This window comes from Hyaena hyaena, unplaced genomic scaffold (genome assembly GCF_003009895.1).
Source record: "Hyaena hyaena isolate Hyena2069 unplaced genomic scaffold, ASM300989v1 scaffold_628, whole genome shotgun sequence".
NCBI lineage: Eukaryota > Metazoa > Chordata > Mammalia > Carnivora > Hyaenidae > Hyaena > Hyaena hyaena.
The window spans coordinates 348,200-636,249 of record NW_024081261.1 but is presented as its reverse complement, the minus strand read 5'-3'; the positions used below and the strand labels follow the sequence as shown (position 1 = coordinate 636,249).

At 41.9% G+C, this 288,050-nt stretch overlaps 4 protein-coding genes and 1 pseudogene across 13 annotated transcripts in view; 2 read left to right on the top strand and 3 right to left on the bottom strand.

Annotated features, from left to right (window-relative positions):
• The window catches only part of COL4A4 (collagen type IV alpha 4 chain), a 114,596-nt gene extending 54,614 nt beyond the window's left edge, over positions 1-59,982 (bottom strand). The window contains exons 1-23 of the mRNA XM_039257625.1: positions 59,927-59,982; positions 55,874-55,916; positions 51,888-51,965; positions 31,570-31,704; positions 30,726-30,770; positions 29,955-30,071; positions 26,542-26,610; positions 23,527-23,562; positions 21,643-21,705; positions 20,997-21,032; positions 20,719-20,760; positions 17,775-17,855; positions 16,915-16,968; positions 16,588-16,647; positions 15,557-15,601; positions 14,929-14,982; positions 14,084-14,153; positions 13,013-13,117; positions 9,565-9,729; positions 7,581-7,670; positions 6,472-6,635; positions 2,017-2,089; positions 759-865 (exon numbers count right to left, since the gene is read on the bottom strand). Coding sequence (XP_039113556.1) covers positions 759-865; positions 2,017-2,089; positions 6,472-6,635; positions 7,581-7,670; positions 9,565-9,729; positions 13,013-13,117; positions 14,084-14,153; positions 14,929-14,982; positions 15,557-15,601; positions 16,588-16,647; positions 16,915-16,968; positions 17,775-17,855; positions 20,719-20,760; positions 20,997-21,032; positions 21,643-21,705; positions 23,527-23,562; positions 26,542-26,610; positions 29,955-30,071; positions 30,726-30,770; positions 31,570-31,704; positions 51,888-51,965; positions 55,874-55,916; positions 59,927-59,982 — 1,788 coding nt within the window. The remainder of the gene's footprint in view (positions 1-758; positions 866-2,016; positions 2,090-6,471; positions 6,636-7,580; positions 7,671-9,564; positions 9,730-13,012; positions 13,118-14,083; positions 14,154-14,928; positions 14,983-15,556; positions 15,602-16,587; positions 16,648-16,914; positions 16,969-17,774; positions 17,856-20,718; positions 20,761-20,996; positions 21,033-21,642; positions 21,706-23,526; positions 23,563-26,541; positions 26,611-29,954; positions 30,072-30,725; positions 30,771-31,569; positions 31,705-51,887; positions 51,966-55,873; positions 55,917-59,926) is intronic.
• Positions 59,983-79,626: 19,644 nt separating this feature from the next.
• COL4A3 (collagen type IV alpha 3 chain) lies at positions 79,627-215,754 on the top strand. The gene is made up of 52 exons (XM_039257611.1): positions 79,627-79,713; positions 143,385-143,441; positions 145,592-145,681; positions 149,154-149,198; positions 149,794-149,838; positions 151,195-151,257; positions 151,927-151,980; positions 152,757-152,783; positions 153,534-153,608; positions 155,721-155,783; positions 155,911-155,946; positions 157,583-157,624; positions 157,846-157,923; positions 159,811-159,873; positions 160,805-160,864; positions 162,284-162,328; positions 163,314-163,367; positions 164,250-164,291; positions 167,065-167,149; positions 168,578-168,613; positions 170,230-170,394; positions 173,720-173,812; positions 174,545-174,640; positions 177,823-177,893; positions 178,709-178,891; positions 180,651-180,819; positions 182,683-182,775; positions 183,439-183,540; positions 185,655-185,752; positions 186,528-186,678; positions 187,030-187,143; positions 188,151-188,318; positions 189,958-190,047; positions 190,600-190,734; positions 192,921-193,019; positions 194,059-194,148; positions 194,474-194,613; positions 195,077-195,203; positions 196,791-196,871; positions 197,102-197,200; positions 197,435-197,482; positions 199,532-199,717; positions 200,510-200,640; positions 203,937-204,009; positions 205,944-206,015; positions 206,104-206,229; positions 206,994-207,092; positions 212,181-212,393; positions 213,025-213,202; positions 213,333-213,447; positions 214,639-214,811; positions 215,670-215,754. The coding sequence occupies exons 1-52, from the start codon at positions 79,627-79,629 to the stop codon at positions 215,752-215,754; spliced, it is 5,010 nt and encodes a 1,669-aa protein (XP_039113542.1).
• A 7,516-nt stretch (positions 215,755-223,270) lies between these two features.
• On the top strand, positions 223,271-258,733 carry MFF (mitochondrial fission factor). Of its 10 annotated transcripts, XR_005532779.1 has the most exons (11): positions 223,354-223,442; positions 226,550-226,661; positions 228,803-229,023; positions 230,340-230,509; positions 239,041-239,129; positions 247,203-247,361; positions 250,761-250,793; positions 252,325-252,384; positions 255,348-255,432; positions 257,869-258,168; positions 258,298-258,733. XR_005532779.1 is itself a non-coding variant. In XM_039257609.1 (10 exons), the coding sequence occupies exons 2-10, from the start codon at positions 228,843-228,845 to the stop codon at positions 257,998-258,000; spliced, it is 984 nt and encodes a 327-aa protein (XP_039113540.1). In that variant the 5' UTR covers positions 223,271-223,442; positions 228,803-228,842; the 3' UTR covers positions 258,001-258,733. The 10 variants fall into 10 exon arrangements, 9 of the variants coding, with proteins under 9 accessions (XP_039113540.1, XP_039113538.1, XP_039113531.1 ...); XM_039257609.1 differs by lacking the exon at positions 226,550-226,661 and adding an exon at positions 242,355-242,429 and having other exon boundaries at positions 223,271-223,442; positions 257,869-258,733; XM_039257600.1 differs by having other exon boundaries at positions 257,869-258,733.
• Positions 258,734-264,239: 5,506 nt separating this feature from the next.
• Positions 264,240-276,820, bottom strand: TM4SF20 (transmembrane 4 L six family member 20). The gene is made up of 4 exons (XM_039257624.1): positions 276,638-276,820; positions 270,479-270,544; positions 266,809-266,963; positions 264,240-264,528 (listed from the first exon to the last, which is right to left on the bottom strand). The coding sequence occupies exons 1-4, from the start codon at positions 276,818-276,820 to the stop codon at positions 264,240-264,242; spliced, it is 693 nt and encodes a 230-aa protein (XP_039113555.1).
• Positions 276,821-277,362: 542 nt separating this feature from the next.
• Positions 277,363-277,798, bottom strand: LOC120249138 (annotated as a pseudogene).
• Between the last annotated feature and the right edge of the window lie 10,252 nt (positions 277,799-288,050).

Below are 288,050 nucleotides of genomic sequence, written 5' to 3'. Positions count from 1 at the left end.
CTCTCTCTCTCTCTCTCTCTCTCTCTCTCTCTCTCTCTCTCCCTCCCCGCTCAGCTCTCGCTGTCTCTGCCTCTATCAGAATAAATAAACTTTAAAAAAAAGAAAATGAATGATGTGAGTGAAACATAATGTCGGCATCCAAACATGCCTCATGTACCCAAGACACTTTAAGTTCCTAAGCATAAGATCATGTCTCATAGTCTTTTCTTATGACCTCTATTACCTTCACATGGTCTCCACCCAAAACGTGTTTGAAAAATGCAAAAATACCATTTGTCAGTGGGGTTTCCCATCAACTAATACGTCAATTCAGTGGATTTGCACTAGTTCCCCCTCTCTTGCTTGCCACTTCCCCTCATGCGCTTCGTCACCTAGGGACAGAAGCCAAGGTCATTATCGGAACCTATGTTCTATGCTCCGCCCTACAGAGTTGATGGATCAGCCTGCCAACACTGGTGGCTTTGTAGATACAAGCGCCCCAGAAGCGGACAAACACCATGAGAATGACACTAAGACCAAAGACGGGACAGAAAATCGCACCGTGATGCAACTGTCACTCAGGATTTCAGCCCATCTGCGACTATGCCACACCTTTTGTAACAATCATCTTTTTCTAGCAGTCAATGGAAGGTGACTCTGATTCACAGTCCATGACACTGCACTGAATCACACTTTTAAATTGGGAAGGGGAAACAGATGCTCTGTGATCACGTAAGAAAACGAAACTCTACAGCCAAAGAAGAATCACACATACATACCGGGGGTCCTGGTTCCCCCCTTCTTCCAGGAAGTCCATCACGGCCATGTTGTCCCTGTTGCCCTGGAAATCCTGGGAGCCCGTCAGGACCCCTTTCTCCTTTCTGCCCTGGGAATAAAGGCCAACAGATATTCAAGCCCTTCTCAGCAGTTGGGTGAAGTAGAAGGAAAACAGGACAAAAGGTAAAAGCAATGATCTTGCCTCCGTGTGGGCCGGTAGAGACTCCTCTGAGTGTCTCTGTTGACTAAGTCACGTAAAGACAACCACATGAAAGTCAGAGGGGAGAATGACAACAGCCAAATGCATGGAATCTCTTATTTGGGAAGCGCCCCCCAAGGAGGTTGTGTCAGGAGGCGCCGATCACATCACCACTGCGTGTGTGGTACCAAACATGGTGCTCCATCCCCTGGCGATGGTGAAGGGGGAGCAGTCCATGGCTGTCCACTTGCCCCAGTCTAGTCCAATCTTTCCAGAATTTTTTTTTTCAAACTGGAGCTGAGAAGGTAGAGCTAGCTCTCTTTCTTTTGGTAAGAACTTAGAGCTTCCGCGAGGAAGGGCAGTCTACCCACAGCCCAGGGAAAGCTAGTCTTGGGGAGAAGTGCAGATGGTGCAGTCTCCTGGACTCAGCTGTCCCGGGAGACGACGTTTACCATTTTGAATTTTGTTTGGCTGAGTCAATAAATTACTTTGTTTTCTAAAACTACCTCAAGCTGAGTTTCTGTCATGACCAAAACAGTCTTGATTAATACAGGATGCCATAATGCACTGAAAAAACAGTAGGCAAGTCAAAGGAGGTCTTGTGTCAAATCCAAGTTCACAAGAATGAGGATTTAAATATGTGGCTAAAGGAGCATTTACGTTTTCAAATCAGAGATAGGGGAGCTGAGGTTCCACATTCTCACAGCTCTGTGAAGGTCAAAGAATATTATTTTTATTTTAGAGAGAGAGAGAGCACAAGCGGGGTAGAGGGGCACAGGGAGAGAGAGACAGAGAATCTTAAGCAGATTCCAGGCTCAGTGCAGAGCCTGATGTGGGGCTCAATCCCACAACCCCGGAATCATGACCTGAGCCAAAATCAAGAGTTGGTCACTCAATGAACTGAGCCACCCAGGGGCCCCAAGCAAGGAATATTTCTGTAAGCAATTTGAACAGTCCTGTGTCTTGTTATAGAAGTGATCTGTGGTCACAAGGGAAATGAATGCAAGGTTCATATATCATTCATCAAAATGGCAGGGAGCTAAGTGATTGACTAGGCTTACCTTTCACTCTTGATACAACCAGGTCACCCTTTTCTCCTTTACTGCCAGGTGGCCCTGCAGCACCGGGTTTTCCCTTGGTGAGAAACAAAAGGCACAAATCAGTGTAAGTTCAGTGGGTCAAAGCTATTCACCTAATCTAATCTCTCTCTTCTTTCCTTCTGAATCACGTGTTCCAGATTCTGGTGTGGTGCTCTTGGTATCATTCTCTTCCTTGCCTTCTAAGGTGGGTTCCACCTTATAAAACTGAGGCTCTTGACCTGCATTTAAAAGCTTGTGGGATGGTCTGTACCAGATTCAACAGAAGTGGCTATCATTATCAATTTCCTGGTTTGGGCAATGTACTATGGTTATGCACACCATCACGGGGGATACTGGGTGAAGGGTCCATGGGAACTCCCTGCATGATTGTGCAACTTCTTTGAGTCATGACATAAAACTAACCTCAAAATAAAAATATATAATTAAAATTTTTAACTGTCTTGGGCATATTAATAGAATGAGGAGGAAAGAGGAAGGTAGGTTAACCACAACAGCTGCGACTAAAGCTCAAGGCAGAGGTTTAGGGAAAAGTGTGTGATATTGAGGGAAACTGATGGGCAAGAGGAAGGGGAATAAGAACCTTGGTTACTGTTGATATATTTCTTCTATATAGCAAGTAAACAGCCGATTTTGGCTGTCTTTTGACCTCAGCATTGCTCTGAGACTCACTGTTTGGGTCATGGTTTTATAAGCGTTACATATTAGTGAATATTAAGCCGTGTCAAAAATCTGGAAACCTATCATCAGCATATTAGAGTGGCCAAGCATCATAGTAAATACAGCTACAGAAACACTATATATATAGCTCAAGTTTACTTACTGGATGACCTTGAAAGTCAAGAAACACAAATAAGAATTTAGACGGAGGTAAAAATGACTGAGAAGACCATTTACTTTTCCCACACAGATGCCACCTTGCCTTATTTTCATACAATCTAACAAGTTTATGCAGGCTTAACCTGCTTAACTGACACGTTATAAGCAGTTAACTACTAAGAGTTGAAGAAGGGAGCAGTAGAGATCAGCACAATGGCAGCACTAAGCAGCAAGAATGAAGAAGCCAAACCATACATAACAGACATGAAAACCCAAAGGGCAAAAATGCTTGGGAGCCATCTGATGTAGAGAAAAACCAGCTCCACACACCTACTCAATACCCCAACCCCCACCCAGGGGCATCCCTGTAGTATAGCATCCTGGGTAACGATGTCTACATGATATCAAAAAGGTGGGTGGAACAAATTTCTTAGTAGAAAGAGCTGGATTAGACAGGAAAGGAACTTAAGAAATCACAAAGTGCTAATAAGGGTTGAGTGTTGCTTAAATTCTTATTTTTCCTGTATATGCTAAGTCATAAGTGACAACATGACAGGGCCAAAGTATATGAGACACAGAGGCAAATAATGAAAACACTCTTCCGATGGACAAACTATCAACACATAAAACCATTCACTGAGCACGTGAACCAGTTTCTCCCCAGAAGGAGAATGCCTGTGGAATGCTTAATAAATAAGACCTTGGTGCCCTGGGAATCTGAGCAGCTTGTTAGTTAGCCACTGGAGACACAGAATGTACTATAAATCGCTCTAATGCTCTGCAGATATAGAATTGTCAGCACTAGAGTCAGATCACAGACACAGCTGAGCTAGTGAGAAAAAAAAATTAGACAACCAGCAATGGTTTTGGATTTCACTAGAAAGACATTCACTGAGGATCAACAAAGGGCCAGGGAGCACTCAGAGTAGCAAGGACACAACAGTTAACAGGAGACCATCTTGCCTTCATGGTGCTTAGATTCTTAGTGAAACAAATGTTGAATCCAAGAGATTCTTACGGCAAAGGTTCCCAGCAGCTTTGGGATCAAGGGCTACGTGTCATTATTACAAGACCTAAGATCATTGAATACATGTGTTCATATAACAACAAAGTCTCAGCAGTAACAAAAAAGTTCCTCTCTGCCAGCCACGTACCAGTGGTTTAAAACATGGTCTAGATCAGGGATCTGAGCCGCAGATGCCCACAGGGGCCATGCCTACCAAGAGAAGCAGATGGATGGACAGTGTGGAGCCAGGAGCACCCAGTCCTCTCCCACAGGCATGGCCACCTCTCAGCTCCTGGAAACTGTGGGAATGCACTGACCCTGTGTTAATGAACTTCCAATTTCTCAAGGGCTGCCATAAATCTTAATAATAATACAAAATCAAACACTAGGAAGACAAAACCAAACAGGCCAGTAGGTCAGATTCGCCCATGTCAAGTCAGTGACCTTTGGTTTGCTCTGCAAGTCATCAGGGGCAGTGACCTTGCTTGTTCACTGGTGTACACCTCACAGCCCTCAGAATATGCTGCTGGGCTGAATTCTCACCAACAAACCTGTAAGACAGGTGTTGTTATATCCATTTTATAAATGAGGTCTTCCTGAGGCTCAGGAAGACTGTAGAGCTCGCCAATGTCATAGCTGGGATTTGAAGGTGGGTCCACGTGCCTCCAAGTCCCCATGCCTTGCATGACAGCATCTCGGTCGGAAACCCCCAACCTCAGACTATGGTGATAAATACAAAGCTTTGTTCTAACCACAGAAAAAATTGCAAAGAAGCCTACCACTCTGTGGCTGCTGGGGCCAGACCAGTTGCTGAGATAGGACGTGTCTGATAAAGTGAGAGCACCCACAGTGATTGTCTGCGGTTCCTCTGTGCTCTGTGTATCCAGTCTCCGCCCCCAACCCCTTTCCTCTCACAATGCCTCATGGTATATGGACCTAGTCCCCAGCTGTGACCACGCTGTGATGAACTTAATGCAGAGAAGTCATACGGACAGGATCATGAATGGAAAAAAGACATCAGAAATATAATGTGTCCAAAGAGGTAAGCCCTACAGCAACTGGATGACATAAAGCCCAGCCAGCACAACTCTGGGGGAACTCACAGTTCATACTGAAAGATGCCAGCCCTGAGAAACAACTCAAGAGAAAGCCACCAAAATATTTTAGAGCCAGTATCATCTTCTTAATGAAGGTTCCACTATAAAAAAATGACTATGCTCAAATGCCAAATTATAAAAGCAGACTATAAAATGTAAAGTACTTAACAGCTGCAGCTGTGTTCATTCAACATATACATGTTAGGGGGTTAGCTTCCTGTCAAGCAGACTTTGCGAGTGTGTTTTGCAAGGTGTGTTGAGGGTGGTACCGAGAGAGAGCCTAACTGTCACCCTTGCTTAAAGCTTTCAGACTGGAACCTTATTTTCATGGCATGTGCTGGGGAAAATGGAAGAGTACATTGGGGCTGATGGTTAGCCTCCAGATCACCCCAGGATTAAGGCTCTTCCATAAAGAGGAGACAGGCAGGCTGTGTCTAGCCTCTAGAGTAATGCCCTTAGGGCCAGTGAGTTTATTCTGAGGAATCAAGTTGCCAAATGGCTGTGCCTCAACTTGAGTCACTTGTAATGGTCAGCAGATGAGAAGGCTTTCAAAACAGATCTACCGTGTGGCACAGAGGATCACATAAACCCTGACAAAGCCAATCTGCGGCTTGGACCTCTCATCTGAATCCCTCACTTGAATACCATCTCGCTACCCTTCAACACCTTGCCTTGCGTGTCTGATCGGCACCTCAAATTTAAGATGGTCCCAATGACACTACTTCCTTTCTGCTACTCTACACCTACTCCTCACATTGTCTTACCCATTCGGTCTTATCCTTTACTTTCCTCCTTCTAAGAGCCCATGTCCAGCCTAACAGCCAATCTACTAGCACTAATCTCAAAACATAGTGAGAATCCGATCACTTCTCGTCACACCCAGCACCAATGTGCTAATTCATCTACCATCATATTTCACCAGGACTCCTGCAGCTCATCTCCCTCATGCTTCCCTTGTCCCCTGCTGTCTGGCTTACCAGAGTGAGCCATTCGAAGCTAATGTCAGCCATAGAGCATCATGTCTCTCCCTCCTTTAAACTTTTCATTGGCTGTTCCATGTCATCCAGAATAAAAGCCCAAACCCAACCCACCCACCAAGCCCCATGCCCCACCGCCCCACATAACCTCCAGCCACTTCTCTGACTTCATCTCCTCAGCTCTGCCCCTCAAGCCACACTAGATGGTGATGGCCTTTATCATCAGCCACACGTACTCATCTATTTGCTACATGGCATGTGTCCCTCCCAATCCCAGGAGTCCCCGGGAGGGCACAGACTCTGTCGTGCTCTCTTCAGTGTCCCCCACACCTAGAACGGCACCTGAAACATAGTAGGTGCTCAACAAATATTAGTTGAATGATTGTAGATTTCTTTTTGGTCATTAATATATGTAGGTTCAAAATATAAAATATTTATCACACTATAAATCAGAGCTACAGTTGAATTTTATCTCTGTCCCTTTTAATGAGAATGATTGTTACTGGTAAAAGCTACTCACTGGTGGTCCTGGAGATCCTTCAGCACCCGGAGGGCCTGGATGACCTTTCTCTCCAAGCCACCCAGGGAGCCCCAAGTCTCCCTTACTACCCTGCCTCCCAGGAAGTCCCGGAGGGCCTGGTGGGCCCATGGGGCCAGGCTCACAGGCACAGAGCCCTGCGTCTCCTAGACAGAGGATAAAAGGCAGCTTTGTCATATTTCCTGCATAAAATCTCCAAAAGCCTTTACTAAACAAAACCAAGAATGAAAATAAGAAAAAGGGTCTGATGTTCATGGTTCTTATCTCCCATAACTGATCATGTGTGATGGGGGGGAAGGGGCCCGGTGTAGCAGTACCTAGGCATGCTCTATGTGGGTCAGATATACCATTTCTAGACACATGGGGTGTCTTGGGACTTAATAAACTCATTCTGATAAACTGATATCCACTTTTACTGAAGGAACTTTAAAAATAAGGAATCTTATTTTTAAAAGTTTGAAAGTCTTTTATTTCCTGCTGACGAAACGAAAAATAAATTGGGTTAGAGTCTAAACTCTAAACAAATAAAGAAACAAAATAATATGTGAAAAACGATTCCTGACTGCATTGCATATTACAGCTGATAATTCACTACAATGCATTTTGTAATCATCAGGATTTTTAGTCTAAAAAAGCCTTTTGGACAGTTAAACTCAGCTGTGTCTATGCTCTCATGCCCACCTGTTCCAGATGGTCAAAAAGGCACCAAACAATTTAAAGTAGAGAAATACTGAGGAATAAGCATTCGATGATGCTGGGAAATATGGACCCACAGAGAGGAAGTGAAATAAAGGATCGATACTTTCCCATCTCTGCTTCTTTCAAGGAAGAAAAAGCACCTCATGAAAATGGTCCCTACTCTGAGGTGATTTCACACCAGGCAAGTCTCTCCTTTAGGCTCTCAGGTACAAAGACTTGACTTTTGCTAAGTTCTAGTCACATCAGAAGCACATAATGAAGAGGTGCACTCAAGGGGGTAACTAAGGTGTGCATCACATCGAAGTGAAATGCTCCACTACCCGCTTCATCAATGCCTCCAATCCCCCAAATGCTACTGTCTTCAGGCAATCCTACCTTTGATGCATACTTGCCTTTTTCTCCTTTTGAGCCTCTTCTTCCTGGAGGACCCGCTTTGCCTTTTATTCCTTGTGGTCCAGGGTGCCCAGCACTGCAATATATAACTTTAGAGTGGGGAAGGGGAAAATGGAGGAAAAATTATCTTCAGAGAAACATCTCAAGAAATTTTTCCAGAAATGGAGGGTTTGTCTTGCCTTGGACTTGCTCACTGAGCACCTACAAATAAATGCAGATGTTCCCACACAGAGGCAAGTCATTGTGAAATTTAAGGTCATTGGGAAAAAAGAAAAATTCTGTAAGATTTCAGAGCAGAAAACAGATTTCAAAGGATCAAGAAACTAAATGTCATTGGTCTTCTTAGTAACAACTCTAGAAAACAATGGAAAATGCCTAGAAAAATATATTTCCAATCTATAATTTTATATTAAGCCAAACTATCAAGCAAATTCCCCAGTAGAATAAAGGCATTTTGAGACAGGTAAAGTATACTTTTTCTCAGGACGTATGATGATGGATATATGAGACATAAGTATGATAGAGATATGTGAGTTGTAGGTAACAAGGGGACCCAGAGAGAGGGAGAAGCAGACAGAAACAGATAAAGAGCCAGAGAAAAAGAGAAAGAAAGAAATCCCAGGATAATGGTAAAGGAAGATTTTGAGACAGTGTCTGAGACAGCTTAAAATTGTCATGGGACCTAATTTGAACAGGTTAAGATGCTCCAGGAGAGATTTACTCAAAGAGATAATACTGACAAAATATTTAATGAGTTGGAATGGAGATTTATACAATTCTTGACAGTTTGAGGTTAAATTCTCAGTAAGTATACTGAAAACCAAGGAAACACACAAAGAAAACCAGGCTCCTGTTAACAAAATGGTATGCTGGAAAAGTAGTAACATATATTATTATATGGCTGGCCTGGTGAGCAGCATTTATATAACCATTCAGTGCAATCACTGAACACTTTTTGTAGTCAAACTTAAGATAATAACTATATTGAATAGGCTTTGGGAGTAGAAAATGTGCATATGTGTGGTGAGGAGGGGCTGAAAGAGCTAATTTCATCTTCTATGGAAGGAAGTCAAAAGATAAAGCTTGAAGTCAAGAATTTAGAAATAGCAATACAAGGGAGCGCATGGGTGGCTCAGTCAGTTAAATGTCCGACTATGGCTCAAGCCATGATCTGCCCTTGGGCTCTGTGTTGACAGCTTGGAGAGCAGAGCCTGTTTCAGATTCTGTGTCTCCCTCTCTCTCTCTCCCCCTCTCAAAAATAAATAAACATTAAAAATAAAAATAGGGGGGCGTCTGGGTGGCTTAGTCGGTTGAGTGTCCAACTTTCGCTTAGGTCATGATCTCGCGGTTCGTGGGTTTGAGCCCCGCGTCGGGCTCTGTGCTGACTGCCAGCTCAGAGCCTGGAGACTGTTTCAGAGTCTGTGACTCCCTCTCTCTCTGACCCTCCCCTGCTCACGCTGTCTCTCTCTCTCTCTCTCCTAGAAATGAATCAAACATTAAAAAATTTTAAAAAAATAAATAAAAATAAGGAAATAGCCATACAAGTACATTGAAGGGCACTAGAAAGGCAAATAAAAAAAGATTCCAATGACTTGTGCCAAGATAATTGCTCCTGGGGAGGAAGGAACAGAAGGGGTCGCCTGGGACAGCAATTCTTCACAACGGGCTTCATAGAACTGTCTGACTCCTAATCTAACTCTATAACTCTGATAAAAGTTAAAACTACATTTAAAAAAATTAAATTGTAGTAATTCACAAAACTCTGCCATTCACTCTTAAATCCTCAACCAAATATTTTCATACGCTTTAGCTGATGTGATATCCAACATCAGTCTACCTTTTTTGTATTATTAATCATACTAACTTGGCTCATGACATATTAGATCATGTTAAAAAATATTTCGAAAGTCACATTTTATGAAGGACACCGCAGATGCCACATGCAACATAAACGCCAATGAACGTGGAGAAGGTGCACTTTACCATCAGATCCCGGAGGGCCCTGCAGTCCTGGAGCTCCGGGCAACCCAGGTGGTCCCGGGTCCCCTGGTTTCCCTGGAGTGGCCTCAGCTCTCCCCGGGACACCGGCTGCCCCTGGAAATCCTGGATGACCCGGAAACCCTCTTGGCCCAGGGGGTCCCATCATGCCTCCAAGAGAAATTGAGAATGAAAAGCACATGTAATCTCTGAGTCAACTTTTTATTTTTTTAGAAGAAATCAAAATCAGTACATTCTTCTTTAGACTATAAACATTTTTAAAGGAAAAAAAATATGCTTCAAAATTAACTTGATGTCCCAGCCTTAAGGAGACCTCACCTTCTTTGAAATAAGCCCATGAGTGAAAATTTTGAGGAATCAGATTTTCTTACTTTTTCCCTGTTATTTAGGGTTATTAGAAAAAAAAAATATATATATATATATACATAATTTAATCAGAATTATTTTTCAATCTTTCCACTTTAATAATTTGGTTAAAAATTATCTGGATGAACATATTAGCACATGTAGTGAATAAAAAAAAGGACTCACATATCATCTCCATAACATACCATACCTTTCATAACAAGCTAGGTTGGGGGAAGGAATAGATCTCTCTCTCTCCAGCCACATGTACTTAAGTAAGTTACTGAACTTCTTTAATCATCTGTATCTACTCAGAGGTTTGTTATGAGGATTAAATAAAATAATTCATGTAAAGATCTTAGTGCAATAAATACCTGGTGATTGCACACACTCAACGGATATTGAGATGTTCAGTGTGCTCAGGGGTCAAAGTGAGTAAAAGCTAAATCCTAGTTTCTCATGACATCTGCCTCCCTTCCTGGGGGCTTTGGCTAAACATGGCTGCCAGCCTTCCTGTGAGAGTGACCATTTCTCATAGCGTCTTCTTCCCGAGCATGAATCTCTCTGTGGAAGATTAGAGTTTCCAAAGATGGCTGCCATGGTAGCTCTCATCCCCTCACACTCTTGTTCTTCTCCCCTTGAATGTGATGGTCTCTTATGATTATCTGGACTAACAACATACAGCAGGAGTGACACTGTATATAAAAACCATGGCTAGGTAATTAAAGATGATTCAGCTTCTGCGTTGTGAGCTGAAATGCTTGGGGTTGGAATCCTGAGCCACCATAGAAGCCATATCACTGCTCTGACGCCACCATGCTATCAGGAAGCCTAAATAAGCACAGAGCCAGACAGAAGGCCATGAAACTATAGCAAAGACAGAGGACAGAGATGTCCAGGCAGTCCTCATGGGCCCGTAGCAGCCAAAGGACGGCTATGAACATCCCAATCTAGAATTGCTCAGCTTAGTCCTTCCTGAATTCTTGAGCCACAGAGCGAGGTGTAATATACTGATTGTTGTTTTAAGCCACTAGGTTTTGGGTAATTCATTCAGCAAAAGACAACAGAAACTCTGTCAGTAATCAGTAAGTAGCACGGTAGCTAAATTAGTGGCATTCATTACTGTGTGCATATATGCTGGGGCTTTGCATATATTTTCAAACATTATCCTTACTACTCAAACAATCTTGCAAAGTTTGTGCCTTATAAATAAGGCACAGAAATTTAGACCCATAATAGCCAACGTGGCTAATGGCATTCTAAGAACTGTATATGCATTACTTCCTTCAACCCTAACAAGAACTGCACTCTAAAGGTGAGAAAACTGAGGCACAGAGAGGTTTAGTTAAATGCTTAAGATCACACAGCTTGTATGCAGTAGAACCTGGAATGTTTTTAGTCCACAGTGTAAACACATAACTATCTCAGATAGTTGCCACGACACTAAGTGGCAAGGCTGGGACTCAGTCACAGGTATCTGACTCCAAAATCCTGCTTATCTCATGGTAAATATTTTAGATGATTATAAAATAGGATATGTATAGCAAAGACTATGAATATTGGTGTACTTAAATGAAATGTGCCCCTGTGGACATGGCTGTCAGCTTGGCTTCATGTCATTCCTAGGACTTGTCTCCAAGCCTCCATGGTCACTGGACAGACCTGTAGCACGAAGTTGTGGCTAGCATTTAAAAATTTTTTTTCAAAACAAAAGAGTGGCATAGAAAATGGAATACATCATGTCCAAAAAGGTATTTATCTTGTGAAATTTGTGTTTTAATCATATATATGGATACATATATTGTTCAATGTAATGTAAATGCAATATAATACAAAATATATTTTTTTATAATAGATTGTAGTCAAGACTTGAAAGCCACTGGGGTTAATTCTTTTTTAAAAATCTTGTGGAATTAAGAGCCTTTCTGTTATATTCAGCTTTCAATCTTCTAGAGAGATGTGTTGCTTACTCCCACTGGGTTTTGATTTCAATCTGTTAGGGCTACTATACCATTATCAATAAGCCCCAAAGAAGAAATCTAAGACCAGAGGCTAATAATTCCTGACCAACTGAGTAATCTCTACACGACTTATATAGTCTGGGGTCAATGAAGCCAAGACTATGGTATCTACAGATTAAATTAACTGAACACAACTTAGCTACCTTTAAGGTTATCAGATCCTACAAAGTAGAAACTAGATTCGTAGAAGATTAGAGAACTTTGTAGTTAACAGATGAATGTCAGGAAACTTCTCGCTCCTTCTCAGCAAATATAACAAGAGACATGGACTAGGTAAAATTACATCTTTTCAAGACTTTCTCCTTGCACATTTAATGAGTTCTCCTGAGTTCCCAGAATGAAAATCTCCTCTACACTTCTATTCCTAATCTTACTTGGGAATATTAACCAGCACCACACTTGAAGGAGTTCAAAGTCCTATATCAATAGGATTCTTTTCTGGGCACGTCCCCAACTATTACCATGAGCTGTAAGGTTTTGTTTTCTTTGTTTTGTTTTGGAGGGGCTAACGATTTGAGGAGGAGGTGAGGACTGTTGTTTTGGTTTTGGTTTTTAAACAAAGGCTGAATCACAGTTTTATCTTTTAATTCATAATTTGTGTTTCCATCTTTCATGAAGAGGAACTTGATTTTAACGAATAGATGTCAACAGGGAGAGCCTTTCGAAGAGGATGGAAAGACTGAAAAAGCACTTTGAGCCTCGAACCGGTTTCCAAATCTTATTTGCCTGTGACAATCTTGCGGGATGCCTCGTATACACACAGAGTCCTCACCACACCCTCAAGATGCTGACTATTTCTAAAGTACAGCCAAAGAACCTGGATTTCTTCCAAGTAAGCCATTAATTGGTGTGAGTTCAGTGGTTCTTAAGCCATGCTGTACATTAGAAATAAGAGGTGACTTTATAATGGCAGATGCGTAGTCCATGCTCCAGAGTGACCAACATTCTTGATCTGGGTTGGGCTGGCCATCAGTTGAGATGCTCCTAGTTGGCCTCAGTGTCAGTTAGAGTTGAGGACCTCCAGTGAGGATGAGGATGTAGGCATGCAAAGGCCGGTGGATTTCTACCTGCACAGGATTCCCCTGGCGGTCCTGACGGACCAGGTGGACCGGGTGGTCCAATAGACCCCGTTTCTCCGTGGCGGCCAGGATGCCCCGGATCCCCAGGGGGGCCTGCCCAAAACAACAACATGTGTCAATGTAATAAACGTATATATGCATTTTAAAATTCACACATGATTACTTATCATGAGACTTGGTTGAGTATAACTAAAAGATTCTTCTTGCAACTTCTTGCCACATTTAGAAATGCAGGGTCTTAGGAATGTTTGAGGGGCTCAGTCGATTGAGGATCCGACTCTCGATTTTGATTCAGGTCATGATCTCACAGTTCATGAGATCGAGCCCCGTGTTGCGCTCCATGCTGATTGTGCGGAGCCTGCTTGGGATTCTCTCTCTCTCCATCTCTCTCTGCCCCTCCTCCACTCAGGCTTGTGCTTAAGCTCTCTCTCTCTCTCAAAATAAATAAATAAACTTTAAAAAATGCAGAATCTTGGGGTGCCTGGGTGGCTTAGTCGGTTAAGCGTCCGACTTTCACTTAGGTCATGATCTCGTGGTTCGTGGGTTCAAGCCCTGCGTCGGGCTCTGTGCTGACTGCCAGCTCAGAGCCTGGAGCCTGTTTCAGAGTCTGTGACTCCCTCTCTCTCTGACCCTCCCCTGCTCACGCTGTCTCTCTCTCTCTCTCCTAGAAATAAATAAAACATTTTAAAAAATGCAGAATCTTAGATCCCTTCTCTGCAAACACATGAACTTTGAGCAGCACCATCTTTCTCACTGACATGGGTCACTTTTTTCTTGGAGGGAGCATCTTGGTAGGTCTTAGATGGTTTGGAAACATATTTTAGCGATTAAAATTGGAAAGGTGACATACTAAAAAATAATATTTGGAGTCTTATGCTAACAGAGATGGCCCAGATGGACTTGTTGACCTGCTCTTGTAAATTACATATTCTTGCTAAAATCAATGGATTTACCATGCCAAGCGTGCCAAATACAAAAATACTGAGCCAGACCCTTCTGTCAGGGCCACTCAAATCCCATTTCCTAATAACTTATGGTGGAACCAAGCTAAACACAAACCTTTGAGTGGAAGAGATGGAGTTACCAAAACACCCGGTGGTCCTGGGTACCCGCGATCTCCAGGGTCCCCCTGAAATCAGTCATTCATATGCTTTTCTTAGAAATATTAATATTTTTCTCATGTCGCCTGTAACTAAATCTTAGAGGGACCAAGAGTGCCTTCATATGAGAAATTAAGCTTATGGGCTGACCAGAAAAAGAATGGAGCATAGAGCTCTGGGAATAACAAAAGCACCAACCTCTACCTACAAGCAGAAGGAAGTGACCTACAGGCAAAACTCTCACAAAAGGAAAAAAAATAACTCCAAAAATTTTTTTTCATGCCCATAAGTTAGATACCTCTGAAACCAGGAAGTTTCTTAGATATATTATGAGCATTCACGTCGAACTTGGCACTCTGGGGGATAAATAGTCTATTCACCTATAAAATCTGAATCTACATCTTATCTGAACAGCAAATACTGGGGCTCCCTTATGCTTGTCCTGAGCAGTGCTGGATGTGAGTCACAGAGGTGCAAAGAAAAGAAAAAATGCAGTGGTGAAAGCAGAGAGCTCTCCACAACTCCCTCTATTTTAACTGGGATACTAGCTGATCCCCATGGAATTTTTGAAACTTTCATTATTATTCACCTTCAAAAGGTTCATTTCTCAAATGTAAAATATAATCATTTACAACATGTGTTGAAAAATATATATACACAATTAACTCTGTCACTTTCCAAAGTTATGTTTCTCAATGATTCTTTCAAATATTTTTTTAAACTAAATTAGTTAACATAAGGGATATAGAATTTTATCACGTTATCCTCAAATAAGCCTGTGTTTTTTTTTTTGTTTTTTTTTACCTTTGGGCCAAGAAATCCAAATGATCCAGGATCTCCAAACAGTCCTGGTTCCCCCTACAAATAACCACAAACATGCCTTTTTAAAAAAAAAAAAATATGAGGGGCACCTGGGTGGCTCAGTAGATTAAATGTCTGACTTTGGCTCAGGTCATGATCTCACGATTCATGAGTTTGAGCCCCACGTCGGGCTCTGTGCTGACAGCTCAGAGCCTGGAGCCTGTTTCAGATTCTGTGTCTCCCTCTGTCTCTCTGCCCCTCCCCTGCTCACTCTCTCTCTCTTTCTTTCTCTTTCTCTCTCTCTCTCTCTCAAAAATAAATAAACACTAAAATTTTTTAATAAATTTAAAAAATGTGACTAGGTGACAAATTATCTCACTCTTGTTTAATCTGGACGACACATGCTCACTGAGATTCTGTGCAGTCTTAACACCGCTTTTCGATTGCTTCAGATAGTTTTGGAAGTTAGGTTTTACACCTCCAGCTAGATCATGCAGTTCATAAAATAAATGTGTCTCCTTTTCCAATTACTGAGTACATACTTACATGCCCTAATACAACTTCTGAATAACACTGAAACATATTTATGAATGGAAATGTACTTATCATCTCTATAATTGTGTACATTTACCTTTAATCCTGGAAAACCTGGCAATCCATAGGAACCAGGATCACCCTAATAAATTCACAAAAATCAACACAAGCAGAATTAAATCAAAGTGATCGAACTAGTTCAATGCATTATTTCTCACCTTATGAAACTGCTTTACGGACATTCAATCTTGTCTCCAAAGGTAGCCAAATAAAAGGAAATATGTATAAAATAGATTGTTTCTTTATAACATTTGCTATTTTAACTGATCTTTAATTTTATTTTAAAAATGCATGTCCTTGTTGGGATGAGCACTGGGTGTTATATGTAAACCAACCTGACAATAAACTATTTAAGGAAAAAATAAAAAAAATTTAAAAAATTTTAAAAATGCATGTCCTTGTCAGTGTCTTAAATTTAGAACATATTTTTGTTGTTGTTATTGTGTTTTAACTTACTTAGTCTAATGCTTGCTCTGGGCTAAATTTCTTTGGAATCATTGTAATATAATTTGTCTAGAGATTAATAGGTATTCTGTGCATTATCAGCAATAAAAATTATCATGGAAGCCAATGTTGTCCCATTAGCTATGGAGTCTGGGACCAGATAAGCTCAATGCCCTTGCCCACAGGGGATCTGGCTCCCACAGTAACTCCATCAGTGTTTATCCCATTGGTGGCATGGGTAGTGATGCTTGAGGGCTGATGCTATATTTTTTTTGTAGCTACTGCCCATAGATCAGTACCCTCGTTTATCAAATAGGCTTTAACGAACAGTTCCAAGCTGCTATTCACACGGGCATTGAACCACACAGGAAATGCCACCATCTTGTTCCTTCCCACCAATTCTATCTCCTGCTTGCCTGGTTTATCTAAATGATGTCAACGGAAGGGATGTTTTGTTGGGACACGTCGCTATTACATCATTCTTCCCCAAAATACATCGTTCCTGTTTGAGAAAACCTCCTCTTTTGAGTTCTTAGAAATACTGATCTAGTTTTGTAAAAAGATTCCAGAGAAAGCCAACTCACTGACATTAGGGGCAGCAGGGATGGCGTGGACAAGCCTTACCCGAGGTCCTGAGAACCCAGGGATCCCCTTCTCTCCTTTGGCCCCAAATCCAGGTTCTCCCTTCAAGACATGACAACATTCAGAGGCATTCAAGCAGCAATATTTCAGCAACATGGCATTCAAAAGCAAAATGAGATTTAAAAATTATTGTCAGTGGCTTAAAGGAAACAAGTACGTTAGGATAGATGTCCTACAAGATTATGATAAAATAGTGAAAACTTCTAGTAATGTACATTAGCATTTACAGCAATGATAAAGACCCATGCAAAAAAAATTTAAATAATATAGCATATCATGCAAATAAAAAAAGCTATTTCAATGAATTACCTTGGGTCCCGGTGGTCCTGGAGGTCCGGTTATACCAGGCATTCCTTTTATGCCCTAAAAATCACAATGACTATTATCTGGCTTATTCTTATTATTTAAAACATACTGAATTCCATCTCTTTCAGAAATTACCTCTTCCAACAGCCATTTCACTAATTTTCAAAATAAAGGATTACTCTTCAACGGTCGCTAGTGAGCAAGTAAGGTCCAGGGGCGCTTCTAAACCTGCCACTATTCAGACCAGCTCTGTGTGAGAGGTGCAGTGTCGTGGGGCGCAGGGGACATGACCGCCACGGGACCGGGGCATCAGATGCAAGCTGGGAATGCAGCCATGGAGAGGAGTGGCTCATTTTGAGCACATCAGTGAAATTTAACCCAGTCATTAAAAACTGACAACAGAATCTGTGTGTGGCATCTGTAACCTCGGCATCGCAGGTTGACGGAGGAAGTGATATTTGCCAAGCGTCTATTATGTGTCCAGTTCTTCATACTCGTTGCCTTGTCAATTATCAAAACGTCAAGCCCATATGTAATATCTCAAGGACAACTGGACACCCAAAGGCCCTTTTGGCCAGTGTATCAAGACAGTATCAGTGGGGCACTATATTCCAGAGGACACGTCACAATTTAGCAGCCCACACTAGGTCTGTGATGCAGCACCTGAATAAACTTGAGAACACCAGTAATTTTTCCAAGCCTCATTTTCGAAGTCTGTACAATGGGGTTAATAACAGTAGCCATCCTGCTAAGGTTGCTACATGGATGCCCGTAGGCGCTCAGCAGTTTGCTTGCACGGGTACATGTTCAGAAAAGACTGACTGTTTCTACTCGATCAAGGCCACATATGGATTGGGAATTACCTTTTCTCCTTTATACAGGCAGGAATCAGGTGGCTGTACCAGTAAGGTGGGTCCAGGAGAACCCTCCTGGCCAACTTCACCCTTAAAAAAAAATCAAGATAATTGGAATTTCATATTAACTTTATTTTGAAATAAAGTTTGAAATAAAGATTTTAACCCATGTATGGTGATATATTGCATACAATCTTGTGTGCCATGAACTTAAAATAAAAATCATGGCAAATACATCATGCAATTTAAAGTATTTATTGTTTTTCATTAAGTAATAATACTTATCGTTTGAAATAAAATTTAAAAAAAAGAAACAAAAATGAAAAAACAAAGAAACTAGGGGCACGTGGGTGGCTCAGTGGCTCAGTCAATCCCAGTTCAGGTCTTGATCTCAGGTTCGTGAGTTCAAGCCCTATGTTGGGCTCCATGCTGGGCATGGGGCCTACTTAAAATCAAAGTCAAAATCAAAATAAAATTAATATTAAAAAACTAAATTTTAAAAGGATAAGTGATTCATAATCCTTTTATCAGAGATCTCTATTAAAACTTTGGTTTAGTTCTTTGTGGTGTGTCTGCTTGGGTGTATGTATCTATACACATATCTGTATATGAATAATGTAACTATGTATATACATGATACATGTATGTGATCAAATGATGCATTATATACAACTTAAAATATAATATAATCAAAATGCTATACAAAATATAAAAACAATTTAAAATACACAATATGGTTTATATTATTATATTTTGTTAAAGTTTTAAGTTTTAAAATATTTTTATATTTTTCTTTTGGAATACTATTTTTTGCACATTTTCCAGTTTTACTACAAATTCTTCAAAAACCTTATTTTTAGTGTCTATACAATAATAGATCATAAGATATACTATTATTTATTAAGCCATCCTACTCTAGTTAGATTTAAGTTATTTCTAATTTGTTTTCTACACTATGTTTAAAATCTCTGTATAAAATAATTAGCCAAGAGTTGTCATTTATGACATTAGAAATGTTATTCTCTTGGGAATAAAATGTCCCTTGAATTGGGTTTGCCATAATATAACCAAAAATTCTCACCTTTATTAGCAGATAATTGTTTTTTTGGTCACTTGTCTGAATATTTCTATTATTCTCACTTAGACATAGTTAGTAGCAGGTGATAGAGCTAGTCACCTAGGTCTGCAAACTAGGCCCTTACTGACTGTCATTTTGGACAAGTTCCTTAAAATCTCCTACCTAGCCGTTGTTTCCTTGATTCCTCTGAATCTCACCTCCCTTCTCTGTGAAATGGGGGTTAGTTATAATGCTGTCTACTTCTAAGTATTAGATAATGCACTTAAAATGCTTAGTACTTACTATACTGAGTGGAACAGAGAAGATTCTCAAATATGTAACTATTAAGCCATTAATATTTTTGTTGGGTTTGGAGAAGAAGAACACTATTTCCAATTTAAATGAAATAAGGGAGCCAATACTTCAATCCCTACCTACACTTGGAAACTATAGAAGAATCATATTAGGGACCTCGGCTTATTTTTCTGGGTGTACCCAGTACTTAACAGTGTTATTACAGCAGCTGCTCTGAAGCATTTATGTTCTGTGCATGAATGATTGAACAAATGTCTAAACAATACATAAGCAAGGGAGTAACACATATTGGTAAATATAACCAGGCTTATTCTTATTTTAAGGTTTATTTTTATTTTTTATTTTTAATGTTTATTTATTTCTAGGAGACAGAGAGACTGCGTGAGCAGGGGAGGGTCAGAGAGAGAGGGAGTCACAGACTGAAACCGGCTCCAGGCTCTGAGCTGGCAGTCAGCACAGAGCCCGACGCAGGGCTCGAACCCACGAACCGTGAGATCATGACCTAAGCGAAAGTCGGACGCTTAACCAACTAAGCCACCTAGGCACCCCATAGGTTTATTTATTTTTGAGAGAGAGACAGAGCATGGAGGGGGAGGGCAGAAAGAGAGAGGGAGACACAGAATCTGAAGCAGACTCCGTGCTGTCAGCACAGAGCCCCATGCGGGGCTCAAACCCACAGACTCTGAGATCATTACCTGAACCCAAGTCGGGCGCTTTACGGACTGAGCCACCCAGGCACTCTTGTTGTGTTGTTTTAATTGACCTTTTACTTTAGTAACCTGTACTTTCTGATCACCATCATGTCATAGGCATGTCTGCGCATCATGAAGTGTTCCAGGTTATTTTGGGCAATGGAGTCATTTTGTTAAACAGCCATACAGTAACTTACCCAACCACACTGGGACTCCCTGAGGGCGGGGATCAGGTCAGTCTTGCTAAATCCCCTCATCCAGCATGATCTTAGCCTGGCAGAGCGGACGCTCAGTATCCACTTGCTCACAGTTGTGGAATGAGCCACTTACCAACTGTTAGACATTCAGATTGTTTCCAGATGAGCTTCCATCTTAAAATACCTTTCTAAAGCTTATCTTTGCTAAGTTTCATGCCTCAGGAGAAAGGACTGGGGATGTGAGGGAGGAAGGGGTGAAGGATGGTGAAGACAGGTGTGAGGCAGGAGAGAGTGGGAGGCTGTGTTGCTAAATGCTTTTGGTTCTAGGTGTTTATATTTCTATTGAACTGTGGAGTTAAGGATTCTGAGGAAATTTGTGAAGTTAAGCCAAGCAAATCAGTAATTAAACTATTACGCTGGATATACTAAATTCTCAGAAACGTCACTCTCTTTGCTGGGGTAAAATGTGTCATATACATTAACTTGACTTTAGTGGTAAATTTTGTTGGGACTGTCATTTTACAGTCAAGGGCAATGGTGCCGTAATAATTCAGGAAAAAAAGCATCTGAGCCATAAAATTGGGCAGTGACTGGATAATCAACACGATTTAAGTGATAATCAGAATAGCCCTCTGCCCCCGGCAGCACATACGTTTTAACATCTGCTCCTCCGTGCAAAAGGGGATTCTTACCGGGTCTCCCATTTGCCCCTTCACTCCCACGCCAGGATTACCCTGGGAAAGAAAAGAACAAAAAAAAAAAAAAAAAAAAAAGAGTAATTGCTTTTGAATATTTAAAAGGTAATTATAAGCAAGTAAGACTTCTGGTTAAGCAATTAATTGAAGCTTATTAAACATTTGGGGAAGTCTAAGTCTAATAAGAAAAAGACATAATTCTGACAAGTCTCTGTGGTCACTTATCTCATTATACAAAGACAGTCTCCATTCGTACCTTCCTCGTGACCACCCACCTTCAAGCCTGGTCTCCCAGGATGGCCCGGAGCACCCTAAATCAATGGCAAAAATGCACAAGTCAAGTATCAGTCACAGAAATCACCATGTGTCTGCGTTGGGCTCCCTCAAGGTGCTCTTTAGGAAACCCCCGAACTTGGATGTGAGGGCGATCTGGCTGTGACATCTGTCACCCCATTGATCGCCAAGGTTGATTCGGCTGATCTGGCTGGCTAGGCGGGTGTCCACTTCCTCCCTCACCGCTCCATGTGCATCCCTCCCAAAGCTGCGCGCTTGGTCAAAGAGGATGACCTTCCCCGATAGAGGAGGACCGTTCTTCCGTCAAGGGTATATGAATAGCTGCGCTGCCCTGCTAGAACCTCCAAACAAGTTCTCAAGGAAACCCCCAAACTTTAAAACCCCGCTGGCTGTTTCCTCTTATGGCTTGTTTCCCAAGGATCCCTGCTTCAAAACAAACTCACACTTGGGGGGCGGGGGAGAGGCTGGGTAATGCAGATTCATCTGGTGGTAACTTCTCAAACAGCCCACTTGTGCCTGCCCAACCCAAGGCTGCAATTTGCCTTTTGTTTTGTTTTGTTTTCTTTTGCTTGATTTAAACATCCAGTCTGGGTTTTTCAGGGCCAGAATGAGCAGAGCTGTACTTACCGCTAACCCAGGGTCGCCCGGATGTCCCATTGGGCCCGCTGGTCCCCTTGCACCCCTGGGTCCCTAAACATGAGAGGAATCAGTGCATTAGTTACCCAAATTCAAAATCATGGTTCACAGCAAGAGCTGCATGTAATCCAAGGTGGATTAAAAACGTCCAAAGAAATCACAGTCCCAGACACATCTGCCCTATAGCAGGGATAGCTCACAGCAGCTGACATGCCATTAAAAGGTCACAGAGCGGGGCGCCTAGGGGTGCTCAGTTGGTTAAGCATCCAGCTTTGGCTCAGATCATGATCTCACGGCTTGTAAATTAAAAGCTCTGTGTTGGGTTCTGTGCTGACAGCTCAGAGCCTGGAACCTGCTTCAGATTCTGTGTCTCCCTCTCTCTCGGCCCGTGAACCATGCATGTGTGTGCACACATGTGCATGCTCTCTTTCTCAAAAATAAATATTTTAAAAAGGCAGGGGTCACAGAGCTACATAGCTACATGACAGCAACAGTCTGACAGGTGTGACCAACTCTTACATTGAGGATTAAATTAAGACCCAGAGATCCATCTACTTGTTTATACATAAATCTCGTAATGGTAAAAGTAGAGAACAAAGAAAACTTATTACCAGCTACTCCTAAATTCTACATATGTTATAACATTATATACATCAAGATGCTTTTTAAAATATTCATACTAGGGGCGCCTGGGTGGCTCAGTCGGTTAAGCGTCCGACTTCGGCTCAGGTCATGATTTCATGGTTCATGGGTTCGAGCCCCGCGTCGGGCTCTGTGCTGACAGCTAGCTCAGAGCCTGTAGCCTGTTTCGGAGTCTGTGACTCCCTCTCTCTCTGACCCTCCCTTGCTCACGCTGTCTCTCTCTCAGAAATAAATAAAACATTAAAAAAAATAAAAATAATAAAATATTCATATTAGCTAATAATAATGTATATTACACTATGAATGTATTTATACTCTTTAATATATTTTTAAGACATGCCCTATCGGATCAAAGTGAATAGAAGTGCCCCCAATTCAGGATTAAGGTGATTCAGTCACAAACAATTTTCGGTGCCATGTACTTTATAGCATAATTCTACATACATTCACAAGGAAGGGCTATAGCTGTGCATTCCTAGAAGTGTGGGGAGAGACTCTCTGTTCTCCCACCAACTCAGCCCGTGTCAAATTATTTGCGAGTGTACAAGCAATCATTTGTCTCCAGAAGATAAAAAACTGGTATTTATTTTGACACTGACATGAAGGTATCTCACTGGTTACGTCAGACTGAGATTTGGGGGCAGTGAGGAAAGCAATGTGGGAACACAATCCTGTCTACAGCCAGAAGTTGCCAAGCAAAATAACAGGTCAATCATTTGGAGGCACAATTGGTGTCCATTTTAATCTTGTGGACACTGAATGATTAACTGCAAAAACTAATACAATCATTGATTTACAAACTTCAGGGAGATAAAGATGGGGCACAACACTGAATGCAATGCACAGTTACTGAGCGGGCGGAATGGTATAGAGCAAAGTCATTTGCACTTGACACGTATTATTTAGGTAGTCTAGAGGGACATTCACCTTCCCAAATATGCCCCTGAGTAATGCCAAATGATCATTAAAAAAATAGAAGAGGGACGTAAGCGGCAGCTCGGTGGGCCTCCAGGATCGTTCGCGGGCCTGGGACCTATGTGGTCACACGGGGGCTCACGCTTGATACAACACTCTGGTGTCACCGCCATGAAATTCTTAATCATTTTTTAACAAGGGACCTACGCTTTCACTTTGCAGCGGGTGGGCCTGAAAATTATGCAGCCTGTCCTGCCAGGATACAAAGGGTGTGAGGAGCAAGGAGAAGCACTCGGCCCGCCGGCCGGGGAGACTTACCGGCAAGCCGGGAGGTCCTGGGGCCCCTCTGTCGCCCTGCAATGGTAACGTCGCATTGCTTTAGAAGAGCCGCACCACTTCCCCCAAACACACGTGACGCGAAGGGAGGAAAACTCATGGGAGTTATCTGGGCTGTCTGTGCAGACTGCTCAATTTTTCACCGTTGACAAGACCACCATGGGGGGCTCTCCCAAGAGAACTTTCTGTGTCCATTCCCAGGCCTGGAGTCCTGCTTCGACTCAGCCAAAACCAGGCAAAGGTTGCTGGGGTCGTGATGACACGGTGTCAGGATGAGATTTTCATCTTTCCATTTACAATCGAAATTCTCAATCCAATGGTCCCATTTTACCACAGTTTAACTCTCTCTGGTCTAACTGTCAGAATTTGCCTCCCTTAATGGACACCTTGCTCCTTTTGATCGCTCTCGAGTGAGTTTGGGAATTCGTGTGGAAGTTCTCTCAGACCTGCCTCGGGGTGACCAACTGCTTAAGACAGTCAGTCTGAGACTACATGCTTTAAAAATGCAAAGAGTCTCTATTCTTTTGAATATGGCTTCATCTTTAATGTATAATATATGATAAAGTATACAGAAGGTAACGGCTAACATTTTAGCCATTTTTAAGAGTACAGTTCTGTGGCATTAAGTATATTCACACTATTGTGCAACCATCTCTAGAACTTCTCATCTTGCCCAATGGAAACTGCAGCCATTCAATACACCCCCCTCCCCCCAGCTCCTGGCAGGCACCATTCATGCTACTCTTGGTCTCTGTGACTCTGACTACTCTAGGAACCTCATTATAAGGAAAACCATACATTGTATGTCCTTTTGTGACTGGCTTACTTTACTTAGCATAATGACCTCAGGGTTCATCCCCATTGTTGCATGTGTCAGAATTCCTGTCCTTTTTAAGGCTGAATAATACCGTATTGTATGTAGAGATCACATTCTGTTTATCCGTTCATCCAACAATGGGCCCTTGGATTGCTTCCACCTTTAGGCTATCCTGAGTGAGTAGGAATATGGGTGTACAAATATCTGTTTGAGCCCCTGCTTTCACTTCCTTTGGGTATACAGCTGGAAATGCAATTGCTGGATCATAAGGTAATTCTACATTTAATTTTTTGAGGAGCCTTCGTACTGTTTTTCAGAACAGCTACACACTCTCCAGTCCCACCAGCCATACATAAGAGTTCCAACTTCTCCCCATAATTATCAACACTTCAGATTTTCTGGGTTTCCTTTAAAGTTTTATTTATTTTCAAGAGGGAGAGAATGTGATCCAGAGAAGGACAGAGAGAAGTGGGGGGAGGAGGGGCACCTAGGATCCAAAGCAGGCTCTGCACCAACAGCAGAGCTGTCTAACTTGAGATCATGACTTAAGCCAAAGTAGGACACTTAATCGACTGAACCACCCAGACACCTTAGAGTGTTTTGTTTTGTTTTAAAATAACCATCCAAATGGCTGTGAAGTGGCTATGGGCTCTTAAAAATATTGTTTCTCCAAGGTTATTGATCTGGAAACCATTTTTATTATCATCTATCTCTCTTTAAGATGAGGAATTCTCTATATCCATCTCCTCTTCTATCTCACATTCTTTCTCTTACACTATTGCAAATCGTATCATGACTCCTACTGTACAGTGCATTACAGTTTACAATGTGCTGCAATATAAATTATTACAATGCGGGGGGGGTTGCCTGGGTGGCTCAGTTGGTGAAGCATCTGACTTCAGCTCAGGTCATGATCTCGCAGTTTGTGTGTTTGAGCCCCACATCGGGCTCTGTGCTGACAGCTCAGAGCCTGAAGCCTGCTTTGGATTCTGTGTCTCCCTCTCTCTGCCCTTCCTGCTCAGCTCTGTCTCTGTCTCTCTCTCAAATATAAATAAACATTTAAAAAACCATTAAAACGGATCATCAGCACTGAGAGGACAGTAGACAGTATTTTCATTTTCCTTCACAAATAAGGAAACTGAGGCTCAGAGAGGTTAAGGGGGTTGCTCAAAATCACAGTGGTAGGTAAGGATCAGTTTACTCCTTCCAGTATACTATACTGGCTCCTAGAGTGCCTTTCCTCTTACTAAGTCTCTTAATAGTCATTTAAGCTATAAACAAAAGTACAGTGTCGCTGTGTAACAAGCGTGTATAGGCTCAGAGGCTACAAATGAATACTGTGAGCTCACGAATGGAATCACCCCTCAGGTGTGCCTATCCTGGTTGGCATGAAACTTAGAGTCTACTACAAGAAATTTAAGTTTTACCTAAGTGTTGTAGAATATTCTTCCTTAAGAGAAATGGCCATGTCTTGGAAATGTACTGTATTTTCCTTCTTGATTTGCATCTACTGATCTTCTGCTTAGTTCATGCATGGTACTCATATTAGAGATACAGACGGTCATTCAAGAGTTTATTCCTGAAAGTTTATATACCATTGTGTATGAAAACACAAAAACATTTAATTTACCAAGGACAGTGCTGTAAGGTTTCCATAATTTTCACGTTCAACAGCAGTGATTCCTTTTATACCGGATGGCAGGTGTTAAGATTACAACATTTTAACTACAAATAACTCAGTGCTTCTCATCTAGGGTGATCTTTCTTCCAAGGGCACATCTGGTATATCTGAGGATATTATTTAGGTGGGGGGATGCTACCTGCATTTAACGGGTAGAGGCCATGGATGCTGTTCAACATCTTAGAATGCACAGAGTTGACACCCACAATGAATGATTATGTGACCCCAGATGCCAGCAGTGCCAAGATTGAGAAACCCAGAAATAAATGTCCCTGTTGCACTTTGCAAGAATGATTGGGAGGTACTAGAATTTTATAGCCAAAGCAATTAAAGCCAAATGTCTTCACACAAGAAGTATGATACCATCAAGAGAGTCAGGATAATGATTAAAAACAGTGTGCTCAGGAACATTTCAAAAGAGATATGTCTATGTGTTTCCTGGATGGGCTTACCTAGTGGAAAAATAAGATTTTAAACTCACTATGATCATAAAACTTACCTGAATTCCTTTAATGGCACCTAAAATGAACACGGAATTTCCTTTCTCTCCATATTCCCCAGGAAGACCCTGAAAGTAAAATATTCACTTAAGAAGGGGAAAAAGCATATTACCATTTTAGTATTTTCTTTTTTTATGAAATATTACTCACCAGTAAAATACCATTATGGTCATGTTTCACTAGAGGACATTTCTTTATTCTCTTCATTATTGCTATCATCCTAAGGTTCTCATACATATTTATTCAACATTCAGTTAAGGTCTATTAAGCCAAAGACAAAGTATCTATTAATATATTTACAGTATATATACATCATATAAATATATAATGTATACAGGCTGTGTATTAGATAATAATATACATAGCCATTCACTAATTATTCAGCAGGAAAATTGCATTTTCCCTCAAACATAATGATGCAAAGATATTCTTACAATTACAAAAAAGCAAACAATTTTGCAATTGTCAGTTAATAATTGGGTGCCAGAGATAGTTTTTTAACGATTGTATCCATTTCAGTTGTCCTATTCAAAACAGAGCCTCTGTATCCTTTTGTAAGATTAACTTTTAAAAACATAACATCTTCCTTTTAGAACGTTTCTGTAGGTGGATGCAAGTTCACTTAGAGTATTTTTAAAAAGTGAATAAAATAATTCAATGTATTCTTTTATCCCAAAGTTTTCCTACTGAATATCTTAATATATCTTAATTTGGTAACCACATAAGAATTCTACCATATATCAAGCTCCTACAAAGGACATGCAGATTTCAAAGTTAATCCCTCCTAGAAAAGTTCTGACCTCGCTTCCAGTGGGTGATACTTCAGGCTTTTATGGTAAGTTACAGCCACCACTTTCCTTAAGGAATCAGATTGGCCTATACAGACGGTCCCTGCTTCACACAGTTCCGATATGCACACATTTTAGTTCCACAGTTAAGTTCAATAGCACCAATCCTCCAACAAAACGGTTCAAATTTCAGTTACCACCTTATTGACCAACTAACTGCATGTTGACCAACTAGTCGGAAACTGCTGCTAGTTCATTGGTCCATAAACCTCTGTAAGTAACAGGTGCAAATCATGACTCTTAGTCCCACATCCCTTTCAGTCTGTCAGTGATTGGTCATTGTACACCTTTTAGCATGCACGGGCACGTGCACACACACACACACACACACACACACATGCACACACACACACATACACACTAGCAAAGAATGTACTTGTGTTGCCTCCTTATCTCCCAGTGATCAACCCAAATGATATTTCATGAAAATGACCCCACTGGAAGAGGCAGTTGGGCATCAAAGATGAAAGTGAAGTGAAGAAATGAAAAATGATAAAGCTGGCGGACAAATTCCAACAGAACATCTGTAGAGTTATAGAAGAAATAACTGAGCGATCACAGGAATGTGGAGACTCTTGAGCCAGAGGGACTCCATGAAGACACAGTTATCAACACTACAAAGGGAAATAAATGGCTGAGACAAAGAGGTTGAAGATTGCCAGAGGAAATGGCACAGGCAGAAGACCTTAGTGGTGAAAGGACTCTTCAATTCGGTTCGTACCACTAGAAGCAGATCCAAACCCAGAAAAGAGTAAGACAACTCACCAAACCCCAGAAAAGGTATTCACTTTATATCATATGTTACATGGGGAGAGAGGAAGGCATGGTTCAAAACACTCTTGATAGGTTTTTACAAAGAACTGAAACACTTCGATTCTCAATGTGTACATTTTAAATGGCAATGTACTAAATCAATGTTTGGTTTTTACTTTATGTATTGCTAACTAAACATTAAGAGAGTTTTTAATATTTTAACAAGATGTATTGAAGGTCATGGAACAACTTTCATTTTTCCCATTGGATGTTAAAGTTGCTGGCGTCAGCAGGCACGGCCATTCTTAACATCTCACACTACTGGGCAGAGTGAGGACTGACGATAAATGAAATGGGTCAAGGGTAAGAAAGCTGCTTTGCAAAACCACGATGACGACACACTTCTGTACTGTGGTCACTACGCATGCTTTGTGAAAGCCAAAATCGAGAATTCCTCTTCTGAACATTCATGGACACTCAGCAGATTGGGGTTTGATCCAATCTGAAGATCTGAAGAAACATGCATTCACCAGACCATGCTTGCGCCTTCAAATGGTTGAGTTTGAAAACAAAAGGTGGCTGAGAAGCTGAACTACAGAAGACAGCTGTTGTTCCTACTGGTACTAAAGAAAGATGTGAATACAGAAATTGTTTCTCAGTTCTATATTCTAATCAGTTCTCCTAGAATTGGGAGCACATGGAAAACTCATGAGGAGAAAGGAGGATGATTATGGTGGTGATAGGAAAACTTTCTAGCAGGAATCTTGGGAAATGGTATTTTTAGGGAAGTGGAAAGGTTGAAAAAGTCATAGAAAATCAGTTTTAAAAGGGCAAATCACCTCCAGTCTTTATGTGAGAAAAAGGTAAAGAGACAGAAAGAGAATATCAGGGGTAGAGGAAAGAGTAGTGCTTGCTAAGATATGTTTAAATAAAGGTCCAAAATTTAAAATTAAAAAATACCTAAAAGCAGTAAACTTTCCTCAAGTGTTAGATATTGTGAACTGTTTCTGAACATCCATTCCAAATGCCTTCCATTTATCTTACTGCATTATGGGGATGAGAAAGCTAAAACTACATTTCCCAGACCCCTTTGTAGCTGGATGTGACCTATGGTCCATCCAGAAGAAGTACTTATAAGATACGGAAGGCAGGAGTGAGGAAGACATCCTCTTCCTGGAACTGTTGTTACTACCAAGCAGGGAAGGTTAGGAGCTTGAGTGTTTGTTTGCTGGTGTCTCAACATGGGGTGGGAGGCAGTGGTTATGCCAAGGAGCAGCCTCCTGACTTGTGAATCTCAGCTAAGTGTGAGCCTTTGAAATGGTAGTCTTCCAGTGGCCCCTGCATTCCACTGCCCCAGCTTTCCAATATGTGCCAAATTCCCTCTATTAAATCCCTTGCTGTTCGAAATACCTAGAGGGTTTACAAATCTGCGGTGGACCCTGAAGGATAAACAATACAAGCTTTGCTAACTGACCTCCCTGCTCCTTCCCTTACTATCCATTCTCTGCCCAGCAGTCTACAGTATCTTAATGGAACATCAATCAGCTCATACTGCTTCCTTCCTGATCATCCTCCAGTGCCTTCCCATGGCCTGGAAAAGAAAATCTAGCCTCTTCCCACTGTCTGCAAGGCCCAAGAGCTTGAGATCCTGCACACGTCTCTGTGCTCAGCCTCCAGCCACCCCCATCTGTTCACCATGCTCCAGGCACACTTGTACTAATTCTGTTTCTTGAGCACATCAAGCTTGGGCCCGCTGTAGAGCCCTTCACTTAAGATTCCCTTTAGGATGAACTGGGGGGGGGGTGTCTTACTGGGGGGCCTCTTGGTCCAGGAACTCCTCTTTCTCCGGGAAACCCTGGATCACCTCTTGAGCCATTGTAGCCATGCATGCCAGGCTTGCCTCTGGATCCAGGAGGCCCTGGGTGCCCCTGTAAGAAACAAGATTGTACGTGAAGCATTTTTGCAAGAATACTGCAACACAAAGTTTACCCAACATGGGTACCCAAATTATGGCATTTATGAATCACGTATTATTTAATTCATGAAACTTCCTTCCCACTCACAAGTACTGTGTAGCATAGTAAAAATATATAGATACATTTTAATATAGCCCTGGTGAAAAATTTAGTTTAAAATATTCTGAGAAATTTAGGAGAGCATCTTCCTTAAAATCCTTAGAAATACTCTCTAATAGATTATAAAGCTTCTGAAATAACTCTTCCTTCTTTCATTTCATTTTCATATTAGAAGTGAGAGTTTTAAGCCCACTTCTACTGTCAAAACTAACCAGCAAGTAAAAACTTGTGTTGTGAGTATACATTTATTTCCAGAACATGACAGGTATATATAGCTTATATTGTGGAATGCTTTTCTCTAATCTGTCTGAAAACCTCGCTTTTCAAGTAAAGTCTTTTAGTCCCCAGGTTATTACACAAAATTGGAATGCAAGCACCTTGCCTTTCACTATCAGGAGAAAATAAAGAAGAGTTTGTCATGTAAATATATATGTATGTATCATGTGATTTTAAGGGCTTTGGTGAGCTTCATTTTTTAAAAAATGGAGAAAATTGAGGGACACTTACAGGTATGCCATCCAAACCTGGAAATCCTGGAACACCAGTTGGACCCTAAAATCCCAGAAAACAAAAATATAAAAGTATTAACAAAGCAAAGATCAAGTACTGGATTAACAGATGGATTTACTTGAAAACATAAATAATTAATGACATCATTTCTAAAAGACTTTTAGCAGTCATTGTCACTTATTTTTTACAGTAATGAATTTAAATGCCAACAATTAAAAACCAACCTTTTGTACTTTTGTTTTTGTACTTAGGAAGCCAACTTAGCTGCATCAATTCAAAGAAAATGTTCACTACCCTATAAGCCGGAAATTCAACTTCTAGGAGTCTGCCTATCCTTGAGAAATAAATTCTTAAATGTAAGCATGGGTAATTTACAGGATTGTTTCTGCACACTAGGATGACACAAAATTGGGACAAGACCTCAAAGTTACATCAACAGGGAGTAAACCATAGTTTTATCTATAGTAAGGCATTTTGTACAGTGTTTTTCAGAGAATAAGTTTAATCTACATAAATTGATAAAGAGTGATCTGTAAGCCATATGGTTGAGTAAAAAAAAAAAAACAGAAAAGCTCAGCATGACAAATATGTCATTTAGTTTAAAAAGCCATGAAAGAATACAACCCTTCATTGGATACACTCAGGTATTTAAGTACATAGAAAAGTCTAGAAAGACACGCTCCTCTGGAAAGGAGTTAGGGAACGAGGGATGATTATGGAAAAGGAGTCAGACTTCATTTATTATAAGGTCCTGGTAGACAGTACTTGTGATTATAAAAAATCTGGCAGAGTAGTGCCAGTGAGTGGAGAGTAAGACTCCCTCACTTAAGAAGAGGCTTACCTTATCACCTTTGTCACCTGCTGCTCCAGGAGGGCCACTGTCACCTCTCATCCCTTTCTCTCCTGGAATTCCAATGGGTCCTGGCAGTCCCAGGGGTCCAATAGGACCCTGTGGTCCTGATGGTCCTGGTTGACCCTAAGAAGGAAGATTTAAAAGGCAGAGGGGTAGTTGATTCCTAAGCAGTGTCTTCTAACACCAACTCATGTTCACGTGGGCTAACAGAAGCCTGGAAAGTTAGAGTTTGAGCAGATTCTAATAATAAAAGCACAAATGATCAAATAATTACAAAAATAAGAAAGAGGAACATTGCCTTTTTAAACCTGAATTTAAGCCATACAATAAATTTGAATTATTCCATGCACGCGCACACACCACACAAACTGATCATAGTTCTTGTACTACTTTTATTCTGTCAGTGACATTTACGAATCTTGAGCTATTTAGCAAAGCAAGCAACTTGCAAAACAAAGCAAGAAAGAAAAATCAAAGTCTCATTGCCATTATGTTAGTGGCACAAATTAAGAGTGGAAAAGTCTGCCAGATCTTTTTAAAATTTTCATAGGGAGAATGGTTGTTCTGCCCTTTTTGTGGAAAACCTTTCTGTTTTTAGCTGCTTTTACCTAATATCTATTTCTTAATTTGGAAGTAGGCTCTCCAGATTAATTTATTTTTATGCAATCTGACTTGTCATGAATGAAAAGTTCACCTCTTATTTTAGGTAAAGAAGTTTCATGAGCTCAGTTCTTCCCCCGAACCCACAGTGGGAACATTTCCAGTACAAAGATGAGAAACCCTCAGCTCCCTTGTTATCTGTCCCCCGTTTAGACGACTTGATGCACTGAGTGGACATTGAGTCACTGCCCCCTACAAGCAGTTTTGAGGCTCATAGCTCTTTGAGGCTCATAGCTCTTTGATCTGGAATAGGAAAGACTGACGTCAGAGGAGCGCACACCCTTGCTCCCCACCCCCATGATGTTGCTCCCTTCTCTGTCCCAGGGTCCCTTGTCCCAGTACCTATACTCATGGTTCCCCCTAGGACTGAAACTGTAAATATCATGGGTCCAAATTGCCCCATTTGTATGTCTCAGCACAGACCTCACTAACTTCCAGATGCCTCCTTGACACCTTCTTGGATGTAATGCTACCTCCATGTTTAAAAAGCAAAATATCTGAAATGGACTTATTGCTTTTCCTCCAAAATGTAATCCTTTCAATCTTCCCAAACTACCCATTTAAATCTAGCCAGAATCCTGAAGTCATCCTTGACATTCTTCTTTCTGTCAGTTTAGGTGTGACTTCTGTCACTTCTTCACAGTCCCCCTCGCTGCCACCAGAGAGCCCCTAAACTGCTCTCTAGCTTCCTCTTCCCTTCCCCCACGCGTCTCTCCACAGGACAACCCGAGTGACATGGAAACAGAATTCAGACCGTGGCACTGCCCCAGTTTTAAGAAACCTTCTTTGCCTTCCCACTGCATGTAAAGTAAACCTCGAACTCCCTCCAGACCTTCTAGGGTATGGCCCTAATTCCCTTGCACCCCACACTCATGACTTCCCAGCCAGCCCTGCAGCTCTTCCTTGGCTTGGCTTTCCCTCTGGACTACTCCTTCTCTAGATTTCCACATGACCTGGATCTCCCCTAAACCACCACCTCCTCAGCTGCTTCCTTGACCCCCAGCTCTTCCCCCACTCCAACCCAGTGAAGTAGGGTCTCCAATCCACTGCTGCCCTCATTAGCCCATCCATTTCATTCCTGGCATCTTAGCATTTCATATTTTTCAACTCTTTGCTCATCCATTTATTGTTCATCTCTCCAGTAAGAGATTAACACTATGAGGGCAGGGATATTGGCTCACCAGTTACGTTTTCCATCCACCATGTACCCCAGCCTTTGGCTCAGGAAATCCCATCACCAAGCTCCCAGCCTGACGACCCAGCCCCTTGGACACACTGTAACTGGGCCCTGTATGGTTAGGAAAATGACTTTTGGACTCTGAAAAAAGCAATTCTATCAACTATCATCTTTATGACATAAAATGATCTTATACATTCAAACTTACTTACTTTTCATAAAATAATCAGTGTACCAGAAGAGTGAGGCTGTTTGAATGAACTTAGGAATCTAAAATCAGAGTTTCTAACATCAACATTCAATCTCTCTCTAAAATTTGATGTGAGCAGAGGTGATGTATCTTAGGTTCATATTTTTTTTAAATAACTGACTTTGCAATCTGAAGACAATACCTTTACATTAGGTAAAAAGAAGCTTTATAATGAGAAGTTTACAACAAGGTTTTCACTGATTCAGGATGATTTGCCCGCACACCACCATGCCCTGTGGTGTCCAGGGTGTTCAGGTCTGCTGTCTAACACATTTCAGGGCCCATGCTGCATTTTATGAGTTTGAAAACACTCTTGGTATTCATTTCAAGTCAGGATGCTCACCTATAATTTCTTGTGCTTCTTAAACTTTTTCCAAAGATTTAAGGACAATCATGTTGTATACCCTTGCCCCACGAAACAACGTGCTCATGCATTCAATGAGCAGGTAAGTCTTGATATGCAGAGCGAAAAGCTGAATGGATTGCAGGGCTCAGATCAGGTCTCAAACCTCTGGACAATTCTGAATTATTGGTACTCGACTCCAAGTGTGCATAGGACCACATACGAGAATACTTCCCTTCAGGTGTGTGGGAACCAGGAGAAAATATATTTTAGGGAGCCTCATCCATTTAAAAATCGACTCACCTGAAATCAGTGTGTCAGCACTATTCAGCAGACCCTGCGATCCCATGAATGGAATCCCATGAGTTAGCAAGGTGGCCATCCTCCTAACACCAGGGCCCAGCCATGTGGTCCCAGACCAGCCCATAAGCATGAACCCCTGAGCTCTTCATGAGGTGAACCCCACATAGGATACAGGAAACAAGTGCACCCCATTGAAGCAACTTTCTAGGCCCAAGATGGAGCCACTCCCCCTGCCGGGTTTCCTGTCGGCAAAACGAAGCAGATAACATCTGGGTCCCTGTAGACGCACATGTTGACCAGACCCACAGTACTTCCAGTCGGCCAGTCCCTACAGCCCAAGCCAGCTCTGGGGTCTGTGCTTATTTCCCTGCTCTTTATCCACTTCCCATTGTTCCCTTCCTTTGCCTTATTCTTCATCCCATAAAAGCTTCCTGTCTTTTGCCCCGTTTTGCAATTCTCTGGATCTTTGGAAAGGAACACTGCCCTCTGCATGAAGTGTTAACTAAAGTTTGTTTGTATCACCTAGACTGGCTTTTTTCATCATTGTTAACAACCTCAAAGGGAAGATACAGACTCTGGGACCCAGCCAGGCCTGGTCTACATGTGGGGGACCACTTTCCACACTGCTGCTGGCCTTGGCCAGGCCCAGACACAGGACAGACAGGTGAGGTCTTGGAGGCAGGAGCCCTGGTCTAAAAACAACAATGGCAGAACAGTCACAACAACATTATTTATAATAGCAAGAAAAACTGGAAATCCTAAAAATCTGCCCAAATGAGGTCGATTGAATAGACGAGGGACCTTATAAAACACAACACCATGCAGCCTGTCTTGGCCTGGGTGCTCCAGAATCAAAGAAGGCAATGCAAACCGTTTGTTCCAGATCTGAAGGCCATAGGGTAAGGAAGCAGGGATGTGATACAGAGAAGGAAAGACAGGCAAACAGGGGCGGAATCAAGCCAGTCATTGAGACAATTAGGGACCATCGAAACAGAATATGCACCTGGGCGCTTTCTGTTAGCTGGGTTTTGTTTTGTTTTGTTTTGTTTTGTTTTGTTTTGTTTTGTTTTGTTTTGTTTTGGAGAAAGCATCACTCGGGGAGGGGCAGGGAGAGAGAAAACCCCCTGCGGAGCCCAGTGCAGGGCTCGAACTCACTCACGAGCCCTGAGATCATGACCTTAGCGGAAGTAGGAATCTTAACCGCCTCGCCGTCCGGGCGCTCCGGTCAGCTGTCACTGGTAAACTACTTTGTCAGCGAGCAGAAGCAGGACGCAGCCCTGCACCCAACCTTGGATTTGCCATGGAGACTCCGCTCCCAGACACGCAGACTCCGCTCCAAAAGTGCCCAGGAGCCACCTGAGTCATCTGCCAATAGCGACCCATCAGGACGAGCTCCTTCCAACCAATCATCAGGGCGAGGCATTTTTTTCCCCTTTCGCTCACTAGCATCCGGGAAGCAGGCACTTTCTCCCCCCAGGCAGGGCCTCCTCTTTGCTGGGAGGGTCCGGCCTAACCGGTCTCGGTTGGTGGTTTGTCTCCCTCCAACTCAAGCTCAGCCCCAAAAGAGCCTTGCCTGTGCCTTTGGTTTTGGGGTCCAACCTCGTTTCTATTGTTGGGCCCAAGAACCCGACTCCAGGGACATTACCAGTGGGTCGCCCCTTCTCCCCAGAGCCGCACTCCTGGAGTCAGGGTAGAACACACATCTCAGAGCGACCCTGCTCAAGAGCGAGGCAGCGGTGGTGTTCACTTTCCCGCTGGGGGGCCGTGGTGCAGGGTGCCCACTCCCACAGAGCCCGCAAAATGCGCAGAGACCCGCAGCTGGAACGGGCCCGTGGGGGACAGGTAAGGCCTGCACGTTAAACACAGCGAGCAAAGGGGCGCCTGGGTGGCTTAGTCGGTTAAGCGTCCGACTTTCGCTTAGGTCATGATCTCGTGGTTCGTGGGTTTGAGCCCCGCGTCGGGCTCTGTGCTGACTGCCAGCTCAGAGCCTGGAGCCTATCTCAGTCTGTGGCTCCCTCTCTCTCTGACCCTCCCCTGCTCACACTGTCTCTCTCTCTCTCTCCTAGAAATAAATAAAAATATATATATAAAAAAAAGGCAGCGAGCAGGGCTTTCTGAGCAGACACAGATCATCCTTATGATGCTCATGAGGAAGACATAGGTGATCAACATCCAGGCTCTGCAGTCAGCCTCCTACGTTGTAAGCCCAGGCCCATACTAGCTGTGTGACCTAGGGTACATGTCTTAACCTCTCTGTTCCTCAGCTTCTTTATCTGTCAATGCTAGTGGACATAAGAATACTGCATGGCAAGTGTTTATCGCATAGTGCCTGGAACCATAAAGCAAACTATTGTTATTGTTCTTGTTATTACACAAAATTCATGCTTCAAAAGAGCTGTATGTCATATGATCCCACCTGTAGAGAAACAAATGGACATTTTCTCTAAATGTATGTTTCTAAAGGAACATTTCTTGAAGGATATACAAGAAATAGCTTTTTGTCATGTCTCAGCGGGGAAAATGCAAGCCGGGGCAATGTTACGTTCTTTACCAACAGCGACTGTGACCTTTATTATAAAGATGAATGACCATTTCTCTTTCATCATTAAGTCACAGTGTCACCAAACATTATCAACAACCTTTAACATCTGGCTAAACTTCACAAATCAAATCGTACTTCATTTGAACTTTCCCTTCTCTTGACACTTTTTCATCATAACAACTATTTATGGAGTATCCTTAAGACTACTAATAAAGCTGAGGATTTTCAAGGAAGCTGTCATGTATAAATACGTGTTACAAAAAAGACAACAATGAAAGATAAGATGTAATTATACAGGCACAAGTTATGTGGGGGCATTTTGTGGGCATAGCAATTTAAATATTGAACGAATTGTAAACAACAATCTAAAAGAATAAATAATGACTTTAGCTACTCCTTCCTTCCTTCCTTCCTTCCTTCCTTCCTTCCTTCCTTCCTTCCTTCCTTCCTTCCTTCCTTCTTCTCCTCCTCCTCCTCCTCCTCCTTCTTCTTCACCTGTGTTAATTACTCTTACTTGGTAAGATTTCCTGAATATAAGACTCAGAAGTTAACTGCTTTTTCATGAAGTTTGGGAATTATCTTTGCATCTTACAGGGAATTTACAGAAAACTTCCAAAATTATCTTTTGTGAATGCTGTACTTTACAATAATGTAACGTTTAGAAACAAAAAAATGTACATTTAAACATTAACTGAGAAACAAACAGCCAATAAACTGCCTATAAATCTCTTTAATATGCTTCATTCTGGACACGCAAGGACGGATCCAGTGAGCTAATGGAACTTTGCGGAGACAAAAAAAAAAAAAAGAGTGGAAGTGTTTCGCATGGCGGTAAGAATGATAAAACTCCATTCAGTACAGAAATGGGTCCTGATGTGAGGAGGTGCCATCTAAAATGCTTTTTTAAAATTTTTTAATGTTTTATTTATTTCTGAGAGAGAGAGAGAGAGAGAGTGTGTGAGCAGGGGAGGGTCAGAGAGAGAGACACACACAGAATCCGAAGCAGGCTCCAGGCTCTGAGCTGGCTGTCAGCACAGAGCTCGACGCGAGGCTCGAACCCACAAATCATGAGATCATGACCTGAGCCGAAGTCGGACGCTTAACTGACTAAGCCACCCAGGCGCCCTATAAAATGCTTTTAATAATAAAACAAGGAATGGTTATTTGCACTGTTAAAACTCTGGACGCCATGCCCACCCACCCCCCGCCCCCATCTGTTACACTGATTTCTTCGCCATTTCTGAATAAGCTCTGTTCTTTCACAGACTTGGTGTCCTGTCCCAGAATTGCCCCTCCCACTCCCAAGGTCATCTTTTAGTGCTCTCCTGGAGAGACTCTCCAACCTCCTGCCCTCCCCTAACTCCCCTTCAGAACTGGATGTCTCTCCAGAGGCTCCTATAATAGCGCCCCTCCCCTGTTAAGTGACCATCTCTTTATCTCCCTACCCCCACACCTGCCAGACCATGAGCTTCTGGAGAGCACAGTGTACATGCCCAAGGCTACGATGGTAGGAAAGGCAATAAATAATAAAATAATTCGAACAGTGATACAGTCAATGTTTCCACACTGAGGTGAGCAGAGCACACCCACACTGTGAGCAATGGCCCTAAATGCAGCGAGGTTCATATCTTCTTGTTGAGATAGAACCTTGGGCTCTGCTGTGCCTTCATTTCAACAGCAAAATAACCTCTACTTTGCAGGTGGAAAAACTAGCATAAAATATTAAATGCCTACTTATTTGCAGATGCTGGGGAAAGCTGTGGTTTGTTTTTATATTTAGTGCTAGGATTTTTTTTTCATATTAACAGGTAATTCCTTATAGGATAAATTTTTAAAAGAAATACACTAAACCGTGTATCACAGTATTAAATCTGTCAGAAGGTTGCTCATGAAATTTTTCCAAATCCCAATCTTTGAAATAGTCATTGCTAGTTCATACAATCTGAGTAAATTATTTATCCACAGAAACATAAAGAATAACTCCAATATCCTTAAACTATTTCATATAAAAGAAGGGATCAGTTTAAAAAAAACCCGCTATGTTTACAGTAAATATTTGGGCTTACTTATTTATAAGGCTATAACGGAATTAACTTCAGGATGAACAAACTTAAATAACAAACCCATAGGAGACATTTCTGTAACAAGAGATTCATTAAAAAGTCAAAAGAATTTGGCATCTTTAAAAAAATTTTTAGGGGTGCCTGGGTGGCTTAGTCGGTTAAATGTCCAGCTTTCACTTAGGTCATGATCTCGCGGTTCTTTGGTTCGAGCCCCGCGTCGGGCTCTGTGCTGACTGCCAGCTCAGAGCCTGGAGCCTGTTTCTTTCTGTGACTCCCTCTCTCTCTGACCCTCCCCTGCTCACGCTCTCTCTCTCTCTCTCTCTCTCCTAGAAATAAATAAAAATATTTTTAAAAAAATAATAAAAAAAATTTTTAAAGAAATATTTTCCTCCTAACTATACACCCTCCAGCCATGAACAATGACATGGCATACAGTGGATTCAGCCTAGTGAAAAAAAAAAACAAGTCCAGTGGAATGAGTGCCTTATTTTCAGATGTAGTTTCTCTGGTCTGAATACTCATCTTTCTTTTCTTTCCCTGTCCGTCTTTCTTTCTCTCCCTTTCTTTCTTTCCTTCCTTCCTTCCTTCCTTCCTTCCTTCCTTCTTTCTTTCTTTCTTTCTTTCTTTCTTTCTTTCTTTCTTTCTTTCTTTCTTCTTTCTTTCCTTCCTTCCTTCCTTCCTTCTTTTTCTTTCTTTCTTTGCTTTTCTTTCTTTCCTCTTTTCTTTTCTCCTTGATCTTTTCTTTTCCCTTCCCTTTCCTTTCCCTTTCTTTCTCCCTTCCTTCTTTCCTCCCCCCATCTGCCTTTCTTTCTTTCTTTCTTTCTTTCTTTCTTTCTTTCTTTCTTTCTTTCCTCCCTCCCTCCCTCCCTCCCCCCCTCCCTCCCTCCCTCCCTTCCTTCCTTGTACACAGAACTGCCTCTCTGAAATCAAGAAAGATTCACTGAATCCAGAAATGACAATCATCTAGCCAGCCGAGGAAGCTCTGGCATGCTCTGTGATGCCACCAGCCATCCCCTTCTTCCTGCTCAAAGCCAGGCTAACACCGTGTCATCAGATGTGCTACGTGTGCTCTGACTGAGGCTGCAGAACAGTAGGCCTCCTGAGCCAGCTGTACAAATAAGAGGCTGAAGGTGATCACAGTGGACAGAGTCGCCCCACCCTCTGGGGCCGGGGCATTCCTTTAGCATTCTGTCACTTGTTAATCATCTGTGTCAGGCACGGCTCTGGAGCAGGACTAAGATCAAATTATTTTTCTTTCACAACTTGCTAGAACACACCAACCGTTGAGAGAATATGGACATTGCTGATACCAAGATCTTCAACTCAGCCTTCTGGGCTGCCCCTGACATGCTTGGTGCCAGGGACCAAGCCCTTTAGGGAATGACAAAAATCTAAGAAACCCTCTGTCATTTTAGCCGTAAGAGGATTGGGAGAAATAAATACAGAGATGACTACAAATACATAGATGGCCACACTTTTTCTGTGACAGCTTTCTTCTCCTGCCCAGCCAGAAGGTGAATCAGTGCAAAGAAGTATAAATAAATGTTTGTCCTTTCCTTCATTAATGAATAAATGAATATGAAAGATGTTTTTATTATACTAATTATACAGACATTTCCAAGTCACCCTTGGTCTCTAAGACCATGATGGTGATCATCAAAGTGCCCAGGAAGGAATTTGTTTATTGATTTTGGTTGTGTGCCAACCTCTCTCCATACTTTGCTTCACTGAATCCAACCACCAACACTGAGAAATGTGAATTATTATCCTCCATACAGATGAGAAAATTCTTTTTTTTAAATTTGTTTAATGTTTTATTTATTTCTGAGAGAGAGAGAGACAGAGAGAGAGAGACAGCATGAGCAGGGGAGGGTCAGAGAGAGAGGGAGACACAGAATCTGAAACAGGCTCCAGGCTCTGAGCTGGCAGCACAGAGCCCGACGCGGGGCCCGAACCCACAAACCGTGAGATCATGACCTGAGTCAAAGTTGGCCGCTTAACCGACTGAGCCACCCAGGTGCCCCTATAGATGAGAAAATTCTATTCAGGGGTATAACTTACTTAGTCTTACATACCTCGTGAGTTTGCATTCATACCTGCATCAGTCAGGTGCTCCCCCAAACCTCTCCTCTCCCCACTGCCTCAGCCTTGCAATGGGCCCATCCACTAAACCATCCTCACGCCGTACCTTCTGTGACACGCCCATTGCTTCCAGGCCTGTCTTATTGTTAAACTTAATATCTTAATGTACTCTGTGTTCTTTTATAAAGTTTCTTCAGGAAATAATAGTATTCACCAAATTAATTAAAGACTTCTATTTCTGTCGTTCTCAAGTCCAATTTTCTAGTTCTCCCCTACATGTCCAACTTTTCTCAACACCTTCTTGAACCTTCCTCCTCTGTTAATTCGCACTCATCATGTCAGAAGCTGAGCTCATCACTCCACAACTAGTTTCCCCGTGCTACGCTCCTGTCCCCATCGGGTGGCAACTTTGTCCCTTCATGTGAGCTCACCACGTAGCTGTCAGCTCTCCCTCACTCTCCATGTCCGCCCCATGGCCAAGGCTATCATACCTCTCTTGACTTAAATCTCACGTGTCTGTCTTCCTGTCACCTCCCTGCAGAGGAACCCTTCCTCTGTCGTGTCATATGGCTCCCAAGCACGGCCTCTCTCTCTTCCCTCACCCCGGCTTCTACCCACATCCACATACAGCCATCAACTCCCCTTCAGTCTTCTCTTGCCCGTCACTGCTTTTGTCACCCCCTGCAATGGGGACAGTCAGCTTCCCGCCACCACAGCCAGCCCTGCTCCCTGTAATGTCCACACCTACTCCTTCTGCTCCAATCATACGTGTGCCTCTTGTTTGCCTGAAGCAATGGCAGCCTTTCTCCATCTGAAGCTCATATTCTACCTTCTTCCAACCAAAGCTATGATGGTGGTGGTGGTAGTAACGGCGACAGCTACCATCCCCTGAGCACTTGCTGTAGGCACTGACTCGGCGCTGTGCATTCTGCCCATGGAATCCTTATGTCCCTAAAGCAGAAAGTCACCCTGTGTGGGGCGCTTGGGTGGCTCAGTTAAGCACCCATTCGACTCGGTTTCGGCTCAGGTCATGATCTCATGGTTTTGTGGATTCAAGTCCCGTGTGGGGCTCTGTGCTGACAGTGTGTAACCTGCTTGGGATTCTCGGTCTTCTTCTCTCTCTGCCCCTCCCCCCACTCCCACTGTCTCTGTGTCTCTCAAAATAAATAAACTTAAAACATTTTTTTAAAAGAAGAAAAAGGCACCCTGTTTCTACTTTTCTGTTTCCCAAACAAGGAAGCTGAGGCTCAGAGAGATGAAGCAAATGTCCAGAAGCCACTGATATCACCTGGGGAAACAGAGATTGGAACCTAGGTCCTCTGACTTCATTTGCTGCTTTTCTTTTTACCCCGGTCCTGATCAGTCTCACTCCCTAGGAACTCTCCTGTCCACCCTCAAATACCACCTAAATAGACTCATCACCTATTTTTCATTATTGTTTCATGCACATTAATTAATATCTGCTTAGGGTGATGTCTTCTGGTAAGCTCTTTGGGGTTAGGGATCCGTGTACATTTTATTACTACCTCAGGACCTTGGCCACTGCCTTGCCTGGTATACATTCTGAACATGAACTCAGCGAATACTGAATGGATGAAGACTTTTATAATTAAAATGAACGGTTTAGCGACACCCCTCCTGCCTTTTTAAGGCTTGACTGTAATTCAAAGATTCATCCACTAGGCGACACTATAACATTACTTAAACCCTCCAACAGGCCTCCGCAGGAAGCATAAAATCCCTTCACTAAGTGCCTCAAGATCTTCCCCTACCTGTAACGGGAAAAACTAATGGGTAACGTGAAGGGTTATTAAAATAAATGACAAAAAGGTATTATTCGAGGAGTTGAAAGTCCAAGGAGACCAGACTGTTGGGGCAGAGTATTTTCTAGTACTTTAAGATCACCTCACTTGTCAATGAGAGCATCTGGTGGCCCGTTCAGCCTGGAGCGACACTGACCCTGGATTTTCAGCTGTGCTCCTCAGAGGCTGTGTGGTACAGTGGAAAGAACCCTGCTCTGAGAACCAGAAGATAGGGCTTTGCCACGGAGCAATAAAGAAAGCCACCTCTTGAACCCGGTCGTCACAGAGTGGTTTTCCCATTTTTAAAAATGGTGTAAGAGCGGGGCACCTGGGTGGCTCAGTCGGTTAGGCGTCCGACTTCAGCTCAGGTCATGATCTCACGGTTTGTAGGTTCAAGCCCCGCCTCGGGCTCTGTGCTGACAGCTCAGAGCCTGGAGCCTGCTTCAGATTCTGTGTCTCCCTCTCTCTCTGATCCTTCCCTGCTCACGCTGCCTCTCTCTCTCTCAGAAATGAATAAAACATTTAAAAAATGTTTTAAAAAATGGTGTAAGAGCAATGCAACATCATACACCTGCTGCGGGAACTGAACGAGGCAGCATGGAGAGCTCTTCGTAGGCTCCCAGAGGAGCCAGAACTGGCTGACCCTCGCTTCTTCCTTCTGGCTCTGCTCTCCTGGTGGCCTTGCCCCTTGCCCTCGCTGTGTCTCTGTCCTGTGTCTTCTCTGCTGGCCCCCTTCCTCCCGGTGGGGTAACCCGTCCCCCCCCCCACCCCGGGCTGTCCTGGCCCTCTTCCCACTCTCCCTTGGGCAAACTTGACCTTTTCTGCGGAGTTAATGGCATGCAACACGGAACAACTAAGCCCTCCACGTTCCTCCCTAGCCCAGATTTCTCTTTGGAGCCCTGGCCATATTCAGTTGACCTCTGGCTCTACAAACCCAAAATGGGACTCGTAGACCCACGATCACCACTCCCATGTGCTCCTCGGCCAGACACCACCGCCCACACAGATGTGCACACCTTGCCCGCCTACCTCCACCGCCACCCTCGCTCTTATCAACCCTGCCTCCCAAATACTCCTGACACCCACTTGCTTCCCCCGCCTTCTCACACACACCCCCGCTAAGCAACCTCACCTCCCACCTGGGCGACAGCAGCAGCCCCCTGACAGGTTTTCTCTAACACAGCTCCCCCCCCCCCCCCCCCCCCGCCACTATGTTCTCTGGACAGCAGCCAGAAGGATCTTTTTATCCTATAAATCCAACCTGCTTCGACCCTTCTTAAAATCCTCCAGAGCTTTCCTTCTTAGGCTGGAGGAGCTGTGTCTGCCTTTCCTACTGCACCTCATGTCACCTGCCCCCTCACCTACTCCAACCAGATCTTTCTGGCCACTTTTCAGTCCCTCAAACATGCCAGTCTGTCTCCTTCTCACTTCAAGGTCCGAATAGAGGTTCTTCCCCCAGGGTCCAAATGGAGGCTGTTCTCTGCCCAGGCATTTGCAGTAGGTTGAATGGTGGCCACAAAGAAATGTGTCCCTGTCCTAACCCCTGGGATTAGTGGATATTGCATGAGATGGCTAAAGAGGTGCTAAAGTTATAACCTCAAGAGGAGGAGTTTATCTCAGATTATCTGCATGTACCCTTCTGAGAGGGACACAGAGGAAGAGGTGACACAGAGGAGAAGGTGAGCAAAGACAGAGGCAGATATTAGAGTCACAGGGCCATAAGCCAAAGAAAGTCGTTGGCCACCAGAAGCTGGGAGAGGCAGGGACTGGAGCCTCTGCTCTTTCCCACAGAGAGTACAGTAATGGCGACAACTTGCTTGTGCACTTCTGACTCTAGAACATGCAAGAAAATTAATTTCTGTGGTTTTAAGCTGCTGAGCATGTGGAACTTTGTTATGGCAGCCTGACGCACGACACAGCAGGCTTCCAGGCCATCGCTAGGTGGCGTCTGATTCCACTGCTCTCTCCGCCCTGCCCCCATCCCCAGGCTCCCATAAGAAACTCAACTAGGGGGGCACCTGGGTGGCTCAGTCGGTTAAGCGTCCGACTATGGCTCAGGTCATGATCTCACGGTTCGTGGGTTCGAGCCCCGCGTCGGGCTCTGTGCTGACTGCCAGCTCAGAGCCTGGAGCCTGTCTTCGGATTCTGTGTCTCCCTCTCTCTCTGACCCTCCTCTGTTTGTGCTGTCTCTCTCTGACTCTCAAAAATAAATAAAAAACATTTAAAAAAAAAAAAAAAAAAGAAACTCAACTAGGGGACCACATTATCCCAGACACGGAGCAAGGACCCAAGGTCTTAACAGTGCCCAGAACTGTTGAAATAATGACCCAGAAATAATGACCGAAAGGTGAATCTCCTGCTGGACGCTGAGCTCCAGGCCACAAGGATTTTTTTCTCTATCACCAAAGCCTCACAATGGCAGGCACGGGGCAAATGCTCAATGGATATTTGCTGAATGGAGGGAATGAATGAATGGACATTTGCTGAAAGAACTGCAGATAAGCTTGTATGACGGGGGAGTGAAAAAATTAGCACCTCTGAGACCTGGCTGTTTCCCTGTGGACTTCGTGGCAACGTACTGAACACAGTATTTGAAAAAAAAAAAAAAGATCTACTTTTATTTTCTTTGTAAATCAGCATTTGAATTAATGTAGTCAGTCAGGTGTTGACCTTGCACTTGAGAGGTTTTCTATAGCTACAAATACTGTTTCCCATTTTCCTGTGGAGCATATGCCCTGTGTCGGGATGCACCTGTATTGCTAGCCCTTATTTCTCACCACCAACAAGGCTGTCTCCCCTTTGGTAATGACCTTGATCCACTCAAGTTCAGCGTAGTCCCACATTTGCTGAGCTCTGCGGCTGCCTGGCCTCAGTTCACACTGGGTCGCAGAGCTCAGCAATCTTCGTTGCTATGGAATTGAACTCCACATGAGGAGGCCAAAGGCTATGCTGCAAATCACTGGCAATTTAATGAGGTGACTGATCAGGGCAGATACGCCAAGACCTACCAGACCCAAATTGTCACTAGGATTCCCCGGTGAGGTTCGGGACACCTGGCCTGGTTGCAAACACAACGTGTAATACAACACAGTAGGCAAATATAAGCTTGTTTTCTCTCCTTTTTTCTGAAGCACAAATGCTAGGTTGAGAGAGAGATCGGTCAGCCTACAGAAAGCCATGTTCGTGGCTGGAGTCATCCTTCCATATGGAAATGAACTACTACTGGTTACTTCTACCAGTATGACAATTAATAGGCCAAATAGTAGAAACTGATAGGCACGTCCAGGTTTCCCACACCCTGTTTAGAAATACTTCCTCAAGCACCTACAATGGAAGATCCATTCTTTTCACTTCTGCAAGTTTTTCATTCTTCAGAACTCAAGGTTAACATTCCTGACCAGGGAACACTCTAACAAGCAAAGCTGAAGCTGTGAACTAGCAGCTGGTGGGCTAAATTCTACTGGGAGATTTGTTGGTAGGCACTGTATTTTCCCCAGTTTTGGATTCGGATGCCTTTGCATGCACTGTCCAGCTCCCCACAGTCCCCAAGGTGGACATACCGCCCAAGGGCCCGCTCACTTGGGTGTCCTCAGAAAGCACCTGAGTCTTAGGCAGGGTTTCATTACTCAGAGGAGTCTCCAGCAGAGACAAAATGAGCTGGGGAGTTTGTTCTTGGAGGAGAAAGATGCGCAAGAAAAAGAAGGCAGCAGAACCAAATCCCTAAGGGGGTGGGTGACAGATCAAACTTGTCAGTGGTCACTGGAATCTGCTTACACCAAAATATGACATCATTGACTTACGTGCTCTTTGGGACCTCAAAAAAATTGCTCTGTACCATTTATCAGGCTACGGTTATAGACTGTACTAGAATACAGCTGTGTGAGGGATAAAGAGATCGGGTTCTAGAACTTTGTGTGCCAATAATTGAATGGTGAAAAATGTTAATAATTAAAATCTCCCAAGTAAATTCCATTTTTATCATGGAATGTGGCTCTTAAGAGCGTGAGGGACAAATGAATGAGATTGTGGGGGGAAATACTTGTGCTTTTTTTTTCAGTGATTTAAAATTCCCAAAGGAAACACTGATTTGCTAATGTGTGATTTCAGCTTTCAAAGCAAAAAAACAAAACAAAACAAAACAAAACAAAAACAAAACAAGCAAAACAAACAAACAAAAGACAGGTCTTGAGTTTTATACCCTTTGACTTCTTTGCATAAAAACCACCAAGTTATAAAGTTCTTAATAGAATACTCAACAGTTTAATAGTTGATAGACTGCATTCAATGAAAAATAACAAGGACATATTTTCTATTTTATTCTGGAAAGTGCTATAGAACGTGTCTTGATCATCATGCTACTTACTAAAGTGGAGCTTTTCAAAGGTCCCGTCTAGTCTATAAAGACATAATTTTCCCTGCAAGGAGACGATCGAAAACATGAAGATCCCACCACTGAAACTGGTTAAGAAAATCTTAAAATCTCAGCCAGTGCCAATGTCATTCATATCCTCAAACAGGAACTATTATGAGGTTAGGGGAAATGTCAGGGCATTGCTGCAAAATATTTTGGAAGCCAATTAAGTAGCTGTCCTATGCAAAAGGCCACACCTACATCACAGAACCGGAGGCTGTTCGGGCCAGGAGGAATGGGACCAGCCCGACACTACAAACCCTTATTTCTCAGCTGAGGCTCTCAACCTGAAAGAAGGGACAGGGTTTCCAGTCTCCCATCCTCGACTGGAGCTCTTTCCAGGATGCTCCGGACTATTTTCTGGCACTGTTCAAAATACTTATCTCTGGCCCTGCCTGATACCACAAGGGAACGTGAGCTTATGTGAGATTGCACATTTAATAACAGGTTTCAACGATGCGTGTGTGGGTGGGCAGGGGAGGACCGAGGTGAGAGACTCCCTGCTAACCCTGTTTCCCCGCCCCCCCCCCCCTTAGATACGGTAGGTACTCCTGGAAGAATGCGACAGGCCTGTGAGGCCACCCACTCAGGCTCCCAATCCCGCTGAGGCTGGAGGCTGAGTTTTCATGTACCTGATTTATGTGTACTAACTGCCCAATACATGTCCACTGCGGGCCAGGACCAAAGGTGTGCAAAGGCATCTGAATAAGCATAAGCATTTCCCCTGTGTCCACGTGACCACCTAGAAGGCGTGTGTGGTCATAGCTCATGAAGAGGGTCATGTGCATCGACGCTCTCACCCAAGCAGAGCTACAAGCCAAAGTGCCATCAGGAAAGGGAAGGGGACCAGGGTCCTGCGGGGGGCCTCAGCGCTGGCTGGGAGGAGTTGGGGGTATGCTTTGGGAGCGCTGAGGTCTCCACCGAGCTCCTTGGGGAGGGCAGGAGAAACAGAGGCACAGCAGAAGTGGGAAAACAGACCGGAAGAGGGCAGGCAAGTGAGAAGGCTCGGATTATGCTCCAGGGAGAGCAGGTGGCACACAGGATGCACCAGGACAGGAGCAAAGAGGAAGCCATGGTGATCGCTGGCGGAAACACATGGTGCAGCCACTGTGGGCCCTCAGGGGACACTGATGACGCTGAACTTCAACCGAGGGAACCGCCCCTTGGCTCCCTGCCACAGATACACCCCAGCGCTACCTCAGACTCCAGCGGGGGGGGTCTGCAGCTCCACGCCCAACCCGATCGTTCCACTGCGTGGGGCCAGTGGTTGCTCCAGACACAGCAGTTGTGGTCCAGGGCTTAAAGGACTCGCTCAGGCACGAACCCCTAAAGGGGGAATCATTTCCTCCTTAGGAATGCCTGGCCCAGCCACTCCTGGGCTGCCCCGTCTCAGGCGGATCCCCAACCCTCTGCCACTGCATGGATTCCTATTTCTCTAGACCCCCTGGAGCTGTCACCACAGCTCCAGGGCCAGGATGGGAGTGGGCTGGCTGACCACTGAGCACCTGGGAGCACCCACCTCCCACGCCACCTCGCGGTCATGCGCAAGCCAAGCTCCCCAAGTCCCAGCTGGACAGTGTGGCCTGCAGCGCGCAGCCTTCGCGTGGTTGCCGTCTGTCTTGGAAAGGGCAGAGGTGGCCCGCGTTCCGCACTCTGCTCTGCCCGTCACCCCTGGCACTGGAGATTGTGTGCGGGATGCAAGGTGCGTTGCTTGTGATTACTGGACACCCAAGGAAACAGAAGAGAAAGCACTCATGGTGCACAAGGAAACTAACGCTTGGGCCGCTCGAAGCGCCCACCCGAGTTCACAGTTGTGACAGCAGCCTGGTGCCTGAATCTGAGTGTGTAGACATCTTTTCATGACCACAGGCCAAGTGCTGCACCTGAAGTCAGACCCCAGGGCAGGGTTCCCACCTCTTCCACATACGAGTAGCTATTAAAACTTATGGGAGGGGAGCCTGGATGGCTGAGTTGGCTAAGCGTCCGACTTTGGCTCAGGTCATGATCTCATGGTTCGTGGGTTCAAGCCCCACGTTGGGCTCTGTGCTGCCAGCTCAGAGCCTGGAGCCTGCTTCAGATTCTGCGTCTCCCGCTCTCTCTGCCCCTCCCCTGCTCATGCTCTGTCTCTCAAAAATAAACAAACTTAAAAAAAAAATGTAAAAAGCCAGGCTTTCCCCGCCCCCCCCCAATAACATGTACATATACGTGGAAAAGGCACTTCTTAGATTGCTAGCTTTTAGTGTCTTTACTTTTTAAAAGAATTTTTATTGAGATGTAATTGACATATAAACTTTATATTAGTTTCAGCATCTTAGCATCATAATTTGATATGTGTATAGATTGCAAAGTGATCACCACGGTAAGTTTAGTTAGCATCTGTCTTCACACAGTAACTGGGTTCTTTTTCCCCTTGTGATGAGAACGTTTAAAATCTACTGTCAGTAACTTTCAAATATACCAGACAGTATAATGTACTATTTTCATCATGTTGTACAGAATATTCCCAGGACTTATTTATTTTATAAGTGGAAGTTTGCACCTCTTGCTTTTAAATCAAGCCATGAAAGCAGCTTGAAAAATCTCAAGATAGTGGTGCCTGGGTGGCTCAGTCAGTTAAGCATCTGCCTTCAGCTCAGGTCATGATCTCAAAGTTCATGAGTTCGAGCCCTGCAGAGCCTGCCTGGGATCCTCACACTCCTCTCTCTCTCTCTCAGCCTCTACCCTGCTTGCATTCTCTCTCTCAAAGTAAATAAATAAGCTTAAAAAACTGTGAAAAATTTTTTTTACTTTAAAAAATTTTTAAAAAGGAAAACAAAAACCTTAAGATACATTCTTAGCACCAAACTTTTTGAAGTACTAAAGAAACAAAGCAGTTTAAGCAGAAGGGGATTTGTCATAATTCATGCTTGGGAAGGTAGCTGCTTTCAGGTAGAGAGCTCAACACAGGTCCCCTTACATACTGCACACATATTGTGTGGAGAGAAAGCAAAGCTATGGGAGAAATAGATGGTCTCTTCTCTCAGGAGAGGTTTTGCCTCCTCGTAGACTAATCGTCACTGAATTGTGCTTTTTGAGTGTCACGCCCTATAGGATCAATGTGGACAGGTTTTGACAGAATCACTGATCTGACTCAAAAACTGTTCCAAGTTTCTGGAGCATGCTCATTTCTTCTAAGATTGTGGGACTATTTTTAATCAGAAGAATTGTTTGACCTAACACTCCAGCACAGATGAGCTAGTGGGCTGTCAGCTGCTGCTGTCAGAACATAAGGGAGATAGAGGCCCATAAATGTTCACACGACCCACTACACAGTAGCCAAGAGGTTCCTTGTGCCTTTCAGGGACAGAGAGTCTAGTGCAGTCACCCAGAGCACTGTCCTGGGTGGACTTGAGCAACACACTACCCCTCTCTGAGCTTTGATCTTCTGCCTTGTAAAGTTAGCACCCCAAGATGGCAAGAAAGTAGTCATGAGGAGTCAGAGACCTAAAGCATTTTGAGAACAGGGAGTCATGTCTGGCACGTAAGAAGCGCACAATGAATGCAGCCATCACTCCAATTATAGAACACTATGCCACGTGACCTCAGGAGGTGTTCTCCATAAAAGGGTCTTGTAGTCCAATGTCCAGATATACCACTTTGGATAAGTTTAAACAAGATTTCCCCTGCCTCACTGCACTACTTCTCAGAACTTTTAAAATGTTGACATGTTGGGACGCCTGGGTGGCTCAATTGGTTAAGTGTCCGACTTTGGCTTAGGTCATGATCTCACAGTTCCTGAGTTCCAGCCCCGCAACGGGCTCTGTGCTGACAGCTTGGAGCCTGGAGCCTGCCTCAGATTCTGTTGTCTCCCTCTCTCTAGGTCCCTTCCCCGCTTGCGCTCTGTGTGTGTCTCTCTCTCAAAAATAAATAAACATTTTAAAAAATGGTGATATGCAACCTGAGTTTCAAGATGGTGACCCAGCATGCACCATTTGACACCAGACCCTTTTTGCACAGGGCAGTTCACAAGACTAGTATAGTGTGAAACACTGGGTAGATTACGGCTTGCACTTCTAAGCTTGACGCCTAGTCTAATAAAATCGAGATGGCTTATCAGAATGTACAGAACTTTCACTGGAAATAGAAACACTGACAATTGCTAGAACACACTAAGAATCTGGGACTACTTAATGTTAAATATTCACAATGGCTCAAATTTCAACATGCCGCCCATGTTGACTTTTGTCTAATATTTTATTGTGGTAAGCACACTTAATATGAGATCTACCTTCCCAACAAATTAAAAAAAAATTTTTTTTAACGTTTATTTATTTTTGAGAGAGAGACAGAGAGACAGAGCATGAGTAGGTGAGGGGCAGAAAGAGAGGGAGACGCAGAATCTGAAGCAGGTTCTGGGCTCCAAGCTGTCAGCACAGAGCCTGACGCGGGGCTTGAACTCACGAACTGTGAGACCATGACCTGAACGAAGTTGGGCGCTTAAATGACTGAGCCACCCAGGTGCCTCCCTCCCAACCGATTGTTAAGTGAACATGACATTATTGCTAACTCTCGGCAGACATCTTACAGCAGACTTCCAGAGCTAACCCATCTTGTGTAACAGAAACTTTATGCCCTTTGACCATAACTCCCTATTTCTTCCTCCCACTGCCCATGCTGATTTTTACATCACTTACCCGAGACCCTTTTTCAGGAAAGCACTGGCAAACTGAGCAGTCTCTTCCTCCGCAAGGCCCAATAAACTTCTTTCCGCTCTGAAAAGGAAGAATCTGGTTTAGTAAACCTGTATTCCTCACTTAGCTGAGTACATATGTCCCTTATAACGAGCATCTTGGTTTGCCTAACTCATGAGACTTCCACAGCATACTTTTACCTTTGAAGCTGCGAAAAGAAAAGATTCATGTTGATGTATAAAAAGCAAAGAACTTCCACCGTGGCTAGATAAGAGGACTGATGACTGTGAGAAAACTAAAAGTTTACGTGAGCTGGCATTGAACAGAAAGCCCCCTTCTGAAGCCATTTTTCTTTAGCCAGAATCTTCTGTGATGCGTTTCTCCTGGCAAGACCTCATTTACTAAGTTGTGAACAATCTTAGAGTGTAAACTATATGATTAGGAAAACTGTATGGACACAATGGTGTCTCACTTCAATTATAAACTTGGCTGCTTTTCAGGACTCTCTCGCTTCCCCTCCAAAACCATAGAGTCCTTCCTGGTCACTGCTCCCGTCACAGCCTTGGACTTCACATGAAAACTGCTTCCTGCAAACTGCTTGAAACTCCAAGATGGTTCCTCTAATGTGTCTCTCAACCAGAAAGCTCCTGAACTTGAATAATGTGAGCCCTTCTCCACTTCTCGCTGACTTCTCTCCAACACTCTCTTTAGATAGTTTCTCCACACTCACATATTCTCTTAACTTTCATGTTTCTTCCAATCTCTCTCTCTCTCTCTCTTTCTCTCTCTCTCTCTCTCTCACACACACACACACACACACGCACGCTCTTTAGGAAGAATCAGCCCCTTGTTCTCACAAATCCTCATTGTCTATATCCAGAGTCAACTGTCACTTCAATACAAAAGCATAATCCCAGAATAACTGTTTCCATAAGTAGATCCCTTAACAACAAAACAGCCATCATGATGCACCTGCAATGACAATGACAATGAACACTGACCATTCCTTTAGAGCCTGGGGTGGTGGGCTGGGAGGAAGTAGTGGCATAAACAGCTCCAGATGCTGCAAGCTGAGAGTGTGGACAGAAATATCAGAAAGGCACCAGAGATACACTTCGCCTAGTTCATGATCTTGCCTGGTCCAGCCCTCACTGCAACCACGTATAGACTAACCACACATTTCTATGACTGATAGATCTTTCACACTCAAGGCTGTAAACTTGAGTCTGTACACCAAAGCATAGTGGAGAAATTATAACATTTGAACCAATATTTATAGTTCTATGGAAAACAAATAGGTATACCTACATACCGATGTACATAAGTATGTATGGAAAGACATATAAGTATGTGTACATATGAGTACACACCCGTGTAAACATACACACATATATGAATATGTGTATGGGAGGGAAAAAGGTCTACCCAGAATGTATTTATTATTCAATCACACAACTTAGACTTCTTTCTTCTAGGAAAAAAATACGCTCAGACACATCCCAAAAGAAAAATCTTTAAATTAAGCATGAATAAAGAAGACATTTTAATAAACAAAACTCTAGGATCATTGAAAGTCTGTAAGAATGTGAACCTTTATGAAAGTTACATTTAAAAAAAAATGTATTTGAAGTTTCCAAAATATATGCTTCTTGAGTTTTGAGTCACATTGTTATCTATGCATGCAGAACCGTCAAGTTCAGAACTTTGATAAGGTGAAAAAAAAAAAAAGGGTAAATGCCCAGGTCCAGGACATCATGAAAACACTTTAAAATAACTGGTCTGAACACTTGGGTTCATTTAAGGTTGGGACTCATTACTATGTGTTCAGTGAAATATCAAAACAACCAGAGAAAGAAGGTCAGTTGATTAGCTGGCTTGATAATAAAGACAAGTTTGTTCTTTTATTGTTTTTTTTTCTTAATTGTGCCAACCATCACAGAGATGTTTGTAGCAAAATTACATTTCAGGAAAGAATTGGTGTATAATAAATTAGAAGATTCTAATAAAAATAAAACAGCAATAGTCACATATAAAACTTTGACTGTTACTGATAAAGGAAAAAAGCAAGAGGTAATTTTAGGCTCTAAGAAGTTTTTGTATGTTATATACAGCCCAATAAATACCACCTTTGAGGAGGCTTTCATAGAGGAAAAATATGTGCCCCCAAAAGAGATTGTGTGAACCCATTTGAAAAAGATGAAGACTATGGCTCATACAAGGCAACATTCAAAGTATAAACCATCTTCACCGGAATACACAGACATTCTCCAAAACTAATATTATTCTTCAAAGAGGAAGAAAAGGAGCCAGTCCTATTTTCGCTCAGATATTTTTTAAACAAATATATGTTGAATAAAATGTTTAAGGAGTATATTATTAATTTCTAGATTAATAACTGGTCTTACATTTGTGCCTCTATTTTCTTTTTTGAAAAACAACATTGGCCTATGATAAAAAAAAAAAATTCAAACAGGGCAAAAGAGTATAATGGGGAAAGAAATTTTCTTTTCCAACCCAGGCTCCCTGTTCCCTCGTCTAGAGGCAATCACTCTCCTCAATCCATTTCTGGGGAGTTACGAGCACTTTCACATGAGGAACACATATGCACTCGTGCACATACACACACACGTGCACACACACTTTTTGGTGATTCGAGTCTTGTTTTATTCTTACCCAAATGGTATATTTCTCTGTACCTTGCTGTCTTCACTTAATCAGACAACTTCAAAGTCATTCCAAGTTAACCAAATGGCTCTCCCTCAGAGAGGGAAACTATAGCCAAACTATAACTTGTTTAATTTGTCCTTCTCCATGCGCTTTAGCTACCTCTCTTCTTTTGTTAATAATCACTACAATATTTTTGTGCGTTTTCTTTATGTGTAAGTCAGTATAAATATATATAATAAATTCCAAAAAGGAAAATTCCTGTGTCAACAGGATTCTGCATTTGAAATTCTGAGGGCTAATGCCAAATTGCCTCTCATAGCTATTGCATCCATTTTTATCACTATCTTTTAAACCCAACTCTAGTATAACTACTTTTGTGTGAAATCTCTAATATCTCTGCACAGAACAATCTGATAGGAGGATCCAGGCTAGATGAGTCCTTGGTTCAAGAATTTTCTTCCCACGTATGGAACATAAGAAACAAAGGAAGTGAAACTTAAGACTCTGTAGGGCCTTCTAGTGGGGAAGGCCGGGGGGGGGGGGGGGGGGTGGAGAATATAATACAAAAATAAACGTAGAGAAATCAGGTAAAAAAAAAAACCATCCAGACCCATATATTTCAGTGTGTTTCCATGTCCATTCACTATTTCAGATGATGCTCTCAAATGCATGGGACTAAGTGGAACAAGTCGTATCATCCTACTTGGGGAGAGCTTCTGATTCCTCTCTGGTCCTGACTGGTAGGAAACGCAGAACAGAAAGCAACTTTTTATTCTGATCTGCCTTGAAAAGACTTATGTTAACTTAAATCACAGAAACTGGATTGAGTAATTCCAAGCCAGACAAGGCGGACAGATGGGGACATGCTCACTGGGGTGATTTAACCAGTTCATTTAATCGCAAGATCTACCTGGGTTCCTGGCAGTCCATAGTGTGGATTCCCAGAAATGTCTGGGGTTGGGTTTAATAACTCAGATTCCTCAGTGGGAAGCAGAAGAAAGAGATCTTATTACATAATATTCTAGGCTTATCTTTCTCCAGAGTTAAAATGTTCACGTGTAATCTTGTATTTCTTGATTTAATCTTGAAGTGGCCTGGCCACTTCCTGCCCCCTTCCAAAAAAAGATTTTAACAAAGGGTCATGTTATAAAACGAAGAAAACTTCAATACCTGGGCAATCTGGTAAGCAGTCTTGACTAGGGTTCACCTAGTCCAACCATTCATTTTAGAGATGAGAAAACTGAGTCCCATGTGACTTGTTTAACACAAAAAGGTTTATAATGAGAACAATGCATGCATTCAGAGCTAATTAATGTACTTACCGCATATACATGTTGCATAGAAAAGAGGATAAGTATAAGCAACCTACAAAACAGCAAAAATGCAGATTAACACAAACTGTTCATTTTCATGCAAAACAAACTAAAAAGAGAAAGAACAAAGGAAGAAATTCCATAAAGTTTTTTTTCCCTAATAGGCCACTGTCATCAGTGACAAGATCAATGTTACCCTCTCTCTGCTTGTCATCATTGTATCTACCTTCTTACTCATCGGTCAAGAAGTACTCACACCCCTTTAGTGGGATCCACACTGGGCTGGGTACCCTGGGAACACTCTGGAGGTGAGACCTGAAAGGGTAGATAAGGGGACTGTCTGGATGAAATGCAGAATCCTGAGGGAGGGAAAAGAGGCAGCTCTGTTCAGGGACAATGCAAAGACTAGTGTCTCCTGGATGCCATTAAGTGGAACCAACTGGAAGAAGGGAAGAGGGAAGAAAACCTAATGGACGGGGGAGGTGGTCTGGAAGGGAAGGAAAATAATATGAACCAGTTAGGGAAGAGTTAAGTGGTTCAGGGTCTTGGGAGTGAGGCAGAAATCCACTGGGGATGACATCATAACTATAAACAAATTTTAATGGAGAAGAGACGTAACAATAAAAGACCACTATTATGGACCGAATGTTTATAGCATCTCCCGATCCCCCCCCACCAACAAATTTATGTGTTGAAATCCTCACCCTTTATAATGGTACTAGGAAGTAATGCCTTTGGGAAGTGATTAGGTCACAAGAGTGGAGTCCTCATGAATGGGACTAATGCCCTTATAAAGGGACCTCAGAGAGCTCTCTCTCCCTCTCTTTCCACCATGTGAAGACACACCACGATGTCGTCAGTCTGCAACCTGGAAGATACTCTCACCAGAACCCACCACACTGGCACCCTGATCGAAGACTTCCCACCTCCAGAATTGGGAGAAATAAATTTCTGTTGTTTATAAGCCCCTGGGCTATGGTATTACTCCAGGAGCCCAGTCTGACTGTGACAACCACTAAACATCTGCATACATCTGCCTTGGGCTTACATTGGTCAAGGAGCTTTCATATTCATCATCTAATTTAATTCTTAAACAGCTTGGATTGCTTTGGGGATTCAGGTCACATCATCCCCAAGGATGGGAGGAAAGCTATGGTCCAGCCAGACTCAGCCTGCGACTTCCCTGCAAGCTCTGTCCTTTGTTCTTTAAATTTTTTTAATGTTTTATTTATTTCTGAGAGAGAGACAGCATGAGCAGGGGAGGGTCAGAGAGAGGGAGATACAGAATCCGAAACAGGCTCCAGGCTCTGAGCTAGCTATCAGCACAGAGCCTGACGCGGGGCTCGAACCCACGAACTGTGAGATCATGACCTGAGCCGAAGTCGGACGCTTAACTGACTGAGCCACCCAGGCACCCCATTCTGTCCTTTGTTCTAAGTAGAGTCTTCTGTCTGAAACCTATGTCCTAAGTGAGACTTTGTTCTCCACAGTCACCCGCTCATGTTAAAATGCTGAGAAACAGGAGCGCCTGAGTGGCTCAGTTGGTTAGGCGTCCGACTTCGGCTCAGGTCATGATCTCACGGTTCATGGGTTCGAGCCCTGAGTCAGGCTCTGTGCTGACAGCTCAGAGCCTAGAGTCTGTTTCAGATTCTGTATCTCCCTCTCTCTCTGACCCTCCTTTGCTCATGCTGTCTCTCTCTCTCAGAAATAAATTTAAAAATTGAAAAAAAAAAAAGGCTGAGAAACATTATAGAAAGCTGCAGAGCTGTGCCTCTGGGCGAGACCAGGACTAGGAGATTGGGGACCCAGGCAGGTCTAGCGCATGCTTACTGCCTACCCCACCGAGGTCTTCCTTCTCCACACCCCGGCTGTTGGAGTTCATGACAATGCCAATAAAGGCGAGGCTGGCATTTCAGTGAAGTAACTAAGTAAATTAAGAGAATAAAAGGTTGAAAGATGTGTTAAACATGGAATAAAGTGTTTTAAGTCAAGTCTTTCTAACTACTGTTTACTAATTGGGCCCCTATCACTTTGGACATTTGTAAGTAAGGACATGTTACCCATAGTGGTTTTGGCCTCCATATATATATAGTCTCACTAAAACTGTAGTCAAGCATGGGGCACCTGGGTGGCTCAGTCAGTTAAGTGGCTGACTTTCTCAGGTCATGATGTCACAGTTTGAACTCACGGGGTTTCAACCCAGTGTTGAGCTCTGTGCTGACAGCTCAGAGCCTGGAGCCTGCTTTGGATTCCGTGTCTCCCTTTCTCTGCTCCTCCCCTGCTTGTACTCTGTCTGTCTGTCTGTCTGTCTCTCAAGAATAAATAAACTTAAAAAAACCCCACCAGGGCAAGTTTTTTTCCACATTTTCCACAAAAGCAAACTGACTCAGAAATGTTGGACAATGTCCTCAAAAACTTGCTGGAAGGGGGCAAGGAGGGAAGTCGTTGGGGTCAGCGCTCAACCTCTCTTGCTCTTCCTTTTCCCTGTCCTCTGATAGTTCCTCCTGCTGCTGTCTGTATTAAAAAATAAGGCAATTCTTTTTTTTTTTTTAATATTTTTATTTTATTTCTAGGATAGAGAGAGACAGTGTGAACAGGGGAGGGTCAGAGAGAGAGGGAGACACAGACTCTGAAACAGGCTCCAGGCTCCAAGCTGGCAGTCAGCACAGAGCCCGACGCGGGGCCCAAACCCACGAACCGTGAGATCATGACCTAAGCGAAAGTCGGACGCTTAGCCGACTAAGCCACCCAGGCGCCCCGGCAATTCTTTTTTTTAAGAACCATTTAAAATTAAGATTATTTTGCAGTTTCCTCCCCATCTGCTCCAAGTAAGATTCGCCTGTATTTCTGAAACGAGTCCATTCTCCTTCCTACCACTCTCTCATGCATACATATTCATCAGCTTCAAAACTTTTCCCATTTTTCTATTTAACATTTTGCTGTCTGAACTCCCAAAATCTTTTTTGGTCCCTTCTAACAATATCATGTTAGTTTCCTACCAGCCCTATAACACATTACCATGAACTCGGCTTAACAACAACAGAAATGTATTACTCATGATTCTCCCACATGGGTTTCACTGCTGAAAATCAAGGTGTGGGCAGGGCTGTGCTCCTTCTGGAGGCTCTGGGGGAGAATCAGTTTTCTTGTGCTTTCCAGATTCTGGAGGCTGCCTACATTCTTTAGCCCCTGGTCTCCTTTCCATCTTCAGAGCCAGCAATGGCTGGTCATGTCTTTCTTATCCCTGTGACCTGTTTCCACTGTCACATCTCCTTTGCCTCTCGCTCTCCTACCTCTCTCTCACTTCTAAGGATCCTTGTGATTATACTGGACCCACCCAGCTAATCCAGAATAGGGGAGGTGCCTGGGTGGCTCAGTCAGTTAAGCGTCCGACTTTGGCTCAGATCATGATCTCTCAGTTTGGGAGTTTGAGCCCCGTGTCGGGCTCTGTGCTGACAGTTCAGAGCCTGGAGCCTGCTTTGGATTCTGTGTCTCCCTCTTTCTCTGTTCCTTCCCCACTGGCATTCTGTCTCTCTCTCTCTCTCTCAAAAATAAATAAAAACTTTAAAAAATATTTTAAAAAAAGAATAAGTTCCCCAAGGTCAGCTGATTAACTTTAATACCACCTGCAAACATAAATCCCCATAAGTCCCCATCACCGTGTAACAGATCATATTATCAGGATCCAGGGATTAGGATGTGGACATCCTCAGGGGCCGTTATCCTGCCTACCACACTCACTTAGTGCCCTGTCCTAACTCTAGTGGTTATAGGGCCCCTGCTGCTCTGGGTATTAGGAAGGTTTTTGCTATTCAAATCTAGTAAGAGGACAAGAATCTTCAGCCTTTAGATGAATGTCTTTCCCATTGGCGATGATGTGGGTGTAATTCAGGGAGAGTAGAGAGAATAAAAATGAATCACAAAATAGCAGGCATAACGCATAGATTTCTGGAACACTTTGGCTCTTTGACACATGAAACATTTGGACAATTTAGAACTCTAAAACGAACCTTTAGGAGAAATTATTAAACAAAAGGAAGTTATCACACAGAGGACACTCACCAGGGATTTGCAGCCAAGGGCTTGATCCACCTGAATGAGCACCTTATTAACGCCATGTGCCTAGATTACTTCACAGTCACGCCTCAGTACTCAAAAAAAATGCTGTCAGGTTCTCTTCTCTTCCAGAAGACTCTCACTTGTAAGTGGGGTGCTGTGTCCTGGGTTTAAAGTTTGTATATGTTAAATATAACTACTTCTCTTAAAACACAATATTCATTATACTGTTGAAAATAATTACTTTCATTACCCATAGCAATGGAAATATTTTCTAAAGGAGGAGTTCAACTTTTTTTGACAAAACAATGTTAGTGGTAATAAAACTGAATAAATACCAGTTTTTATTCTTAGAAATAAAAAGACTCTTCAGCTCATGTCAAAAATACAATTGTGAGAAATGAAATACAGATGTATATAATGCTTGTATAAAAATTGTTGCTTCATTTTGTTAAGTGGCACTTTCTTCTATTTAATGTTTGCCCTTGAAAATCCAAGGTAAAATTCACTTAAGTGCATTTTACTTTTTGAAACTAGTAAGGGAATCCTTTAGCATGGAAACACATACTTTGCACACATACAGCAAATGCATATAAAAAATGTTTTTATGTCGAATGGTAGGTACAATGGTTGTGGGAAAAGGCAGTTCCTCAAAAAGTTAAACATAGAATTACCATAAGACCCAGTAATTCCACTCCTAGCTATAACCAAGAGAATTGACACTATGTTCATGCATAAACTTGTACATAATATTCATAATAGCCAAAAAGTGCGAATAACCAAAATGTCCATCAACTGATGAATCTATAAGCAAAATGTGCTACTTCCACACAACAAATTTGGCCATAAAGAGAGATGAAGGACTGATACACAGATGAACCTTGAAAACATTGTATTAGGGGAAAGATGTCACATATTGTATGATTTCATGTATATGAAATATCCAGAATAAGCAAATCCATGGAGACAGAAAATAGAGTAGTAATTACAGGGAGGGGGAGAGAATTGGGACGTTTCTTCTTGAGATTATGGAATGTTCTGGAAGTAGATCATGGGGGTGGTGGTACAACATTATGAATATACTAAAAGGAACTGAATTATAAACATTAAAAGAATTCAATATCTTTGCCTTAAAAAGACATAGATATTATATTTAAAAATCTGGCTTAAAGGAATGTATTGAAATGGACATGTCTTGAAATTGAAATTTGTAAATTTCTGGATGAAATCAGGATAAAGTAACTCAATGCTGTATTTACGGAAGACTAGTTCTCCACGTAAGTGGTAGAACAACATTCCATGATAAAGTGTGAAAGTCAAGCAGAAACAGAATCACTTTGAGGGCCCAGATCATTTATTTCCCTTCCCCAAATCCCTCATCTAAATTTAAAAAAAAATTTTTTTTGTTTATTTATTTTTGAAAGAGAGAGGGACAGAGCATGAGTGGGGGAGGGGCAGGAGAGGGAGACACAGAATCTGAAGCAGGCTCCAGCCTCTGAGCTGTCAGCACAGAGCCTGAGTTAGGGCTCATTCTCACAGACCTTGAGATTGTGACCTGAGCTGAATTCGGATGCTTAACCGATTGAGCCATCCAGGCACCCCTCCAAATGTGTCATTTTAAATATGTTTTTAGCTGCATCCTGGAAGAAAATCCCAATAAAATAAATTATTGATCTAGAAGGAATATACAAATTGGTTTGAATCATTCAAAAGCTACTCAATGGGGGCACCTGGGTGGCTCAGTTGGTTAAGCATCTGACTTTGGCTCAGGTTATGATCTCACGGTTCATGGGTTCAAGCCCTGCATTGGGCTTTGTGCTGACAGTTCAGACCTGGAGCTGCTTCAGATTCTGTGTCTCCCTCTCCTGCCCCTCCCCGACTCATGCGCGCGCATGCGCTCTCTCTCTCTTAAAAATGAATAAACATTTTTCAAAAAGGTAGTCAATATTTTAAACAGGAAATAAAAAAAATAAAGAAAACCAGGGATATTTACATTTAACCACAAAATAGATACATCATGCAATTAATCTCTACACATATTGTGATAAAAGGTATACAAAAAGGGATTTTATTAAAATAGAGTGTTGTTGTGGTCACTTTCAGAACAAGAATGCCTGATCATGGTCCTAGGAGTTTCTCAATACATTTTGTAACTAAATGGCCACCTGGCTGGCTAGCTGGGCGGACAGACAGATGGGTCAATCTGCAGAAATGTAACTAGTTTCCCATTAGAGAAACGACATTGCTAATTGGGAGCGGCCAATGCATCCTTGTCACCATGCACTTAGTAAGCCCTATGACAATAGGGATTTTGTCTCTTTTAACTCACAGTTATCCCCAGGGCCTAATAGTGCCTGGAATAGAGTTAGTGCTTAATATATGTTTGTTGGATGAATGAATTTATAGAATATACCTTGGGACCATTGGAATGCGAATCAAATGCATTTAACAGAGAACGTAAAATAAGGCCAACTTTGAATACACATGAGGTGATGGAGGAAAGGAGAAAGAGGGACAAGGAAGGAGGGATCGTACAGTCTTGGGGGAAGTGGAAAGGCACTGACACTAATTACACGGGGACCTTCTGCTAAGAGTGTTATGCACATCGAGTCACTTACTTCGCCACAATTTAGTAAGGAAAGAATTAGTTCCATTGTAAAGGAAAACCTAATTAGGTCCATTTAAGTAACTAGTGCAAAGTCACAGAGCCAATAACTGGTAGAACTGGGGGGTTTTGACTCCAGTATGGATCCCTTCAGCCATCTGACCCTAAGTATTGCAGCCCGCAGATGTCTGCTCTGACACTCCCCCAAGAATGGTTTTTAAATTATGCACACTCCCTTTTCATTTTTTACAAGTTAATATCTAAACACTTTCATCTTCTCTTTAAATAGTTGCAAAGAGTATAATTTGGAACGTTGTACATGGTGACCTATGAAACTAAACCAGTTGCAGCCCGATTTTGACGTCGCCAGTGGACCATCATAACCATTATAAGGATGGTTCTTGCCACCATCAACTTAAAATACATGCACACAGGGGCGCCTCGGTGGCTCAGTCAGTTGAGCATCCAACTTCAGCTCAGGTCATGACCTCATGGTTTGTGATTTCGAGCCTCGCAGTGGGCTCTGTGCTGACAGCTCAGAGCCTGGAGCCTACTTTGAATTCTGTGTCTGTCAGAATTCTGTCTGTCCCTCTCTGCTCACACTCTGTCTCTCTCTCTCTCAAAAATAAATAAACATTAAAAAAAATGTGCACATAAGCTCTTAGCCAGCTAGAAATTTTACTTCATTTTTATTCTTGAATTCATATTTCCATTTCATCCCTCCACGTATATCCTAGTGTGATATATTTTTATACTCCAACATTCTTATAGTGATTACCCTACTATGCTTCTCTGTGACAAAAATAAATATATAAATTAAGTATATTTTACTTCCTATGATCACAAATCTCTCAGTCTTAATTTTTTTGCCTCAATTTGCTTATCATTATGATAAGTAGTATATAATCCACCAAAACCAAATAAATTTAAGTTTTAATAAACAATTATTCAACACATTACAAATGGTATTTTACTGGAAATGTACTCGGAAATGAATGAGTTGGGGTTTTTGGTTTCTCAAATAGTTTATTTAGCCAAGATCAATACAGGAGATCTGGCAAAGAAATGAGACCAGGGGTACCTGGTCAATTAAGCTTCCAACTTTGTCAGGGCCATGATCTCACGGCTTGTCAGCTGTGCTGACAGTTCAGAGCCTGGAGCCTGCTTCGGATTCTGTGTCTCCCCCTCTCTCTCTGCCCCTCCCTTGCTCGTGCTCTGTCTCTCTCTCAAAAATAAATAAACATTAAATTTTTTTTTTTAAAAAAAGAAATGAGATGGGTCAAGCAACAGTATTCCTTCCATTTTAATTTCTTAAAACTGTAAATTCTAATAAACCTATTCAAAGAAACAAGATGTTGTGTATAGAAGGAATTTCTTCTATAAATGTCACTCAATTCTTTGAACTTCTCCTGAATTGTATACCAAAAGTAATATAGAATTTGTCATCAGGAATCATGCTGTGTGATGTACCATCTGGTAAGTCTTATTAGAAACCACCTGGCCCAGGGATGTGGAATCCAAGAGGTGGAATTTTTTCTCTTCTCAGCACCTGCATTTACACTGCCCAGCACCTGCCTCACAAACGGTTCTTGCCTTCGGGAGGCAAAGCAGGTTGGTACCACTTGGGATGGCTGGGGGTGGAGGAGTGTGCCTCTCTGGTGAAAAACAGCAATAGGACAATCGTGAAAGGGGGTGGTGAGAACATGAAGCAAAAGCCCATCTTTGGACAGAACAATTCTAAGAAAGAATATTCTATCAGCTGAGAATCTGCAAACTGATTCCTCTACTTCATCTTCTAAGCTGACCGCACAACTCTTAGGAACCATTTTGTCTCCCAAGGGTGTACGGGCCTCAGCTTGAAGATCTCTGTGCTCGATGAGCTGCCAAAGGTAAAATCCTGCCTTGTTCACTGTTTGACCCAGAGCAAGCTTGGGAGGAGCATGGGCTTAATCCCACATGTCTGTCGAGCCCACAACGAGCCATGAAGTAGTCATGGAGAATCAACAACTGTTTTCCTGCCTCAGTTGCCACAGCAGCTGAACAGAGGGCCCGTGTTATCATCAGCTGGACACCATGAGCATCAGTGTTCAGAAAACACAGTCCCACAGGTAATCCACAGCAGTCCGAGAGGATTTTCTTAGTTGCAACTGCCTGTGTTAAGAGCAGAAAAGCTTTTGTCTCAACCAAGCTTCTGACCACCCCCAAACCACAAACAAAAATACTCTCACTCAGAACGGCGTCCTTCTAACCTACCTTCTCAAAACTACACGGCTGTCATCACATACGATTGGCCAAGGCCAGGGAGTTTCCGATGGAGTCTATTATTATTACAAAAAAAGAAAAATGAAAAAAGCTATAACAACCCAAAGTGCGATGCCTACACCACTGAGACATATGCAAACAACAGCTTTGGGGGATTGCCTACCTAGGAAACTTCTGCCAAGGTTCTGCACCTTTCAGAGGACGTGCTTTGTTTTGTCAACTGTTATTCTCAGAAAGGGAGCATTCTCCAGAGGCTGCTGCATCAGGTCCCGCCTTTGGGACCCTGATGCAGGGTGCAGCCAGGTTTTCATCACCCAATGAGGATGAAGATAACCACCTGACCCAAAGGCAGCCCAACCCAGAGCTTGACCTAGAGCTCTGACTCAGGGCTGGAGGATGGTGCATACTGGATCAGTCCCCTTGGAGATAGAAATTAGGAAAGAGAAGACAGGGGATGAGGGAGGAAGACGCCCCGAAGCACAGTCAGACATTCCAAGGCTGGAACAGGTCAAGGAGAAGCACAAGCCTGAATTTAGAGGAAACAGATATCCTCAGGAAAAAAAAAAAAATGAGGTCTTTAAGAAAGGAAAATGCAGAAAGAGAAAGACTGATGGTCCATCAGAGCATGAAAGACTAGCTGCTTCCCAAGAGCTGCCCCATTTCTGATGCAGGCTGAGTCTATTCCCTTTACCTGAGCAAACTGACCTGTCCAGAGACAAGTCTGATGAAAAGCATTGCTCTGCCCCGGTAGCTTGTCCCAAAACAGGAAGCTCTCTTGGAGGTTCCCCCAGCGGCTGAGCATAAGCATCCTGGATCTCTGAACATCAGCCTTGTTCAACAACCCAAGGAAGATCCCCAGGCTCTTCCCCAGCCTGTATTTATTTCAGTAATCTCTCGCATATATATTCAGCAAATATAGTCAGCAAATATCGTTTGCTTATTTTTTTCCAACTCCCTGGGCTGATTTTTTTCCTTCACTCCTTTATGAAAGTTCCTGGACTCCAATCCCCTTGGGACTCCTCATGATTCTTTGGTTGATGTTTTCCAAATGCTATGTCTGGGAACAAGATCTGAGACCTTCCAAATCATTATTTCTACCACGGGGAATTTGTTTTCTCTGCAACTCAATCTTGAAAAGAAATACACCCTGCTTGGGTTCTCATCAACTGGGGGATGGGAGCAGGCAATGGTCAAGATTAGAGGACCAGATAGCAGGAGACTGAGTATCAGAATCTTTCAGTCACAAAAAGGTAATATAAGTATAATGTCTTTTCTCTTCCAAAGTAACATTAGGTCTCTGAGCTTTTTAAAATAATGATATATTTGTTCTTTCAGTGAAATAAATTCCTATTAACTTAATATCTGCACGTTCTTTCTTTTGGCCTTCTGACGCTGGGCTATCTGTAGACTCTTCCAGGTGAGATTTTTCTGATAGTCTGAACACCTATTTGTTTATACCTTTACTTTTCCAAAACAGAATTCCTAAAGACTCATCTTTGCAAAGAAATAAGAAAAGGGCTCGAAGGGTAGACAAGTGTTCCCAGAGAAAGAATGACACACTGTGTCCACCTCAGTGACTGGACGTCTCCTTTTGAGGCTTACATGTCCCCTGTTAAGAGATGAACTGACATTTCCCCAACATACAAGCTAGGTATCTGGTTTTGGTCTTTTGAAAATACCATCTTATTGGGTTAACTCTACCTGCAGACTTTTTACAGAGTTCAGGTTGCTTTGAGCTTTTTAGCAAAAACAGTCCATCTCAACAAATACCACAAGGCTTTTAAAGCAGGTTATGAATCTGTGTGGTCCATGAACCACTGGAATGTGGTTGGAGCTCCATGTTCTCTGAGAAGCAACACAGAAAATCTTTGAGAACTACTCGAATAAATTCTTGAGAATGACTCTGAGTTCCAACTGGACCGGCATGCTGCTGGATTATGGCCAAGGCCGCCCCCACCTTGCCTTCAACAGGTTCAGTTGAATTGTTTAAGAGGGCTATGGGAGTCCTCAGTTGACCTTGGAGTTGAATTTGCTAGTCCAAGGCCAACTGGACTATATCTCAGCTAACCTACTTTTCTGCCAACATAGGCTTTTATTACCATTTTCTCCTTGAGGACTTCTCCCAATATCAACAGAAAAGTTGACAACAACCATAATAATGTCACTGCTTGGGAACTGCATGGAGGTGACATATGTTCCAAAAATATACAATGGATTTTCAAAACCAGATGGGCCCTTTACCTCTAAGCTAAGAATGACATTCTTGACTCAAAATGCTGTATGTCTCTTGCCAAAAATCACTAATCCCCCAGGTTTCTCTAGGTCTGCGATTTTCCCCTCTGGGCAGCGCCGGGGTGACTCTATCTGAATTGACCTTTCAGACCTCGGGGAACTGCCTTTGTGTTGAGCTCTGGCAGTAACACCCCACAATCCCAACAGGCAGGGCCCACCCGTACTGTGAGGCTGACATTCGCCTTCAGTGACTTCTCCCCTCCTCCACAGGGACAGTCTGCCTTCTTCTCCTGGTTCCATGCATTCTCACGGTTAAGGATAACAATAGGCTGTAGAGTTAGAAAGCCTTGTACTCAGATCTTGATCACTTAGCCTTGTACCTCTGAGCAAGTATGTAACTTTGAGCTTCTGACTTCTTGGCACGTGAAATTAATCCCTGAGAGAATTACATGAGTCTAAACTAGTGCCTAGCATAGTGCCTGGCATGTGGTAGTGGCTCAAGAAATGTTTGTTTCCTTCCTTCCTGATTTCTTGTAGGAGCAAAAGAGCTCCCATGTATAATATACTAGAGAAGGGTTAGAAAATTGGAAATTGGGGGCACCTGGATGGTTTAGTTGGTTGTGCTCTGACTTCGGTTCAGGTCATGATCCCACAGTTTGTGAGTTCGAGCCCTGCATCGGGCTCTGTGCTGACAGCTCAGAGTCTGGAGCCTGCTTCAGATTCTGTGTCTCCCTCTCTGTCTGATCCTCCCCCACCCATGCTATGTCTCTCTCTCTCTCTCAAAACTAAATAAAAACTTAAAAAAAAAGAAAAAGAAAATTGGAAACTGGAATAAGTCTAGGCAGTCAGGAAGAGGGCAAGACTGATCTGAAGAGGCAGGAAGATCTGGGGAAAAGAAAAGAAGAATTAGCTAAAGTACCTATTAAACATGAGGACAGGGGCGCCTGGGTGGCTCAGTTGGTTGAGGGTCCTATTCCCCATATCAGCTCAGGTCATGATCTCACCGTTCATGAGCTTGAGCCCTGCATCAGGCTCTGTGCTGACAGCGTGACAGAGGGATTCTGTCTCCCTCTCTCTATGCACCACCCCCCACTCACTTGCTCTCATTCTCTCTCTCTCAAAATAAATAAATAAACATTTTTTAAAACATTTTAAAAAACATTTTAAAAAACACAAGGAGAGAAAAATTATGGAGGGAGATGAAGAATCTTCAGTTAGAGGAGAATCATAGATATTAAGTTGGCTCTGAGGACACCCTAGCAAAAGGCTGGCTTTATCAGCCAGAAAGACAGCTCCTTCTTCTGTCACCGTTGCTGCAGTTCCCCCTAACCCCCGCCCCACTACACACACACACACACACACACACACACACTCTTCTTAGCCCTCCATCTCCTCTTCTGCCTTCCTTCCTCCTCTTCTTCTCCATCATCATCACAATCACCACCACCACCACAAGAAATTACAGGGGTGCTTGGGTGGCTCAATTGGTTGAGCATCCAACTTTGGGTCAGGTCATGATCTCGTGGTTTGTGGGTTCAAGCCCCCATCAGGCTCTGTGCTGAAGGTGTGACAGAGGGATTCTGTCTCCCTCTCTGCCCTCCCCCGATTGCACTCTTCTCTCTCAAAAATAAATAAACATTAAAAAAAAACCTTTAGAAATTATAATGAGCAGCATTGCCAGAGGGCCACCTATATGTCAAGTACTGCTAAGGGCTTAACACAGACCTGCAACCTTCACAATAACCCTGAGTTAAGTAATATGTTTGCCTCCTTTTACAAGTCACACAGGCAGTAAGTGGTGCACCCAGGATTCAAACTCCAAAGACTTCCTTATTAGCCAGTACAAGACACAGCTTCAAAACTCATGAAATTTCTGGATGAGTTTCAGGGATTCGTCTCTGAGAACAACTTTAGCCTTCAATATAGCAGCAGCAGAGACAGTCCATTCTGAATGCAATGGGAGAACTATGATACAAAGACATTTGGCTTTCCGTGAAACCCAGAAAACTTAAATTTTTCTTGTGTGAAGGTCTTTATGTTTGGAATTGCAAATCTATAAACTTCTATAGAACAGTTGGAAATCTTAAAGGGCACCATTTCTAACTAAAATGTAGGAAAGTTGAATATTCAAACATTTAAGGTAACCACGTAGACAAAAGACAGAAAGAAAGAGAGGAAGGAAGGAAGGAAGAAAGAAATTTCACAGAAGCGTCCAAATGAGCTTTAAAGCTAAACATAAAGTGGGGTGAGCATGCAATTGGTTCCAAGATAGGAGCAAAGCTTTGCCTTGGTGAGAAGGAGCACAGAACTCACACTATCTTGGGCCTATTCTAAGGAGAGCTTAACTATCTTCTTTTCCTCTGGCTCCATTTTTGTCTTCTGTCCATCTGTCTTGTATCTGGCAGCAGCTAGCTCCTAGAAACTCAGAATCTCCTACTGGGTCTCTCCCTTTGGGCAAGACCTGGAACTAGACTCCTCTAGGGATGTTTCTGACACTCTGGAACCTAATAAACGTTTCAAGGGCATCCTTCAAACCTGGGCTTTGAGCTAGCCCATCCCACAGGCTGCTGCGGACCATAAAATGCTTTCAACGTTTCACTACAGGCATCAAACATCAGTAAGTAACTGTTCAAAGCCAAGACCATGTGCTAGGTATTGGATGAGGATGTCATGTGGGCAGAGTGGCCGAGACGATTAACAGCTGAAAGTTTCACAAAAACATAAAGAATGCTATTATTAAAGTAACACTGTCTCCCTGTTCTAAAATTTGAAAGTGAGTTTCTTTTTCAAAACTTCAGAAATTAAGGATAAGAAGAGGTCTATCTTAGCTTTTTTTTTTTTTACAACAAAACTATTAAGCATATGGAAAAAATAAAATAAAACATAGAATCTTGAATGTATATGAAAAGTACAAGATTTGTAAATTCAAGTCAACTAAAAATGTAATAATGTTTAAAATTTGAAGTGATTTTCAGTTAACTTGCCTGGTATTAACCAAAACGTTTTTTCTGGAATCAATCCCTATACTTTTGGTACAGCATAAATAAATACCATGATTTTGCTCATTCAAGAAATTTCTATCCATCTACCATTTTGTATCAAATACCATGCTAGGCACTGTAGATACTAAAATGAATGTTCTTTACCTAAAGTAATTAAATATTATTTTTAAGTAGATTGGGGAAACTTAAAAATGTATATTATAACCACTTAAGTAGCCACTAAAAATAATTCAGAGAGATATAATTAGAAGCCAATGAAAAATTAAAATGGAATACTAAAAAAATTGAATAACATAAAAGAATGCCAAAAAAGTAATAAAAAATTGATAAGACAGAAAATAAATGGAGAAATGGCAGATCTAAGTATAATCCTATCAACTACGTTATATGAAAATATACTAAAAATTCCTAGTAAAAGGCAAAGATTGTCATCCTTGATTTACAAGTATGATTGATTTAATCAAATTATACCATTTGACTTTAATGATGATGATGATTGATTTAAAAAAGAAAAAAGCCAACTATATGCAATAAATATATGCAATATACAATATGCAATAAAATACATACATAAAAAGACACAAATAGATGGAAAGCAAAAGCCAGGAAAACATCTCCCACACAAACAGTACATATAAGAAAGGCAGACTGGCTATGCCAATGGCACAGAAAAGAGATTTGAAGATAGGAAGCAACATAATACTGATCAAAAAGTTAATATACCAGAAAGCCATACATATTATAAATATATGGGCTTAGTAGCAGAAGTTCAAAACACCGGAAGCGAAAACTGAAAAAGTAAAAAATATATGCAGAGAGTTAAATTTTCAAACATAGTTAGGAGACTAACTCTTCTCTTGGGAATTGATAGAATAAGGTAGGAAGTATAAGTCAAGACACAGAAGCTCTGAACACCATCAACCACCTTGACCTGATTTATATTAAAAGCCTACACCCAACAACTGCAGAATATGTATTCTTTACCCACGTGGATGTAGTGTGTTCCCCAAGATAGACCATACACTGGAACATAAAACAATCTCAATAGATTTCCAAAGACTGAAAATTGAATTCAAACTCATCTTCACAAACCACCTAGGAAATTTTGGAATTTATTCAGAAATTAACACACTCCAAATAATCCATGAGTCAATGAAAATATTTTGAACTGAATGATAATGAAAATGACGTATCAAAATTTATGGGCTATAACTTGCCCAATGCAGAGAAAGAAAATATATCTATAAATATTTATATTAGGAAAGAAGAAAAGTCTAAAACAATTATCCAACTTCCTATTCTAGAAAATGAGGAAAAGAAGAACAAATTAATCCTGAAATAAAAGCTAGGAAGTGATAAATGTAAAACAGGAACTCAATAGAAGAAAAAGTGTTCAAGCAATAGAGAACAATGAATGAAACTGTAACTTGGTTCTTCAGTTTTTGAAAAGGTAAGGTGGCTCGGTCCATTAAGTGTCCGACTTTAGCTCAGGTCATGATCTCACAGTTCATGGGTTTGAGCCCCATGTCGGGTTCTGTGCTGGCAGCTCAGAGCCTGGAACCTGCTTCAGATTCTGTGTCTCCCTGTCTCTGCCCCTCCCCTGCTTGTACACACTCTCTCTCTCTCAAAAATAAATGAACATTAAATTTTTTAAAAAAGATCAGAATCTTCTGAAGAATTATATACCAATACATTTGATGATGTATAAAAAAATGAACAGATTACACGGAAGATGAAAATTATCAAAACTGACACAGGAAACAGAAAATCTGAATAGCCCTATATCAATTAAATTCATGATAATTAAATGAAATTCAAAACCTTCCACAAGGAAAACTCCAGGGTCAGCTGGCTTCACTAGTGAATTCTATCAACTATTTAAAGAAGAAATAATATCGGGGTGCCTGGGTGGCTTAGTCGGTTAAGTGTCCAACTTTCGCTTAGGTCATGATCTCGCGGTTCGTGGGTTCGAGCCCCGCTTCTGGCTCTGTGCTGATTGCCAGCTCAGAGCCTGGAGCCTGTTTCAGTTTTTGTTTCTCTCTTTCTCTGACCCTCCCCTGCTCACACTGTCTCTCTCTCTCTCTCTCTCTCTCTCTCTCTCTCCTAGAAATAAAAAAATAAATAAATAAGAAATAATATCAATTCTTCACATACTCTTACAGAAAATAGAAGAGAGAATGCTAGGCAACTCATTTTATGAGGTAAGTATTACTCAGATACCAAATAGACAAGGGTATTACAGGAAAACTACAGATCGACACCCCTCATGAATGTAGACACAACTGTTCTTAACACAGCATGAGCTAATCAAATCCACATGTATATAAGTTCAGATTATCTAGGATGGCATAAGCTATTTTTTAAAAACTCACCAACACAGTTGGAGAACTTACATGCCCTGATTTCAAGATTTTCTCTAAAGCTATAGTACTAAGGAAATGTAACATTGGTGAAAGAAGAGACATGTATATCAGGGGAACCAACAAAAGACCCAAATATAGACAATTAATTGATTTTTCTATGAACGTGTGAAGATGAGCTAGTAGAGAAAGAGAAGTCTTTTCAATGAATGGTGTTGGGCCAACTGGATATCCGTACAAGAAAGGAAGATTTACAACAGATCCTGGGGCGCCTGGGTGGCTCAGTCGGTTAAGCATCTGACTTTGGCTCAGGCCATGATCTCATGGTTTGCGGGTTCGAGCCCCACGTTGGGCTCTGTGCTAACAGCCCAGAGCCTGGAGCCTGCTTCACATTCTGTGTCTTCCTCTCTTTTTGCCCCTCCCCCGTTCATGCTCTGTCTCTGTCTTTCAAAAATAAACAAACATTGAAAGAAAAATTTTAAAATAATAAATAAAAATAAAATAAAACAGATCCTTGCTTCACATTGTACTCTTAAATTAATTTAAAATGGATCATTGACTTAAATCGTAAATCTACTACAAAAGAAGAAAACATAGGTGAAACCTTAGCAACTTTGGTATAAGTGAATATTCCTCACATAGCAACATAAGCACAAACCAAAAAAGAAAAAAAATGATAAACTGAGCTTCATTAAAAGAAAAACATGTGTTTTTCAAAAGATACCAATAAGGAAATAAAAAGATTAGCCACAGAAAAGGAGAAAATGTTTATAGTAAATATATTTGGTAAGGATCTTATATCCAGAATACATAAAAAACCAATATAAATCAACAGTAAGAAGAGAAACAATCAATGTTTTTTTAAAATTTTTATTCTTAGGTTTATTTATTTGAGAGAAAGCTCAAGCTTGAGAGAGAGCAAGGGAAGGACAGAGAGAGGGGGAGAGAGAGAGAATCCCAAGCAGGCTCCACACTGTCTGTGCAGAGCCCAACGTGGGGCTCCATCTCACGAATTGTGAGATCATGACCTGAGCTGAAATCAAGAGATGGACACTTAACGGACTGAGTTGCCCAGGCGCCCCAAACAATCAATGTTTTTAAAATGGGGAATAGATTTGAACGGAGACCTCACAAAAGAAGTTCTACAAATAGTTAATAAGTACATGAAAAGATGTTGAGCATCATCAGTTATCAGATAAATGAAAAGCACATTGACATACCACTGTATAACCATCAGAATAAAATTAAAAAGACAGGGGCACCTGGGTGGCTCAGTCGGTTGAGCATCCAACTTTTGATTTTGACTTAGGTTATGATCTCACAGTCATGGGATCCAGCCTCACATTAGGATCCATGCTGACAGCATGGAGCCTGCTTGGGATTCTCTCTCTCCCTTTCTCTCTGCCCCTCCCCCACTCACACTTACGCATACGCTCTCTCTCTCTCAAAATAAAGTTAGAAAAAAAAAAAAAGAATAAAATTAAAAAGAATAAGGATACCAAAAGAATGCACCAGGAGCTAGAGCTCTCACACATTGTGGGAGAGAACATGGAATGTGGGGAGAACATGGAATGTGGGTGAGAACATAGAATGATAAAACTACTTTGGAAAACCGTTCCTTTTGAAATTAAACTTACATCTACCCTCTGGTCTAGCCGTGTCACTTCTAGGTATTTATTTGAGAGACCGGGAAACACACGTGCACACAAAGCCTTGTGCAAAAAAATATTCACAGCCGCTTTATTTGTAACAGCCCCCAAACTGGAGACAAGTCACATGTCCAGCCGCTGGTAAACGGCGCTCAAAAAGCTGCTATGCATCCGGTGGAAACTACTCAGCAATAGGAACAACCAGTGTTACACGCAGCACGGGCAGATCTCACTGTCATTCTGCTGAGTCAAAGCAGCATGACACAAAGGGGACATACTGTTTCAGTCCGTTTATATAAAATTCCAGAAAATGCCAAGCAATTGACAGTGCCAGAAAGCAGATCAATGTTTGCGTGAGAACGGGAGTGGAGAGAGAGGGGCTGCAAAGGGGCAGCGAGTGAGAGAAAAGCCCTGCATCATGATCATGATCGTGGTGTTGGGGTCACAGGACGGACGCACCTGTGAAGCTCCTGGCGTTGTGTGCTTTAGAGAGGTACCGTTTCTTGGACAAAAATTACAACTCCATAAATTCATTTTGCATGTGCTACGTTTATTATGTTAAAAAGAAATCACCTGTGCCCGCCCTCAAAGACCTCGTAATCCAGAAAAGTAAAATGCAGTACAAGATGTTGATCTTAGACCACGCTGTTCTATTCTAAGAAGAATAGAATTGGCTGCAAAGTAGACCAAGAAGGGCTTCGGGAGGCTTTAAAGTCAGCAGGTGCTATGATGTAGACGATGGGCATTACTAACATTCACCGAATAGTTCCAGGCCTCTTTGCAGGCATGTGGTACACCTTCCCCATCGCTTACAGAAGGAACTGTGGTCAAGTGACCACTCTGGCCAATGAAATGTGAGTTTAGTATAATTAGTATGAGCCACATCCTGGTGCAAGCTTTATAGAGCAGTTTCTTATTTGGCACATTCTCTCCCCATTCTGAGATGAGAGACCACGTTGCATGGGAATTTCCAGGAGGTTCCTGGGTGGCTATGATAAGCAGAGCATCCTCCCTGTTCCTGCCTCCCCACACACGCTGGGGTGAATATGTAATGTAAACAAAGAGGGAAAATCTTGTTACTGTAAGCCTCTGAAATTGGGGGATTGTTTATAACTGCTCCAAAAGTAATCCGTCTTTTCCCACACAACATGCAATTTTAAGTGGTACTTCAACAATGTCTTAAAAGATGGGTTTCAGAGGGAATGTGCAGGGCACTGTCTGGAAGGCTACCGTAATCCATAGATGATACATGCAGGAACTAGGCAGGAGCTTAGAAAAGCAGAGAAATAATCCAGAGATGTAACGGCAAGAGATGACATGAGTTGATAATGACTCTGAGACTTTAAAAGAACTTAAATGTCTGTTTTCAAGGTGTTGAAAGAAAAGGGATGGGTAAATGGGGAGATGAGGCAAAAAAAAAAAAAAGAAGAATAAGTAAAGGGGAGCTATGGCCCTTTGTCGAAAGCAGAGGCACAGCCCTATATAATAAAGGCTGTAGAAAGATCAGGAACTTTGGAAGAAAACAGACCTGCCTGTGAATCCTGAAGGTACTGGTTACGTCACTTAATGTCACTCGCTGAACAACAGTAAAGAACACCAAAAAGACCCCTGCCTCACGGAGCTTACACTCAAATGGAGGGAAGCCACTACTATACATTTAAGCACCGTGCAGAAAACCCACATGATGTTGTCAATATGGAAAAGGGGCAAAATAATAATATAGGGCTGGTCAAGGGCAACAGCCACTTTATTTTGTTCAGAATCTTCATCTGCCATCAATGTCAAAAGTAGAGATCTCTGTGTTCTTTGTACATACAAGGAGAACCAGCCCCCCTTTCCTTCTGCTTTATCAATTTAAAGAACCAACAGTGAACAATCAACTCTCTTGACCCCAAGACTATTTTTTTCTAAATTAAGAATTCTGGTTTACTGACACCACCTAGTGACTGTACCAAACATTGTGTGTGTATGTGTGTGTGTGTGTGTGACTATTTTTTTTAATTGAAATACAGTTGACACAGAATATGACATTAGTTTCAGGTGTACAATGCTGTACCAAAGGAGAGTGTGTGTATGTAGTAGGGAGGTGAGGAATGGGTGGTGAAATCCAGCTTTTAGACAAGCCACTTCTCAAGTGTAATGTGAGGAGGGATCAACTGGAGGCTTTGGTGAAGGCAGGCTCTTATTCAATTGGTCTGGGGTAGTGCCTGGGATTCTGCATTTTTTTAAGTAGGCTCCACACCCTACATGGGGCTCAAACTCACGACGCTGAGATCTAGAGTCCATGCTCCGTTCATGCAGCCAGCCGGGTGCCCTGAGACTGCATTTCTAACCAGCTTTCCAGAATGCCAAAGCTTCTGTTCTCCGGGTACCATGTAATGTTGCTCTAGATGCCTTAGTAGTGGGTTGACCTCAAGGGAGCTAGTGGGGTGTGCCTGACCTTTGCCTCTTTCCTACGGAGCTGAGAAGAGCACCTCTACCTTGTGACGCCATTTCTAATCTCGTTCACCATACTTTCCTTTATGCGCCTGGAGAATCAGATCCCAAAACGTGCTTGCTTTGTGAAGACCCTGGACAAAGGGCTTCTAATGCGTTACTGCACTGGATTCCTACAGCTCCTTGAGGTGGGTACCATGATTACGCCCATTTCACAGAAGAGAAGACGCCAGCCCAGAGAGGTTAGCTCACACTAGCAAGTACGCAAAGGATTCAAAATCCAGAGTCTCCTCCAGAGACCAAGCTCTTAACCACTGCTTTCTCCTTACCGTATTTACATCACAGGTTTCTTTCCTGCTGCAGCAGCATCAGAAGCAACTTGAAGTTGACAGCTGCCTCCCATTTCCAAGCTGATAAAGCCAAGTCCGATCTCCTTTCAAAATGACTTGGTTTCAGGAAAAGGAATTGAAGTCCGAAATTGAGAAATCTTCTGGAATTAAAAGAAAGGGTATTTGAGACATCTTCTGGAATTAAAAGAAAGAGTATTTAGCACTAGCATTGAGGTTGTTTTTTGTTTGTTTGTTTTTGTCTAGGAAGTAATGTCAGTTCATACACTATTATCATACATCTTTTGGAATTCTTGGACACTCGTATTTCATCAATGGAGCACCTGACGTCCTATCTAACAAGGGTGCTAGGAGAAGGTTCCATTAGAGCTTTCCCCATCAATAGGCGGAAGGTACTATGTACCACAATGCCACATCATGTATGCCTGGGCACACATGAGTCTTCATAACGAGTGTAAGATATGTCCTTTTGATTTTTCTACAAAGAGACCCTAATTCAATTCCTCTGACTAAGGTTTGCATGTAAAACAGTAGCTATCAAACATAGCTGCACACAGGAATCTCCAGGGAGTTTTAAAACACACCTAAGTCCTTCCCCTGAAAGGTCTGGTGTGACTGGCTTGGGACGAATTGGGTATCAGGATTTTTAGAAGTTTCTTAGGAGAGTCTAATGCACAGCCACAGGTGACAATCGTTGGCATGAAAAACAGAGAGAAGATAGTAAAATTCACTCTCCAGCAAAAAAAAAAAGGGGGGGGGGGCAGAAAGAGATGTCTTCATTCACTGTCAGGGTTTCACCTACCTACATGGCTACATATGTCTAATACACTAATCAACTCTATTCTTCTTGTGTGTGTGTGGTTTTTTAATGTTTTATTTTTTTCTGAGAAAGAGAGAGAGAGAGACAGCGTGAGCAGGGGAGGGTCAGAGAGAGAGGGAGATACAGAATCTGAAACAGGCTCCAGGCTCTGAGCTAGCTGTTAGCACAGAGCCCGTCGTCGGGCTCAAACCCACGAACCATGAGATCATGACCTTATTCGAAGTCCGATGCTTAACCCACTGAGCCACACAGGCGCCCCTAATCAACTCGACTCTAATTGCAAGCAAGTGGCTCTCCACAATCACGGACCAAACCATACATTTCAAACTTGGCGTTTGATGGCCACCTACTCGCAGATGTCAGCAACACCGCTCCAAAGCAGGGGTGTTCAACATGGAGACGGAATTCAGGGGCCCTGTGAACTTGTAGGGTAACAAAAATCACATCTGTCTTTTCTCTAACCTTTCCTGGAAGTTCCCCACTTCCAGCAGTGATGAATACAGGCAACAAACTACAATAGCATCGGCACTGTTGGGGAGGTAGCATCTACTGGTACTTTCATGTCACATCTTAGTTTTGCTGTCACCACTATTGGAGATTACAGCTGTGTAACAGATCTGTTGTTAGATGGAGGTCTTTGGTGCAATGATAATGCTGCACATCTGTTACTGTCTCACGACTTCGAGGCTCTGACATCCCTGTATTCCAGTAGAACTGATTCTGATTGAATTGTATTCTTCTGTAGGTAATGACATGATTCTGAGAAGGTAGCTAAATGTTGCCCCCCTGGAACCAACGTGCTGAGTGGCACGTCGGCTCATGGCTCTGAAGACAGTGCCCCCAAGTAGCCAGACCCCCCGCGCGCTTGCACCCACGTCCCTCTCAGGAGGGCGACACCCAGGACGAAGTTGGCTCTTGGTTTCCCCTGCGTTTCCGCAGATAAGCTTTACCCTGAAAAGCCAGTTCAACGTAGCAGAGAATAGGATGGGCTTTCTCCTTCCCCTCAGCTGCCTCTTGCTCTTGGCATTCCGGAGTGCCCAAGCTGCCAGGCTGGTAACTCGAGCCTCCAAATTAATCAAAACACAGCGCCCAGTTCAAGCGCACGCAGACAAGCCCGGGAGCCAGACAAGCTCTCCTCCGGTGACCCCGGGGCCCCAGCTCCGCAGCCCCTCCCGCCACCCTCCGATGCCACGCTTCCTCCACTGCCAGCCCCCCGCCCCCCGCCTCCTCCCCAGGGCAGGTGCCCCAGGCCTGGGCGGCCGGCGATGGCCCAGACTGGGCGGTGGGCGTCTTACCTCCGGGGACGCCGGGCGCGCCGGAAGCCGCCCGCGCGCCGCGCGCACCTCCCGGCTCCGCCGCGTCCCAACCCAGGGCGGCCGGGTCCCCGTCCAGCGCGGCGGCTGCGAGCTGGCGGCGGGGCGAGCAGCGGCGAGCGGCGGGAGGGCACCGCCGCGGGAGCCGGGAGCAGGCTGGGCCGCCCGAGTGCCGGCGCCCGGCGCGCCTCCCGCTTAATCTGGGCACGGCCGCTGGCCACTCCCCTCCCCCGGCCCAGCCGCCTCCCCGGCGCACACCCCCAAGCTCCCCACCTCCCACCCGCGCCTCTCCTCCCGCCCCCCCCTCCCTCGGCCCCGGGACCTCGGGAGCATCATCTCCGAACCCCTTACCCTGGATCCGCGCCCACCTGCCCCGCAGCGCACGGCCGCTGCTGTGCTCCCGGGCACGGTGCCCGGGTCTGAGGGACACTGCCTGGTGAGTTGGGGGGGGGGGGGACGAGGGCGGGACCTGAGCCACTTCTTCCCTCCCTTGGAGCCGCAGTCAAAAGCCTCAGTGGGGAGGGACGGGCCGCGCGGCTGAGCCCTACAAAACCCGCCCCGGGCGGGCTGGCGAGGCGAGCTTCACGGCCAGGCTCCCCAACCCGCGTCGCGCAAGGGACGCGGTGGCCGCCGAGCCTGCGGGTCACTGGGCGCGCCGGGGCTCCGAGCCGGCGCCCACCATGCGCCCCGGGACGGCGCGGAGGCCGCCCGCGCTGCTGCTGCCGCTCGTGTTGGTGCTCCTGGCCGCTGCGCCCACGACGGGCAAGGTGAGTGCGGGGCGGCGCGACCCACCCCCCAGCCCCGCGTGCCGGGGACGCGCGGGCGCCCGCCGCGGGGCGCAGTCCCTGAGTCCCTGCCCGGAGCGCGCGTGCCTGGGCGGGCAGCGTGGGGATGCGAGCGAGCGGGGATGCCGCGGGGAACAGGTGGAATGCGCTGGAAAAAGGCAGGTGGAAGAGGCGGGGAGCGAGCTTGTCTGGTTCCCTAGGAGTCAGGGATACTGGGGAAAGGCCTCCAGAGGTGCATGATAGATAGAGATGATAGATGGAGAGACAGAGATACAGAAAGACAGACAGACTGGCAGACGTGGGTAGATAATGGCCAGGGATGAGAACACCGGATGTGGAGACGCGCGATGTCACACTGGTGAATCAGAGCAGGCAGCATGGCCTGGCCGAAAGCACAGAGGGCCCCAGCGCTGACATTTCTTAGGTGTCACCTCACACTGAACTCTGACCTCTCTGGGGCTCAGTTTCCCCCTTGTTCAAACTGGCACTCCAGTGTTCCGTCAGTACTGTTGGGGAAAACTAGTGCTATCTGGGGAAAGTTCATAGCACCCTAGAAATAAAACTCATGTTAGCATGAATTCAGCAATCTGCCACTTTGATTTCCAGTCATAATTTGAGAGATCCCAGATTCCCTTAAATGCACTCCATACTTCTTATTCTTTGCAATTAATCACAAACTGGGTGTCCTCCAAACTGTTAGGATTCCTAGTTCGACTTACTCGATTTGAACTCGTGGACGTGAAATTTATCTTCTCAGATGCCTTCCGTGATTTTTACACGTAGAAAGTTAATCTGGGTGTTAAGGCAGCATAAGTGTCATTTCCAAGAATGAGCAGTTTTACAATTCCATGATTGACATTATAACTGGAAGTCAGTAGTCACATAAATAAACGTCACCTGTAAAGATCGTTGGAATCTATGACCACACATAATTTTTCTTTTCAATGAAGACACGCAAGATGAAGCAAAAACCCTCTTTGAGCATCTTCATACTTCTCCCCCTCCCTGTTTAAACACAGGCCATCCACTGACCACTTCATGTTTCTTTCTGGACATTTTCTAAGCATTTACATACACATAAATAGACCTACAAAGAACAAGTAATTTTATTGTTTTTTTTTCCAATTTATTTATTTATTTATTTATTTAGTTTAAGTTTATTTTGTGAGAGAAGGAGAAAGAGGGAGAGAGAGAGAGAAAAGGGAAAAGAAAAGAGGGAAAAGGGAGAGGGGCAGATAGAGGGAGAGGTAGAATCCCAAGCAGGTTCCGAGCTGCCAGCACAGAGCCTGACACGGAGCTCAATTTCACCAACCATGAGATCATGACCCTGAGCTGAAATCAAGAGTCAGGTGCTTCACCAGCTGAGCCACCTGGCCGTCCCTGTCCATGTTAGTATTTAAGATAGATTCACCTCTTTTTCTTTTTGCCCTGTTGCATGACTTTCCACAATATAGGAATATGCCAAAGTTAATTGAACCATCCCCCAATTAATTTAATTTTGGGTTATTTAGTGGTTTACATGCTAAAGGATTTTGTAAGCCGTGTAATCTCTTCACCTAGCTGCTTCTACAAAAATGCATTTTTATTAAAGTAGGAATGCCCAACCCAATACTTCTGAGCATGCTATAGTAATCTCATTTAAGTCAGTGTAGATTGTCTACCATCTTTAATCCAGGAGCAAGTAAGTCCAACAGGCAAAATACCTAAAGGAAGTATATGTTGTGCGAAGGCCTGAAGCAGAGGTCCAGAGCAGGATTTGCACATCCTTCTAGACTTCAAAGAAGAGAAGAGGTTGGGGAAGGGTGGAGAAAGAAGGATATGGAAAGGTCAGCCTGAAAAAGTGATGCTCTGTGATCATACAACCTCTAATTATACCAATTTTTAATTATGTTGTCATATTCCCTTATTGGTTTTTACATGTCAGATTTTTGTCTTGCATTTGGCCAAATCTTGGTGATTTCTTGCTGATATTACAATTAATTCATTTGTATTACTTTTCGTCACTTGAAGCAAGTCTTCGTTAAAATTTCTAAGAATTGTCCTTTCCATTGCACCTGCTGACTTACATAAAAAGTGTCATTAGAAACCATGAAATGTGTGTCAAGAAAAAGAATCGTAAGTTAACCAGTAACTGATCCAAAGAGTGCCAGCCAGCAAGGCTCCCTCCACAGGGTAACTCTGGCGTTGGGCAGGGCACCTGACCTCTCTGAGCCTCAGTTTCCTCATCTGTAAAATGAGGCTGAAACCCCTGGTGAGGCCAGCAGGTGAGATAATGAGTCAGGCCACGGAGCAGGGGGCAGTCTTCAGGGCCAACCATTTGTTGGCCTTCTAGAATTCAAGATCAGTAATGCCAGAATCCCCTGCTTTTTCAGGGGAGAAGCAGGGGCAGTTGCGGGGAGGGGGTGGTAGTGTCCAATTTCTATTAGAAATCTCTCAAACTCTAGATGTTAGCAAATAAGTCAAAACTTACAAAACTCATTGTATTTTTTGTAAAGGGCTAAACAAACATGGGGCCAAATAATGTGTAAGTGCAGGCTAAATTGAGCCTTTGGGCCATGGTTATTTATCAGCTTGGTGCTTCACTAGTTAAGAACATTATTTTGGTTTAAATATCTGCAATTCAATTTCAGCAGTTTTTCAAAACCGGGAGAGAGTAGTGCTGTTGACCCCACATTCTGAGTTCAGACAGGCTGGAACTGTCCACCCACACAGTTTGTTCCGAAATGCCCTGAGTGAAATCCCTCTGCTGCTCATGACACATCCAGTCCCAGGCCTGGCTGTTCAGTGCATCCTTCTGGGTCCACCGCCATTACCAGGCCCAGCTCAGCAACTTGAACCTGGGAGGCACATTGCTGTTGCCTCAGGCAATAGATTTAGGAGATGGGCTAGAGAGAGTTCCTCCTTTGGTATCTGCAGGTGAGGTTCACGATTTAGGTTAGTTTATTGTTCTTTTTGCCTTGAAATTCCAGACAGAGCAGAAATACAGCAAGCAAATATCCGGAGCTGAATAACAGCTGCATCTAGGGAAGATGCTTTCTCAACTGGTTTCATGTTTAAATTTTAAAAATGAAGTTGAAACAAAGAGTAGCGTAACAGACAACAATTTATTCATCCCTGAGATTAAGCAAGTATTAATAGGTTTTGACCTGTTTGTTCTCAGGCCTCTCTGTTTAGGGAAAACATTGATAGATAGATGATAGATAGATGATAGATAGATAGATAGATAGATAGACAGATGTATTCTTTGCCCCCTCTTTTGTGCATGGTTCTGTATTTCTATGTGTATATATATAGTGTGTGTGTGTGTGTGTGTGTGTGTGTGTTAGTCACCATGGAAAAATAAACATTTTTGTTTTGTGGTCCTTCAAATGCAGTAAATGGTTTCACATTCATCAGCTTGCTCCCCTCCATATTACAGTTTTGGATTTTACCCATGTTGATGCATATAGATGTGATTCATGTATACACATATGGATGTGATGGTTGATGCATAGTATCCCGTTATATAAATAAAGCGCAGTTGATTTTTCCATTCCCCCTGAGCATAGGAAGTTGGTTTCCATGGTTTAGTTTTCCCAAGTCAGGACAATGTAACGGCTCCAGGTAGGTACCATTGTGACAACTAGATGTGGAATTCCTAGGTAGAATTCAAAGAGAAAGCATATTTTAAAGTGCATTAGGAATTGTCAAACAGACTCCGAAACGGGGGGCGGGGGGGGGGCAGCAATGTGCCGGAGTGCCTGCTTCCCTACATCCTCAGCAAAACTTGGTGTGTTTCAATGTTAGTGGGTATGAAATAGGATCTTGTTTTGACCAGGGAGCTGGTGGGTCTTTTCATGGTTTCATTGGCAGTTTTTATGTACCTCGCAGTGAACTGAATGGAGAGATGGAGAGAGCTCTTTGCCTACTGATCTGTTGTGACCTTGCGCTTTTCCTTGCTAATAACTAGGAGTTATTTCTATATTTAGATGCCAAACTTTTGCCACTTAAATGTACAGCAAAGATTTCACTCCAATTTCTAATTTATCTTCAGTTAAGCTACTGGTGCCTTAACACAGAACTTTGTTTTTCACTATAATCTCAAACTTACCCATGTTTCCTTGATATTTTGTGTTTTGTGTCTCATTAAAGTAATCCTTTTCTTCCCTGAGATTATTAAAATGTTCTCCTATGTCAAGAAAAAGAAAGTTTTGTAATGTAACTCTTTTATATTTACGGCTCTTAATCCTGGAATTGGTTTTCTACTTAAGGAATATGATTTTATCTTTTTCCATATATATGATAAATTGTGCCAACATTATTTAGTGAACAGTCTGTTCTTTCCCTCCCTATTTTGTAGTGTTACATCTGCAAACATGTGTAGCAAACACTCATTCATATAGGAGTCTGTTTCTATTCATTTATGGGTTTGTTTATTTAGGGCTTTAACTTCTTGCTATGTTTTCAAGTTTTCTGTTTCTTTAATTTCTAAGTGTTTGATATTTTTAGTGCTATTGTATATGCGTTTTTCCTCCAAAATTCAATATCCTAACTGTCAAAGATGTAGCAAACATGGTTGAATTTTCTATTTTGACTTTAATCAAGTAACTCTGAATAGTTCAAATGCATTTAAGGCTAACAACTCCCCCCCCCAGACTGCTTTTACTGCACCACACATATTTTAATAAGTGGTATTTTAATATAATTAAATTCAGAATCCCTTCTAATTGATTTATTTATCCCATGGATTATTTAGATACTTATTTCTTAATTTCCAAATGGAGATTTTCTAGGTAATCTTATTTTTAATTGTGATAGAAACGATAGTCTGATAGCGTGTATATATATATATATATATATATATACACACACACACACACATATATATATATCTTTATCAATTAGGTCAAGATTTTTTAGTTATGTTATTTAACTTGTATGTGCACCTTTGTTTTTGATGTATCTGACTCAGTGCATATTGAATCTGAGAGTCTATAGTTTTCAGCAAATCTTCAAAATTCCCAGATATTCCTTTTTTATATTTCTCCCTCCCCACTCTCTCTATTCCTGGCATTCTTAGGATGCATCCTGGACCTTCTCATCTTTTTCCCAGTTCTCCTAACTCCTTATATGAGATGCCTTCTGTATGCCATTCAGATCCCCTGGGCCCCACCTTGCCCCTGGTCTATGGGCAACGACTTTCCCCAGCTGCCAGCTTGGCCACAGACTGGAACAGCCTCATGGTTCCTCTAGACTCTACTCATGGCTCCCTGTTGGACCTTAGAGGTACAGGGTATGAACACCTGTGGGGCAAATCTTTGACCAGTGGGTGATGGGAGCCAGTGGATAAATTCTCTTCCCGCCAACAGAACTGCCCTGAAAGGTAGAGATTAACCCAGACTGTCCACCATACCAGTCGTCAGCTGTACTTGAGACCAACTTGTAGCATACTCAGCTTCTGTGTCAGGAACTTCTTCCCCTGTGCTGCACCCTGTGAACCCTCCTCACACCTGTCTTTCACTTTTTAATTCTCTCTTCTGCTGTTTGGAAATTTCAGTAGATTGCTGTTTCAATATATTGTAATTTTCCGTGATGAAAAAACAAAATTCTGGATGGAGCCATTCAACATGGTTTGTAACTCCAGATCTATTAATTATCAGCTTTTAAATTTTTGTCTCGATTTCTTTATCTTAAAATGGAAGTAAGAGACTCACTTCAGGATTTTATGAGCATTAATACACTTAACACATATGTTACTATGCCTGTCACATAGTAATCAATAAATGAATCATAGTAATTCAATAAGTGTTAACTATGATTATTTTTATTCATTAAAGTTTAATTTCAATGACTGTTCTTTTTCAATGATTTCAAGGTCCGGGTCTGTCCTGTTTCTTCTGTGACTATTGATGATCACATGGGGAGACAATGTGAATGAGAAGTTTGGGGGAAATAAGAGCCTCCCCTCTCATCAGTCAGCCTGCACCACCTCCTCCATTTCACCGCACTGCTCACAGATTGGGGCTGCTGTATCCTGGGAGGAGAAAAACAGCAAAGTAGTTCTATGGCTCCCAGAAGAATTGTTTCCCACTAGAATAGACCTCTGCAGTAATGGCGTGGGTGGGGGAAGCGCCAAACATGTTTCCTTTCGTGTTCTCAGGGCCACCCTCCTCCAGGCCCTCCCACTGTCCACTTCCTCCAAACATTCTGACTTCCACTAGATGAGGTGGGGGGTCAAGGCCAATGTCAGCAAAGCCACCAGCTTCCTCTCTCAGCCGCCTCTCCCCCTCTAGGGAGAGTCTTCCTTCTTGAACATTTCTCTGGGGTTGTAGTAGCTGGTTTGTTTTCAGGCATGATTCCCAGAAAAACTGTGAATTAAATAAAATCTGCCTTTGCCTTTCCTTTATTATCTTTGCCCTATTACACAGAGCACAGTGATTACTGTCTGGTGTTAACTCTGAGCAAAGCTAACTTCGTTAAATATTGCGATTGATGAAAAAAAGAACCTCAAGCCTTTCATGTACGATTCTAACAACAGGGCTGTCTGGTTTGCAAATGGCCTGTGGTCCTTCATCCATGTGCCTTTGACCACGGAGCAAAAGAGTTTTGAAGATCAGGAAAAACACATGGTGCTCAGAGCATTTGTGTTCTACCAAGTTTATATCTGGTCTCAGCCTAAACTTTTTATTTTATTTTATTTTATTTTATTTTATTTTATTTTATTTTTTATTTTTTTAAATGTTTTTATTTATTTCTAGGAGAGAGAGAGAGAGAGAGACAGCGTGAGCAGGGGAGGGTCAGAGAGAGAGGGAGTCACAGACTGAAACAGTCTCCAGGCTCTGAGCTGGCAGTCAGCACAGAGCCCGACACAGGGCTCGAACCCACGAACCACAAGATCATGACCTGAGCGAAAGTCAGACGCTTAACCGACTAAGCCACCCAGGCGCCCCTCAGCCTAAACTTTTTAATCATAACAGACTTGCACTATAGGTTATTTATCTGACTACCATTTTCAGTTTCTGAAGCTAAGGAAACTGAGATCATATCAACTTCTTAACAGGGTAGACATCTTCCCTATCAGCCCAACCACCATGGCCTTGACCAGTTACTTAATCCCTCTGAATTATCTTCATCCCTAAAAATCAGATGAGAAAGACTCTTACTCCATGTTCTGTGTTTATCTCACAAGATCTCATTGCTGGCTCTTGTCTTCTTGAAACACCCATGCCAGTCTTTCCATCCCTCTTGGGATTCCTTCTGCAACTGCCAGTTAAGGCCTCTGGTTCCAGATAGATTTTCTAGCCAAGAGTGAGTTAAAGTATATTGGCTCTATAGTTTTCCACTTTGTAGGCTTTCCTAAGTTCAGATAAAGTAAGTACCAGTGCCTGTAGAAATGTACCGTGAGCCACAACTATGAGCCACGTGTGTAACTTTTAGTTTTTCAGTAACCACATTAAAAAATAAAAAGGTCAAATTAATTTTTTTAATGTTTTTTATTTATTTCTGAGAGAAAGAGAGAAACAGTGTGAGCAGGGGAGGGTCAGAGAGAGAGGGAGATACAGAATCTGATACAGGCTCCAGGCTCTGAGCTAGCTGTCAGCACAGAGTCTGACGCAGGGCTCGAACCCATGAACTGTGAGATCGTGACCTGAGCTAAAGTCAGACACTTAACCGACTGAGCCACCCAGGCGCCCTGAAACAGGTCAAATTAATTTCAGTGTATTTCACTTATCCCAATGCATTCATAATTTTATCGTTTCAACATGTAATCATTGTCAGAAACACTAGTAGATATTTTACAATCTTTTTCCCATATTAAGTTTTCAAAACCTAGTGTCTATTTTGCATTTCTAGAACATCTTAATTCAGAGTATCTACATTACATTTCAAATGTCTGTAGCTACATGAGGCCACCATCCTCGTAGCACAGATCCACATAGGTGGTATCCAGATATGAGGGGGAGATATAGTCCATAAGGCCATATCTTTGAATGGAGCATATTTTGTCTGCTTGTTTGTCATAAGAAATAAACACATGTCAAAGGGTGCTTGGGTGGCTCAGATGGTTGAGCCACCAACTCTTCATTTCGGCTCAGGTCATGATCTTGTGGTTCGTGAGATCGAGCCCTGTATCAGGCTCTGCACTGACAGCATGGAGTCTGCTTGGGGTTCTCACTCTTCTTCTAAGTGCCCCTAGCACTTGCTCTCTCTCTCTCTCTCTCTCTCAAATTAAATAAACTTAAAAAAAAAAAAGTAAACACACATTAAACTGACAAACTACAATTAAAGACACTAAGTCAGCATGGATTGTACCTAACTATCTGCACAACTTTTCTCCAGAAAATCAAGTTAGTCAACTTTGGCCATCATGCTTAAAGCTGTGTGAATTACCACTTGTACATATTTGATTTTATCGTGCCATTATCAAAATATGAGTAAGGTGTGTATACGAAGAGTTGAAAACCCATCACAAAACAGTGAACATTTGGCAAAAGGAAAAGAGAGAAGGAGAAATACATTAAAACCCAACGTGCCACACCTTGCCTTTCAGCTTGAACTCTAAACTAATTTATCACTACAACTTAACCAAGCAAGGGGTTTAGTCTTCCCTTAAACAAGTCACTTCCGAAACCATCTGTTTTTCTTTTCTAAAAATGGTGGTACTATACCTATTGCAGATAGAGTATTCAACACAATGCCCAGCTTTTATAGTCTAGCTACAATTATATTACTATTATCATTATTATTATTATTGAAATCAGGAAGGAGATAATATGATAGAGACATAGGCATGTGTCCTAGGTACTGGCGATTCACTGATAAACAATCTTCATTCCTGGCTATGGTGGGATAGCATATCCAGGGGAATAGGGGAGAGAAACAAGACCTGTAAACAAACATATAGCTATAGATTGTGGTACCTGCTAGGAGAGAATAGGATGTGGTGATGGAGAAGGGGAGCCTTCACCGTAACTAGAGGTCAATGGGGAAAACCTTTCTGAGGAACTGGCTCACATAACCCATGAGCCTTACATGGGGACTCGGGAATGTAGGAAGCACTGAGGAACATGGTCCAGGCCAGGGTTGTCAATAGTGGAGAAAGGTGAGATGCTTCTAATTTTATGGCTTCTGGGTTGTCAAAGAATAAAACCAAGGCCAACAGAAATTTTACAAAAAGAAGAAGAAAATCCCTGGGTTAATTTAGTCACCATGCTGGAACACTAATGCTGGGCATTTTGCTAGAAGTGGGGCAGGCAATGGGAAGCAGGGAGTCAGAGGAGGCAGGGTCATGATGGTTGTGCTAATTAAGGATGGGAGACCGGTCCCTGGATAAGATGGAATAAGTCCACAGGACTGTAGTTTTAATGTTTGCACTTAACAAATTCATATTTTAATAAAAGAGGCCAGGTAGTGTGTTTATGCTATTCACAAGTTGTTGCATTAGTAACAGATGAGTAATGAATTCACACTGCAACTTGGTAACGGGCCGACGTGTAAAGTGAGGTGCTGAAAATGTTCTTTCATTACTGTTGACTTGTCTCTGTCATCCTCTCCTCAACCTCACTGGGACACATATGGATTTGCCAAATGTGGCTGTGAGGCCCAGGGCAAGAAGGTAAAGGTGGGCCAAAGAGCCATTGTCCCAGCTGACATTGGTTCGGGCCAGAGCGGGCTCTAATCCAGGGAAAAATGAAACCCAGTTAAGGCCCTGCCAGCAGGAGGTGAAGAGCCCCTCGTTCATAGGACCCACAGCACTTCCTGTCGCGCTGGCTAGAAAGGCAGAATGTCACAGCGGGCAGCTCCTTCCCAAACCGTCCCAACTGAAATCTGCATATTAATCAGCTCCACAGTTGATTCCTGAGTACAGTATTGTCTGAGAACTGTGCCAGCCTTGGTAAGGACTCTGGAGGGTCCCTCAAGATGCAATGGGATGGTACTGGAGAGTTTCGAAAGAACTGTGACATGATCTCTATTTTAAAGATCTGTGTGACTGTCACACAGTGGAGGTTGACTGTTCCCTTGGGAATCTAGCCTGTGACAAAGCAGGAAGCAAGTCTTGGTGTTTTTCTCTGGATTCTGGTACCTTGGCAGTCAGAAAGAGAAATTGAGGAGAACCAGTCCAAATCAACAGAGCAGTTGCTCAGTCTGTCCCCGTTAATTGATTCAGTGCAATTAATTCAATACTCATTTATGTGCACGGAAAGGAAGGTTAAAAATCTATTCTGATGTCCTGTATATACAATATCAGTCAGGCTATCAAAACAATATTTCCACATATCATTGTAGGTGGTATATATGTGTGTGTACATATGCACACATAAATACACATTTAAAGAGTATTTGATATTCTCAGTATTTTGGTATTATTGCAGTGAGATAATGGTTTAAAAAAAGTATAATCCTCAGACCTATGTAAGATAAAATTGAATAAAGATCTTTTATGACAATAGTTTTGGGGTAAGTTAGGAATTTTCCATTTTTAATCTTTAAGATTGATGTTGACTAATTAGATTGTATCTCCAAATTCATTCCTTAAAGAAGTGATCCCAGTGTTTAAAAATGAGTTCAAGTGTATTTAGAAACCTTGGGAAGATTTGTCATTATGTAGACAAAACAGTCAGGTCACTGGATTTTTTTCCCACCAGGATATTTTGCTGTTACATGAACTTCTCAAGGAAATATCCTACAAGTGAGGTTGAGAAATTTATAATATTTTTCCTTGAATCTAATGTCAAAGCATGTCTGGAGAGACCCAAAACAACAATATTGTATTTGTTTGACTAGATGATAGGATAATTTTATTCTGTTTATTTATGTATAATATCAGGAAAGCTGAAGCATTCCTATGCTGGCTTTAAAAAAAAGTTTTATGTGTTGTTCAAAACCTGGACAATGTCTAAAAGTACCAACATAAATGTAAAAATAAAAATTACCTATAATCATATTACCCATAGATGATTACTGATAACATTTTGGTCTATTCTGTACCACGTTATTTTTTTATTCTCCTCTTTTCACCTAACAATGGGCTGGTGAAAATTTTCTGAGGTATTAATTATTACAAGTATCATCTCAAGATGTCTACAAAGCCCTTCATTGTAAGTTAGTACCAATAACTTTTTTAAGTAATACCTTCCCTTTGAGTTTTTTTGGTTATTTCCAATTGTTTAGAAATAAAGCTACCATGGAAACTCCTTGAGAACAAACATTTTCTAAGATCATATTTTAAATAATTTTGTGTGTAGATGCTTTCTTATCAAAGGTCTGCTTTTGCGCATTTCTGAGTAAGATAAGAAGGCAGTATCATTTGTGATTTACAGGTAAGGGTCTGACCTAAGAGAACTCATCAAATTAATGGAGGAAGTAGGTTTTAGTCTTGTGAGTTCTGGGGGTGCCTGTATGGCTCAGTCAGTTAAGCATCCGACTCTTGATCTGGGCTCAGGTCATGATGATCTCACGGTTCGTGAGTTCAAGTCCTGCATCGGGCTTTGCACGACAGCATGGAACCTGCTTAGGATTCTCTGTCTCCCATGTCTCTCTCTATCTCTCACTCTCTCTCTGCCCCTACCCTATTCTCTCTCTCTCACTTTCTCACTTTCTCAAAAATAAATAAACTTAGAAAAAATATAGTTTTAGAATTGGGAGTTCTGGTTATTTCAGCTCTTCAGTAGGACTCTTTCTCACTAAAAACTTCTCAGATGATTGAAAAGGAGTGTCATATGTCACTTTACTCATTATTTAAATAACTAAGCACTATTTGAGATAGGATGATTGTTAAAATGCTTTGGTTATTTGGAAAGAACTGATTTCTGAAACTATACCCTTTTACAATCAAAACATCAATGAAATACTTTCACTTCCTGTGGTCTTACTCGTCTCTGCAATCTAGAAAGAGCTGGATGTATTTCCATGTTGCTTGCCCTACTGGCCTCCTGGAAGACATGCGTTAATGTCTTATTCATAACACATATGGATCCAACTCTTGGCAGGACCATTAGAATTATTAGTCCTCAATGAGTGTTTTTGGAACAGGACCAACATTGTATTTTCAACACTACAACTAAAAAGGCAATAAAGAATTAGTAGACTCTTGAATCCTTTGGCACAAGAATAAAAACAAAGCATTTATTTTCCAGGTGAAATGTTGAGTGCATCATTCATTAATTCAGCAGGATGCTGAGAACAAAGGTAGATAAAACCCAGAAGGCCCATCCTACCCTCACGGAGCATGCCACCAAATGAGGGCTTTAGGTAAGGATACAGGCAATAACAAGAAAGTTAGATATGCTATAACAGGGTACATATGGGAAAGCAAATGTTGAGTGGAGTTGAGAAGGAAGACTAAAGATCGGTTAAATGTACAGAAGAGTGAACACGTGGGCGTTATGGTGTAACAGCCATAAATTGTGGAACAACGATGGAGCCAGAAAGTGCAGGATTCTGGTGGCTTGAAAGCACAGCTCATCTTCAAAGAAAAGTACTTAAGACTATTGGGGTGAGTGCAGAAAGCAGCATGTACAGTTACTGGTAATACTTGGATCGGCTTCCAGCCCCACTGCTTCCAGAGCCCATGTTAGCGTTTAGGTAGCGGTAGTAAGTAATGTTACACACGCCGACGGGATTATCTCTTACGTTGCCATGTTAGGCAAAAGCATTCCTGCAAACCCTTCCCAATAGTGAAAAAAGACCCTAAGAACAGTACTGTATCTGAAACCTCGCCAGGTAAGTTTCCTACTGATTGCAAGCTAGAGTACAGGCCCGTGCAGGAACCGATGTTCCCTAAGGCCGCGCGTACGCTGGAGAAAACCAACAGGTAGATGTATCGGCTCTGCATGTGCCTGTCCTGTGCCCATGGACCCTCAAATCTTCTCCCCGCTGTGACCTGCTGAGGCCTCTCAGAGACAAAGCGTTCAGAACCCATGTGACCTGAAGGAGCAGCATCCCCAGCGCCCTGGAGAGCAGTCATGGAGGCAAGGACATCCAGAACACCCCGCCATTCAAGAGATATCATTCAAGGCAGCAGTATGCCCTCCCCCCACCCCCATCCTATGCCAGAAGAAGGTCACTATTGTGACAGTTTGGGGCAAGTCACTTGAATTCCAAGACTCTCCATTTCCTCCATCATAAAACGTGGTAGATAAAACCTATCCCTCCTCTTTCCAGAAATAATATAATTGAACACATTTTGCATTGTACAAATGCCAAGTAGTATTGAGACAGGAATGAATTTCAATCTCAGCAAAGCAATAGTCCAAATGTTTCTTATACTCATTTAATTCTCCTGTTATTTTGTGACTCAGTATCAACTTCCTGGAATGTATTAAGGAGTATCTTCTTTTCAAAAATATTATTCAGTGCATTCTTTGCTGCTGGTATTTTCTAATAACATTATTTGGAAGCATCAGCAGAAATGGCATCCTCCCTGAGCACTGTCCCCGTTAAAAAATGAGCAGTGTGTTTACCTTACATCACCCCATGTAAATACTGATGCTAAAATTCGTCCAGTGATTCCATTGCTTTTATGGTGACTTGCCAAATACCTCGCCTAAAACACCTGTTAATTATAGAGATAACTCTGGGTAACATTTAATACTAAAAATTTGGCCCTTTCTTATCTTTCAAATATAGGCTTTTGGGCATAAGTTTTCAAGAGAAGCCATGAACCAGCTCTGGCATACAGCCTCCCTCAGATTCCACTAATGTGTAATCGGCAGCAACAGGGTTGAAAGTGTAAATTCACTTGGTGCACATTCACCGAACACCTGCCTTAAGGACAGTACACTATGCTGAAGACACTCCCAGAATATCCTTAAATTTTTTAAAATTTTTTAATGTTCATTTATTTTTGAGAGAGAGTGCAAACAGGGGAGGGGCAGAGAGAGAGGGAGATACAGAATCCGAAGCAGGCTCCAGGCTCTGAGCTGTCAGCATAGAGCCAGAAGCAGGGCCCAAACCCATGACCTGGGAGATCATGACCTGAACCGAAGTCAGATGTTTAACCAACTGAGCCAACCAGGTGGCCTTCCAAAGATCCTTTAAAGAGGATGGCTCCTGGGGAAGTTTGATAATGAAGCCACTGGAACTAATGATCAGATTAACTGAGCAAAAATACTTTTTCGATGCTGATCTTTTTTTCCTAACAATAAAAGTAATATATGCCCATTTGTGAACATTCAAGATATATAGATAAGCATATTTTTATAAAGCACTCATAGTAAAAGAACCTAGGGGTAGCCAGTGTAAATATTGTGGTATAGTTTTATAAAAATGAGATCCTATGATATAAGGCATTTTTGTATCTACTTTTTTGACATTATATTATTTATTAAACATCTTTTAAAAATGATGGCGGGGCACCTGGGTGGCTCAGTCAGTTAAGCATCCAGCTTCGGCTCAGGTCATGATCTCGTGGTTCATGGGTTCAAGCCTTGTGTCAGGCTCTGTGCTGACAGCTCAGAACCTAGAGCCTGCTTCAGATTCTATGTGTGTGTCTCTCTCTCTCTCTGCCCCTACCCTGCACACGTTCTGTCTCTCAAAAAATAAATAAACGTTAAAAAAGATTTTTTAAAAAATGATGACATACTATTCATCATGTTTATATACCATGTTTAGGGTTTTTTAGCCTAAATTTTTGATATAATAAACAAAGCTATGATGAATTCTTGCCCATATATTTTTTTGTAATAGGCTTATATAGTAAAATTATTCATTAGATCAACTGGTATGATTTTTTATTATTTTTTTTAACCACAGGTTCTACTTGTCAAGTGACAGACACAGTTTTAATACTAGTAAGCAAAAAGAAAGCAAAATCATGCCAAATCCTATCACGGAAATATAACTAGAGATAACATTTTAATATATATTCTATCATCTTTTTTTTTACTTAATCCAAAATATGATTTGATGTATGATGTGAGCCCAATTTAACTTTTTTAAATTTCCCAAACTAGTCAATTTTGCCCACATTATCTTTATGATAATCTACCCATTCCCCCATTGACTTCTAGTGATCTCAGCTCTGCTCAAAAATGAACCAAAAGAATATCTTGGATAGAGCCAGGGTTTTCTTAGAACACAGAACTGAAGATGAGATGTGTGGCTAATGGCCACAAATAAAATATGGATTTTGCCAGTTATTTTCTTTGTTATAGACCTAGAGTCAGTCTTGCATTAGATAAAGACTCTCATCTCAACCCGCTCACCATTTCACAGTGCCTTTTCAGCCCTCACCCTTAGCTCCAAATCTGGAAGAAGATAGGCTCAAAGACTCCCCCCCCTACTCATTACCATAGGGCACCTCATTGGTTTTAAGCCATTCCAGGCATTTGGAGCATTTCCGAGCAATGTGCCTAAGAGCAAAAAAAAAAAAAAAAAATTTTCTCCCAATACCACTCCATTTATCTCCTCTTGCTTTCCTCCCCCATTTTTATGACCTTCCAGCAGGTGACAGTTGGACTTAGAATCTCTTAGACTTTTTTCTAGGTTTCTGGAAGGCCAGTCTGCCTTAAACCATGCATCGAAATTAAACTAGATTGATTTCCCTACATCAAGTTGTGCAGTAACCTGGTAAGCATGACAGTAAAACCTCAGTAGATTGGATAATGACTGCATTATAACCTCAGAAGCAAATACAGCCACAAAAAAAATCAAATGGAAATAAAGAAAAGACCTTAAGACTCACGATTTTGTAAAGGAGGAAAACGTTGGGAATTTTGACCTACACCTATTGAAACAAAATGTCACCTGGACCTTTTTGAACCTCATCATACATAGGACTCCTGAACTTTTTATCTAATCAGGTTAGCATGAGTGCAAAGTGTTTAACATGTTCTGATGTAAAAACAGAAGATGAATACTAATTCCTCTTAACATCCCTCCACTAACATACTGTAAATGATTTACTTGGGAATCTATTTCAATAAAGTTCACCTTCAGGAAGTAGCAGACAGAGAAGCTTCATGAAAACCAGACTTGTTTTCACATTGAATCTGCTGTGCTTTTTCATTTGGATAAATCACTGACTTGCTCTAAATAGAGTGGGATCTTTGTTGTTGTTTTTATAAGCTTTTCTTGGCCTAGAATTTTCCTGTTTATTCACTATGAGGAAGAGCGTGCTTTGTGTTTCCAACACAGGAGTGGTGGTTCCTAGTCCAATAGGCGTGTTGAAGGTGATGATCTACATCCGAATCACCACGACGAGCTCTGTCCCCTATGGGGTGATCCCCAGTGGTCTGTATCAGGGGCTTTCTGGAGAAGTACAACTGAGCACAGCTGTGCATCAGAATAAAATTAAGGGATTCTTAATTACATTCATATTTTCTCCCTGAACTCTTAAATCCATCATTTATCACCATCTTTACTATGAGGACCTTTGGCCCCTGCAAAACTTTTTCACAGAGACAAATGTATTTGAGATGATAGTTAGAAAGTCAGTCTTTGCATAACTCATGCCACCCAGAATCCTCTGCGTGGCCCTGGATGAGTTGGTGAACTTTGTTTTCCTTATTTGTAAAAAGAGGATAACAGTATAAACCCATAGGCTCATATATATGATAATAATTAAATACAATGATGTCTGTAAACGCTTAGCAGCGTGCCTAGCATGTTAGGTGCTCAGTAGGCATTTGTGGTGGTGAAGGGTGATTTTGGCCAGTATTTCACCAAAGCTTCATCTGGCTTCTACCTACTAGAACCCAGCAGTCAAAAGACTGTACACTTTGCTTTACAGTCTCTTGTTGTACAACTGAGAGATCAACCAGGCTATTCATTTTTTAATATGAAATCCTGATGATATCACCAGGTCTTTGTTTTAACTTTTTATTTCAGTTTACCAACAGGAATAAACATAAATTAGAATCGTTCCTAATGACATTGGATTCACAGACATTGGACTTTTTGAAAGATTTGACTTTTGAACACACGTGAAGTAATTTCCGCATAAATAGATTCTTGAGTGTTATGCATTTCCAAAGGAAATAGAGTGGTTCTGTTTGTTTGCTTGCTTGCTTTGCCATTTTTTTAAGATTTGGAAGTACATATATAAACATGTTGGATGGTTCTGCTTAAAATAAGCATTTGGGGCCAAAGAGCCAGGGATAATGTGACCCGCATAAGAACAAGGTAAATCTGGGGAATTTCTGAGAACCTGGTGGCCCAGGAACATCTGAATGTTCCAAGCAGAGATCAGACCAAAGTAGTGGGTGGTAATAAGGGAGACACAGATCAGAATGTTGTTGTTGTATTTTTTATGTTTTATTTATTTCTAGGAGAGAGAGAGAGACAGCATGAGCAGGGGAGAGTCAGAGAGAGAGGGAGACACAGAATCGGAAACAGACTCCAGGCTCTGAGGTGTCAGCACAGAGCCTGACGCGGGGCTCGAACCCACGAACCGTGAGATCATGACCTGAGTGAAAGTCGGACGCTTAACCGACTAAGCCACCCAGGCGCCCCGGGAGACACAGATCAGAAGGCTCATTAGAATTCATCAGACTTCAGACTTTAAGTCAGGCCAGGTAGAAGATTGACTCAAACTTGGTGGTTATCAAACCTGGCCAGAAGAACCTAAACAAAGAGGAGACAGTATGTCTAAGGTCAACAGGGGGGCAGATGGAAACCAGGTGACACCAGAAAATAGAGTGTCCTGGGCATCTGCTCTTTTTTCCTGACCTCTGTCCTGTCCCCCTCTGGTGGCAGCGTGTTGATTTTACTTGAGGGAACTGTCATCCCCTCATTGCCAAGGGCGTGGGCACATGATCTCAGCTGAGCCAGTAAGTGCCCTCCCCCAGGAATTTGGATCTTCCACTGAAAATGCAAGGAGCTTATTCATCCTGACAGCGGTGCCCTGAAAAACTTTCCGTTAGTTTTTGTACCTTGATCCTCACAACGGCCCTGAGGCTGGTCTTTTCTGAGGCCTGTTTATTTAACTTTTCTTCAACTTCTGTGTGCTGCCCCATGTCATTCCAACAAATTCCTCTTTTATCATTGAGTTAGCCTAAATAATTTCTGTTGCTTGCCACCAAAGAACGCTGGCAAGGATTCAGGAATCCAGACAACAGTCTGGCCAGCAGAACTGGTGGGTCAGCAACCTTCTCCCCTGACCAAGAAGCCTCTTATATTAACATGTGAGGAGAGAGTTACCCTCAGGAGCAACAAATTCAGGCCAACAAGTACACATGGGTGAACTCTCGCTAGGAAACTGATCTGGCAGTTGCCCAAGATGGACTGGGGGAATGTGAGAACTGAGTTACTGGTTAATCATTGCTTATCACCAAATTATGAGGCACTTTCTGTTTTGAATGCATCTAGCATGAGTGCCAGCGCAGGTAACATCAAGGTTGACTCAATCAATCTATAAAAGAAATGGTAACTATCGAAATATTATCTCTTCCCAGAAGTTGTAACTTGGAATAACGACTTGACTTGGACCCTCATCAAAGTAATGTCACTTGCCAGCTTGATTTCCGTCCCCTGTCTTGCTCATCCAGGCCCCTTGAACAGCTATGGTCCTTACCTTTTGTACCAAGAGGGATCTGGTCAAAATTTTTGCTGCACGCTATCCTTTGGCATTCATTTCTAAGTCTATTGTCACAAAACATGTCTTTTCGCTTTGTAAGGCCTGTCTTTTCTTCACCAGCAATAATTTTTTTTAGCTGCTTTAAACAATTTAATTTGAACATGTTTGAAGGTCATACACAATACCAAACAAAGCAAATAAAGCATTTGAAAGTACATGAAACAAATCTAGGGGCATCTGGGTGGCTCAGTCGGTTAAGCGTCAGACTCCGGCTCAGGTCATGATCTCACGGTTCGTGGGTTCGAGCCCCGCGTCGGGCTCTGTGCTGACAGCTAGCTCAGAGCCTGGAGCCTGTTTCGGATTCTGTGTCTCCCCCTCTCTCTGCCCCACCCCAGCTCATGTTCTGTCTCTCTAGGTCTCAAAAAAAAAAAACTACTAAAAAAAAAAGAAAAGAAAAACTCTAACCCTGTTTTTTTCATTATGCACATCTTGGAAGAACTCTCTCTAAACTGGTGTCCACATTCTTTTTTTTTTTTTTTTTTTTTAAATTTATTTCTGAGAGAGAGAGAGACAGCATGAGCATGGTAGGGTCAGAGAGAGAGGGAGACACAGAATCTGAAGCAGGCTCCAGGCTCTGAGCTGTCAGCCCAGAGCCCGATGCGGGGCTCGAACCCACGAACTGTGAGATCATGACCTGAGCCGAAGTCAGACGCTTAACTGACTGAGCCACACAGGTGCCCCCTGGTGTCCACATTCTTGACCCTTACTCTGCATAGCTGTTCCATTGGACTTTTGACATTAGGTTGAATTTGTTTTTGAGAAGTGGATCCAGTCAACCAAATTGTAAAAAATGAAGAGCTTCTGGCCAAATGCAAGGTTTAGTTGATTACTGATTAAATGGAGAATGAGTATCTTGAGGTGTTTTACCCCAGGGCTCTCAGCCATTACCCCAGGTGGTTAGTACTGGGTGCTGGTAGTCTGTGTACAAAGATCACATAAAAATCGCCTATGGCCTGGTTGACTTCTAGCTGTCTGAGAGAAAGCCATGTTTGCTCTTATGTATATGGTGAACCAGTCACTACTACTGGGGGAGCAATATAAAAGTAAGCTTAAGATCGTGTGTTCATCTTCAAATATAAAAAGGATGTATTATATTTCATGTGTCAGCAGGCGGCGCAGCAGTTTTCCCCCATTCCCATCATTCTATTACTGGTTTTGCCTTTTATGTGTATTTGGCCCTTTTGAGACTCGAGGGTGAGGCCCTACTCCATGTGCAATTATAGCCCCGACAGAAAAGGGTGAATATTGCCCATCAGTAGACAGGGAAGAAGTACAAAGAGAAGTGAAATTCAGAAGGAAAGCCTTTGACCACTTCTCATACTTGTGTCTGTGTAATAGTCCTTTGTGGAGCTTATTTTAAAAGGCAGATTTCTTGGCAAGAATCCTCATGCTGTGGCCTGAGAATCTGCACTCATCACATCTCAGATGATTCTGGGTTTTACTAGGGAGCAAGCAGGCTTCCCTGTTTGTGATTTTAATATAATTGATATACCATGCGGGAAGTATAGACTATCCATTTTTGAGAGGTATTCTATGAGATAAAATATCCTTGTTTCAGGACACAAATGAAGAATAATAAAGCTTCCCTTCCTAATTCTTTTTTCATAACTCAACTTTGAGAATCATATTAATATTTACCTTATAGATTCACTTTGCCATGTACTCATGTTAATTATTCAGTTATGTTTTGGACAATGCAAAAATCTATATGAATCTATGTAACAAGTTGTGTAATAATTAGGCTTTATTGTGTGAAGGCTGAAGAAAAATACAATTAATTTAATTGGAAATAAAAGCTAGTGTTTGATCATCAATATAATTCACTATAGAAAACAGGTGCATCGTAGAAAAGCCTCCAGGCAAACATATATTCAAAAATCAAACTGTATTGTTAAATTATATCCTCCAAAAATGTTTGAACCCATCAAGAAATAAGCATTTAAGAATCAGCCCTATATATAGTACTTACGGTGTCTTAAACACACTTGGCAGGAAAAGTAATACATCAGTACTATCAATACAGAGCCAGAATGTAGAGAGAATGAAGAAAATTTAGTTTTTGTGCTTGTCAATAGGACAGACAATTCCACTGGAAGTAGCTAGTTAGAAACTACTTGGAATGGCTGCTCTCATTGAAGGTCTTCTCACTTATTCGACATTTTCAAGATATTTTCAGTACACACGGTGAAACTATAGGTGCCTGGCAATGCATTTCTTCCATCCTGTAATCATGACAGCACTTTGCGTTTACAAGCCCCGTGCATGGTACCCAGGATAAGAGTGATTCCCCATCTTCATGCAGCAGGGATCCCAGCAGCCGTTCAGATACTGAGGCAGCAAGATGCTGAATGGGTCCTTCCGCCATCTTGGAGGAGGGATGGGGGGTGGGGTTGGGGAATGATGGAGATCACACGACTCTAACTGGATGAGACTGGTGAATTTGGCAGTGCTTTCACAAAAATGGGCTTTGAATGGTGTGGCCATGCCAAGGGGGACGTACAGCAGCGGGGAGCTGCAGTGTGCAAGCCAGGTGAGCCTGTGTGCTGTCTTGGATATATCCAGGCTTTTTTGATGGGGAACAGAGATTCTCCTCCTATCTCAAGAAGCATGTGTTTTGTACATATGCACTCTAGCCAGTAAGAGAAATGGGCGGGGCTCATGCATGACGAAATTGCTTTAGGAATATGCAGGTTTCACGACCACGTTACCTCATTGTCCCATCAACAGCGGGAATTACAGAATCGCGGTAGAAGTTTCTGTTGCTGTCACTCCCGCCCCAGCTAACCAACCGTGTCATCCTCTACCTTGCATGTGTCCTTTCCTGTGGTTTCTGCTCATTCACATCATCTGCCAGGGCGGCTCCCTTCTGCCTTTCTCTCCGTTCGTTTGGGCTTCACCTCTCACTCCCAAGCACCTAATTCCCCACTCCAGAGAGAAGCTGATGGGTCCAGCTAAGCTTTCCATCTTTGCCTGGATATAGCTTTTGGGTCAGGGCATATCACAGGGCAACAGACTCATCTACTTGGGTCTAATCAGCTGTGCCCAAGGATTCAGTCCATAACAAACTCTGAAACAACATTCCCTACCATTTTGCTTTTATGGAGTCTTAATGAGAACAATGTCCCCAAATTACTTCTTTTTAAAAACTAAAATAAATATTTAATAATGCCAGATAGTATCTGATTGTTCTGCTCTAATAGAAAAGTATTTTAAGCCCAAATCTAACAACGTTTCTTTATAAGAACCCTGGCTTCTCTCTCACTAGGTTGTTAAGGGACTTTGTTATTTTTTTTAAAATCACTTTCAGTATTAACATGGGAATTTTTTGAGTACCTGGAGTTAAAAAGTGATAACCATTTGGACATTGTACCCTTTCTCTAGGAGATTTTCAGCCTGATTCTGTTTATAAGCAGATATTTAACACTGAAAAAAGGATCCCAAACAGCCTTTTTCAAAGCTCAGTGATCCATTGTGAGACATTGGCTTAACACAAAATACTTTTACATAACCCAAGCCACCAAGAGGGATATCCGGTCAGCTATTTTTAAAGCCTTCTCCCCCACACCATCTCACGTAACAGAGTTACAGCAGTTTGCTTAGAAAATTGGCACACGTTCTGTGATTCATGAAATGAAAACCGAAATGAAATGTTTTTAACTTCTTTAAAACCAGAACCGTTTTCACTTCATGTGTTACAATACAAAAAAAAAAAAAAAAAAACTTTCAGGATTAGACACAGATATATGTATGCACAATATGGTTTTTTGCAGTGATATATATATTTATGGCATTACATGTCAGGTTTGCCAGATGAATAATGTTCTAATTAACTCATTCAACAAATGTTTACCAAGCTTTTATGTTGTGCCAAGAGCTGGGCTACAGGTGGGGGCCTGAGGGCAAGGAACGTGGACCTGCCCTCATAAAGCTTCCAGTCTAGTAAGAGCTGGGCAATTGCAATGTCATACAATAGGCCTGTAATGTGGTGGAAGAGAATACTTGCAAAAGATGCCATGGAGAAGCGCAGAGAAGGCTTCCCAAAGAAAGTGCTGTCCACATTGAGACCTGAAAGATGAGAAAAGGCCAACCAGGAAGGATGGGAAGGAAGCATCTTCCAGTAGAGGGAAGAGTCCATGCTGGACTGGGGCTTCTTATTTGAGGACCAGAGAGAGGGCCAGTGTGCCTGGATGTGGAGAGGGGGGAGGAAGGAGAAGGGGGTTGGGCAGGTGTGTAGCACTCCATTGTACAGAGTCATAGTTAAGGAGTTTGAACTTGATGCTAAGAGTAATGGGAAACACAGGAAGGTCTTGAACAGGACAGAGAAATGATCAGATTTATCCTTTAGAAACAGCTATATCCTTTAGAAACCCTGGCTATAGAGCGGGGAATGGACTGGAGGCAGGGAAAAACCTAGGCATGGTGCTGACCCAGGTGCAACATGGAGGTGGTCTGAAAAAGGATAAAGTCAAGAGGGTGGAAAGAAGCAAGTGGACTTGTAAAATTGTTTAGGTCTAATCAATAGAACTTGATGACAGTAGATGGATGTCTGCATTTACCCAAAGTCAGCATCAAAGTACTGCCCTTAACTAAGGACATTCATTTGATAAGCATTCCTTTTCTCAAGTAAGAATAAAATAACACACAGTTCCAATTAGCAACCTTGTAATTGTAAGTAACCTAAAAGTCTCTTCCAAATGGCCCAAACAGGGGCATCTGGCTGGCTCAGTCAGAGAGCATGTGACTCTTGATCTTAGGGTCATGAGTTTGAGCTCCACATTGGATGTAGAGATTACTAAACACACACACACACACACACACACACACACACACACACACACGGTCTATGTTTTAAACGATGGCATAAACAATAAAAAGTATTTTTTGCTCTCATGACTTAAAAATCCAGTGGTCAGGAAGGTTTTAGGTGAGGCTGGATCCACCGTTTCCGTAATATCATCAAAGACTTGGTTTCCTTTGCTCTTGCTCTTCATGTGTCTGGTTCATCCTAAGGTTGCGTTCCATCATGGACTCAAAATAATTCTACTTTTGTTTCATGACAACCACGAGGGCAAACCATCTCCACCCATTATTCCCTCCTCAAACAGCAGGTTTCATTTCTCAAAAATACATAGGAAAATATTTTGCAGTCCCGTGCTCTGAAGCAACCACAGTGGTCAGAGAGAAAGACATGCTCCAACCAAGAAGGAGGAGAATGTCAAATGAAGAGGGGAAAAAGCAAATATCTACCACATTCAGCTAATTTCCCTTTGCATCTTCACTGAAGTTCACTGTTGTAAATGAGTTGAAATAGTCACCAAACAAGGATATTTTGGAACAATTTTTCATCTTTCAGTGCAAGACACATGCAGATCCCCGTAGAGTGGGATGTGTACTCAAAAGAGTGGTGTTCCCCTCACTGCCGCCCTGGCTGACCTGCACCAAGACTGTCTTACTTTCTCTGCTTGTTCTATAGACACACCTTGAATCTCATCTTTTGAAGATCCTGATGCTCTTTTAAAACTTGGACACAGGTGATGCTCATCATAGAAGTCTCTATCCCTTCTTGCATAACTAAAATTGAAATGCGATTGCACAGTCTAAACCAAACACATAAGTAGGTACATGTATTTTCTGTATTATCGAGAAACGTACATAACTTTATTACTTCAGATCCAAATATGTAGCAGACGAGGGACTTTCGTAGTCCCTGTAATAAGGCTAAGATATATAGTGATTAATTAAAAATAAGATGTGCGATGATTTTCAATGATAAAAGTAATGTGTGCTTGATGAAAGAAAATGCGCAAAATCCTGAAAATTTGAAAGGGAAATTTCAGTCATAGTTTCAGTACTTTATGACAAGATCATTAATGTTTTTAGTATTTTCCACTGACATTTTTATTATGTGTAGGATATTTTAAAATATAGATGTAAAGATAGTGTTTATACAACTCTGTGGTCTTTTTTTCTTACAAAAACAGACTCTGTGAATAATATTTATGTGGTCTTATAAACATTTGTTAACATTCAGTCTTTCTTGGTTACTTCTTTCTTAATGGACACTCGGGACACTACAAATCTTTTATTACTGTACATAATCCTGCTATAATCATATTTGCATATGGCCCTCTGCTTCAGATCTAGGATTCTATTCTCTGTATAAATTCCCAGAAATGGAATTTCTATGTCAAAGGATGTGAACGTGTAAGATTCTTAATTCATACAAAAGACTCATTTTTTGAATTTGAGTGTTATGGGGGGGAAAGGTGAGAAAGCAGGAGATACAGTCAGCTTTATGCAAGTGTTTTAGAAACCAGCCCACAAAATCACTCTGCCTGAGCAACATAAAAAGTGTTGAATGGCTCCATCCAAAAGGAATTTACGGAGCGCTCATGGTGGCCAGGCCCCATATCAAGGATTCAAAGCAAAGTGTGCCAAGGAGCCGCAACAGATTACAGTGACTCAGCAAAACAGAGTTATCAGATTTCAAAGTCAGCCTAATAACTCATCTTGGAGACAGATGTGGCTAAAACTTTACACCGTTGGCTTCAACTTCAAGAAATTTCAGTGTAATTCTAATAGAAATGCACTGTGAAATCTCCCGTAACTTTTAATGGAAACCACTTCCTTATTTTAGTAATTGCAAAAGGATAAAAATAAATTTTTTTTTCATAATTCATTTGTGAAACACTAAGTAAGAACTTAAAATAATACGAATGTTCTCACGAAGCACAGAGACACCGGAATGAGTTTGATAATTTCTTCAAGGGCAGCGGCCTTATCAGTAACAGGCTAATGACGGGGCGCCTGGGTGGCTCAGTCAGTCAAGCATCCAACTTAGGCTCAGGTCATGATCTCATGGTTCGTGGGTTCGAGCCCAGCGTCGGGCTCTGTGCTGACAGCTAGCTCAGAGCCTGGAGCCTGTCTTCAGATTCTGTCTCCCTCTCTCTCTGACCCTCCCCTGCTCACGTTCTCCCTCTCTCTCTCTCTCTCTCTCGCTCTCTCTCTCAGAAATAAATAAAAAGGAAAAAAAAAAGAAACAGGCTAATGAGAGTCATGGAGAGTTAAACAAAGAATCATTGAAAGAGAAATTTTTAGGGGTGCCTGGGTGCCTCAGTTGGTTAAGCATTTGGCTCAGGTCATGATCTCACAGTTCGTGGGTTTGAGCCCTGTATTGGGCTCTGTGCTGACAGCTAGCTCAGAGCCTGGAGCCTGTTTCAGATTCTGTGTCTCCGTCTGTCTCTGACCCTCCCCTGCTCACGCTGTCTCTTTATCTCTCAGAATAAATTAAAAAAAAAAAAACATTAAAATGTTTTTTAAAAAAAGAAAGAGAAATTTTTATTTGCTTGAGCTTCTCTAACTGTGAGTGCCATTTCTTCATTTTCCAGAGCATACCATTTGGAAGAAAGTAGTTTGCTCTAAGTTCAAGTACTCATTTTTTTCTCTGGTTATAGGATGAAAAACAAGACAGGCTTTTAGAACAGAGTGTAAATACAATTCAGATGCAAAATGTATTTGAAAAGGAGATGGTTCATAAATTCCATTATTCCGGGTGCGACCAGCTGGTTCACCTTGAACAGCTTTTCCAAGCCTAGTTACAGGATAGTAAAGAAGGCCAAGATGGCGTTTGGCTGTTATCTTCCCCTCCTATCATTTTGTTGAATTTCTTCATGTGCGTATAACGTTGTGAAATGTCGAAGTGATTTAGCTTTCACTGCCGCTTGTGACTTGGCTCATTTCATTTTCCCCGGAACCTCACAAGGGAGTAATGAAGTTAGAAGACCAGGATAAACACCAATCCAGGCTTGAGTTTTCCGATCTCCTCCTGCTACATCTCAGCTTTTTGTGGGGACGAAATGATGTAGCAGATATGAGTGTATCCCTCTTGTCCTGGGGCTGATGTTGGGACCGTGAAGTCTACAAAAGAGGCAGCATCTGCCATTGGAGAGAGACTGCATGACAGCCCTCTTCAGCGACCCAAACCCTCAGTCTTTGAAAGTGTCCCCTTTTCCTGGGACTTTGCTCTGTATGTGTGGTGGGGGAGGGGGTGTAGACAAGTGGCCTGGAAGAAGAAGATACAGATGTGTCCTCTGTGTGGGTGAGGGTGAAGAGTGAATAAAAGATCTCTGATAAATCAAATTAGAGCAACGTTCCTCAAGCTTCCTAAGTGAAGGAACAGTTGTGTTTTGTGGTTTACTTTCCATTTTACCAAGGACCATTACTGATGTAAAACATAGTGAAAATGAGCTATAAGAGAGTAGAATTAGAAAGATATAAAATATAAGCCCCAATCTTTTGTTTTAGACTCAGTCAGCATTGTTAGCTCTGTCAAATTGCTCTAAACTTTCCAGATCCTTATTGTCAAGTTCTGTATTTAATCATGGATAGGTTAAGAAACTTAAGACCCATGACTTTGAATGGTACTGGGGCCTGAATAGCGCAATCAATAATTAACCTGAGTATGTCAGACCATCTCCTGAATATAAAAATAAATCTTTTCCAGTGCATATAAAATATTTATAAAAATTGGCCATAATTTACCACAAAGAAAAGCTGATGGAATCCCATGAATTCCACAAATAATCAACAAAATTACAACCAAATAAATTAGAAACAAACATGAACAAAGAAGCCTACCTATACATTTTGAATCTTCCTCCTAAATAACTCTCAGCTTAAAGAGGAAGTCAAGATCACAATGGCATGATATTTAAGTAAGAATGGCTAATGAGAAGATGAGGGAGACCATCCTATGGGATGTATTCAAACATCCTCTGAGGAAAATGCATAGCTATTGTGTCAGTCAGTGTCCCAACAGATTAGATGTGGCACATTCACCATCAGATGATTTGAGCCGAGTTTATTTATGGGTACACTGTTTACAAAGGTGAGGTCCGGGGAAGCCATCAGAGAGAGCAGAGCAGCCCAACTATGTTCCCCTCTCCTTCCTTTCCTGGGACCCAGGAACACAGAGATACTGAGTTGGCCATCTAATTGAGGGGCGCAGAGAACACAGACAGAGGGGCCCAGAACCTCAAGGCAACAAGGTTGGAGCCAGGTTGATGAAGACTCTGACTTCATCCGCTCTCTCCCTCTGTCCATCTCTGTCCGGAAGCCTGACATCTCAGGAGCCCCTCATAGTGGAGCCCGGATTGTGGACCTCACAGTGAACCTCCCGGGACAAGAAGCGGGGCTGGTGAGAGGTCCGGGGGTTACCTGGCAGTGCTGTAAATCACATTCTTAACAAAATAAAAAAGACAAACATAGTAAGCAGTCAACTCAAAAGGTTTCTTTAAAAATCAAGTGTAGAAAATGAAATCAGAAGGGGAAAATCAGCTAGAAACATATAAGTGAGTGTCAGTGAAAATAGAAAACTATAAATTACAATAGCTAATACAAATGCAAATAGGTCTTTGGCAAATAACTGGAAAAAATACAAGCTCAGCTAATAAAAAAATAGAAATATAAAAAATAAAAATAAAATAAAAAATAAAAAAATAAAAAATAGAAAAATAAAATTAAATAAAAATAAAATAAAAATAAATAAGAATAAAAAAATAGAAAAATCATGGATATACAAAATAAGAATGTGGAAATAATGACATGTTACCCGTAAAAGTAAAAATAGTTTGAATGCTCTATGCTAATACATTTGAAACATAGATGAATTGGAATGATTTTCAGTTAGGACATATATTATCAAAGTTAAGAGAATTATTAAGAGAATAATAAAGAGAATTAATAGAATTAGCCAATAATCTTGGGAGAAATAATAAAGTGTTCTAATAGTTACCCCTTAAGGAAACGCTTACCTCAAAGTTGTCACTATTGAATTTTTCTCCATTTCAGGAAAGTTTAATATTTAAGAGCCTGCAACTTAACTCCTAGTACATAAAGCAAAATAATAGGTGCCCTAATTTTTTTGTTTTCATCTTTGTTATTTTATAAATCACTACAAACCAACTCCAGTCTTGAGCAAGATATTGCAGAAAAACTGCCATCTTGTAAGTGTCCTGATGAAAAAGTCCTGAATAAAACACTGACAGAATAAAATGAAGAAGTAAAAACACGGGATAATATATATATATATATATAAATAAAACACCACAGAGTCATAGCTTTAGAGAGATGCAATGCAGTTTAGTACTTTTATTTCTAGATTGAATCAGAAAGGTCAAAAAAGAAAAACATCTTTTCCCTAGAGATACTAGAAAGCATTTGAAAAACTTCTAGTCATTTCTCACAACACACACACATACACACACACACACACAACTTGGAAGAGTAGATGTAAGTGGATAATTACAGCAGCTAATATTTACTGAGCCCACCTGATGTGCCCCAGACATGGTGGTAAGCATTCCATATGTGGTAATTAGAATGCCCCCTAACTCCCATGAGGTAGGTTATAATCATTCTATTCTCCTGATGAGGAAATGGTGGAGGGAGGGAAATAGGTCTGAAGACTGGTGAATAGTAAAGCTGGCATATTAGCCTGACAGTCCGACTCTAGAACTCTGGGTGTGACTACCCCAATATCACCTTCTCCATGCTCTTTGTATTTGTAAATATGAAAATCATTTTTGTGCCCAGGTGAAGAGCAGTCAAAATGTCAGATGTCTTGGAAATGGCCCCCATTTCACTCTCATCTGTGTATTCGTGAGGCAAAGCTTGTTGGCTTGTCTTTCTAAGGATTGTGGCGTTTCTCCCTTGGTCAGAACAGATGTGATTCAGTTCTCAGCTATCTATGTGGGTCATCTTCTGTAAGTGATAGTGGAGGCAGCCACCTGCATTTGCTAACCTCTCATGGCATGGAAACCCAAGCCTGAAACCGAGATGTGTGTTTCCGGAATCAAGGTTTAATCAAGCAAACCTGGATTTCTGAATGACCATCAGAGTCTGATTAGAAGCAGGTCCTTAACCTCAAACATTGATTTAAAAAAAAACTATCACAACACTTGTTTAAAAATTTAACTACAATATATCATTGGACCTAGAGGGTATTAAGCTAAGTGAAATAGGTCAGAGAAAGACAAATTCCATATGATTTCACTTACCTGTGGAATCTAAAAAATACAACACACAGAGAGACATAAATACAGAGAACTGGTGATTGCCAGTGAGGAGGGGAGGTTGCAGGATGGGTGAAATAGAGGAAAGGGATTCAGAGGTAGAAATTTCCAGTTTAGAGAGGCATCTGCGTGGCTCAGTCAGTTAAGAGTCGGATTTTGGCTCAGGTCATGATATCTCGGTTTGTGAGTTTGAGACTTGTGTCAGGCCCTGCGCTGGCAGTTCAGAGCCTACTTGGAATTCTTTCTTTCTCTCTGTCCCTCCCTACTCTCTCTTTCTCTCTCTTGCTCCCTCTCTGCCCCTCCCCCACTCACACTGTCTCTCTCATAGTAAATAAATAAACTTAAAAACAATTTTCCAGTTAGGAAATAAATAACTCATGGGAATGAAAACTACAGCATCAAGAATACAGTTGATAATATTGTAGTAACTTTGTAAGGTGAAGATAGACAGTAACTACACTTACCACGGTGAGCATTTTGTCACTTATGTAAATGTCAAATCATTATATTGTACACCTGAAACTAATATGATATGTCAACCATACCTCAATTAAAAATTGTTTAAAGAAACAAAAAGTAGTCTATAAAAACAGAAATATGTATATATAATGTATCACTTGGGAAGAACATGAACTGTTATGTCAATTAAGTTCTGAACGATTTCAGATGAGTTAAGTAAAAGTGAATATTGTTACAAATACATTATTTGTTACTATTTTCAATGAAGCACATGAGATATATATACATCATTTTTTGAGACAAATCATTCATTCATTCTTTAAAAAATGTATTCATCTAACAAAAACTCCAGACCATGCTCTCATGCTGGGGATATGGAGAGATGAACTCAAGGAGTTCTCATCAGAGTGGTAGATTAGAAAAGTTTCCAAATTATACTACATGGCAATGAGAAAAAATGAAATCTCGCCATGTGTAGCAACATGGATGGATTTTGAGGGTGTTATGCTGAGTGAAATAAGTCAGGCAGAGAAGGACATATACCTTATGTTTGCACGTATAGGAGGATTAGGAGGAACTTAACGGAGGACCGTGGGGGAGAAGGGGGAAAATGGTGGGGGAGAGGGAGGGAGGCAAACCATGAGAGACTCTTGAATGCTGAGAACAAACTGAGGACTGATGGGGGGGGAGGGGGGTGATGGGCAAGGAGGATGGCACTTGTGGGGATGAGCACTGGGTGTTGTTGGAAACCAACTTTACAATAAACTATTTATAAAAAAAAGAAATTAAAAAAAAAAGAAAAGTTTCCAAACTACATGTAAAACTGCTATGGTGAGGTAAGCATTAAAAGTTAGGAGAGAAGAGCTCTGGTAGCCTGGCTGAAGGTAGGGTTCTTATTAGGAGGTAGAAGGAGAGAGAAAAAAGGTGAGGAGAAGTAAGGGAAGAGAGATTCCATATTTATGAAAGCCCCTCCTCAGTTTTTTCCATTATAGAAGCATTTCAATTTTCTATTGAAGGCAATGTAAGGTGTTTAGCAGGGAATCAACACAGATCTACATTCTAGAGTCAGTACAAAGGGTGGCTGGAGGGCCTGGGTGGCTCAGTCAGTTGAAGATCCACTTTGGCTCAAGTCTTGATCTCGAGGTTCAAAAGTTCGAGCCCCGCATCTGGTCTGTGCTGATAGCTCAGAGCCTGGAGCCTGCTTCCGATTCTGTCTCCATCTCTCTCTGCCCCTCCCCTGCTTGTGCTCTATCTCTCTCTCTCTCTCTCTCTCTCTCTCAAAATGACTAAATGTTAAAAAAAAGTTTTTTTTTTTTTAAGGATGGCTGGAAAGAAAATTGACTGAAAATCTTAAGAACTAGGGTGGTCATACTGACTCCAGGAATCAAAACAAGGGCCTGGGACTTCAGACCCCAGCCTGGACTGTCATACCATCATTGCACACAGCTTGGCCCATGGTGGGACTGACCCATGACTTCCCTCTCTGAAAATGTAGGCATGTTCACGGAAGATCCAAAATAGTGCTCACCACACTTGAAAATAAGATGAATAAACCGAGGGACTATTTTAATATTTTCCTTATATGTATATAGCAGTTTTTCTGTTTGTTGGTTTGTTTTGCAGTGGAGAGAACCAGTCGTTTTTATTCTTAGCTAAGAACAGCATAGAGAAAAATGAGAGAAGGGATAAAAAATCCAGGCCGGGCACAGAGAGGCACATTACCAGTAAGCGAAGACCCATCAGCACGGCAATGGGGCATCTCAAAATAAACATCGTGACATGTTTATCATGAGAAAAATTCCATGTTCCCCCGGAGGGTTTACCTTGGTCACTGCGGACAGTGAATTCATAGCAGAGTCAGTTACTAATTTCCTTGTCCAGCCTCTCCCCGCTGCCTCCTTCCTGTTGTTTCTAACGCTGATACAACTTGGAAAATTTTGGCCCGTGGATTTAACTGTAACCAGATAATCAATGCCCTGTTTTAGTTCATTTTGGTTCAGCCTGTAACCACGACTGGATCAAAACAGATCTAAGGGGTTTATCTCTAATCTGAAGCATTCCAAAGAGATTGATTTGAAACTTCCCTAAAGTCTCTGAAAGTACTCAGCTGGAGAAGTGGCTCAGGGTCAGGCTTAATCCCTGCTTCAGTTGTTGCCCACAACCCAGGACAACAATCCACAACCCACGGCATCGGAATCACCTGGGGGAACTTAAGTATGCAAATCCCTGGGCCCTGCTCAGGCTCCTGGGATCAGAATGAGGACTCCTAAGGGAGCAGAAGTTCAGAAGTCCTTGTACTTTAGCCGCATTCCCTGGGTAATTCTTTTGCACAGAAAAAAAAATGTTAAAAAGAGGGCACCTGGGTGGCTAAGTCGGGTAAGCAGCCAGCGACTTCAGCTCAGGTCATGATCTCGGGGTCTATGGGTTCGAGCCCCGTGTCGGGCTCTGTGCTGTCATCTCAGAGCCTGGAGCCTGTTTCTGATTCTATGTCTCCTTCTCTCTCTGCCCCTCCCCTGCTTGTGCTCGCGCTCTCTCTTTCTCTCTCTCACTCTCAAAAATAATAACATTAATGGGGCGCCTGGGTGGCTTAGTCGGTTAAACGTCTGACTTTCGCTTAGGTCATGATCTCGCGGTTCGTGGGTTCGAGCCCCGCGTCGGGCTCTGTGCTGACTGCCAGCTCAGAGCCTGGAGCCTATTTCAGAGTCTGTGTCTCCCTCTCTCTCTGACCCTCCCCTGCTCACTCTGTCTCTCTCTCTCTCTCTCTCCTAGAAATAAATAAAAATAAAAAAATTAATAATAACATTAAAAAAAAAGTAGTATGAGAGATGGGTCATGCCTTCAATGATTTGTATAATAGATAAGTTGAAGCAAGGGCTTATCTTTACGTATTATATGTAAGTTAATGAATTACATCACACGTTTATGCATGGACTGAAGGCACCACGTCCTATAGGCATAGCCAAGTTTGACCTCCTCAAGGAAGTAGAAGATGCTAGTACAGGTAGCTTTGACCAGTCTAAGGAAGATGAGGCTGAGGAGGACTGAAGCCTTTTCCAAGTGTGCACGGCTAAATGCTGGCAGAGACCCCAGCTGTGGGCTGAGTCCTGTCACCATACCATCTGAAGGCATTTCAAGGGGCGCCTGTGTGTCTGACTTCAGCTCAGGTCATGACCTCACAGTTTGTGGATTTCAGCCCTGCATCGGGCTCTGTGCTGACAGCTCAGAGCCTGGAGCCGCTTCGGATTCTGGGTCTCTCCCTCTGCCCCTTACCTGCTTGCACCCTCTTTATCTCTCAAAAATGAATAAATGTTAAGCAAACAAACAAACATTAAATACATACATACAGACAGACAAAGAATGTTGGATTCAAGCACTGCGAAGTCCTTCCTGGGTACCAGCAGCCCCAGGCACCTCACTTTTCTCCATCATCTCAAATAATCTTGTCTACATAGGATTTCAGTTGTTGATTGCTCTCTCATTGATTGCCTTCTCTCTTCTGTTCTACATCCTCGGTTCCTTTGAGGTAGGTCCACAATGGCGTTTTTTCATAGTTGCAGACACAGCTATGAACACCGCAGGTGCTTATAGAACAAATGCATGTAGATTTCATAGTTGCCAATTATGTTTCCACTGTACACAGGGGCTGGGAATGATCACACTGCTCAGACTCACAAAACCATTTATAGCATGCCTTTTGACAGTGTAGGGGAGGAGAATATTTTCCTCTACTCTTTTAGGTTCTATGCCCCAGGCTTGTGAATTAAACTGACAAAAGATAGATGAACAGAAGAATAGCATACAACTTTCACTTGATGTTAATATTTTTATAGGCACAGGGACCTCACAGAGAAGAAGTGAAAAACCAAAAAAAAGTGGATAGACATGGGCCTTACACAGTATTTTAGCAGAGGGCAATAAATTATAGAGAAGGGACTGCCACAGAAAAGGGGGTTTGGGCATCTAAGAGTGGTAGGTAACTAATGGTAGAGAAGAGTTCTTTACTAAGGTTTATTTATGCAGACTCATCCTCTGTTCTGTCTCTGGTGCGAAAGGTTGTTCTCAGCTCCCTAATATGGGAGAGGGGAGAACGCTTTCACAAAGGGTGCACATGCCTTGCTTTGAGGCAGATGGCGGGAGGGTAGAGGGCGCATCCTGTATCCTGCATCTCTTTGGTTTTCAGCTGTCTTCACCTGTAAGTAAGCCTTCTACCACAGTGGCACATTTCAAGGTGGTATATTCTGTTTCCCTTCAGCACCACAAATAGAGCTGAAATGTTCATGGCCTAGTTTGTTAATTCTTGAAATTCTAGAAATTCTAGGTTGTATACCCCAAAAGCAAGGTTCTCTAAGAACTAAAAGAACACCTTAATTCTCTGTGCCTTGCACTTGTAAGTTTGATGTTACTTCACAATGACGGTTATGACTTCAGTTTTCAACTGCAAAGGTAAAATCTCTACTTGTTTTTTACTTGGTTTTGTTTTGTTGTCAAAAATGTTACGGAAACTTTCAAACTTGCAGTAAATTTGAAAGGATTTTTCCTTTAAATTTACTTAAACTTAGGTTAAAAATGGTATTTTTCACATTTAATTTTTATGTATAACACATAAGGCATCTTGATTGTTTTTAAAAATAGTTGCATCACCGCCCCCCTAGGTGATTTGGTTAAACATCCGACCCTTGATTTCAGCTCAGGTCATGATCTCATGGTTTGTGAGTTCGACTTCCACATCTGGCTCTGTGCTGACAGCCAGACCCTGCTTGGGATTCTCTCTCTCTCTCTCTCTCTCTCTGCCCCTCCCTCACTCATGTGTGCGTGCTCTATCTCAGTAAATAAACATTAAACAAACAAACAAATATAGTTTTGCTTGAACAATTGGACAAATACACTTTTTTAAAGCTAGATCAAAGTGTTATCTTGATGAGTCTGTATTCTAGAGCCAATCAGTCCCCAAGAGAAAAAACAAACAGTAAAAGTTGAATAAATTTGACTCAGCATCTGTGTAAAGACCAAGGGAATATTTTCTGTGAAAAAAAAACCTTCCTATTTATAAGGTCATGAATAGTTTTATGACATGAAATGTTTCCACTGAGAAGCAATAAAAAATTTTCCTTATTGGTAAAATGTTAACAGTAGTCTAATAGTTAAGCAAGATAGTTAAGTAGGATCAAAAAGCAAAATAAGAAATAAGAGAAAAGAAAGGAAGGAGGGAGAAAGGAAAGGAAAGGGAAGGGAAAGAAAAGAAAAGAAAGAGAAAGAGAAAGGAAGGAAGAAAGAAATCCCAACATATTTTGGGTTGGAAAGCAAACCGTCACATCCCAGACTTACATGGTATTTGAGGCTATCCTCTCTCAATGGTTTCAGTTAAAGTCTGGAGGCACAAAAAGAATGGAAGCAGAGTATTAGTTTTCAGTTGACCTTGATTTCAATAGACTGTGAAATCCAAGGTGTGGGGTCCTGTGTATAAAGAAACAAATAGTTCATTCTAAATACCGAGAAATACCTGATGTTACTACAGGTGACAGTGAGAAACAGCTCTAAAATAGAAACCATTCTAAATGGAACAAGAAATTTAAAGCCGTTTATGAGACTCAAGTATTCCAGTTGTATAGATCTCTCCTATAGAAATTAATGACTCCTGTCTATTGGAACCAGATTACCAGATTCATTTTGTCCGAGGCGCTCTCTAGTCCAAGTGAAGCATTGGTCTAGTTTGCTATTACTTGTTTTGACAGATTCTTCAGACCCCATGAGATGATGTATTATTAACTAAAAGAAACTGCAGTATACTTTAAATGCCAACTCTTAACCATTAACCTGAACACCGGTAAAAAAAAAAAAAAAAAAAGAGTCAGGATTGGCCAGTGCATTAAACCCTACTAAGCAGTTGATTTCAAGGTTGGTTAGCAGCATGTAAGTCCCCAGGTGCAGAATGCTTTTCCAGAATTATTGTATTACCATGTACTATTAAATAAAGGTTCATTGGAACTTGATGTTTCCAATGCAGTGTAACATTGTAGAATGTTAGTACCAGAACATTCATCAGTTCTAGCTGCCTGCACTGTGTAGTTCACCTATGTTCAGACAACTGTGTAATTTATTTGTCTGTATTTTCTTTGTGGCTATTCCCATGTTTTTGTATGTTTCATTTACCTATCTGTCAAACGTTACAATTTTTGCTCAATGTGTTTCTTGAAGCCCTAACTTCTATAACTATGGCTGGTTGGGTTGTTTTGTTTTGTTTGTTGTTTTGTTTTGTGGCACCCAAAGCTGGCTGTCTTTATTGACTGATGATGTTGGTTTGCAGGTATTAAAAGAAAAAAAAAACCTATATGACAGAAGCAAAGTACACTTTTATCTCCCAGTTCACTTTAGTTTCAGCAATAATTCTGCACACATATTTTCTCCGTATCAAGTACATTCCCCTAGACTATAAGCTTCTTGAGTGTGTGTGGAATGTTTGCTGCTGGATCTTCATCACTTAGACCAGTTTCAGGCACATAGTAAGGACTTAATAAATATTCACTAACTCAACATTCACTCTTAAATGAAACCTGGAGACGCAGTCCTGAAAAAATAAGATCCTGGACAGTATGCAGCTTGCCTTTTGCAGGACAGCAGCAATTTACAGCACAAATATCACTGGGTGTCATCTTAATAGCATGTAGTAAATCTAGAACCTGAATTCAAATCCACAGGCCATTTTTTACTAGCTGGGTGACCTTTGAAAAATTACTTAATCTCTCGGGGCCTCAGTTTTCTTTTATCTAAAATATGTTGTAAGGATTAAATGAGTTTGTAGAAATAGCATACTTCAAGCAATGCCTGTGCACGTCAATGTTCAGTAAATCTAAGGTATTATTTTTAGATGCTACTTTATGGCTCTCTTTTCTTTTCTCATTTCTCTTTCTCCATCTTTCCTCCTAACTCACTTATTTTTTTCTTCCTCCTTTATCCACCCCTTCTCCTTCACTAGAATCCTGATAGAGACTCACACACATTCCTGAATTCACTATACAAAATGATGGCTCAAGAATACAGATACAGAATTTTTTAGTTTCTAGAGACAGGCTAAGAGAATTCCTCATTTGTACTTTCCTTATGAATGCCTCTTTCTTAGCTTAATCCTGTTACCCAACAATTGCCCAGCTGGACACAGGACCAAGAATCCAGGGATTTTCTGGTTACACTTGCCTCAACCACATTATCTCTTACATTATGTGTAGCTTCCCTGTTTAATCAGGGAAATGTTTGATGAAGGAACCTAAGACTGCGTCTGGATCCTCAGAACAAAAATGTGTAATGTCAAGCGTGTTTGTGAATGTGTGTGCACATGTGAGCACAAATCTTAAAAATCAAGACAGTTTTTAATATTTCTGGTATTCTCAGCTAGTGACTGGTTGCATACATGGGCACACAGTGCATGGAGTGTGTACTATACACAGGCAGTGAGGAAAACCAGGATTCATGTGTCCTTTGGTTCACCTTTAAAATGTGTAAATAAAAAGAATGGAAAGACTTAATTATATTCCAAATCAGAAACAAAAGTTTCTTTAGGCAGAAATGTAGATTCAGTTACCTTACGAATATTGTATGAAACTTCATATGTATCTTGAAGTATTTTTTTTAAAATGTTTTGATGTTTATTTATTTTTGAGAGAGAGATAGAGAATGAGTGGGGGAGGGGCAGAGAGAGAGGGAGCACAGAATCCAAAGCAGGCTCCAGGCTCTGAGCTGTCAGCACAGAGCCCGACGCGGGGCTCGAACTCATAGACCGTGAGGTCATGACCTGAGCTGAAGTTGGATAATCAACCGACTGAGCCACCCAGGCGACCTTAAATTTAAAGCTTCAATGTATTTTCTTTTCTTTCACAACTTTAAACAATCTAACCCATATATTAAAGCTAATGCTTCACAATAAAATTCTGTTGTTCTAGATTAGCAATCTCTGCAATAGCACAAACATTATGATATTCCTTATAACAGAGAATTTATTTTCAGCGCCTCAAGATCTACAATATTTTCATTAAACTCCATATTTACAGCATTGACATTTTATATTGGAAATTATTTTTATTGTTGTAAATAATCCCAGAGATGTGTTCATTTTTTGAGAACATTAATTGATACCTGAGATTATTATTAACTGAAGTTAGAAATAACAGGGGCACCTGATGGCTCAGTCGGTTAAGTGTCTGAATTTGGCTCAGGTCATGATCTCATGGTTTGTGAGTTTGAGCCCCACGTCAGGCTCTGTGCAGACAGCTCACAGCCTGGAGCCTGCTTCAGATTCCGTGTCTCCCTCCCTCTCTGCCCTATGCCCCACCCTTCCCTGCTTGTGCCCTGTCTATCTCTTTCTCCAAAATAAACATTAAATATTTTTAAAAAGTTAAAAAAGTAACTTAGAAACAAGTACATTACCCTAAAAATGTTTATCAATGATAGCACTATCGTCCATTTCATAATGATCAAAACTCATGCTAGTTAGTATACAACTCAATACAAGAAATATTTTTTGAAATCTTATTCAAAATGTTCCTTTGTGATTTTCATGAGCTTTTGATATTACTAGGCCACATCTTGACTTTCAAGAAACTTTCTTTTGATTAAGTGGCATGTAATGAAATAAAACAGCAAGATGCCTCATGTCTTAAGAGAGGTGTCCTAGTGAGTCAGCCCCTCGTAGGTGGATGGATTGCTGCTCAGTCGAGGCCCTAGGGCAGTTCTCACCTTGGCTTCAGATGGAAATCATCGGGGCTGCTTTAAAAACTATGACAACTGAGTTCAGCCTTCAGAAGTTCTGAATCAGTTGGTCTGGAGTATAGCCTGGGACTTCACAGTTTTTAAGAACTCCCCAAGCAATTCTAATGTGCAGTCTATTAGATTTTAGTTTGAAGAATGAGTAGGGTTTTGATAGATTGGGCTAGGAACCAGGCACGGGACAGGAGGAATGAGAGTTTGGGAGAGCAGAGGAAAGGGAACCAGGAAGGCGGCAAAAAAGAGTCACTGTGGGAACAGTAGGAATAGAAGGAATTGTCTGGATCCTTCTGCTTCCATCATGAGTTTCACCTGGGAACTTGCCAGAAATGCAGACTCTCAGGACCCACATTTACTAAATCAGAATCTTCATTGTAACAACCCCACCCCCGCCGGGAGATTTGTATGCACAAATCAAGGGTCACAGGGTCATAATATTCATGACAACCACTGACTGACACTGGCGTTCAATGTTACAGGTTCTCATCTCCGCTAAGCCTCCTATCAAGCCATGAGGAAGGGTTCTTTACCTAGTTTTGCAAATGAAGAAACTGAAAGTTCAGAAAGGTTTGGTACTTTGCTCAGCTAGAAAGTAATGGAGCAATATTCAAACGCTAGACTCCTAAGTCAATGTGAAGAATACAAAATAAAGTCCAAAGTGTCACCATCCCAGTCCAGGCTACTTCCTGGGTGTCAGGTGGATAAGTACACCAGCTTCCCTTGACAGTTGTGGCCTTTCTGGGCCTCCAGTCAATCCATTCTCCACTCCACAGCCTGAATGATCTTTTCAAAGTTCAAAGTAGATTATGTCAGTCATGATTGAAAACATTGATTTCTTTAAACTTAGAATACAATCTAAAGTCTTTACTATGGTCTGAAAGTTCTCCAATGCAGTCCTTTCTTGACAAGCTCTGCATCTTTTGGGTCTCAGCTTAAATCAATTGTTCTCAACCAGGAGCAATCTTGGCCCCCAAGGGACCTTTGACAATGTCTAGAGACACTTTTGGGAAAAAAATGCCTTAGGTTAGAGGATGTTATCAGTTCATTTGAAATATCAGCATGATCTACCATAGCTGTGTTCCCTTCCCACAGTCTCCTAGCCACCAAAGGTGATTTGGAATTTCATGTCATTTTAAAATTTTTCTTTATAGTTTCACCATATATATGTATATATGGTTACACATATGATTGTATAGTTGTATATTTGTTTAGGAAAACATATATATTTTATGTAATATATATTCCTTGATTATATTTCCATATCCTTGAAGCATATATGGAGATTTTCCACTTTTACTGTTATAGACAATACTGTGCTGAACTTGCTTGCACATCTGTTCTGGTGCACTCGTGTTAGAGTTTCTTTAGGGAATGAACTAGAAGACTGTGGGCTACGCTATGCACATATGTGTCTCCATTAGAAAGTGCTATGTTCATGGTGGAACACAGCTTACAGTGCCTCCTGCCGGATGTGAGAGTTTCAGTCTCTCTTATCTTCAGTTAGTGCCATAGGACCTAATTTTTGCCATTCTGGAACCCACTTCTAGTTTTTGCGACAAAGGTGTGCATGAAGTCATACCTGAGGTCAGATGAAGCATGCAGTTTTTCTGACCACTAAAGGTGTTGAGCATGTTTGTACATACTTACAGCCTGTTTGAGTTCCCCCTTCTGTAAAATGACTGATCATATCTGTTGTCCATCGTTTTGCTTCTCTCACTGATACCTAAGAGAGGAACTCGTTGTTGGTGAAATGTGTTGCACAAATCCTATCACAGTTTATGACCTACCTCTTCATTCTCTTTACATGATCTTTTGAAAAACAAACGTCTTTTCACTTTAATATGGCGGAATGTATCCACTTTTTCATTGACTGCCTGTGTGTTTGCGCCGTGTGTAAGATACCCTTCCCTCCCCTGAGGTCATAAAGAAATACTCTTAAATTTTCTTCAAAAGGTTTAAACATTGTATCTTTTTCATTTCAGTCCTTAGTCCATTGTGGCATTGACCCTTTGTAAAGGATGAATTGGAGAAACTTTGCATTGTCTTCCAGATGGATGACCAATTGACTGAGCGTTTATTACATGTCTATCCTTTCCCCAGGGATCCGCTTTGCTGGCTCAGTCATATGTAAAGTTTCAAAAGCTTCAAAAAAACAGGTCTATTTCCAGGTTCCCTATGTTGTTGCCTCTGTACACCAACACCACAGTGTCTTCATTGCTAAAGCTTTGTATAATAGATCTTGAAGTCTAGACCAGCATACATCCCCCCTGGTTCTTTTACTAAGATATATTTTGGCTACTATGGGCCCACCGTACTTCCATATATGTTTTGGAATCGTGTTTCCAACCTTTTGTGGTTCTCAGTCATCCCCAATGCATATGGCTCCCATCATTATGCTAGAACATTCTCAGCTCTCACTGAAGGGTTTCAGATGTCAGGTCATGGGATGGTGAACATCCATGATTTGTAAGATCCTGGTGAAAGTAGTTGAGAGATTTCAGAGACAAGACACAACGTTGCCCTTACTGTCTGCATGGAGACTAGAAGCCCTATAACCTGTACACATTTAAAGTAAAACCTTAGACCCTTGCCCTAGAGGTGGCTCTGAAGTGCATCAGAATAGGCATGGTCATTCATAAACCAATCTGTTCTGGTCAGACTTTGGGGTTTGACCTTTAGAAAGCTGTAAACACCATAATGACTTCCTTTCATCCTGACCCAGATTGGCTTCTTCCAAAGCAAATCAAGGTCACAGTGCTATTTCTCTGAAAGCTGTGCAAATTAAATTAGGTTTGTTAGGATTTCTTAAATAGCTACAGGGTAGCCCAAAACACAAACTGAAATACAGTGACAAAGAGACCATATGTAGAAGAGTATGGAGACCCAGAGAAGGTCTTCAACCAGCCCGAGGTCATACAGTCTGAAAAGTAATCAAGTATTTTTGCCTTCTGTCCAGTTCTAAATCTTTCTACTTTATATCAAGGGTCAGCAAACTTTTTCTGGAGAGTCAGATAGTAAATATTTAGGCTTGTGGGTCAACAGGCAGTGTCCTTGGCATTCTGAGCAACTGTTCTCCTAGAAAGGCTAATAGTCTTTTTACATCTGAAGATGTAAAACCATTCTTAGCTTGAGGTCCAGACAAAAATAGGCAGTGAACTAAATGTGCCGGGTAGGTTTTATTTCCACCCCTGTTCTAATCTATACCTAAGAGATGTAAACTCTCGTCTCTGCCCTTTTAGTGGTAAGAAGCACATGAAAACAACGTCAAAGCCCCGTTGTAACAAAGATTCTGATTCTGATTGTAACAAAGATTCTGCAAGTGACATGCTGTTGCTAGAAAGAAACTGAATTCTATACTGTATGTTTAGTATCTGTTCTTTAGATGTCTTAAGTCCCTTGGAGTCTGATTTATCTTACCTTCCACATATTGAGAAGTCTGTATGCCTCAGGGACTCTTTGGCACCAAACCACAAAATTAGGAATGGAAATCGATGTGAGAATTCTTGATAAGCTGGTGAAATACCATGCATGTGTATTATAATCCCCTAAATACTCACCCTGGGAAAATAAGATTATTAGTATATATCATACTTTTTTTCGGTTTAAAGATTAAAAGGTTGTATTGAATTATTCTTAGAGCTTCTTCAACCCCAAGTATATTATAACTAGGAGCAAATAGACATGCCAGTAATATTTCTAGTGTTCTATTAGAGAAGTCTTCCTTGATGGGGATTTTGTTGTTTGTATTTTCTCTGGCTTAAACAAAAGTTGTTTGTTTTGTACACATTTTAGAGGAACCTGCATTTTCACGACACTTAGCATCAGAACCTCTTCTCTGTTTCTGGCTGTAAATTCAGTTCCCTGTAGAGTGTGTCCAAGGTTGTGTCTTTTTTCATTTTCTATTCCTTAAGCTAGAGTCTATAACAACACTTCACAATCCTATCTCTAGGCATACAACTGGCTTTCCATTCTTCAAATACCTGTTCCTTATTATAGGCATTGGCTATGTAAAATGAAAACATTTCAGTGATTTGTGGGTGGAGAACTGGAGACTCACTGCCTAGTCCTTTGAAATGTGGTTGCTGAGTTTTATTCATATTCTGAAGAGGCTTTTTGTAAACTCTGTAGAGCTCTGTAGAGCTCTGTAGTCTGGGTGTCTGCTTTAAGAACTTTCGTATCACACCATTACCTACAAAGGGCAATATTTATCAGCTCTGCAAAAATGAAAAGTGTACCTGAAAAGCATTTTTCAGACGGACTCATTCTTGAATGTCTGAGACTTACATTGGGTTTTTTTTTGTGTGTTTGTTTGTTTCATTGGCTTAGAATGTAGGATTGAAACTAAACCAAAAATAGACTTTTCTTAGCAAAGCATTTTTGTTTTTCATTTTTGTGGATAGGTCAACGGCCTTCCATTCCCCTCACTATTATTATTTCCTTTCTTTAAAAAAATGAAAATGTTACTGTTTTTCATTCCTGATTGCGAAGTAATGGAGATGCCAAAGGTATAAAACAATTCAAGAAAGTAAAAAGTCAGTTTTGAAAGATATCTTAGTCCCATCACCAGATATAACCATTTTTAACTATTCTACATACATACTTCCAGACGCACATATATGTGTCATACAAAAATATCATACCATTTAGCTGTGTATTTTCTTCACTTAGTGTCATATCTTCTACCTAAGGTAAAGCATCTAGATCTGCCTCCTCTTTTTGTATATGTCTATAATATTCCACTGTATTGATAGGCCGTAATGTATGCAACTGAGTCCTTAGGAAATCTTGTCTATCTCGTGGGAGCACTCTTTTCCCAGCATTACGTGTGCGGGTATGCATCTCATGATTGTGGCTTTCAATCACAGATGTCTTGATATTAAAATTTTAATTCTGATAAAACAAATAAGAGGGTGTTTACACACTGCAGCATGGATGAGCCTGGACAATATTATGCTAAGGGAAATACGCAAAAAGACAAATAATTCATGATTCCACTTTCACAGGGTCCCTAGAGTGGTCATATTCATAGACATAGACTGGTGGTTGTTATGCACTGGCGGGGGGTGGGGGGGGAGGAAGGAGGGAATGGAGAGTTGTTTAATGGGAACAGAATATCAGTTTTGCAAAATGAAAAGAATTCTGGAGATTGGTTGCCCAACAGTATGGATGTACTTGCCACTACTGAACTGTACACTCGAAAATGGTTAGGATGAGGGGGACCTGGGTGGCTCAGTCGGTTAAGCATCCGACTCTTGATTTCTTAGTTCATGTCTCACAGTAATGGAATCAAGCCCCACTGATAGAGCAGAGCCTGCTTGGGATCCTCTCTCTCTCTTTCTGCCCCTTTCCCACTCATATCGGTGCATGCATGCACTCTCTCTCTGTCTTTCCCTGTCTCTCCAAATAAATAAATAAACAAACATTTTTAAGTGAAAACATGGTTAAGATGATAAACATTATGTTATATATGTTTACCACAAAAAAGTTTTTAAAATAAGATGTTTAAATATGACTGCCTATATTTTATTGTACTATTTACTTATTTATTATATAAACACATTCTTACTTAATGATTTCAATTATCTAAAAGGTAGTAAAAAAAAAAAAAAACAGAACAATGATACAAAGCTCCTGAACTTCATTTATAGTTGAGGCCCTCAAAACCGGGGTCTCTGTATTCTGAATTTATAAGCAATTCTACCAAGCTTTAGTTAACCAATTTCTTAATTAATAGCATGCACGAAACAGTAAGAAATGTGGGGAGAGATACAGACAGCTACAGGCAAGAAGTCACCAGCAGAAAGAAGGAAAGGCAGAATGCCTAATCCCAGGAAAAGAGTTTCCCTCAAAAGAAAAAAAACAAAGCATATTTAGCAATTGAAACCACATACCATCCTGCAATCAAATGATATAGGTGCAAATATCTCAATACGTGCCATAGCATCACTCAAAAAATATTTCTTCATCATCAGTTGTGTGCCAAGAATCCACTGGGCCACAAATCTGTTGACAGTGAGTGACAGCAATCGTGTTTAGAAAGGAAGGATTGTGTCACTTACAGTCTATTTACAAAGGCAAAAGACCATGTAACACAATGCCCGTTGATCAAAGATTGGGTACTTGTAGGGGTGAACTTTCGTTATCTAGAAATTGTCCTTCTTAAAATGTTTCGTGTTGCCCAGCAACCCAGGCTCCAGATGAGACCCTTGTTTAACAATCATATCCCGATTCGCAACTTTATCTATTTTCACGGCCATCAAGCATGGTATTCACCAAGCAACAGGTGTGCACATTATAAAGGCACATTTGCTGGTTTCCATCAATTGCAATAACTTGATTTCAAGCCCTATATTTTCTTGGCTATAACTCTGTTGTATTGGGGTATTTGTGCCCCTAGCCACAGTTCAGAGATGTGGGCTATTGAAAAAGCTGACACAGTACAGAAAAAATAATGCTGAGTATACCATCGCTCCATGATGGTTACTTTGGAGTTCTTCCTCTTCTTTCCTGGGGAAGTTGTAAATTGTGAAAATTATCTGTATGTCATCTAGGAGTTTATTTAGCACATGAAAAGTCAGAAATGAAGTGTGTGGTTTCAGCAACTGACTTCAGTAGCAGAGATAATCGCTCAAGAAGAATGTGCTCAGACCGAATCCTTCGTTACCATAGTCTCTGATTGGACCTAAGTATTTTCCTTTGGAGATAAAGTATTAACATTTGGAAGCTTGAAAGCTACACACTATTTGGGACATTATTTGCTTTGCTCATTCCATGGTGCAGAATGTTTCTGCAAACAAGACCATGCTTGCTGGAGGGCAGAAGATGTTGTCAGAGCTGCTGTGATAATTCATATTCATCCATTAAAATACACGTTCAGATTCCCAGAGTTAATGACTCTTGAAATACCTGAATGTGACTGAGTACTAAGATTATGTAAAGACTGCACACTCACTACTGAAGTCTTACCATAGGGCGGCTACACCATCCTATAGGTGTATGTATCTGTGTGCACGTGAACGCACGTGTGCATGTGTGTGTGTGTATAATTCTTTTGAATTTGCCAGAATAGCTAAACCTTTATTATTTAGAATTTTCTAAATGCGATTGCACAGTTGAAAAGATGTCATGTAAAAGTGAAAACACTGCATTTTTTTAAATCAGAATATGATACTGATTACATCTATGTCTTAAGGAAACTAATTTAAATATGTTTTGTTGTTCTTCTTTAGTCTTCTTTCCAAAACTAACAGTGAAGCAAGCTATCTAGATGCCTGCTCTGTCAACCCAAGTTGAACAATCAAATTCTGTTTTAGCAACAGCAAACAATATCTTTGAATTTTTTTAATGTTTTACTTTTTTGAGAGAGAGAGCAGGGGAGGAGCAGAGAGAGAGGGAGACACAGAATCTGAAGCAGGTTCCAGGCTCTAGGCTGTCAGCACAGAGCCAGATGTGGGGCTCGAACCCACAAACCGTGGGATCATGACCTGTGCTGAAATTGGTGCTTAATGAGCCACCCAGGCGCCCCACAGTATTTTTAGTATCCAGAGCAAAGCGAAGCAAATATTAGGAAAGTGTGAAAATACAATCATGTCAGAGAATTCCAAAAGATATCTGATGCTTAACATTTAAAAATTTAGTGACCTGGGGTGCCTGGATGGCTCAGTTGGTTAAACGTCCAACTTCAGCTCAGGTATTGATCTCACGCTCATGAGTTTGAGCCCCGTGTCAGGCTCCGCGCTGACAGCTCAGGGCCTGGAGCCTGCTTCGAATTCTGTGTCCCCTTGCGTCTCCACCCCTCCCCCACTGACACTCTGTCTGTCTCTCTCTTTCAAAAGTCAATGAACATTAAAAACAATTTTTATAAATAAAAGAAAGTTAGTGGCCTGGATTTCAGCCGCTTCAAATTCTGAATTGTCATTTTTGCCGATTTTTCCTTTTCCTTCTAAAATACAGAATTAATAGAAATGCAGTTTTCCTATTTTTTTGTATTCCCCCCAAACAGATATCAGCCTTGTGCAGAATTTCCCTCCTTCTGATCTAAAATAAGAAAGCATGGAATGAAATCTCTGTCCTCTGACCCATTTTTTTTTTTTTTTTAATTTTAGTTGGTCAACATACAGTGCAGTATTGGTTTCAGTAGAATTCAGTGGCCCGTTATTTCTACGCTCATCTTTCTTTGCCTTTCCCACTCACTCTGCATCCCAGCTGGTGTGCTTAGCTTCCTCAGGCCCTCCTATTTGTAATACTCGACTGGAGCAGCTAGTGCATTTCGTTTTCCCAGGGGCAATCCTACGGACTCTGGTTAATTCTCCCCTGGCTTTCTCGTCTACCTGCTCTTACGATTTTAATTTACTTGGCATTAGTCATCTGGATGAGAAGAAAAAATCAGTCATCAAAATGTCTAAAATATCCATATGTTTGTTTTTCCAGAGACACAGCTTACACTTTGTTATTTATTTTTGTATGATGTCCTGCCCCAGCTGTTATCACCATATTTACAGATTTCTCTCTCCATAGTCTGTTTCCAGTGCCATGGAGCATTGTATTATTCTTGACATGTGCCCAGTTTCCTTTTGTTGCTTTAACAATACTTATATATCTTATATGGTTATAGAAGTTATCCCTACCGACTTTCTGTATTTAGTACCTGCCATCTACCTTTCCATATAGTCCCTATTTATCGAACATCTACTACTTATGATTGTAGCCCCCGTGTTATCTAGGAGCAGCCTGTCCTTTGAGATATGAAACTACTTGGAATTCTTGGAATAGCATCTCAAATCCACGGGAAATCCAAATTCTGCCCAAGATTTCTGCAAATTCCCTAGGGCCCCACGTTGTCTCTGTAGCTTCTCCTTCTGACTTCCGGTGCGTGCTGAAGATGGAGTCTCACGAGCATGTCAGTCTCCACGGTTATTCTTCCATTTATGGACCAGAGCAGGAGAGAGGGCCGCTTGTTCACTTTCCCCAGGATAAGGCAGTTTTATAGAACAAACTTGATTGTTTTGTATAGAACAAACTTGATTCAGAGACAACACAGGGGACTTGAACCGTATTTGTAATGTGCTATTTCGTAGGCTGGGTGGTAGGTGAGGGAGTATTTGTTACATTTCTCTTTATACCTTTCCATAATAAGGACGCCCACCCCCACCTCTCAGGTATGTCTTGAGGGCCTTCTTGTATAATCAAATAAGCCCAGACACCATGTTCCCCCCACACCCCCAGGAGAATAGTTCCTTTCTACCCCTGCCCTGTAAACTGTCCCCTCTACTAGGAACATAGAGATGAGTAAAATGTGACTTCCTAAGAGAAGCTTTGCTAGGTGGTGGAGAAACAAATAATTACAATGCAATTAGATATGTGTTATAAGAGCAGTTATGCACAAAACAGATGAGAGAGTAAGTAACTACCTAGAGGATTTAGGGAGCTAGTCTGCCGGAAAGAGGTGACCTTTGAACTTCTCCAGAATGAGCACGACTTAGCCAAGCAGAGTAAGGGGTATTGAGAAGTGGGCATTCAGGCCAAAGAAGGACCATGTGGAAAATCACAGGAATGCAAACGAGAGCTTGGGGTGACCAGTGGCCTCCGAGGCTGGGGAAATAGGGGGAACCAGAATACAAAGAGCCTCGTATGTCATGCTGAAGAGTTTACACTTGGCACTGGCGTCCGTAAGGAATGAACAAACAATTTTAATCAGGGAAGTGACATAATACAATTTGGGAAATTTATTTATGGTTGATAATTAATCCTAACCTCTATGTTTAAAAATAAATACTGTTTTATTTCATAAATACCACAGATCAGTGTAATAGTTTTCCAGATGAGTGTCAGGGTTTTTTTTAATATAATTTACTGTCAAGTTGGCTAATATACAGCGATTACAGTATGCTTCGGAAGTAGATGCCCATGATTCATTGCTTACATACAACACCCAGTGCTCATCCCAACAAGCGCCCTCCTCAATGCCCATCACCCATTTCCCCCTCCCCACCAGTCCCACCCCCCATCAACCCTCAGTTTGTTCTCTGTATTTAAGAGTCTCTTATGGTTTGCCTTCCTCTCTGCTTGAAACTCTTCTTTCCCCTTCCTTACCCCCCCATGGTTAAGTTTCTCCAGTTCCACATATGAGTGAAAACACATGATATTTAATGTTCAAGATGTAAAGGAGATTCTCAAAATGTGTTCTGGGGAGTCCATACAACCCACTCTCCTGGGCAATTTGTTTTAAATGCAGATTCCAGGCACTCAGAACTATTCTCTAGGCTTGGGATTCTGGAAAAACTAAGACTACTCAGGACTCCAGGTAATTTATGTGTACTAAAAGTTGAGAACCACGATCCTAACTGTCCATTGGAATACCATGAAACTAAACAGATTTTTCTTAATCATGATTTGATTTGAACTGGTGCTGTCAAAGAAGCGTCTTAATCATAACAAACGCAACAAAAACATTCCTGCATTTCTATAGTTTATTTTAAAAAGCAGATTCAGGATATCAGATTCTCTCCTTACCCTTCATAGAGAGTTCTATATGTGATTTGTTGGCTTATGTCCTGCCCCAGTCAAAGGGTTAATTGGACGGCATCCATCCTCCACTTTTAGGGAGAAGATATTTTCACAACAGTGGCCAACATGGGCCAGGAATGGAGCCCTGGCCCAATTCAACCATAAAGGAATAGTCGTCTCTAAGAGGAGCATGCCTGGAACAAAGCCCACGGGTTTGTGGGCCCCCCTTTCCAATCTAGCCCCAGCCGTGGGCAAGAGACCTAGCAAGTATAATGGCCTCTATTCTCGTAAGTCTCCCCCAAATGTAGTCAGCTCCTCTCCCCAAGAGAAAAGGAGAAATTCTGGGCTCCAAATAAATCTGGACTAACCTTGAACTCAGTATCAGACAGAAACCTAAGGCTTCTTGCAGTCTTCATAGTGTACGATTTAGAATAAGAAAGCGTGGGGCACCTGCGTGGCTCAGTAGGTTAAACATCCAACTTCCCCTCAGGTCATGATCTCATGGTTTGTGGGTTTGGGCCCCGCATCAGGCTCTGTGCTGACAGCTCAGAGCCTGGAACCTGCTTCGGTTTCTTTGTCTCACTCTCTCTGCCCCTTCCCTGCTCGTGCTTTCTCTCTGTCTTTCAAAAATAAATAAATGTTACAAAAAAAATTTAAAAACAGACAATGTTCCACCACCAGTAGCAAATGGGAGGTCAGGCAACCTCCAGGATTGACCTTCGTAGGCAGAGAATGGTCAGCCAAAGATTTCTTCATCAAATGTCTGAATCTTTTTTCTTTAAAAATTTCCTATGTTTATTCTCATTGTATTTTTTTCTACCAGGAAGTCAAAGCTAGATTGGTGATTTTCCAAATTGGAGAAAAACATCACTTAAGAAGAACTTAGAATGCTTTTTAGGTTGAGAAAACAATAAATTATAGGACTTTAAATGTAAAGTTAACAGGAAATTTTTCTGGTTTCGAGGTGAACTTTCTTTGCTATTGTTAATTTTTAGCAAAGTAAAAAAAATACAGATAGTAAATCATAATAATAAAAAATACTTGTAATATTAAAGACTTGGAACAAAAACAAAGTTCCCCTTCAGCCTACCTTCTCCTAAGTTCTCCACCAAAGAGGCAATTACTTTTAAAAAAATTTTAATGCTTATTTATTTTTGAGAAAGAGCAAGTGAGGGACAGAGCATGAGTGGGGGAGGAGCAGAGAGAGAGAGAGATACAGAATATGAAACAGGCTCCAGGTTCTGAGCTGTCAGCACAGAGCCCAATGCGGGGCTCAAACCCAAAGACCACGGGATCATGACCTGAGCTCAAGTCAGACACTTAACCAACTGAGCCACCCAGGCGCCCAAAGCAACTACTTTTGAACCTTCCAGCTATTTCTCCCACTTACTTACCTCCATATTTCTGACAATCAGGCTTCTAGAGTTATTTTCACACTATCTATTGACTTGCAGCTCAGTAGATGAGGACCCATCTGTGAACTACAACCCTCCTTTTCATCAAATTTTCCCAATATGCCTCTGTCAAAACTTTTGGTTGAATCAGCAGTATAGGATGTCAGAAATGTTGCTCATTGCTATGTCACTGCTTTTCATGTTTGTCAACTTTCTTGAACAAACTTTTGTTTTTCCTGAAGTTTTTCAATGTTCTGCTGCCACACTTGTCAGTTTTCTTGGTGTCCCCCGAGGGGCTGTCACCCTCTGGCTCCAATTTATTTACTTATACCTTGGTCATCTTGAGATAATCCAATCCAAGTTGGATCCTCTCTCATAGATCCCAGGTCTTTCCCTTTCTTGACCTAATTGCTTCTTTTGTCTTCGATGGAGCACATCCTTCAGTAGTTAACCATGAAAGTATGCCTGGAGGGTGATATTTTTGCTTCATTACATAACTGAAAATAATCTGTGTCTCTTCAAACTTAATGTATCATTTGGTGAGTATAAAAGTCCAGGTTGAAAATCAGTTTCTTCCAGAATTCTGAAGGCCTACATGCCGTACTTCCTTTGTGGTATAACTGTTGACACATCTGATGCCATTTTTTTTCCAATGCCATTTTGGTTCAAGTACCTTTGTGACTATTTCTTCTTGTTGTTTCCTTCTAGAATCTTCTCATTGTCCTCAGTGTTCTGGAATGTTTTGATAATGTGCCTCAGATGGGTATGTTTGTAAGAGGGAGACATTTAGTGGGCCTCATCAATTTAAATATTTATTTTCTTCACTTAGAAAATTATTTCCTATATTATTTCTTTGATAATTTCCTCCAATTTTCTCTCTTTGGTCTTTTTGAAACTCCATTTGGTAAGATACTGGACATCCTGGATTGATCCTCAAAACTTGTGAGCTTTTTTTTTTTATTGTTCACTTTTCCTTTTGTCCTATTTCTGGGGAAACTTTCTGAATTTCTCTTTTATCATTTCCATCAAATTTTAAGTCGGGACTCCTGTATTGTTTATTACTGCCTAATAGACTGTCCCCAATTTTTCAGTTTAAAACAGCGAACATCTGTCATCTCTTACATTTTTGGAAGCTCAGGACTCTGAGAGCAGCTTAGTTGAGTGGTGCTGTCTCAGAGTCCCTCCTGGGGTTCAGCAGCTGTAGGCTAGGGCAACAGCCATCTAAGTCTTGACAGAGCTGGAAGGCGAGCTCGCAAGAAACCTCATTCACAGCACTGTTGCCAGAGACCTCAGTTCCTCAATACACGGGCCCCTCCATGAGATTCCTTGACTTGACATGGCAGCTGGCTTCCCCCAAAACAGGTAACCCAAGGCAGAGCAGGTATCACAGTGTCATTTTGTGACTTAGTCTCAGAAGCGACACGGCATCACACATGTCCTATTCTGTCGGTCACACGGACAACCTCAGTTCAATATGGAGGGGGCTGTCAAGGAGCATGAGTGCCGGGAGGAGCGATCGTTGGAGGCCATCTTGGAAACTGGCCACCGTGCTCTCTATTCCAATTTTTGTCATTTCTGTTTCTTTTTCCTTTGTGTGTGCCCACCCTTTTGGAATGGCCCCTCTGGGGATGCCTTCATGATCCCAATCCAAATAGTGTTAAGACGGTGTTTCTTGGCTAATGGTCCCTATTATGCACAGCAGTCAAACTCCAAAGCACCTTCTAGACTCAGTCCAGCCTCTAAGGCATCAGTCCCTCCCACTGCTTTGTGTTTCCATTGCATTTTCATCAACAGAAACATTGATCTTGTTTTTGAATTGGTCTTTTACTGCTTCTGTGTCTTATCTATTATGGCCACAAAGGATATGTGCCAGAGTATTTACAAATGTACTGGTCCAGTTGACTCAAAGCTTTCCCTGGCCATCCAGCTTCTAACAATTGACAGTTTTCATCTGTTTTTGTCTTTTCACCTGTTTTTCTTGTCTTGTGGGTTGGTACAATTATTTGTTCTTTATCCATCTTTTATTCTGGTTCACACACATACACACACACACACAAGAAGACACATATGAAAGCATTTAAACAACTATCTTCCAGGATTAACTATTACATACACAAGCAAGCCTGTTTTTTTCTTCTTATTATTCAGAATAATATTGCTACCCAAGTAGTGTCCATATTTTCAGATAGTATCACATCAGTCTTCCTGAGAATCCAGAGAAGGCTTCCATTTGGAAAACTGGTCTAATCTTATTGGTGACTTTCAGATTGTTATGTTTCTTTTAGATTCCTTTAGGTTCACAGATAGAAAATGAATATTTTCATTTCATTGAAATGTCTTATATTTATGTGATTAAGTGCAGAGTTTCTAAAAACTTCTAATGGGGCACAGGGGTGTCTCAGTCAATTACACATTGGACTCTTGATTTTGGCTCAGGTTGTGATCTCATGGTTTGTGAGTTCAAGCTCCATGCCAGGCTCCATGCTGACAGTGTGGAGCCTGCTTGGGATTCTCTCTCCTCTCTCGCTGCCCCTCCCCCGTGCTCTCTTTTTCAAAAATAAATAAATACACTTAAAAAAGGAAAAAACATTCTGGCAATTCTCCCAGAACCCAAAGCTGAAAAATGTTAAACTTTTAAATTCACTTTAGATTTGCTATTGACAATTGGCATAATGAGCCAGGTGACAGCTGGTGGAAGTAGTGAAAGCCATGTGCTCATCCTCCACACGGACGAGAGCTAAGGGCTGCTTCCCCAGGAAGACTGTCTCACGTCTGAAGTAGCATCTCTGGAGAGGTCAGCGAGAACTCAGACATGCCCTCTTCAACTGTGCTGCTTCCTTGGTTGTCAAACAAGGAAGGAGGAGATGAGTTTCATATGCAAGCTCCTTTTTTAAATCAATAATAGTATCAACGATATCTTCTGGAAGACATGGGCCTACATAGCAAACCAGACATGCACACTAAGGGGCCCCCTCAGCCCCAACATGCGTCTCACCTGTCAGTCTGGAGTTCGAATTTTCTACCAGTTGTGGCATTTGTGGGAGCGGTGTGTGTGTGTGTGTGTGTTAAGAGGCATTTATTGGTAAAAGATGCATTAGTTACGGGGCGTATAAAAAATGAATTTGTTAGCCTGCATTACACTGTGTGAGATTAGCTTGCTGACACCCTCAGAGGGACGACCGGGAGCTCTGGGTCACTAAGCAGATAGCAGCTGAGCAGAAGAGCTGTAGGTGGAAGAGAGAGGGACAGCTGTAACTAGGTTAGTGCTTCCCGATGTCATGCCCGTGTTGGAGAGTGCAGACTTTCACCAGACCAAGGTAACTGAGAAAAAGAAGAATAGAGTGGCTATTGTTTATGAAGTAAATGTCATTTATTTTCACTTTAAAAGACGATCTTGCATTCTGTGAGGATTTACTTGCCTCCTTTACAGTGTTTTAATGTGTTTTTCTTTCCTAATGGAATGATGATAGTAGATGACTGATTGACTGTTGGTTCAGGCCTGGCTATCGAAGGTCTGTCACCCTTACATGTAGCAAATTATGAATAAGACAATCCGATTTGGTCTCATTGATTTTTTTTTTTTATTTGCTTCTCTGTGAAGTCTAAACCATAAGGAACTTTTGGATTAGATGATCTACTGGATTCTTCCAACCCCCAAATCGTATTACTTATGCTCTCCTGCCCCACAACCCTTGGACTAAAGTGTGGTAGGAAGAAGGGGAGGCAAATATGGGAGGGAAGAGGGGAAGAGAGAGATCCTGTCTACTATTCTGAGCTGCCAGACCATCTCTCACTGCAGCTCAGAATCGATCCCTTCTTCCAATTTTTTTAATTAAGAAAATATTTTTTAATGTTTATTTATTTTTGAGAGAGAGAGACAGAACACAAGCAAGGGAGGGTCAGAGAGAGAGGGAGACACAGAATCCAAAGCAAGCTCCAGGCTCTGAGATAGCTGTCAGCACAGAGCCCGCCGCGGGGCTCGAACTCAAGAACTGAGAGATCATGACTTGAGCTTAAGTCAGACGCTTAACTGACTAAGCCACCCAGGCGCCCCTTCTTATGTTTCTGTCTTAATTTTTTACTGTAACTTCTATATGACCACAGAAAAGACTAGAGTTAAGGTATATTACACCAGGGTTTAACAAGCTTCTTCTATAAAGAGTCAGATAGCGGCTATTTTAGGCTTTGTGGGCTGAGGCAACATCAAGGGTATTATGCCAACATCAAGGTAGAACAAGGGAGAAAACACATACAAGTGTTTTTCTTAACAAAGTATAAACCTTTGTTTATAGCTACTGAAATTAGAAGTTCATGTAATTTTCTTTTTTTTAATGTTTTATTTATTTTTGAGAGAGAGAGAGAGAGACAGCGTGAGCAGGGAAGAGTCAGAGAGGGAGACACAGAATCTGAAGACAGGCTCCAGGCTTTGAGCTAGTCAGCAGCACAGAGCCAGACGCGGGGCTCAAACCCACGAACCGTGAGATCATGACCTGATCCGAAGTCGGACACTTAACTGACTGAGCCACCCAGGTGCCCCTAGAAGTTCATATAATTTTCACATGGTACAAAATATTATTTTTCTTTTTTTAACTATTAAAAAAACCCCATTCTTAGCTCATAAGCAGTACAAAAACAGCCGACTGGATTTGGCGTGTGAGGTGCAGTGTGCCAATTTCCAATTTAAACAGCAAATTTCATGAACTACCATGTTGTGTTTATCGCTGGGATTTTACATCCCATCACTGGGGGCCCAGCGGCAGGGTGAGGGGAGAAGATGCGTCTGAGTCCCTGCCCCCATCCTCAGTAGCCTACGAAGCCAGCTAATCATTAACTATAGCACAATGGCCGAGAATATGGCTCTGGGTCAAACCACCTGGCTTCAGATCCCCCCAGCTCCATTCATAACTACCTCTCGCTTCTGGCATCCCAGGTTTCTTAGCTACGAGAGAGGGTTAATACTAGTGTATTGTTACAGAATTGTTACCAGGTGTAAATGAGGTCGTGCACGAGGCGGAGAGCCTGAGCAGTGCCGTGTGTGGTCACTGCTCAAATCGTGTCAACCACGGAACTCATCATAGGACCGATCAAAGTTCATTTCCTCTTCAGCATCCTGATCATGGGACCCTTCAGAGTCCATTAATCTTATGTCAGTGGCGAAGACCTCTTGGTCGTACTGGATTCAACACCTTTTAGGGCAAGAAGGAGAAAAAAATACCTGGAGTCAATGCTGTTAGGTATGAATCCCACTCAGTGTCTTACGTGAGATGGACGAAACCTTCTTACCGGATTTATTCCCAAATGTACCAGAGACCTCTGACTGCCACCGTCTTTGTCAGAGCCAGCCATCTGCCTGCTTGCTGTCGTCCAGAAAATCAAAAACGGGTGGCTGATTTAGATGTCTAGACTAGTGATGTCTCTCTGGACAGGGGTTGAAAGATAGGAAGTGGCAGCTCCAGTGAAATTTCTGTGACACCCAAGTGTGACAGCGGCTCCTGGGTAGGGAACAAGGGGCCACTGCGAGAGCGGCACACGGGTGTCTCTCTCCTTTGCTGGAGGGCACGCTGCCAAGGCTCATGGTCACTTGCTTAAGGCAGACGCGGGATGGAGGGGCCCTGCAAAGAGCAGCTCATGGAGTCTGTCTGGCCCAGTCAGCCACACTTGGTCAGCTCTTTTCACACACAAAAACTTTCGCCTCAGGCTATTGGCCGGGCAAAGGATCAATAATCATAATGCAGAATCAACAGACCTGCTCAGTAGAGTGTTAACCAGCTTTGAACGTTGCCAACTTCCCCTTACACTAAATCGGGCTGGGCTGGGCGTGGGGGAGGCGAGGCTGGTGGATGGGGGAGGCAGGGAAGGCCACTTGCCTTCCACGGGAATGCACAGACGATGGGCACATGGGGTTGTAAGGGTAGAGAGAGGAAATGCCCAAGATTATTTGGAAATTTTCTCCTGGTTTGTTAACGACCAACACAAATGCATGTGCATAGTTAGATTCTTTATTTGTTTTAAAGAGTAAGAGGATAAAGGTTTGCTGCCTGCCAGTGCTGGGGAGATGGAAGGAATTGTGAGACGTCGTTCCTACTTGCAGTCTAGAAAACATAGGAAGCCCTTAATTCATGGGCATTTAAGTAGCACTATTAAATTAATAAATTACTAATTTATTGTTGATAGCTGCTGATCCTGTTGATAGCTCACCGTAAGAGATGTAGAGGAGGAAAATTTCTCCTTGAATTTTTTAAAAAAAATTTAATGTTTATTTTTGAGAGAGAGAGAGAGGAAGAGGGGCAGAGAGAGGGAGACACAGAATCTGAAGAGGCTCCAGGCTCTGAACTGTCAGCACAGAACCTGACTCAGGGCTCGAACTCACAAGCGGTGAGATCATGACCTGAGCAGAAGTCGGACACCCAATCGACTAAACCACTCAGGCGCCCCTCTCCTGGACCCTCTCAGGGTCCCTGGCTGGGTCTAAAAATTAAACTGACAAAGACAGATTAACAGGAGAAAAGCACACACATTTCATTAAAATTTTACATATGCTTGGGAGCCTCACAAGGAAATGAAGAGCCCAAGAAGTGAACAGAGCAGGAAGCTTTAACACCTTTTAGACAAAGAAGTAATAAATTTGTGAAGAATTAACAAGACAAAGGGGTTTGGGCTGGAGGAAGTAAATGGTGCAGGAGTAACTAGTAGTTAAGGTTTATTTTAAGAGTCCCTTGGTGGGGCGCCTGGGTGGCTTAGTCGGTTGAGCGTCCGACTTTCGCTTAGGTCATGATCTCGCGGTTTGTGGGTTCGAGCCCCGCGTCGGGCTCTGTGCTGACTGCCAGCTCAGAGCCTGGAGCCTGTTTCTGAGTCTGTGTCTCCCTCTCTCTCTGACCCTCCCCTGCTCACGCTGTCTCTCTCTCTCCTAGAAATAAGTAAAAATATTAAAAAAAAAAAAAAAAAAAAGAGTCCCTTGGTGCTGCCTCTGGGCTAGTAAGAGCCTATCTCCAGTCAAATGGAAATTTATGTCTTGCCTTTGCACAGAAAAGGGGGAGCCTTCTCTGCATTCACTGCTTTTTAATTGCTTTCAATTCAAAGTAATTTTTATGTCAGAGAGGCATATTTCGGGTGACATATTCTGGTTTCCTTCACAGCCCTCAGTAAGCCTGCCATATACTTTACCAATATTAACCCACTTGACCCCATTTGACAGATGTGGAAACTGAGGCACTAAAGATCACCTAAAACTACACAAATGACTTGGCAGAGTTGGGATGTAGACTCAGGAAGTCTGTCCTAGAACCACAGCCCTTAACCCTTCAGCCACATTGCCAGGAGGAGAAGGCAACGTGGGGGTGATCCGTGAGTGTTCCAAGGGCACGACAGGAGCTGGGACAAAAGAAGAGTGTGAGAGCAGCTGAGATCAGCCTTCCGGAAAAGTGCCAGTTGCCTTCGTATTATGCGCTTGCCCTGGCACCTTTCTCACAGAAGCATCAAGTACCATTGGTGTTTCCAACCAATATTTTACTAAACAAATAAAATAAATTATATCTGTGCTCATGAACAAATGATATCAACTAATATATTCAGTATACTCTGAGACTACTATTAATAAATACTGCCTCATTCATTTGCAGTTTAACAAAAATTGGTCTCTCTTACTATTACTCTTGGAATCGGTGCCAGTTCATTGGCGTCGGACAAACAACTTCGGGAAGAAATGTTTACACGGAACGATGGTAGGAAGGACCAGACAACGGCATGTGTGTCCTTTGGCTTAGAGTGTTGCAGCAAGAAAGGAGAAAGAGGGAGACCCCCTTTGACTGAGTCTTTTAGTGGATACAGGGCATTTTGCAAGCTCCGTATTGACCGCATCTCAGATCCTCCTCACAAAAACACTGCGGGACAGATGTTAATATCTTCCTTTTTAGAAGAGGTAACTTTGAAGGGTTAAGTAATTTGTCCAAAGCTCCAGTTCATAGCTGGCAAAACTAGGAATAGATCCCATGTAGATGTGGCCTAAGACCTGCGATTTCTAGACTCCTAAACCTTTTAAGATTCTCTATTATTGAAGTTTACTTTGCATTTCGAGTGAGGTTGTAAAAAATGCATGTGACCTTTATATGAATTATTCTCACTATTAATACTTTAACTATTTAATATGCAAAAGCACTGAACCATCATGTAATCTTGGATCACTTCCTGATGTGTTAATGGTTAGCAGGGTGAGAAAACCCATAAAATCATTATTAAGAGCTTTCTGCTCATGACAAATGATTTCTTATTCCATTAAGGTATATGGAAACTAAGAGGTACTTTACTATTGGAAGAGGAAAAATCATAAAATGTTGCTTAAGAAGTATCCATCAGTTAGGCTTTCTTAATGGTTAGAAGCATGTGGCCACTTTGGTTTTTAAGTTACTTGGTATTTAAGTAGAAAGTAATGGGTTATGGGACACCTGAGTGGTTCAATCAGTTGAGCGTCTGACTTCAGCTCAGGTCATGGTTTCGCAGTTCGTAAGTTCGAGCCCCACATCGGGCTGTGTGCTAACAAACAGCTCAGAGTCTGGAGCCTGCTTCAGATTCTGTGTCCCCCTCTCTCTCAGCCCTTCCCCTGCTCATGCTCTGTCTCTGTCTGTCAAAAAAAAATAAATGTTGAACAAAAAGTTTTAATAGAAAGTAATGGGTTATATTATATTCTACCATGAAAGAACCTCCCATGGTGTTTCAAACGTGAGTCCAAAAAAGTGAATCAAACTCCATGAAAATGAAAATATAGCCACTACATCTTTTAGCCTAATAATCTATTTGAATTATTCAAACACATCTGCAAATTTAAAACTTAACTCAGGAAAAACAGTTTCATTGAGAGAAATGAGAATCTTGAGTCTGGGGTTACTGTCATTACCCCCCGGAAAGTGAAGTGCCTAATGTTCACAGCCCTGTGCAGGGCTCTCTGCTCTGTCACACGGACAGCACTTACTTCTAAAGCAGCAGTTGAACAACTGCCAGAGAGTGGCCCTGACTATAATTTTGAGCTTATTTAATCAGGTGGAGCATCCACATGTCAGCAAAATTGTCACATTCTCTGAAGTCCTAGTCAGTCCAATTTTGCAGATATATAGGCAGGCAATGCCTTACCATTTTAAGTGCAAATTAAAGTTGGAACAGTTTGGAACAGTTTGGGAGCATTTCTGCTAACTCAGGCATGGAAAAAAGCCCTGGACCTGGCTCTGGAGTCTTGCCAACAGTACTGACCACCTGCGTGTGGATGCCATGATGGATGAATAGAGAGTACAGTAGATCCCCTCTCAATGACTCTCCTTTTGAGTGACTCCTGGACTGACCAGAACTCTCCATGCCTGCTCAATAATAGACCAGTCAATGCCCACTGACATCACCCACCTGAGACCCATCCCTTACTTCTCCCTCGTACACTAACATATGCTTATTCCATTGGTAGGGTTTTATGATTGCCAAGAGTTAGCGGTTTCTGCCAGTTATACTTATTATAACAAAGAAATTTTATTAAATACAGGGGCGCCTGGGTAGCTTAGTCGGTTAAGCATCTGACTTCTGCTCAGGTCATGATCTCACGGTTTGTGGGTTTGAGCCCTGCATCAGGCTCTGTACTGACATCTCAGAGCCTGGAGCCTGCTTCGGATTCTGTTTCTCCCTCTCTCTCTGCCTCTCCTCTGCTCATGCTCTGTCTCTATGTATCAAAAATAAATAATAAAAACCAGAAAAAAGTTTAATAAAAAATATATTAAATACCAAATTGGTTAAATGCGAATGCATAATACTTGTGTTTCTGTAACAACTAGGTTGGAAGGTTTGATCAAATGATAGAAAAACTGCTATTCAATTAAGTATGGCTGAGAAAACATTTAAGAAGTTAGAGAAAAACCTGGTTTGATATCTAGAAGAACTCTACTCAAATTGCTCAACAATTGGCCTGTTTCAAAGAAAGCGAAAGTTGACATTGTCAGTGGTGCATTATAGGTGTGACTTAGCAAAAATGACATCACAGAATTCCAACAGCAGACCCATTCCCAAAGAAAAGACCTGGACCCTCTTTCATAACACTGAAGAATTGGTGTAGATGTATATGTTGTAAGTTATAAAATGTCTAAAATATTTATGAATCTGTTCATTTGTTTCTGCTTTCTCACTTTATCTTGTTTGATTAACCAACCAGCTGTTTTTGAACCATCAAATAGGGCTTTTACCTTCTATGTAAACACAAAGAAACCAAATACAAACAAGGGCTAAACATGCTGCCCCTAAAGTTGCGAGATCCACACTGAAGGACAATAATGTCGAAACTCAGGAACTGTGGTTTTGATGATCAGAAAAGGGGAGCGGAGTCACTGTGATGATGATGAGAAGCCAGGCCCCAGGCAAGAGGGAAGTCAAAGAACAGTATGGTCACACACAGAGAGCTCCACACCCAACCCCTGAATAATGCCACCAGTGTGGGTCCTGAGGATTCTTTCTTGAAACTGCGGCAGTCATTGGTTGAGATCAGACTGCATGTATTGGTTACAGGTGAAAGCATTGATGGAGACTAAATCTAAGGTATGAAATGAAAGATTGGCTAAAAATTAAACAGCTCTCCATTTTCTAATGGTCATCAAGAATCTTGTGTAAGATCTAACTTTAGGGGCGCCTGGGTGGCTTAGTCGGTTAAGCGTCCGACTTTTGCTTAGGTCATGATCTTGCGGTTTGTGGGTTCGAGCCCCGCGTCGGGCTCTGTGCTGACTGCCAGCTCAGAGCCTGGAGCCTGTTTCAGTTTGTGACTGCCTCTCTCTTTGACCTTCCCCTGCTCACGCTGTCTCTCTCTCTCTCCTAGAAATAATAAATTAAAAAAATTAAAAAAAAATTTTTTTAAACAAATATTTCCAGTTATGTATGGCAAATATGGCTTTTACAACAAGAAGTAAAATAAGACCTATTTCGTGGCTTCCATGCACCTTCTTCAGAGGTTAGAGGATTACCTGTGGTTCGGAGATTCTCAGGACGTGCTGGGTTGTGCCTGGGAGGCAGAAGAATCAGAGATGCTCATGGTCCCTGGAGAATGGTGGCCCGCCAACACTGTCCGAAATAGAGCTCTGGGTCCTTGGGAGGGTTGAGCTTTCTTGCCCAATATCTGGTGCTCCCCTTGATGTGGGACTCAGACCCCTTTCTGAGGCCCTGCTGCTCCCCACCCCCACAGGCTGTGTGCGAAACAAGAGTGTTCAGAAACAGAATGAGCTCTATCTCGCAGACTCAGATTTTAGGTGTTAGTTTAGAGCAGTGATATCAGCATCACCCCGAGGGGTCTATTAAGACAGAATAGTGAGAGGCACCCCCAGTTGGGTGCCTGGGGTGGGACCAATAATTTGCATTTCTGACAAGTTCACAGCTTGCTGCCAGGTCCAGGGATCCACTATTTGGGAATGATTGCTTTCATAGAGTATGCTTAAATATGTGGTTGAAATGAGCATAAAAGTTAAAAAATCTAGAAATACAAGGTTAAAGCATTAAGTCAAGGTATGACTTAACCCCAAAAATGCAGTCTTCTAAAAAATACCAAATATCCAACACTTGGGGAGAATATAAAGTTTCCTTTTCTTTTTTTTTTTTAATGTTTTGTTTTTATTTCTGATAGAGAGAGAGAGAGCGAGCATGAGCAGGGGAGGGTCAGAGAGAGAGGGAGACACAGAATCTGAAGACAGGCTCCAGGCTCTGAGCTAGCTGTCAGCACAGAGCCCGATGCGGGGCTCAAACCCACAAACCATGTGATCATGACCTGAGCCGAAGTCAGATGTTTAACCGACTGAACCACCCAGGTGTCCCTAAAGTTTCCTTTTTAATCAGTCACTCTTCATTCATATTAATTGTGAGGTATATAAATGTGGTGTCCGAAAATTACTATACACTTCCCTTCCTTGAAGGGCAACATAGCCTACTGGCCTAGGCTCAGGAAATATATTTAATTAAAGGTATTTTTGCTTGTACATCTTATTTTAATTGCATAAATAGGGTCTTCCACTTTGAAAATATCTGAGGCAATCTGCCTTTTGTTTTTCCTATCAACCAGCCAGCATATGCCCTAGACTTGCCCTGCCTTTGCTGTCAATTAAAATCCTTCTCCTGTGGAAAGCCAACTTGTTCTCAGTTAATATTAACCCGAAGAAAAAATTAAAAAGATAAATATATAAACATAGAACATGTATCAAAACACATTGCAACTCCAGGATTCTAAACTCCTTTTTTGTTCTTTTGCTGGCAGTCAATTTTTAAAAATTGACTTTTCATTAGAGTTGGCAGGTGCGTAGGTTTTCAAATGTGTCCCAGTGACTGCTTAGATGGGATAAGAGGTCCCAAGCTCTCAGCTAAATTTTTGGTTTTGTTTTAAACTAAGAACATTTTGATACCAACGTTAGTCAATTAGATTGTTACCCTGAAAGACACATGGTGGGTATCGATCATCTTTTCTCAGCTTTGAACATCATTTCAGGAAAAGAAACCCTTCGAATTACCTATGGAAGGTATGATCAGTTAATATATGCATATGCATATATCTGTTTTATGTTAAACCTAAGAAATCTGCCACATTAGACCACTTTCTGCTTCCAATTATATCAGTTTCATATGGTTCGATGATATATTATCCTGAAAAAAAGGGTAGATGACTTTGTATTTCGCATAACTTTCAATTCCCACATATGATAAAAATGACGTACACCCACCCAAGAGTTCTCCTACATGCAATATCTCACTTTTCGACTCTATTTCTCTTGATAATGTTGCCCTGTATCGCATGGCTCCTAATGAATAGTGTTTAATGCTCAAAGGAGAGAAAAATATGTTTGCTTTTGCCCTGTCAGTCAGGATTTATTAAGTTGTTGTTAAACAAAACCCTTTCTTTTTTTCCCTTTTTCCTAGGGCTGTGTCTGTAAAGACAAAGGCCAGTGCTTCTGTGATGGGATCAAAGGAGAGAAGGTAAAAACAAAATCTTAATATTGGTTTTTTTCCCTCTGCAGAGCTCACCCAAGAATTCACTCTCAGAAGGCCCTACAGTCTGTTATTCCATTTCCCAAATCAAAATTTAAAGACATCATGTATAAACATTAACTGAAAGTAAGAGAGAGAGAGAGAGAAAGGAAGAGAGAGGGAGAGAGGAAGGAAGGAAGGCAGGAAGGAAGAAAGAAAGAGAGAAAGAAAAAAGATGATAGATAGATAGATAGATAGATAGATAGATAGATAGATAGATAGATAGAAGCCTTCTGGAAAGTTTCAGACAACTCCTGTAAATTCTATCAGTTAAATTGTAACTTTTTTGGTCTGTAAAAAAAAGGAGCAAGTTAGCAAGACAGAAAGTTTATAGAATGCGTCTATATATATAACGCTATTTACAATGTTGATAAACACAAAAGAACAAATGAAAACAGCTCGGTTCACTCACTTTGACCCAGGCATTGAAATCCGCACACTTCAAGTCCTGCCGCGCTGGTGCAAGCGCGCCCCCTGGTGAAGCAATCCTGCAGCGACACTCTGGTTGAGGCCAAAATTCAGCACGAGGAAGTACAGATGTCCCCTGCTTTCTGAAAGCTTGCCTGGCGTCACTTCGTTTTTAGGAAAGACCTACCCTGGCCTTTGTTTTTGCTAAGCCAAAGAACTCCAAAGAGGGTTTTTGCTTCTGTGAAAAAAAATTACCATACTCATGTAGGTTTTTCATAAACGCGAAATGGTGTAATTCAAACTTTTAGAAAGTGAGGATACTCTTTGCTTTACACCATTTCAGTTTGAGGAAAGTTCTGTAAGACCTTTGTGCTTTCGAATAGCGGGGGAAAGCTATAGCTCCATTGCAGACTTCAAGGAAAAAAAGAATGCCATGAAATCTCATTAATTCGCTCCATTAACTTGCAATTTGTGATAATTAAGACAGAGGCAGAACTAAAGTTTTTTCTTTGTTTATTAAACCCTTTCTTCGGGGACGCTAATGAATTGCTTAACAATACTGAAGGGTGACTAAAAATATTTTAGAACATATGTTTAGCTCTTTAGATAAAATGATTTACATGTAACTTATGTAGTAACTATAATTATTATATTTGCTTCAAGTTATTCTATAATTAATGCGTAGTTTGAATTGAGTTTTTCCCTGAAGCTATGAATGTATATACTCAGATCCATGTTGGAAACCTGGGATTTATTCTTGCATTCAAGAATTTATTAAGTCCCTACTATGTGCAAGCTGCTACTCTAGAATGTGTGAGAGTAACTGAGTTTTGGGAGAGGCCTAGCAAATTCTTTTGTTTCTCTTTTTATGGGATGTGGGTGTGTGCACACAACACTGTGAAATAGCAAACTGGATCTCTCTCTCTCTTTTAAATTCAATTTGCCAATTCGGTAATTAAATTGACTGAATCAACCTTTACTACTAAAGTGTGAAATCCCAGGATCCATGTTCATGGGAAAATTATGTATTGGTAGAATCATGTGACTCACTGGGCCTAAATTATGTTCCCTCATTACGAGGGGCTTTGTCATAAGAGCATCTAACTCTTTCTAAAAAACTATTCAGCTCACCCTTTTGGTTATGCCACTCTTGAGATCTCCTGAATCTCCTACACAAATAGATTGGATTACTAATTCCCGTGTAATCAAGAAAGGACTAAAACTGATAGCCTGTGCGCTGTTCTTTTCAAGCTACCGCAGCAATTATGCACACTCCCCAAACACATTCTTGTGCCTTGGCTTCATGCTCTCTCCATCTCCCAGCAAGCAAACACCCTGCATGAATCTCAACTTTATAACTGGGCTCCCCGCCTCCTCCCCAGTTCCTGATTCCCTGTCTCTTAATCTCTGCTCTGTGTAGCGCCACCTTTTGGGGAAACGTAGTTTCTACAAGACCAAAGGCAAGCGCTTTCAAGCCTACAAATATTAACAGCTGCTAACCTTCCTTTTACCCTAACCTTCCTTTACTGTTGTTATACTTACTGCTGAGAGCTAATTTTATTGATCCAAAGAAAAAAATATACACCAAATGTTATGGTTAAGTTGTAAAGAAAAGAAAGCAATGGTGTGGGTGTGTTTATCGCTGGGCAGTGCTATTCTGTGTGTTTCTTATCTTGTTTTGGTTTTAACAGGGGGAGAAAGGCTTTCCCGGACCGGCTGGTTCTCCTGGCCAGAAGGGATTCCCAGGTCCCGAAGGTTTGCCTGGGCCACAGGGACCCAAGGTATGTCAGTTTATAAGCTTGGAACAGCCCCAATTTACCTGGCCTTCTTTATGCCTACCCCAGGCTGCTGGGAACCTGGAGGGAATTCCACATTTCAGCCAGTTGGTGGGCGCCATGTTGAATTCCTGCTCTCCAATCTTACCTGAGTCCACAGAACCGCATCTTATCCCAAGATAATTCAAATGCTCATCACCTGAAAGTTCCCTATTCAACTTTCTCCTCCTCCCTGGTCCACACAGTCTCTATACCTGCATCTGCCTCTGACTTCTTTAGTCCTGCATGAAAGGATAAATTCTTTTTGCCCTCTATTCAGGACCTAGTCTTGCACTGTATCCTGGTCACTGGGATTCCCATTAGAACCATGCCTCTTGGGGGTGCCTGGGTGGCTTAGTCGGTTAAGCGTCCAACTTTCGCTTAGGTCATGATCTCGCGGTTCATGGGTTCGAGCCCTGCATCGGGCTCTGTGCTGACTGCCAGCTCAGAGCCTAGAGCCTGTTTCAGTCTGTGACTCCCTCTCTCCCTGACCCTCCCCTGCTCACGCTGTCTCTCTCTCTCTCTCCTAGAAATAAAACATTAAAAAAAAAATTAAAAAAAAAAAAAGAACCATGCCTCTTGGCCATCCCTTTCTTTTTGATGTTAGCTTTTCTCTTTCAGCCCGTAAGCACGTAGATGTTCCCCATACAAATATAAAATTTCCTCTAGATCTTTCAAGCCCTGTAAGCAAAGGATTGCCATCCTTCCCTTGTCTTTCCTTTCTCTGTCAAGATTTTAAAACCAAACAAACCTCACTAACTATATAGTTCATCTCCTATTCACTCCTCAGCCAGCAATTCACCTCTGGCCTCCCTGCCCTGAAAACATTCCTGCAGAAATCACCCATGACTTTTCTATCTTTATCTGACCTGCACCCTTCTGCTTTGTTTCAAACCCTGCGGATCACTCTCTTCCTGAAACAAGTGTCTTTCCTGGTTTCTAGAATTCTCCTTCCTCGGCTTCTCTTCTTTTTGCCACACCCTTCTCTTTTTCCATGGGTCCCTCTTTCTCAGCTCATCACACGTTTTTATCCTAAAGTCTGTGATACAACAAAGGGCTTTGTTTAAGTAAATACCCTAGAGGATTTGCTAAATAACTACATAACCACTAGATTTGCTGATGGCTCTTTCCTGCTGTGGACAGGAGCTGAACTTAAGCCTGGGCTCTCACGCACTCACGTGGTGGTTCCCCTGATTGCTGGCCTCCAGCAAGCTATGAATTAACTACTAAGCTATGAAAGGTAGTTGTCACGGAACCCCACAGAGTCTTTTTAAATTTCCCAAGTGGGTGGTATACTTAAGTGGTAATCAAAGGCAACATTTATTGCAACTCTGTTCTGTGTGAGGCATTGGGATACTTACTCTGGCCTGGATCTCATTTACTCTTCACATTAGTCCCAGAAATCATGACTATGGTGACTCATATTCTCATCTCCATTTTAGGGATGAGGAAACCAATGCTCAAAGCCCTTAGGTAACTTATCCTGGGCTCCACGGTGAAAGGTGGCAAAATCAGAGTTCAAATCTGGTTGTTGTTTTTTTTAATAGTCTATTGTCAAGTTGGTTTCCATATAACACCCAGTGCTCATCCCCACAGGTGCCCTCCTCCATGCCCATCACCCCTCCTCCCTCTCCCCCCCATCCCCCATCAGCCCTCAGTTTGTTCTCAGCATTCAAGAGTCTCTCATGGTTTGCTTCCCTACCTAAATTTGGTTTTATATGATTCCAGAATCAAACTCCTATAACCAAAGAAACTACACCCACATCTATGGGTTCTAAGTAACATGCACAATGTGGTTTTTCCAGGAATTCTACCATTTCCTGTCTCTCCAATTCATTTATGTGTCGTTTCTCCATTACTTTTTCTTCCGACCCTAATTTTGAAAAAAGTCATTCAGATTCTGGACATTTAGTGTCTGAATTCAGACCCATTCAGTCTCTGATCATCCCTCTGCCTTCCTCCAGGGCGTGGCCTAGGCTACCCTTCCATTTCATTAATAAAATGAATTTGCTTCGATTCTGGACTTGGATCAACCTCATGGCAACTCTTTCCTTTTTTTATTTTGTTCTCTGCACCCACTCTGCTTATTATCTTGGCATTTCTTAGGAAAATCCAACAATCAATTAAAATAATAATTGTAGGGGCACCTGGGTAGCTCAGTTGGTTAAGCATCTGACTTTGGCTCAGGTCATGATCTCCCGTTTCTTGAGTTCAAACCCTGCATCGGGCTCTGTGCTGAGAGCCTGCTTCAGATCCTCTGTCTCCCTCTCTCTCTGCCCCTCACCCACCCACACTATCTCAAAAATAAATAAAACATATTAAAAAGGAAAAAAAGAAACTCCATGTATCCTGTTGTCATGGAGTTCGTATAGGACAGTGTGCTTTATAAATGTACCCACAAAAGATAATTTGCTCAAAGACAGACAATTAGAGCATATTAAACCTGACCAAAAAGAGTTGTCAGGTCAAAAAATTTCCACTCTTAATTTTAAATATTTTGTGCACGAAGAACATTTCTAATGAGGAAGTAAAACCTAGTCAGTCTTGAGTCTTCTGCATAAGACACAACATCCTGCAAGCCACCAGGATGTCCACCCTGGACGTCGCTGAAGGCCCTCTTTAGCCTTGACCGTCCAATCTCAGAAGGCCCTGTAACAACCCCTGTCTTAAAATAAAAAAATAAAAAATACCAAAGTGTACTGAAATTCCTATGAATGACAAAAACAGCCTTGGGACAATGGAACTTTCCCACCAAGTGGCCCGGTTAAGACAGTTTCCATTTAAGGTAATTCTCTCAGAAACAGGGGCCTCTAAACTGTATTTATTAGATGCCCGAAGCTAGTTTATCTCAGGTTCAGGCAGTTCTTCCTTTGCTATTTATTTATTTCTGCATGCCAGGCACATTTTGTTAATAACGTATTTTTCATGCACAGAAATATTCGCCGCCATTCTCATCCCCCGTTGTAACCGCATCAGTATCCTTATCAGACTTCAGCAGCTGTCTGGCTAATGTGGGGTGTTTACGGCAGCTCTTCACAGGCATGAATGTGAACACGAATCATTTTCTTATCTTGTGAAAATGTAGGTTCTGAATCAACCCATCTGAGAGATGGGGGAGACCCAAGAGCTTGCACTGATAACAGGCTTCCAGGTGATGCTAATGCCACGGGCCCCCCTGGACCCCACATGGAGTAGCAGGGGTTTGAATGAATTTTTGTTTGTCTTGCCAATAAATATTTTAGCTCCAATTAAACAAACAAGCAATTTGCCATGTTAACGCTGAGATAATCACAGGAGCAAAACGGGTTGGCATGTGAATAAAATGGCGACTCTTAATGTATGGGTTTGTTAGTGCCAAATGATTTCCAGTGTTTGCCTTTCAGTTTGTTTTGTTTTGTTTTGTTTTGTTTTGTTTTGTTTTGTTTTGTTTTGGATCTAGGGCTCACCAGGACTTCCAGGACTCACCGGTCCCAAAGGTGGAAGGGTTAGTAGTCCAACTGGTCCATCCTGATTGTTTGATGAAAACTCTTCTTTAAAAAATAAGAACTCTGCACTGTAAAAGTTATACAGATGTCACAAAGGAATACATTCTATACAGTCCACTCTATAGTTGAAGTTCAAGAACAGGTAAAGGTAATCCATAGTGGCAGAAAACACTGGTCACTGTGTTGGGGGTGGGTATTGATGGACTGGGAAAGGTGTCAGAGAACCATCCGGGGTGGTGGAGATGCTGTCTGGATGGGGTGGTGGTAATACCAGTACGTACATGCACACATACGTAAACGCCCCTCAAACTGTTAGTGGAAGCTTGGGGACCTCTCCTGTATGCAGATTATGCCTTCCAAATCTATCCAAAAAGGCAAAAACGATCTTAATCATCTCTTTTAAAAAAAGGTTTATAAATGTAAGATTTAGAAAAGTTTGTCAACACTTTTTTGTTTGGCTGTTTTTCAGATAGTTTTTAGCCTTTCCTAAGTACAGTTGCAGGATGGGTGATTAGAATGGCAGATAACTTTATGTTTATCGGTTGGACATTTTTAAAGTGTTTCTTGCCACCTTCCCCTTTTCTATGTCTTTAGGGAATAACTGGATTGCCAGGATTTTCAGGACCTCCTGGACTTCCAGTAAGTAATGAGGAAAATAATGTAAATTTAAAAAAATAAATAGAACCTCATTTTAATAAGGAGGTTAAAGCAATACTGCAAGGAAATGGGTACTGAGGCATTTGCTACCTGATGAAAATGGTAGAATCAATAATATATTAGAGTATGGATTTGTAGGACATACAGCCAAGCTGTATTTCCTGAAATGCAAGCAGAATAGAATGTTATAGAATGGAATGGGACAGAATGGGGCTTGACAGTATGAGATAGGATAGAATGGAATGAGTTGGGATGGGATGGGAGGGGATGGGTTAGAATGGAATGAGATCAGATGCAATGGGATGGGATGGGAGGGCATAGAATGGAATGAGATCGGATGGGAAAGGATGGGATGGGAAAGGATATGATGGGATGGGATGGGATGGGATGGGATGGGATGGGATGGGATAGAATGGAATGGAATGGGATGGGATGGGATGGAATGGGATGGAATGGGATGGGATGGAATGGAATGGGAAGATGGGATGGGATAGAATGGGACCGAATGGAAGGGAAAGGATGGTATGGGGTAGAATGGAATGGAATGGGAAAGGATGGGAGGGGATAGAATGGAATGGGATAGGATGGGATGGAATGGGATGGGAAGGGATGGGATAGAATGGAATGAAATGGGATGGGATGGGACAGAATGGGATGGGAAAGGACGGGATGGGTTAGAATGGAATGGGATGGGATGGGAGGGGATAGGATGGAATGGAATGGGAAAGGATAGGATGGGATGGAATAGAATGGGACAGAATGGAATGGGAAAGGATGGGATGGGATAGAATGGGACAGATGGACTAGAATAAATGGGATAGGATAGGATAGGATAGGATAGATGGAATAGAATGGAATAGAGCAGAGTGTGGAATAGAGTGGAATAGGGTGAAATAGAATAGAATAGAATAGAATAGAATAGAATAGAATAGAAGAATAGAGGAATAGATGGGATAGGATAGATTATTTCTGTTGAATAGTGTAGAATAATAAAATAATAGTTACTTCATGCACACATCCCTTTTCTTTTTCCTTTCTTCTCTTCTGGCTTAAAACAGCATGACTTCATTTTAATATAGAAAGGTCTCTTATTATATCTGAAATAATTGTATTTCACTTGGTGATTTTTGGTTTTGTTAGCCCATTTTATTTGCTATGATTCTTATTTAAATGATCTAAGATAACTAAATATACTACATAACTATTTAATAGCTATTTCTATTTAAATAACTCTCTAAATCAGCCCATCTTTTTCTTCACCTTGGGTTCCTCACTATTGCCACTTGCTCCCAGGGACTGGTGCTTATGTCTCCTTTCTGAGACTTGCTGTGTTTTCAGGGCACCCCAGGACATCCTGGACCATACGGACCCACTGGCGTACCAGGATGCAATGGTTCTAAGGTATGTACACCTCACACAGGAGCTCGTTAGGAAACATTCTGCTGAATGAATGAATCAAGGTGAAGGAGGAACGAGATGGCATAGACTTTCCTTGAAGGATTCTCTTAGCCAAAACCAAGGTGTGTGTAGAGAAACATAATAAATTTTCTTCTTATGGTTTGATTTCTCATTGTCTTTTGGGGACATTCTCTCATGTTCTCCCACAGAAGGGTGGGGACTCACCCACCCGTTACTTTCGCCTGAGGTTGTGAGTGTATGTAAATCAGAAGCCAAAAGCATGGAATGCAAAACTGGTCTTGGGCAAAGAATGACTGAGCTTTTCAGTATTCACTCCTCTTTGTTTCCCGACGGCACTCCCCTTTTCCCCAGAATGGTGGCCATGAAAGAACTAATTAGTAAAGTTTCAAGGAAACAGCAATTAAAAAGTTCTTGGCACAGTTCGACTTTTGCTGTTTATGCACAATTTGAGAAACAGTAGATTCTAATCCTGTTTTCAGTTAAGATAATGGTTTTCTGGCCTTCAGCCCCATGACCCAGTAGCCGTAAGGAATTTGGGTTACTTTGTCTCAATTTACCACTGTGGGGTTGGAAGAGAGAACCAGGGAAAATATCTCAATAGGCTGTTCCAGAACAACTAAAAAAGAATGACAAGCTTTGTATGTCTTCCAGGGTGAGCAAGGGTTTCCAGGCCTTCCGGGGACACCAGGCTACCCAGGGATTCCAGTAGGTGTCCATTTCTAACTCTGTATAAAGTGTAAACACAAGTCATTTACTCCAGAATGGTCGTATGCTAAAATCCATCAAGACTCTGGGAAAGTCTGGAGCAGCTGAGAGTAGACCTTCAACTAATGGGTGGGGAATGAATGAATAAATGCGCTGAGTTCAGGTTTGTACTTTGAGGCTTTGTTTTGCATTTGAGATATCTAAGCAGAGATGCGTGATAAGCAGCTAGATTTGCTCAGAGAAGCCCCGGATGGTGGTAAAGGAGAAAAGGAGAAAAGAGCCTTAGACATGACGTAGAAAGCTCCAGCAAGGATGTCTGGGTCAAGGAGAATAAGCCTGTCAAGACGATAGGCCCTAGTGGTAGAAAGAAAGCCAGGAGGAGTAGACTATGGAAGCCTAGGAAGGCTGTATTTCAGTAGAGGGAAGTGCCAGGTAGCTTCCCAATGCTGCTGAGAAGTCCAAGGAGATCTGACATCTTGTCATTGACCTTAGCAACATTTCCATCATTGCAGAACTTAGCAAAGGAAACTTAGTCAGGAGGCAGGTATGAGACCGAGGGGTGAGTGGGTTATGAACAGAATGGGAAGGTTGCAGATGACATGAAAGAGACATAGGGGCAATAATGGCAGGTGGAGAGTAAGGGGAGATTTTGTTTGTTTAAATGAAAGAAACTTGAACTTATTTCAGAGCCAGGGGGAAGTATACAGTGAGAGAGGGGGGTCGAATAGCAGTGAAGACAAAGCAGTGATGCTGTGTATTTGGTTTCCTTTTCTTAGGGTGCTGTTGGTTTGAAAGGAGAAAAGGTAAGTCATGGGTGGGATAGTAGTATTGAAAATCTCCGGAGCACCTGGGCGGCTCAGTTGGTTAAGGGTCTGACTTGATTTCATCCCAGGTCATGATCTCTCAGTTCGTGAGTTGGAGCCCTGCATGGGCTCTGCGCTGACAGTGGGGAGGCTGCCTGAGATTCTCCCTCTTTTTCTGCCTCTCCCCTGCTCATGCTTTCTATGTCTTTCAAAATAAACAAAAAAAAAAAAAAAGAAAAATCTAAAGGTATACGTGAAAGGAATTCCATTAAATGATGAGATATAAGTAATTACAAATCAGGTTTCATAATTAATTTGGAAACCAATTAAAAATTGGGCCATGATATTTGTTCCTATTTGACAACTTCCTTCCGCCCTTGTCATAAATACCTCTTTAAAAATACAACTTTCATAAAATCCTTTAAGGGACTAGAGTCTAGGAGGAAAGAACTGACATCAAGCTCAGGGTCCCAGCTTCTAGATCAGGAGCTGCCACTAATTCTGGTATCTTGAGAAATGCTCTGTCATCCTTACATCTTTCTTGTGTGCACAGTAAATTGTCAATTTTAGGATATATGAAAATCTTAGGTCTCTTTGAAATGGAGTAGCTACATAATCTTAAGTCTTTTCTCTAAGTGTGGATCCTGAAAAGTACTTTTATCCTTGAAGCAGTAGGAGCTTGAATAAGCATTTCAAGGAGTTTTGAAAATATAACATTGAATATGTTTGATGAGGTTCTTTATTTTCAAGGGTGCTCCAGCTGCGGAAGGCATAGAACTCGATGGAAAAGGTGACCCCGGGTTTCCGGGAGCCCCAGGAATACAGGTAAAGCACTTCAGGGAAGGGCTTATCATTTTCATTTCTTTAGCTCTGGCTCTCCATCTGTCTGTCTTTCCCTCTCAGTTTTCTCCCTCTCTGTGTCTCTGCATCTCTGTCTTCATCTCTGCCCCTCCTCTCTCTGTCTTCCTCTAGATCTTTTCCTTCCTCTCTTAGACACATTTTTATTGTTTGTTTTCCATTTTCCTTTTTGTTTTATTTTCTTTTTATCATTGAGGTACTATTGACATATGACATATTCGTTTCAGGTATACAGGATAGTGATTAGATATTTGTACATATTGTGAAGTGATCCCTAGAATAAGTCTAGTTAATGTCTGTCATCACAGAGACAAATATCTTTTTTCTTGTGATGGGAACTTTACTCTCTTAGCAACTTTCAAATCTAGAGTATAGTTTTATTGACTATAGTCACTATGTTGTACCTTACACCTCCCCCCAAACTTATTTATTTATAACTGGACATTTGTACATTTCTCCTACATTCCACTCCCACCTCTGACAACCACAAGAACATGTGCAATAGACACTCATAGTTCTTCTGTTTACATATCGACTCCGTTTCAGTCTAGAACATTCACTTTATGAGAAAGGCCATGAAACTAATATAAAGGTGAGCATAAGTCTTTTAATTTCTTCTTAAATCTCAATTATCCAGGTTTTCCTAGCCCTAAGGAGAAATCTTCAAGGAATAGTTATGTTCCACTTATTCTGTATTTGTTGAAATCAAGGATAAGTTTGTATCATACATTGAGTATCATTTAAAACTATAATGTTAAATAATAGCCCTACTGTAAAATTTGCAGGGGTAAGTAAGTGAGTTTTATTAAAATGTGCCTTTTTCCTGTAAGATGGTTTACTTTCCGATCCATATGTATGTAGATCTGAGTGTGATCCAAAATGGATACAAAGAGACACAGCCATTTGGGGGACCGTGTGTGTTTTATTTTGTGATTTGAAAGGATCTTCTGGTAGACCTAAGGCACAGTTACTAACTTCCAGGTTAAAACCAGAGATATTTTAACTTAGTTCAGAAGTATATGTGGAAATTTCTGGAAATTTGTCCAAGTCAGAGAATTTGAGTTTAGGTTGTTGAACTCCGGGATAGTGACCCATGCCAACTGATGATGAGCCACAAAATGGCAGAATGATACACTTCAGAGCCTTTACTGACCTTTGATGAAAGATAGAGAACATGATGCCTCTTGATTTTTCTTGCTTAGGAAACATTTAAGAGGCCTGATGCCAAAGGAAAGGGATCCAGTAAGAAGAGATAGCAGCTATCTGGGACATTGATGTGTGCCTTAAATGTGCACTGAGTGTTGGCTAGGTACTCCAGTGTGCTACCGATGAAGATATAACAGTGGGACATTCATCTATACAAGAAATACAAATTACATGCCAGTTGTGTGTCGGGAGCTATTCTAGGCTCTAGAGCTACCACGATGCACAAATCAGTTTTAAAAAAAATTCTTGCATCATGGAGCTTACATTCTAGTAGGGGAAAAGAGAAAAATGTAAATTAATAAGTGTTGGTTAGATAGCAGCAAATGCCAAGGAAGAAAATACTGCAAGCGCGGGGGGTAAGGGAGTGTCTGCGTTGGAAGGAGGGTTGTGACTTTAGAATGGGCGAGCAGGGAACGGATGACATTTGCGTGAAAATACGAAAAGGGAGAGGAAGTCGGTCCTCTAGATGTAGGGGAAAGAGCATTCATTCTAGGCAGAAGGAGAGCAGGTGGAAAGCCCTATGGGAGGAGCATGCTTGGCTGAGAGAGACAGACGGACAGACAGACAGACAGAAAAGCAAAATTGCAAAGATTTAAAAACCTCTTCCAAAGTAAAGCAACAGCTCTGGTCATGCTCCTGGAAATGTTACCGTCTGGGTATTCCTGGCAACCTGTTCTACATGGCAAAGTGCTTTTAGGCGCCTTTTTAAATTTTTTTATCATCATTATTATTTTTGTTATTAACTGCAGCCATACATGAGAGGCACCATGGCCCTCGGCTTTCATTAAAATATGTTCATGGATTTAATTACTGGACACTGTTCTTAGGTGAAAAGTAAACTCAAACTTACCCTACTCTTCTCTTAATTTACAGGGCTTACCAGGCCTTCCAGGCTTTCCCGGGCCTGCTGGTCCACCTGGCCCTCCGGGGCTCTTTGTGAGTATGGAGCCATCACAGATATAGACACTGGAAACTAATAAATTCATTACAGCTAAAAGCTTTACACAAGAGTTTTCAGCTTGGCATGTTTCCTGCTGTAATTTTAACTTCTGGATTTTTCTAGGGCTTTCCGGGCACTGCGGGACTTCCAGGACCCAAGGTAGATTACAGTTCCTGTGTCCCAACAGCCAGAACGCCCTAAGCAAGCTAAAAGCCAAACCCGGTCTGATTGGACATGTGGTCACTGCTGGGCCCCTCTCTGGAAGCCACGGGATTGTTCCCTGGGCTTGTTCCCAGACAGCTCTGCACCCTTCCCTTGCTTCTCCCTACACTTCGTAACTTGATCTCTGATAATTCTGTTCTCAGGAGCTCTGTATCAGGAAAGGGCAAGTCCACAGGTTTCCCATTCCTGATAATCCTACTGATCATCCAATACTTTATCCTATAGACTTTTGCAGTGGGCTCTTCCCAAAACCACCCTGATCTCATGCCAGTGAATGAAGGATGAATATTCACGTGGTCATCAAGCAGCGTCCAAGATGAATATTCATGTCCTCATCCAGGGTGCCTGCATGTCTTTCTATGAAAAAGACCTATTCTATTTGCTAGTGTTGGGAAGGAAAGAACTTTTTCTCTGCCCTTCTAGGTTCTGTGACTGGGGATGTGCAAATGGAACTGAGAAAAGACAGATTAACAGGAGAAGAAGGTTTATTTCATATGCATCTGAGAGCCTCACAGAAATGAAATGAAAACCCCAAAGAGGCAGTCAGGCCCAAAGGCTTGTGTACCATTTTAGCAAAGGGTGAATAATTTGTGGAGGAGTGACAAGATAGAAGGAAAATGCTTTTCAGCTTGTAGGGGTGGTAAATTGTGGGAAGGTAAATATATGGGGAAAACTAATGGAGGTTAAGGGTTATTTCGGTAAGGGTTGTTTATGCACATGTCAGTCAGTGCTGGTCCCAGTGATAGAATTGCCTCTTCTCTCTGGTACGGGAGAGTGGATGACGACGCCTTCACCAAGGGAAGTTTATGCCCTGCCCTTAGACAGATGGAGGAGGGTAAAGAACCTCTTTTGCATTTGTTATTACTCAGTTGCCTTGAGCTCAAAATAATTATTATGTCAAGTTAATATATTTGAAGTGGCTTTTTCTGAGCCCCTCTATTAACTAAATAAGAAAATGCTGAGTGAGGCTGATCACTCAAGGTGAAGATTTCCTATACACAAAGGCTAGTAAATAAGAGATAATGTGTTAGTACTAATTTCCTTGAGGAAATCAAGGAAATTTGATTGATCACCTTTAGTGAAGACACACTGTTCTCATTAGACTTATCTCATTTCACTAAATTGCTAGTGAAGTCAGGTAGCCTGAATTGTTTTCTTAGCCTCTCTAGGACCTTTTGAATTCCAGAATCCTGAAGTTCAGCTACCCTTCCTTCTTCTTTTTAAGATGAGAAAACTAGGGCATCAGAAAGCTAGGTAACCAGCTAGTGGTTGAGCCAGAAAAAATGTCCTCTGAGCTGGTTTCCTTTCCCATCCTATCCCACATCATGCCATTATTTGCCATATTAAGTAAATCCCTTAAGCTTTCTGCGTTTCACGATCTCTACTTTTGAAAGAAACATGGTGCCCCTCTCCTCCAAGAAATAGCTAAAATAATGTTTATAATAAAATTATAATTTTATAAGAATAACATAATTAAAATGTAAATGTTCAGTTACAAACATTGGAACTTCGGTGGGTTTAAACTATTCATAGTCATTTTTTTTTAATAATTTAGTTTTGTCTTTTCTTACAGGGTCACATGGGCGATAATGTGATAGGACAGAAAGGAGAGCGGGTAATTCAAATACTGGTGTTTATTTGTGGGCAAGATATTTTAAGTCTCAGAGCCACCAACCTATACACCTTAGTCACTGAGGGACATTGAAATAAACACGTGCGTTTGCTCTTTCATTGGCTCTATCTTCTTACCAAAGAACTAAAGGGGAAAGTCTGTCTTTCAAAAAAAGCAAAGGTGCTGTTGTTCAGTTTTGCATTCCTGAGTGTATTTGTCTTTAGGGTGTGAAAGGATTAACGGGACCCCCTGGACCCCCAGGAACGGTTATTGTGACGCTAACCGGCCCAGATAACAGAACGGTAACTCTTCCACTTTATTACTAGGGTTGTATCTTCTCACTTCTGGGGGGAGGTCCTTGTGATCTTTTACCTCTTCCATAAGCTTCCATCCAAGCCCAGTTCAGCCCAGCCTGAGCCTCTGGATTTTATTTTATCCCCATCTTTTACTGGAGAACCAGAAAACAACGAGACAGGGATCTGAGGCAAGATCGGACGCAAGCAGCTTCAAGATTCTTTTTTTTTTTTTTTTTTTTAATTTATTTCTAGGAGAGAGGGAGAGACAGTGTGAGCAGGGGAGGGTCAGAGAGAGGGAGTCACAGACTGAAACAGGCTCCAGGCTCTGAGCTGGCAGTCAGCACAGAGCCCGACGCGGGTCTCGAACCCAGGAACCGCGAGATCATGACCTAAGCGAAAGTCGGATGCTCAACCGACTAAGCCACCCAGGCGCCCCAAACAGCTTCAAGAGTCTAAAAGGTAGAGCCTGGATCTAATTTTGCTCACCTTTTATCTGCATCCCCTCTCACTGTCCCTAACTCAGATGGGGATTCAATGAGTATTTTTGAATAAACAATAACAAAATGGTTATATGGCTCTGATCCAACTGGATAGTAGTGACCTAAAGATTTTGGTCAAATGAGACATTTTTATCTGCCATTATAACCCCAAGGGCAATTTGGCCCTAATTTCTCTCCAAGGACACTATGACCCTGTTTTTTGACATTAACACTTGCATTTTGTCCCTACCATGGGGTAGCTAGAAGGAACAAGATATAGAACTGAATTGAATGCTCAGAAAAAGTGAATCACAATATATTACCCCAAACTTGACACTAGGTTGATACTGGAATGTCTGGGGGAGGGAGGAGGAAAGTGAGGGGTTAACTAACAATTTTCTTGTGGAAGAAATAAACATAAATCATCCTTCTTTTTAAAGTCTATGATTATTTTTAATAATAGCTTGATTGAAATTTAATTCATATATCATAGTCCATATATCTGTTTTAAAGAATAAAATACATGGGTTTTAGTTATAATTAGTTTTAAAACATTATTGAGATATAACTTACATACTACGAAACTCACTTATTTAATGTATAATTCAATGACTTTCAATGCATTCATGGATTAATACAACAAGTATTACCACCTGCAATTTTAGACTATTTTCATCACCTCAAAAATAATCCCTTAACTGTTACACTCTAGTACAATTCATTTTTAATGACAGAAATTATCAAAACAAAACTGAAAAGAGTTAAAACACGGCAAAATTTGATATGACCAACATCATAACTCTCATTGAAGATTGCAGAAAATTTTACCTGAACAACTTTTCAAGGTAACTGACAAAAATGAAATTAATGAAGTCTAAAATTTTATTGGCTAGAAATTGACAGAAAAAAATCTTGTTTTGACAAAATTTATATCTGGAAGATTTGACCCACGGAGAAATACTAAGTTTGAAAAAAAATTATGCCCAAAAGAAGATTCACAGTAGAGAAAATACAATCAGTAAAGGGGGCGAACAAACCTGATTAATGCCATCAAATTCTCATGGTAACATATACTCAGAAAATAGTTGATCCCAATGAAAATAATTTCTGTATATTAAAATGAAGATAAGATGCATTAAAAATGACTTGAATGTGCTTATTGAAAACTGATGCAGGAATTAAATTGTTTTAACACAGTTTGATCCAAAAGATACTTTCTTAAAAAAAAAGTCTCTGTTTAGTCAGTGGGTTCACAGGTATAATTTTTGAAATGTGAAAAATGATAATGTGTTATATTAACAGCAGGTACCTAAGTAGTTTGTAAATACGGTACATTGAACAGATAGAGAAATCTTCCAAGCAGTAAAATCTTGTTTGATCTGTGTATAATGACCTGAAATTGTTTTTGTGGCAGGACCTCAAGGGAGAGAAGGGAGACAAGGGAGCCATGGGGAAACCCGGACCTCCTGGAGCCTCAGTAGGTCATTTAGAGTCATGTTGTTCCCTCGAAACATAACGTAGAGTCTTAGTGCCTATTTAGATACATGTTCTGCTTTTAAATCTTAATATTCACTAAAGCATGGTAATATTCTTCCACAGAGGTCATGAATATACTAGAATTACTTTATATCTACTTCTAGCTGAAATCCCTGCACTGTTGTACATGTACCCAATGTCACTCATCTTATGATTCATCTTCAGCTCTGGTATTTAGTTGTTTTATTTTTTTATTATATAATTTATTGTCAAGTTAGCTAACATACAGTGTATACTGTGTGCTCTTGGCTTCAGGGGTAGATTCCAGTGATGCATCACGTACATACAACACCCGGTGCTCATCCCAACTAGTGCCCTCCTCAATGCCCATCACCCATTTTCCCCACCCACATCAACCCTCAGTTTGTTCTCTGTATAAGAATCTCCTATGGTTTGCTTCCCTCTCTGTAACTGTTTTTTTTTTTTTTACTTCCCTTCCCCCATGGTCTTCTGTTAAGTTTCTCAAATTCCACATAGGAGTGAAAACATATATCTGTCTTTCTCTGACTTATTTCACTTAGCATAATATCATCCAGTTCCATCCACATTGTTGCAAACGACAAGATTTCATCCTTTTTCATTGCCAAGTAGTATTCCACTGCATCTATCTACCTATCTATCTGTCTATCTATATCACAGCTTCTTTATCCATTCATCAGTTGATGGGCATTTGGGCTCTTTCCGAATAGCATCTGGTCTTTTAGCATTTGTTTTTAAACAAATACTTATAAATAAGATATCTCTCTTAGATGAGCCATCATTTTAACATTTTAAAATATTACAGAATAATCAGAAGGAAAAAGTTAATGACAATCGAGAGAAGTAAAACAATTGATAATATGTAAAACTTGATATAACTCTCATTAATACAGGGACCGCCTGGGGAATCTTATGGATCTGAGAAAGGTGCTCCTGGAGAACCTGGCCCACAGGTATAGTTGGAAATTCAGTGTCATGTGCAGCCTGTACTAGTCAATACTCAGGACTCTTAAGATGCAAGTGTAAGATACCCAACTCAAAGTAGCCTTTATTTTTGTAAGGTTTTTAAAGATTTAGGAAGTGTAGGGCACCTGGGTGGCTCCATTGGTTAAGCATCCCAACTTTGGCTCAGGCCATGATCTCACGGTTCACAGATTCAAGCCCCACATCAAGCTCTGTGCCAACAGCTTGGAGCCTGGAGCCTGCTTCCAATTCTGTGTTTCTCTCTCTTCCCCTCTCCCGCTCATACTCTGTCTCTTTGTTTCAAAAAAAAAAAAATAGATGTTAAAAAAATTGTTTTAAGATTTAGGAGATGAGACTTATTTGTTCAAGTATCTGAGAAGTTCAAGGCTGAAACAGCCTTCAAGGACTTCAGAGCCTGAAACAACATGGACAGGACCCTCCATACCATTTCTCCCCGTCTGTGTGCATTGGCCTCAGTGACAATAACCTTCTTCCATAAGGCGGCAATAGAGAGAAAAAGTGAGAAGTTCAGATTAATGGCATCCAAGGAGACAGTGTGTCTCCCTGTGGCCACTAATAAAACCCCAGAGAATCGCTATAGTTGACCCAGTTTGGTCCTATGCCTCACTCTGGAAAGGTGACTGTGGCCAGGAGGAAAATTTTCCAGGACTGGCCAGACCAGCGGGGTCAGGGGTACTGTGACTGACAGCCCCATCAGACCCACATAGAGTGAAGGAGGGGCCACTCCGCAAGGAAAATGGGGCATGTGATGTGGGGAGTGGGGAGACTGAAGCAGTCAGGGTCCACTCACCCAGCCAGCTCTATTTTAGAAAGATTTAAACACATATATTATTTAAAAACTCTAAAAATTATATATTGAGAAAAGTGTATATTTTTTCTAAGAAAAAATACTCAGTCAATATGATTTTTATTTTCCCATGGTGGATAAACTGGATAAACCCCATAATAGTGCATCCAAAAGCCCTCTCTGTTTAGAACCCTGCAACATACTTTTATAACTATGTTCAAGTACTGGCATATCTTCAGTTCAGATATTTCAAATAAATGGTTTGACTGTGAACGCGTCCCTCTCAGTTTCTTTGTCCACTTCTCTGCTTTTTCAAGTTTTCTTCTCAGCTTGGATGGACGATATCAAGTCTCACTGAAGCTTAGCTCTTAATTTCCAACCTTTCTTCCATTGACCCTCCCTAACTTCCCATTCTGACTGGCTCTCCCTGTCCCAGTGAGAGAAGGTCAAATGTGTCCCATGATGAATAGTGTTTTTCTTCTAACAAATGGCTGGGGAGCCTCAGTCAGGCTCTCTTGCCTAAGGTCAAGAGGAGATGATCATATCATTCAGGTTGTCTGTATTTATTAAACTATGTGTTCTTGCTTTGTTTTTGTTTTAGGGAAAACCTGGAAAAGATGGTGCCCCTGGGTTCCCTGGCACTGAGGTAAAGACATGGTTTGGCCCATTGATGTTGTTGAAATGTCAGTTCCATTAGATGAAGGAGTCCTTTGGGGAGTCACTCGTAAGAATTAAGCTAGCAAAAGCGTATAGTGTTTTAAGCCTATATTTAGGAATCAAAGCATTACACCCTCACTGTGAAGAGTAACCTTATGAGCCATCCTATTTTTTTCTTTTCTTTAAATACAATTTATTATGAAATTGGCTAACAATCGGCTACCCCAAATTAGTTTTGGGGTAGATTCCCATGGTTCATTGCTTCCATACAGCACCCAGTGCTCATTCCAGCAAGTGCCCTCCTCAATCCCCATCACCCATTTTCCCCTCCCCACCCAATCAATCCTCAGTTTGTTCTCTGTATTTAAGAGTATCTTATGGTTTGCCTCCCTCCCTTTCTTTTGGTAACTATTTTTCCCCTTCCCTTCCCCCATGGTCTTCTGTTAAGTTTCTCAAGATCCACATATAAATGGAAACATATGATATCTGTCTTTCTCTGACTGACTTATTTCACTTAACATAATACCTTCTAGTTTCATCCACATTGCTTCAAATAGCAGGATTTCATTCTTTCTCATTGCCAAGTAGTATTCCATTGTATATGTAAACCACATCTTCTTTATCCATTCATCAGTTGATGGACATTTAGGCTCTTTCCATAATTTGTATTCCATTTTGTTTCTAAATATTCATTAGCTTTTTTTGATAGTTTATCATCAAGTTGGTTTCCATATAACACCCAGTGCTCATCCCAACAAGTGCCCTCTTCCATGCCCATCACCCCCATTCCTCTCTCCCTAAACCCCATCAGCCCTTAGTTTGTTCTCAGTGTTCAAGAATCTCTCATAGTTCGCCTCCCTCCCTCTCCCCAGTATTTTTTTCTCTTCAAAAAGGGGTTCCAACTGCTCTTCCTTCCCACAGAAGAAATTGACCTTTGGATCTTCTGAGCCCATTCTCTTTGCCCTTTTCCACAGGGAGCCAAAGGCAACAGGGGCTTCCCTGGGTTACCAGGTGAAGACGGCATTAAGGTAATGCCTTCTCTAACATCCTATCTTCAGGCTTTTTAACTGGTTGGGTTTTGTCCACCCTTTCCCCACCATGCCCTGGAAATAGGTATAAGGAACCGCCATCAGTGTTCATTAAAATACCTTAGTTATATTTGTTAAGAGGAAATGAAAGATGTGAAGTGTTCTGGACACTGAAGGGCAGTTCTGTGGGAGAGATATAAAACTTGCTCTGTGTAGTAGAAGCTGGCTGATATAGTGACCAGTTAGATCCAGTTTCCTCATGAGGATGGAGTTGAAGTCCTGCAAGTGAAGGTTTCTGGTCATTGAAGGCTAAGTGTAGGCTGAACCCAGTGAGTCTCAACCTGGGTCATGACACACTGAAAGGTCTTGACCCACTGAAAGGTCTGATCAATGGATTGTGAACTGTAATCCATTTCATTTGTCGTTGACAACATGTTACATTTTCAAATACTTGTTATATGTAGCGATGTGTGCAGATTCACGATTTATCCTATAATAATATCACTTCCTGTTGAATTCTGAAAATGTCCTCTTGAGTAGGTGAGGAAGGGGGTTGGTTACAGGTGAGTTGGGACACTGGGAACTTCATACAACTCACGGCCTGGTGTTGCTGTGCCTGTGATCTGGGCAAGAACATGGGCATGTGTGATGCATAGGCACACCCTCTGAAGGTACTGGCATGGAGGAAATATGGAAACCACCAGAGCAACAGCCGCTTCTCACGACCTTGTTGACAGGATTCTTGCCCCAGATATGGCTCTCCAGGGAAGTCACCCAAAGTCCCCATTTATTGTTTAACTGGGCATTTTGCTTTTAAGTATACCAAATATACAAATACTTTGGATTAATGTACTCACAATTTGTAACTGTCTTTCAACACAGGGGTTGAAAGGGGACATTGGCCCTCCAGGATTCCGTGGTCCAGTAAGTGTAACTAAAGACAATATCAATGTCATGATTGATCAAGTCCCTCAGAGTATCAAGGAAATTTCGAATCAGCATCTCTCATTAACTGTTAAGATAGAGATGATAGTATTTACTTTTTTATCAAACCAAAGAAGAAAACAGCCATTGTCATTATTTGTCCATTTGTCAATGGATAAATATTCTATTTGGTCCTGTTTGGTCTCTGGAAGGCACTAGTAATGCCTACCCTCAGCAGTGGGAAAGAAGAAAAGCTTTGTCCAATCAGACATGGCCCCAGATGACCTGTGGCCTTGAGGTAGGGTGCAGAGGAGGTCAGCTGGGGTACCCAGGGCAGAGGGAGCCAGCTCCACCCACTACAGCTGGGCATGGGTATGATATCCTGCACTTCCGGCAGCACAGGCTCAACCAGGGTAGACGGAAGCCCCTCCCCCAGCCCAAGCCCCATCTCAGCAGGCCATCTCCTCTCTCCAGCGTGGACGTGGATTTCACTGATGTCTATCAGCTCCTGACTGCAGATAGAGCATGTTCTCTATTTTGTAACTCTGTAGCTTAAGGAGATGAGTAAAAGAGATCTGGGGTCTGACTTCCGGTATCCCTTCCTCTCCTGCCTTAAAGGACAGTGGTTCTCACGTTCAGTGTGCTGAGTGGAGCTACCATTCACGATTATAGGGGTTCTTAAGGAAAGGTCCGTGGTCGTACAGAGTCATGGGGTGGGGGAAGGGGGTCCCATTACTAATGCAGTCCTCAGACCCCTTGGCCTAAGTAATTTCACTCCGTAACTGGAGGAAGGTCTTGGAAATTCTCATCTTCACACAAGCAAATGATTCAGATGCAAGTAGTCCCAAAATATGTTTATGGAGTTGCTGGAAAAAGAACTGGGCCGTGTTGTGAAAGCACTTAGCCAAGACTTGGTAGGTGCACATATGTCATTGTGGATTTTATGATGGAGATTGTTATCATTATTGTGACCGTTGTGAATGACTTTTTGTGATTTTATACATATTGCTTCACCAGAATACTCTTGTTATCTCTTTTTTAAACAAGCCAGTGAAGTCATTGGCCCCATGCAGCATAGCAAAACAAAACAAAACAAAAAACAAAACTTTTCTGTTCCCATCTTCTTTCCTTTAAGATAAATGTACCGAGTTCTAAGTGAAATCTGCTCGCTAGTTGCACTTGAGAGGAATTAGCATTCCTAGTTTGCTCTGTGTGTTTCAGTTCCAGTTTCTATAAACATCCTTGGAAATTCTGCTTAGGAAGGAGATGGTTAATGGAGACCAGTAGTAGATCCACTGAGCACATCAGAAACAGTTGTCCTCAATTACTGCGGGCCATTGGCTTCCTCAAATTGAAAGAAATAATCAATAGGTATTTTTTTTTGATGTATGGGTCCCAACAGACTCTGAAATGAAGTTAGTCCATGAGGACAAGTGTTTTTATTTTTATTTTTAATTTTTTTAATGTTTATTTTTGAGAGGCAGAGAGAGACAGAGCAGAAGTGGGGGAGGCACAGAGAGAGAGGGAGACACAGAATCCGAAGCAGGCTCCAGTCTCTGAGTTGTCAGCTCAGAGCCCGACATGGGGCTCGAACCCACGAACTATGATATCATGACCTGAGCCGAAGTCAGACACTCAACCAACTAACTACCCAGGCACCCTGGCAAGTGTTTTTAAAAAGTGAAATAGAATAGGGGCACCTGGGTGGCTCAGTCATTTGAGCCTCCGACTTCGGCTCAGGTCATGATCTCATGGTTTGATTCATGGGTGTGAGCCCTGCCTTGAGCGCTGTACTGTCAGCCCAGAGCCTGGAGCCTGCTCTCAATTCCGTGTCTCCCTCTTTCTGCCCCTCCCTCACTTGTGCATTCTCTCTCTCTCTCAAAAATAAATAAGCATTTAAAAACTTTTAAGAGGGGCACCTGGGTGGCTCACTTGGCTAAGCATCCAACTTTGTCGCAGGTCATGATCTCGTGGTTCATGGGTTCGAGTCCCACATCAGGTTCTGTGCTAATAGCCCAGAGCCTGGGGCCTGTCTCAGATTCTGTATCTCCCTCTCTCTCTTCCCCCTCCCCACTCATGCTCTGTCTCTCTCTGTCTCAAAAATAAAGTATAAAGGGGCGCCTGGGTGGCTTAGTCGGTTGAGCGCCCGACTTTCGCTTAGGTCATGATCTCGCGGTTCGTGGGTTCAAGCCCCGCGTCGGGCTCTGTGCTGACTGCCAGCTCAGAGCCTGGAGCCTGTTTCAGAGTCTGTGACTCCCTCTCTCTCTGACCCTCCCCTGCTCACGCTGTCTCTCTCTCTCTCTCTCTCTCTCTCCTAGAAATAAATAAAACATTTAAAAAAAAAGTATAAAAAAACTTTTTGAAGTGAAATAGAATATAATAAAAAACAAGAGTTGATCAGATGTCAAAATGGCAAATCACTGCTTGTGAAACTTTAATCTCTGCATACATATTCACACATATCTAGATATGTACGTCTGTAGGTATATATATAACTCTGAGTGTGTGCCCTGGGTCGCAGCATAAAATGTATTTCTAGTTGAAAGCCCGTGAAATAGATGATACCATGATACCAGAAACATCAACATTAATCTTTACATTTATACATCGTGTATATATGACTACCATATTTCTGCTAATACATAAACCTATGAATTCAGGAAGATAAGGAAAATATCATTTGGGTCAAAATAAAAGACATTGCAATGTGGCATTTGGTCAGCTCTCCATAAATAGCTATCTTTTCTCTTTATTTGTTTCTTTTTCCTTTAAGACAGAATATTATGATGTCTACCAGGAAAAGGGGGATACAGGAATCCCAGGCCCACCGGGCCGCAAAGGAGCCCATGGCCCACAGGGTGAGACTAAATTTCTCCTAAAGTGTTTGCTGCCCACTTCCGTGTGTTTCTTTCCAGGCAACGTATAGCACGTGCGTATAGACCTGGAATTTGCAGGGGGCGGGGGGGAAGGGAGGTCTCCCAATTTTCATGGTCTTCTAATTTTCATGCCTTTATATGAAAATTCCATAGGTGCTATACCATAGAAGTACTTAAATTCTCTTTGTGTGTGCAAGCATGAAGTTCAAGTCTGACAAGAAAACACTCATATGGCCAGAGGGCAGGAGGAGGGAACACGAAGAATCAGCAATCTTAGTGGGATACAAAAGAAAAAATGGAGACCCTGAAAACTGTAATTGGAACGAATCCACAGAATAGTGACAAGAAGGGATTGAAACCTGGGATTTCCCAACTCCTGGCACCATGAAGTAGAGTCACATTTATTAGATTCTATCCCTTTGGGTAGATACATTGGAAAGGTCTAGGCCAAGAGCTCTCCTCTCTGTTTACACATCGGAATCCCTGGGAACTTCTAAATAATGACATTCCAAGGTCCCGTCCCTGTGATTCTGATGTAACTGTCTGGGGGGTGATGGGACGGGGGTGCTAGGCGCTGGTAGGTTGCAAAAGCTCTCCAGATTATTCTAGTGTGCAGCCATATTATTCTAGTGTGTAGCCAAGATCGAGAACCACCGGTCCAGGGCAAATCATTGACATACATAAAATTTCAAAGGAGAATTTCACTTAAAAGTGTAAAAATACTGGGGCGCCTGGGTGGCTTAGTCGGTTAAGCGTCCGACTTTCGCTTAGGTCATGATCTCGCGGTTCGTGGGTTCGAGCCCCGCGTCGGGCTCTGTGCTGACTGCCAACTCAGAGCCTGGAGCCTGTTTCAGTCTGTGACTCCCTCTCTCTCTGACCCTCCCCTGCTCACGCTGTCTCTCTCTCTCTCCTAGAAATAAATAAAACATTAAAAAAAAAAAAAGTGTAAAAATACCTAGCAGTTTTAAATAAATGGATAGATAAGTACAGATACAGACATAGATTTTTTTTAATCCGACACGTTCACCATAACTCACTTACATGTATTCAAGAATTAGAACCCCTTGCAATGATCTGGCTAGAAGTGATCTGACATAGAGCACCATCTTCTTGCATATGTACCACTTCAACAAAGTGTCAAATACGCAGCAGGCACCTAGTAAATCTCTGCTGAATTGCTTGCAGGTGGTAAGGTGGTTATGATTCTCTTTTGAATGTTAGGCAGTTTGTCTAAATAAGTGAGATGTTCTCATACTTATCTCTGTGGGAGTAGAGAAAAAGTATGAAAATGTTTATTACTGATTATTATAATATTGTCACCCAAGATTTCAAAAATGGGGGGAGGGGAGCATTTATATCCTTAATATAAGCATTTCTTTATATCTACTAATGACTATTTCGGATTTACAGGTCCCAGTGGGTCTCCCGGAGCTCCTGGAAGGGCTGGTATGTCCCTGCTTCTCAGGGTGCCAATACAAATGCTCTTAAAAGGAAAATCACCTTTGCACTGCTTACATTAGACAAATGTTTCCAGCTTCTTAGTTGTTAACGTTGTGATTTACTGCGGAGGTGGGGGAGGGGCAGCGAGGGGCAGTGGAAGCGGACACAAAGTAACTTAGAAATGCTCTTTTTTTTTTTTTTTAACTTCTCAGTGGTTGTAACTAAGTGTAAGACAATAATGCGAGCCTTGAAGCTCAGAGGAGACACAGAGGTAGAAAAGAATAATTTACAGTAATTAGGTTGGCTAAAAAAAAGATAGTTTTCATAGTGAATCCCGTGTTGCATAAAATGCATAGATTACACTTTCACATAAGGTTTTAAATTTCACAGGACATGGTTTACGGATATACAGACAATTCTGTAAAGAAGAAAAACATCCACGAGTCACTAGAATGGTTGCCTCTTGAGAAAGACGAGGATCAAGGACATTTAATCAAGGATTAACCTCAGTGGCTTTAATTATAATTCTAATGCCGTCACATGTCATATCGTAGAGGAAATGAAACCATGAGAAAAAATAGCAAAGATTTAATAAGCCTTGCTATTGATTGTCATTGTCTCTATATCATGTTGTATATTAAACTATTGCATAATTTTAAAAATGAATGAAAATTAAGCAGATAGAAGAACTATGTGTATCTTGAGATCCCACTAAAAAAGCCATAGATAAATGGGTAAATGTGTGTATTTGCATGTACATAGAAAAATACACACCAAACTGTTAATGATGGGTATCTCCTAAAGTTGGAATACAAAAGAATATATCAGAGGTCTGGCCAATGATAAGGAAAGACTTTTTTCTCTACTCCAGACCCCCCAAGTAATGAATCGGCTCCTTTAGGAAGCAGTGAGTAAAAGTTACAAAGCTCTAAAACAGACATCCAATAGATGGATTTGCTTTTATGGCAAAATCTTTATGCTCAATAATCAGAAATGATCAGACATTACCCCTTGCCGGTTTCATAGCCCTTTGGTGGTGAGGTCTCTCTTCTTCACAGTTAAACTATTTGCAAGGCAGAGATTCGAGACTGGTCCCCTTTCCCTGTCCTTGTCACCTTCTGAGGGATAGATGAGCTTTATGTCACCTAATTTGGCTCCTCTCCCAGGAGATGCCTCCCTCCCCCATCACGCCCTTTTATAACTAAGACAATTGACAATTGACTAAGGTCCTGTGACAATGGTCTCTCTCACTGGGGACACTGGAAAGTTGATATCTTGTAGTCTTTAATGAAAAAAAAATCTACAAAACAGCACATACTGAAGAATTTCTCATGAAGTTCTTTTAAGTAAAAAGGCAACAGTGCACCCCTGTCTCAGTCCCTTGTGATAAATTACATAAATCGCCTCATGGAACTGGAACGTTCTGAGCTTCACTGGACTGTGCTAGATTAACAAGGCCACAGATAAAGGAAGGAAGATATTCTTTTTGTTTTATGTGTTTCATATACCTCTCGATGGGGCAACTTTTGTTAATAAGAATATATTACTTTGTGCAATTGAAAAATAACATGTGAGAATCAGCAAAAAATTTAATATACACTAAAATGATTATTTTCTCCAAGGGTCGTCAAAGCCTGGTCTCAGAGGAGCCCCTGGATTCCCAGGTGTGAAAGGAAGCAAAGGGGAGCGAGGACCCCCAGGAAAGAGTGCAGTGGGACCCCCTGGGGCCCCAGGCTGTCCTGGTGCACCAGGCCCTATAGGGTCGCCGGGATACCCAGGACCTCCAGGTAGATACTTAACGGGGCCCCTTCTCTGGCCACGGCCCAAGTGACAGGTGTGCCAATCAGTGGCAATGAAGAAGTGTACTTGCTGCTTGGCCGTCAGTCTGTGTGGGTCTCAGGAGCCATCTTTGTGCTGGCGTTTCATCGCATTAACTGAAAACGGCTCTGGTGGAACGATGATGTCGCAGCAAAGCGTTAGGCTGAGTTCCCACGGAGGGCACTGTGGAAGGCAAAGGCAAGGGGTAGCAAAGCAGAGAAGGGGTGATCAAGGTTGCAACTGCAGGTTCAGTCCCGGGAGAGTATCCTCCAAGAAGCTGTGTCACTTTGTTTCAGGACAATCTGTCCCAGAGGCAAAAGAGGCAAGAATTTATCTACCAGTTCCTGTTAATCGTGGGGCAAGGATATATCCTACGAGACCAGACTAACCCCCCCCCACACACACACACCACACACACTTCCAAGCTGTGTTTGCATGGCTCCCAGGGCAGCCCATGCCCTGGCATCAGCGTGTGGGCTGGAGGCGTGCAGCATGGGCATGAGGCAAGATGCTGCCAGGTCAAGTTGGGGCAGAGACCACAGAGCTGCAGCCTAGAGGGTGTGAAGTGGTACCTGGAAGTTCTGATGCCTGGGGGTGGCCTAACCTCTCCATCCACCTATAGAGGCACTTAGCACTCTGTGCCAGCTGGTAGGTACACAGAACCTCGGATCATGTGGGTCACTCTTTGTGTCTTAAACACCTCTCTGGAAGCTGCCTTGTGTTTTATACTCAACCCTCCTAATAGCCTTGAGAAATTTCTATGTGTCAGGGATTTTCTTTGTTCGTTTGCTTACCCATTTTGAGAGAGAGAGAAAGAGCCTGCATGAGTGAGGGAGGGGCAGAGAGAGAGGGAGAGAGACAACCCCAAGCAGGTTCCGCACTGTCAGCAAGGGAGCCCCACTTGGGGCTCGATCTCATGAACCATGAGATCATGACCTGAGCCAAAATCAAGAGTCGGATGCTGAACCAACTGAGCCACCCAGGCGCCCCAGGAATTTTGTTTCTAAGAAAGGAAGGATTTATTATTTTTATATAGTATGATTATAAACATGGAAAACCAAAAGAATAATCTGAAAAACCCTTAGTGTTAATAAGAAAGTCAGTTAAATGTCTTTCTGTTTGAGCAGTATTTGAAAAAGAATAAAAGCTTCCCTTTAGGCCAATAGGTATTTAATAAATCATCCCATTAATAAAAAGATACAACATCCAAGAACAAAAGCTGTTAAGCTGTGGTGTGAACCAATGCAGAAAACAAAGCAAAACTAACACGTTTCACTGTGGGGGGGTTTTAACAATTTCTAGCCCTCTGAGTCTTTTTCAAGATGTGGGTTTAGTATATGCTCATTTTGTAGAAGATGAGCCCGAGGCTCACAGCTCTTGCAGCTAATCAGTGTCACAGTCCAGGTGCTGCGGTAATACAGCCCTCTCCCTGGGACACCAGGCATCCTTTCCCTTCAGAGACAACCCTGGTTTCCTATCTTTTACCAAACAATGCCCATCTGCCCTTCCAGTCGCAGTTTCAAGTTCAAGCCCAACAGGAAGTTTTCACTGAGCCCACATCCTGTAACACTCAAGCTCATCCGATAGGAGAGTTTTTCACGTTGCCTGTCTTCATCAGTTTCCCCTATAAGCCTCAATGCTCTTCAAGGTCAGACAGTGTCTTGTTTGCTGTTTTAAGCCAAGCTTGTAGCCCGGGGAGCTGGAACATTGTAGGTACTCAAATATTTGTTGAATTCAGTATGATGGGAATATGAAAATGTTTAAGTAAATACAAATGTATCAGCGTGTAAATATACATATATGGCTATATTCGGTATAAAACTGCCATTAGATTTTATTGTTTAAAGATAACTATTCAGTCATTCTAACGACATAGAAAACTGGATCGCAAAATGAGCCTTCCTTTCCCAGTCAAACAAGTTATTACCCAGACCACATTCCATCTCAGTTAAATGTTTCCACTGGCACCTTGTTGCTCTGAAATTTGGGACAGCTGTAGGTACCATTTTCAACTATTTAGTTTCAGCAGGATTGCCTTCAACCTACATTTGAAATGGGAAGACCAAAAAATTCAGTCACGGAACAGAAGAGTTGAACAGAATTAGCTGTTCATTGTAGCATTATGGAAGCATGCACCTGCAAGACTGGAAAGAACTTTCTTGAAGACACCTTTAGGAATGACAAACTCAGGGGTACCTGGTGGCTCAATCGGTTAAGGGTTTGACTCTTGATTTCCTAGGCTCAGGTCATGATCTCACAGTTTGTGAGACTGAGCCTGGAGTTGGGCTCTGTGTTGACAGTACGGAGCCTGCTTGGGATTCTCTCTCTCTTTCTCTTTCTCTCTCTCTCTCAATGAATAAATAAACTTTTTTTAAAAATTACAAACTTTTGGGGCGCACGGGTGGCTTAGTCGGTTAAGTGTCCAACTTTCGCTTAGGTCATGATCTCATGGTTCGTGGGTTCAAGCCCCGCGTCGGGCTCTGTGCTGACTGCCAGCTCAGAGCCTGGAGCCTGTTTCAGTCTGTGACTCCCTCTCTCTCTGACCCTCCCCTGCTCACGCTGTCTCTCTCTCTCTCCTAGAAATAAATAAAACATTAAAAAAATTTTTTTTAATTACAAACTTTAAAAAAATGGATGTAAACAAGCAATACAGAGAAAACAGAAGATACTCTGTCAGAATGTTTTCACTTAGTCCGTATTAAGTATCTACAATATATCAGGAAGATTCAAGGTATCCAAGATACATAGAAGAATGAGATTTGACCCTTTGTCTAAAAATGGTAAAAGGATTGTCTTAAAATAATTAGAAACTGAATAAAATAACATGAATTGCTTATATGATGAGAAATAACCATATAACAAGCTTTCAAAGAATCACTGCACCAGTAGTAAAAAATATCACTTGTATGGGGTGCCTGGGTGGCGCAGTCAGTTAAGCATCCAGCTCAGGCCATGATCTCACAACTGTGAGATCAAGCCCTGCGTTGGGCCCCACGCTGAGCATTGGGATTCTCTCTCTCTCCCTCTCTGGCCCTCCCCTACTCACACATATTTTCTCCCTCTCTCTTTCAACATAAAAAAACTTAAAAAAATCCCACATGTGTAATGAGAAAGGAAAAGCTGGTCAGTCGACATGCTTCAGTCTTCAGTGTAGATAAACTTTCAAAAGACTCAGCTTCTAAAACAAATATGGGGGGCGGGCAAATAAAATCACACATACTGTTGAAATACTTGCTGATTGAGAAAAAATACATAAGGAAATAAAAGTCAAGTTCTGATACTGTCTTTTTTCAGGTGACATCATTTTTCGCAAAGGTCCACCGGGAGATAGTGGACTTCCAGGCCACATAGGATTTCCAGGAATCCCAGGAGTTGATGGGCCCAAAGGTTGGTTCAAGCAGTGATTGTTCTATTCAAGTAAGCCATTCTCATCATCGTTACTGTCCCCACTTGATTCCTCCCCCACCAAACAACAGTGACCCCAAGCTGCAGACAGTCAGGGATGGCCTCTTTTCCAAAAGAATTACCTAAAAGTATTCATTTATCTATAAATCACTTAATTATTTAGCACCCAGGCAATGAATTGTTGGATATTCCTGGAATGAGGTTTATCCTGCACTGAAGGAGGGAGGTGACTGTAATAAAGGACATTTTATACTTGACTCAGGATTTCCTCTAAGAACATTAAGGTCAGATGGATAAAGTAAGCAGCTTTAATAGATAAATGACTTTTTATTAATGTGCACAATGTCTGGGGCGCTTGGGTGGCTCATTTGGTTAAGCATCTGGCTCTTATTTCAGCTCAGGTCATCATCTCATGCTTTGTGAGATCAAGCCCCCAAGCTGGGCACCATGCTGGCATCAAGGAGCCTGCTTGGGATTCCCTCTCTCTCTTCTCTCTGCCCCTGCCCCCCCTCAAAAATAAATAAATAAACTTAAAAGTATGTATATAATAAAATAAAGATCAACAGCATAAAATAATGCACAGTGTCCTAGGAGATTTTCACTACACGCACAAAAAAATATTAATGAAATAGATGATTGTGTGGTTGGGAGCCATCCGTCCTCTCTGCAGACTAGATGTGGGTTTACGAGTAACGTAAGCTGCTCTCATTGCAGGGGAGCCAGGCCTCTTGTGCATCCAGTGTCCTTGCGTCCCGGGGCCTCCTGGCCTCCCAGGATTGCCGGGGTTAGACGGCAGAAAAGGCATCCCAGGTACGGACATTCTTCACACAAGGGTTTTTGCAAGTGCAAAAGGGTCAGCTCACTGCGTGGTTACAAAAAGGTCTGACTTCTGAATGTCATGATGGGGTTTACGTGAACTTGGAGATTTTCGAACATATACTCTGTTAACGTAAAGTAAGCCAGACATAAGCCACGGACGCTGGCATTTCCCCCTGTTCTATTTTAGTTGCCGGATTCTAGCACGCCATGGTGTTCCCCAGGGATTGGGGGGGGGGGGGCTATAGGAGCCAGCAGGTGACTTAGAGGAGTGAGGCAGGCATACCAGACACATACCACTTTTTTCTTCCATAAAGAAATAAGCTCTTGCTCATTTTTTTTTTCTTAAAAGACACAATTCTCTTCGGTCTGTTTGTTTTTAAAGTCCCCACTGTTGGTAGAGTCAAGGGCATAGGCACTATTTCATTCAGAAGGATACAGGTATAGGGGCGTCTGGGTGGCTGGTTCGATTGAGGGTCTGGCTCTTGATTTCAGCTCAGGTCATGATCTCATGGTTCATGAGACTGACCCCCCGCATCGGGCTCCATGCTGACATCGCAGAGCCTGCTTGGGATTCTCTCCCTCTCTCTCTGCCCCACCCCTACTCACACTCCCTCTCAAAATAAATAAACTTAAAAGAAAAAAAAAAGGATACAAGTGCAATAAAAAAAGCACACCAATGGGACACAATAGAGAGTGGAGAGGAGTGTGGTAAACTGGAAGGCACATTGGAGGGGACTGTCCCGCACCGGCTCCGGTCTATTCTTTCTGGCAGCACTTTAGGCCCTGTGTTGATAACTCTTCCGATTTTTCATGAGAAGGAAGAAACTCGGGTTTTTATTTGAAATCTCAATTTTTTTTTTCAAAATTAGCTGCTGACTCCATTTTTGAAGGAAAAAAACCATCTAGGCCAATATTCTGAGAGCTAAATAGAGCCTGTGTCCCTCGCTTCTGGACCTCCGTGCCACACCAGGACTCCTCACCCGGCACGGTGGCTCCAGACTGTCACTCTCTCTGCCGCCCCTCCTCCCCCTTCCTCAGTCACAGAACTGGCCGTGGACACAATCTGGAGGTAGAAAAACCGTCTATTCATTAGCTGGCTTCCTCTGCCCCGGATGTCCCTCCCCTGGCTACTCAGGGCGTCGCACACGGTGTCATGTGCGGTCCTCGTTTTGCCGTGACCACCTGGGTCTATACATACTGTCATTAAATTCTCTATCATCAACCAGTAAGAGCTGAAGTTACAGAGCGCTTGTGTGCTAGGCACTGTTCTAGGTATCGTACGTCCCTCCATGCCTATTCCTCACCTCAGCCCTACCATTAGCCCCATTGGACAGATGAGCAAGCTGAGGCATAAGGTGGCATAGCTCATAAGGTAAAGCTTGGACCAGAATCCACTCTTCTCCGGAGCCATGCTCCTGCTGTCTACGCTGGCATCCTTCAATTGCTGTGTTGGGAGCTTCCCTTTGAAGCGAGTTAATCCAAAGGTCTATCTGGCAATGTAGATCAGGGAATATTTGTATGTTACCGCCATCCAGTAGATATTTGTATTGGTACCAGGGTTTTGGGGAGTGGGGTGTCAGTCCAAAGAAGAAATGCTAATGGTGGCAAATGCAGGCACTGTGGCCGCCTCATTTGTGGCCCGGGACATGCATTCAGCCCAAGTCCTTTGCCACCCTCAAGTCATTCCTGTTCCTTTCTCGGTGCCTTAGTTACTTTGCCATCTCTGCCCCCCTGACTCCCTGAGACAGGCCTGAAAGATGAGAAGGGAGAGGGAAAGAGGGGGTGAAGGGTGAGTATGGGGGCAGACTATTCCTCATGCCATTCCTATTCAGTGCCTAAGACTCTGGGTGAAATGTTCTATTAAAAACTGAAAGGAAGGGAAGAAACAGGGGAGAGAAGGAGGGAAGGAAAGAATGAAAGAAAACCATGATTATTTTCCTACATTTCCCTTGAGTGACCTCTAGCCCAAAGGTAGAATGTAGGCTGCTGCTGTTGCATTTTCCTTGGTTTCTCTACACTTGACATACGACAGGCAGAGCTCAAAGAAGATATATAAACAGTGAAAGCATTTGGATTGCAATCATATTTTGGATGCAAAATACATCCTGACCCAGATCTTGCAAAAAATAAAATCGGAATATGCATTTGTTAATACATTGGCTTGAGATTCATCCAAAAGACTCTCTAAAGGGATCATCTTTACAGAGACACGTACATACATATAGGAAGCGTAAAGCTGTACAGTCAGATGCAGTTTGGCAACAGATATCCAAAGCCTCAGAAAAGTCTGTGTCCATTTTGTCTTACGCTTACACTTTTAGAAATTTATTTCAATTACTGGGTAAGTCTGAAGCACTAAATATCTAAAGATATATAGTATCGCATTGTTTACTACAGCTAAACTTGAAAAATGACCCAAATTCTAAAGTAGCAGTTGGCTGGGTAAATGTTGGTTGACCCACACATTAGGCGACTCTGCAGCCATTTAAAGCAAAGCTTTAAATCTGTATTTATTGACATACGTATAGATTTCAAAATGCCATATCTACATCAGCATGTTATGGATATAAGATTTCATGAGTAACATACATCAAAATTTTAGCAAATAAGGGCGTCTGGGTGCTTCAGTCAGTTAAGCATCCGACTTTGGCTCAGGTCGTGATCTCACAGTTCGTGGGTTCGAGCCCTGAGTTGGGCTCTGTGCTGACTGCCAGATCAGAGCCTGGAGGCTGTTTCAGATACTGTGTCTCCCTCTCTCTCTGACCCTCCCCTGATCACGCTGTCTCTCTCTCTCTCAGAAATAAATAAAACATTTTTAAAAATTTTAGCAAATATTGTCCTCTGTGATCTATAGATGATTTTTATTCTCTTCTTTCTGAATCTGTTTTTTACAAGGAGTATATATTGCTTTTATGATCAAAAAATAAACCTATCTGCTTAAAATCATAAAGACAAAAATTTTAGGAAGGTAAACATTTTTTAAATCCTTTTTTTTTTTTACACCATCTCTATTTCAGTTATTTACTCCCATCCTCTCCCTATACTCTGTGTTTTAAGATAGAAATTGTCTTTCTTTCCTTGGAAGACAACACCCTATTTCCTTCAAATACTGCTATACTTGGGCTTTTCAGGGTTGGTATTTAACAAATATTTAATAAGTCACTGCTTTGCAGGTGGACAAGGGCCAGCTGGTCCAAAAGGAAGCCCAGGGTCCCCAGGAAGCGCGGGCCTTCCCGGATATCCAGTAAGATTTCATGGTTTGGAAGCTTTTGTTTCAATTTGGAAAATAGCACACTCTGGAAATACAGTTGCACCACACATAGGTTATCAGTTTGGTGCCTGGCAAAGAGTACTTTATATTAGAGCACTTAATAGATATTTGATTAAATGAGTAAATGCATGACGTGTGAATAAGTGAATGAATTAATGAATTTATAATCATTTAAAATGGATCAGAGATGGAAGGCAGATCTTTGATTGCCTGGTGCTGCAATTGGGAACAAGGATTGACTGCAAATGGATCTGAAGGAATTTGGGGGAATAATGGAAATGTTTTAACACCAGATTATGGCGATTGTAGCATAAATGTGCAAATTTACTAAAAATCATTGAATTGTATTCATGTAAAGATATATCTTAGGATACATAAATTATACCTCAATAAACTATTAGAAATTAAAATTTCAACTATCACCGTGGCTCAGAAAGTTATATAGAGATAAATATATCCAAATCAAATTATCCATAGATGCATGTTAAAATTTCCCAGTGTTCTAACATAGTCAAAATTATGACGATATCTGTATCATATTGAATAATACTATTGCATGGGTTGCATTGAATTGTGCTAACTGAATTCTTTTCCAGTTTTGGAAGCCAATAGAGAGGTAAAAAAAAAAAAAAAAAGCTTGAAATTATACTTGTCGGCTGGAGAAAGTGTCTGAAAAAAAATCCATGTTCATTAAACTTAAAAAATTCTGGTTGAAATTTTTTTTTTAAGATTGGCACAAGAGCAGTTGTACCCAAATGCAATGCAGACTCGTTTCTATACCGCCGTAGGGGTTCCCAGGTGCTCAGGGAGATCCAGGACTTAAAGGAGAAAAAGGAAAAGCATCTCCACCTGAGGGACAAGTGGGTGCCCCAGGGGACCCTGGGCTCAGAGGGCATCCTGGAAGAAAAGGCTTGGATGGAATTCCTGGAACTCCCGGGCTAAAAGGATTACCAGGACCTAAAGGGGAGCCGGTTGGTATCTGGTGATTTGTTTTGAATTACCCTCCCTATAACTGATAGGCTCTGAAGTTACCACATTGGGTGATTTCCACTAATAAAACTGTTGGACACTCAGCACACTGCGTCCCTCTAACTGCACAATAAGGCATCTTCAAATGAGCGGTCATAACCCCAGCGCATGTGGATAGTATTTTGACACATAGGTAGCACTCAATGGTTTTTTGAGCCCAAAGAAAATTCTGCATCGATAATGACCTTGGCTCCTATGCATGTTGCAATTGCACATTTATATCCAATGAGTTTATAGACAAGTTTAGAAAATGATAAATCAGGGAAAGTTTTCATCAGTATCTTGAGGGCAATATTCATTCTTTGGAGTAGAAATAAATGCATAAAGCAGAATATTTAGGGGTCGGGTGGCCAAAGAAACAGTTCAAATGTTTTGTCATTCAAAATAGTTAAGCTTATGTAAGTTCTAACTCTTTGCATGGGATAGGGATAGAATGTCTCACATATGCACTTGACAGAATCCTACCGGGATCTATTTTAAGGTGTCATGGGGTCAGAGGCCGAGCACTCCCCACAGTGTATTTGGGAGAAGTTTGCCAAGCATGTTGCCCAGGCTGCTCTAGGAAATACCAGTATCTTTCAGAGTTCACCAGTATTATGCAGTGAAAAGGATCCCACCTTAGTCAGGAAAACTTGGCAAATAAATTTGAAGATGCATTTACAGACCCTTTAATATCAGAATATAAACTGACTCCCCAGGATCTGGATCTAGATGGAGTCTTCACTACACCTTTCTAACTACAAAACATTTTTTGGCTGTGAACAGCTAGCAGGGCCAGTGTTTCTCAGACTCTGGAAAATAGCTGGGCTGGCCACCCCCATCCCCCAACCCCGGGGTGGTAGTAATCCTTACAGAGGGACAGAGTCTAGAATTCTTTTGGTCTAGTACTAATACAGTTCACATGATGCTTCCATTTGCGTCTTACTAATTCATTATTAGTTCCCGCAAAAGTAATATAAGAAAAAAATCAGGGAGGTAATGTGCTGAGTCTTATGCCCTGTCATTACAGAAGCAAGAAAATCAAAAAACAAAACAAAAATAAAACATAAAAACCCCAAGTCACCCAATGATACTGAACAATGAAAAATTCAGTCAAATTTATTACTTGGGGCCGTATTGGGGAGGAAGAAGATCTTGATAATTATGTCATATTTAATTTGTTTAAAGTATACAAATCATTTCCAGAGTTATAGCCCTATGCAAGTACAGAAAGATATTTTATGAGAAAAAAAAAAGAAATACAGTCTATGTGTATCTGTATCTCCTTTGTAATGAAAATACCTGGTAGAAAAAGAAACGAAAGTTCACTGTAGTTTAGAATATTTAATATTTATATATTTCACTGTAGTTTAGAAATATGCTGTTCACATGAAGGGCAGCTCTAAAGCTATTTGAGCTGTTGGCTGATTTGAACAGAGTCTTAGGGGCTATTGTATGTGTGACTTTCCACGGAAGACACCTCAGGTACGACTCGAAAGTCTTCGAAGTGAATGAAATGTTGCTGAATTCCAAAGGACACAAAACAGCAGAAACCATACAGCGCTCTGATTTTAGTAATAATTCCCTTCAAATACCAACTGCTTTTTAATTCAAGATTTTCTCATTGGCTGCTTATCTGGTACTCATATTCCTGGTAAGATTAACCCATGGACGGAGCTACTGGAATGAAGCACTAGCCAAACATATTCCTGTTTGTCACAGGCCCTGAGTGGTGAGAAGGGGGCCCGGGGTCCTCCAGGGGATCCTGGTACCCCCGGGCTCCCTGGACCTACAGGACCCCCTGGACCACCGAACTATGGACCGCAGGGAGAGCCTGGTCCAAAGGGTCCCCAAGGAATTCCTGGAGCCCCGGGACCACCTGGAGAAGCCGGTTGGTTAGTTTTCTTTCCAGTCCTGTTTTCCTATGGAGTGGGTCAGTGGTTCCTAGAGCGAGTGAAGCTCCCTCAAGACTAATGAATGTATAGCAACTTGCTTCTAATAAGTGGAATATGTCAACTCACAGACACTCGGAAAGAATATGTAGGGTATGTCAGAGAAAATTGATTTTCTCTGTTACTGAGAAGTTCAGTTGAAATCTCCTGAAATAGTCTATCTCCATATACTAACAGAAATACATGGAATGAGTGGAAGTCAGTCATGGTAAATAAACAAAGAGGAGGCAGAAATCTATGAAACTGATCTTGAGAGGCCCCTTCTAAGTCTCAAGGGCCCACTCATGTTATTACAAATTTGTTCTTTTTGACCCATCATCCGATAGATGGTTCACAAATAAAACTTCAAAATATCTAAGATAAATGAAGAAAAGTTTTCTGATAATAGTTCTAAAGCCCCAGTAACTTTTGGGATCCACGTGTACTGAACATAGTTGGTGGATGCAAGAGGGATTGGATCCTCGATGTTTATCCGTGGCAGAGAACGTGGCGGAAGATGAGAATCACATATTACTGACAGTTTTCAACAAATAATGCCACCATATCATTTCTTACTTCTAACATCACTTTAAAGGGTGAGACCCAATAAACTAATTGCTTCCAAGTCTTTTTTAGTATCCCTCATCAGTAAAAAAATTTGTAAGTGCCTCTCCCCAAGTGTTTATATATATTTTACATTGTATGCATGCATTTCTGTCCACACATGTACGTAAAGCTTCTTTTGTGATTATAAAAATATGTGTTTTTTTTCTGCACCACGCTTTTGAGGCTGCTATTCTAATCCAGGGATTGGCAAACCATGGCAGCCCATGGTCTAAATCCAGCCTACCGCATATATATGTATGATGCACAAGCTAAGAATGGTTTTTGTATTTTCAAATGATTGGGGGGGAAAAAACCTTTTGAATAATACTTTGTGGCACATGAAAATTACATGAAATTCCAGTTTCAGTGTCCGTAAATACATTTCCCTGGCACACAGCCAACCTCATTCATGTCCGTATTGTTCCTGGCTCTTCTCATGCTGGGATGGCAGCATTGAGCTGTGGCGTAGAGACTGTTTCAACCACAAAGCCCAGATTATTTAATCTCTGGCCCTTTACAGAAAAAGTTTTCCCGACCTCTCTTCTAATCCATTTTCAAATCTTTTTCCATTCTTTCGACTTGTGAATTTCTAGTGAAGGACTCCACTATCGTAAAATATATTATCACCAAGTTTTTCCCATCAAACTACTGTAAACTTATTTTTTCTCTAAATATACAGATAATTCAAATTACTAACATGTTTTTAACGTTGCATACCATAGCCACATTGCCTCAAATCTTCATGGGCTGGGCAGGCATTATTTCCCCAATGACACATGAAGAAATTATCAGAGAGGTTAAGATATGTACCTGGGTCACACTTCATCTTTTGTTCAGCATATCATACTTTCTTCCTGTCAAAACTAGTCACCCTAAAGATCCTACCAAATAAGTATTCACTCACGTTTACGCTGAATTGCATATTATTGATTTTTTTTTCTTTTAGAATAGCTTCCCTTTCAATAGACCAGCATTGATTTAGGCTATAATTGAAGCTTAGACAATAGTAAATGCCTATAAGTATTCATCAATTGAATAAGAAAGTTTCAATGGGTTGGTCATCTTTAAGCCAGTTTTGAAGCCTATGGAAGCAGAAACTATTTTTTATATTCCTTGGGAAATGCTTATAAACCTCTTATAATCACATTTGTTCCCTCTGAATTGAAAAAAACAGCCTCAATATGCACACCAATCTTATGATCACAAACTTTCTTAAGGTCCTAAGGGAGAATTCAGTGTTTCGACGCCGGTCCCAGGGCCTCCAGGACCCCCAGGGCCCCCTGGCCGTGCTGGTCCCCAAGGCCCGCCTGGTGAGTATCCCCTTTGTCAAGTCTGGTGCACGACATCCAATGACATCCTAACTGTCCTGGAAAAATACTGTCCCCTTTGTAAGTAAAAACATATATATATTTATTGGCTCTAAAAGAATGCAGAGGCCGGAGTCCAGTCAGATAAGAAGCCAGCAGGCAGGGGACTTGACATTGTTCTTTGAGATTATCCAAATTATTCCCCATTGGTGCTTCTGATTAAAAAAAAAAAAGAAAAAAAGAATTGATGTAATTACTTAAAAGGAATTCAGGAGCAGAACAGTCTTCATGGATTTTTGGTGGGGGAGTAAGTCATGTTTGCCGGTGGCTAATCAGGGTGGTCCCCACTGCTTTTTCATTTGAAAATGTAATTGCTTTGCCAATGTGATCTAAAACTTAATTTTGCACACATGGAGGTAGACATATGTAGTCCAAGATAGTGAGACTGTTTCTTTTCAGGAATTAAACTCTATCTTAAACATTATCTGTAGCTCCTAATGATTAGTACCACTGGGTAAAAATGGAGAGGAAGACCATATAGTTGGGGTGATGTTAAAATTATTTTTTAATTTCCAAAAAGGCCTAGGATGACACAGAAACTTAGACTTTTTGTTTCAAGGCAAGATGAAGGGAAGTTCCTGATGTGTGTGTGTGTGTGTGTTTAAGGTATCCCTGGATCCATAGGAAAATGTGATCCGGGTCTTCCGGGGCCTGATGGTGAACCAGGAATTCCAGGAATTGGCTTCCCTGGGCCCCCAGGACCTAAAGGTAGGTTTTCAAGTTTTAAAACATAGGGATCATTGTGAATATTTAGAAAATATAAATACAAGGGCCCCTGGTGGCTCAGTCGGTTAAGCGTCCAACCCTTGATTTCAGCTCAGGTCATGATCTCATGGTTTGTGAGTTTGAGCCCTGTGTCCAGCTCTGTGCTGATGGTAGAAAGTCTGCTTGGGCTTCTCGGTCTCTCCCTCTCCCCCCACACCCCCCGCCCTGCATCACATGCTTTCTCTCTCTCTCTCTCAAACTAAATAAACTTAAAAAAAGAAAATAAAAATACATATCATGAATAACATAGAAATGATCCATAATGTGGCATTTAATACAATGTTTTTCGTTCATCTTAAATGAGAAAATAAAATCTTACTATGATGTTAGGCAAAAAGGCAGAATTCATACAGATTTATGCACCTCATCTCAATTAAATTTTTTTAAATACGTAGAAAAAAATCTGGAAGGAAATGTACAAAAATGGTAGATGTGATTCTTCTTGAGTGTGGAATTATGAGGATGTTTTTCTTCTTAATAAATGTCTGTACTTTTTTTACATGTATGCATTTTTTCACTTTATACATTTCTTTTATAATTAAAAAAAGAACTATTAAATCACAAGTAACTGGTTGTTCTATACACTCCCGTGTAAATTACAGAAATTATTCTCCTTTGGGAACAAATCCTGCTTCCCATCAAAAGGAAAATGCTCCAAAGAAATCCAGATACTGAGAACTCAGACAGTCATCTAATAAATAGATCAAAGACTCATCCAGGATGGTGTATGAGCCATCATGATCCCTGGGTTGTTGCATAGATTTCCAGATGTTATAATCATTTTATGTTTGTTTCAATGTTATTTAAAGTGTTTGTCAACGTATAATCCATTTTAGGTACTTGTTCTTTTTGAGATGTCATCAGTGCCTAGAGTGCATTAGTTCTGCCCAAATGTGGGAATATTGATCTCAGTTTATGAATATTTGAAACAGAAGATGTAATTATAATTTTAAGAATGTCCTTGACTCCAATTTCCTGGATGTCTTCCCAATGACTATGAAGTAACGCAGCCTGGCCCATGTTTTTGCCTAGTTCTTCTTGGACCCTGCATTAAGAAATTGCATCCCAGCTTGTAACCCCATGGATTTACCGTCTGGAAGAAGACTGAAATATGGGGACAAGAAGTGGCCTAAGACAATCCTTGAAAGTGCAGACTCCTAACTCCAAATTAAAAATTGAACCTAATAATCCAAGAACAAACGGTGAATTAACAATTGGTCATCTTAGGGTCACAAAAGAACTCTCTGAACACAACCTTGTTCCACCAGAGTTTCCTCCTCTGAACCACAGAACAGAGAAAATGATATGTGTGACTCCTTTCTCAATTTTCCTATTATAAATAGATAAGAAAAAAGTTAATTCATTACACTCAGTGGCATTAGGAAGTAATCTCTTGAGTTATCCATGTTGAGAACGGCTACCTCAGGCACTGGAAAGTCTTTCTATCTTGATCTTGGTCATGCTTTCAAGAATTTCTGTACACGCAAAAATTCATTTGGCTGTCCACTTCATGTAAAATATAACCTCAAAAGATAAAGTCAGCCAGAATGACAACCAGTATCAGTGGTTTAAAGAATTGCTGAATCAAAATTGTAGCCATGCTAAACACAAAATGGATAAAGTCATTTTTTAAATTGAGGATCTGATTTGAAACAGAATTTTTTAAATCGCTCATTAAAATTAACTTTTTAATTGCTAATTTAGTTTTTTCTATTTTTTTGACTTTATTTATTTATTTTGAGACACTGTGAGTGGAGGAGGGGCAGAGAAAGGTAGAGAGAGAGAATCCCAAGCAGGCTCTACACTGTCAGCGCAGAGCCCAATGCAGGGCTCGAACTCATGAACTGTGAGATCATGGTCCAAGCCTAAATCAAGAGTGGAACGCTTAACCGACTGAGCCACCTGGCCCCCCCAGCGATTGGCGTTTTCATCATTCAAACTTTCATAAAAACATTTCTAACAACTTGCCCCATAAAAACATCAGATAGAATCACAGAGATACTGCTCAGAATCTTTACTAAGTCTAATCCTCCAACTTTATTGTTTTTTCTCTGTAGGAGACCAAGGTTTTCCAGGAACAAAAGGATCACCAGGTTGTCCAGGAGAAATGGGGAAGCCTGGGCCACCTGGAGAACCAGGTCTCCCCGGAGCCAAGGTTCTTCAAGAATTAAAACTCACACTGATGGGGGGGGGATGATGAGGGAGGTGGGCAATTACAATCAGCCAGTTAGGATGCTCTGGGTGTAGAAATTATCTATATACTTATAGATGGTAAAGAAATTAAATACTTTTTAATGTTTGTCAGAAACCATCCTACCCTTTTAGAAAGGAAAAGAGAAAGGATTAGTAGACAGGTTTACCTCTCTATGTCTTCCTTAATCTTCAGAAGCATTCAGAGTATTTAAAATGGAAGGACTCTAAGTAGAAGTGTGGATAACTAGGAGAAAAGCTACCAAAAGGAGAGACAGCTGACTGTTTCCAGACAATTTCAGTCTTCTGAAAAAGTAGAGGTTACATGGCCTCAGGAATAGTTAAGCATAATTGTACAGAAAACTCAGCAACTAGAGTTGAAATAGGAAAGTTGATAGAATGGCAGTGACTGTGCAGAATAGATTATTTTCTTTTTTTAATCTACTTATTTATTTTGAGAGAGAGAGCGTGTGTGCCCACGTGAGTGGGGGAAGGGCAGAGAGCGAGGGGGACAGAGGATCCAAAGGGGCTCTGCACTGAGAGCAGAGAGACCAATGTGAGGCTTGAACTCACGAACTGTGAGATCATAACTTGAGCCAAAGTTGGACGCTCAACCAACTGAGCCACCCAGGTGCTCCAAAACAGATTATTTTCCATTTAATGGCCCTAAAGACCAGTTGATAGACAAGAAAGATTTGGAAGCATCATATAGTAAAACTAACATGTCTTCTGTGCCATAGGGAGAGCCAGGACTAGCCTTGCCTGGAGAACCAGGAACATCAGGTTTTCCAGGAGAAAGAGGCAGTTCTGGGGAAAATGGAGAAATTGGACTCCCTGGACATCCAGGTCTGCCTGGAATTCCAGGAACCAGAGGGCTTGATGGACCACAAGGTACAAAGAACGTGTGATTTACTTTTCTCCACTGCAGTCTCTGCTGAAAGACAGCAAATTGAAAGCACTCTAGTATGAAGAATTCTTCTCAAACTTCTAGTTCAACAAATAGAATCTGCAGGTCCTAATTATTTTTCCACTCAGCATCACTGCCCTACCTTTGTTTTTGGGGTTTTTTTTCTTTCCTTCCTCCTTTCTCCCTTCTGTCCTTTATAGTGAGTGTCCTCTGTAAAAAGGTATATCAGTGGTATTAAATATAGGTTCAGTTTAGGGGGGAAAGTTACAAGAGAATGATTGTACTAGGACCTTGGGTTTTGGCATCTGAGTATATTCTGGGACTCTGTTTTGCAGGGGATCCAGGGAAGCCTGGACCACCTGGAAAAAAAGGACCCCCAGGGAGGTGCATGGAGGGTCCGAGGGGAACCCAAGGACTTCCAGGATTAAATGGATTGAAAGGGCAACAAGGTAAGGGGAGGGTCTTGCCACCAGTCATTAGGCAGACAGGTGACATGAGACTCCTGCTCTGTGCTTTGCTGGTTAACAAGGGAACTGTCCAGCAGCAAGTGCTGACCACTGTTCAACGGGGAATGTTATTTTAGCAATCTAAACAATGTCATGGATTCGTTGCAGTGAGTACCATCTATAGAGTAAAAGACCCGAGGTTAGTATAGTAAAATTGCTTTGTGTCTTGTATACAAGACTGAGTATGGGTATATATACATATACATATATATAGTGTATATATATATGTGTGTGTATATATATATATACACACACACATATATGTATGTTTACATATATATTTATATACATATAAACTCTCAGAAAAAGTTTTATCATTACCTTCATTAGTATATAAAATGGTAAATTTATGTATGTAGTTAATTGCTTTCCGAGCAACATAAAATAAAGGTATGAAATAAATCTAAATTATGGAGGCTCGATGACCCAGATGACGTGAAACGTATTCTATTTTGTTGGCTCTTCTCAATCAGGTCTGTGAACTGAGAAAAAAATTCTTTAGAGCTCAGCTAATGCCTATGGGCTATCCTACTGCTTTTATTTCACAAACCAATTCTGGGCTAAGACATTAATGATTGCAGTAGTGCTATTATTGTTTCCAGAAGTATGTGGTGGCTCGCCTCCACTTGAGTGGCTCTGTATGTATTACTCTGCAGGTTAAAGACCGAGCTATAGTCATAAAGTGCAGTCCCAGGATATGTCTGCAGAAAATAGATCTAAACTCTATACTTCTATTACTGCATGAATCACTGAACCAGAATGTTAAAGTTAGAAGTGATCTTAGAAATTTTACAGAAGGGGATGAAATCAATCATCAGTCAGATAAGTGGGTGGTTTGCCCATAATCACACAACAAAATATTTATAGTCCTAGAAAATATTTCTGGAGTTTATGGGGAAAGCAGGTGTGTGTTTGTCCATTCATTCATTCTTTCATTCATTCATATATAGGCAGAAGAGGTGAAACAGGGCCAAAGGGAGACCCAGGTATTCCAGGCTTGGATAGGTCAGGCTTTCCTGGGGAACCTGGACCGCCAGGAATGCCGGGTCAGCGAGGTGAGGTGGGACCACCTGGTCAAAAAGGATATCCAGGAAATCCAGGATTTTTAGGACCACCAGGTATCCTTTTTTGTGCTTTTATTTTTCTTCTTCTATCTTCTTCCTTTTAAGGCGGCTGTATAAATTGGACACAGACCTAGGCTTTTGACTCTACATTTTTCTTTGAGTTAGTATAAGACTGGCCTCTTATACTAACACTTTGAGTTAGTATTAAGTGTTTCCTACTGAATTATTTGTAAGGGGTCAGAGAGCAGGATAGTGTTGGTGGTGGGATGATCACATTTCACAATTACCCAGGGTTTGACAACTTTGACTGTGCAATCCTTTTTATATGTTACTGCCAAAATACATTTGCTGGTATTTCCTTGAGAATTTTTGCATCTATATGTATAAAAGATATTAGTCTGTCATTTTCTTTTCTTGTGATATCTTTGCCTGGTTTTGGTATCAGGGTAACACTGGCCTTCTAGAACAAGATGGAAAGTGTTTCCTTTTTTTGTATTTTCTAGAAGAGTTAGTGATGAATTGATATCCCTTAAACATTTGGTTGAATTCACCAGTGAAGTCATCTGAACCTGGGTTTTCTTTTGTCGGAAGTTTTTATAATACTAATTCAATTTCTTGTTATAGGTCTACTTAGACTTTCTATTTCTTCTTGAATCAGTTTTGGTAATCTGTGCCTCACTAGTAATTTGTGCAAATGCTCTAAGTTACCTGATTTGCTGACGTAGAGTTGTTCGTAGTATTCCCTCATCATTCTTTTTATTTCATCACTGTTTTTATAGTTTGAATGTTGGAAAGAATATTCTAATAGTCACCTCACGGCATAAGGACCTCATTCATCTCCTTCCTCCAGAGAAGAACCCAGGATAACGACTTAATCAACAAATCATTCTTTCATTTATATTATTAAGCTTCTACCATATTCCAGCACTAGAAACATGTCAGTGGAAATGAGGGAGACAAAAACAAATGCATTTAAAAACTAAGCTCAGGTCACCTGAGTGGCTCAGGCATTTAAGCATCTGACTCTTGATGTTGGCCAGGTCATGATTCCAGCATCATAGGAATGAGCCCTGCATTGGGCTCTGCGCTGAGCATGGAGCCTGATTAAGATTCTCTCTCTCCCCCACTCTAAAATCAAAATAAAATAAAATAAAAAAATTAAGTTCAATAATCGACAGCTGCTCTGAGGAAAATAAAATAAGGGAACTCATACAGAGTTTGGGAGGAGGGAGCACTCCATAACTTCTCTATATTCTACTTTCATCTGCAATGTGATTTGCTACCAATGACCTCCACAACCATAATTTAAGAAAGGCTGTTTACTATCCCATCACCTAGATAAATATGGTCATTTTTCTGTTTACAGAAACCATCCCTTCAACTCTGTTTAGAAGTATAACTTATTTTAGGGGTGCCTGGTCAGCTCAGTTGGCTAAGCATGCAACCTCAGCTGAGGTCATGATCTCACGGTTTGTGAGTTCAAGCCCCGCATAGAGACTCTCTGCTGTCAGCATGGAGCCTACTCCGGATCCCTCTGTTCCATCCTCTCTCTGCCCCTCCCCTGTTTGTGCTGTCTCTCTCAAAAATAAGTAACATTAAAAAAAAAAAGAAACATAACATTTTATTTTATGGAATATTTCACTTCTGTCATTCTGTACAACCTAAGTTGCCTTGCGTTCACTTGCTTCCACAGGTGAAAAAGGAACGCTTGGGATGATGGGCTATCCAGGAAACACTGGTCATCCGGGGCGTCCCGGGAGCCCAGGCACCCCGGGACAGAGGGGTAAGTGATGGAGTATCTTCCCAGGATCAGGAGGCATGAACGATGTTCACTTACATAGCAGAATAATAAATTATAGGGGCGCCTGGGTGGCTCAGTCAGTTAAGCCCCTTCGGCTCAGGTCATGATCTCACGGTTCGTGGGTTCGAGCCCCATGTCAGGCTCTGTGCTGACAGCCAGCTCAGAGCCTGGAGCCTGTTTCAGATTCTGTGTCTCCCTCTCTCTCTGCCCCTCCCCTGCTCACGCTGTGTGTGTCTCTCTCAGAAATAAATAAAACATTAAAATTTTTTTTTAAAGAAATTGTATTTTACCCTTTGGGGAAATAGAATTCTGAGAGAACCACTTACTCGATGTTGCTATTCTCCGTATTTCTTTTTCCATTTGAATGGCGCCCAGTTTTCTCCCTGCAATCTTTATCCACTGCCTTTACATGGCTGCCTGTTTGGGCTTATCTGTCCTGTTTTGTGTTGTGTTATGGTAAGCACTGGTAACTTTTAAATCCTTACAAACAAGCCCAAGAAGTAAGGAACTGATGTTGTTACTCCTGTTTTTTAGGTGGCTTTGGAATCCCAGGAGCAAAGGGTGAGGAAGGGCCCCCAGGAGCCAAGGGGGAAGAAGGAGACAAAGGACCCCCAGGGCCTTCTGGAATATCCCACTTAGTGGGGGACAAAGGAGAACCGGGCCTCAAAGGTACAGCCCTCCTTTTGTGTAGAACCAGAACGTCAGAGCTGGTTCTGAGACTAAGAATGATCCAAGAAAACCCCTGTAGTTGACAGTGAGGACACTGACAACCAATACTTCCATCCTGCTCAGGCCCGAAGCCAGTTGGTGGCCCAAGCCTGGATTAGAACTGGGCCTTGTGTGCCTTGCACAATAGCATGTTGCCTCCTTTATGTGTGACTTGTTATTTCTTTTTAACATTCTTTTAATGTTTTATTTTTGAGAGAGAGACAGAGTGTAAGCAGGGGAGGGGCAGAGAGAAAGTGAGACCCAGAATCCAAAGCACCTCCAGGCTCCAAGCTGTCAGCACAGAGCCTGACGCGGGGCTTGAACCCACGAACCGCAAGCCCATGACCCGAGCCAAAGTCGGATGCTTAACTGACTGAGCCACCCAGGCACGCCGTGGCTTTTTATTTCAAACTGAGTTCTGCATTTGGGTCTGCTGTATTTAAACTGCCACTCATCAGTTTTAAATTATAAGCCTCAAAACCACCTTCCTGGCAAGTATGATAAAAAGTAATCTGAGATTGGCTTACAAAGTTTATCACTTGCACTTTGCCCACCTCACCAGCCATGTGACAAATACTTTTTCAATAATTATTTTTTCGGACCTATTGACTAGGTGTTTTATTATGTCCTAAAGACACAGAGGTGAACAAAGCAGAGGTTAGTATCCTGGTCATCAGGAACCTTACAACTCAGTGGGGGGAAGGGAGGGAAGAGACATTAATGGGTCTGTGGATATGTTGTGTCTAGGGCCAGGCAGTAAATATCTGGGAGTTTCTGGACGGCTTATGTTCCCCGTTGCATAGTCATCCTCAGCATTTCATGTAAAAATGTTTAACAAGAAAACATTTCTAGCCCTCTAGCCATACCACACCACACCAGATTTGGCCTGCAGGCTGTAGCCTGCTAATCCCTGCCAGTCCAAAGCACACGAACGTGCTAAATAATATATATTTTTAGATTGTGGTAGATGACATCAATAGAAAAAACAAATGTTACAAAAGAAAATAATCTAACCCCCTGCTCCTCAGATTCTTTTATATGTTTTCTTTCTGGGCATCTTGTCCTGTTTCATGATTTTTCCACCCAGCTGGCTCGTCTTCAGTCTTAGACACACACACACACACACACACACACACACACACACACACCGTCCCCTCTTGCAGAGATTCTTCCTGTAGCATGCTGTACCCAGCTCTATGACAGAACGTATCACACTGGGTAGCAATTCCGTGTTTACCTGGCTGACTCCCCAATTCAACACTAAAACCTTGGGGTGAAGGAACATGATTTATGTTTCCAGTACTTGACACAACACCTATCTGTTAGATACTCGGTGTTTATGTGAATGAATAAGGATGGAAGCAGGTGAAGCGCCCAAGGAAGGGAGTCTTCTTGAGAAGAGGCCCAAAGTCTGGCCGCAGACACACCGGAGAGTGCTTCAGATGCCAGCAGAAGGACTTTGTAATTTGTAGATTCAGGGACTGTTTTTGAGCCGGGGAGTCACGTGATCAAAGCCATGTTTTATGGAAAGTAGGACAGTTGTGTGGGAAGTTTGCAAGCTTCCCAGCCTGCACAGCCAGGTCCGGATCCCAGCAGGATCCCTCATTGATTGTGACTCTAGATTAGTCCGTTGACTTCACAGAGGCTGAGCTGGGTCATCTCTTCACCCATTCTAGAAAGACTCAAGGACAGACTGATATTGCCTGTAGATTCAATAAGATAAATAAAAGAAAAGGATGTCTGTCATGTACTAATTACTTAATAAATGGTCATTGTAATCAATCGATTTGAGAAAGGGATGGTCTGGATAAGAATAGTGTAATAACCGGTCCTCTGTCATTACTAAAAGAAAGAAAAAATATTTTAAGAAACTAAATTTAGGCCACTCATTCTTAAAATGTTTGTTTGAAGCATAAATATCATCATTGCTAGTGTCCCTGAAGAGCTGACTCGTGCCCAGGCACGGTGCTAACCCTTTACGTATATTACCTCATTTAATCGTCTTTAAAAAGAGCCCACGTCTGCCTGTGCTCTTAACAAATATGTTATGAGTGTATTACCATAATGTCTCATCAGTTTTAACCAGGATTTAACCAAGTCTCATAGAATTCTAAGCTGTATTTTTAATCCATGGTGTTTAACTTCAGGATTTGCAGGGAAGCCGGGTGAGAAAGGAAACAGTGGCGTTCCAGGGTTACCGGGTTTAAAAGGACACCAAGGGCCATCTGGACCACCGGGACCACCAGGTAGAGGAGATGCTCTGATAGAAATCAAGACTTCAGTTTCCCTGGGTCTGAATGGAACAAAAATGTGTTTCTTGACTTAGTGGGTTGAATATGAATTTTGCTCCATAGCGTTCCAACCCGAATTTGTTTCACAGTGAAGTCGGAATGAAGTTGTTTATGGTCAGTTGATATTAACTAAAAAATATTAACTTACACAACGTTCCATTTTTAACTTTTTTTATTTTGAGAGAGAGTACAAGTCGGGGAGGGGCAGGGGGGAGAGAGAGAGAGGAAGAGAGACAGAGAGAGTACAAGTGGGGGAGAGGAACAAAGGGGATGAGAGAGAAAAAGAGAGAGAGAGAGAGAGAGAGAGAGAAACTCAAGCAGGCTCTATGCTCAGTGTGGAGCCTGATGCAGGGCTCTATCCCACAACCCTGGGATTATCACCTGAGCTGGAATCAAGAGTCAGATGCTCAACAGGCTGAGCCAACCAGGTGTCCCCAAAGTTCCATTTTTGCACTAAAAATGTTATTTTGACATTGCTGATCTGTATTATAAACTATAATTTATCACCGTGTCACATATCATAGAAGAAAATCAGGTAAGGATTTAGAAATTTCTGAACTTGCCTTTCTTTTTTTTTTTTTTAATCAACAAGCTACTGAGTTTGCAAAGTAGTTTTTTAAACAATTACAGTAGCCCCCTCTTCTCTATGACCATGTCAGTGACAAAATATATTACACGGCAGTAAAATGTCAGCATTGCCTTTGGGAATTAATTGTGATATGGTGGGAGGAGCCCCCTCTTTTCTCCTGGCATTGGCCTTAGAATGGTTTTCATGTTTGAAATCCAGGCCTGCTGACAAGCATCTAACTTTCTGTAATTTTCCATTTTCTGGATCCTTAGTCCCCTCCTCATCTGAAGGCAAAAAGGCAACTACCTAAGTACTTATATAAGCTAGCTGATCTGACTGCTTAGAATTCATTCATTCATACAAGCAACGAATATTTACTGAGCACCTACTATGTCCAGGACATGCGACTATCTGTTTCTTCTCCAGGCCCCAGAGGAGATCCAGGCAGCATCGGGAGCCCTGGAAAACCGGGCCCACGTGGCGTGCCAGGAAGCATGGGGCACATGGGGATGCCAGGTGAGGTGGAGGGTCCTGTCCACGAGCCAAAAGCTCATGCGGGCCCCTAACTGTAGATTTTCTGTGTTGTTCATTGTCCCAGTTTCCCATGTGGTAGAACGTTGGTGCAAAGCTAGATTTACTTTTAGACAAACACACGGTGTGCAATTGGAACACGGAGTGAGAACACAATAAATATTCACATGTGTAAAGATCATCCGTTATAACTACTCAATGTGTCAGTGATTCTAAAGAGCCAGAAAGGTGGCTTATGCAAAAGTGAGAAGCGAAATGTTTCGGGATCCCTGTGTTTGCCTATTTTACCTGACGTCTTTCCTAATTTCAGGTCCTAAAGGACACAGGGGAGCTTTGGGACTACCAGGTCTAGCCGGAAGGCCAGGTCTCCCGGGTGTTCACGGTCTCCAGGGAGAGAAGGGAGAGCCCGGTTATTCGGCAGGTGCAGGGCCAGGATCACGGGGACCGAAGGTACACCGGGCCACGGAAGCACTTGCGCTATATTGGGTGGGGGTGGGGAGCACTGACTCTCTAAGATTCACCGAGTGTCTAGATTCCCTGTGGACAAAGAGCAATGAAAATGCTGCTGTGTTTTCTGGCGATGACTTGGGTGGTTTAGCCTCTTCCCACAGCTCAAAATGCCTATCACACAGCTATCGCCTTATAAGTTTATCCCTCCAATTTCAATCCCCAAGGAATTGCTCATCCTTTTTCTTGCCATTTAAATGTCCTTTGCATTTTGCACTTGTCCCAGCAAAGCATTCAGCCATCCCGTTCCCAGCCCCTGTCACAAGGCCTGCCTGCCGCAGACATTTAATATGAATTGTTAAATAAGTAACGAAATCACTAACTAAATGCTAGCAGAGTTCATACTCCATTCTGATCACATATCCTGCTTATGCGAGAATTCTAAAGGTGTCTGGCTGATTTTAAGGGAGATCCAGGATTGCCGGGTGACACGGGAAGGAAAGGAGAAAGAGGGGCCCCTGGAGCACCTGGACATTCGGGGCCTGCTGGATCTGAGGGGGCCCCAGGACACCCCGGAAGTCCTGGCCACCCAGGTAGGCATTGGCTTTACAACTCAGAAAGCCAGAAATGAGACACTTAGCATTGCCCTCACCTCCTAGAATCAGCTCCCTAACTTGAAAGCTATTTAGGTTTTTGTACTATGGTTGTGTTTATTCAACTTTGATCTTCAAATTCTTAGACTCCGGGGAACAGGAAATTTAATCAAGAGGGGCCCAGTGTTACTGATCAGCCAGTTGGACGGACTGACATCTAAAAAACCTGATCCTGTCAATAAAACTTACATGCTGTCTCAAAGAATTCAGCCTAGAGACACAAAATGTTAGTTCATTGGGACGCATGGGTGGCTTAGTAGGTTAAGTGTCCGACTTCAGCTCAAGTCATGATCTCGCAATTTGTGGGTTCGAGCCCCAAGTCAGGCTCTGTGCTGACAGCTCAGAGCCTGGAGCCTGCTTCAGATTTGTGTCTCCCTCTCTCTCTGCCCCTCCCCCACTCATGCTCTGTCTTTCTCTCTCTCATGAATTAAAAAAACTTAAAATTTTTTTAATGTTAGTTCATTGCCCAAACTCATATTTGTATTGGTTTTCTAGGGCTTCCATAACAAATAACACAGACGGGGGGTGGGGTGGGGGTAGGGGCTTAAATAGCAGAAATTTATTTTCTCACGGTTCTGGAGGCTGGGAGTCCGAGATCAGGATGTCAGCACAGATGGTTCCCAAGGTCTCTCTCCTGGGCTTGTGGTTGGGTATCTTGCTGTGCCCTCACACGGTCTTCCTTCTCTGCGTGTCTGTCTTCTAATTTTTTTTAATGTTTCTTTATTTTTGAGACAGAGAGAGACAGAGCACGATCTGGGGAGGGGCAGAGAGAGAGGGAGACACAGAATCTGAAACAGGCTCCAGGCTCTGAGCTGTCAGCACAGAGCCCGATGTGGGGCTTGAACCCACGAACCATGAGATCATGACCTGAGCCAAAGTTGGACACTTAACCGACTGAGCCACCCAGGTGCCCCTGCGTGTCTGTCTTCTAATCAATTCTTCTTGTGAGGACACCAGTCATATTGGATCAGGGCCCATCCTAGTGGCCTTGTTTTAACTTAATAGCTTTTTTTTAAAGACTCAATCTCCAAATATAGTGCTTTTCAAAGGTACTAGGGTTAAGGACTTCAACATGTACTTGGGGGCAAGATAATTCAATCCATAACACTGTTGTTGTGATTTTTTTTTTCTGGCATGTTTTCAGGTAGCGTTGGCTTTCTTTCTCATTTGCCTCTAATTTGAGTTCAAGTTTTATTTTTTTTATTTTATTAAAAACAACTGCCAGGCTACTAGGTTGTAGCTTACTGAAAGATAACATTGAAACTATCATTTCAAATACTGAAAGGTTCAGTGGATTTGCTGCTAACTCCCAATTAAAGTCATGAATCAGATACTGGGTGGCCATGGGGGTGGTGCACAAACACATGTGAAAGTGACCGGAGACATCTGTCCTGCGCTTCTCCGGGGAAAGGCCTGAAGGCCAGCATGAGCACAGGTGACTGTAAAAACGGACCAGTTCTGCCACTCTTGTAACCATTTACCTTGTGCTGTTCTTTTTTTCCCCTTCTCTTCTCTCTTTATTTATAGGAAAGCCGGGCCCTGACGGTGATCTGGGGTTAAAAGGCATCAAAGGCTTCCCTGGTCCTCCAGGAGTAAAAGGCCCTCCAGGTTTCATTTTTGTACTTTGTTTATTTCCCCTTCAAGAGGGAGGCACATCTACTCCTGAGGCTGGAAATTCTGTATACCTATCTGCTGCCCCTTAGAAATTAGCTCCCAGTTACTCAGTCCCCGGACAAAAAAAAAAGGAACACCTTTAATAGAATTCTACATATCCGGTGTTCACATCAGGCCATTGCTAGGAAATATACCTTCTCTTCGAATGGCATTTCTTTTCTCAGGACCTCCAGGGTTCCTAGGGCCTCCTGGACCGATGGGGATGAGGGGCAGCCAGGGACGTGATGGAATTCCCGGTCCAGCAGGAGAAAAGGGAGAAACAGGTACGTGTTGCTCATTAGCGTGGCTCCACTGGTATCATTTTGCAATGAATGGTTAGTGGCACCGTAATCCTTTGCTGCTCTAGAGATTCTCCTCCAATGGAATCGATGGTCTTTAATGTGTCCTGGGTGTGCGGTAACCAAAGTTCCTTCTATCGCCAAAGTGAAACTGACCAGACGGAGTACATGAAACTAACCACATATAAAACACTCAGGTCCCAAACTCATCTCTTTCAGGTTTGCTGGGGGCACTTCCAGGCCCCAGAGGGAGCCCTGGTGTTCCAGGTGAGCAATGCTTCCCCCCCTTGACCCTGGTGATGGAGATTTCAAGGACAGAATCTAATCAAAATGCCTGATATATAAAATAAACTTAACATATTGAATTAAAGAAGTCCCGGTGGTAATATAAGATGTTTCTGTTCTTAGTATCCAAGTAAAGAGATGCTTAAAAATTATGACCACCATTACAAAGTGAATGAATCAGAAACTGTGATCCAATTTTGGAATTTCTTTGCATTGAAAATCTTTAAGAAATCAGAAGACTTCTTATTGTAGCTCTTTGTTGTGGCTGTTAGCATGGTTTCAATGTATCACCTCCTGAAAGGGTGGAGGTGGAAGGGCTGGCTTCTCCCTGAGCACTGCTCTCTGCTATTCTGAGTAGGGTGGGGGAGGGTGGGGATAACACGTAGTAGTAACACGAATTCTTTGCCACCTTGCTATCTTCATTGGTCTGACTCCCACCCCCAAGGCCAGCCTGTGGCTCAGGCTATGTTGTTCTAAGGACGGGCTACCAGTAACTCTCTCAAGGCCAAACACGACAGTGTGCAGAACATGTCATTCAAAGCACACACAAGATTTTAGTTTGACAGACTGTGAGTCCGGACTTCTCACGGCAGTGTTGTACAAGATAAGCAGCTTCTTCAAACCTTTTCCATTTTGTGGAGAAACTTGGCAGAAGAAATATTAGATTGTTTGCATCTTCTATGGATCCTTCACAGATGTGGGTCCTGCAGACAGGCGTACTTTATTAGCAAAGAGTGCTCTTCCTAATGAAGACCTCTGGGTATTGATGCTCACGGGAACCAGCAAGGAAGAGCTGAGAAGCTCAGAGGGGCAGGAACTGCCTCTCAACCTATGAGCCCAACTTTGAAAGTCCACAGGAGCCACACTTTTGTTTTTACAAAGCTGCACAGAGATAGAAAAGAGGAGGGAGTGATTAGTTTCAATTCGTACAATATTTCCCATTCGTGAACGTCAAAGCACAATTTTCTTGAGGGTTCTCCCAGGTGAAAAGTATTTGTAATTAAGTGGTGACTTTTTGGGATTCCTCTTTGGTAAATCCAAACCCCCAGCCACTGTCTTCCCTTCCAGATTAGTGTTCGTGTTATGGGGGACAAGAAACCAGAGGAGAGAAGAGGGATTGCAACTTTGTTGTTCCTCTGTCTGGGTTTGGCTGCGTGACTCTTCAGATGAGTTAGCTCTGAATGTTCTCTCTGTTGAATCATCAGTGATTAAATAATGTCATTGTAGTTAAAGTTCATCAGATAATAATATTAATTGCAGCAGATAGTGACAGAACACATTAGAGCTTACAGTACACTTTTCCGACTGTATATTATCTCACTTGACCTTTAAAGACTGAGCTACATCAGGTATGTTAAATAAGAAAAACTGGGGCGCCTGGGTGGCTCAGTCAGTTAAGTCTCTGACTCTTGATTTTGGCTCAGGTCATCATCCCTGGGTCATCAAACTGAGCTCCACATCAGTCTCCTTGCTAGGCATGGAGCCTGCTTAAAATTCTCTCTCTCTCTCTCTCTCTCTCTCTCTCTCTCTCTCACACACACACACACACACACATACACAAAAAGACAATAAAAGAAAAACTGACACATATTATAGTGAGGTGACTTTGACAAAATCAAATGACTGAACTAAGGCAGAAATTAGTCTCGACTCAGTTTCTTATAGACCTATATTTCTTTTACCAGCCTCTTTTAAAAATATAGTGTGGGGGCACCTGGATAGTTCAGTCGGTTAAGTGTCTGACCTCAGCTCAGGTCATGATCTCATGGTTCATGGGTTCAAGCCCCACGTCGGGCTCTGTGCTGACAGCTCAGAGCCCGGAGCCTGCCTCAGATTCTGTGTCTCCCTCTCTCTCCGCTGCTTGCGCGCTCTCTCTCAAAAATAAATAAACATTTAAAAGAAATTGAAAAATACAGACAGTGTGACTCTTAATGCCTTTTAAGCACAGCATCTGCATTATTGGAGGTAACCCAATCTGCAACTCCAAGTCGAAGGCCATCATGGAAACTTACCAAGCCCTTCTCTTTGCAGGAGCCAAAGGAGATAGGGGAGCGCCAGGCTTACCCGGCCTCCCCGGCAGGAAAGGGACAGCGGGAGATGCCGGGCCACAGGGACCCACCGGCGTGGCGGGACACCCAGGGCCACCGGGTTTTCCTGGTGCAATCATCCCTGGCCAGAAAGGAAATCAAGGTCCACCAGGCTTCAGAGGAAACCCAGGTAGAAGGCCTACGTTTAAATAGGATAGAAGGATGAAACTGGCGTTTGACAGCAGAGGCCTTCAGCCTTCCCTTGATGTGATCTCTGCTTCTTTGTCCCTTCTCATACCCGCTCCATCTAGCAGAGTGCAGCAAAGCTGCCGGAATTTTCTTTTTCTTTTAACTTTTTATTTAAATTCCAGTTAGCTGGGGTGCCCGGGTAGCTTACGTGTCCAACTTTGGTTCCGGTCATGCTCTCACGGTTCATGAGTTTGAGCCCCATGTCAGGCTCTCTGCTGTCAGCTCAGAGCCTGCTTCAGACCCTCTGCACATGCCCTCTCTTGCTCTCAAAAACACATAAACATTTGAAAACCTTCCAGTTAGCTAACATACAGTGTAAGATTAGTTTCGAGTGTACAATATAGTGATTCACCACTTCCATACATCGCCTGGTGCTCACCACGGCTGTTGGGGTGATTGGAACAAAGGGGACCTGTTTGAAAATTAGTAATCACCAAGTTAATAAGCCTAAAAGAGAGAGATGCATCCCATCACCAAGACTTATTGAGTTGCTTTTATGGATCAAGTACCAAGCTAGGCACAAGCCCTGCTCTAAAAGACCTTCACCGGGGACACACAGCCCCCTCCCTGGCTGTATCTCATTCAGTCCTCACCACAAGCCCATCACTTGCCACAACAGAAAGCACGTGCGCGGTCACAATGGGTGCAGGCTGTGCCCGTTGTCCAAAAACCCGCCGACAGAACCTGCCAGGCTCCCCGACGGGCCATACTGAACGGCTCTTTGTAAATGCAGGTGAGCCTGGTCCTCCAGGACCTCCAGGGAGTCACGTAAGAGGCATGAAAGGAGACAAGGGGCTTCTGGGCGAGCCCGGCCCCAGAGGCCCACCTGGAGCTGTAGGGGACGAGGGGCCACCGGGTCACCCGGTAAGTGTGGACCATTATTTTGACTTCTTATATTCTTCTCCATCAATTGCCAGGATTAGATGTCCCCAGAGAAAACGACAAAAATCGCATTTGTAATGCTCCTGAGCACCCGAGGGAAGAGTCCAGGAGATTCAAAGAATCTTAAGAGTTGGACAGGTTTAGCCTCTAGAAGTTTGGTTTGTAGGGGACTCTTTTCCTGACCTTTTCTTGTTTAGATTCTGAACAATTCCAGTAATGGAATCTTAACAAAGCCCCCAACAGTTTGAGATCGCTCAAGAGGACAATATCATTTTTCTCTATTAATGTACTTTCAGGGGCACCTGGGTGGCTCAGTCGGTTGGGCTTCCAACTTTGGCTCAGGTCATGATCTCATGGTTGGTAGGTTCGAGCCCCACATCAGGCTCTGTGCTGACAGCTCAGAGCCTGGAGCCTGTTTCAGATTCTGTGTCTCCCTCTCTCTCTGCCCCTCCCCAGCTCACACTCTGTCTCTCTCTCAAAAATAAAAATAAAAATAAATACAGTTATCAGCTCTGTCCCCTGAATGTCTGTTTACTTTCTCCCCTTGATGTACATTCCAGGGTTTCAAAAGAGTTGCCACTTCCTTCTCAGTATTTTCTCTCTTGATAAATACTGTGTTTTTCAAATTCAGTTTAACCCTTCGTCAGCTCTGCCTCTATTTTGAATACATATCACAGCTGGTCAACATCTCCCTTAAAAGCACAGCCCCTTAGGGGTGCCTGGGTGGCTCACTCAGTTAAGCATCCAACTTCGGCTCAGGTCATGAGCTCACTCACTGCTTATGAGTTCGAGCCCCGTGTCGGGCTCTGTGCTGACAGCTCAGAGTCTGGAGCCTGCTTTGGATTCTGTGTTTCCCTCTCTCTCTGCCCCTCCCCCACTCATACTTTCTGTCTCTCAAATAAATGATTAAAAAAATTTGAAAACACAGCCCCTGAGACCAACACCCCCTGGGAATAAGAACTCAGTACCCCACAGCATGGCTAAAGGAGGGAAGAGTCTCACGATCTGGAACATCACCATTGTATAATACAACCTAAAATTCCACATAGGCCATCTGGCTGCCATGTCACCACATTGTCACTGCACAGTGAGCTTCTGGTGCACACCTTTTCCTCATGAAGGGCTTCTAAGTTTTCTCCATTACTTTTAGTTCCTGGCTGCTTATTTGTGACTTACGTGCAGAACTTTCACATTTCTTTTGTATAGCTGACACTGTGTTCATTTAGGCTCATGCTCCCAGACTATGAAGTTCTCTAAATTCAGTCTCTCACCCAACATCTGGGCCATCTTCCCTCACTTTCTCCTTAGCAGTGTATTTGAGAAACCTCTGTTTACATCAGATTGGTGGAGGTTGATGAGGAGTTCAGAGTTATGTCATAGCTGTGCTGTGTTGTCGTCGTGATGGGCAATGAGGCACTCTAGCATGGTGGTGGCATGTCAGGAATCACGTGAGGTTCTCTTCAGTTCTCTTGGTATTTGGTTTTCAGAGTCTATCTTTATAAACTTTTTTTTTTCTTGAAAAAATGAGGTATTTGCCCAGGCTTAGAACTCTCATGTTTTCCATGATTCTTTGAAAGTGACAAACACTGATCCTAAAATCACAGAGAAAGTCCTTCCCAGGACACTGGGTTATGGAAAGCATGGTTCGGAAATGTGATCTCTCTTAAATTCTCTGGTGGCTTCAGGGTCAGTTGGGGCTTCTACATTAGAACTGCCAAGAGAATTCTTCTTGGAGCACCTGGGTGGCTCAGGCAGTTGAATGTCCAACTCTTGGTTTCGTGTCAGGTCATGATCCCAAGCTTGTGAGATTGAGCCCTGTGTCAGGCTCTGAACATGGAGCCTGCTTAAGGTTTCTCTCTCTTTCTCTCTCTCTCTGTCTGTCTACCTCCCTCCCTCTCTCTACCCCTCTCCCCTGCTCACACAACCACTCTCTCTAAAATGAAAAACTAAAAAAAGAAAAGAGAAAGATAATTCTTCTTGGTGGATGTCTAAACTGGCTCTGTGCCCTCAACAGTCCTCTCCTTGCAAGGGGATGCTCCCTCGTCACCTAAGGGCTGGTTGGCTTCCCCTGATTATCTCTGTCTCCAGAGAACAGGCCAAACTTCCAGAGCCTGAGAGTCCTTGACTGGTCTAGAACCAGATGGTCTTGTTTTCTCTCCCCCCTTTATTCACCTGACACCACCTTATCCAAGGTTTAGGATTTTTCCTTCTTTGGGCTTCTTGCTCCAAAGACAGTTGGCTTAGAGGCCAGTTTTGTTTTCCTTGGCATTTTTAATGCCCTTCAGTTCCTTGTGTTCAAGTGATAGTATTCTGTCTCCTTTCATATGGACAGTGTAATAGATTTCACTTACATTCTGACATGCAGCTCCTTTCTGAAGCTCTGCTCCCTTACCCCTTCTTCTGTGGCCTTGCTTGAGCATTCCATGGCTACAAGGGCAGGTGTGAGCCTGAGGAGGGAGCGTCTCCTCCTGGTCAGATGCATCCTTGCCAAAAGCGCATGTCAAAGCTCCCTGGATAAACCCTTTATGTTCCCAGTCCCTGGACACCTTACTTCTACCACCACTCTGGCCAGGAGTAATTAATAACTCTGCCAACTTGGTTAAAACAATGGTTTTACATCATTTATTGAATGGTGCTACAATTCAATATTGGCTCTGTCGTCTTTGCAAAAATGATGAATAAAAATTATAATTTTCATTCTGGCAGTCTCCAGTGCCTGCTCCTCCTGAAAGATCTCCAAATACTGGGGGGGTCCATTTAGGATACAAAATATTGAGTTGTAGTCCATACTCATATAACAGATATTAACACCCACAAGTTGTGTTTGCTCTTGACCCTAAGGGCAGTCTTTGCTTCCGTTTTATTGAAAATGATAGTCCTGGGGCCCCTGGGTGACTCAGTCAGTTAAGCATTCAAGGCTTGTTTTCAGCTCAGGTCATGATGTCGTGGTTCATGAGATCAAGCCCCGCACTAAACTGATAGTGCAGAGCCTGCTTGGGATTCTCTCTCTCCCTCTCTCTCTACCCCTTCCCAACTCGTGGGAATAAATGATAAACTTAAAAAAGAAAATGATAGTCCTAAGGAGAGGTCTAGGTGGCAAAGGAGATTGGATCCTCCTATAGAAGGATTGGTGTGAAGGTAAAAATGGTATCTGTGGACGTCAGCCCATTCTAACCCAACATAATATTATATCCTCTTACCTTAAAAAAAAAATACAGTGACAATTGTGATTTTTTAAATTTTGTCTTTGGTTCTACTCCCTTTTATCTGAACTATAGGGAGCGCCAGGCACCCCAGGTCTGCCAGGGCTCAGAGGTGATCCTGGATTCCATGGATTTCCAGGTGTAAAAGGTACTGTTTAGTGCACTACTCTTTAGATGCAAAGACAATGATTGTGACTTATATTTCAGGGCACACAAATGTTTACTGAACTCCTCCAGTCTCCAGTGCAAATAGGATCTTAGTTATGAGTAAAGAAGGAAGACCACCAGAACCCACCCACAGGGGTCTTAAAAATTCATGTCTTAAGGATAGAAACTATAGAAAATAAATAAATAGAATAGAATAGAATAAAATAAAATAAAATAAAATAAAATAAAATAAAATAAAATAAAAAAGTGGGTACCATTCAGAATAGTGATGTATGTTGGTTTGGGGATGGGAAACTACATCAATATTAACACTGTTGCTTTGAATTTGCTTATTTTCACATGTGTGTGTGTTATAATTTTTAAAAACTGAAAATCTAAACAAATATTTACCAAAGTGTTAATGGGGGAGGGTAAGTAAAGTTTTACATGCAAGATTTAAGTATTTGGGGTTTTTCTTGACACATGTATTATAAACAGAAGAGACATATAATTTGGGGGGCTATAAGTTTAAAATTTTCATGCACAAAAGTCTAAACTTCAGGTTTCAGAAAATATTTCTCAAATCTTCCACAAAGATGCTATGACCTTACATAAGGTTTTCAATATTATATTCGTTGTCTTCACTGACTAAATTCTTTGTCACTGCTTTTGTACAGCATATCATAGACTATACCAGTGTTAAATAGTATGTGTAGCCAAAAGGAACAAAGCCACATTTTCACAAAGGTTAAGCTTTTCCAGGTCCAAGAGAGGTCAAAGTAGAGTTCAAAGAGAGCCTTTTCAATACTTTCAACCACTGACTCTCCAAGGATCAAATTAGTTACAAATAAATCAAAGCAGATGATTCTGAGTCCCACTAGGCATTGTGGGGGAGGGTGGACATGGGGGAGGGTGGACAGGGCAGCCTGGGAATCATGTGTCCCACCTGTCACGCCCCCCCTTTCCAGAATAGGAGTATCTAAGATTGGAAAAATTATATAAAAGCCCCACTAAAGAAAAGAAACATTCTGGTCAAATATTAAGAGCTATTTACAGGGGAGATTCATGAACTCAGTTCTTTTGAAATGTGTTCTATGAAATACATTCAATTTTTCTCTTAGATTTCAGAGTAACACCACCTATCTGCTGGCACTAGTGACGGGTTTGCACTTCTTCATTTGGAAATTTTTAATCCTCAAAGGGAAAAACAATTAGGCTTCTTCTGTTGTGCATAAGTAAATATGGACATCCTCAAGTTCTGATACCAAGTGGATAATTTAGAGTGTAGTTTCCAGTTAACTTTTGATAATATATTTTATTGTATTGCTTCTATAAATGCCATGTTTAGTATTCAAGTCTTTCTAAGTAATCGAATGTAACATCTACCTTATTTCAAGAGTTTTAAAAAGAGAGTATTTCTCCAAATCGATGATTCGTGGTAAACTTTTATTCATGTCAAAGACTGTTTGGGAGAGAAATCAGATCATTTTGATAGTTTACATGAAAGCAAATATTCTATATGTGTTCATGAGAGTCCCTGATATAACTAATGGGCTCTTAATACTGCTAGAGTAGTCAGCTAAGTAGGTAATTATGGCAATTGACGTAAGCACTAGAATAGGTTTAATGTCATTTCATACTTTACCTTAAATACTAAATTCGTTTTGGAACTAAAAAAGTGAATGTCACTAACTCTTCGTCTTCAATACTAAAATACAAAATCTTAATGCCTACTTCTAGAATATATTTTTTAATAAGCATTAGGCATGATTGATTTGGCCCAAATAAAGTGTCAGAAGTTGTAGCCATTGTCACAGAGCTCCATCACCTCCAGTCGTAACTGTCGGTCCTTACAGTTGCTCATAAACCTGAAGGGCTGGGAAACCCACTGTTCTACATGGAATCACGTTGCTTTTTTTTTTTTTTTTTTTTAAGGGGAGAAAGGTAATCCAGGATTTCCGGGACTAGTTGGACCTCCAGGGCAAATTGGGCCTAAAGGACCACCCGGTAAACATTATTTCTCCTTAGTTTTGCTCTTCATGAAGAAACGGTAGCTCATCGGTGAAGCCATCATTTTCCTCTGTTCATGTCATAGGTGTACGCGGGGAACCTGGCATAGTTAAGATCATCTCCCTTCCAGGAAGCCCAGGGCCACCTGGCCCTGTTGGAGAACCAGGGATGCAAGGAGAACCTGGGCCACCGGGGCCACCGGGAATCCCAGGTGTGGAACTGGCCGGATTGACATGAATTATTAGGAAGTGATTGAACCAAACCACCTACAAAGTGCTTTGGAAGCAAACACTATTGAGTCTATTGAAAATACTGACTCTCTTGAAAACTGCTGTTCAATGTACAAGCTTAAATCCACTTTAGGCACTTAGAAGGTTTTTTTTATCATTAAGATCAAGTATTAATTCTATCTTCTCTCGCAACCATTGGTCTTAGAGCTCTTATTTCTAAACGACTGCCTGAATAAACTTGAGTTCTCTGTATGTGTAGTTTTCTCACACTTTGTAGAGCACTTGGAAGAGTAGTAAATGCAAATATACACTTAATCTCATGAGATCTTTTCAAAGTATTGGTGTACACAAGTTGAACTAAGCCCTCTGTATAGGGTTAGCATACTGTAAAAGACTTCCCGAAGGTGTTCTAAGTTTGCCTGATTTACCTGTGATATAAAAGAGACATTACTTATTACATTGATCAGTACAAGGGCATAGCAAATTCTGAACAGTGTAAAGCAAAATGCAGCACAACTTTAAACCACTGTCATTTTATTTGTTTCTAGTCTGTTCTTGAGGGTTCTTTTTCCCCCTGAGAAGTAGGGTGTAACATGTTGGATGGCCCACTGTCCCACTTTGTCCACAGCTCAGTTTGTAGGACTTTCATTGCTGAAAGTGAGGAAACCTCAGGTATCTGGGGCGACTGGCCACCCCTGTTTTATCCTCTGTGAACCATTCAACACAGTGTTGGTTTCTTGCCTAGGACCCTGCGGGCCAAGAGGTAAACCAGGCAAGGATGGAAGACCGGGAACTCCTGGGCCAATTGGGGAAAAAGGCAACAAAGGTTGTAAAGGAGAGCAAGGTAAACATATGCCTGGCTTGTTCTCTTCTCACTGAATGCTGTTTCAACATCCAGAGAAGTAGCCTCTAAATATGTGACTGTAAGAGTCATCTAGGTCTTTCAGTTTGTGTCATTCACATTAAAAGCCACGGACAAAACATTCATTTGGAAGAAGACAAAGAACCAAGAGTTATTGGAATACACCATTCTTCCTGTCTCTTAAGCGGGCAAATGTCCTCCAAATTTCTAGCCTGAGGACAAAGAAACTTCATAAAGCACTAATTCTACTTTTAGAAAGGCCGATACTGTTTTTAATTATTTATAGGAGTACTTATTTAATAATATCTACTTAGAGGAGTAGCATACAAGTATATAGTTAGAAAAAAATGCCATCTTGATATGAATAGAAGAGCAACTTAGTATCTTCATCTAGGAAAGCCATCTTTCTTTCTTTTTTTCTTTTTTTAATGCTTGTTTTTGAGAAAGAGAGAGAGAGAGAGCAGAGGAGGGGCAGAGACAGAGGGAGACACAGAATCTAAAGCAGGCTCCAAGCTGTCAACACAGAGCCCAACTTGGGGCTCGAACTCACAAACCAAGAGATCATGACCTGAGCTGAAGTCAGACGCTTAACCCACTGAGCCACCCAGGCACCTCGAGGAAAGCCATCTCTCAACTACACCATTCTGGAATACCACATGGCCAAAGAATTCACGCTTCTCCTGAAGAAGGCCCTCCTAAATATTTCAGTCTGGGTGGAGGTAAGGGAAAGCCCTGTTGCTGAACTTGGAGGGCAAAGAAGTGGGGCCTGTTGGTAACAGGACTCCTAAAATGACAAGCAGGTCTGGAAGGCTGTGGTCCAAGGCCATTTTTGCCGGCTGTAAGCAGGGTCTTCGGAACCAGAGGGAGCACACAGTTCTTAAAATTGAAGGTGTTTATGCCGGAGATGCGACGGAACGCTAGCTAGCTGGGCAAGAGACGTGCTTACGTGCACAAAACAAAGCACAGTGAGTCCTGGTGCCACACCCACCAAAACCAGAGGAATCTGAGGAAAAGGAATTCACGCTCCTGGAAACAGTGGCATGGCTCATGCCAAATTCCAAAGCAACCTTCCTGCTCAAGCCACTGGCCACAGACCCTGTGTGATGCTATACCCCTCAAGGACTTAAACTTGTTGGAAGGTAGGGGCGCCTGGGTGGCTCAGTCAGCTAAGAGTCCTACTCTTGATTTCGGCTCAGGTCATGATCTCATGGTTCGTGAGTTTGAGACCCGCATCAGGCTCCGTACTTACAGCATGGAGTCTGCTTGAGATTTTCTCTCTCCCTCTCTCTCTGCCCCTTTCCCACCCAATACTCACTCTCACTCTCAAAATAAATAAACATTTAAGAGAAGAATAAGGATCTAAGAGTTAAATAACACAGATATAAACTGAGAACCTGGCCTCCCTCTCAGAAATGCAGAATATCCTCGATCGTGCATAATTGTATAGCAGCTCACCTTAACTTCTGTCATACTCAGCTAATCATAATTCTTGGCTGCATATTTTTACTGTTCATCACATTGAAGATTTCCTGCCATTCCTTTCTAGCCTGCCAAGTTTCAGTAGATAGGTCTGTCACCACTCTGATAGGTTTCCCTTTGTATGTTAGGGCCCTTTTCTCCCTAGCTGCTTTCAAAATTCTCTCTTTGTCCTTGTATTTGGCCATTTTTACTATGATATGTCATGCAGAAGATCGATTCAAGTTACGTCTGAGGGGAGTCCTCTGAGCCTCTTGTATTTCCACATTTACTTCCTTCCCCAGGTCGGGGAAGTTCTCTGCTATAATTTGTTCCAGGACTCCTTCAGCACCTTTCCCTCTCTCTTCCTCTTCTGGGATTCCTATGATACGGATATTGTTGCGTTTGACTGTATCGCTGAGCTCTCGAATTCTTCTTTCCTGTTCCTGGATCAGTTTGTCTCTTTTTTTGTCAGCTTCTTGTTTTTCTATAATGGTGTCTTCTAAATCACTGATTCTCCTTTCTGCCTCTTCAATCCGTGCATTAGAGGCCTCTAGTTTATTATGTATCTCATTTATCGCATTTTTTAATTCTTCATGCCTATTTTTATTTTCCATTCTGTCTGTAGCCATAGTTTCTTTGATGTCCCCTATGTTTTTTTCAAGCCCAGCTATTAATTTTACCATTATTATTCTAAAATCTTGTTCAGTGATGCTGCTGATATCTGTTTTGAGCAGTTCATTAGCTGTCATTTCTTTTTGGAGTTTCTTTGGAGGAGAGGTCTTTCGTTTCGTCATTTTAGTTAGCTTTCCGGCTCTTGTTGGTTTTAAAGACCTGTTATGCTCTCTGTTTCTATGAGCACTGCTATATCCAAGAAGGCTCTTTGACTTTCCAGGGCCTATCCTTTCAGAGAGTGTTTTTTGAATGGTATCCCCTGGTCTCTCTTGTTGGGACCTTGGTTATTTTATTTTCCTATTCGTAGTGATATTTGGGACTCTCCACCTTGTGTACTCTAGCTTGTTTCTTGAGGTAGCCCTCTCAGGCAAGGATGGGCGTGGCGTGATCCAATGCCTCAGGCGGGAGTTCTGGAGTTCTGCCTCGGCGGTTGTGGGGAGGAGAGTGACGGTGCCCCAGTCCCTTCTTGAACCAAGCGCTGCTCCTCGCTTTTTTGGGCGTGTAAACTCCCCGTACCAGGGGCACAGCCGAAGTTGGTTGCACTCTTCAACCCAGGCCAGTTCCAATCTCCAAATCCCTGTCCGCGCGCCCCGCTGAAATTGCCTTAGACACAGCTTCCCAGGCAACCCCCTCGGGCAATTCCAGGCCCCCTGCCAAGCTCTGGGGGCGGAGTCAGAATCGCTGCTTCCTTCTCTGGGTCAGGCTGGTGCGCATGGGCGGGGGCTTGCCCGTAGGGTGTTCTGAGCCCGAGCCCGCGGGAGTGAGGAAAACCGGGTCCCTCTATGGCTCGTCACCCGAAACACGAACTCGCAGGCTAATTTCCCAGTTTTTAGTTCCTTGCCTTCCCTCTCGAGTCCCAGCCAGCCAGGAGCTCTTTCAGGGGCCCCAGCCGCCCAGGAGCTACAATGGCGGCAGGCGCGCCACCACTCTGAAGTCCAGCCTCCAGGAGCAGCACAAAGAAGCAGTTTGTGTGCTCAGCCCCCTCCAGGACCAGTTGGCGCGAGGGGACCTGGTGTGCAGGTATTTGGCAAGTACGGTCTTTCTATGCACCAAGCGGAGGTTTTCCCCGCTCCGAGTGGAGGTTTTTCTGTTTCGGACTCTCTCCTTTTCCCCTCTCACTCCCCGTAGAGGGTAGAGGGGGATCGCCTCCCACCCTGGAGTCTCCGATCCCAGCCCGATTTTATCTTCCCCGGTTCGCACTCACGTTAGAAGGCTCTCACAGTGGATTCTGCGTCTTTTTTCTCCCAATCTCTCAGGTTTTGTAAGGTTTCCAATGGCTTCAGATCTTTTCTGTGTGATGTATTGGCGCGAGTGCAAGTACGGAGCTCCTTACTTCTCCGCCATCTTGCCCTCCAATCTCAGCTAATCATAATTCTTGTGCAGGGACCTGTAGCATCTTTTGCTTGTGGCCAGTTATAGCTCCCTGGGAATGAGAGTGGATGTTGGGAAAAGTGAAGAATGTGTGTCTTCTCTATCTGATATATTAAAAACGTATACTTGTGGACTACTCTGGTAAGACAGGAGACTTTGACAAATTTAGATATGGCTTCTTTTTAATTTCAAACAAGGAACCAAAGCTCCCAGGTAAGATAGGGATGGTAGAGAGTCTGGAAAAAAATATAATCTTGGGGCTTTAGCAAATCCTCATGAAATGCATGGACTCCTGAGCCGAGACTCTACGGGGGTGCTCCTGACACCATGGCATGGTGGTTTGTGGGGAAACAATACCTCCTTTGACTCATGGGCCCCAAAGCCGAGTCTCTGCCCTCTCTGCATTTCTTTAGGACCCAAGGTGGGCTGGATGGAGCTTAGGGGGCAGGGGCAGTGGAAATGGATCAGGGGTCAAGAGGGGATGGAAGCGAGTGCCAATATCATAAATAATAGCTATTTGATGAAGGATAGGAGAGGAAAGAACAGGATGATGGAGAGAAAGGATAATTCTCTTGAACTTATTTAGAAAGTGACAAGTTGGAGCACCTGGCTGGCTCAGTCAGAAGAGTGTGCGACTCTTGATCCCAAGGTTGTGAGGTTGAGCCCCGCGTCGGATGTAGAGATTATTAAAAAATAATAATAGAAAGTGACAATTGTGTATTACTCTAAGTGCAAAGGGAAAAAAAAGTATACAAATTACTTACTTTGCCTTAAACTCATGTAAATTTTAAAAACCCTTACACAGTAAAAGTCTTTTCCATTCTTATTCGTCTTACTAATTAAAAACTTTCTTGAAGTTTGCACCTTTAAAAAGAGCTTTCAGTATTTTCCATGATTGTTTACTGACTTTGTCAAAAGTACTGTAGTTTTCTATTATCTCCTTGAATAGACTTTCAAATTGTAGATACTTGATTTGACTTATTTCCTCACATTGTAGGATACATTCATTGGTACCAAAAAAAAAAAAAAAAAATGCACATAAGATCTACCAGATGCAGGCTGCTATGCTGGGCACCACAGAATGCAAAGATAAAAAAGACCTGATCTTGGGGCACCTGGGTGGCTCAGTCAGTTGAGCGTCCAACTTTGGCTCAGGTCATGATCTCATGGTTTGTGGATTTGAGCCCCAGGTTGGGCTCTGTGCTGACAGCTCGGAGCCTGGAGCCTGCTTCGGATTCTGTGTCTCCCTCTCTCTCTGTCCCTCCCCCACTCACACTGACTCTCTCTCTCTCTCTCTCAAAAATAAACATTAAAAAATTCTTTGGAAAAAAAAAAAAACACCTGATCTTAAAAACTCATCATACGATATACACAACTATTTAAAAGGCATTGTGTGATAAACTAGTCAACATTTAATATTGTGTGGCCATTTTGTAAGCCATTGTTATTTCAGGACTCCTTTAACTCCTTAGGGGCCTAACAAATATACAGAAACATTTAAATCAGTACTTCTGGGAAATGAGTTTGAGGTTTTGTTTGTATTGCAACATGTATACTGTGTTTTTCAAGGACCCCCTGGATTGGACGGACTGCCTGGCTTGAAGGGGAAACCTGGAGACATTGGAGCACCCGCAACCCCAACAACCGTGAGAGGCTTTATCTTCACCAGGCACAGTCAGACCACAGCGATCCCTTCCTGCCCAGAAGGGACACAGCCTCTCTATAGCGGGTTCTCTCTTCTTTTTGTACAAGGAAATGAACAAGCCCACGGACAAGACCTGGGTAACGTCCAAGTCCTTGCTCTTCAGTCATGTTCTTCTGTATACAGGTCATGAGTGTTCACAGCCCGGGGTACTTCTTTCTGAAGCTCAGTGTAAACATCCTTGAGTGCCTTACGGCGCTTTTTGAAGAGAGTGAATAAGAACACAGGTCTGATGTCTAATTTTCATTCTGGAATGTAAAGCTCTGGAAGGAGCCTTTCTCACGATTGTTGATCTAGCTCAGCCTGTTGAATGCAAACAATTTTTACTTAGATCACCTGTTTGCTTTTTAATCTTAAAAGTATCATCTTTTCTCAAGCTTTGTCTAGTTATTAGCTATTATATGTGTATGAAGAACCGGGAATATTTTGAAGCAGAGACATTTACCAACAGACCTCTACCAGTCTCCAAGTGCTAGGCTCATTAGAAAGGGTCACAGGAAGCTTTAAGGGTGGGAGAAGGACGATTTGTTTGCTTGTGGGATCTTTCATTTCTATCACTGTTCAAACTTCACAGTAACACATTGTGCAAATAACTATTGTGCTGCCTTTCTCGTTTTTGCCATAGCTTGTCTGAATCTGCCTCTAGCTAGCAACGATACTCAGAATGATTTTAATTTACCAACAGTGACACTCAGTCTGATGTTTTGTTAGGAACCCTTGGCAGCTGCCTGCAGCGGTTTACGACAATGCCATTCTTGTTCTGTAACATCAACGATGTGTGTAACTTTGCATCTCGAAATGATTATTCCTACTGGCTGTCAACACCGGCTCCGATGCCAATGAATATGGCGCCAATTACTGGCAGGGCCTTGGAGCCTTATATTAGCAGGTAAAAAATATAATCCCTTCGTTTTGTGACGGGACCAGGTGAATCACTTCATTTGTAACAGACCAGGCAGCGAGCGCATCGCGGTGCGGGAGAGTAGGGCTGCCGCCATATTCTTTTCTTCATGTTCCAGATGCACCGTCTGTGAAGGTCCTGCGCTGGCCATAGCTGTCCACAGCCAGACCACTGACATTCCCTCATGTCCTCAGGGCTGGATTTCTCTCTGGAAAGGATTTTCTTTTATCATGGTAAGGAGGGCAGGAGCAGCAAAGTCATAGTAAAGATTGCCCTAAGAATCTTACATGGGACTGGGTGAAAGGTGGCCCCCCAGAAAGGAAGCCAACTGATGTCAGTGCACACAGCATGCTGTGGACATTTGCTTGAAAATCTAGAAAGATACTCTTTTAAAGTGCAGTGGTTTTTTTGTAAATAAAGGAGCATTTTAAAAAGTGACTTTACCCACAAATTCTAAATCAGGTGAATAGTAACACCATATTAGTAATGGAATACGTGGCAGCTGTTTTATATAGATCCTCTATAATCCTTAGGGAACCTAAAGGTGATTTCTATCATCTGCTGTTTTATAAGTAAGAATGAAGTCATTTCCCCCAAGGTCTTCACTAGTTTATCACAACTAGTAAGTGATAAAGCTAGGATCTGAACCTGAGTCTGTCTGCTCCTAAATTCTTTGCCTTACACGGTGCCCCTTTGACATTCCTATGAAGATGGGAACCAAGAGAAGGTTCCTTTTAAAGAGATTCCCCAGATGTGAGTGCTAAATGAAGAAATCTATGGACTGATCCATCAGTGATTGTGATAGCTACATATATGTGGTTGGAGGTTATTCATATTTTGTGTAGTATCATTTGTGATACATTACCCCCCCCTTCTTTACTCACAGACATCCATTCATTCAACCATTAATTCAGCAAGTATTTATTGAACACCAACCAAGTGCCAGCACTGTTCTAAGCACTAGGATACCAACAAGGAACCAAAGTTCTTGCTCTCATGGAACTTCTCTCCTAGTGGGGAAGGTAGACAAAAAGCAAGAAGACAAAATAACCATTCTAGTAATGAGTTCAGATTGGGATCAGTACTATTGAAGGAAATAAGGCAAGATAAGGAAAGAGACTGTGAAAGGGGCATCAAGGAAAGCCTTCTTCAGGTTATATTTAAGCAGGTCCCTGAACCATGAGAACAAGCTAGCTGAGGAAAAGGAGCATTCCAGGCAGAATAAATCACTGTTCCTTTCTTTTTGATCACTATACCTGAACTTGGAAGGTACCTAGAGTATTAGCAAATCTGGGTAAAGAAGCATAAGAAGTTTAATTCATGCTATTTTTTTTCTTACTGTCTATTAATCCCCCAAAAAATAGAGCACTGAAAACTTGAACTCCATGCACAGAATTCTTACTCAGATATTTTTATCGTGACAGTTCACAAGTGCAGGTTCTGAGGGCGCAGGTCAGGCGCTGGCCTCCCCCGGGTCCTGCCTGGAAGAATTCCGAGCCAGTCCATTTATAGAATGTCACGGAAGAGGAACGTGCAACTACTACTCAAATTCCTACAGTTTCTGGTTGGCTTCATTAAACCCCAAAAGAATGTTCAGGTAACTATTCAAAGTCAAGTTTAACCCAATGACTCAACTGCAGAACTGTTCAGAGGTTGCCATGTTAGATTTTCGTTACCTGGGTGTTGATGAACTCACATTTGAAATATCTCCTCATGCCAACAAAATCCGTTTGGCTTGGTACTCCCAGTGACAAGTGTCCTACACTGGACAAGTATTCATGGTTTTGTACTACGGCATTAATGAAGACCCCAAAATGTGATTTCTGTCACCACCAACTACTTTTAACATTTGTATATGAACTTCTAGCAAGTGACTGAACAAAACCACTAAATGATCTGCTACTCTTTTTTTTTTTTAATGTTTTATTTCTGAGACAGAGAGAGAGAGAGAGAGAGAGAGAGAGAGAAAGTGCGACAGCAAGCAGGGAGGGTCAGAGAGAGAGGGAGACACAGAATCCGAAGCAGGCTCCAGCCTCTGACCTAGCTGTCAGCACAGAGCCCAACGCGGGGCTCGAACCCACGAACCGTGAGATCATGACCTGTGCCGAAGTCGGACGCTTAACCGACTGAGCCGCCCAGGTGCCCCAGTGATCTGCTGCTTTTAATTTACTGCACTGGCAGACTTGTGAGTTATACAGACCATGTAAATGGTAAAGGTGGTTTTTATTACAAAAAAGAGGATTTGTAAGTTCGCATCGCAGCCTACATTTCCTTAGTGCTGCTGAAACACAACTAAGTTATAAAATGTCATATGTCCCTTCACAGAAATATACCTCCTGTAATAGAGTTTGATGTACTCCAGTAGTTATTAATAAACCTCAAAGCCAGCAAGGATTCCCTTTTTATCTGTATATTGATGAGATTTTTTTGTTTGCATTTTTTGCTTTTATTTCAGAAAACCTATCCCATCAACTGTGAAAGCTGGAGAGTTAGAAAAGATAATAAGTCGCTGTCGGGTGTGCATGAAGAGAAGACAATGAAGAAAATAAAAAGAAAACAGAACTGTTCTTTTTTGTCCTAAGTGACCAAGTAATGGTGCAGAACATGCACTTATTTGGGAATTTTTCTCTAACCAAACATTATGGTTCTGTGATGACTTAGTACAAAGTTTCTATTTGTTTCCCCACACAACAAAGCATTTCTTCTAAGTCAGTTCTGCCATTCATCTGTGCGCTTGCAAAGTTTCCTATACCAAGGCCGACTTGTCCAAAAATACCACTGAAATCATATTCCATTTGTATCCAGTGCACTAGCTGCATAGCGACTGTATAAAGTCTGATGCCACCGGTTAATTGGATTCTCAAGATGTGCCCCCTTCTAGTCCAGTCTTTGAGACTCAGGGAGGCTAAATCACTTTTAGATTGTGCCACCAGCCCCCCCTAAAATTTTAGCCCCTGAGACTGGAAGGAATTGGGGGCAGGTAGAGTAATAGAGCCTCATGAATTGGACTGGACTTTCAGACCCATTCAGCAACTTAAGGCCTGAGGAAACCAGCACTGAACCAAGGTTCATGGATATTCTAGGGCTCTTTCAAATGTACCCGAGACTAAGGCCAAAATGCGGTTTCATTTTTTTTAAAAGATTTGTTTTTCCACTGAGTTCATTTCACTGCAGCAATACTGCTTGTGTTCAAATTGTTACCCTTGCTGAATTAATTTTAATAGGATGATGTTATACACATACTCTGCCATGTATCTAACTTCCTTTTTATCAGGTCACCCACACAAATAGCAAGGACACCACTTATTCGATGTGCACTTTAACCCCATCCCTATAGATGTTGAGAAAACTTAAGACATTTGTTGGCTAACTAGGCCCAAAGTACTTTTCCTTTGCTGTGATCCATTCATATTTCATTTAACCTGAGTATTTCCAGATTAATTCCCTGGCTATTTGTCTCATTCTTTTTTGTAAAAAAAAAAAAAAATGTGTTTTATATTACATATTCTTACCAACCATGTTGAAAGAGTTGTGTAAAAATCTTAATGTACAAATTGTATAGCTTGGCAGATATATGTCTTAAAGTTTGCTTTTCTGTGTGTTGATACATTCCCAAGGTAACTTAATTCAACTGAAGGAGCATTTCTGTCAGCACCAAGCCACGCCCCAGGCACGGTGCTAAATTATAGATAGTAAGGGGGAAAAAAAGAGACTTGGTTTTGATCTGCTATCCCAGAAGAGGTAATTAACATACTGTTGCTGTTAAGAATCCCACATATCTGAATTGTGGGGTTTTTTCCCCCTTTTCTTCCTTTGTCGCTGTTCTTCACTGTTCTTATCTTGCCATCATCATAATTCAGTAGGCTTCTGTAAAGGTTTACAAATGAGATCTTTGCCCAGGGAAAACCCAGGATAGCTAGCTTCTCTTGGGTATTGCAGAAGCCAGGTAGGAACAATGTTAAGCAAACAAAGATCTGCAAAACTCTAGAAACCACTTGTACTTGATGGCAGCATTATTTGATGGATCTCAGAGGCCAGGTATCCTGAGGCAAAGCTCTGAAGATGCCACTTGATCTCCCCAGGTGGCCTTGGTGGTGCTGATCTCCAAATTCAGGTTATTGCTTGTCTCAGTTGCCTTCTAAGTGAAGGTGTGACTGCAGAGGACAGCGCACACTGTGACCAGAGTTCACATCCTTCACTGCTCACGTGACTCCCGTCAAGCCATTTTTACATTTAAACATTATGAAGTGCATTTTACTTAGACGCACCTCACATTAAGACTTTTTTGCTCTACAAAATATCCTAGTGTCCCACTTGTACAATAATGGCATATGGGGCTAACTGATGTCCGCAAACCCTCTGTAGGCCAGCAGTTCTCAAAGTTCTCAAAGTGTGGTCCCTGAACCAGCTGCCATCAGCAGCATCTGGGAACTTGCTACAAATGCACGTTTTAGGGCGCACCTCAGACCTACAGAATCAGAAACTCTAGGGGGTAAAATGTGCATTTTCACAAGCACTCCAGGTGATTGCCAAAGCACTCAATATTAGGAACAAGCACTGGAGGCCAACAGCCAAGAAGTGATTCTGCAGACAGTTACCTGGCACCTCAGGCTACAACTGCCCCATCTGTGCCCAGAAGATCGGCTAATTTTACTAACAGGTCAGAAGCCCTAGATTGGTGCTACAGTCAAATGACTGGCCTCTGCTTATCCAAGCCTCTGTCACCTGTTGCCCTCTTATCAGTGTTTAACTTCTGAGGAAGACAGGTGATACTAAAGCCTTACATTCCAATGAAGCCCTATTCACAGCTGCTCCGCCATACGTCATAACGCCACACGTCATACATCTAAGACTGAGCATTGAAACACAGCTCCCCTGCCTCACTTTCCAGATGCCTAGGAGTAGCTTATAATGTTATGAAGATTTACCTTTGTAGATAAACTGTAAATAACTTGTTTCTTTTAAAATTGGGGCTTCAACTTTGGAATTTCACAGTGTGCTAAAATAATGGATTTCTCAGAGGTCTTTTTGCAAGGTAAACATTATTAAGTAACTTATTTATAAAAGTATTACAATAATGCTACATTTGAATTTCAGTGCTAATTTAACTTACAAAGATTTCTCTATGCAGCAAATGTAACTTACTGCAACTAAACTTAATTTAATGTTTACTCTATAACCAAAAAAATATATTTAAAATATATTGAATATTTTATATTATTATATCCTGACAACATTACAATATTGTAATGTACTAATATTTCTGTAATTATAGCTAAAATTATTTTATTGTATTGTCTAAAAATAAAACTGGAAAAATGATATCTGGTCTTATTTTTTTCATATTGGAAATAATTTTTTGAGTTGTAAAAATAATGTATGTTCACTGTAAAAAACAACACACAATACAAACTTATGAAGAATATAAAAATTGCCATGTCCTAACCCATCACGTTCACCCAAGATAATTAAGGTATATGGCCTTCCAGATTTTTCCCTGTAAATATGTCTTTAAACAACATTGGGATAAAACCATGCTGTTTTGTTACCAGATTTTTTTTTAACTTAACACTCTGTGGACATATTTTCACATCAATAGACAAGAACTAATCATTACTTACACCATAGTCCATTGCATGGATTTACTACATAAAAGTCAATGAATCCCCAACTGATTGACACTTGATTTAGTTTTATTATGAACATATTGTACATATTTCTTTTTTAATTTTTAGAGAGAGAGTGAGAGCACACAAGCAGGAGAGAGGAACAGAGGGAGAGAGAGACAGAAAGAGAATCTCATGCAGGCTCCATGCTCAGTGTGAAGCCCAACATGGGGCTCAATCCCATAACCTTGGGATCATGACCTGGGCTGAAATCAAGAGTTGGACGCTTTAATGAATGAGCTACCCAGGCACTCCCTATGGTACATATATTTCACATTTTGCTGTTATTTCCTCAGGATCAATCTCTAGAAGGAAAATGATGGAATCAAAGAACTCCCACCATTTTGGTCTTCGATATACAAACAAAAATGTTCTCCAGGAAGGTTGTTAGGATTTCAAGCTGTATCAACAACATAAACACCCATCTCTTTATGCTTTTATCAATTCTGGATATTGCTGTTCTTTTACGATTTTTGCCTATCCCGTCTTAATTTACATTCTCCTCACTACCAAGGATGCTGCAGATTTGTCACATTTAATGAGTATTTGCTTTATTAGTGCTTGTTTCAGTTTTCCTATGAAAGGCCTGACCATATCTTCGCTCATTTTCTATTAGGGTGTTTAAGAAATTTCTACCATCGGTAAAAAAAAAATCTATAGATTATAGAAATTATGAGTCACACCTTTTAACGTTTCTCATTTATAATACAAATACTCCTCATTCATGGAAACATGTTCATAAAATTTTAAATGTAGAGAGATGGAAAGAGGAATGCTTTTCATATACAAAATACGAAATTTTGTAAGTAAGGAACTTTCAGGCTGTGTTAAATGGCAATCAAAATAATCAATGGGAGAAGGTGAATGAACAGGAATCCTGGGTAAGAGTTCTAGAAGACAAAGAAAATTCTTGCTCAAGGGGCGCCTGGGTGGCTCAGTCAGTTAAGTTTTTGACTTCAGCTCAGGTCATGATCTCACAGTTTGTGAGTTCAAGCCCTGTGTCGGGCTCTGTGCTGACAGCTCAGAGCCTGGAGCCTGCTTCGGTTTCTGTGTTTCCCTATCTCCCTTCCCCTCCCCCACTCATGCTCTGTCTCTATCTCTCCCGGAAATAAATATACATAAAAAAAAAAAAGGAAATTCTTGCTCAAATACACATTTTAGAAATATTCTTATAATTGGGTCAAAAAATCTAAATTGAAAATATTTTGAGCCAAAAAAAATGTTTATTTAAATGAACTTATTTTTACTGCACTGGCAAGTAGAGGAATTGATGACAGTGGTCATTCTCTCTGTACTTACAAGCCTGTTTAGAAGCAAAGTAGTGATCAGTCTCTAACGGATTCTTAGCAACCTCCTGCAAGGGCACCTGCAGACTACTAACAGTGCCGAGGTCACCTCACCCTGTTCCCAGCTCCGCCTACCGGAAACTGAGAAACAACCAAACACAGTAAAAAGTAAATAATTTTGAATAACCAGACGAAATCTATGCATTCACATAAACATGACCCTCTCTGGGGGTTTGAAGACTCTACGGAAAAAATGCTGACATTGCTCAAAGAGTTTTTAGAACTGTTGCTTTGGAATTATCTTGAATTACAGTTTATCAGCCAACCAGGAAATAGGTCTTATCATTTTACACCCACGACCGTTCCACAGAAGACATCCAGATGAGTGAGACACTGACCTTGGTCTCAAACACAGAACTTCATCTGGTAGCAAAAAATAAGATGAATACATAGATTAGTTATAATACTGGACAGAATGCTGCGTTATAAGAAATGATAAATAATGGTTCAAAAGTTGGGGCCTCAGGAAATAATTTATAAAAGAAGGAATATTTTAGGTGGCCCTTTAAGGCTAGTTAAGATTTCAAGAAGCAAAAGGTCGTCAGAGGCAGGAAAGCATTCCAGATGTCAGGAATAGTATGGATAAGGGTAGGTAGTTAGAAAAGCATGAAGCTATCTCAGAGAATAATTAGTGGTCAAGAATACATAGAATATAAGAATATACATGGAATACATAATACATGGACTATATGTATTCTCTTTATATGGGAACATCACATGTGCATACATACACAAACAGTGGTAAATGAAGTGGCATAGTAGGGATTAGGGCCATATTAGGTAGAATTTCAAATACCAGGTTTTAACTTGTACTTCACTGACTGGTATAAGAGCCAGTTAAGATTCTGACAAAAGAAAACAATCATATAAATGGTAACCTAAAAGACGTAGTGTCTTATATACTGCCCTTTGCCAGGCTACTTCATAATTTCAAGTGTTTTTAATGAACTATAGAAATAAATTATAGTCTTATTTCAAGTGTTTTTAAAAATTAGTAGATTGCTCTTATGGACTCCTGAATTGTAGAGAACTATAAATCATCAATTTCTTTTAAACCTGGGGCTTCAAATTTGGGTTGTCTCAGTTTGCAAGATTAGGTTCTTTGTAAATCCAGACTCTAGTTAAGAATTAGAAGGAAGGGGCGCCTGGGTGGCTTAGTCGGTTAAGCGTCCGACTTTTGCTTAGGTCATGATCTCGCGGTTCGTGGGTTCGAGCCCCGCGTCGGGCTCTGTGCTGACTGCCAGCTCGGAGCCTGGAGCCTGTTTCAGTCTGTGACTCCCTCTCTCTCTGACCCTCCCCTGCTCAAGCTGTCTCTCTCTATCTCTCCTGGAAATAAGTAAAACATTTAAAAAAAAAAAAAAAAAGAATTAGAAGGAAAACGGGATTGGAAATGGGGAGGCCAGTTCAAAGCTCATCAGCCCAGATGATGGGTAACGGTCTAGCAGGGGGAACAGGATGGACAGAGAAAGTGGACAGTTGGCATTGAGGTGGGGGAATCTGAAGGAGGGGGGGGGCCTTGGGAGACCGTGAAAGATGACTTTAGAATTTTGAAACTTGGTGACTAGAAAAATAATCTTGCCATGAACTAAAAAAGAAAATTCAGGGAAAGGTATCTGAACTGGGAAGAAGGCGAAAATTTGAGTTTGAAACCTTGCTGGGATCAAAACTCCAAAGGGGCACTTATGAAGCATTGGCTAGACTTAGTACGACAGGATGAGACTGAACGGATGTGTTATTTACATGTACATGATGCCATCTCTTCCCCACAAAATATGAGGCAATTGTGAGTGCAAGATAGTCAGTGATGGATTGAATCATAAATAGGAATGTCCACATTAACTAAGGAAGGAAACGAAGTCCCAGCATGAATGAAGCATTATCACAAAAATAAGGGAGCAGTTTCCAGGTAAGGGAGAGGATTTTTTTTTCCTTGAGCATCTACTACCAGTGTTTGGTGATTTCATGTACCACACTGACTTATTTAACAGAATCAAATGATTCTGGAAGATTGAGAATGATCAGAATTAAGGAAGAAGACTTTGGATTTGGCAACTGGTTCACAACCTTCATTTGAAAAGTTATTTCAAACGTTTTTCTTGTGGGGAGTGAACAGGAGTAAAACGCAACTTGCAAGTAATTAAGAAGTGGAAGGGTGCGGGTAAAAGCAGCAAGGCCCCCTCATTTCTAAAAGTTTTCGGTCCCAGAGGGCTTACCCACCTAGGTCTCTATCTTTCCCCCAAAAGGTTGGCTTGGAACGACTGATCACTCCTAAAATCAATCTATTCTTACGAAAGGATGATTTGCCACTATTATAAGTGGCCCCAGGAATATGAATTCTCAAAGTGTTTCCCAAATGATTTTGTAGAATAGTAACATCTTTGGAACACCTTTAGATTCTAGAGAAGTACCTACTCATGTGTATGTCCTTGTTGGGCTCTTTGTTAAAACCCAGGCATATAAAATACTCCGCGAGTTGTCTTCAGTCCGTACCAATGTAGGGGAGCAGGATACTGAATTTCCCGAGGGAAAAGGTGGAAGTTTGGTGTTTAGATCCAGAGAGGGCTCTCTGGAGGCTAAACAAGGCTGCTAACTTCTCTTTTTCCAGCATTCTCATCTTCAAGGATTAGAGGAGCCAGTCAGGTTGCAACCGTTAAGAAAGACATCTAATAATTAGACGACGCGACAAGAAATCAAAATTAGAGCGTGGATCACCACCAGAGTTGGCGAAATATACAGATTATTAGGCCTCACACGACAGAGATTTTGGTGCAGATAGTGCTGAAAAACAGGCTTATTAACTGGCTACCGAAGGTTTACCTTGTAAACACGTTAAGTCTTAAAGATCACGAATTCCCATAAAGTTTAAACGCGGACCAATCTCGTACCGCAGGTGCTTTGTTGCCTGCGGTGGGCATTCTTTGCCCTCAACAAAGATGTTCCTGAATCGCCGTCGCACTGCCCCCGTTCCCGTGCGTGAGCCTCACGTCCGCCCTTCCTCGCGTCACATGACCACGAACTTGCCTCAGCTACGGCTCCTGGCAAGGGCCATTCCAGGCCGTTCTCGCGTCTCTGCCGGCCCGCTGTGGGCCGCTCCGGCCGGTGCTTTCACCGGGCGCCTCCGTGCGCTCGGCCAACGGCCTTTGGGAGCGCCCACCCGAACGCCCCGGGAGTCAGCGGGCGGCGACCCTCGCCGGGGACCCTCCAGAGGGCCCAGGGGTGAGTGCTGATGCCTTCCCAACCCGGGCCCCGGGGCCCGAGCCAGCTTCCCGGCCTGGCGCCGCGGCCGTGACCCTCCGGCCGGCGGAGGGACCCTCGGTGACCCCGGCCCGTTCATAGTGTCGCCTCGAGTCCCGACCCCCCGGGCTCGGCCTTTCCTCCTCCTCGGTCCCTGAGGAGCGCGAGGGAGAGGAGCACACGCTCCTGCGAGCGTTTTCGGGCTAACCTCTCCCTGCCTTTCTAGTTAGAGATCTCATTTTGACAACAAATGGTAGACTTTCCTGGCGAGGAAATAGTTCGGGGGGGGGGAGGGGGAAGGGTGGGAAACATTGGGGGCGTCCTGAGAACTTGAACGCGGAGCTTTGCTGGTGGTCTTCCTCATCCTTCCCGGCCAAGGCCCCGAGGCACCTTTCAGTATGACCTTGAACCAGACGCCTACGGACTATACAGTTTTTTGTTGTTGTTTGTACTTGGTGGAAAATTAACATGTTCTCAGAGGAAAGCCTTGTTGGAAGCAGGTCGGCCTTGGAGGCCCTTTGGTCGAGTCGGTCTGGTAAGCAGCCTTGATCCCAGGTGTGGGTGCTGGGAGTTGCTTCTCAGATTCCCTTCCAGGAGCTGGGAAGCCGGAGGAAAGCCCGAGTGAGTGCCTGTTCCTCGGAGCCTCTGACCTTGGTCTGCAGGGCGAGGCTCCTTGGATGGTACAGGAACATCCCGGGCCGCGTCCTGCGTCGTGAGAGCGAGGGGCGCCCTGGAGGGATGAGGAACCTTTCAAAGTGGTGGCATATTTTGGTCGCAGCAGATAAGAAAAGCCCCAGGGCCTTTGTTCCCAAATGTTGAACCAGTTGTATTCAAGCCTCCCGTCCACTGAGAGACTTGAACTGAAGGACCTTAGATGTGTTCTCTCCCTAGATTAAAAAAAATTTTTTTCCCCTTGTTTCTGTGTTAATTTCATCCGCTAATGAGATCCCAAAAGGAACCTCCTTAGGAAAATGGATTTGGAAAGAATTAGAACGATTTGTTTGTACTCCGTAGACTTTCCCTATATAATTAAATTATGTGTAGGACCTCCTGTCTTTTTTGTTTCAAATGCATGTGAATTGCTGTTGCTGTTCTTTCCAGAAGGAAATTGTGTGTTCTGTCCCTTCCTGTCTGATAGGGTTGCCCCATTGTAGGATTACACAGTTCAGCTGTTGCTTTCCTCCCTTCTGGTGTTGAAACGTGTTTTCTGTGGATGCACGGCCTTACTTTAAAATTTGTTAATTTATGTTTTTCTAAGTGTTCAGTGACGTTTTGTTAAAAACTACAATTAGTCCTTGATCACTACACCCTGATTTGCTAATACATCCATTTTTTTAGTTGCTTGAAAAGAGAACTGAAAACAGGGTGACCTATATAAAAGCCTTGAACTAGATCCACACAATAAGTGATAAAGAACCACTTTTTTTTTTAAATATAATTGGAGAATTGTATAAAGCTTTGCAACCACTATCAATTGACCCAAGTTGTTTCTGTAACTTCGTGGGCTGTTTCTCTGGGTTTCACTGTTCTGATACACAGATTAAAGTCAAGCTTGAATCATTGTGTCCCCAAATTGGGACACTTTCCATGAGTGGGATTTGACTTGATTCTAGGTGGTATGTAAATGATGATTGTTTCAAATAGTTATGTTTTTGTTACATGTATCTATATATGCAACAAATCTCATGGTTTAAAGGAGTTATGTAAAATTTTGTTTTAAAAAGCATTTATTCGGTATTTTTAAAAGTTGAGATAAAAGGCAAAAGGAAGTGTAGATAAGAGAAAAATGTACTGTTTGAATGTGGAAAAAAAACTATGAAATCTGTAAGTTACTTGTTTGGGAAGTACTAGGCTTAGAAGTTAGAGATTGAGATCACCTGTGATTCTAAGAGCGGCTTTGTCTCCTTAGTTCTACAATGGAGAATCGTGTACTGGTTGCTTAGTGATTCTAATGACAGAACCTCAGGAATTAATGTCTTAACTCCAGATGAGAAGTTTATTTTATGTATTGTCAAAACATAATAGCAAACATGCAATAGTCTAATGAAGGAGGGAAAAAAATAGATTCTGATCTAATTAGGACAGTGCAGTGTTAAATCTTAAAGAAGTTCCATTTACTTTTTAAATTTAGGTAGCTCAGATAGGCTACAGGAGAATTTGGCTTTTTCCAGAAGTTGCTTTTCAGTGTCTTTTCAGACCTTGATGATCCAAGTTTGTGATATTTTACAAACTGAGAGATTCTCCGAAGACCAGATGTTGCTATAAAATGAAAGGTTGAGACTCAGTGGGATGTACCAGAGGAAAGTCAGGAAGAAGGCTGAAATGCAATAAAAGGAGTGAGGAGAATAGCACATTTCAGGGAGATAATGTTGTTCTGCTCATCTTTGGCCCTTGCCTATTATTATAAAGCTTCAATTTATAATGTCCCAAGGCTATAACCTTTTTGCGATACCTCTTTTCAGTATCATAGTTGAATATAGGCTTTAACTGTGCCTCACATACGCACAAGAATTGGAAGAGTGTCTCTTCTAGAAAGATGCACAAAAATTGATAATAGAGGTTGACTGTGGAGACCTGGGTGGTTGTAGGATAGGATCTGGTGGGACACTGTATTTTCTCTGTATGTTGTTATGTTTTGTACCATGTGCATATATGACTGGTTCATATGCAAATACTGGATGAAAGTTGTGAATGAAATTAAATAAATATGAAATTAAATTATTGAATGAAAATAGCTGAATGAAAATTTACCAAGTCCACTTGTTCCTCCTTTATATACATGTGTATATGCATTTACACATAATTGTTAAGATTCTTTTATATTTACATACTTTTCTTCTGCCACATCTAAGTTCAAACCAGAAATGATGACAGTTCTTTATTTTATCTTGCATTAACTGATGAATGGTTGTAGGGCCTTGTCTGTGGGACGAAAATTGGTGGTAAGCATGTTAATTTTTTCTTTCATTATTGGTTTCTTAATGTAAGGTTGTATATCTTTGGTGACTTATCACGTAGAGGATTTCCAGTAGTGAGTCCCTAATGTTGGTGTCATGTCGGTTCTGTTAGCTCCTGTTTCTCTCCCCCAGGGACAAAAGTGGCTCCAAATCCAGCACAGGCATATTGAAGCAAGTTAAAGGATTTAATATGAAGTACAGAACCAGATAGTGCCGAATAGCAAGCAGTCATTGGTACACATTTGTGAGTAAAAATTTTGTCTTTTGGCTCCATGTTCTTAGTCTTTAAGCCATCTGCATGCCAGATCCCTAAAGTTCACACATTTCAGAAGCAAGTTAGCAGTCGTAATTAACCGGTTGTCAGAGTTTTGCACCCTAAGTAACCTCCAGGAAGTATCTGAAGCATCTGTCTCATTGAGGTTGGTCAAGGGCAATAACACATCTCTGACATGCAGTGTAGGAAGTATCCCAGGAATGACTGACATTTATGCGGTCTTTCATTTGTATTGCCCTTGGTTTATATATAATATATAATACCTTTTGCTGAAAATTCAGTATAATTTGACTTTTGAAGTCATTTCCTTTTACTTTTAAATTTTTTTTTAACATTTATTCATCTTTTTGAGAGACAGAGACAGAGCATGAGCCTGGGGTGGGGGTGGGGGGGCAGAGAGAGGGAGACACAGAATCCAAAGCAGGCTCCAGGATCCAGGCTGTCAGCACAGAGTCTGATGCGGCACTCGAACCCACAACCGTGAGATCATGACCTGAGCTGAAGTCATCCACTTAAGTGACTAAGCCACCCAGGCGCTCCTGAAGTCATTTCCTTTTAAAGAAACCATTACTTCTGCATCAGTATTTTAAGCCACGTCAAATACATTTACTTCTGACCTTTACATTCTCCTCATGATTTCTTCGTTTGTATTGTACTTGTCCTAAAAAAAGAAAAGGATTCCCCCCCCCCCCGCTTCAGAATATAACGATTAAAGGAGTTTTATGGCAAAATGTTTTTTTTTTAATCTGACTTCACACTTTTCTGTATGTTTGATTCGCTTTATCCTGTTTGCAAAATCATAAAATAGTGTCGGTGCATAAAACCATCTTCATGATTTTTCACATGCAGAACAACTCTGTCTAGGAGACATGTGAAAATTGTTTTTCTAGATCAAGTCTTAGTAGATCATTCTAAGTAGATATGTACTTTTATTCATGGTGTTTTTTTTTTAATATAATGAATTGTTGAAATACTGATCTTTATTCTTTCTTTTTTACAGCTGGGAAAGCAGTGTTCGTGTTGTTATGTTCACCTACAAAAAAGTTCAGATCTGTAGGGGAATTGTGTAAAGTAAACTGAACCACAGGGTAGCAGTATTTTCACAGCTATTCTAGATGTGTGTGTGCTGTATTAAAGATGAGTAAATGAGCAAACTGATACACCTATATGAAGGTCAGTGACACTTCATTCAGTTGAGCTGCGATTTTAGGCTTGAGACATCTTGGCTTTAAAGCTGATCACCGTAGGCTAATCATGCTCTTTTACACGTTTATCAGCACTTTGTATTTGAGGGCAAGTTTCTTTCTTCTGGATTTCCCTGAAGTGTGGGTCCTTCTCTAATTTAGAAGGTTGTTCAATGCATCTATACTGTCTCTCCCCTTAAAGGCATGTTATGCTTTTTAAAAATATGCATGCAAATACAACATTAACTGCAAATTAATGTGACGCTTTGAATCCCCCAAAATGAAGCCTACGTTAAGGATTCCTTACTACATAGTCTGTGTTTGACATTGATTGCGGCTCAGTGGCCAGGTATACGTTCAGTAAGAGCAGTTTTAAACTATATTTTGTGCTTTTTTCAGGGAACTGCGTTTTCTAAAATTAACTGAGAATTAGCCTTATTTATATTATGAATCTGATTGTCATCATTAAAAGGCTTTAATTTTTTCATGCATGATAGCGATTCCTCATTTCATGTTTGGAAAATCCTAGCAGCTTTCCCTCAAATCATTGATTCGGAGATTTTAATTTAAGTTTTCTTTCAGGCACTTTTGAACTATAAGCAGCATGCCTGTCTGTGCAGAGAGAAAGGGAGTGTATATCTGTGCGCGTGTGTGTGTCTGCGTTTGTTTTCATGGTTATGCAGTAATTTAAAAATTTGCTCCGAAACAGTGTTTTCAAGGTGCAAATTCAGCTGATAAAGTGAGAAGGCATTATGTTGAGGAAACCGTTCGCTTCGGTCTTTTGTTTTTCCCTTGAACGTATTCAGTACTCGCAGAAGACAAGGCCCCTCTGCTCTTCCCACAAGGTGTTGTCTTCTGACTTGGCCGCGTGAGGAAGTCTGGCCTTTCAACACTCGGTCACCCCTGTCTTTCAATTCTTGCCCACAGAGTGAGTGGGGCGGCGTTTCCTTCTCCCAGCGCTGCTGAGATGGCGGAAATTAGTCGAATCCAGTATGAAATGGAATACACCGAAGGTATTAGTCAGCAGATGAGGGTCCCGGAAAAATTAAAGGTAGCGCCACCCAATGCTGACCTAGAGCAAGGGTTCCAAGAAGGGGTCCCGAGCGCCAGCGTCATCATGCAGGTTCCAGAGAGGATCGTTGTAGCAGGTATTTTACGTGTGTGTGTAAAGTTGCCTGAGAAAGCTTTGTTTTATATGGTTTCATGGAAGGGGCGCCTGGGTGGCTCAGTCGGTTAAGCTTCTGACTTCAGCTCAGGTCACACTCTGTCTGTGTCTGTCTCTCAAAAATAAATAAAAAACAGGGCGCCCGGGTGGCTTAGTCGGGTAAGCGTCCGACTGACTTTCGCTCAGGTCATGATCTCGCGGTTCGTGAGTTCGAGCCCCGCGTCGGGCTCTGTGCTGACTGCCAGCTCAGAGCCTGGAGCCTGCTTCAGATTCTGTATCTCCCTCTCTCTGACCCTCCCCTGCTCACGCTGTCTCTCTCTCTCTCTCCTAGAAATAAATAAAAATATTTAAATAAATAAATAAATAAATAAAAAACATTAAAAAATGTTAAAAAACAGTATATATTTTTATGAAAGCTTCTGGGTCTTTCAAACTATTATTTAGAAAAGGGGCCGGGAAATACTACTTTACGGGATTTGCAAAATTTCTATTCTAAGAAGCTGAAGCTTCAAATAACATTTTTTAATAATTCAACTAGCGGAGATGTAACTTACATACCTAAAATAACATGTAATTTTCAAGCATACAGCTCGGTGCGTTTGAGCAACGTACACAGTCCTGTAAGTGTCCAGCGCAGTCTGGGCATAGCACATTTTCATTACCCTGAAAGGTTCCCCTTGCCCATCTCCTTTAGTTCCTCCTCCTCAATTCCAGGCAACCATTTTCTCCTTTCTAAAACCACAGACCAGATTTGTTTTCTCTAGAGTTTCATGTAAATGAAATGATACAGTGTATGTTCTCGAGTCTGGCTTTTGCTTAGTGTAATGCTTTTTGAAATTCTTTCGTGTTCTTGAGTGCATCAGTTGCTCATTCCATTTTCTTACTGGGTGACATTCCACTGTGTGATTACACCCCAGTTGTTAATCCAGTCACCTACTACTGATGGAGATCTGGGTTGTTTCCTCTCGGGGACCGTTAGGATTAAAGCTGCTCAGAATATTCACATACAAGACCTCGTGAGGACATGTGTTTTCGTATTCCTAGGAGAGGAAATGCTGGATCATATTGTAAGTTATGTTTAACTTTATGAAAAACTGTCATACGCTGTTTTTGAAACTGATTGGGCTCTGCAATACTCCTGTCAGTGATGTTTGAACATTTTCATTGCCCCACAGCCTTGCCAACGCTTTGTACTGTTAGCCTTTAATTTCAGACATTCTAGGGGGCATGTAGTGGCAGGTAGTCTTTAATAAAACCACTCTTTTTAAAACCTCTTTCTTCTTATTTCTTTACTCCTAGGAAATAACGAAGACATTCCATTTTCAAGACCAGCAGATCTTGACCTTATACAGTCAACTCCCTTTAAACCTCTGGCACTAAAAACGCCGCCTCGTGTACTTACACTAAGTGAAAGACCACTAGATTTTCTGGACTTAGAAAGACCTCCTCCAACCCCTCAAAATGAGGAAGTAAGTAGCGTTTTAATGTGAACTGAATTTGAAATAATCCAGATAAAAGCAAATGGTGAAGAGAATTAAAGGTTGCAAAGCCTGTCAGCAATATGTAATGAACGCCTTCCGTGTGGACCATTGGGTACTCTAAACTGTGGTTCGGAGACACCCCAAGTAAGATATTATGCTATTTTTTAAAATTTAAATGTTATGTTTCAGGAGAATGGAAATTTTTTAGAAATCATTAACGTTCATATGCTCTAAAAGGAAAAGCTTTTTTTTTTTTGGTTTATATATTTTGAGAGAGAGAGAGAGAGAGCGCGCACAACAAGGGAGGGGCAGAGAGAGAGGGAGAGGGAGAGAATCCCAAGCAGTCTCTGTGTTGTCAGCTCAGAGCCGGACCGGGGGCTCAAGCTCACAAACCGTGAGAGCATGACCTGAGCCGAAATTAAGAGTCAGATGCTCAACCCACTGAGCCACCCAGTCGTCCGTAGTGGGAAGAGCTTTTATGGTGAGGTAATATACCTTAAGCGATATAGAAAAAGTTGGGAAGATTAGCATAGAAAATGAGCACATCATTTTGTTACAAAACAAGTCTGGCAAACAAGGAAAGGGAGCTCCTTTTCCCTGGCACTGCCTTCTGTCCCTGCTCGCTGCGACATCTCCACTAAGCTACTATACCTGGTTATGTTAATCGCTGCTGACCTAAATAAGGTGTTAGTAGCAAAGTTCAGATCTTGCCTCTCCCATTGATTCAGGGCCAGTCTTGTAAAATTTCTTTTCTGTGATGATATTTATAGTTGTAGCTTTTATTTATTTTTTTTATTTTTTTATAAATTTTTTAAATGTTTTTTTATTTATTTCTAGGAGAGAGAGAGACGGCATGAGCAGGGGAGGGTCAGAGAGAGAGGGAGTCACAGACTGAAACAGGCTCCAGGCTCTGAGCTGGCAGTCAGCACAGAGCCTGACGCGGGGCTTGAACCCACGAACCACGAGATCATGACCTGAGCGAAAGTCGGACGCTTAACCGACTAAGCCACCCAGGCGCCCCAGTTGTAGCTTTTATATTGTAGCTTCTGAACTTTTGTGTTGTGTAGAAGCTAGTGTGAGGCAATGTGTAAACATACATTTTTATTGATAGTGGCACTGCCTGTGGTCATTTTTCATACTAGTCCTTTCTAATGAGGGTAAAGTATCCATATAACATAGGCGAGTACGGTTCCCTAGTACTGGGCATGGTCTTTTCTTAGGTCGGGAATTTCTCCTGAGGTAACAGAGAGATTATACTCACAGGTACCAGTTTGGACCTCCTAGGTTTTTGCTTGGTGAGAAGCACTAAATTTGAGTGAACACTCAAGGCATTAAGATACTTGTAGAATTGTATATAACAAACATTCTCTGAGCTTCTGTGTGAGACCATTTGCAGAGAGATGTAGTTCCTGCCTAGTGGCATGAGTGAGGGAAAGGCTCCAACCTACGCAGAAGATACAAAGTTCTTAATAGCAAAGAATAATGAAAGGTATGAGTATTGTTGAGACAAAAAGATATCAGTTAGAGGCCCTACTTCCTAGCCCCCCCAAAAGCTCCTAGTGGAAATTACTACAGTGGATGATATTGGCTTGGAGAGACGATTCTACCAGGGGAGAAACCTTCCCTTTAGTACTCTTTGAGTTTTGTTTTCCTTTTGCTCTTTCGGCAATCGCTATTTTAGATACTTACTGCACATTTGGTGACAAATAACTGATCGAAAATAAGTCAGGCACTTTCCTCAGTGATTACTTTTTTTTTTTTTTTAAGTTTATTTATTTTGAGAGAGAGAAAAAGAGCACGCACAAGAGGAGGAGTGGCATAGAGAGAGAGGGAGAGCAGGGGGGGTGGGGTGAGAGAGAAGAATCCCAAGCAGGCTCCGTGCTGTCAGTGCAGAGCCCAGCGTGGGGCTCGAACCCACAAACTATGAGATCATGACCTGAGCCGAAACCGAGAGTCAGATACTTAACTGACTGAGCCATCCAGGCACCCCTGAGTGACTGCTTTTATATTGAAGGAAGAAAAAAAGTTTACCAGGATTGCCCTCAGTAGACCTAGGTTTTAAGACTACATGGCATTTACTCGTGCAATAATTGTGATATTTAGTCAAATGTGATAAATGTCCAAAATGTGTAGCCCTGGAGTGAAAAACTTCAGCTGAGAATTAGACCTACCTTTGAAGGCTGACTTTGCTGCTTACTAATGATGTAATCTTAGATGAGTTATTTCACAATTCCAAGGCCCATCTCTAAAAGAAAGACCAGAACAATGCCAAGTGCATAAGATTATTATGAGAATTAAGTATGCTAACACATGTAGTGTGTTTAGCACATGTTCTAATAATGTTTAAATATTATTGTTATAAAATCAAAATCCTGTAGCAGGCGCCAAATCCCGAGGTGTGAGAGAGGAGTTTGTGAGATTGGTACCAGCTGCCTGTTGAAAGGAAAATAAAGATAATGATCTGTATTTTGAGTCCATAGAAGGGTCAGGCAGCTCTCATGACAGTCAGCCTCTTGACCAGAGGGGAAAGGAGAAAGAACCAGAGTTCTAGCAACTTCTAGAAGATGGATTGAAAGAGGAGTTTAAAGCCCTGAGTGCTGATAACGTTGATGATTCCTTCAGACGCTAGTCACAATCTATCAAGTGAGATTCCCTGAATCATTTACTCTGTAGAAGTCATTTGACAGCACATGCCAAGGTTTCTCAGCCTCTGTACTGTTGATATTTTGGACTGGATAATTCTTTAGGGTGATGAAGGCTATCCTTTCACACTATAGGATGTTCACCAGCATTCTTCATCTTTGTCTGCCAGCTCCCAATGGAATCCTCTGTTGGAGACAAATGGATCCAATAGCCAAAAAGATGGAAATAACCCAAATGTCCATCAAATGATGAATAGATACACCAAATGTGGTATATCCATATAGTAGAATATTAGTCATAAGGAATGAAGTACTTACACGTTGTATGGTATGGATGAACCTTGAAAACCTCATGCTACATCAAAGAAGCCAGACAGGAAAGGCCACATAGTTTATGATTCCACTGACATGAAATATCCAGAAGAGGCAAATCCACAGAGATGGCAGATCACTGGTTGCCAGCGGCTTGGCGGGAAGGGGAATTGGGAATGACTGCTTAATCATTGTAGGGTTTCCTTCTGGGGCAATAAAAGTATTCTGGGACTAGGTAGAGGTGATAGTTGCACATTATGAGTCCATTAAATACACTGTCTTCTAGTTTAAAATGGGGAGTTTTATATTATGTGTACTTTGTCACCATAAAAAGAAAGGAAAAATTATAGTCATTGCCCAATGTCCCCTTGGGGGCAAAATTACCCCCAGTCAATAACCACTGGCCTATGGCAAGAAAGGAGACTATAAGAAGGTGGCTTATAAAGAAGGCTATAGAAACTGTTGTCTAAAATGTCATCTGACAACAAGGAATAAGTTTGCAGAAAGTAACCACTTGAATTCTTAAACTGACTTCTTTTTTTTTTTTTTAATGTTTTATTTATTTCTGAGAGAGAAAGAGAGACAGTGTGAGCAGGGGAGGGTCAGAGAGAGAGGGAGACACAGAATCCAAAGCAGGCTCCAGGCTCTGAGCCAGCCGTCAGCACAGAGCCCGACGCGGGGCTCGAACCCACAAACCATGTGATCATGACCTGAGCTGAAGTCGGACGCTTAACCGACTGAGCCACCCAAGTGCCCCTCTTAAACTGACTTCTTGAAGAATCCAGGGGAGCCCATGGAGGAGGGCTTCACAGTGTGAGGCAGATAATCCCTTAGCACAGATGGGGTTTATAAAATCTGGAGGTGTGGCTGATAGAGAGGAAATTGATGAACTTCTCAATAATCCTGACCTGTTCCAGGACTTCAGAAGCAACTGTAGGACGTGACCCCTGCTTGATGACTCTTCCTGCGAGAAATGAGTAAAGGAACTGAGCAGTAAACTGGTCTGGGTAGCAAACTGCAGAATACCCACGTCATAGCAATTCTGTGTTCTTAGCATCAATTAATTTCAAAGAGAAGGGGCTTTGACACCAACACCCCTTAAAATGGGGTCCAAATGGGAGACAGAGAGGGAAGATCTTCCAGAGAACAAAAAAAAAAATATGAAGAAAATGAGTTGGAAAATAAGATTTGATGCTGCCTTGATGTGTAACCTGGTCAAAGACTTGGACTCCACCAACGTATTCTATCCATCACAGCAATATTCTTTGTAAAGATCAACTCTAGGGGCGCCTGGATGGCTCAGTCAATTAAGCATCCAACTTCAGCTCAGGTCATGATCTCACAGTTTGTGAGTTCGAGCCCATCGGACTCTGTGCTGTCGGCGCCGAGCCTGTTTCAGATTCTCTGTCTCCCTTCTCTCTCTCTGCCCCTCCCCTGTTTGCACATGTGCATGCATGTGCGCGCGCTCTCTCTCAAAAGTAAGCATTAAAAGAAAAGAAAAGGTCAGATGTAATAATTACCAAGAGCTTTGTGAGAAGACCATTGAAGTAGAAAGAGAAAACAGATTGGACTACTGACAGGTAGTAAGAGTTTTTGCCTTAATGGGCAACTCCTAGAAGTAGAAGAATGCCATCCATTTTTTTGTGCTAAATCTTTGCAAAAGCACTAAACCCCAAACATACCCAAGAACTGTCAAGAGTCAGAGAAGCCCTGTAAGAGGCCAATCAGTTGGCCTATATAAACGCTGACCTGGTTTTGGAAAAGACAGTGTTTTCAGGAAAGGAACTGTGTCCAAGCCACGCATGCTTTATTCGAGAAGTCATCAGGTGGCGTCCACAGAATGCCACATTCTACAGCAGCCACATACGATGTGTGCAGCTGGAGCTTGAGGACGAGGAAATATACGTCCAGCCGGAACAGACCTCATCCAGGATTACACTCGCAAGCATCTGCCCTAGAAGCTTTCATGAGGGTTAACACAAAAGCTCTAGGACAGTTAAAATAGCAGGTGGCTATCAGTGCTATATGATGGTCCAATCTAGCTGGACGGACAACCTTGAGGCTGGGAAGCGAAAGAAAGTAGTTGACCTTAAGTGTAATGAGTAACCCAGTCAAATGGGACATCCTAAAACAAAAGAAGAAGGACTCCTAGGCGCTCAGTGAATACTTAAAAGGGTCCTGTATTAGCTCAGAAGCTGTTGATTGTGGGACTGATCACCATTCAGTGGCGGTTTGGTTAGCTTCCTTTTCTTCCCCCTCCTGTGGATAGAAGCCTGGGTCTGAGCAGAATGGAGCAAAAGGGAGAGAAGAGGGAAAAAGCGAGAACAACCTAATTGTATATACATAGATGTGTTCATCCACGGACAGGTCACAGATGTGCATTCACATTCTTTGCACGGCCACTGTTTGTGGCCTTCTTAGCCCAGACATGAGCTGTTCTCTGCTGACACGCATTCCCTGTTCCCTCCCCGGGACCTTCAGTCGCGTCGCAGCTCTTCCCTCCAGCGCTCATTATTTTACCTTTTGGACAGTGAACATGTTTGGGAGGGAGGGATGTTCAGCCCATCTTACAAAGTATTTTCGCCTCTTCCAGTAAAAGTCTTGTGGCAATTCACAGACTCCCGTCTCTGAGCTGTTATTTTAAAACAGAGATCAGTAAAAGGGAAAATACTAAGGCCTCTGAACAGGTTCTTGAAGGGGAGCTCAGCTCTAAATGGACCGAGAAAACCAGCAAACAAAGTCCCAGAGGACATTCATTTATTCATGTGTTCAGAGTTTATAAACACATTAGAGAGAATTTGAAGCCTTACTATCAGGCACAGAAGACCCGGTGACCAAACCTCTCCAGGGAGTTACCTGAAGCTGGGAAGCTACTTTTCAGCTCCAGAAGTGAATACAAGTTTTTATTTTTTTCTCTTGGTTTTTTTTTTTTTTTAATGTTTTATTTATTTCTGAGAGGAAGAGAGAGAGACAGCGTGAGCAGGGGAGGGTCAGAGAGAGAGGGAGATACAGAATCTGAAGCAGGCTCCAGGCTCTGAGCTAGCTGTCAGCACAGAGCCTGACGCGGGGCTCGAACCCATGAACCGTGAGATCATGACCTGAGCCAAAGCCGGACACTTAACCGACTGAGCCACCCAGGCACCCATGAATACAAGTTTTTAAATAGGTAATCAGTGCTAGTTTGTTCTGAATGATGTTTAAAAGCCCTGAATTGTCAATTAGATCTCAATAAAGCTAGAAAAAAAAAAACAAGCCCTAATTTTTAAAAATAAAAACCTTGGATTGAAGAAACGACTACCATGACTGAACTAAGTATGGAAATGTTTAAAAGATAGTGTTCCAAAGTGTCTACACACTTCGGTTAAAATTACAGTATACAGATTGGTCACATCCAAAGGCATAACAAATACATGCTTTTGTGAGAGGTTGCTTTTCTTCCCAATACGGCAGTAATGTTAAGCTTAGGGTTCCTGTTAAGTTCCATTTAAATCAGATTTCAAGTGGTGAAAATAACAGACTTAGGATCCTCTTGTTTCCAGGCTGTGTCAAAATTATAGACATAATTTTTGTGATCTGTCATTTCCTGTCCTGCTTAATCTTAGTTTGTAGGGCGCAGCAGCAGGAAGGGTTCTGATTTAGTAGAAAATCCATCTTGATCCCTGTAACCCGGAAGGGCTGTTCTCTAGGGAAGGGAGGCACAGCCGTGCCGTGGGTGGGAAGGCACATTTCGGCGGGATTCTCACAAATCAACCCAGGACTGCCCACTGCAGATGAAGTATAGTTGGTTGTGGAGATGGGTGGGAGATGGAGATGGATCATGTATATATGATAGATGGCTTTAAACTAATCCTTGTTTTTCGGGTCCCCTCGGTGGCTCGGTTGAGCATCTGACTTCCGCTCAGGTCATGATCTTGTTCACGAGCTTGAGCCACAAGTCAGACTCTGTGCTGAGAGCTTGGAGCCTGCTTTGGATCCTCTGTCCCCCTCTCTCCTGCCCCTCCCCCAGCTCACATTCTTTCTCTCTCTCTCTCTCTCTGTCAAATATATATATATTTTTTATTATTAAAAATTATTTTATTATTAAAAATATATATAAAATAAAGTAATTCTTGCTTTTGGTTTCACTGTAAAGAACTCCTCCAATAGGCTCCACACTGACTCCTTTTCTCTTATTAGAAGTTTTTCCCCCCTATTTTGAGTGGGTAGATGGTTAGTAACCATAACAAAATCTAAACCATTCTCTGAAATTATATACTGCATGTTGTGGTTTTCGGTTTTGTTGGCATGAAATCAGGATTTCATTGAAGGTGCTTGTAACCTGGTTATCTACTCCCAAGTTTTTTAACAAGCATCACTAAGATACTGATTTGTATTTTTTTTTTAATCCTAACTTTCAAGTCCATTGGTTCCCGCACCAATTGTCCTTTACAGTAAAGTTTACCTTTTTTTTTTTTAAAGCATGAAGTTGCCATGGCTGTTTCTAGTTTTAAAAAAAATCCTAAAGAAACAGGAAAGTTAGTGATTACCATTGTTCTATTGCTGTGTGATAAACCACCCTGACTTAAAACAAAGCAAAACAAAAATTTCATTTTACTCCCAGGCTCTGTGCGTTAAGAAGGTGCACCAGGCATCATGGGGAAGGCTTCTTTCCATTTCACCGTGTCTGGGTCTAAGCTAGGAAGTCCTGAGCTAGGGACGGGTCCACAGCGTGTGTCCGTAGTCCTCCGCCCGTTCACTCACACGTCTGTCGATACAGGCTGTTGTCTGGCGCTGAGCTCAGCCAAGGTCATTGACTGGCGAGCCATGGGTAGGGGGCGCCTGGGCACTTTCACACAATGGTGCCGTGGTTCCAAACTTGAACAGCCTAGAGAAGAAAGTCAGAAGCCTTATTGTTGTTTATGATCTAGTCTCAAGCCACGTTGCCTCATCTCTGTAGCAGTCACCAGCCCACCCAATTGAAAGGAAGGGAACATAAATCCTGTCCTTTGATGGAAAGGCTCAGCGATACCTTCTGTCAGAAGAGCACGTGGTGTGGGAGATTGTGGACGTCTCTGGAACGCCAGACCCTTTAAGCTAGTGTTCGCTCTTTTTTTGGTCTAGTGTTTAAATATCCAACCAAATCTGAATGTGTTGTAGCCCCAGAAGCCTGGACCATTTGTTTGTAACACAAGTACATCCCACTTCATATGAAACCCGTGCCTTTAAAACCTGTTGTAAATTGTTCCTAAGTAATAGAAGTGTATTATATAAATGCTAGTAAGTGAAAATATAATCATACCAAGTAAGGTGGACACTTAAATAGAAACCAGAAGTAACTTTTTCATGAGGTAAAGAAGCATCCCTAAGTTTATATGCATTATATATAAGCAGGATTTTGGTTGTTTTTTTTTTTTTTAACCTGGTTTTAATACTCCTGTTTAGCAACAATGCTTGGTTATATGCCCTTTGTCAACTGTCAAGTTTTGTGAATAGCCTTGGACTCAGGTTCTTATGACGCTGACTAGCTCTGCTAGGCTCCTGACCATCTTTTCTACTCCTTTCCGTGTCTTTGTGCCAAACTAACAGATCCGTGCAGCTGGCAGGCTGAAAAGAGAGCGCTCTATGAGCGAGAACGCCGTTCGCCCAAACGGACAGCTGGTCCGAGCCGACTCCATGTGAGTACAGCACCGTTAGAAGGGTGCCCCTTCCTACGTTTCTAACATGCAGTGCCCCGTCTTTTTCTAAATAATTTGCTGCCTTTTTTTTAAACTCCCAAATATGTTTTAAAGATAAGTGTGTATTTTGTACCTAAGAACCTGAGAAAAAGGTAAATAATTTGCTTTTAAGTGTTTGAAATCTGTTTTACATTTACCTCGGTTTTCCATTTCTCGCAGTTGTTTTTATAGCCTTAAAATATGTCGTGAGAGTTTTCCCGTAGCATTCCCCTCTTCTCCATGTACGACAGGATTCTAGAAGTGTGGTTTACTTACTTGGGGAATTGCCTATGAAGTGTACTTAGGAAAAGTTGATAAATGTAAGTGCTCAGTTCTGCGCAGCCCTCAGAAATGGTTACCTGGCATGTATGTCGGAACAAAAAAACAAAAGGAAAACACTTGAAGCAAATGTCTTTATTTTCAAGTTATTCAGTTTGTCGTAAGATTGTGAACTAGCCCTTCCAGCTTGGCTTCTAAAAAAAATTTTTTTTTAATATTCATTTATTTTTGAGAGAGAGCATGAGCAGGAGAGGGGCAGAGAGAGAGGGAAACACAGAATTTGAAGCAGGCTCCAGGCTCTGAGCTGTCAGCACAGAGCCCGATACGGGGCTCGAACTCAGCAGCCATCAGATCATGACCGGAGCTGAAGTCAGACTCCCCACCAACTAAGCTCCCCAAGCGCCCCATTCTGCTTCTAATGAGCCGTGGTAACCAGTGTAGCATAGGCAAGCGGAATTGCTTTACTTCCCAGGATTATTGTTTAGTTCTCTGCCTACTGAGTCATCAAATTGTTAGATCCATTTCATTTTCTAAAACTACAAGTACATTGTTTACAGGGCTATATGTAAACTTTTCATTCTCATTTCGTTACGTTACTATCCTCTGATCAAAGCTACTCCACTCTAAGATGTTTTAGATCAGGCAGATGGTTTTTTCACATAAAATATTCCCTTAAAATCTGTTCAGAATTTTAAGTCCCAAACCATTGGTGATTGTGGCTTTTTTAAATAGATGATTTAGGTTGTTTATGTAAATTAAGGTATCTTCTTTACATTTTTGGTCAGTTTTTATGAACTCATTGTTCATGAACCACATTCCATGCCAAGCATCATGTTAGCTTCTGTGGGAATTGCAGCACAGTCAGGAGATGGGACTTCTCTCTCAGAGTTTGCCAACCTGGATAAAAGCAAAACACTTAAATGTACACACAGAAAATGAGGGCACAGTACAATATACATTTGTATGAAACCACATCAAGGTGTAGTTTGGCGCTGACTGAAGAATAAAAGACCCACAACGGGCTCGGGTAGTGTAGGAACTTTCCTCTCCTGTGTGAGGCGCAGGGGAGAATTAGATGTGCTCTGATGGCGTGGGGAATCTTAACATGTGTCCTAACGTAGCTATAGTTACTTTGAAGGGTTTTGGAGGTAGACAGTAAACTGAAATGAATATCTGTCTTCCTCAGGAGATACTTCCTGAAAAGTTCAACCATGAATATGAAATTTTTCATGATAATTATGTTTCCCTGAAGATACAGGGCTGGCAGTGGTGTTACCTGGTCCATGAAACCCATTTTCGTAGTGCATTTCCGAATATATTACACAAATGGTAAAAAGGCTACATAGCTTATGGCTAAGATAGCTTCTTGAGATTTAGTGCCCCATCAGGAAGATTAAGCATGCAGCTAAGGGCTTTTGTCGTTTTCTACTTGTAACATTTTTCAAGGCAGCAAAGGTTTCTGATAAACTTTTCTGTCATGTGAGGATGTGGCTGATTATTTAGGTCTTTTTTTTTTTAAAGAATTTTTTTAATGTTTATTTTTGAGAGAGAGAGAGAGACAGAGACAGAGCATGAGCAGGGGAGGGGCAGAAAAAGAGGGAGACACAGAATCTGAAGCAGGCTCCAGGCTCTGAACTGTTAGTACAGAGCCCGATGCAAGGCTTGAACTGGTGAACTGCGAGATCTTGACCTGAGCCACGGTCAGACACTTAACCGACTGAGCCACCCAGGTGCCCAGGTCTTTAATTACTTTGAAATTTCACATTAGTGAGATAAAAAACAGGAGTGTTTTAGTATAGCATCACTTTTTTTTTTCCTCCACAAAATGTGTAATTATTGGTAGCTGAGTTTGGATGAAGAGAAAGGAAACAGCTTTATGTAGGAAAACCAGCCTAGAGATATAATTTAAAGTATACTTTAGAGTAGATAATTCATTCACAGGTATTTTGGCAGTTACCTAAGTTCCTCGTAACAGAGAAGATTAACAGAGTTAACTAATACTTGCTTTCTTTTTGTGTTTAAGTTGCCTTAATGGCACTTTCTAGATGTTTAATAAAACAAAAAAATGTTTTAATGTTTAGTAGTAAAGATAACATTTAACTATACATTTTGATGGTGAAATTCTTAGATTACTTAACCATACATTTTTGTTACAGTAATTATGTATATCACCATAAGCATTTTTTTTTAAAGAGAACTGTTTTAAAAAACATTTATTTTGAGAGAGAGCGAGAGAGGGGGCAGAGAGAGAGAGAACCCCAAGCATGCTCTGTGCTGTCAGCGCAGAGCCCCATGCAAAGCTCCATGTCATGAACCATTAGATCATGACCTGAGCTGCAATCAGGAGTCAGATGCTTCACCATCTGAGCCACCCAGGCACCCCTACTTAAGCATCCCTTTGTTAATAGTGTAACCTTGCTTTTTCTTCCCCTACCATTATTTATTTCAAAACTTATAATTGAATTCATCCTTAAGACTTGCCATTTAATTAACATTAGGAATTTTATGTAATGAGCATTGTCATATATTTGGTGTGGATGATGTGGTAAGGAAGAAATTGTTAATTTAGCATAAAACAGCAATATTTTACTTCCACTAAAGTGATTATTAAATTCTTGCTGTCTTTACCTATTCAGTCTCCTCTTTGTAATGTAATTGTGTTTCATTGTGCATGAATCTTTGCCTGCCCCCACTTTATTTTATTCCTTGGCTTCAAGAGTAAAAGTACATGTAAACGTAGAAGCAGAAACACTGGCCTTCGTTTTCTTAATTGCTTTCAAGAGACAGTAGAATTGATTATGGTCAGCTATTGATACAAAAACGAATTCTGACCATTAGACTTGTATCTAACTGTTTCTTTGTGTTATGAAAGCTGAATATGTAAAAGAAGCATAATTATTATTTAAGGTGGCACAGATCATATTCTGCCCCAAGAAAAAAAATTCCAAGGTTCCACGCACCGATTTCTGCACCGGAGTACACGTAAGATTTTCTCTGCTCTGCTTTTCACCGCTAGGAGTTGTTTTCCTTTTACAGGCTTACGTTGGTTGTACTAATAATTCACCAAGTAATTATCATATAAAACCCTAATGCTCTCACTGTTTGGCTTCTCAGTTCCTCGGTTTTAGGATTTCTCAAACTGCCCTTATACATTTTGTTGAGAAAAGAAAAACAAAGGAAAATTAGACCAATTAAGGAAGTTATGGTATACTTTGGAGCATAATGGTGAAAGTAAAATGGAATAATTTGCGCCTAAGGACCAAGCCTCCTTTTTTATTTTTCTTATCTTGCTTTTCGTTTGGCATATTAGTTCTGTACAGATTCAACCTAACAAGGTACACCGATCCCAACCTTTTTTCAGTTTTAGCACCCTATCTTTTTCTTGCTTTATTTTGATCCAGAAGGAGGAATCTAAGAGTGGTTTGTCATTTAAGGTTTTTTTTCTTAATTCCATAGATTAAAATTATGCTTGGAAGAATGTTTTGAGATCCTTTAAACCCACTCTTTCTGTAAGTGTGACGAAAGAAGGTTTGGGAGTTACTGACCTCTCGTGGGAATATTTCCATGTGTAATACAGGACACTTCCGTGTGTAGTACAGGACACTTCCGTGTGTAGTACAGGAACTCAGCAGCTAATGCAGTTCATAAGCAACAGGAATCACCCTGGCAACCAGTGATTTTTTTCTTATTCTGGTTCTTATATTATGCTTCTAGGAACCAATAAATTGCCTTAGACAGTGGCAACAAGTTAAGGTTTTCTATTTAAAATTTCAAGAGAAGTGGTACAAACTCTGTGTTTCCATGAACATTTTTTCTCCCCCTTTTCACAATTTTACTTTTTACTGTTTTCTGGAAGAGGTTGGAGCCTCACCAAAGAGGTTACCCTCACAGTTTGAGAAATGTTATTCCTGTGAAAATCCGAAAGAGGTACTTGGCTTTGGCCTTAATCTCGTCATAATGACATGGTTTTGCCAAGTAAATTTGCATTTAAATTTTGGTTCTGACATTGGCTAGTGTTGTTTACTTCACCTTCATGTAGTAAGATTTCATATAGGCTTGAGGTAGAGCTATTCCTGATGAAGTTGTATCGTAAACATCAGAGCTTTCTTCAAAATTTCCTAATCTTTTATAAAAAAAGTCAAGACTTTGCTGTTTTATAACGTTGCTAGGAATCAGTTTATTATCAACGTACAATTTTATTAAATTACTAATAAGATAACATTTGCTGAAGTAATCCCAGTGCCTTGGCAATATGTTTACTCTTTTGCTTTCATGGTAGTTCACTCGTCAAAACAAAAAGCCACCACACCTTGGTTGGGTGGATGAGCAGGCAGAGCAGACAGAAACATCGTAAAAGCACTATTTCCCCCACAGCTGGTGCCAGTTGGTGGACATGCTAGCCAGCATCAGGCTGATTGCTAAAGTGGGCCTTTTTTGTTCTTAATTTTATTTATTTATAAAACTCTTTTTTGTTCTTAAATTTATTTATTTATAAAACAAAAACAGAATAACTTGCAGGGCTGCTTGAATCTTTAAAAAAGAAAACATTGCTGAAGTGTCCATTGCTTCTAATTAAGGTTAACTTTGGTCATTTTGTGACTTCCTCATTTGGTGCAGCTGTAGATGGAAATAAATGTTAACAATCAAGGGCATTTCATCTATACATGTACTGCCATATACATATCTGTACATATAACACTTTTAAAAATAGTTCCTATTCTGTTTTAAAGGATTACCATATAAATACTGAAGAGCTAAATTTCTTACTAATCTCTGAAACTTTAATTTCTTTTAAACAACCAGAAGTCCAAATATGCCTTTGATGTTGGTCTTTGATAAAATAAATATCTTTACTACTATCGATAAAGACTTAATTTCTTCTTTTTCTCCATAAAATATTCTTTCCTATTAAGTTACAGTTAAGGATCATGTAAGTTTTTTTCATTTTTGATCACATTCCAATTTTCATATTATCATGCATAGAATCTTAGAAGAGATCTTACAGACTTTTTCATTAAAATTTTAAAGTATATTTATCATATATTTATTTTGAGAGAGAGCGTTGTGCACTTGTATGTGAGCAGGGATTTAAGGACAGAGAGAGAATCCCAAGCAGGCCCTGCTCCGTCCGTGCAGAGCCCGATGCAGGGCTTGATCCCACGAACCGTGCGATCATGACCTGAGCCGCAATCCAAGAGTGGATACTTAACTGCCTGAGCCACCCAGGTGCCCCTAGATGGTTTCAGAACTCAGCCTTCTGTCCATTCCCTGCTAAGAATTCTTTGCAGTTATCCTGAAATTAGTTTACGCTTGGCTCCTTTATAATTTACCACCTCATCTCCTGTGTATGAACAGGAGACGCTTGTCCATGTAGAACTTTACACAAACAGTGCCTGTTATTTGCTCCTGACAAACTTCTTTCTCTCAAAGGAAGTAGCCCTTCTTTAATTTTCAGTGAACAAAAAAAAAAATCCATCATACTATTTTCATGGATTTGCTTTTAGTTTATTGACCTTATTGCTCTAGGATTACAGTTCTAAATAGTGATTATTACAGATTTTAACACATGAGTGTGTAGCTGACTTATTTACTAATACAGAATGATATGTGAAGTGTTTAAGCCCTGAAATGCTAAGACGGAAACCTTAATTACATGAAAATACGGAGCTGATCAGCCTTTCACAGCTCGCCTACATAAATTTGGCCAAGTTTGTTGGCAGGAAGAGTACAAGGTGGATTGTTTGTTTCTGGTAACGCATAACTGGCCATTTTTATTCCTGCCACTGGTGACACTTTTCTGACAGGAATTCAGTCTGCTGTCTCACAAACAGCGAGAACTTCTGGTTTTCCCTGTGCTCCCTAAAGAGAACTCTGAGGACAAAGCCAGTACCTAGACTTTGTATCGCAGATAATACTCCTTTTTTTTTCTTATTCTTCTTGGATGCTCAATATGGGTTTTGCCAAGGACCATGGGTCCGTTGGTAAAGTTGGCTTATTATATATAGTCCAGAATCTCAGGACAGATGTTCAGGGCAGTCGTCCATGAGCCTGCACCTGAAAATTTGCTCTTATCTTGGCAGCATTAGGCCAGATTCCCATAGCGAATCAGCCCTGATAGATTCATTTCTCAATATGCCTCGATTTGGCTTAGATCTTTCTCTTCTAAGTAGTCTTTGGAAAACATGGTTTTCATATTTGTAATAGTTTTTGCTTTGGGTCACTAAGACATTCAAAGTTATTCACAAAAGTGTGGATTTTGTTTTTAATAAAGTTCTTATTTTTTTAAGTTGATTATTTTTGAGAGAAAGTGCACAAGCAGGGGGAGGGGCAGAGAGAGAGAGTTTGTCCCCAGCAGGCTTCATGCTGCCAGCACAGAGCCCGATGCGGGGCTCGAACTCACGAACCTGTGAGGTCATGACCTGAGCCAAGATCAAGAGTCAGACACCTAACCAACTGAGCCACCCAGACGCCCCTGTTTTCAAGGCTTTTAATGTTCTAGGGACTCTGGGGATAATGTTACATGTTGGTCCTTTTAACAATTGTCCCACTTATGCTGTGATTTCCAAACAAAATGCATGTTAAGTTAGAAAAGAGAACAGAAGTCAAAATAAAAGATTTTTCTCCTTTCACTTGTTTACTGTCTGCTCCCCGTTTCATTCTTTTGGATGAAATACACCAGGGTGAGGTTTAGCCCAAGGTGTTTTGCCCTGACGCTGAGAAAAAGCATTGAGCCCACACCCCAGGGTCACAGCCCTTTGGTCGCAGCAGAGCCTCTTCACGTAACAAACCAGATGCCAAGTCCTGGTGTCACTTGAATACCTCACACAGCTGATCACGCCCCAACATTAAACAGCTCTCTGAAAATACGCCAAGCTCAGGACTCAATGCTAGGACCGTAAAATGACTTCCTTCAAATACGTTCCACTTTTAAGAAGCCCTGGTAGTGGAGCCAAAGAAATTGTGACTCAGCTTACACCTGAAGGAAGGAGGAAGATTATCGTCACCCGGGAGCCCAGAAATGGTAGCTTCACATCCATCCGGGTCATTTAAGAACCGTCTTTCCTCTCTGTTCACTCTGCACAGAATCAGGAGTCGTTTCATGTTTTAGTCATTGAGCTAGAGAACACGTGCTTTCATAGAATGTTTAATATAATGAAGCTATCAAAATGCGTTTGTTACCGCCTTCTGAAACTTTTAATTCCTCTTTAGTTTACGCACCAGTTTAGTTCACTTCGTTGTCCCTGCGAAAGATTTGGACTGGCGTTTTCAGGGGATGACTCTCAATTCGTGGGTTTGAGCCCTGACACCTGTGTACCCGAACTGTGTGTCCTAATCTTCTCACCACCCCTAAGTCACAGGGCGGTGCTGGTTGTTAGGTGTTTGACTTGCTGGACGGGAATACGTAACAGCGACTAAGGAATGCTGCTTCTCCAAAGCTCGGCGTTGAACACGCTGCTCGCCGTGGCTCCCTCTTCCCGCTGCACAGCTGTCCCCCGTATTCAGTTTGTTCAGTTCGATGTGTAAGGCTCCACGGTCACAGACGTGGCATGGCAGCTGGTTTTTTGAAAACAATTTAATATGTTTATAAACTCGTCTGACGGTTTCCCTGGGGGGGGGGAAGGGGAGGGGGGAAAGGGACGAGAAAACTAAGATAATGTTTAAGCTGCTAAGTGTTTGGGGAAACTGATCAGCTGAAGTGTTATGAGAGTCTGACCTGCGTGTTTTTCTCTTCACTTGCTGTGCTCGCATAAACAGTGTGACACCGACGCCCCAGCAGGTCCGGGCCTGTCTTCCCCAAACGTTACCTGAAGATGGAGCTAATCTTTCCTCTGCTCGAGGCATTTTGTCGCTTATCCAGTCTTCCACTCGTAGGGCTTACCAGCAGATCTTGGATGTGCTGGATGAAAATCGCAGGTGACTGGCCATCCGTGACTCTCGCCGGCTGTATTGCTTTTTTTTTCTTTTTTTTTTTTTGGCTCCTTGTTAGTGGACTGTGGTGTCTTCCTTTTGTGTTTGCACCTTCGTCTCTTTCTAAGATGCAGTGGTTTTAAAACAACTTGCTTTGCTTTCTTTTCGATTGAAATGATTGTCCAAAATTCACATTTCACAAGATGCTGTTAGCTTCTCTTCACTCAGGGAGAGGGTTCAGTTAGTAACTAGAAACAGGAAGTATAATGATTTTTTTTCCCCAAGGCTCTGTTGACCTGTTTTAAGTACTTGACTCCCCGGGACCAGGCTGAGGCATACTGGTGACGCTGGTGGGTGGAGTGTAGGATGCCGATTTTCTTCAGTAAGTCTTTTGATTGACTCATTTATGAGACTAATATGGTTGGGTTACTGAAGCCAATCTGACCAGACAGTAGCAGTGTAGCCTTTAGGATACGTTTTTGCTTTCCTTTTAGCTAGGGATTACTGGGCCTATGTTGAACACCCCAAATGCTGTTGTCTTTTTGATAATAGTGATATTTTTCAGTATTGATAAGGTTTCTCACTTTCGAACATCTCCAAGGAAAATCATAAGCAGTACACTTAGGCTTGCTCGTACTGATTTTTTCTTGCCATTATTTCAGATAGTTTTTGCCCTTGCTTCTTTACGTCATAGTATTTTTAAAAGACAACATTTGGGGAGCTTTTTGGCACAGTGTGAGAGAGGTATAGTCCATTTCCTTTCAACTGCAAGCATTTTACCGAGTGACTCTGTGAGTCACTGTTCAAACTTTCATGGACGTTTTAGTAGACGGTTGACTTTTGAAGACTTCCCGGCAAATCAAGCTGGACCTTCCAGTAAACCTTGTTTCTTACCTTAGGAACTGACATGTCTTATGGCTCACTCCAAACAGACGTTCTTGTGGACTGCTTCTGATGCTGACGCAAGACTCGGGTTTTACTATACTTCAAGAGCACTTGTCCATACCATCGACTGGTGTGTCTAAGCCTGCCCCGGGTTAATGTAGCCGTATACATTTGGGCCCAGGGGCTTAAAGCTGCACCAGAAAGAGCTTAAAAGAGAAAGCCCATAGCAGGGGAAAATTATACATACATACATGTATGGACATGTATATTCATGTATATGTATGTTTGTGTGTGTATGCGTATACATCTACATCCCTCTCTCCAAAGGTTTAGAGAGCTGTCTTAGACTGTTTGGAGCACAGTTCAGAAGAAAATGCATGGATTGAGGGGGCCAGCCAGGTTCAGTGTTGACCCACCCCACTGAATAGCTAGCTGCTTGGTGGCCTTGGGCAAATTGTTCAGCTTCTCTGGGCCTCATTATCTTCATCTATTAAAAAAAAAAGGGGGGGGGGGCAGGGCAACAATAGTATTATGGAATTTTCTAGATTTTTGTGAGGACTTTTCCCCTACCACCACCATCTTTATTTAAGATATAAGTAATAATGGCCTCAAATCCTTTATTTAGTATCGTGGTAAATCCTTCAAAAGGTATTGAGTATAAAGTATCTGGCATTTAAGAATGGATATTCCGAAAGGCCTGTTTTCTCCTCCATCCTTAAAATAGATTTATTCTTCACCAGGTATCCTCTTTCACTTTTTAAATACAGTAGGTCCTTAGAAGAGACCAGATTATAAGGTCAAATTATATCATATCAAATGCTATTAACAAGGCAAGTAGCTGAATGAGGAAGATATTTATAAATCCTACATAGATTAAATAATTGTGACTTCACAAAGCAGTCCTTGCCCATAATGGAAAAGAATTTTGCCTCAAGTTCAAAAATACAAAATCAGAAATCTTAACTAATGTAGAATTTACTTTGTATTCTTTTGTTACAAAAAACTGTATTGAGCCCTAAGTGCAGTTCTGGTCATTAGTGTTTTAATTATAATAAATTGATAGCTTTAAAATCCATTGTTTCTGGAAAGGAATTATCTTATTCACTTAAATGAGATTTTAAAAATTCATAAAGTAATTGTATTAATAATTTTTTGTTCCCAGATACATACCATTAGTAGTTACCTTGGAGCCTGGAGGGTTAGATTCTTATTAGTCTTATTGGATACTTCCATTATTGAAAGGGTGTTTTTTCCCTTGTCTTTGTTTTTAAATTGCATTTCAATCTCTTATGATCTAAAAGTTGAACAAGATTTAATCAGAATTGTAAGTACCAAATCAGTTTTTATTTCTACAAGAGAACTATCTGGCATGATTTTGCAGATATAAAAAGTAGGAATGTGAAATTTGGATAATGTCCTACTTGCATGATTATTACAATAATACTGCTTATAAAGTTGTAAGTGCCTTTATGTTCCTTGCTCTGTACATCATTTTCTCCTTTCTATTTTATTACTCTTTGGTGGTTATGCTCATGTAATATGCTGTCTCTGGTCTTATGCCCTCACCATATGTACTCTTAAATTAAGCTAGAACTATTTAGCAGAAAGAAAGAGAGAAAGGAATTTCCTGCCTGCCTTATCATCAGTAAGCCAATGCAGATTCACAGTTGCTTCCTGGAAGAACCATTTTCGGTTACACTCTAAGGAACACTATGGGAAGGTTTATGTGCTATGTTTGTGTTTTCTCATCTGATGAGAACTCATTTGATTTAAAACCAAGCTCAGCATGAAGACAAAGTCAAATCCTTGATACACATGGGTCAGTACTATGCATTTGGAAAATTGATGTATCAGAAAGTTACCCAAACACCTGAGATAGGTGTGTTCTTTGGACTTAAAACGCTCTTCTGGTTTAGTCCTTCGCTGGTCTAACACCTGTGTCTCCTGAGCTTTGCCAAAGCTTCGTGTTCCGTCCCTCATTGCACAATAGTTACATTTAAAAAAAGAAACATTAATTCTCCGGTAAGAACATTAATTTAAATATCATTAGTCATGCTTACCGTGCTTAAGGCTTATTTTTAGAAGGGGCTTGATCGTTTTTATACAGTTTTCCTTGAGATTATATTGGCTTTGAGCAAATAGAACATGAAACCAGTGTGTTTTAATTTGTATTTGTATTTTTGCAAGTATGCCTATAAATATATTACTGTTTATTTACTGCAGCAGTTACCTTTTTTTTTTTTTTTTTTACAAAAGAAACATGTTTTATTAAATCAGACCATTCATTTACTCAAAAATGTCAATATACAAGTTAATGCTAGAAGTTGGGGAGCCTTGGCTCTCCTTCCCCTTTGCCTCTTTAGTTACAAAATAGTATTGTTGAACATGTTGTCGGGCTTAAAAAGATTTCTTTTAATGTATTAAGTCATACTTATGGTAGAAACTGGTACTTGAATGAAGTTTCTAACTTTGCCAAATACCTGTCTAATTTACTTTTATATTATATGTGTCAATTGCCAGTGTGAGAAGACAAAATGAAATACGTTGTGAAAGGTAACTGTACTATTTTCTGGCTCTGCATTACAGGAGGGAACTCTCTGGTGGCTCATGGTGGCCATGGCAGGTCCAAATTGAAACGTACTACTGTGAATTTTTGAATAAAAGCTTTAAGTAGCAACCCAGCAGTGGCTTCCCTGACGTAACCATTCTCAGATGAGCGTGTATTGCAGTGGAGGACGTTTCCCTAATGCCACAGAATAATCATAGGAGCAGAACAGGATGATTCATAAACCTGCTTCAGGCATACGTGCTTTCTACTGTTCTTTAGCCAGCACAGTAGAAGTCTACCATCTCCCCGAGATGGAACCCCTTATCCTGTAGGCTCCCGAAATTTCTTTAAGCACCGGCAGTGCCTTTAGGAAACGTACAAGCTAAACATGAAAATTGTCTTGTGTAAATTAACTGGACAGAAAATAGCGATTCGTATTGCAGCCAAAGTTTTACAACAGGACCAAAGTTTTAAAACCTAGTTCTTTAGATATGAAAGGCTTACTATAATAAAGTGTCGCCTTGATACATAAATTCAGGCAGCACCTGATCAGTACTTAGACAAATGAGACACTTAAAATAGAAGGTAATTTTAATTCTTAAAATCCTTCTCTGTACCCCATAGCTCAGCCTCCTTCCTCTGGTTAGTACATACTGGCGGCTGCTTTTTGGGGGAATTGACCAGAAACCACAGAGAGTTTTTGTCTTCTGAATTTGAAAAATGAACTGTATTAGAAAGGTTACTGCCCAGCTCAGGAGAGAACTAACTGTCCAAAGTACGTCCCGAGGCTGACGACAGTCCCCACCAAGTTTCCCAGTTTCCCGTGTCCTCTGATTCCCAGCTGCCCTGGGTGTCGCCGCTGGTTGTGCCTCCAGAGGACCCACCATTGGGCGGTATCTCTGTGCCACAGCACATCCCGCAGAGACGCCCTCTGATGGCCTCAGCTCCAGAGCCTAGGCTTGCAGTTTTGCATCTGGGAACCGAGGTTTGAATGAGATGCAACTCCAGTAAGATACGGGGCGTGAGTCCACTGAGTGAGGCGGGGGCGGGGGGCGGGGGGCCAGGAGCCGTGGGAAACGACAGTTGCTTGGGCTGCGACACCACGCAGGCAGCCATGGTCACGCAGGCGCTACCAGCCCGTTCTCCACACGCTTGCCAGGCTGCTGGTGATCTTTTCTTTCCAACGAGAAAAGAGAAATTACACTTCTTAGACCGAGTTGTCCTCTCTCTTGAATTTCATAAATTAAAATATAAGCACCATAAATTAAAATATTAAAATTATTTTATGTGGGTGCTCTCTCGTCATGCCCGACTCCTTCACTTTCTTAACCTGCGGTGAAACATTACATTTGTGAAAATCAAAATGGAGGGCATGTGGTACAAAGATTTTTAAAGTATTTGAAAGATATTATATTGTATCGCAACATACAATATAATCCTATTTGACATTTTTTTGTCTTGTTTTTGCTTTTATTTTGTCACTTCCTCTGTCTCCTGATTCTGTCTTGTGCCTTCTCCCGCAAAAACCTGCCTTAGACCTGTGTTGCGTGGTGGGTCCGCCGCCGCCACTTCTAATCCTCATCATGACAACGTCAGGTAAATTTCGAGACTTCGTAATTATCAGGCTAAGCACTTGACTGAATTTGTTTTTTGCATGTAGTAGCCACGCCTTTAGCTTGAACTTCTCTGGGTTTCCTCTCTGGGTACACGCTGGCTTCTCTCTGAGAACACTGAGTCTACAATCATTCAGGACATTTGCCTCCCGGAGGAGGAAGAAAAGTGCTTGGCAGCTAAGGTACCATGTGCACATCTGAGATTAGTTTATTTAAATACAGTCTCAGTAGCTTATTGACGATCATACTGAAACACAGAACAAGTCGTCTGAAGTCTGGTTTTATGTGCCTCATTTTCATTGTTGCCTGAGGTTCTGTCTCCCATTTCCCTTTTTAGTTAACTGTCTGGAGTGGCCCTTTCCGTGCACAGATAAACCTGTGTATAAGGCATCGTCTTAAATTGGGGGAGATCAGCATTGACAATCTAGACAGTTAAGCGTTTAGAAAGGAATTTAGTTTGAGGAGTTTCTGTCATTAGACATGCTTAGCCTGAGTAATTATTTCTTCCTGTCGTGCACAAGCACAGACAGAATGGCACGTACGAACGCTTAAGGTTCTGAAGTGCCCAAATCCCCATTTCCCAGCTTCTGGGGACAAGAAAATTGGTTGGTATTCACTGATATCATTCAGTGTAACTTTTTCGGAGCTAATTTTGCTCATTTTAAGCAGAAATGTATTGCCCGTGGCAGTAGAGTTAAAACTGTCAGCATTATTTCTATGATGAGAGGAATCTGACATGTTGATTTTTAGGCAAGGGAAGAGGGAAACATCAGTTTCTTAATAGTGCTGAATTCAGGTTAGAGAAATTGAAGAGTGTGTCCTTAGTGGTCCCTTCCCCTCTGCTCACTGGTTTCTTTCACACTATCAGTTCAGCCCATTGTAAGGTAACTACCTTGTATATTTACTATCCTTTGTGTTCCCTTGTATATCTTTAGTTTGTGATCGTTTCCTCTTTCCACGAAAGAACTTTCAGGCTGTGAGCTGACTTAACATTTCTTACAGAGTTTTTAGTTCTGATAAATAGAACTTCTGATAAATAGAACATGCTTTTTTCTGTTGTAAGTTGGATTATGTAGGCAAAGCCTTTTGGCAGACCCTTAGATTTCTTTACAAATGAAGATTTCCTTTCCAGGTGTTTAACACCTTATTTAATGCAGGATTTAAATGAGTAATTCCTGTCACTTATACTTCATTCTCTGTGTTCAGTCTGGGGTTCCTTTAACTTTGAAGCCATTGCTTCTTTTTTTTCCTCCAGTTAAAAAATTTTTTTAATGTTTATGTATTTTTGAGAGAAACAGAGAGCAGGGGAAGGGCAAAGAGAGGGAGACACAGAATCCAAAGCAGGCTCCAGGCTCTGAGCTGTCAGCACAAAGCCCGACACGGGGCTCAAACTCATGAACCATGAGATCATACCTGAGCCGAAGTCAGATGCTTAACTGACTCAGCCACCCAGGTGCCCCGAAGAAAAGTTTTATTTTGAAGCATAGAGAAAATGGATCTTCAACCCCTGTTTTTCCCTCCAGTCGTATAATAATTCTGTCTTAATGCTCAAAAGAATAATGAAGTCAGATGTTTATAAACCCATAGTTCTACTCACATAGAAGCTTACTTCTCAGATGCAGTTACTCTCAGTATGGGTGTATATCTCCTTTTCAATGAAGAAAGGAGTGTGAAATGAGAAAGCAAGTTCATTTAGTGATAAAAGGAACATGTAGAGATTGTTCTAGGTTATCTAGAGTCGGTACGCACCATCAGCCATCGAAACTGCCACATGTATAGTTATCAGCCGTGTTCAGAATGACGACCCTGGCTGGGAACACAATGAATGATTATAAAATAAAGACTCCTGCTCCACATACTTTATTAAATTATTTGTGGATTATTTTCAACAGCGTATGAAACAGGATTTTCTGAATAGACTTGTCTTTAACGTGTCCAGATGAAAACTATAATTCTCTTCATGCCCTTTCGTGCGGTAATGAGCTTTTTGTAACGGGGACTTGCTTCAAAGATTAGAATAGTGTGATCCATGTGCCAACTCTCTCTGGACGACAGAGGAGTGACTTTAATTCAATTTATTTATCTTCTGCTCAATTCAGGAAAGTTACTATGCCATTTTAGTGAAATAGCCACCCAGGATTAAAATAGTGAGGCTATAAACATGTGAGGTGAATTGTATGGTATGTAAATTATATCTCAGTTAAGCTGTAAATTAAAATAAGCTTAAGAAGTGGAAATCCAGGCAAAGGGGAAGCATAGCATTTGTGTGTATTTGCTTCTCAGAGGTTTACTGCCAGGCATTTAAAACTCAGTGCTCTTTTAGAAATAACCCTGTTTGCAAAAGAGGTATCTTTTAATGTGCTTTCCCTGGGGTGGTTCTTCGTGGCTTTCCAGTATTATTTTATACACAGCCTCTTAAGGACTTATCTTTGAGCCAGTTCTGGATCTGAGTGTAGTGACAGGATGTCCTCAGGCGATTTTATAATTGTGTCCGTGGGAGACACAGTAGAGAACAGGTAACTGGAAATAAGTAGAGAGTAGAAATGTCAAGAGAAGAGGCAATGAGCAGAGGAGAAGAAATACAAAAAAAAAAAAAAAAAGTCTGTTATTTTTTTTTAGCTAGAGTTAGTTTACTGTGTGTTCCCTGCCAGCAAACCTCAGCAGGGACTCCTGAGGAACCGCATCTGGACAGAAGTTTGTGGAAGAATTACGCATTGTGGCAGCCCAGAGGGGCAGCTCTTAAATCATTGCTCAAAATGGGTTCGCGTTTTCCTCTGCTTTCCTTTGTTAGCACCAATTCAGATGGTAAAATGTTGTAGTAATTCCTATAGTTACATGTCAGTCTTCTGATCAGTTCTTTGAGCGTTGCCCAACACGTGATGTGACTTGCCCAGAACCTTAGTTCTCCTCTAACACTAAACTGCATTTTTATCTCTCACCTGCTAGGCATGGCCTGTCACATATAGATGCAACGATTGAGGGAACTTCGGACGACATGACTGTTGTAGATGCAGCTTCGTTAAGACGACAGGTATTTAATGTACCAGACAAGACAGAACCTTAAATTACATCCATACAAAATGTCAATGATCATTTTTCTTAACATTTTATCGTGTTCGCTCCTGTGAAATTTTATTTCTTAAGCTGTTTTTAATAAGCCACAATTGACTTTTCCATTTGGATTCAAGATAGGTTAAACCACCATTTACCCATTTTAACCAGCGTAGAATGGTGTTACCAAAATGGATTAGTACAATTCTGGCCACTAACACAAACTCTTGGCATTTTACAAACCAGTGTAGCCATCTGGTTTGACTTTCTGAAACGTGGAACAGCCACTCTGGGGATGTGTGTTATGACGTTTGGGAGTTCCATTCTGGAAATCACTGCTTCCCGTCTGCACGGCGTGTCTGTAAACGCATTTCTCGTGTTCTGTCTCGAGTCCTAGCACAGAGCTACAGGGCATTTGCACATTTCCGGTACACAGTCCCGCCTCCTCTAGACTCAGACACACACGTGGAGAAGGCGTGGTCAGTGTTGAAATTGTGTCTGTGCCGAATAGATGTAGAGGAGACATGAATGAAATAAAGTATTTCTAAGATCAAGAAACTAAATATTTTAGTGTAAGAATCGTTATCATTTTAAAGATTTAATATAAGGAGAATATGAAACAAATACTGCTTTTTTATCTCGCGTCTCACTTATTTAAAAAATGGATGCCGTATCAGAAGCTGTCACGTATATTTGTTTATACAAGCAAGGGAGTTTCCGTGGCATTTTGTCATTGAATTCACAGTCACGCCAACAACCTTGCTTTCTGAGACTATAACAGGAGCTTCAGAGTTTTAACAGCATCCATTCGGTCCTTAGCTTAGAGGCTGAACTCGTAGAAGACAAAGATAGGGTCGTGGTAAGCAGGTCACCCGCGTCCCGTGAGAATTCAAAAGTAGTAGGAAGCCAGGTGGGAAGCCGAGTTTCTGAGAGCAGTCGCAAGCACCGTATCATGAGAAGATTCTGCAGAATTCACTTGTGTGACCCTGGCAGCAGGGGAAGCCCCTTCGCCCCGTTGCCCACTTGGACACCCACCAGCCTGCGCTCCCTCTCATCCAGGGACGGGGAGCTCATGGGCTGCCTGGCTTCAAGATAGAAAATGTCATCCCCTCTCAATATTAAGAAGCAGCCTTGCTGTTGCTGCTGCTCACATGGGCCCAGATAAAAATACTGTAACGACTCAAGATCAATGCCCGCTTTTTTTCATTGACCATAAAATGAGTCATTTAGCGGACAAACAGAGCAAACCGTGGGACCAGATAAGCCCCTCTCATTGCGAGTGGTTGGGGAAAGGTAATTAACTTTAAGCACTTTATGTATTCATTTATTTATTTTTATTTACTGGCCCTAAGAGTGAAACGGTTGCTCAGCACTGATTAAAAAGTGAGGTCCCTTTCCAGGTTGTGAAAATGGTTCTCTGCACCGCTGTCCGTCGACGCCCATTGCCGGCACCCGCCCCCCAGTTTGGAGTTCTCAGTCCTCAAGATGCTAAGGATTCCACATTGTGTGACAGTCTCTTCCTTCACCTTCTCTGACATAAGGACAGTAATCCCGTAGGGCATTCACAGTGCTCTCTGGAGCGCATTGTGTTTTTCCGTAGGCGTCGCAGGTCGGTCCCCCCAGAAAGCAGATTCTGGGGTGCAGGTGCGCACAGAAGCCTGCCGGGGCGTGCACCCGCAGTTTCCCACTGCTTGGGAGGGAGAGGAGGCAGGATGGATGGGGCACGAAGGAACTGGGGGCTGCACGTGGCCAGCCTCACCAGGAGCCTGAAGCTGGGTGCAGGGGGGCCTGGGCCTCGAAACCCATGATGAACCGGTTACTGGACACACGCTGCCACCCCAGGAAGGAGCGTGCACTTGGGCAGGGCGGTCATCAGGCCCAGGGCTGTCCGCAGCGGGCACCAGCAGCTGAGGGCATTGCCTGTCAACAAGTGGCACTCCGCCTCGGAGCTGGAGAATTCCTAGCCCTTCGGCCCTGGAGGGTTGAGGGGTCAGAGGGAGGTCAAGGCTGTTCTGTGAGATCCCGTCAGTAACTCGGGGGGGGCACGGAAGGCAGTTAGAGATGAACAACTGGGGCCGAGGGACAGAAGCGAGTCCGCCCGCCCGAGCGTCTGCTTGGCCTTCCCTGTCCAAATAGCCGTCCACCTGCAGCCGCTTCCTCGCTCACGTTTCATCGAGGAAGGAAGGAAAATACACCCTCTTCTGACTCAGAAATTTGGGGAAGGGAAAGGGAGAAGATCATGTCGGAACTTAAGCCGTCGTGGGTGACATGTTGTTGGTATAGGGTTCATCTTTTCAACAAGTGAAACTTTTCATGTTGATAGTTCTTTTGACGAGTCACTGTTTCCTAAGCCTCTAATTGCCCCTTGCACTAAAGCTTCTATTTTGTTTGTTGTCGTTGTCTGTTTTTCACTCAGATAATCAAACTAAATAGACGGCTACAGCTTCTAGAAGAGGAGAACAAAGAGCGCGCGAAGAGAGAAATGGTCATGTATTCAATCACCGTAGCATTCTGGCTGCTTAACAGCTGGCTCTGGTTCCGCCGCTAGAGGTCACCCCAGCTCTCGAAAGTTCAGTCTCCACAGCTGGAAATATAAAGAATTTGCAAACTTCTTTGTTTCTGTCTTTGCATCGTATGCCGTTTTATAGCCCCTGCCCTGACCGTGTATTTCTTCCAGAAAGGAGGGGGGGCAGGACTGACCCTTGCAGAAGTAAAGGTGCGTTCTCCCCCCTCAGCTGGTTCCGCATAACACTCGCCCCCCCCCCCCCCAGATTCTCCCTTTGCATGTTTTGTAAATAGGCTCCAGTTTGTTTTGTTTTTTGTTTGTTTGTTTGTTTGTTTTAAGGGAATTCAGTTTTGCCTCATCGGTCCGCACAATGATTTCTCCGAATGGGAAAGAGAGTGCATAGTGAATGGATTTAGAAAAGCACCTGTAAAAGAAGACCAGTCCTTTATTTTGTCCTGGTTTCTCAAACACGATTAGATGAAAACAGTTTTGTTAATAGACGTTTTTGCATCCACACTTCAGCGTTCACGCTTCGGTAGTCGTGGTCTGGCATCAGGTTTAATGAAGTCAAGGCATCTTCCAGTCACCTTCATGAAAAGAATTCCTGGCGTTCCCAGCAGTTTATCTGATATGTGTGTAAACTGTGCGTTCTTATTTTAGTTTTGCAGATGGTTTTCTATAAAGTATGTTTTTACTAAGCCCCTGTGCGAATGATTTAAAAACCACAGAATAAGGTACAAATGTAGTGTATTTAATAAACTGTCAACTAAAGCAACGGTTGTCTGTCAGAAAGTTTTATTTCATCACGCTATGCTGTGAGCTGTGTTCCGTATCATATTACCGTTAATGAACATGACCCTTCTCGCCTCCGGAGAAGGAAATGCAGGTAATGGCTTGGCAGGCGGCAAGGACCTCCCCGTGCGTCCATGCAGGTCCCTGTCCCCACAGCACGAGGCTGTAAGCCATAGTCTCTGTAAAGCGGTTCAGATGAAAACAGCTTGAGTTGTGTCTGCTTCTTCCATTGCGGTGTCTAGCCAAGATACACAATCTCAGGGGATTTAAAAGCACCAGTGAAACTAAATCCTGGAACCTCGTAGCTCTCCAAATTTTTCGCTCCAGAACGTTCCTGTTTTGCGTTCAGAAACAGATAGGATTTGATTTAGATGTGGTGCTCTCCACACATCTTCAGTATCTTTCTACCCAGGCCATCAATTTCAGGAAAGGCAGTTGAAGGAAATGCCTTAGATAGGTGTATTTAATGTTTGTGTTCTTGCTTCTCCCCCATCCTCCCAAAATAAAATAGCTGGGTCGGGGTGCCTAGGTAGCTCAGTCAGTTAAGCGTCTGACTCTGATTTTGGCTCTGGTCACTCTGGTCATGATCTTGTGGTTCGTGAGTTCGAGCCCCACACTGGGCTGTCTGCACTGACAGTGTAAGCCTGCTTGGGATTGTCTGTCTCCCTCTCTCTATATCCCTGCCTCTCTGTCTCTCTCTCTCTCATAAATAAACACTTAAAACAAACAAACAAAGATAGTTGGAGAAAGGATTCTTCTTAGAATTTATCATGAGTTTGATGACAAGTTTTTTTTTAACCTATGAAAATCTTCTGACTTTTATAATAAATAGCCTATTGATATGATTATATTAATTCTAGCTCTGGTGTGTGTGTGTGTGTGTGTGTGTGTGTGTGTGTGTGTGTGTATCACAAGGTAACTTCTGAGTGATCCTCCCAATTGAAACCACAAAAACGATGGATAAAATTAATACTTCTTTGGCTGGACAGGCATGAAAAGAATTCTGCTAGGGCCAAAAATGAAATGAAAGCAGGCATTCCAGGATATAAACACAAAAGCTGCCACCCCACCCTCTACCCCGTTGATTTTTACCAAATCCTGGAGACCTAGAACTTTCTCCTTTAATGGCTGAGCAGGGGGAAAGAGGTGCAGCTCCGTATCTTGGACAGGGGATTCCTGCATGAAGCTGGGACCTCAAAAGACAACCCCCCCCCACCCCGGGAAAACAGGAAACCAACTTACCATCCAGTCTTCACCTCATCACAGATCTAAAAAGATAGAAATCTCTTGAATCTCTCGCTCCACAGCCAAGCTGTGTTACGCCAGCCTCCCTCGCCTGGAGGTGGTTCATCTCTGCAAGAAGGTGGTTTTGGAGTTGAAAGGAACAAATCCATTCCTGGTCAGGATGGTCAAGAAATACTTCTCAGATATTTAAGCTGAACCTTGAAACACATACATATGCACATAGTGATTTCAACAAGCAGAGAATGAAGAAAGGATTCGTGGTGCAGGGAAAGTGGCAGAAGGAAGACGGTGGTCGGGGCCAGGCGTAGGGAGGAGCCCCCCGCGCCCCACGGCGAGTGCAACACCTGCCTTCAGAGCTCTACTCAAAGATGGGGGCTGAGATTTTTCCCTACTTCCAGGAATCCTTGTTGAAGCAGTCGCAGGTTAGTTACACTTTGAGGGAAAATTTTATGAAAATGTGTTTGTGAGAGAGCTGTCCTTGCTTGAATGAATGTCTGTTTTCTAGCTTCTTAATTACATTTGATCCTGAAATTGCACTGTTTTCCTGGGCCTCACATTCAGGAAGGTTTCATTACCGTAACTGCTGTTTACTTACACGTTACTGTGTCACTTGCGCGCCACCCTGATCCCTGCGGTAAGCGAAGATGACATATAGGACACAAGCCCTGACCATCCGTAAGGAGTTGACAGTCTCGTGGAGAAGGAGTGGAGAAGGGCTCAGTAAAGAATTAGAGGATTCTAAAAGGAATTTATGGAGGGGCAGCTGGGTGCTCAGTTGGTTAAGCGTCTGACTTGATTTCCACTCGGGTCGCAATCTCATGGTTCGTGAGTTCGAGGCCCACATCTGGCTCTGCCGTGGGAACACGGAGCCTGCTTGGGATTCTGTCCCCCACTCTCTGCCCCTCCCCTACTTGTGCTCTCTTTCTCTCTCTCTCTAAATAAATATAAAAAATAAAATGATTTTATTGAGGAGGAGGAATTTGGGATATATACTTAAGGATACGGAGAGGAGAGAGTACCTCGAATGGTGGACACAGCAAAAAAATGAAAGTTTAAAGATTCCAAAACAAGATTGAGCACGGAGTGGAAGTGAAAAAGAAGAGTGAGCTTTGTAAGTTATTAGCTCTGTGTGTGTGTGTACACAGACATGCATTTGTAAGTGTAGGTACCAGAGCAGAGATGACATGTCCCCAGAAGATACATAACCACAGGTGGCCTTTGGCTGTAGGCATTTAATCCAAGGCAGTAGGTCCCGCAAGACTAATAGCTATTGCTACTGCCAACCATGCTTTCTTTTGTTCTCAAATGGGAGGCTTAAGTCTCTGTGTCTTCGTGACCCTGGAGAGCTAGGGTCATCTCACCCATTTCCAGCGTGACGAGAGGATTGTGTGCACCGTCACTGACCCTCGTACTGTTCAGTCCAGGCCAGTGAGCAGTCATGTTCATTTTACTTGTGTTCTAAGTTTATGGCAGTTAGCAGTTTGACATTCATTCAGTAAGCATTGACTCCCACTAAAAGCTGAGTGCAAAAGAATAGGATTCATTAATTCACTCAAGAAAATATTTATAATTGCCCCACTGTGTATCAGGCACTGTACTTGCTATCGAGTATACCGGGAGTGAATAAAAGAGACGTATCCCGGTATTCCTGGGGCTTACTGTCTTCTGGGGGGAGAGTGAAATTTAAGAGACCAGCACAAGTAAACGTGCTGTTGCCATGGTGATGAGTACTGTCAGTGACGAATGCAAAAAGGGAGAGTCAAAGGAAATCTTCATTAGGTGGTTAGGGAAGGCCCCTGAGAAAAAGTCGGTGGCCGTGCTGAAGTCTGAAGAATGAAGAGGATGCGGCCAGAGATGATATGAGTGGGCGCTGGGGGCTGGGCCGAAGCGAGGAAGAGCTAATGAATAAGTGATTGAGAATGACACGGTTGCTGTTCTCTTACATTTTCTGGTGGGAATGGGCACACAACATTTGTGTTCCATTGTGACAGGTATGACGATGACCATGGTTTGGGTAAGTGCTGATGTGGTTGGAATCCTGCGCCCTGGCAAGGCTTTCTCGAGTAGGAGATCCTAAAGCCAGACCTTAACGACAAATAAGAATATGTGGGGACACGGGGAGAGAGTCATTATGCAGCAGATAGAATCGGAAAGAAATGCCTGTGTGTTCTCAATGTTACCGATTGGGGGTGGAGACAGTTATAATATAGGTAATGAAAATTATTTCTAGAACCTTAAGCCCAGTAAACATAAATAATTGAAATAAAATGCAGTAATAATCGCATTCAGAAATTGGATTTTTAGTTTTATCTATCTTACAACATTTTAATATGCTAAATGCATGGTTTTGTTATCCTGTCTCTTAAAGATTGGTATACATAGAAAGCAGCTTTCGAAAGGCTGGGTGCTTTTCTAGGCATTTATTTTCAATTGTGAAAGAGTGCAAACAGGAAAATAGAAGAGAGTAATGGATTGCAATATACCTGTCACCTAAATATAACAATTAACATTTTTCCGTTGCTTCATTTTTTTGGCTGAAGTATTTTAAAAACATGACATTTCCTCCCAAACATGTAAATATACATTTCTTTAAAAGTAACATTCACGGCGGCACCTGGGTGGCTCTGTCAGTTAAGCATCTGACTCTGGCACAGGTCATGATCTCACAGCTCGGGAGTTCGAGCCCCATGCCGGGCTCTGTGCCGACAGCTCAGAGCCTGGAGCCTGTTTTGGATTCTGAGTCTCCCTCTCTCTCTCTCTCTCTGCCCCTCCCCTGCTTTCTCTCTCTCTCTCTCTCTCTCTCAAAATATAAATAAACATTTAAAAGTAGGAACATTCATGTAAATACACGTTTCTTTTAAAATAATATTTTCCTATATAACCGTAAAACATTGTCAGGCCTAAAAATATTAGCAATAATTGTTTAACATCACCGAAACCAATTCTAGTTTATTTATGTATCCATCTACGTATCTGTTTTTTTAATGTTTATTTGTTTTGAGAGAGAGAGAACATGAGTAGGAGAGGGCTCAAGAGAGGGGGGAGAGAGAATCCCAAGCAGGCGGTCAGCACAGAGCCTGGCTTGGGGCTCCATGTCACGAACGTGAGATTATGACCCAAGCTGAAATCAGGAGTGGAAGGCTTAACCAACTGCACCACCCAGGTGCCCCCTATTTATTTTTTTAAGTAATCTCTACCCCCAACCTGAGTCTCAAACTCACAATCGCAAGATAAAGAGTCGCGCGTGCTCACCACCTGAGCCCTCCAGGCATCGCCCCCCAAACCACTCATTGTACAGGTCTCCCCAGTTACCCCCAACGGAGTCCACATGGTGCATCTCATTGAATGTCTCTTAATCTGCAGTAGTTCCCTCACATCCCACTTTTTACTCTCCCACATGTTTTCTTGTTGAAAACGGGGCTCTTGTCCGTTTAATGCCCCACCTCTGGGGTTCGTCTGAGTGTGTCCCCTTCCCCATACTGTAAGCTAGAAATTAGGTCTGAAAACATTCAGGTTATCTATTTCTCCTCCTTCTTCCTCTTCTTCTTCTTCTTCTTCTTCTTCTTCTTCTTGTTTTTAAATTTTAAGTATAAAGAAATACAATTTAAAAAGTTCCATAATTTCACTTCCAGGATGACTTCCGTTCCTGTCCTGCCTCCCCAGGCCCCTTCCCCTTTCCCCTCACCCCCTTCTCCCTCCATAGGCAAGAACATAGAACTTAAAAAGTCAAATAGTACAGAAGGCCAGAAGCCAGGAAACAAACTGGAAGCTTCTCTCCACCTTTTCTCCAAGCCCACCACTAATGATTGCTTCCTCTTTGTATGTGAAAGTCTGATTTTTTTTTTTTTAATCACCTCAAAGGTGACTTTTGGCCTAAAAAGGCTCCTGCAGCTTTGTGGACAGTGTTCCACTACTGAACTTCTGAAAGAGGGTCTTTTATTTATTTATGTTTTTTATTTTTTTAATGTTTTATTTATTTTTGAGAGAGAGAGAGAGAGAGAGAGAGAGGCAGCATGAGCAGGGGAGGGTCAGAGAGAGAGGGAGACAAGGATTCCGAAACAGGCTCCAGGCTCTGAGCTGTCAGCACAGAGCCTGACACGGGGCTCGAACCCACGAACCGTGAGATCATGACCTGAGCCGAAGTCGGACGCTCAACCAACTGAACCACCCAGGCGCCCCTGAAAGAGTGTCTTTTAAACGCAGCCCTCAGGTGATTCAAACATTCCCACGCGATTGCCACGAAACTACACAATCCTACTTCTCCGCTTCGTGACTCCACACAGACAGCCCAGAAGACCGATGGCCATCTGACTGAGCCCAAACAGGACCTCGAGAATCCCTACAATCAGTAGGCCCAGGAACACTGATAAATGGATCGTCCTGTGTTTGTTTTCTTTAGAGTTGAAGTGAAAGCCAGAGTGCCTCCCGTTACTGGCGGTGCTACTGCTGATGGTGGGATCACTGACATCAGAAGCAGCCACGCAGGTTTCCCTGAAGAACCACTGAAGATTGATGGGTTCCGGATGGATGTCGCTGAAATGCAAGAAACAATAGTATATATTCAGGAATATCACTTACCACGAAGAAAGAATGCAGCATGGTGCATTTTATTACACTCGCAGAAAAGGATGGGTATAATACAACACAAGTACTTGGAAATACTGGACCAAGAGACTGTAGCTAAGTTCAAGGTTTCTGATCACATGTCCATGTACCCTGATAGCTACAAAACTTTCACTGATTATATAGCCCATCATTCGACTGGCTTTTCTTTCTTTCTTTTTTTTTTTTTTAACTTTTTTTTAATGTTTTATTTATTTCCGAGAGAGAGAGAGAAACTTTGAGCAGGCGAGGGTCAGAAAGAGAAGGAGACACAGAATGTGAAGCAGGCTCCAGGCTCTGAGCTAGTGTCAGCACAGAGCCCGATGCAGGGCTCGAACCCAGGAACTGTGAGACCATGACCTGAGCCGAAGTTGGAAGCTTAACCAACTGAGGCACCAGCCACTCTCTCTCCTTTTTTCTTTTTTTAACTTTTTAAATGTTTGTTTAATTTTGAGACAGAGAGAAACAGAGCATGAGCAGGGGAGGGGCAGAGAGACAGGGAGACAGAATCCAAAGCAGGCTCCAGGCTCTCAGCAGTTAGCACAGAGCCTGACGCGGGGCTCAAACTTGTCAACCGCAAGATCATGACCTGAGGCAAAGTCGGACGCTCAACCCACTGAGCCACCCAGGTGCCCCTCATCTGGCTTTTCTATAGCAACTGTTCTTAGTTTGAGCCATATGAAATTTTGTATGTCAGAAATGGTTACATATTCATGCCATGTGGTTCACCCTAATTATATAGCATTCTTCTACTTGCTAAAGACATGCAAATTAAGGAGGCACCTCTTCCACAGAGCTCAGCCCTTAGTACCAAATTGTAGTTTTGTATCTGTTCTTAGACGAGATGTGCAACTTCTGCTGACAAAAGGCACATTCAGTATGTCTGATTACGATCCGTGCCCACTGTAACCAGGTCTGGAAAATGAGAGCTTCTAGTTCTAACGCTATCTACCCTAAGATGGTGTTTCTCAGTTTACTGCAGACTAAAGCTAAGTGTTCTAAGAAAGTTTGCATTTCTGGATGCCAGCAGCATTTATCCTGGGAAGATGACAGTATTTTCAGCATGTAGAATAGGAATGTGCTTTCTGCAGTTTGCCAGCAAGCGTAGGATCATTCTTGTAACTGTTTACTCTCTGTAACTGTCTGTGTCCCCAACTAGAGTGGCTCTTAGCTCCAGAGCTTAGCCTGGTGCGTGGTGAGTTGTCATCTCCTAAGGGACTGAGTGTGTACAGCATGTGTACTTACAGCCTCTTATTTTAAACTTCAGATCTATTAGGAAAGGAAATTTTTTTTTTTTAATTTTGATTCACAGCAAGTGCAGTATGCAAATTTTGAAAGGTTTTTATTTTTTTTAAAAAAATTTTTTTACTGTTTATTTTTGAGAGAGAGAGAGTGCAAGAAGGGGAGGGGTAAAGAAAGAGAGAGGGAGACACAGAATCTGAAGCAAGCTGCAGGCTCTGAGCTGTCAGCACAGAGCCCGACGTGGGGCTCGAACTCATGAACTGCGAGCTCGTGACCTGAGCCGAAGTTGGGCGCGCCCCCTGGAGATTTTTATTTTTTAATGTAGCAGGATAAAAGGAAAGGAGGGAGAAATTTTTTACACATAACTGCAAAAGTGAATTCTGATTATTTTCCACATTGAGGAACATAGAGATAACTGATGGGTTAGATTGTTCTGTTCTTCTAGTTCTACATATTCATTGCCTAGATTTGGGTGCAGAACCATCGTACAAGAGTGAAATGAGCCATTTACAAGCAGCTGTTCAGTGCTGTGACTATAGGAGTTAAACCTGATTCATTCCCATGCCTACAGTGTATTTATAGTAAATGCATGAATCTATTGACTGCTTTTGTTTCTTTTAGCGCTTGTAAGTGAGGTTCTAGATTTTATGTATCATGCTTTTATTCAACTTTTTAAACATTAAAGGAACATACACTTAGGACTTAGAAGTTTAGTCATCTCAGAAGCGTAGAAAGTCATTGCTCCCTTCACTTCCCCAGGATGTATTCCATTACATTCTCGAAGGATCAAGTTTCTGAAGATAATGGTTCCTACATTTCCATGGGGTTGTGCCAATTGGGGCTAATGTGCTAAATCCCTAAGTGTGTGTGTCCCGGCCATTCCATCAGAGAACATCATGGCAGCACCACACTATTGTCATGTAACTAGCTACAGCACGTAAGACAATCCCTGAAAATCTGGGGACTCACCTTAGGTTATTGAATGAAAATTCACAACTGGAAGTGCTGTTTGCAACTTGCGAGTTACAAATGAGAGGCCCTTCTGAGAGAGCCTGTAGAGATACCAGCATGCAGTACACGGCACCGATGACTGTGATTACATTCAGAAGTGACGACAGAAGCATCTGAAAAATAAAGGAGGCACCGATTGGCATATGTTCTTACATGTTCGTTCCAGGTCTGTTTCAAGTCTCAGCATCACGTGCAGGCTTCTGATCACCTGCCGCTGTTCACTGCTCACCCAGCAGCCCCAGGTCTTAAGATCTCTGTTTGATTAGGTCTGAATTGTAAAAGAACAAAGAGGGCGAAGTCCCTGCCGTTTGATTAGACTCACAAAAAGTTTGCTGGGCTTGCCAGTGTCTCTGGAAAAGGTGTGCCTTATCCATTTCAAGAGACCACTGAAATCTGGTACCTCCTCCTCCTTCTGTGTAATCCCCACTTCACAGAACCTCAACTAGATTTTTTTTTTAACATTGATTTATTTTTGAGAGACAGAGGCAGAGCACAAGTGGGGGAGGAGCAGATAGAGAGGGAGACACAGAACTGGAAGCAGGCTCCAGACTCTGAGCTGCCAGCACAGAGCCCGACGCAGGGCTCAAACCCATGAACCATGAGATCATGACCTGAGCCGAAGTCGGACGCTTAACTGACTGAGCCACCCAGGCGCCCCTCGACTAGATCTGAAGCACACACATTTTGGTGTCTGGTCTCCTGACTCCCAAATCTTTCATCCAGATTTGGCCCTTCATTCCACAGGGATCGGTCAACAGTGGAGTGTTAGAATTAGGTTTCTCAACCTCAGCGCTGTGGACATTTGGCCAATTTGTTCTGGGAACTTTCCTGTACCTGTTTGAAAGCATCGCTGGTCTCTACCCACTAGAAACCAGTGGCAGTCCCCCTCCAACCTGACTCCAAGTTGTTGACAACCAAAAGTGTCCTGGACATTGGTGAAGGTCCCCTTGGCAGGGACAGAACTGCCCCCGTTGGAGAACCATGCTGTGTTCAAGACAAAGATGATAAGCCTTTAAGCATCTTTCATTTCATGAATGAGAGAGAAAGCAGAAAAAAAGTGTGCAATCTGCCAGTAGGAAATGTTAGTGCCCAAATGAAGGTTTGTATAGGTCTATGTTTTCCAAAAAGAAGCTCTGTGTTGTTTCAGTGAAGTTGGTAATCAGTGATAATTATGACTTAAAATCTGCGGAGATGAAGGGAAGGAATCCATGTCCTTTTCCTTTGATGTGATAGTGCTGCCACTCTTAGAGGATTTAGGAGACCTGCCTTTAATGTGTAGGCAGAATAAGTGGCTACCTATATAGTATATGTTGTGGGGTGTTGGGCTTTACATATATTATCTCATTTAACTCAAATAATCCCAAGAGATAGATACTATTATTCTCACTTTATGGATGAGAAAACTATAACTCAAGGAGGTTGGTGAGCTTGTCAGGCACTCATGGAAATGCTAGTGCTCGGGTTTTAATCATGACACCAAAATTCTTCCAACCGAAAGGACAGAATGATGGATTTGGAGTCTAAAAATCCAGATCCTTCTGTTCTACTGTGGCCTGTGTAAGATGCTTAACTTGCTCATCAAGAAATGTACTATCGCTGTTTTGGCCATTTATTATTTCTGACTCCTCATCACTACAAAGGGGCCTGGCTTTAGAAAAGTGATTTTGGGCATCTGAATTTGCCCGAGTCGGGGGTTCGTTTAAATGACTCAGCCAAACCGAAACATCTGGAAACAAAATCAAGAAGTGGACAAAGGAGCAGGAAACAGTTAAAGTGGGCCAAATAGTAGGAACAGTTAATACAGAGGACAAGCCTTGGTGACCCCAGCTCCCACCCCAAGATCTAGCCTTTATCACCTTTATGATGCTCTGCTCTTTTCTCGACTCGGAAGATACGCGGTATGACTTAAAAACACCAGTCTTCCCATAGCTGCCACCAAGTGAGAAAAGTGTCTAGGAGCACTTTATTGCATCTAATCAATATAAACTGGAAATTTTAATTAAGTAGCCAGCCACTGTTGTTAATAGAACATGAGCTGTATTACTGTATTATACAACACCCCCCCCCCCCCAACCACCACCATGGCCTTGGCACTCCAGACTTCCTGTAGCTCCTTAGCACATAATGATCTGTAATGTTGCTGAAGCAGGATTTCTAGTGATTTTCAAGTGGGGGTAGGGGGGTGGGGGGGAGCAAAGCCTGGTGCGTTAAGCCCTACACCTGTGTTGAAAGGTGTCTCGGTTTTTTCATCTCACTGTCCTCCAAGGACAAAGAAAACTTAAATGATCATTGAAAAGATGACTCACTTGCCATTAAAGGATACGATTCTTAATAGAGATATGATTCGACAGAAAAATCTATAGGAGTGTTCTGACATTTTGGCGTTCAGAGATTTAGAAAGATCTCAAGATGTCTTTCTCAAGAACATAAGTACAATATAAAGGTGATACAAAGTCAAACTGCAAATTATACTTTCAAAAATACCAGAGAGGGGAAACTGAAGCCTAACATTTACTGAATACCTATAGTGTATCAGGAACAAAGATGGACCATAAACAATTAGAAAATAATTACAATCCTAGATAAATATCCCATGTCAGAAAAAGTTAATTTTTAAAAGTATAAATTTCCTGTTATGGATATAAATATGTAATACAGATATAGATATGTATGGTTTTAAACACTGGTTTTCACCCCCGGGACCACAATTAGAATCACCTAGGGTGCTTTTGAAACATACTTTCGGGGAGCCAGTCATTCTGGTGGATGATTCTAATGTTCTCCTAAGGCTAAGTTTCATTGCTTTAAAACCTTCATCTCAGCCAGGAATATTTACTGTGACTTGTTGTTTATTGATTGACCCCCTTCCTTAGAGATTATTGAAAGCCCTCAGTGTTACTTAATAACAATGGTCATGGCATAAGTAGTGTAAAGATTGTGAATTTTGGAGTCCGATGGATTTGGATACAAATTCACCTGCTTAGCTGTGCCACACTGACAAATTATTTGCTGTCTCTGGGGATCAGTTTCTCAGTCAATGAAACAGATCGTACTATTATCCACTCAGTGCCTTTGAGAGAATTTAAATAAGATTGTATAGTTGGAAGTTTTCTGAGCCCAATAACAGAAGATTAATAAATATTAACTTCCTTTACTTTTAACTTAGTTACAATATCATATATAATAGGTACATACTACACATTTGAGAAAATAACCCATTATCTTCTTTACACCGGATAAGGACAAATCTCCTGATCGTAGCAAACCAACGCTTCACAGAACTGAGGATACCTTTCCCTGAAGTATTTTATACACGCCATAAAAAATAACCAATAATTGAGACTCATGAAGTCGATTGCAGCTCTGAGTGTGACTTACAAATCCCCTTTCTTTAAAACTGTTAGTGACAACTGGAGATTGAGGAAAGGTCTGAAGACTGACTCCAAAGCTAAATTTTTATGGGGGGGGGGACGGGGAGAAAAGCTTCACACTTTCCGTATTACCACGTGATCATTATAAATGGCCCGCTTTTATAATGTGGTCCTGCCTCAGACAGTTCGGGAAGCTCTGCTGATGTATAAGTAGCAGTTCGTGTGCTTTGGCTCCAGGCCAACGGTACTATACTCACCCCAATCCTGTTGTTACAGCATGCTCTCTTTCTTGCTGCCAAGGACATTGTTGTTGCTGGAACAGCCTGGAAATCACACCAACGGGAAAGATGAGCATTATGACTGCTCATCACATGCAGAAGCTGTAATCCCCACCTCCCACCAAGTTGTGGGAAATCAAGTCTCATGAGAACAAATGGGGAAATTTGGCAATATCTCCTGATCTTGTGCACTTCGGGGTCCCCATTTCAGCCACAAAGATGGCAGAAGGGGAGGGATGGGGGAGTCTAGGATAACGGCTTCAAACTCTCCCATCTACATTCTGGCTCTACTCTGTCTTTGGGAGACTTGGATTTTCAATGGATTAGAAGGAGTTATTTATCTATTATTCTCGAAGGCATGTTTCTGAAAGAATTTTTCGCACCGTCCAAAATTCCCTTTTCTTTTTCTTTTTCTTCTTCTTCTTTTTTTAAGTTACTATAATCTACAACCACTTACCCAATTTCCCAAAAATTGCATCATTTAATCTGGCAAGCATCCAGAAAGGAAATTGTTGGGAACAGTTGGGAACTAAGAATTCTGTCACCACCCTCTCCCACTTCCTACGTTTCCTCATGCCCCCAAGGTCACCACGGTCAAGCTTATGATCAGAGAATTATTTTGGGTTCTGCATTCTCCTTTCTGCTCGCATGTCCATGATAGGTAATGATCTCACTTTACACTGATGTTCAGGAATCCTGTATATAGTGCATTCTATGTCGAGGGAGATACTAAGTGCTGAGAAGAGCTGTAAGAAATGATTCCACATTTTCAGGATTCAGCTTAAAATCTGAGTAATATCCAGTCAGCAGCTATGACTAGAAATTCTTACTGGAAAAAGTGTTGTATCATTGAAGAGGAACATGGAAATTACTTCCTTCTCCCTAAGAAATGTTAGCTGAGGGGGTTTTCTGCCTTCTCAGCATAAGTGCCCTGAAAGTTGTTCTCTCTTTTTTCCTTCCACTCTTGTTTTCTAACGTTTTATTAAGTTCTAACAAGGGGCCAGGTACTGTCAGTACTGAACATATTTTAGTTCATTCCAGCCCCTTAACAATCCTCTGAGGTAGGTACTATTTTACCAGGGAAACAACTGAAACACAGAAAGTTTGAGTGACTTGCCTAAAAGAGTGGACAAGTTGGGATCCAAAGTTAGGCATTTGGGTTCCAGAGCCCAGACTCTTTATTTTTTTAATGTTTGTTTATTTATTCTGAGAGAGGCAGAGAGGGTGGGGTGGGGGGAGAGAGAGAGAGAGAGAGAGAGAGAATCTCAAACAGGCTTTGTGCTGTCAGTGCTGAAATCAAGAGTGGGACGCTTAACCAGCTGAGCCACCCAGACACCCCCAGAGCCCAGACTCAACCACGATTCCACACTGGCCAATTCTAACAATTCTCCTCTCTTCCTACATAGAATCTGTTCAATCACTTCCTTTCCCCCACCCCACCTCATCCTTCCTGCCACACACTCCCCCAACCCCTTTGGCTCATCTCACCCTCGTTTTCTAACTGCTCCTTCACTGATGCTTCTTTTTGAGCCCACATCTACCTTTGTTCTTTTGGAACAGATCTAAGATTTACTTACACCTTACAAGGCAGCCTTCCTGACAGACTTCGCCCCACCCTGACGGGTGCTGACTCCACGTCACTGGTGGAGAACACTGCACTGTTATCAAGCTTTGCTTACCTATTGCCTTGAACGCCAACACCCTTATAATTCAGGACGCACACATACGTATGAGAGCCGAACCACTCAGGGGCATAGCTTAGAACCCCAGGAAGAAAAGGGAAAGAAACTTTAGTCTCTGAATAGGTATCAGCATTGATGGACTTAGCTTCTTTTGTTGTGCTCATAAGCCACACTGCCTTCTGAACTTCAGGAACAAATAATTTAGAACAGGAACTGGCACTGTCGTCCACCATCTTTTTTTTTTTTTATAAATAAAGTTTTATCAGACCACAGCCATGCCCATTCACTTACATATTGTGTGTGGCTGCTTTTACACATCAGTGGTACAGCTGAGTAGTTGTGAGAGACTGTCTGGCTCACAAAGCTTAAAATACTCTCTGGCTTTTTTTGTAGAACAAAAAAAATTCCCAACCCCTGCTTCAGAAATCTAATGAATCTCTTAAAGTTAGAACAACATTAAGTTACAACGGAAATGGATAAATCATTCCATTTTCCTTATCGATGGAAATTAAACTCTGTCTTGAGGATTAATTTATTTCAGAGATGCTGAAAATCTTTCAAAATCCTTTTCCCTTGCAAAGGTGTTTTATAACATAACAATGACTTATAGTATGTGAACCCTCACCCAGTTGACTTCATGACATCTTTTTTTTTTGATAGAGAGAGTACAAGAGAGCGTGAGACGGGGAGGGGCAGAGGGAGAGTGAGAAAGAAAATCCCAAGCAGGCTCCTCACTGTCAGCAGAGCCTGATGCGAAGCTCAGTGTCACAACCCTGGAATCATGACCCGAGCCAAAATCAAGAGTCAGAGGCTCAACGTACTGAGCCACTCAGGAGCCCCGGCTTCACAACGTGTTAACACATCTCTGTTACTCATTATGGGTAACTTAATAACTCACTGTATTTCAACCCATTTTGCCCATTCAGAATTTTGGAAGTTGGAGGAACTCTTTATAAAATAGACAGTAAAATGGGATTTTATTATATTTTTGTTTAAGTAACGTCTACATCCCACGTCGGGCTTGAACCCACAACCCTGAGATCAAGAGTTGCATGCCCCACCACTGAGCCAGCCAGGTGCCCATGGATGGTAAAATGTGAAAGTATATGTGTACATAGGTGACTGAATTGTAAATCTTCCAGATAATCTCCTGTGAAAATTAGTAATTATGAGAATACTCTTTCTCTTTAATTCCAAAGCGTGAGTTTGTGTGAAATTAAAAATCTTAATAGATTTTGTGTTATTTTAGCTTTTTAAAAAATGTTTATTTTTGAGAGAAAGAGATGGAGCATGAGCAAGGGAGGGGCAAAGAGAGAGGGAGACACAGAATCTGAAGCAGGCTCCAGGCTCTGAGCTGTCACCACAGAGCATGATGTGGGGCTCGAACCCACGAACTGTGAGACCACGACCTGAGCTGAAGTTGGACACTTAACCAACTGAGCCACCCAGGTGCCCCAGTAGATTTTGTTTTTATAAAGAAGTAGTATTGTTCATTTTTTTCTTACAGAAAATCATACTTTTATCCAGTTTTAGAAGTAAGGTAGTATATGAGTTTGCAAATGAAGTATAAGAAAGCCTTTTGAGCATTGAAACTCGGATAGAATGCAAACTTTGGGGATTTTTCTACATATTCGAATATGAGAGTAACACAAAAAGCCATAGTTCAGCCTAAATACAAAAATTATATTTTGAAAGTTCTTATTATACATAATATCTTCTAAGGTGTTTAACATTCAACAACTTGTTCTCTGTTAAGACTTGTTCTCTCTTGGGGTGCCTGGGTGGCTCTGTCGGTTAAGTGTCCGACTTCGGCTCAGGTCATAATCTCACGGTTCGTGGGTTCGAACTCCGCATCGGGCTCTGTACTGACAGCTAGCTCAGAGCCTGGAGCCTGTTTCAGATTTTGTATCCCCCTTTCTCTCTGACCCTCCCCTGCTCATACTGTCTCTATCATTCTCTCTCTGAAATAAATAAAACATTAAAAAAAAAAGACTTCTTCTCTCATATTTAATAAGTTATTATTATGTAATAAGTGCACTCAATGAATAAGCATGATTAAGATCAGACTTCCAACTAATTCCTATAAAATAAAATGACCTTTCTATTTTTTTAGAGGAAAGACTTTAAGTCTTTTTTTTTAGTACCTGAAAAAAAGAACATGTATTGATTTTTCCACTTAGTAGATAATGGTTGAAAATAATTATGCAACATCTTTACTCATTGCCATGGTTTCAAAAGATGAAAAGGTTCACCTCTCTTTTGAGTAAATCATAAAACCATAAAATGAATGTGCATTTCATGAAATAATAATGAATTCCACAACTTTTATTATTAGCTACTTCCTGCAAAATTCCATTTTAGAGGAAAATTTAAAATATCCTAACAGTTCTAGAAAGATTTCAAGAACTATGAGAAATGTGCTATCACAGGCAGTGAATGCTTCCTTATTAACTTTTCTTTGTATTTACAAATATATTAAGAGTTCTATATTTTGAATGATTCCCTTTGAAAAAGATATTCTCCGTATCCTATATGTATAGCCAAGGATCAAGAAAATGTACCTGTATTCTGAGTCTTTCTATCATCCACAAGTTTCCTTGTGAGCCTAGCCTAGAGTCTGAAGCTTAGTCCATAAAATGCCTATTGAACTTTTCAGGGATCTGTTTGCTGCTTCAATGACCTTCTACAAGGCTGCATAATAGAGATGGCCTTGTGTGAGCCGGTACTTCATTAACATTTATTGAGGATAATAAAGTAAATGTAATCATAGAACCAGGAAGGTCAGATTCTCTGGAATTATTTCACAGATTCTATTACCTTTCTCTGATCCAGTTTCCTGGCCACTTAAATGTATGAATTAGGTCCTGGATTTCATCTTCTCCCTTTGTCAGTTGGAGACAGCCGTTGAGGGTTATGGTGCTAATACTGGTGGATGACCACGCTTTGGAATCAGATAAATCTGGAATTGAGTTTCACACCCACTATGTGACCTTGCTAACATTCCTAGCCTTCTGTTTGCCGATCTGTTAAAGTACAAATAATAATATCTGCTTAGCCAGATTATTAGAAAGATGAAATGAGCAAGTGTAAAGCATGACTCCAGTAGCTGGCGCTTAATAGCACTCTCTGTGTCTTCTGCTATGTCTTCATCCCCCTCTTCTCCCCCCACCCACCCAAAATAAGCATACATAGAATATACGTGTGTATTATCACCACCTCAGGCTCCATTAATGCTAGCAAAGAAATTGTTTTTAACGGAGATAGAGTTTATAGTAGATCCTGATATTTAAGGCTATATGGGTTATCCTAATTGATTGTTTCAGGAACTTTTAGGATCCTCATGGAAATTGCCATCATTGGTAAAATTTGGCCTGCTATGGGGCATCTGAGTGGTTGGTTAAGTGTCCGACTTCAGTTTAAGTCTTGACCTCACGTTTTGTGAGTCTAAGTTCAACATCGGACTCTGCGCTGACAGCAAGGAGCCTGCTTGGGATTCTCTGTCTCTCTCTGTCTCTGTCTCTCTCTCTGTCTGCCCTTTGTGCATGTGCTCTCACACACTCCCTCTCAAAGTAAATAAATACACTGAACAAAAAAAAAAAAAAAATACTTGACCACCTTCTCCTGGCTTCTGGTCTAAGCAGATGCAAGGAAGTTCATGCCACTCAGGTAGAGAGGAACTTCTAGAAAGGCAAAAAGCAGACACCATGATTGCATCATGGTGGAGCACTGTTGATCTCTTTCTCTCAGTCTGGAAGAGAGGTCTCATGGTTGTTTGAAGAAATAGCCCTTTAGTAGCTTTCTCTACCTAAAATAAGGCGAATAGATTGCTCATGATGTAAAAGGAAAAGAAACCATCAACTTTTGGGGAATGTTTCCTAAACTGCTTTCTTGTGCCAGAGTAGTCTCAAATCCAACATGCCAGCCAAAGGAGGATTTTTAATCTAAAGTTTAGTATCTAATGACCAAAAGCATTTTCATATAAGTCTGAGATAAGACCAGAAGCAGTGTGCGCGTGTGTGCACACGCGCAAGCGCGCACACACACACATCCAGACAAAAGCTCATTTCTCTGGCATTAACCAGACTCCCTTAGGTAGCACATCCCACCCCATATTCCTGTGAATACTTAGAACCTAGTATTGGCAAAGGAAAGCTGAGGGAATGGATTCAAAACATCTTGAACACAATAAAGCCTAAACAAGCAGCCTTACATGTGAAGAAATATGATCGGTACCAACCCCTCCAGCTTTTATCCAATTATTACATATTTTTTTGCCCAAGTCCCCTAGCCTATACTCCAGTTTATTTAAATGGTCATTCTTCAATGATGCCAGTGTACCATCCACTGCTTCTGACAGCATCCTGAGCCAAGATGTAGCCCACCATAAGGCTAAAAGTCTTTAGGAGGTAAAATAGGCAGGCCTTTCTCCAAGTCAGGCCAAGTAAATGTTACTCACCATCAGCCCTGCTCCTATAATTCCTGGGAACCACCACTCAAAGCAAGAGATGGGGTTTTTGAAAACTTGGCCTTCATCAACTAAGTTGACAATTAGAGGGATTGCGTTGAGACCTATTCCCAGTAGAAGAAGAACCAGCAAGCTGAATCCATTGCAGGATGTCCATCCTTCACAGCAGGTCATGGTTAGTCCCTGGTTCAATGAGAAACCCTGTCCAAGTGACTGTTTGGGTGGCACTGTCTTGCCTTTTATCCTGAGCCTTCTAGTTAAAGTTTAGAACTTATGAAAAATAATTACAGGAAGTAGTTCAGAGTCCAGTAGGGCAGGACATTATTATGAGAATTGTTAAGGAAGTAATTTGGGGGTTATTTGCACTTTGGTATGTATTTATTAAAGACAACCTTTTAGAGTTTGTATTAAAATATTTCCCTGATAGACACAAAAATTTCCTGATAATGATTAAAAACAGCTACTCCCACCCCAGACACTTGTGCCCACCCCAGTATTCAGTCTACACTGGCTTAATCTCTTTTTTTAAGTTTATTTATTTATTTTAAGAGAGAGAGCAAATGTGAGTAGGGGAGGAGCAGAGAGAAGCCCAAGCAGGCTCCTCACTGTTAGCATAGAGCTCGACATCAGGCTCAATATCACAACCCTGACTGAGACCATGACCTGAGCCTAAATCAAGAGTCAGACGCTTAACCAACTGAGCCACCCAGACGCCCCTACACTGGCTTAGTCTTGAACTGTGATCCAGTAAGACTGAAGACAAAATGCTTCAGGTCCTAGGCGAGACAATCAAGTACAGTAAGCATTCTGGACCCTTGGATTGATTGACATCAATGAGAACCAATCTTTAATGTGGTCAAAGAAACGTGCTCATCTGCAATGACAGTTTCAAGCTCCTACCAGCCCACCCTTTCAGCAGGCGGCCATAAAGCATCATCCTCTCTGGCTTTTTCATTGTCATTAATTCTTCTCAATTTCTCTATCACACCTTAATGTACATAAGCCTCTTCTTCTGACCATGACATCATTTGCATTATTGCTGTTGTTGTCATGCCTCAACTTCCTGTCAGGTAGAAACTAAAATTGCAGGGACTCATGGTCACACTTGCCCTTGTGACTCACGTAGTAATGCAGATAAAGGTCACTCTCCATGGCTCCATAAGAGATGGAAGGTGAGAAAAAAGATCTGTAATTTATATTAGATACACTTATGCAAGAAAATAAAGAGATGAAAACTAAAAACAAGGGTTTAAGATATGCTTCTCTAATATATTTGACTAGTTTGCCTCAAAAAATAAAAACAAGAATATCCATTTTACATATTTTTTCTGTTGTATTGATGTTATTACCACCTATGAGAGTTCCTTATTTGGAAAATGTTCAATAAGAAAGTGAACATATATGGGGTGTCTAGGTGGCTCAGTTGGTTAAGTGTCTGATGTCGGCTCAGGTCATGATTTCACAGTTCATGAGTTCGAGCCCCACATTGGGCTCTGTGCCGATAGCTCAGAGCCTGGAATTTGCTTTGGATTCTGTGTCTCCCTCTCTTTCTCTCTCTCTCTGCCCCTCTCCTGTTCATGCTCTGTCTCTCTCTCTTTCCCTCTCTCCCTCTCTCAAAAGTAAACATTAAAACAATAGTAATATGGATGGAACTGGAGTGTATTATGCTAAGTAAAATTAGTCAGAGAAAGACAAATATTATATGACTTCACTCATACGTGGAATTTAAGAAACAAAACAGATGGACATAAGGGAAGGAAAGCAAAAAGAATATGAAAACAGGGAGGGGGACAAAACATATGAGACAAGTACAGAGAACAAACTGAGGGTTGCTGGAGGGTTTGTTGGCGGGGGGTTAAATGGGCAAAGGGCATTAAGGAAAACACTTATTGGGATGAGCACTGGGTGTTATATGTAGGGATAAATCACTGGATTCTACCTACCCCTGAAATAATGATTTCAGGGGTATATGGAAATATATATGCTAACTAACTTGGATGTAAATTTTTAAAAAAAAATTTTTAATTTAAAAGTATAAAAAATAATAATAAAAAAATAAAATACAAAAGTTCTCACTTATACTAATTGGCCATCTGTGGGTCAACAAGAGGGCTCTGCTTGTGGGAATTACTGAGAGATTCAGGCTGACAGAGGCACAGCCCAGCTCTCACAATTGTGGAGGCAGAGTAAAAAGATGTGCTGAGCCACATACAGGGTCTTAACATTTTGATCCAGAAGAGATCCACATCACCTCTTTTCACATTTGCTTGACCAAATGGTCACTCAGTCATGCTGGAGCTCAAGGGGCTGATGAAATCCAAACCAACGTGTGTCCAGAAGACCGGCTCTAATGCCTTCCCTGCCTTCCTTCGTCCTTCTCTGAGCAGTCCCCATTCCAGCCCAGAGCATGGATGCAGCAGGTACTGTGGGGAGTGCCAAATGGCCGAGTGGAGTGGAGTCGGTGTCACCCACAAGGTCAGGTGTCATGGTCTCGGAGAGTGGCACCCCAACCTGCAGAAGCAGAGGGGCATGTGGTGTGTGTGACACGGGCCATGTCTGGTAATGGACACTGAAGCATTAGTTACACTTTGGGGTCTGAGCAGAAAATGACTCTTTGTACCAAATGGGTTAAGCACACCTCCCCCACCCCACCCCCCCATCAGCATAGCACACAAACCACTGAAAATGACTGACGGAACACCATTTCAGACTACACACTGCAGTGGCGCTGTGAGAAGGAGAGACTTTCATTGTGTGCTTTGTATACTTCTGCACGGTTGAGGTATCTAGAATAATTTCATACTGATTTTATTAAAATTGACAGTTAAAAACTACCATCCTGCTGAATTATATAAATTACATGACTACAGAATTATAATAATATATAAGTAAATTATGTATTGATTACTGAGATAACTGCATGGGAAGAGGTAATTACTTATTTTAGGATGTGGACTTGGCAATTTTAAATCTTTTCCCATCTCCAAAAGGAGGTTAATTAAAGAACTCCTTAGGTATTGGTTTGTTCAAAGGGACCTGAACTTGTTAGACTCGACCTGACTTCTAGACTCTTTTCCAGAAGACCAGAACTAAGTAGCATGCTTTGCAGGTGGCCATAACAAAGCCTACTTCCACTTGGGTTTGGTCCTCTTTACACTTGTGGCTAAAAGTAGGTACCTGAAAAATTGTATAAAAATGTCGAGCTATAATCTGTATTATCAAGGGAAAGATATTTAGGGATAAAGCAGGAAAGGGAATCCACTTACAAATGAAGAGAAGGAAAAGAGCAGACAACATTTAAGGTAACTTTCTGACCCACATGCCTTCTTCTGTAAAAACAGTCCCCACAGTTTACATGAGTAGGCCTTCTGTACCTCATTCGTATTCTGGAACTTGCCCTCCCCGCCCCCCCCCAGTCATTGCTAATTGGAATGCAAGTAGCTACAGAAGCTAAACTCTTCTAATCTCTCCCAAGATCTTAGAATTGAAAAAGACACTAGTGGGGAACATGGGTGGCTCAGTCGGTCAAGCGTTCAACTCTCAGTTTTGGCTTAGGTCATGATCTCACAGGTGGGTGAGTTCAAACCCCTCATCAGGCTCTGCGCTGAGAGTGCAGAGCCTGCTTGGGATTCTCTCTCTTTCTCTCTGCCCCTCCCCTACTCACACTGTCTCTGTCTCTCTCAAAATAAAAAAATAAATTTTTAAAAATTAAAAAAAAAAGAAAAGACAATACTTATTGTCTGTTATGCATGAAATGAGGAGGACACACATATCAATTAAGATTAGGCTTTAATTGCGTGTAAAAAGAAATTCAAGGTAACAATGGCTTACATAAGATAGAAATTAGTTCTTCATAAGGAAACAATCAGAAAAACTAAAAGACAACCAACAGAATGAGAGAAGATATTTGCAAACAATGTATCAGATAAAGTGTTAGTATCCAAAATCGATAAATAACTTATCAAACTCAACACCCAAAAAACAAATAATCCAGTGAAGAAATGGGCACAAGACATGAATAGACACTTCTCTAAAGAAGACATCCAGATGGCCAACCGACACATGAAGAAAAATGCTCAACATCACTCATCAGCAGGGAAGTGCAAATCAAAACCACAATGAGATACCACCTCACACCTGTCAGAATTGCTAACATTAACAACTCAGGCAACAACAGATGCCGGCGAGGATGTGGAGAAAGAGGATCTCTCTTGCACGGATGGTGGGAATGCAAACTGGTGCAGCCACTCACTCTGGAAAAAAGTATGGAGGTTCCTCAAAAAATTAAAAATAGAACTACCCTACAACCCAGCAATTGCACTACTAGGTATTTATCTAAGGGATACAGGTATGTTGTTTCAAAGGGGCACAGGTACCCCAATGTTTATAGCAGCACTATCAACAATAGCCAAAGTATGGAAAAAGCCCAAATGTCCCATAGATGGATGAATGGATAAAGATGTGATATATATATATATATATATATATATATATACACACACACAATGGAGTATTACTTAGCAATCAAAAAGAATGAATCTTGCCATTTTCAACTACGTGGATGAAACTAGAGGGTATTATGCTAAGCGAAATTAGTCAGAGAAAGACAAATATCATATGACTTCACTCATATGAGGACTTTAAGATTCAAAACAGATGAACATAAGGGAAGGGAAGCAAAGATAATATAAAAATAGGGAGGGAGACAAAATATAAGAGACTCTTAATTATGGAGAATGAACAGAGGGTTACTGGAGGGATTGTGGGAGAGGGATGGAATAAATGGGTAAGGAGCATTGAGGAATTTACTCCTGAAGTCATTGTTGTACTATATGCTAACTAACTTGGATGTAAATTTACAAAAGAAATTAGTTCTTCATAAAAAGTCTGCAGGTAAGTACTCAAGAGCCTGAATAATAGCTGCACTCCCTCAAAGACCCTTCCACCTATGGATCCACCATGTCTTTGATCCCCTCATTATCATGATGGAAATATGGCAGCCATAGCTATAACCATCATATCTGTCCTCCATTTAGAAGGATAAAGGAAGAGAAAGGCCCACCTTCTTTCTTTTAAAGAGCCATCTCATTGGCTACAATGGAGCCATGTGATAACATTTAGCTGCAAGGGAGTCTGGGGATTACATACTATTTATTTCAACTGATTTGTGCCCAGTTAAAATTGCAGGGGGTGGAGCTGGCAGGAAACAGAGGGAGGGCAACTCACAGTCTCTCACTTATGTAAATCCATGAGTTATGCCAGGGGAAAGAGAGAAACGAGTTTGCAGAAAAGAAGGAAGTGGAAGAAGAGAAGACGCAGATGTGCAGAAAGAAGTGAGAGACCATGTGGCTTCAGAGTGAGTCAGAGAAAGAGTAGCCACCTGGCTTCTCACAGATTTTCTTCTTGATTCCAACCACATGCAAACTGACTGTAGTTTTTTGTTTTCTGTCAGATGCCTCTATATTATAATCAATTACCCCTTTTACACTATTTCAAATGGAATTCTATTTTTTACAACTAAAAAGAAAGCTAAAACTGAATGTCACAAAAATCAAGGATAGAAAAGAACAGAAGTAAGTTCTCACGTGCCACGTGGAAGCAGCAAGTGTTCAGGAAAAGGAGGGATTCTACCAAGACGGGTGGGAAGCTGGGATTCCTCTCGGCTCTGGAGGGTGGCTAGAATTTGACACGAAACAATGATCGGGGGGCATATCATCTACCAGTGTCAGTCGCAGAAAACCAGAAGTCTCAGAGAGGTAATTGTGGAATTCTGTGTACAAAATTGTTGGGAAGCTTGGGGTGGGGGGGTTGGGGGAGAGGGCAGGTTCTAGGCTGGCCTCCAGACCTAACTCCTAGGACCCAGCTGTGGAATGGGCGACTGGGGAGCTGTGCACCTCCTGTAGTTAGAAGTCCCGGAAATCAAAAAGCCCCATCTGGAATAATTGAGTTCAAGCATATACAATTCCAGCTACGGTCCAGGAAGCTACCGCCACTGTGCTGCCACTGACCCTCCACAACCTCAAGGCTAGTGGCTGGACACTGGATCATTGAGTTTGACTTCTGCAGTTTTATGTAAAACATATGTCTGGGTTAAGTCGTTAAGTGTCCAACTTTGGGTCAGGCCATGATCTCCCGGTTCACAAGTTTGAGCCTTATATCTGGCTCTGTGCTGACAGATTCAGATTCTGTGTGTGTCTCTCTCTCTGCCCCTCCCTCTCTCTCCCAAAAATAAATAAACATTTTTAAAAAAATTTTTAGGGGTGCACCTGGATGGCTCTTGCGGGTAAACATTCAACTCTTGGTTTCCGCTCAGGTCATGATCTCACAATTTGTGAGTCTGAGCCCCACATCAGGCTCTGTGATGACAGCTCAGACTCTGCAGTCCTCAGCTCGGACTCTGGAGCCTGCTTCAGATTCTGTGTCTCCCTCTCTCTCTCTCTGTCCCTCCCCCACTCACACTCCGTCTCTCTCTTTCTCAAAAATAAATCAACATTAAAAAATTTTTTAAATATGTTTAGGAAAATTTGAGAACACTAGAAATTGTAATTAATGTACAGTGCATAACCATTAATATAAGTAGGAACATAAGTGCAGAAGTTCTACAGGCAGAAAAGCTAATATTTCAAGAACATGAAATATATGGAAAGCATTATTTCATTCCAGTGAGTTCATTAATGTGGGATTTTGCACCCTCGGGAATGAGCTGTGGCCTTGTTTCTTTTTTGTTTCTTCTTCTTTTTTTTGGCAGTGTGTATTTTGATTGCTAGATCATATTGGATTGAGAATTTTTATATATATATGCTGATATATATGTTCTATATATGTTTATGTGCATATATATATATACACACACACACACACAAATTTTAATGCCTACAATAGCCAAGGTAAATAAGGGAATCTGTGAGGTGGGGAAACTTATTGGAGTCATATGCAGCTAAAGCTGTAAAGGTTCTCATAAATTCTTAGTTTGGCCTTATTATTTTATAGACGAGTAAGAAGACCATAAGACTCAGGGAGGCTACGGTGACATACTTGTGGTCAGGTTGCTCAGGCAGAGCATGAACTTGAATTTGGGACTTCTGGGTCAGGCATCTCTCTATTCAATTCCAAGCTTGACCTTTAGGTGAACCAGAAGGGGTGGAAGTTCAGAGTGTCTCAATCTCTACGTGGAGGAGTGAGCCTGTGCCCGGCAGCATGTGCCCAGAGGCCAGTCCGTGGGCAACCTGGCGCTGCTGATAGCAGCCCTTCCTGCAGCCATATGAGCCACAGCCACAGCCACAGCCACAACAGCCACAGTGCTCCATGGTGTGGGTAGAGAGGACTCAGGAGAGGGGAGGAGGGAGACTCAGAGGGCGAGGAAGGCCTTCTGTGGGGGGAGTCCCTTATGTACCATCCTTGGCTTTGGCCTGACCAAGCACATGACTAGTTCCCTGTTTATTTCCATTTCCTTGGGCAAATTCTGCAGGGCCTTTGGTTTACTTCCTTGAGAAAACTGGGCCTCATAGCATAGCTTACTTCAGTTCCGAATTTACATGTTTTAAAGACATTGTTACAATAGGTTGATTGAGGGTCTGAAATATTTTACTGTCGTCTTTCTTTTCTGTATGACCAATGCTGGTCTGACTCTGAAGTCTAGATCTGAGTTATAAACACTGATTAGAATTATGACATCTGACCTTTTCCATTTTTATTCCATGCTCTCACTGATAGCTTTTCTCTTAAGAGAAAGGAAATACCCTCTGAAGCTGATGCATCTACCAGTTATAAGCATCCAAGCCTAGGCCATTGCCAGACCTCCCACGTCCCAGATTCAAGGAAAAGATCCTGTAGGACCTTTCCTATCCTTTATCATGCTTCCTGCAAATAAACTAAGAGATACAAGGAAAGTCTCTCAAAAGGTAGTAAAAAGAAGTTAGCCAAAAGAAGACCAAATTGCAAGACTTTGGGTCATGGAGTCAAGCCTTGGAGCTGCTGGTGCTCCTCAAGCCATGTGCAGTGTCACAAGTGTGAGCAAGTAAATGTAGACAGGCCCATAGGCTCTGCGCAGCCCAGGAATGCGGGCCATGAGCATGGTGGCTTTCCCCAGAGCATGGAGGCTTTCCCTAGAGTATGATGGCTTTCCTGAGAACGTGGAGGCTTTCCTCAAGGCATGGTGGCTTTCCCCAGGGCATGGTGGCTTTCCTCAGAGCATGGAGGCTTTCCTCAGGGCATGGTGGCTTTCCCCAGGGCATGGTTGCTTTCCTGAGAGCATGGAGGCTTTCCCCAGATCATGATGGCTTTCCTCAGAGCATTGTGACTTTCCTCAGGGCATGGTAGCTTTCCACCGGGACATGGTGACTTTCCCCAGAGCATGGTGACCTTCCCCAGGGCATGGTGAGTTTCTACCAAGGCATATATATTTTTTTAATTTTTTAAAATGTTTCATTTATTTTTGAGAGAGAAATAGAGACAGTGTGAACAGGGGAGGGTCAGAGAGAGAGGGAGACACAGAATCCGAAACAGCCTCCAGGCACTGAGCTAGCTGTCAGCACAGAGCCTGATGCAGGGCTTGAACCCACGAACCATGAGAAGGTGACCTGAGCTGAAATCAGACGCTTAACTGAGTGAGCCACCCAGGTGCCCCCCACCAAGGCATATAAACAGGATGGTAGGAGTAATTGGAAAAACTTACTCAATATAATTTTGTATTTGGCAAATTAAACATGTATCACCTTCAAAATACAACAGAGTGAAGTACAAGTAAGTCTTGTCTGTAAGCTACAGGCCCTCAGGCAGCTGAGGAGGAGCACACATACACACAAGTCATTTCAATGCAACGTGCTGAGCCCTGTTGCAAAGGCACGTCCCAGGGATAGGCCCTCCTTCACAGAGGAGGTTGGGGGTGGGGGGTTCCTCAGTAATCACAGCAGTCTTCCATGCCCCAGGGGCATCCTTACACACGGGCAGTAGGATCTCTGGACCCTGCACGTTAGGCTCTCACATGTCACCAGCACACAAAAATAAATCTACTGAAGAACACAAGGGTCCCTCTATCACTTACGACCCAGAGCTCAGCCTGGGAGCCTAAGCTTGTGCCACACGAGATGACTCACCCCCTGAGGCCCCGGGGGAAGTGGTGTCCTCAGCCCTCCCCCACGTCCCTGCAACAGGAGCTTGGTGCTTCTGTCACGGAGGTTTGAGGGCTGATTGCTTCAGAGTGTGTGGAAGGAGGGTTTGTGCGATGGAAATACTTAGGCAAGAGAAGACAAATTTACTTGTTAAATCTTTCTCAGCACAAATATGAAATATTCTCGTAGAACAAAGCCTCACTTTAGGAGCAACGAGCATCCGTTGTCTGGCTTCTCCTGGGGTTCTAAGTAGTTGTTCTGGGTGCTCACATGTTAGTGTGGTGTTTGCAACAGTTGCAGGAAGTAGCTGAGCAATATTTACAGTATTGCACAATTCATATTCCTCTTTGATCTGTTTACATGTAGTTCTAGACGTAATGCATATGAAATAGCCTATTGATACTTGGGCAATGAATGGACGTTAAACACTACCCTCTTCATCTATTTGATAAAATGTAATTAGGCTAAAACATTTTCAGCTTTATTTAAATAATTTTTGGGGCACCTGGGTGGCTCAGTCGGTTAAGGGTCCAATTTCGGCTCAGGTCATGATCTCACGACTCATGGGTTTGAGCCCCACGTTGGGCTCTGTGCTGACAGCTAGCTCAGAGCCTGGAGCCTGCTTTGAATTCTGTATCTCCCTCTCTCTCTGACCCTCCCCTGCTCACTCTGTCTCTATCTCTCTCTCTCAAAAATAAATAAAACATTTTAAAATTTTTAAATAATTTTTATCTAGGGGCACCTGGGTGGCTCAATCAGTTAAGCATCGAACTCTTGACTTCAGCTCAGGTCATGATCTCCTGGTTCATGAGTTCAAGCCCTGTGTCAGCCTCTGCACTGACAGATTAAGAAATAAAAATAAACTTAAAAAAAATAAAGTAATAAATATTTTTTATTTAAAATGTGGATATTCATTAATTATAATTTGTTTTTGTCTTTCAGCTTTATAGGTAATTTTGCAGATGTTTTTTCAAGAAAGTTAACTTGTAAGCATGTGAAAAATATTTCAAAATTTTTTTACTTTTACAATTCCTATATTTTGTCCTGCTGATAAGATAGATTCAAATTTTGTACAGTTGAAGTACTATTACATTCCATTTTTAATCCTTTAGACCATTCTGAAATGATCTGGAAGGAAAACATTCTGGAAAAAAGATATAATAATTTATAAAGTATGTGTATCTCTATGTTACTACTCATCCAAACAGCCTGACCCATCAACAGAATACCCAGACATAATGCAATAGTGATTAACTGCAGACGCCTTTGATATTTTGCCAAAAATCACAGATTTACACATATTTTTTTCATTTGGTTGTTATGAAGGTATATTTGACAAGGCAGAAAGACCGAGCATATTTTAACAATCTGCTGATGGGATTTATCACTTTTTAATACTGAGACCGCCAACGTGCTGGCTTTCATTTGCACTCAGATCTTGCCCTGCGAATGATCTGGCTGGGCTTGCGCATAAACAAAAGTGGAAGGCGTCCATGAGCCCTGAAAGCAGGGTGTGCGTGGGACCAGCGATGTGGGGTGTGGTTGGAACACAGGGGCAGGGAGGAGCTGGGAGGGAGGAGATTGGTTCAGAATGCAGAGGCCACACTCCAGGGAGGCTTGAAAACCACTCTAGGCCCTTTGTGTCCATCCTGTGGGTGACTGGCAGCACTGGAAGGTAAGACAAGGCGGGAAGAAGTCACAATAGTCCAGGAACAGGTGAGCTGTTCTTCCCACTGGGCAGTCAGTTATGATGCTCAGAACCGTATCTTCTGGGATCAACCCCCCAAGATGCTATTCCTCTTCAACCAAAGGATGAGAAGCAGGATTTGAATGGGTCAGATGAAGAAGATCTGAATGAAGCAGATCTTGCTTTCATATGGAGTTCCCCTCCATGCCATTGTGCATCCTGAAATTACCTGAGGTAAAAAATACTAAAAAAGAAACAAGAGCACGTTCTTTCGTTTTTTAAATAGTTTATTGTCAAGTTGTTTTCCATATAACACCCAGTGCTCATCCCCACAAGAGCCTTCCTCCATGCCCATTACCCCCTTCCCCTCCCCCCCACCCCATCAGTCCTCAGTTTGTTCTCAGCATTCAAGAGTCTCTCATGGTTTGCCTCCCTCCCTCTTCCCAACTATTTTTCCCCTTCTTCTCCCCCATGGTCCTATGTTAAGTTCCTCCTAATCCTTCTATACATGCAAACATATGATATTTGTCCTTCTCTGCCTGACTTATTTCGCTCAGCATAACACCCTCAAGGTCCATCCATGTTGCTACACATGGCCAGATTTCAT

Coding starts and splice junctions, on each gene's coding strand:
- COL4A3 (XM_039257611.1), top strand. CDS start 79,627: ATGCGCCCCGGGACGGCGCGGAGGCCGCCCGCGCTGCTGCTGCCGCTC. Junction 162,329..163,313: donor CTGGGTTCCCTGGCACTGAG/GTAAAGACATGG, acceptor CCTTTTCCACAG/GGAGCCAAAGGCAACAGGGG. Junction 163,368..164,249: donor CAGGTGAAGACGGCATTAAG/GTAATGCCTTCT, acceptor CTTTCAACACAG/GGGTTGAAAGGGGACATTGG.
- TM4SF20 (XM_039257624.1), bottom strand. CDS start 276,820: ATGACCTGCTGTGAAGGATGGACATCCTGCAATGGATTCAGCTTGCTG. Junction 266,964..270,478: donor GCTGTAACAACAGGATTGGG/GTGAGTATAGTA, acceptor TTTATTTTTCAG/ATGCTTCTGTCGTCACTTCT. Junction 264,529..266,808: donor TTTTCATTCAATAACCTAAG/GTGAGTCCCCAG, acceptor CTTGCATTTCAG/CGACATCCATCCGGAACCCA.
- MFF (XM_039257609.1), top strand. CDS start 228,843: ATGGCGGAAATTAGTCGAATCCAGTATGAAATGGAATACACCGAAGGT. Junction 229,024..230,339: donor AGAGAGGATCGTTGTAGCAG/GTATTTTACGTG, acceptor CTTTACTCCTAG/GAAATAACGAAGACATTCCA. Junction 242,430..247,202: donor ATTTCTGCACCGGAGTACAC/GTAAGATTTTCT, acceptor TCGCATAAACAG/TGTGACACCGACGCCCCAGC.